The sequence below is a fragment of the Elgaria multicarinata genome, chromosome 4 (genome assembly GCF_023053635.1).
Source record: "Elgaria multicarinata webbii isolate HBS135686 ecotype San Diego chromosome 4, rElgMul1.1.pri, whole genome shotgun sequence".
NCBI lineage: Eukaryota > Metazoa > Chordata > Lepidosauria > Squamata > Anguidae > Elgaria > Elgaria multicarinata.
Window position 1 is genome coordinate 60,401,836 of NC_086174.1, and position 241,336 is coordinate 60,643,171.

Below are 241,336 nucleotides of genomic sequence, written 5' to 3' on the forward strand. Positions count from 1 at the left end.
TCTGTTTATTGGGACATTGCCCTGGGAACACTGGGGATGAAATCCCAAGCGGGCCAATAGATTTAGTACAACTATGGTGTATGTGTCTACAAGGAGAAAGGAGGGGGACCGGGTGGATGGGTGGAATGCAGCAATCTCAATTCCAAGAGAGAGATGGAGTGCTCTTTCTTGCAACAAATTCATGCAGTATGAACTTTTAGACCTGGTTCACAAGTAATGGCAATTCCTGGGTTATTTATTTAACCCAGGGGCTGTCTATACGTGGGGAAAGCCCCAGGTCACTCCACGGTGGTGCTGTGTTGCTTATACAATGCAGCAGCCACTGCAGAGCCATCCTGGGGTTTTCCCCCAAAGCTCCAAAGTAAAAATGGTACGATAAGCCTTTCTGAACGCCCCACCTGATTACTCCTGCTGCAAGTGGTAGTGGCAAAACAAGTCATCTGCAGTTTGTTTATCCTGACAAGCCAACCAAGAACTCTGGCTTGTTTCTTCCTAAACAAGCCAGTCTTGTAAGCCATGGCTTGGACTGTTTCTACACCTGCCTTTCCCCCCCGGGATCATCCCAGGATCATCCCTGTACATCCAAATGACACACAGGGGATCCCGGGAGCAGGCAGGGATGATCCCTCCATTTTCCTGGGATGATTCTTAGGTGTAGAAAGGCCTTATGGCTTTACCTTTTCTGGGAAGAGACAAGCCAGAATTCCTGGCTTTCTTGTCACAACAAGCAAAACACAGACAGTGGTTTGTTTAACCACTCCCACTTGCAGGAGCAGCCAACTGTGAGTGCCTGGAAAGCATGCACCAGCTTATGATGCCATGCAAATGTGCCCGTAGGGGAGGGGCTTTTTTGTCTCAGGCATCACTTAGATGTTTGTTCCTTTTTTTCTTAGTCAATGCAATAGTGTGGCTGTCAAACACAGATAGTGAGATGATTCTGATGTCTGCAGAAAGGACCTTGCAGGACACTCCCCACCCCTCCCCCAAATAACTCCCTGCCCAAGGAAAATGGCCAACTGTTATTTGGAAGCCTCTGCTCCTCAGTGGAATATGTGAGCATACCGAAGGTGATAACCTCAATCTATAGGTGAGATGGCATCGGTTTTTGTTTTCATTTAAAACTGCAGGCCTTGAAGGTTTCCCCTTTTTCCTGTTAATCAGAATCAACTATTAAACTGGAACATTTCTCCAACTGGTGTATTTGCAGCCCAGGAAACTGTCCTACATGCCACACTGTTTAGGTCACTGCTTGTTGCAGCAAACCACTGTTTTAAAGAGGATCTCAGCCTTTTGCATCCCAGTCCACATGGGACTTCAAGTACGATTACAAGCTAAGTCAGAAATTGTTTTCTTGGCATTCCGACCTCATTTGTGTGCCAATGTTTGTTTATTTGCCATTCTGCCCTGCAAATCCCAACATGGTTCCTCCATGATAACTTGCTTATTATTTTGTTTTGCCCTTTGATATCTTGCTCCCCTCCGATCTCCCACAAGCCATTATTTATTCACAGTGTTTGTAGTGGTATCGTGCCTAATCAAAAATGAGCTTTTTATAATTGATCTAATCCAATTCCATACCACTCGTTCCCTATCTCTTGCACCACACAGCATTTTGGCTGTGCCGAATGCGCCCTCATAAGACCAGACTTTTGCTTAATTGGAGACTTGTGATGTTTAGAATTTCATAGCAGCTTTTCCCAAAGGGGCGGTTTGGGACTGACTAGCTTGTCAATGGAGAAAGCATCTTTCTAATCCTCCATCTTTTATCCCCTTTTAAAAATAAAAATAAAAATCTATCTTCCTTGACAGTGCAGGGGGAAAAATCCCCATCTTTCCGTGTACATTTGCAGAGCTCCTTTTAGTAAATACTAATCTCCGAGACTAAAAATCTTCAGTTCCCACTCTCACTTTTAATAGGATAGTAAACTAAGAGGATACACCAGGATTATTCTAATCCAACCCAGTGGTTCCCTCCAAGAACTATGGTATCTTTAGGTAACCATTATATAGGGCCCTTCTCTGGCCTCTCCAGAAAAGAGGTGCTTATCTTGATTTAACAAGCAATTATAGGAAGTAAAATACTGAATTGCCAAGTCCTAGCAAAACAGGATTAGCTAATTGATTGAGAACAAAAATATTAGGATAGATCACAAGTATCCTCAGGCAGGTTTATCTTCTCTCCTCTGTCGCTAAAAGCAAACTATGCATTCACAACGTTTATAATCTCTTTGATAGGATAGAAGCCCTTCCCTCAATGTGTTTTTTTCCCTTCTTTGGTAAAAGGCTGTTAAAGTGATTAAGAATGTATAAACCAAAAATTTATTTGCAATCACAATTTACATACACTTGAAGACCTATTTTACTGAGGTGGAAGATGAAAGGGACATTTGGGCAAGGGAAGGGGGATTTTTTCTTGCACAAAGATCAAAATTCTGGTTGGACAAGCAGAGGATCAGATGACGTGCTTTGCTTCCTGTGTAGTGTTTTGCTATGTCATTTCTTTTTCTTAAATTTATTACAGGCACTTGTGGGGGGAGGATTGGGGGCAGCATCTCAGCGCAAAGGGAGAAGAGGTTTATCGCTTCCTTTCCGGGCCATGACATATCTTGCAACTTGGCTCCCTGTGCAGCAATGGGTGATATTTTTAAAAAGCGTTGGGGGACGCCCCTTTTGGCACCAACAGATTTTAAAACTGTTGATCAAAGTCATTTGGGGGGTGGATTTAATCAGTGAGACTGAAGAGGGTAGTTTAATTAGCAGAGGAGAGTCTCCATCGGCATGGGGCTTCCAGCTCAGCAATGGGCCTCCCACTGCAATGCTTCTCAGCCTCTCCCCCTGCCCCCTAATTCAGAATCCCCTTCCAGGCCTTTCTGTTGCCAGCAATGGGCAAAGGGAAGAGATGGGAAGCAAGGAGCACCTTGGTGGCTGCACCGGCGGTGGTGCCCCCTTGCAAGAAGAAGTCTGCACTATTTTTGTAAAGCCTGGCAAGTTTATGGCGAGGCTGGCAGTTGATAGGTTGTAGTTCCTGGGTGTCAGGTGAGAGAGGACCTTCAGTAGAATGGACACATAAACCAGACATTGATGGACATCCACAATGGATATCCTTTCAGCAGCTGATGCCTCTCTTGCACAATGCCAGGCCTAAGTCTATGCTAAGAACAGCTTCCCGTAACCAACTCCTTTCAGTAGCACACCCCCTGAGATGTATGGGGGTTTAGCTATACGCTTGTAGTCTATTTATGTATTACAGTATTTACAAAGATTATCTTTTATAGAAGATATATAACATTTTAGAACTGTACAGCTCTCATATCCTGAATCAGCCCAAGGATGCATTTAAGAGAAACACACTTCTTCAAAGTGTCGATTTTTATGTTTTTCTTTTTAATCAAACTATTTCTGGTGTAAGCAATATTTTAAAATAGGATGAGGACATACCTCTGAAATCTGTAGTCACCATTTATCCTTCTCTGGCAAGCACCTACTGATAGCTTTTCTCCAAAATAATGAATACTTATGAAAATAGTTACATCACTTTTTTAAAAAGAAGAAAGAAACAGCAAAGTGTAGGTTGTACAGAGTACAAGAAAAACAACTGAAAGGTAGTAAATAATATGGATTTTATTACTTTTGGTATTTGGAGAGTTAGAAAAGGAATCACTTCTGCTTTGGCTGTTAACTTGTTTAATAAAAAGGAAAGGAAATGGAAAAATAAAGGGAAGATGTCAACTTCATAAATTAACAACTCAGAAAAAGCATGTTACATGGGAGTAGTGTATCAGATGATATTAATTTTAACCTCTGGAAATCAGTACTTCACCACAGTGGCTTAATAATACATTTAACAATGAAATAATATATAGCAATGCAACCAACAGTGTGGGTTTTTTTTTCATGTGTTAATCCTGGGCCATCTGCCTGATCCCTAGCTCTTAGCAACCCTGGATCAAGATGCCTGTATGTCAGCAGTTGCTTGGAAACTTGAGCCATTATAAGGGTACTATACAGGCATTTTTGCTAGAACTCTTTAATGCTCTCTTGGCAGCCTCTGAAAGGGATCCTTCTGGTTTCTCTCTGTTGGTGCTGTCCACGGAGGGTGGCAATTGGTGGCATGTAGACATCGCTTCAGAGGCGTAGCCATGTACTCTCACTGGACCAGGCATAGGCAACTTGTGGCCCTCCAGATGTTTGGCCTACAATTCCCATCAGCCCTTGCCAGCATAGTGGTGGATGATGGGAGTGGTAGAGCAAAACATCTAGAGGGCCACACATTGCCCACCCCTGCTTTAGATGCTCATATTGTGCCAGGATGTTTTTCCTCCATGGCTAATAGCAACTTGAGAGGAACCATTTGGATTGGCACCCGGGCACAGGAGGAAGGGGTAGAACTCCCATTCCTCAGCACAGGGGTATGATTGAAATCAAGGGCTTCCAGCGCTCGTTTTAGCAAAACGAAAGTATGTCAAGAGATGCATTCATACACCTCCTGCATACAGTTTAGTTTGGTCCCTGGCCTCCAAGATGGGCTTGCATTCATTCACTCTTAAGTCCTTGAGTTACCTCCATCAAATAGTTCTGTGGATCAGACTTACCCAATACTCAGGCAGAAAACAAAATCTGAAGATTACAAGTGCAACCTTTTTTGAGAGTCAGTTCTATTAAACTCAGCCTGACTTTCTTCCAAGAAAACATGCAAAAGTATTAGCTGTAACAGTTGCAGTTTGGCTCTGGATGACAGTCATCAGTAACAAACTGCAGTTCCAAACTTTACTATGTTTGGCTTTTGATTTCAAGGTGACTTTTGGCCTATAATTCAATCTGTGCAGCACAAGATCCTCTTAGCCTTTACTGATACAAAGACCACAATCTACCTTTCTGAACACTGTCCTTGAGGTGCTCCAATTATAAGGGTGCTGAAAGTTTGGGTAACAGCACTTTAATTTAAGCAGAGATCACGCACCAGAGATCACGCTGGGTTCCAAGAGCCAGAAGAAGAGCAATCTTGTTCTGATGAACTTCGCAACAGACGGAGATCACCTGCATGTAGCATATTGTGGCTGGCTCTAAACAAGAAGTGTTTAGAGGTAAATCAGGTGTCACCACTGAGTTCATCAAAAGAGCAGGATAAAGAAGGTGGTTTCCTGCATTAAAGTGGATTCCTGCATTGAGCATGGGGTGGGACTTGATGGCCTTACAGGCCCCTTCCAACTCTACTATTCTATGATTCTATGAAACAGAAATGTGGAGAGGAAGGAGTGCAAGAGAAAAGACAGCAGCAAGATAAATGGGCCTCAGAAGGAGCACTTGCTAAAAACTCGGGTGTGAGATGTAAAGCGGACAGAAGATGGGGCCTGATGCAAGGCTCTGTGCCAAGATTCCCAGCCATAACATATTTTGCAGAGATAAAAGCCAGTCATATTACAGGGCTTTAATTCCACCCAGAGGAATGGATGACTACACAAACCACTTGAGCTCTGCCCTTATGATCTGACATCCCCAGTTGGAACAGTAACTCTCCCACAACAGAACTTCCTGGCATCCATTCCCGATCGATGCTTCAAAGTAGAAAATTTAGTGCTAGATTTCAGCTACGGATAAAAAGAGTGGCAATAACAAATCTTGGTCACCTCTGTGACTTGCAACACAGCCGTTTGAACAGCGAGGACATATTCCCATATTTGTGAAGCAAGCAATGATGGTGCGAAAAAAAGAAGTTGGTGTCCCCCCACCCAAATGAATTAAATGAAATAAAACGTAAAAGGCTAGAGAATTCAAATAAATTATACATCGCTACTATAAATAATTTCTTTCAACTAATGATTTAAAGACAGGCTGAGCAAGTTTGAAAACTCACTTCCAATTTTTGGAAGTTTTCCACTTATATGAAAGTCCAGAGATTAATTGCGATCTCATTAAAAATGATATATAAAGGAATGTTGAGTTCATGTAGGAATGTTTTCATCTTAAAGGGCACCACTTACTAAATAACAGTCCATTTTTCAAACTCCTCCACTATTGCAAGTACACTCAAGAGGGCTGACTCAGGGAAAGTATTTTGAGTCTCAAGAGAGTCCTAACACAGCACTGACTTTATCTCCATTCATTGGAACATGGTTTCAGCTGGATTCCTGTGCAAGCTTCTATAAAACTGGTGAAGTGCTCCCCACTCAATTTAAATATACCACATCAAAGCTTGCCTTCCCATGTACTGTTTGAAAAATATCCCTTTTTTAAAATTTCTTCAACCTGAGTCAAATTATCACCGATTTAACTGGTTTACAGTTCTCAAGAACCTTTTTGGGAAATAGTTTTACTCATTTCCTAACCTTTCCAACAGAACGTATTTGATAGGCTTCCCTGGGGGAGAGCAGTCCAAAAAACGAAATATGCCACTACCAAGACAACTGTGGTTTTTGTTTTGTTTTTGGCAATGGGACCCAAAGCAGAAGGATTAACAGACGGGGCAAAATCGCATTTCCCTTCCAATGCTTTGCCTCCTGCTTCTGTCCCACAGTAGGGCTGAGCAGCTTCCTCTTTCTTCGCACGGGGAAGAAAGAGGAAGCAAGCAACAACCACGTTGGCCCTTTCAGTGGGTGTTTTTATTGCACAGCGTCTCCTGCACACAGCAGGAAATGGCGGCAAGTATTATCATAGCCCCCAAAATAGGATTTTCTGGGTCCTATTTTATGATGGAGAAAGGGAGCAGGGGTGGGAGATGTGTGGGAGGATTGTTGCATCATCAAAATGACCCATGAAGAACCAGAACTGTGAGTGGCCAGTTGCGAGCGTGTGATAAAACACTAATCTGAAGAAGCTCTTCATCCCCGTTTGTGGATATCAACTCAGCAGAGAGCACATAGGACAGCAAGTGCTCCCTGAAGTATACTTAAATAAACCCTGTCTATTCAGAGCAGGTATAGGCAATATGTGGCCCTCCAGATGGTGTTGGACTGCAATTCCCATCAACCACAACCAACACAGCCAAGACTGTGGGATGATGGGAGTTGCATACCAACAACACCTAGAGACCCACAAGGTGCGCAGCCCTGATTTAGAGATTCCCCCACCTCTAATTTAGAAGTCTTCTGAGGTTAGTACCAGACAGGATGCTGTCACATCCTGAAGCCACTGGAATTTCTGAGTGGATAATGCTAGTTAAGAGTATTGAGACCCTGGCTAGGTCTTTCTCCTTCTGGAAGGACAGATATGCTTTTCAAAGGCTAGACAGCATTTTGGTCTCTTCCTGCTCATTGGTCCTACAATTCCATTTTGAAAGCTTTCCTTTTAGCCTGAAATCAATCTAACAGATTACAAGAAAATACATTTTGATTTGATGACATGCAGCTAAAAATACACCCAGTTCAACATCCTATCACCTTTTTTCAAAATATACCATTTGTAGAAAACTTCAGAGGAATAGCACTGTTGAAATGTAAAACGCACTAAAGCATTTCTGTAGTTTTTAATTACACTAAGCCTCATCAAGAATTTCAAGTGTTCATTCCTTCTGCTTTTTCTTCTTCTTTTTAAATCATTGGTTATTGCTTTAAATAAATTTTGCCCTTAACAAGAATTTGCTCTCACTTTGCAGCACTAAATTAAAATAATTGAAAAGTGATTATGCTATCCTTTGATGTTAATTATCACTGTTATATTGAATGCCAATGGGTATGTGTGTAGTCTTCATTTCATTTAGTGAAATTTAGTTAGTAACTTCAGCTTAATAACTTCCTTTTCTCTCTCTCCTTCTCTCTCTCTCTCTCTCACTCTCTCACATAATATGAGAGAAGCAATATTTTACAAAGAGATATATAACAGAGCCCATTTTACCTATGCTTTTAAGGGCTTTCCCAAGTAGTGCTGTTGGTACGTGGGGAATGCATTGACATCCTGCTAGCTCGAGCATCCATTCTTAGGAACGCATCTTTTCCTTGCATTCAAGAAGCAGTACAGCATTGCTGGGGAAATGCAATGGCACCGATCCCTCTTTTCAGACCCTATCCCCCAAATAGGTTCAGCACCTTGGATAGCTCCATCAGAGTTCTAGCTAGTTCCAACTGAAACCCAGAATGGATTCACAGCCTCACCGAAATCATAGCCTCCACACCTTCAGACCATTAAGGTCAGGAATGACAAAGAAGTGGTTGTACAAGCACCTATTGGCTGTGAGCATGACAACATCGTTCCTCACATACACCACTGTGAGTTTAAAATGCCCTGACATTGAATTGCCTTGTTTTCTCCCATTTCCAGAGGGTAAGTCATGTTAGTCAGCAAAAACAACAATGAGTTTCATGGTACCTTAAAGACTAATAGATTGAATCTGGCATAAGCATTCATGGACTATAACCCACTTCGTTACGCCAGAATCAGTTTATTAATCTCTGGGCCTGTTCAGACAACATGCTAAGCCATGATTAGGCTGCTAACCTTTTTTGCAGCAAGTGCATAGTGTTTAAACGGTAGCCACCATGGTTAGGAATGGTTCACATGATACAGTAAGTCATGTTCACATGACACACTATGCCATAATATTTCACTCAAAATGCTTAACCAGTATGGTTTAGCACGTTGTCCGAACAGGACCATTCACATGCCATGGGAATCTTTTTTCTCTTCATCTGCTGCCATGATCCCCTATTCCTAAATTGTGTATTCCTGTTTTCCAGTGCTGGTGTGCCTATCACCCTCAAAGTGCCACCCTGCCCTAAACCAAGGCCTGTCTCCTCACAGCCCTATCTGGGTGTCATGGGCACAGGATTAGGCTTAGGGCTACTTTAGTATCTGTAGGACCCACTGTGCTTTAGCTTAACTGGCCAGATCTGCAGGCACAGATTTCCGTGTTACATTCGCCCTCATAAAGCTGGGTCTGCAATTGTGCTAAGAGTTCTACTCATGTTCAAGCAAACCCGAGTAGAAGCCCCTTCCAGACTTTGCCGATTCAACATGGTGAGATCCCATTCCAAACTGAGGTAGGTAGGCCCACTGTACCACTGTACCCCTTTCAGTCCTCACAGATTTAGGCGAATGCCTAAAGAGGGCTATTGTCAGGCATGTGTGTGTGCGCAGGGGGGTGGGGTGGACCAGCCCACAGAGTTCACGAGTAGATTATCATGGCTTTGTTATAAAAGCCTCTGTGTGAGGCATCACTTCAAATGCATTTGGAATTGCCACATTTCGGAGCGGCTTTGAAAGCCGTTTCCAGATCTGGGCCAGCAAATGTGCAACTGACAATGCTTGTCAGGCGAGACCTCAAGGCTTCTTCCTTTCTTCCTTCTTTCTTTTTTTTTTTCTATAATTGATTTAGTTGTTATTAGTTATTCAGAGTGGGGAGGGATCCTCAAGGAGCATTCCATTCTCGAAAGCAACTCCGGTGAATTCAGCTTCCCCCCTCCGCCTTCCTCCTCATTATTCCTCGCTTCAGCCTTGCTTTCCTGGACACCAGCTGTCACTGAGGAAGTCAGCGGCGGCAGCGGCACCATCTCCTTCTGCCTCCTTAGCTGGCTGGAGCTGCACCAGCATGGCCTGGAGAGTTTCCTTCACCATCTGGATTTCTCTCTGTAGAGACTGTAGAGGGTTTATTAAGGAATAAATTGAAAGGTAATTGGCAGGTCCCTTCCCCTCTCCAAGTTATTTAATAAGTTGTTGTTGTACTGTGCACAACAGATGGGCATTGCTAGCTAATTGCAGCATCAAGTTCATCCAAATTGCTTGGATTAAATATTAATACATATTTCACACTTGCTTTCCTTACCACCCCCTCCTGCACCCCCTCCCCATCAGTCTTCTTGGGCCTGTAGGCAACAAACAGTTTTAGGTCTCATTTTTGCTTCAGGAATATGAAATGAGCAGCACATCAGTTTATTTATTTTGGGTGCACATATTTAAGTGTAAGCGGCTGTAGTAAATCTCAGTCTGTTGCACAAAGAGAATATTGCAGTACTATTCAGAGGGAATCATCAGAGATCTCAGCTTGAGAGGAATATAAATGAATATAAAGAGCTTGTTTTGTCACTGTGCCAAACCTTCAGGTCATGGAGGGTAATTCTCACCAACATGAGAACAGATCCCCTCTCCGAGTGCACATATATATCTCGCACTCTCATCATGCCTGGTTTGCTGTTTTGCAGTGCGGTGCTCACATGACATGGTGCCTGTCCTGCAGACACCCCGCCTCTTCCCCTCCATTTTCTGTGTTTTTCTAAAGCGGGGAAAGCACGAGAGGTCCGCCTGGCGCCTACACTGTACTCCTTTCATCACCAGCTGAAGACCTTTTTATTCTCTCAGTATTTTAACATTTAATTTTAACTTAAATTTAAATTTTACTGTTTTAACTCTGTATTTTAATTTTATATCAATTTTGCTGCGTGGTTTTTATCCTGGTTGTGCTTTTTATACTGTATTTTGTATTTGTGCTTTTAACCTGTTGGTCGTTTTATGATGGTTTTAATTTTTGTGAACCGCCCAGAGAGCTTCGGCTATTGGGCAGTATAAAAATGTAATAAATAGATATTTTCTCTTTGCAGGATAGACACGTTCTCCTGTCGCTGTGTATTGCTGCCCTCGCGCTATTTGGAAGAACCTCCCGTCTCAGGGCTTTTGCTCATGAAAGAGGAGGGCAGGGCGGTTCTCCTCCAGTCTGTACAACTGCTCAAGAAGGAAGGGGTTGAGCGGTTGAGTAACCAAGGAAGAAAAGCACAACTTGCAGTGATTAGGAGGTGCGAGGATGGGGGAAGATGGGCTGGATTGCATTCTTTCTCTCCCTCCCTCCCACACATACACAGGCACTCACACAGGGCAGAGAAAAGAAAGAGCGAGTGTGATGTTTTGCAAATGGCCACGAGGACGCTGGTGGGGAGAAAAGGCGGTCTAGCATCAGGTTTTGCCCGAAGTGCTTGGGAAGCCTCTCTCGCTGGCTCTTCCCTGCCGATGCTGCTGCAGGAGAGTAGCCTTGTACTACATAAACAGAGAGCGAGAGGCAGGCAGAGAGAGGAGGGGAGGAGATGGGAGCTCCTGAGCACTCCAGAGAAGCCCAGCATTTCCCCTCTGCCGCCACTGCTGCTGGCAACTTGGGATGGAAGCATTCAGCCCTGCCTTACAAAACCAAGGGGGGGGGGGAGGAAAGAGCCCATGTCCATCAACCACAAGAACCAATGAGCTGGAGTGGGGAGGAGAAGGGTGGGGTGAAAAGAGATTTCCCCGGTACTGTGGCGATACCAGGAAGCGTCTCCCTTTCATACCTCGCAGGTGAAAGAGAGACAAGGCTGACATAGCGCAACAATGCACGCAGGTGAAAGTGACCTTGACACGCTTGGTCGAAATTGCGGGTGCGTACCAGGGGGGGAAAGGAGGTGTGATGGAGCTCATAGTGCCCTCCCATCTATATGAGGCCAGCAGGTTCTCTGTGAGTGTCTCTCCCACACACACAGCATACCCCGTACATAGCAAGACCATCCCATGCGTTTTATCTATGGGAAGAAAAAGCAGGACATAGGCTTGCACTTTGGCCCTAAACACATTTATCTGAATGAAAAGCAATTAAGAGTGCAAAGTCTTGAAGCCTGATTTAGGAATTACTTCTTCTACAGACCCAACTCTGCAGTTGGATCAACATACACACAATGGCTTCTTTTAATACCGACACATTTCATTATGGAACAACAACAAAAAGCAAACAACAAAAAGCAAAAAGTAGAAATAACCACTGCTGTGCTTCCCTGCTCTTTTAACCTTTCTTCAAGCTCCTGATCCACTAGCAAATGCTGCCTTACCCAAGAACAATGTCAAGTCGAAGTGATATCTATAGGTTATGAAGCAGATAAAAAAACCCCTCTTCTTTAGTAACTATAGAGAAACATGGGGAGGTTATTCAAATATCTTCAACGCCAAACTATCACACAAACCAATGTTCTCCTTTCGCAGCTTCTGATTCTATTAAGACTTTTTTGTCAGGATTTCCCATCCACCCCTGCAGTTTACATACATTTGTTGTAAGGTTTGACTCTTTCTCTTTTTACTATAAGGGAAATGAATACATCTAAAAACAATATATTAATAAATAAAAATTGCCCTAATTTTTGGATAGCTTTCTCAGTCTACAGGCATGAGACAGAGAAGATGCTGCACAAACATCTTTGTGCTAAGCTCTTAACAGCTCCATACAAAGTATGAATAAATGACACCTGAGAGGCAGCAAAATGGGCATAACACTGTATTAGGGATTCCCTGATACCCAAAGCTATAGTTTCATCATCAATTTTAGCTGAAATCTCAAATGGCAAGGGCAGATCTTTCGACAGTCTATGAACACCAAATTCCTCCTGAGGCTAAATTACCCTTGATATACATTGCAAGATTACATGCTACATCTTTTGAGGGTATGTAATCTCCTAAATGATTAGCTGCCACCCACATACCCCAAAAGGAGCTTAGCTACAAAAGGAAAAATATTAGCAAGAAAGAAAGGAACAATGTCTGGCATCAGTTAATTGAAGGGGAATAAATTTATAAATTGTGTATATGTGGCTCACAATGTAATCCCAGGCTTATTCTCTAGGTAAGTGGGCATAAGATTGCAGCCTCAAAGTTACTGATGGAGACCCATCTTGTGGAAATAGGAAATAACCTCAATTCACTGCTGGCTCAAGGTGGGCCATTGGGCAAGTTGTCTTCAATGGTTCTCCATCCTTCTCACAGCTGTTGCTGCTGCTGCCCATTCACTGAGGAGGGGGAAGGAAAGGGAAGGGCCATAGCTCAGCCTTTGATGCAGAAGGCCTCAGGTTCAATCCTCGGCATCTCCAGGTAGGGCTGGAAAAACTCCTGCCTGAATCCCCGGAGAGCTGATGCCAGTCAGGGTTAACAATACTGGGCTACATGAGCCGATGGTCTAACTCAGTATAAGGCAGTTTCCTATGTTCCTAGGCTGCTGCGCCTTCTTCTTGTTCCTGACACTACTCACTCGCTAAGAGAGGACAGGTGAACAAGCAGTGACAGCTAGGGGGATGAGCAGTATGGACAAGGGTTTGGGGAGCTGGGGAGGGAGCACTGAGCCTCCCGCTGGGCTTGGGCCTTAGCAGATGCCTGATGATGCCAACCATGAAAGAAACTCTCTGGAGAAACTGGGGAGCTGAAATGCAGGACTGGCTTGCTTATCTCTCTACTGGCATTTCAAATGGACTATTGAAAGCTTCAATGTCATTAATGGAAACTTGTTTTTAGCACAGGATAGAAAAGAAAGGACTATTGTATGCATGCAGAATTAAATAGTGCTGTGCCGAAAATTTCGACCATTTCATTTTTGGAATTTCGTGGGGAATGCAGAAAAAACAAAAACTCGGGTGAAAGAGTTTTGGAGGGGAACAGGCTTTCCACATACCTTTTTAAATGTAGCCAGATGTTGAGGGGGTCTTCTTTCTTTCTATTATTTTTTTTGTAAAACACCCTGGCATTTTCAGGAGCCCAGGAGTGCTTAGTGGATGCTTACTGGAGAGGGTGAAGTCACATTGTCTAAGAACTGCTGGGCTCTTCCAAATGCTGGAGGAAGAAGGACCTTCAGCAACCAGCTACACTGTCTTCCTGTCTTCCTCCCTAAGGAGAATATTCTCTGGATTTTCCACCCTCCCTGCGAAAAGCAGGGAAAATATGCCTCTTTCGCAGGGAGAGAGAAAGTTCCCAAAAATAGGGGGCAGTTTTCGGCCCAGCACTAGAATTAAATGGCCAACCCATCTGTCAAAACCATAACTGTTAATTACGACCCAAAATGACTGTGAAATTGCAATATGAAATCCATTTAATTTTACTGCGAATGCTGGGGGTTTCCTGTCAGTGAAGTCACACCTCTCATCAAGACACCAGCAATGCATCACCTCTTGCCTTTGGTTCTTCCAATTAACAATTCAGAGTATTTTCATATGCTTGCCACTGATTAATAGTCCTTGGCTCTTTTGTGGGCTTGATTCACGCTACCTCTTTATCCAAGAAATTCACCAGATGCAGAGATATACACAACTTTCATCATTGCAGTGCAATCCGGTACATATCTATTCAGACGTAAGTCCCATGAAGCTCAATGGAGCTTACACCCAGGCAAGTGGATCTAAGGACGTCAGCTTTAATTTGGTTATTTGCTCGCCAAACATCCATCCACCAAATGCAAAACCTACTGCTTAATATTTGCTTTGAGAAGCTACAATATTAAATAGAAATCCCTAGTGGGTCTGTGTAAATATTCAGTGCTAAGTATTAGCGCTGGCTTCTGGCTTCATTTGTGTTGTGTGTTATTCATCTCCTACCAGCAGGCTGGTTGATTCCAGTATTCTGTGCCATAAAAATGTATAATGAAAAACAATGACATCTGGGATTTATTTCTTCTAATAGAAGTTTAATTATTAATCAAAGTCACAATGTGTGTTTAAATATTGGCAGAAGTGCTTTCTTGACAGCACCAGGAAGTTGGATCTCTCAGAAGGAACCCTTTAATCTCAATCTCTCTCTCTCTCTCTCTCTCTTTCTGAAGGCACAATGGCTGCAGTCTTCAATCCATTACACCAAAGTAGCCATAGTTATATGTACAAAGTTTTGGAAGATGATGTTCTTGGACCCCTTCAGTTTGCCCCAAGTAGGTCTACTTTAATGGGTGATTTAGTCATGAAATATCTAGGAACTGGTTTATTAGCCATCAGAAATGTTGTTCACAGTTAATATTGCCTCACTTTAAAGAGAAGTTCAGATGTGATTTTCACCAGCTCTTCTACACATCTTACTGCTCATGCAAGTCCTCCCTCGGTGTGAACAGTGTAACCCTGGCAGATGGCACACTGCAGATCAACTTCCAAGACCAGGTTGTGCTCTGAAAATGGAAACTCCTGCTCGTGGAAGCTGATCTGCTGAATTCTGACTCCTCTCTTCTTCCTAGGTTACATTGTTTAGACAAAGAGATCAAGTGAAAAGAACATCTGAAGCTCTTTTAAGACTTAACACAGCACAGACATGTGTGGAGGCCGTCTGTTCCCCCACTCCTACTTCTTCACGCAGCGCATATTTAAAACGACGAAATTTGCTAACGCAAAATGTTGGATGGCTTTAAAGGAGGATTTAGTCACATTTGTGGAGAATGAATTTATCAATGACTATATATTGCCTCCGGTGTCAAAGGCTGTATGCCTCGGTAGCCCATTTGCTGGAGAACATGAGTGGGAGGGTGCTGTTGCACTCGTGTCCTGCATGTGGGCTTCTCACACACAGTTGTATGGCCACAGTGTGAACAGATGCTGAACTAGATGGACCGTTGTTTTGATCCAGCAGGGCTCTTCTTATGTTCTTATGAGCGGCCTGTAATATCAGCTATGGTGGCTGCCCTGTACAATCCAGTACTAACGTCTCCTTCTGTTTCCTCCCACAAGTGTCTACACCATCAGTACAAAAAGGAGATTTTGCCTAGATGAACCCGTTTGCCGCCAAAGTTGAAAGTGTTATGTTTTGGTTGCCCTTAGCAAAACTGTGAAAATCCTATGCATTTGGCCAAGGAATGATCTGAGAGCAGAAAATGCTGTTACGTTATTATGGTGTCCAAACAAGAGACGGCTGGGCGGCGGGTGGGGATGTAAGCTGCTCTGAGCTTCTCAAAGGAAGAGCAGGATGTATAAATGCTGCATGAAATATGCAGCATGACCTTAAACAAGTGCACTGTTTCAGCAACTGCGTAGCCTAGGATTTAATTCTGTTAGATATGGGTGGAGTTTCTACCAGGGTATTTTGGAACCTACTAGAAATTACAAGAGACTTGGAGTCATTGCTGCTCCCTGTGTCTGTGACATTCATCAGACCAGCATTTTATTGCACACATGCGTGCACACACCCTTTAGACGACGATGTCCGCCTCCCACACGCTTCCCGTTCTTTCCGCTCATTTTCCCATTGCAAAATAGACCCCTTTTAATCCGATTTGTTTTTTTTAAAAAAAACATAATATGCCACGATCTCCTGCTGTGGGCAGAAAAAGTGGCACAATTAAAACAGCTCTTGAATGGGTCAGATGTTCTTTGTTTACTCCCTCTTTCCCCTCCATAAGGAAGTGCGGAGAAGCAACGGTAAGGAAACGCGCTTTCCCCCTGTGTGATGATGCTCTGTCTGTCTGTCCGTCTCTGTTTCCCTCTCTCCCTGGTAACATCTAGTTTTGCAGCCAACAATTTAAGGCAGGAAATGCACCATACAACAATGCCACATCACATGTTATGCAAAGCGAGGCATCACCAGGAAAAGGGGAAAAGAAACACAAAGAAGTGGCAGCTAGACCTTTAGAAGTCCTATTAGTAGCATTGTTTTTGTGTTTCTGGCTTTTAAAATACTGTAATCTGCCCTGAGGTTTGGTTACAGGTTAAAATCACCTTTTCTTGCTCACTTTCCTGACAATGTTCCTTTTTCCCCTTCTCCTCATCTTGTCTTGCACATCTCGCTCTATGTTTCTGTGTGCATCCAATTTAAGCAGGCTTTGTCCGTAAGGACAGAATTTACAAGAAGAAGAATTTTGGAAGAAACAGGCACAAGTGATTCCCCCATTTTGATCGTTCCACCTTTTCATTTATATAGTCACAACAGGTGAAGATTCAGCGAGCTTTACCTAAATGCCAGCAGATTTCTCTTTCCTCATTCAAGAGATTTCCTCTGGAAGAGAACCAAATGGCCATCTTGCTATGGCTATTTGCACTATGCATCATTGTCTGCAGAAAAACATGCAGGCCAATATCCCACAATACGTAGTTACTGAACATTTTAAGGGAAAAATATGTTGCTAAGATATGCTTTCTGTGATTTGGCTGCAGATGATAATTCACTAACAGTGCACTCCAAAAATGAAACAAATGACCATAATTAGTGCATTCAGTTTATAAATGTTATAGATTTAACGTTTGTAAAAATTCTAAAATTCAAATTGAATTAAAAGTAAAATTGTATAGCTTTAAAAAAATTCTAAACACTCACACATATATTAACAGATTTTAAAATATGAAATGTTTTGTCACAAATAAGAGTATGCTACACTACCACTTTTAAGAGTTTATTCTTATACACTCCTACTTAGATGCAAGACCCATTGAATGTGTATAGTAAATGTGTATAGCATTGCAGCTTAAGTTTAACTAGGTTGATTGTTTGCTAGTGCACATTTCTGGATGTACAGTGCATATAACACTTTTCACACACTCATTTAAACATGTGAAGGAAGAAGTGGGATCACATGCACTGCACTATCCACCCCACTCCTCCCAGTCATCTGAATCTGTGCATAGATCCTACTACATGCATAGAGATCTTGCCATGTGATTGGGAACCCTGGCAAAGCAGCATTCCCAACTGCATGGCAAGAGCCATCCAGGTGTAAAACCCATGTGCATAATCAGCTGAACAAAGAGAGGTCCAGAATGGAAACGGCATGTGTGCCCCTGGTCCCCTGAACATGTTCAGCTGAGAATGTTAAAAGTGATTAAGTCCCCCTAGACGTCTTCTGTAGTAAAGGTATGATAAACATTACAGGATGGCTGAGATCAATCTTGTTTCAGTGTGTGTGTTTACACATGCATCAGCCAAAATTGAATGCAAAGCTTACATTATCAAAAATGTACCTTCAATTCCCCTTCTGCATTTTCTCCTGCATTAGCACGTGACACTACTAGCACAAAAGAGGCTCAGATGCACTTTTCATGGCACGTATGAAAAAAGTCGTAGACAACATCTGTTAAGTCTGACCTGATTTGGAATCAAGTCAATGACAAGGCTCCTCTTAGTTTCAGTGAGCGTGAGATAAATGGCTACCCTCCAAGGAGTGCTCCATGATACCCACTTGGTAATTTAGCACTAAATTGCATGCCTGGTAGAAAACACGGGAAAATAAGTAGGTACAATATGCCAAATTTGGTGCAGTGCGCACTAGCCCCACAACCAGCCCCTTCTATAACACAGATGAGAAGGGAGTACCAAGATCTCTATGTACACAAAGGGGGGCATCTTAAGGGGAACATTTCATTAAGCGAAATCTTCTTTTTTCTTTGCCCTTAAGATGGCAACATGGATCTTTTTTGGGCTCTGAGGCTCCAGCAGAGGAGCACAAAAAGGGTCACAGGGTTCATTCTCTGTCTGTCTCTGTGGTAGAAGATGTCAGAGCTTTGCACTGGAGTCTTCATGGTCCTCAGGTGGAGGAGCCTGGAGGTAGCAAGCTGGAGGCACGCTGGGCCACCGCTGACTAATTTGGCAGCTATCCCGTTTAAATACCATGCCTTGTTTGTTCTTGAAGTACCACCCTCTTAAGCTGGGGGCAATGGAACAGACTACTGGACTGCTGTCGTACAGGTTCAGTCTGCATTTAAGGAGAGCTCTGGGCAGGCATGGCTGAAAGAGGGAGGGGCCACAGGGAATTGAGTATCTGGGGGATAAATTATTTGAAGGGGGACTGGACTGTTGGGGCTCTTACCCTTTCTCTGCCTTGTTTTGAAGTTTGTCATGTTGAATAAGGGGCTGTTTACATGTGGGGAAAGCCCAGCAGTGGCTGTGGATCTGTGCCCGTTGGTTAGAAGATGTAGGCATGGAATCACAGCCACCATGGGGCTTCCCCTCAATAGTGTGTTTTGAAAAAGTCAGGAATTTACCCTGACTTTTCAAGGCAGCAATGTCAACACGGGGCTTCCGCTGTGTAACATCACTCCACGGCCAATCCAGAGCCTGGTGGAAAGCGACCAGCAATTGGTGACTTTCCACCACGAAGAGGGCGGGGGCGGCTCTGGAACCCAGGTGGCCACCCAGACACTCCACTCTCCCTCCTCAGCGTCGGGATTACCTGACTCCACTCCGGGAGAGGGAAAGCATGGGGTTGAGGAGGGAGGTGGTGCCAACATGGCACCGTGAAGGCAGCCCTTAAGTAGGCGGAAGTCCCTTGCTTCTGAAAAATGGAAGTTGCAGAATCCAATGCCATTGGAGTGACATAGGGCTTGGGGTTGAGGCCCAACCCCTGCTTTGTCCTCTGTTTGGACCCCAGAGAAGTCACTTCTCTCCATCTAGTTCACCCCTCTGAAGCCTCCCAAATGGCTCTGGGAAGGTTGCAAGCAGGACATGAGGGCAAAAGCATTTTACTATTTTACTTAGCTATCATGGCTGAGAGGAGGCACTTCCACTGGTGAAGATGGTGTGGAGCAGGTAGGAGGAGCCTTGGGCAGGTAGAGGTCCCATCTAGTCTAGTTTTGTAGAGTGGAGATGGGACCTGGAGCTCACACAATCTTTTTGGAGGCATCTCTGATAGGGAAGCCATGAAGGTTGGGCTAAGGACATTGTGCAGTGTCCCCAATGTGTACTGGGACTGGTGGCCGTAACTTGTTTTCCACACAGTAAGCCTGATCCAGATCGCACACACTCCAGCACACAGCAATGGGGGAAGGGTTAAAGTCCACCCCATCAAGCTCCCAATCCAGATCAGGCCACTGTGTTTACACTACATTAAAAATGGTGGCGGGAGAATATAGCTGCTATATCTTTAAAGTAATGCCTACTTTGGCCTTGAGTCTGTAACATATAGAGTAAGCCAGACTTCCCTAACCTGTTGCCCTCCAGATGTCTTGGACTACAATTTCCATAAACTCTGCCTTTTAGCCCTGCTATCTGTGGTTACTGGGAGTTGTATGCCAAAACATACATTTGGTGTAAGCATTTGGGTCAACCTCCAACAAGGATTTCAATAAATGACTGGTAAATCAACACTTACAGTTGTTGAGATATTACTGCTTGATTAGTTTAGATTTCTAGAGAACAATGCTCTATTATAACACACCTCTCTTAAGCAGGATTGACACAGTGCCCAGTTTACCTTGCCAATGATACCTAGCTCTACAGCCGGAGCATCAAACACAGTATATCAAAAAGGATATGAGCCAGGTCTTCGTCACAGCTGCAGATGGCTCTATGAAGTTCATCTTCCAGGTGCATCAGTTTCTCACTTATTTTTTCACACTTTTCCTTGAGTTCCGTAGAAAGTAAATGGAATTCCTATGGGTAGATCAAAACAAATTAAAAGAAAGTGTGCATGGTTTTGAAGATAATGTCAAATGGGAGGCAATAACTGTTAAATAATATTTCCATTACTCAGGGCCAAAGTCAACATGATGACTCTTTAAATGCAGTTCTGTCACAGGCCTATACAAAGTGGGGGCCAAGGGGCCTATTTAAGGACAAAAACGATGCCAAGGACAGCTGTTTCAAGGAGGTAAACTATGGGGTATGAGGAACAGCCCTTTCACTCTGAAAATCAGGCCTCCCACCCACATTTCATCCACGACTGGGCAGAGGGGACTGCTGTGTTCATGTCCAGTTTCAGCCTAGTGAGAACTAAGCCTCAATGAGAATTAGGGAGGGTCAGCGGAGGCTGGGTGGAGACTCTGGGTTTCAGTCAGAACTCTAAAAAAACAACCTCATTGCACCTTGGAGAGCTCCTTTGGAGTTCTGTCTGAAACCCAGAGTGGATTCAGCGCCTCACTGACATAGGAGCCACCAGTCTCCACCGAAGGAGGGCTTAGTTCTCTCGCAGGTGGTAAACCTATATCTGTGCTATTCCATTTGGCCACCTTCCCCAAGCTGCTAAGAACATAAGAAGTGCCAGGCTGGATCAGACCAAGGGTCCACCTAGTTCAGCACTCTGTTCACACAGTGGCCAACCAGCCATCGGCCAGGGATGTACAAGCAGGACATGGTGCAACAGCACCCTCCCGCCCATGTTCCCCAGCAACTGGTGCACACAGGCTTACTGCCTCGAATACTGGAGATAGCACACAACTCTCAGGAAGAGTTTTGTGTGATAGCCTTCGCCTCCAGGAATTTATCCAACCCCCTTTTAAAGCCATCCAAATTGGTAGCCTCCAGATGTTTTGGACTGCAACCTCCATCATCCCCAGCCAGCATGGGAATGATCAGAGTTGCAGTCCAACACATCTGGGGACACCAGTTTGGGGAAGGCAAGCATTTGGCAATTTAAATTTACAACCAAGCACTCTATCTCAGACTTCAGCTAATACAGCAAAAAGTGTTACTGCAAATTCAATTCCATGCTTGTCAAATGAAATTATTTTGATAGTTCTGCTTGTTGGAATGGTGGGGAGTTACAGCTATTTGTCCACACATGTGTTGGAGCTGTAAGGTAATTTCTGGTTTGGGGAAAGGTGTCAAACAAAGACTCAGCTTCGCACAAGTCTGTGAATTTTATTTGTTTACTTGGTGTTTGGTTACACTCAAGGCCCTAAATAATATATGTGTGTTGCTTGGATACAATGAGCCGCCTCAGTTGCTAAAAACTGGTGTTATAAGTTTGGAGATCCCATTCTCCTCCTGACTCTAAGTGGAATCCAATGGGGTGCTTTCCCTTCTGCAAATGGTGGGTTCTGCCAATTTCGCTGTGCAAGTGGGACCCACTGCTTATGCAAGGAACTTTTAGCGCATCCTAGGGGAAGCTCTTAAATGAGCGGAAACACTTGTTTCTGGAAGGAGGCAGGTCAGCGGGAGCTCCCTTATATGAGCTCCATCAACCTGCCTGCTTCCGGAAATGAGTGTTTTCACTTGTTTCAGGTTGCTCTGGAAGCACGAAATTGCTGTTGCACAATTGTCAGGGCAGAAGAGAATCGGTGGAGGCGTAAGCGCCCCATTGGATTCTGCCCACTGATGACTGGGTAGCATGGGAGAACTCCTAGAATTGGTATTTTGACAGCAAGTGACATATATACAAAGTTTAAAGACATATGGGATGCCATTCTGGAGAGCTTTAACTACAATACTGCCCCCAAACAACAACAGTTGTGATCTGATCATTTATTTATTTATTTATTACATTTTTATACCGCCCAATAGCCGAAGCTCTCTGGGCGGTTCACAAAAATTAAAACCACAATAAAACAACCAACAGGTTAAAAGCACAATTACAAAATACAGTATAAAAAGCACAACCAGGATAAAACAACGCAGCAGAAATTAATATAAGATTAAAATACAGAGTTAGAACAATAAAATTTAAATTTAAGTTAAAATTAAGTGTTAAAATACCGAGAGAATAAAAACTCCCTGCCCAGCTGACACACCAAAACTTACCCTCCCTGCCCATTTCTCATCATCATTTTATCTTTTTCCATCTTGGAAAAAACTTGCATATCAGGGAACAACTATGGAAGAGAAGGACAGCTTCATATTCTGGAGAAGGTTTTAATGGACAGAAAAGTAAACCTTTCAGATCCTCATTTCTGAGAAAGGGTTCAGTAGAATTTGACAATAATCACATTTGACTGAATGTCTCACTGCGAAACTCTATTGAGAATAATAACTTTGCATCAGGGATCAATATGGCACAAGCCTTTAAAACCATGGACAGTCAGACTGAAGAGGTGGGGGAGGACCTCCACATATTGGCTGCAAATGTCCTTGTGTCTGTGTGGGATGAAAGAAAACAACGAAGAACTCATCCATCAAACTGTTAAATTGATATTCAATACCCAGCAGGATCCTGCATATTTTAGGGAGAAAGAAAACACCTGAGTAATTTGTGAGATTGGAAAGCTATTAGAAAATACCTTTGTGACTGGCATACAAGAAGAGATGGACTCATTGTAAGCAAACTTTGCTATCTTGCAGGCTTGCAAGGCGATCAGTCGTGAAATCATTTATTCTCTTTGCGCTGAAAATACCCGATTACCAACTGGATTACTGATTGCCAGCTGGACTGCTCCTCTCAGAATAGTAATTTTATTCAAGTTGCTCCCTATTCGTTTAAAAAGTTAGATTTGGATAGAGCAATCTTCTTAGGTATGAGTTTTGCCTCATGCTACAAAATAACAAGAGCACTTAGGAAAATGGTGCTATCCAGGTCTCTCCTTTTAACTGAGTAGCTGATTTTAGCAAGGAAGTTTTCAACAGTAGCACACAAGTTCATACATGTAGGCCTCTGCTTTGACGAATAAGAGCAATGTTTTCCAAATCTAGCCACCGTTCTGTGAACTTTGTCAGAGTAGAAAAATCACAATTCAAAACACGCAAAGGGATGTCTTTGTTTTCTGCAAGCAAACAAACAAACAACAAAAACCCACCAAGCTGAAACTCCAGCGGGTTGATTTATTGAGTAGTTTAGCTGAATCTGACTCAATTGCATGGCTCTAATTAAGGGCTATTAAGATATTAGGTTGTAGGTCAGACTCCTGCTGTGATCAGCCATCAGCCTTCCAGCGCAGATTTGCAAACATTAGCTGGTGTAAATGAGTTCCAAATTATTGTGAAATCCGCTGCTATCCTCAGCCATAAAACTCATTCAGAAAACAAACAAAACCCCATCTCTGTCACTTAAGGCCCAGGTGGCCTCGGTGGTACGGTGACCATATGTCCGGTTTTAACCGGACATGTCTGGACACATATCTGGACACAGACAAACCGTGTCTAGGGGGAAATCAACGATTTCCCTGTTTTGTCCGGGAAAAAATGCTTTAAAAACAAACAAAACAAAAAACCCTTTTTAATGCCCTCCAGGCTTCCATCCGGGGCTCTCCTTGGTTGCCGCAGTGACTACGACCAAGGAGAGGGCCAGATGGAAGCCTGGGAGGGCCTAAACTGTTTGTTTCCAAAACGCGGAAATGAGCAGTTTAAGCCCAGCCCAAGCTTACATCCGGGGCTCTCCTTGGTTGCCGCCATGACATCACCACAGCGACTAAGGAGAGGCCCGGATGTAAGCTTGGACTGGGCTTAAACTGCGTGTTCCTGAGACGCAGGTTTAAGGCCCACCCATGCTTTTATCCAATGAAAGTTTGGGATGACAGCGTGGGCGGGCCTTAAACTGCGCGTCCCGGGAATGCGCAGTTTAAGGCCCGGCCAAGCTTACAGTCGGGCCTTTCCTTGGTCGCTGTGGTGATGTCACAGCAGCGACCAAGGAGAGTCCAGGATAAAAGCGTGGGTGAGCCTTAAACCACGCGTTCCCGAGACCCACGGTTTAAGGCCCACCCAAGCTTACATCCGGGCCTCTCCTTGGTCGCCGCCATGACATCACCACGGTGACCAAGGAGAGGCCTGGATCAATGCAAGGTAACGGGCTGGGAGCTGCATTCCCACACTTCTGGGAATGCATCTTCCAGTGCCCCCGCCTTAGCGCTGAGTAAGAAGAAGAGGAGGAAGAAGAAGAAAAGGAGGAAGAAGAAGCAGAGGAAGAAGCAAGTAGAAGGTAAGACAAAGGGGTGTGTGCGTGAGAGAGAGTGTGTATGGGTGAATAGGATGGATGTGTGTGCACATGTGTGTTTTGGAGTGGTGATCCTGAGTGTGTGTTTGCTGGCAGTGTCTGTCCGTGTGTGTATTGATGTCTGAATGGGATGCCTTGCTTTGAGTGAATGGATGTATGTGCATGCTTGCAGTGTGTGTGTGGGGGGGTGTAGTTTTCTGTGAGTTGGGGGGATGATTTGGAGGTGCTATTCCTATTAAATAATGTATTTTAGACTCATAGACCTTCCTTTCCAATTTGTGTGATGCAATTGGCATGATGTATATGTTATAAAAATTGTTGATAATTGTTCATCCTTCTTAAAAACATTTTAAAAATTTAACAGGGTTGCCATTATTATTATTATTATCATCATTCATTTTTATCTCTCTTTTCTTGCTCGTGGTGGTTTTTTTAGTAAAAGTAATGTTGACCAAGGCCATGTTGTCCTCCTTTTTGGTTTCCAAACTATGGTCACCCTACTCAGTGGCATGGAGTGCCTTCTACCAACTCCATTTGGTGGCTCAGCTACGCCCCTATCTGGACAAGGATAACCTAGCTTCAGTCGTCCATGCTCTGGTAACCTCCAAATTAGATTACCAGAGCATGTGAACTGCCCAGAGAGCTTCAGCTATTGGGCGGTATAAAGATGTAATAAATAAATAAATTACTGCAATGCCCTCTACATGGGGCAGCCTTTGAAGATGGTTCGGAAGCTGCAGCTTGTACAAAATGCAGCAGCCAGATGATAACTGGAACCAGAAGGTTTGAACATATAACACCGATTCTGACCTGCTTGCATTGTCTGCCTATAGATTTCCAAGCCCAATTCAAGGTGCTGGTTTTAACCTATAAAGCCTTACACGTCTTGGGACAACAATACCTGACGGAGCACCTCTCCCGACATGAACCTACCCGTACACTGCGCTCAACATCTAAGGTCCTCCTCTGAGTGCCTACTCCGAGGGAAGCTTGGAAGATGGCAACAAGGGAGAGGGCCTTTTCAGTGGTGGCCCCCCAATTATGGAATGATCTTCCCAATGAGGCTCGCCTGGCGCCAACATTGTTATCTTTTCGGCGCCAGGTCAAGACCTTTCTCTTCTCCCAGGCATTTAACAGCATTTGACAAGATATGCTAAGTTTTTTTTTAATGGACCCCAGAACTGTTGTTGTTTAAAATGGATACTGTTTTATACTGTTGTTTTTATATTTTTGATGGTTTTAAATTTTGTATACTTTTTAATGTTCACTGTTTTTAACTTTTGTAAACCACCCACAGAGCTTCAGCTGTGGGGCGGTATATAAAGGTAATAAATAAATAAACCAACACAATTTGAGAATAGTTTTTAAACCTGGGACTAATTCAAGGAACCCAGCCATTAGTTCTGCATCTTTCAAAGGGTTATTCAGATATTCTAGTACTGCTGCCTTTACTCCCTTTCTTGTGGCTGCTCTCTCCTTCTCTCTGTGGCTTTCTACTTATGTTCAAAACATTTTCAGGTTTACAACCTTAGGGTGGGGTTTCTAACATTCCATTTGGCTACTTGTATTATGAAGTCTTTGTTAAGTAAAAGCCGTTGAGGATCAATCCAAGGAGTGCAAATGGTTGAGAATACCCTGATAATTTTTCTGGACATCCGTAAGTCTTGTGCCTGTGGCATTTTCCAGAGGTGAAGGAAACAATATCCGATAAGAAAAATTGACATGGTACGGGATTTAGCGAAGTGGAATCATGTATTTTGACATGTGAACTGTGACAGTCATACACTCTAAATGCACTCAATAGTGGGGTAGAGTTTATTTTGTAGAATTTTTTTTTTTTCACCTTCAGGGAGTAACTACTGCACTTTAGCGAATCTCCCCCAAAAGTTTTTTTAAAAAATAAAGTTGCATTTGCACAAATCCTCTTAAAGGTGAAAAAAAATAACATTACAATGTGTAAATCTCCTCAAAGGTGGGGGGAAATGTTAAATATGCACAAACCAGTGTCATTTCAAGACATAATAGAGAGGGGATATAGTTAGAGATTACAAGGAGCAACTGGGTTTTTCACTGTTCTTGCCAGGTGGCTCTGTAGCCCTTTCTGACAAGCCATGAACAAGTCATCACACCAGCTTCACATGTCATGATAAATCACTCTGAAAACAAACTATCCTGAGCAATCCAGCAACACCATGTGTTCTCAGGGTGGCTTGTGCAAGTCACACTGAGGAAACCAGTGTGGTGTAGTGGCTAAAGTGTTGGACTGGGAGTCGGGAGATCGGGGTTCTAGTCCCCACTCAGCCATGGAAACTCACTGGGTGACTTTGGACCAGTCACAGACTCTCAGCCCAACCTAACTCACAGGGTTGCTATTGTGAGAATAAAATGGAGAGATGGAGGATTATGTATGCTGCCTTGGGTTCCTTCCAGGAAAAAAGGTGGGATATAAATGCCATAATAAAAAAATTAAAAAACCCACCAGTTTCTGACGTCATGCCAAGCCACCCTGAAACAAACAAGGCTGACAACCAACCATGAGCTATTGTGTCATGCGAACAGTTCATTAACTAAGCCTTTTCCCCCTTCCAAACTGTTGTTTGATTCATGTACAGTATTACCCAGATTTAATCAACTAAGGGCGCAATCCTACGCATGTTTGGTCAACCAGCATGGCTGGCTAGGGAATGTTGGGAGTCATTGGACGTTTCTCTCTAAACATGCAAAGGATTGCACTGTAATTGATTGATCAATTTAAACTCATTCAATGAAACAGGTAATAACCTTAATAAAAAGGTTATTGTTTCACTTTTTGTGCATCATATCAAACCCCCACAATTCTCTCTTTCCTAAAAAAAAATACCAACAGGATAACGGCTCATTTTAACTTTTAAAAAGATGGCGAGAAAATGCCTCTCAGCATCTTTCATGCCTACTAATGTCACTGCTAATATTTTTATCTGACACATAAATGGAAGCAGGAAAAACACTGCTAGTGACACAGAAACTGTTTAAACGCTTCCTGGTTGGAATGCTACTTGGCAGACACTGAGAAACCCTGAGTGTGTATCTGTGAACGAAAGCAAGCAAGAAAGCTCCCTGCCTCCAGCTCAATGCATTAAGCAGATTTCAATTCTTGAGCTGGCAGGTTGGCCCAGTGCTAGAAGCATCTGTCGCTCTAGAATCACTTCCAGTCTTGTTTGGTTCATTAAAAATAATATTTTTGTACTGACAGCAGTTTGAGGAAGCTGAATGCTACTTGCTAGGGGGAGCCAGATGTGCCAGAAGAAAGGCGAACATTTGTTTTTGTAAGGAGTCAAGCTTCCGATGCTCCCCATTTTACAAAGTATTTCCCCTTATAGAATAAACAGCAGACAATCATCATCAGGTTTTGTTGATGGCAAAAAAAGAAATAGAAAAAAAGATGCTCTCAGCTTTCCACCATGAAGTGGGAATTCCCATCTTCCTTTTTGACATACAACATATGTTGCTTCTGATCTTAATGGACTGCACTGTAGTTTCTTTAAATGACTATTCCTCAGTCACTGCAGGCATATAACAGGACACCCATTTACTCTGCGCGCATTTTCAAGTAGATTATCAATTGAAAATGCCTTCCCTTTTTTTTCTTTTTTGCCTTCGATTTTTCCTTCTTCAGCATTTTATGCCCAAACTCACCTTTAGGCAATATTATTTATTTATTTTTATTGAAAACACACACACACACACACACACACACATCACCTTTCATTGGATCAGATTTCAGGGCTGTACACAATGAAACAGTAACATCAATATCTTAGTAAGCGGCACGAAAGAAAAACCACAAAAACAATGCTGGGGCAATATCTATATCTGAATAAAAATCTCTTAACCTGGCATCTGAAGGGTTGTAGGGAAGGTGCATCTCCCTAAAACGGGTATTCCAAAGAGGGACACCATGAGCTTATCAAAAGATGTTGCTAATCAAATGTATGCTCTGTGCCAAAGGATTTGAAATGTGATGCATATAATCAATTATCTGAGCACTACATATGTGGAATCTCTAAAGTCACAAGCAGGTTTATTCAGCTTCCAAACTTCAAGTTTCCAGAATACTAAGTTTGGGAGTTTTCTGGCTACAGTGATAGCAAGAAAGTCCAGGGATGTACACAGAGAAGGGCAAAGAAATCAGGGAGTTTAATATCCAGTACAGTCACGCTAAATGGGAACTGTCCTGATACTTAAACAAAAAAATACAGAAAAAGCTCATCTGTGCCTTCACCAAACATTGTCCACACATTAAGTGTTAATGTAATTTAGCAAAGTGCCTAAAGTCACAATCCTATGGTTGCTGGGATGGCATCCCAGGGTCCATAGGACTTGTAGACTTTCTTCTCCACTTACAGAGAGGGCAGTCCATCTTTCAAAGGTTTCTCTCTGCTGTCAGAATTCTGATGGCAAAGAGGAGGCAATTTGGGGGAGACTCAGTGAATCCCAAACCCTCCCATTCCCGTACTGCCTCCTAGAAGGGGGGGTTGAAATTAGGCCTCCCCTGTAGTGGGGAACTTTATGTCCATCCCATTGAGAGCAACAGGAATGAAAAGTTCAAAACAAATAAACAAAATGGCTGAAAGTGAGAGAGAAGGAAAAATCCCCTCCACATATTTCACTTTGACAGCACACACGCAGCAAGGCTTTGGCCACCACAGATCCTTTTCCTCCTTGCATCCCCACCCACCACCCCCTCTGTTTGAAACTGGGAGACTGTCTCGGAGGCTGTGGGTGTGTGGTGGTGTGGCGGAGCATCACCAGTTCAGAGCCGTGAAGACAGCCCCTGAGTTGTCAACCAGAACGCATTGCTCAAATCTCCATTTGACATAAACTCATTAGGAGTGCAATCCTATGCATATTTAAATAGGAAAAAAGTCCTACAACTTCCAGCATGGCCGGCTGGGAAATGCTGGGGGTTGTAGGACGTTTTTCTGTCTAAACGTAAGTTTGTGGCCTAAATCTCATTAGGCAAGCCATAATAGCATCAGTCCCTTATCTTCAATATGGAGATCATACAAGCCTATCTTAAAGTGAGGCTTTAAATATTACTAAGGCCTTAGCTAGACCTACCTTTTGTTCCAGGGTAGAGGAGGGGAGACCTCGCAATGGAATTAACACGAGATCTCGACCCAGTTTACATGTAAGGTGCAACGACCTCAGGAAGAAAGGCATTGCGCCTGCCATTTTTTATTTTTAAAGGGAGAGGCGTGCACGAACGCTTGTGCGCTGAAGGTAGGTGCTTTTAAAAATTTCATTTCATTTTCCCACTCCCCACACCCTAACCTCGATGGGCGCAGCTCCTGGCTCTGCACGAGTAATCTCATGGAGCGGGGTCAAGTCGCAGAAATGGGTACACGTTCCGCGGTCTTGGGCTCAGTTCGACCATGGAAAAAGCAGGCCCAAAGGGGAGGGCTCTATCCTGGGGCAAGGGAGGGATAATCCCTCCTTGATCCCGGGGTCCCCTGTGCATCATGTAGTTGCACAGGGATGATCCCGGGGTTTGTGCTAGGATATCGCCTGGTCTAGCTAAGGCCTAAGATAATGTGAGGCATTAACACTTATTATTTGTAACATTACCAAGTTTTACCCTACAACAATAAAACTTAGGACCTGTGTTGTTGTTGTTGTTGTTGTTGTTTTTCAATGCTGAATTTCTCAAGATGTTGATGTTTCTCAAGATGTTGATTCTATGCTTGCATGATGATCATGCATTCATACAACATATTCCGTGGTTCATATTAAGACTTGTCTTTTCTAAACGTCATACATCATTTTTTATTTATTCTGATAATTCATGTGGTGTAGATTCTGTTATTTCATTATTTTAGATCATTTATATTCTCTCCCACATTTTGTTGTGCCCTGTGGCTAATATAGAAATAAAATTGAATTTATATTGATATTAGTAAAAGTCATGCAAGTATAAGTGAGGTCCATTCTGCCAGACATTTCTATCTGTGCTGAATCACAAATGGGGTTGCATCTGATTCCAAAGTTACTTTGAAGGGGCAGGTTTTATCTTCCCCCTTTCAGATTCTGCTTCCTTTTTTAGAATATTATGACTTCATTTATCAAAGAAACTGAGTGCAAAATGCTGAAACTTGTGTACTTGCCCATTCATCTGCCAAGTAAAGTGTAAGGAGGGAGGAAAGCACTTCTTTTTTTCTATTGGGAAGTATACGCCAAAACTATAACTATGCCCTAAACCACAAGGACAGAAAATTAGAAGCAGAGACTAGGAATTGGTGGTTCTTGCAATGGAGGGATGTAAACATTGGGGTCTCCCAAGGTTTTGTATTGGGACTGGTGCTTTTTAAAGCATTCGTAAATGTCTTGGACTGTGGGGTGAGCAGAGAGGTGGCCAAGTTTGCTGATGACTATCAAAACACTTAGAGTGATACAAACAAAAAGGAATTGCAAAGAGCTCCAAAAGGATCTCTCTGAAATGGGTGAAAGGGAAGTAAAAAAGCAAGCTTGGTTCAATATAAGAGCCTCGTGTGGCGCAGAGCGGTAAAGCAGCAGTTTCTGCAGCTGAAACTCTCCCCACGGCCTGAGTTCGATCCCAGCGGAAGCTGGTTTCAGGCAGCCGGCTCGGGTCGACTCAGCCTTCCATCCTCCCGAGGTCAGTAAAATGAGTACCCAGTTAGCTGGGGGAAAGGTAATAACGGCCGGGGAAGGCAACGGCAAACCACCCCGCTAGAAGGCCTGCCAAGAAAATGTCAGCGAAAGCTGGCGTCCCTCCAAGAGTCAGTAATGACTCAGTGCTTGCACGAGAGGTTCCTTTCCTTTCCTTTTCCTGGTTCAATATAATTAAGTGTAAGGTGATGCACAGAGGGGCAAAAAGAAATAACTTCACATATACACCAACAGGATCTGAGCTACCCCTTTCCTGGTTAGTCACAGCTAGCTCAGACCCATCTGTGTATATATTAAGCATAAAAGATGTATTTTATTGCAACTATTTACAGAAAGAAAATGACTGGTTAGTATACCAACTCTCTAATACTTGTCTGGGAGACTGGTGGAAAATGTTAAACCAGCAGGTGGCAGCTGCCAAAAATGTGATTTCCATGCTAGGTATCATTAGTAAAGGGGCTGAAAATAAAATGGCCAATATTGTAGTGCCTTTATATAAATCTGTGGTGTGACCACACTTGGAATAACAGTTAGAGTTCTGGTCAAAAAAGTGTATTGCAGAGCTGGAAACGGTGCAGATACGGGCGACCAAAATGATCAGGAGGGGTTGCAATGTTTGATACTTTTTAGTTTAGAAAAAGGGTGAAGAAGGGGGATATGACAAGAGAATGGATGGGAAATGGCCAGGCTACAGAACCTTCAGTTCCAGCCTAGGCCCTTCCTGAATCCTTCCTGAACCCTGACCCATATGACAATTATGCCAGGACGCTCCATTCCTAATGCTTTTTTTGAACTTCATTCTGCACCTTAGCTTTAGCACTCCAGGACCTGCCTTGCCATTTTCCTGCTACTTATTTGGCAAACTATAATTCCCCACTTCCATCTCTTCTTGCTCTATCATTGTTAGGAATAGTCTGCTGGAGAGTGGGGGGTTTGGTGTACTAACTGATCTTTTTCTTTCTGTGAACATTTATGATAAAATCAAACTTCGATGTTTCATCTGTCAGTGTTCTCGAGCTACTTCTGCCATTTTGTTAAAGTACACTGCAAAATCCACTTTGTGTGCAGCATGCTTTTGCCAAAGATCCCTACACTTCTATCGGGCATATTGTACACCTGGAGTTCGCACACGCATGTCAATAAGGATGTTTGGTAGCATCGTTCATTCAAGAAATGAAATAATTCAGACTCCCAAGCCGCTGCGTGCCAAGAAACAATCCTTTTCTTTTCCATGTACATTTTGTGTTGGATCTACAAGCTGCCTTCTGTAGATGGAAGGGCTCCACTCATGGGAGGTACCTCTGTCTAACTTTTGGGATCCTCCTACACCCTCGCTTACCCCATTCAGGAGGGCCCACTAACCTTCTCTGTAGCATTTTCAGCTGACTGGAAGAGTGTTGTGGGAAGGAGGGCCAGAGAAGTCCACTTCTGCCTGACCAGTTGCATTCACTTAAATCTGGATCCAACCATTTTTCTTTACTAATTGCCAATTTCAATGATACACTTGCAGCATAAGAACTGGTCAGCCTATGTTGCGGTTCAGACTTGGTTATGAGGAGAAGTGCTCTGGATATCAGATGCTCCTTGTGGAGGAGAAGTTCAGGACATTTTTAGAAGATGTGGTGACCCTCTCTTCTACTGCTGAAACTTAGTTAGTGCCTCATGTGCCACAGTTTGACAGTCTGGTTGGTTTCGTGGTGGGGTGACTTGATAAGTCCCTCTAGGCTCCTGAGCTGTCCTGCTGTTTTCTGTGAGTATCACAGATGGGTACTAGTTTGCTGGACAGGTTTGACATTCTTTGTCTCGGAGACCATATGCTGCCTCCCCTGTTACCTTACACAGCCCGTGCTACCTTGGCAACTGCCAGTGGCTGATGGCTGGACACCATCCATGAACAATTATCATTCTTTTCTGACAACAGGTGTTTCCATTATCTGGATGCCTTTGGGACTGTGGAGACTAGTCCCTTGTGCTTCGTGAGCACTTTATGTCTTCACATGAGCAAGACATGCTATTCGTTCTTTTTGCATTCATCATCTGATAAGATGGCAATACTCCTACCTCAAGTGTTCAGATTATATCTTATATGATATAATCTGAACACTTGTATATGGATGAGTTTCCCTTAACATGAGTAGACTATTGGATTGAGGAATGAGAAGTTGTAACTTCACATCCTGGCAGAGAGCTAAAAATTGTATTGGCCCCTAGAGTTATTTTGCATTGATATTCCTCTTTGTACACAACATCAGGAATCAGTGAAATGAATATTATTCCAATAGGCAAACGATAAACTCAGCGTTAGGGGGTGGGTGGGATTTGAGTATCTGATTAACAAGGGGTGCATTCACTCTCACTGAAGTTAGGGGGATTTATTGCACAGCCTCTGTGCAATGTCTATTTATTAATTTAAAAGAATTTTAAATTTGCCTGTGCGTGATTCAAGTGGCTTTATGGCATATTAACATTTAGAGTAACAAAGTAATTTAACAAACCAATAAACAAAGGGTGGAGAAGTCAGGGCCCTCTGGATGATGATGGAGTACAACTCTCACATCCTCATACAATTCCCAGTTGTAATATAATGTATTCTCTTTGTAAACCACTTAACAATACTTTTAAAACATGGCAAGTGGTATATAAATATATTAAATCATCATCATCCCAGGCCATTGGTCATGCTGGCTGCGGTTGATGGGAATTGGATTCCAACAATATCTGTAGGGTCATAGGTTACCCACCCCTACAATTAAGAAATGCAGCAGATTAATACATTTAATAATAACCAATTGCAGTTAAGGAATTAGTCTTAAGCTAGCAAGAGAAATGCTTATCATGGATGTAAAATATCACATGCATACACTGCTCAACTCATCAAGCTAAATTATCCATAATCCAAGCTTTGGCCTGCTGGACCTCAATATGCAGTTAGTGTCACAGCAAATTGATTTTATTCTTTCATGTTTTATCTAATAATCCAATTCATACAACAGAAAATGCCTCACTTACTTATGGAAAATTTGTATCAATCTACTTTCTTACTTCAGATCTATTTTAGGTCTATTTTTTCATAGGCCTCGGCTGATCTTTTCAACCACTTACTCTAAATTACTTTCAACATCAATAGGACAATGCTGGAATAAGTGATGAGCGAACTATAGCTGCAGTTTTCACGATCTGATCTCTTTGCTTATGAAAACATCTTACAGAATCAATACATGTTAACTTCTTCCAAAGAGATAACTAAAACGGCATGGGACCACAACAAAACAAATCAAGGAGTAGGAATGTGCACCATTCCTACAGCATCATTATTAACGTGACATGAAAGGCACTTAAAGAAAATCAGCTTTATGTTTGATTATCATCTGAGTTTTCTAAATGTCACTTCCAGCAGCAAGCTTGGCAGCAAACTGGAATTGATCATGGTGGGGTGAAGGAGTACCTCCAGGAAAGTAACTAGCAGAGGCAGAGGTTTGTAGCTACTATTGCTGATTTGGCACAATAATTGTTGTGCCACCCATGTGGATCCTGCTAATTCATCCAGGTCACCAAGGATCAATGTTCAAGGTGCAGTTTAACAGGGGTTTGAGCGTTACTCCTTGCAGTTAGGTAACACCACAACCCTGTACCTACTGTAGAAAAGCTGAGTAGATGAGAGAAATGTACAGAACAATGGAAGAGGAAGGGAGGAAAGAAAGGGGGAGCAAATACTAGTGTTACATCTTAGTGCTCCTGCAGATTAACTTTTTTTATGATCATCGCTCATTTTGCTAACATCCTCCACCCATTGACACGTAAGATGGGAATAGTGAGGGTTTGTAACCATTTTAACCATTTTAAAACTGCATTTGAACTTCCAGGAGCATTTGCACAGGGCTAATAAGCTCATTTCAAACCAAATCATACATTTAGGGCACCATCCTATGCGTGTTTAGGCAGAAAAAAAGTCCTAAAACTCCCAGCATCATGTTGTAAGACTTTTTTTTTTTTTTGGTCTTAACTTGCATAGGATTGTGCCCTTAATCTGTTGGTAAGAACTCTTTCTCAACAGCTACCATCAAGGGCAGGAACTACACTACTGCTTTAAAACAGTTTATAATCATATTGACAATGGTTGGGGCCCAGGACACACTCCATATACAGTTTTCAAACCATTTTCAAAGTGTTATATCCTGCTTGGTGTAGATCTGAGCAGGAGGTTGGACTCGATGGCCTTATAGGCCCCTTCCAACTCTACTATTCTATGATTATATGATCTGGCCAACAGGAGACAGATATTGCTGGACACGAGGTATGTTTCCCCATTCATTGTTTGGTTTGACAGTAGGACCATGTCAGGCCCCCAGACGCCTATACATGTTCCCAATTTTTTTTTTGATAAAAGCCATTTTAAACTCTCCTAGCTGGCTTGGATCACATGGCTTCTGGACTCTCAAGCTGAGCCACAGTTCCTCCACCAAAAGGCATCAGGTAGTTTGAGGAAGAAAGGAGTGAGATCCCCAGCTTTTCCTCTTCCTGTAATGTCTATACCATTTCTTATTAGGTAAGGATGCCTTGCCACCCATCCTTTGTGACATCAACCAATCAATAATTGAAAGACGCAGGACTTGTGAAAAGCCAATCAAAGAAGCCCACTTTCATAACAGGATAACACATCTCTAGGTAAATTAGAGCTGGGCAAGGCATGGATGATATTCTAGAAAACTAATTCTATTTGTAAATAAACTGATTAAATTGGAATCCCAGAAGTGGAGACAGAGAGACATTACACAAACCCTTATTCCAGTTATGACTGTCTGGCTTCCAGACAGCAGTCCTTGGAATTTGGGCTATATAAGATAGCAGAGCCATGTCAAATGACTGCAGGACAAATAGACTATATACAGTCTATTTGGATGGGTTCCCAATGGTAGTCTGGGAATTTCTTGAGAGAAAACATCCCTGCATTTTTAGGGATGCTTCATGGCTGAAAGCTAAAACTGAATTGAGGATGTGGCAAAGCAGTGGAAATGTGACATAAGCCTTTCACTAACTCAAGTGTTAGTCCCTTTGATTATTTTCACAATGCCAAGAAGTACTGTTGCTCATGTAATCAGGACAAGTAGGAGTCCTGGAATATTAGACCAGCCTTTGCCAACCCAGTGCCTTCTAGAGGTGTTGGGTAACGACTCCACTATCCCCAGCCAGAATAGCCTATGACTGGGGTAGGTGGGATGATGGGGCTTGGAGCCCTCCAGGGTGGGGAAAGCTGGTTTAGAAAAAATGTGGGAAACCTGTGGCCTTCCAGATGTTGAACTACAATACCCATCATCCCTGACTAGGCTGGCTGGGTCTGATAGGACCTAGAAACTTATGGCGGGCCTCAGGTTCTCCACCCCTGCTTTAGACCTTCAGCAAATGAGTATAAAACTCCCCCATATTTAATTAAGGAACAATAGAAACTTCTGTATTTCAGGTAGCTTAAAGTGCTTAGACTGCAGTTAAGTTTTAAAGGGTGCGATCCTATGCATGTGTAAACAGAAAAAAGTCCTACAACTCCCAGCATCCCCAAGCTGGCATGTTTGGCTGTGGCATGGTGGGAGTTGTACGACAGTTTCTGTCTAAACATGATAGGATTGTCCTTAATACTTTTTTCTTCCAATAATAATAAAAATAATAACAACAATAACTCAACAGACTCTCTGTGTAGTGAGAACAAGCAATGATCTGGGCTTTCTCCGCTGTGGCATCCCGGTTGTGGAACGAGCTCCCCAGAGAGGTCCGCCTGGCACCTACACTGTACTGCTTTCGTCGCCAGCTGAAGACCTTTTTATTCTCTCAGTATTTTAACACTTAATTTTAACTTAAATTTAAATTTTACTGTTTTAACTCTGTATTTTAATCTTATATCAATTTTGCTCTGTGGTTTTATCCTGGTTGCGCTTTTTATACTGTATTTCGTAATTGTGTTTTTAACCTGTTGGGTGTTTTACTGTGGTTTTAATTTTTGTGAACCGCCCAGAGAGCTTCGGCTATTGGGCGGTATAAAAATCTAATAAATAAATAAATAAATAAATAAATAAATAAATGATGATAACGTTCTCAGTATGACTGTGATGTAACTTAAGAGAGTATTTTGGCTTTTTAGTGGCTCTCAGACCACTGTAAACAAGCCAAGTGCCTTCTTACCAATCCCTTTACAGTACAGGATTATGGGTATTAAAATTGTATTTAGAAACTGACCTTCTCTTGTGTTGAATGTGGACATTTAAAAAATAAATGTGGAGCCTCAACACAACTATTTGATGTTCTATAAATATGAAATTTAATTAAAGTAAAAATAAAAGGACATGGATTTCTTAAATGCTTTGCAGTTTATACTCTGTGTATCATATCCTTGGACTAAGGGCTATTTTAATCCATAGGAATGTGTTGTAGTCTGCTCATAAAAGCATTACAGCTAGCTAATAGCTACTAAGAACTGCATGATATGATACAGTTTTCTTTGCAGAGAGGAATGAAAGTCATGTCAAAGCCTTTAGAGATTCCAGGCCTATTTGAGCCCATGTCTTTTTCCAGAGGATGAAAATTAATTTTCCACCATGAGATGCATTCTGCCCCACACAGCCAGTTGAGCTGCCCTTGCTGATTTTTCTTTATTCTGGAGCATGTGACTTCACTTGCTTCCTTAGTAATGGCAAATGAAAAAAATGGCAATCTCCCATCAAATAAGGAACTCCTATCAAACAGGTTGAAGTTTAAAATCCCCACTAATAAAGCCTATAGACCGGCCACATTTTTGGCACTGGATAGCCAAATTGCTGTTGTGTAAATTGCACAAATTATAATGAATATGTTGTAATTAAGGAGTAGTTTTCAAAATAAGCTTGGACACAAAAATTTAGAATAAAGAGTGTGCAAGACTATGTCCCAGTTCTAGACCAAGCAGAAGCCCACTAGGTTCAGGGTCAGGACTGGGATGCTATTGGCAGCAGTGCTTCTAGTGAGCAATTTGCTCTGACAAAGTCTGAGGCCAAACTGAAGCCTTATATGCTGTGGTCCCCGATTCCACGCTTTCCCTCAGATTGGAAGCCTTAAAAGGATAGGCCTCTGGCTCGTAGCCTAGCACTCCTCCATCTCTCGAAGAGCTCATGCCTGATACGTTGTTGGCATTGGCGCATTGGCTCCTTGGAATGTGGGTTGTAGCCGAGGGTGCTGGTCCAGTACTGGGGCTAGGCTTGGGGGACTCTGGAGGTTCAGGCTCAGGAGGCTCTGCCGGCTTGAGTTCAGGGGTCTCTGGAGGCTCTGCAGTGATGCTTGGACCTGGAGTTTCCTCTGTGGGCACCACTGGATCATCAACATCAGAATCCATGTCACTGCTGGACTCCTGGGTCATGACACTCCCTCTCCCCATGCTATAGCAAGCTGGCTTTGTGGTTGAGTGTTCAGTAAGCTGTGCATCCAACCCAAAGCCTTTGCTATAAATATGGAGCTGGCATTGAAGCCTCCTTCCCCACTGAGCAATGAGAAGAGGAGATGCATACCCACTGGGACACATTTCCCCAAGTCCAATTTCCTCCAATTTACCCCATCAGACTCAAGGGAAGCAATGCCATTCCTCCCTCCTCAACTTGGCTTCAGTAGTGCAGTGGTGCATTCACTAGATAAGGAGCCCTAACTTCTCTTTCCACTTAGAAAAATGGGAATTTTTAAATTTCTGAACTAACTAATCAACCATCTTTATCAAACCAGCAAACAGCATACTTGAATTTTAAAAATAATTTCCTAAAAAGATGACTACAAGGTACCTTATTTCCTGGTTTTAAAATATATATATTCAGAAGTATCATATTTCTCTTTTGGCTGCCTCCCCATTTTTGTTCTCTTCCTCAAGCTATCAACACAGTTTTGGTCAGAAGGTCAAGTGGGCAATATTATGTCCCCAGTATAAAATAATTTCTCGGGCCTAGTATTTCCACCCATAGTGGTTCTATGGAATCACTTATTCTTCTTAATTTTTTTAGTTTTTGTGGGTGTTGGGGTTAGATTCTATAATCTCATAGACATATACAGCAACACTATTTCCACTATCTCCTTCATTGTCCTTTCTATACATTTTAAACCCAGGGATAACTGTATCCCATGGATTTTCTCTGTTCTACGGCAAGTTTAATGGAAAATCTCCTTCATTGTCCTTTCTATACATTTTATAACCAGGGATAACTGTATCCCATGGATTTTTTCTGTTCTACTGCAAGTTTAATGGAAAATCTCCTTCATTGTCCTTTCTATACATTTTATAACCAGGGATAACTGTATCCCATGGATTTTCTCTGTTCTACTGCAAGTTTAATGGAAAATCTCCTTCATTGTCCTTTCTATACATTTTATAACCAGGGATAACTGCATCCCATGGATTTTCTCTGTTCTACTGCAAGTTTAATGGAAAATCTCCTTCATTGTCCTTTCTATACATTTTATAACCAGGGATAACTGTATCCCATGGATTTTCTCTGTTCTACTGCAAGTTTAATGGAAAGTCCCTTTAGTAAATATTTATGATTAAAATGTTTGTTTATTTATTTATTTATTTATTTATTGCATTTTTATACCGCCCAATAGCCGAAGCTCTCTGGGCAGTTCACAAAATAACAACAGGATATAACTTTAAGTTTACGATTCATTTTCTAATAATCTTTTTCACAACCCCTTTATGACTATCAAAATGGCCACCCTCCTTTTCATTTCTCAGAGATTCCTTGGAGTATAGGGTGACGGTAGTGAGGAAGAGTCAAAACATTTCTCACTAGACAGTAAAATATTTAGACAAAACATGAATATTTAATGCCCATGGAAATCATGTTGTGCAGATTCTTGGAAACATACACTTATAGCCTCATTAATGAAAAAGTCAAGCAGAATACCAAGGACTTTTACAACAGGGCTAGTTAATTGTACATAATATATTTAGGATAAGAATTCATAGAGCCACAGAAAACTTAGCATGTGCTAGATGTCATTTATATGAGACATTTTATACTCAGAAACACCTCAGTGCAAACAATAATCCTGCATTGGTTATGGAGAGTTTCCTCATCTATACATTGTGGCCTTCCCTTTGAAACCATACACAATTTGGGAAAGGATGGGGGTCTGTGATGCAAATTTGTAATCATAGAATCATAGAATAGCAGAGTTGGAAGGGGCCTACAAGGCCATCGAATCCAGCCCCCTGCTCAATGCAGGAATCCACCCTAAAGCATCCCTGACAGATGGTTGTCCAGCTGCCTCTTGAAGGCCTCTAGTGTAGGAGAGCCCACAAGCTCCCTAGGTAACTGATTCCATTGTCGTACTGCTCTAACAGTCAGGAAGTTTTTCCTGATGTCCAGCTGGAATCTGGCTTCTTTTAACTTGAGCCCGTTATTCCGTGTCCTGCACTCTGGGAGGATTGAGAAGAAATCCTGGCCCTCCTCTGTGTGACAACCTTTCAAGTATTTGAAGAGTGCTATCATGTCTCCCCTCAATCTTCTCTTCTCCAGGCTAAACATGCCCACTTCTTTCAGTCTCTCTTCATAGAGCTTTGTTTCCAGACCCCTGATCATCGTGGTTGCCCTCCTCTGCACACGCTCCAGCTTGTCTGCGTCCTTCTTGAATTGTGGAGCCCAGAACTGGACGCAATACTCTAGATGAGGCTTAACCAGGGCCGAATAGAGAGGAACCAGTACCTCATGTGAACCAGGTACGTGAACCAGTACCTCACATAAAACATTATGATTTATATATGTGGCAACTCTTCATAATAAACAGGATATGTGCATGTTTTTGTACGTATGCCCACCTTTTGAATTTGAGGAGATTTAGGTCGACCCCTCAAGAACAATGGTATAGAAACATTACAGGAAGCAAGAATTGTGTGGGAAGTGCTTAATTGGGTCTGGCTGGTGAAAGGAAAAAACAAACAAATTAGATACACAGGCATAGCTGGGATAATAAATTGGCCACAACTTTGTTGACTCACTAAAATAGGGCATGGAACATGTCATCAGCCCACCCACCTGCTGACCAATTCCCCTTCCTGGCCCACATGCCAGTAGCACTGGTGGCAGATAGCAGGGCCAGCGGCACACCACTGCATGGACCGCTGTGCCACGGCCTTGAGATCCCTTACGGGAATTCTTCCCATGAGGAACTAGGGAGCCTGTGACAAAATGGTTTTTTATGTTATTGTTTATAGATATATTTGAAGGTTTGGCCAATTCTTTTCTTTTTCAGGCAATGGTAAGTAAGTGGGAGGGGGGAGTCAGAATGGTGAGATGTGTGAATGATGTCAACTGATTGGTTGGTTGATTTGAAATAGAGAGGCGGAGAGAATAAGGAGGGAGTTGAGAGACAGTTAGAGTTAGAGAGTTAGGAGTTGGGGAGTGGGAGTTAGTGAGGACTGGAGTGAGAGAGGGTTCATAGAATCATAGAATATTAGAGTTGGAAGGGGTGTATAAGGCCATCGAGTCCAACCCCCTGCTCAATGCAGGAATCCACCTTAAAGCAGCCCTGACAGATGGCTGTCCAGCTGCCTCTTGATGGCCTCTAGTGCAGGAGAGCCCACAACCATCCTAGGTAATTGGTTCCATTGTCGTACTGCTCTAACAGTCAGGAAGTTTTTCCTCATGTCCAGATGGAATCTGGCTTCCTGTAACTTGAGCCCATTATTTCGTGTCCTGCACTATGGGATGATCGAGAAGAGAACCTGGCCCTCCTCTGTGTGACAACCTTTCAAGTATTTGAAGAGTGCTATCATGTCTCCCCTCAATCTTCTCTTCTCAAGGCTAAACATGCCCAGTTAGTAGAGGTTTGCAGCAGGTTAGTAGAGGCTTGCAGCAGGATAGGATTAGGAAAGTGGGGTTACAGGTTTTGGAGGTGGTTAGTTTTCCCAGGGAGGTGGAGGAGGTAGATTTAATTGTATAACATAAAAACTTAAAGTATCTTTTAAAAATTTTTACTTTATGAATAAAGAATATTCTTATTTTGTTATATTTACCATGCCTACTCAGTCTTATGCATTACTTCAGTTTAATGATAAACACTCACACACAAATAATAATTTAAAAGTTTATAGTTCCCTCATTCTTTTAGCGTATAAAGCAGAGGGTGGTGGCAGCAAAGGAAAGGTTTTGGTAGACATCACTGAGGCTGGTGACACCACAGAGCCCAATTCTGCTCCCCCTCACCCATGGATCCAGCCCAATTCCTATCATGCTATAAGAGATTGGAGGTGTCTCTAACCAACCACACAACCACTCCTCACCAGCCTTTCTCCCTTCACTGCCGGTCTGCACACCTCCACAAATCACAGCTCCCCATTAAGAGGGGAACTTGGCTTTTGCGATCATAATCAAAGCAAGAAATTCATAATAGAAGCAACAATTCTATGGACAAATGAATGATGTATAAATCTACGGTTATACAAGATATTTTGATCATCCAGATATTAAACAATGAGGAAATGGCATATAAGGAGGGCGGGAAATAGCGCGTATCCTAGTAATGATTTTTACCATAAATGTAGGATCAACTTGTTCCACCAATCAAATTATTCTCAAAAATGTGAAAATATTCAGTCATTAGTACATAATCTAGATTTGGAAAATAATTTTACTACATTACTACTAGTAGCTTATTTGATACTAGAGGGTTTTTTTTTAAGCTCAGCAGTTAATTTTGTACAGGAACGATGAAATACAGGCATGTCACAGTTGACACCACTACCAATAGGCAGAGACACTGATGGGTGGCTTGAGGGGTTTTGCAGTTTCTCTTCATGCAAGCTGCATTATGTATAGTGGAGTTACGCTTTAAGTAAGCTAGAGGGAAATGGAATAATAATATGGGAGATACTCAGCACTCAGTACAAGCAGAACTAAACGGATTATGCTCTGTTCAAGTAAATATATTGATAAGAGACAAATGTTACATGATATATTTCTGCATTCCCATAGAAAGTTACTGTACTTTGTAAAGTGCACAGCACCCATACTAGAAAGCTTGGGTTTTCTGAGAAGGTATAATATAAATTCAAGGTGGGATATAAATTTAATAAATCTAATCTAAATCTAAAATTCTGTAACCTAAAAGAAACAACAACAACATAGGTGGCTGTCGGTAAAATATAACACCAGCTTCATTATCAATAGAAGGATATTTCAAATTACAATATCTATATATCCATAGCTACATCTATCTACAGTATGTATTGGAATTTGAAATATTCCTCTTTTCCTATAAGTCTTAATCTTTTCTGAATAAGGAAAACTAACATTCAGTCAAACATGAATAGAAATCTAATTTCATGTGAAGTCCTCTTAAAATTGACTACCCTGAAACTAGGCTACGGGTTACAACTGGCTGGATCTGGGATTTTGTTCTGCTTGAAGAAGGATCCCTGAACGGAGTTCTGCTCAGTGCTATCCCACTGGCAGAAATGGGAGGGGGTGATTTTTGCTGATTCCCCCTCCCAGTTTCTCCCAGTGCTCCCTCCCCATTATTCCAGAGGGTTGTTAAACTCCACTCCCTCTGCATCACTTCCGACTTTGTAATTAGCAGCTATTCGTGATTTAAACTAAATAAAAATACCAATGATCTCCCATGTCATATTTATTTTGGTCAGTAGCATCAGGCCATAAATATATAATTTTGTATTGTTTGACCATTGTAAGTTATAATACCATGTGCTCCTTGTACAGCAATGAATTCATAACCATGGATAGTGCCTTAGGCTTGCTCAATAATAATGATCATTAAAATGTTTCACACAGAAATTTCATTATAATATAATATGAAGCTGTTGATTTTGTTTGGGTGTCACGGTATGCCAGAGGTTGGTTATTCTTTTTTTTTTAATTCTGGCTTACTGTAAATGAGCATGTATGCTGATGTGTACTGCACAACCACTCTCACTTGGCTCCTCTTACCAGCAGGGACAGCTAAACAAGCCAAGGACTCTCCATCCATGGTATATATTTAGCATGGTGCCCGAAATGGGACTCTCGATCCACAGCATGTTTAGCATGGCATGGCTGAGTTGGGCAAGCTTGAGGTTCTCTGCTGTTCCACAAGCCACCATTTTGTGCAAAATTGTAAGCTATTTGCAGTAATCACCATTTTTCACAAATGGAGGCCATAATTTATGCAAAAGTACAGGTGTAAATGGTCCAATACAAAAAATGGCAATTTCCATAAATAGCTTAGATGAGATTTTGCACAAAATGGTGGCTCACGGAACAGTAGGATGCTGCAAGCTCTCAATGGGTGCCCATAGACCATTAGGTGGCTTGTCCCACACATCCACCAGAGTTGGGCAAGTGGCAGGGGTATGGTGAGCAGTACACGAGGTGGCATGGGGGAGTTCATCCATCCCTAGCTCCCTCAGAAGCCTTCTTTGGTAGGAGAAAGCAGGCTCCAATGGGGAGCTACTGCTGGTGGTGAGCACTGCCAGTTCTGTGTGCATTCACAGCTCCTACCACCAGCCGCAGCAATGTAGCTCTTTTGGGGGCAGCCCCCAAATGACCAGAAACATACATTTTTGAAGGCAAGGCTTGCCCCTTCCAGAAACCTGCATTTCTGGTAATTTGGGGGTTTGCCCCTGGAAGTGCTACATCATTGCCACTGGCAATAGGGACTCAACTTACATAGGATGTTTAGACATGCATTTTCTAATGTTTAGGCCTCAAACAGAGCTGGGGTGCCCCATGGCAGAGCTCCTGAGTTAAAGTCAGCAGCCCTGGCTCAAATGAAGCCCTAGCCATGCAGCAGCACAAACAAGGAGGCACAAACAGCTTCTGACCATTATACTTCTCTGCTGAATTACTAGCTATACGATTTACTAGCTATACAATTTCATATTTTCAAACAAACACTGCGAATAATGCTGAATCTGATGTAGGGTCATGTAGGAAGGGCATAATCTACATTATTTCCTGTCCAGACTGATCCTGGAGCTGTTATTAGGCCTAAGCATCCTTACAATTATCTGAAAATATGTTCCATGTCAAGATGTGAAGCAGTGTTATTACTAGCACCATCTTTGCAGGTTTGTGAGGAGTGGCAGGCAGAAACAAAACCCAAGGCTAGCCACAATAGATGAAAACGTCTTCTGTGTGATGAACAACTTGTGCACCCAAACAGTTTGTTTGCTGAAAGGTTGAAGTTGGCATTTGCAATTTAATTCTGAACTAAATTTATTAAGCAGGTCAGAAACTGTCAGTATTTTTGTGGCATGCTTTCTGGTAAATCTCCGTCAGTTGTTAATGCACAATTAAGCACCATTATACTATCCAGAGTTCATTTGTATTAACCCAGTGTAAAAATGAATTAAGCATCCATTTAATTTTTGTGAATAAGATACCATGGTATAAAAAGTAATGGAGACCAGTGTTGGTAAAATAAGCTTATAAGAAAAGTCAAGAAGTTTTATCCTTGCTGTGCTGCAAAGTAATTAATACTGAAGCAAGACGAAGATTTCACTGACAAATCTGGTTCATTAAACCTCACAATCCCTTCATGATATCTGGTGCACATCTTAACCTCTATTTCATGGTGATCCTCCCTCCACCCTGCCAGGTTGGCCGAGAGCTGACAACTTCCCCTCTTTGTAATTGAACTGTAAAGATGCAGTGTGCCACAAGGCCATCTATGCCAAACTCATTTTCCAGAAGCACAACTGCTTTTTCCAGAAGCTTCCCACACTTTTGACTCATGCAATAGAAATCATAATAAAATGTGATCTACTGCCCGTCCAACCAGTTTTCTCCTGCTGCTATATTTTAAGGGTTTTCCCCTTATTAGTTTTTCACTGCTTAAGTAATCATCTCATTCTTAAGAAAACAGATGTGTACTGATCCTTAGCAACTCCATTTCAAAGAGATAGTATGAATGCATCCAGCCCACAGACAGGCCGGATGCCATGGAACATTTATCTTACACATTACTGCTGAGTTTGCCCCATTCCTTTCTCCAAGACTTACCATGGAGCAGCAGTGAGGAGTGACACGGGGCGGGGGGGGCTCTGTGCCTTGAGCTTTCATTTGGCTCAGCCTAAACTTACCAACAGGAACTTAGCAGTGGATCGATTCTTCAAAACTGTAGTTTGATGCCAGAGATACTCAGCACGTTGCCTCTTTCCTTGCCCGTTTGCAAAACCAATTTGGAGAAGGGAGGTTAATGGAGAATGACATGGAAGCGTTTGGAATGGCCCCAAACTTTTCCCAAGAATTCTCTGATTCAGAGAATTGTATCTCTAACCCCTTGAGACTTTTCTTTTCTTTTTTTAGAGTAATAAATGTTAAAAATGAAATTAATATATAGGAATTGGGCTTTACCACCTGATTCCAAGGGTAAATTTCATTCTTTAGTAAGGGCTGCTAACATCTAAGCTCAGACGCAACCCTCCCTGCCAAAGCTGAAAACAATGACATCAGGAGAAAACAAACTGAGAAGTAAAGCAAAGCAAAAGCAAAAGCCTTGGTACCTCTTTCAGTTCCCAGTGTGTACTTTGGTGTTTGTTTTGGATGACAGGTCACTGGAGAGCACTCCACTTGGAGTCTTTAATTGGAGCATGCTTTGATTGTTCCAGCTTGGTGTTCACAGAGGCATCAGCAGTATCTTCCACTTCATCTGTTTGGCTCTCTTCTCCCTCAGAAACACAACCACCTTTTTTCAGCTGAAACCCTCGGATCAACAGCTGACAGGCCTCTAAGTCAACTTCCCACACTCTTTCAAGAAGCTGGCTCCCACAGCTGAAATAAAAGCCAAAAAAGAAAGAAAATAAGGACTCTGTTCAGAGAAGAGTTCATAACTTATGTAATACTTTGGGCCTCTCTTGTTTTGGCTTGTTTTTACCAGTTAAAGAAGATAGTTCTCATAAAGAATATAGCAGATCTACCCACACCCCCAATAGTTATTGCAATCCGAATTATACTGAAATGGCTTATTACCAGTTGGATATCAGTGGAGACATCCAACTGGTAATGTCTCCATTAGAGACAGTAGGATGTCTTTATTAGGATGTTGTTGTCTGTTGCTTATTAGGTTATAGAGGGCTTGGCTTATCATCCAAATTCTACAGCTATTTCAAGAATTCTATGCCTCATTCATTCATATTAGGCAATTAGTTGCAGAGTAGTCTAAAATGGCCCAATGTAATTTCATCCTGCGCACAAAGAGCTCCACACAACCACGCTTCCACTTCCACTTCCGTGTAGGATATTACATGCAAAGCATGGGGCAAGCCCTGGTTGTATGGTGTTCCATATGTATATTGGATCTCCTCTTTGCATATTGCACCTGTTGTTTCAGATATAAACCCATAGTTCTCTGCACAGTTATATCTGGTGTCCCATGGTTTTTAGGCTGCATGGAGCAAACTGATCACACCGGTTGATGGAAGCTAATCCACCCAAACTGATGTGTGAGTTGCATCAATGTTAGTCCTACTTAGAGGAGATCCATTGAAATGAATGGGATCTAAGTTAGACTAACATTCTATATAACCCTGTGTGTGAGAGACGTGTACTTAGGGCTAATATGGATATGGACTATATATTTAAAAGAAAACCTAAGACAAAGCAATGGAACCTGTCTATTCTGACATGAATGTTCAAGTTCCTTCCACTATATGATTTACTATTCATAGGAAAATTTGCCTCAACGCATATGTTTTTCATCCATGTTTGTTATAGTTTAAATATTTTCTCCCCAAAAATGAAATTATATTTGAATGAAAAGTGGTGCATCACTTTTTATTGTACTTCATAGCTGGTTTTGATTAGATCTAAATTCTACAACACACATTCATCTTAAAAATGGTTTATTTGTCAGAACTTTTAATTGGATTCTTTTATAAGCGTGTAATAAGCTTTGTGATATCAATGTATATGAAGGGTGACATACATAAATGGTTGTACAAAAGTATGCAGTAGGGGGGGAAATAGATTAACCCAGCATATTCTTTAGTATAATGAGATTAACTTTTGGAGTCAAAGGACGTGCACAATACTATTGTTATAAATGTATTTCATAACTGTGTTACAATTAAATATTGATTTTCAAAGGACAGTTCTAAACTGCTAGACACATCAGTTGATAAAACATTGTGAAAGTAGTAAATAGAATGCAGTTCCTTGGCTATGTGTTATAGATTTATAGTTAATATAGTCTGACAGTGTCTATGGGATTTTTTTTCTATTGAAAATTTAATCTTTATTATTCAGTAAAGGCCAAAGATGACACTGAAATGACAGTAACTGGAATGTAAAACAAGCATAAGATTTATGTGAGCAGATTTCAACATTCATATGTTAATGTTACAGTAGCAATTCATATTTTGAATACCAGAGATCTTTCCTACTGGAAATTTTAATGACCTTGTATGGACGTGGTTTTTTATTTTATTTTATTTTATTTTTAAAACAGCTTTTGTTTCCCTCTTGTATAATTGGTTTCCAACATTGCCTAACCTCAATTTCTAATGTCACTAACATAAAGCAAGTAGAAAAGTGTCAAGCACTATGACATGCTTAAGGCGCAATCTTATGCACATTCAGACAGGAAAAAAAGTCTAAACATGCATCGGAATGTGCCCTTATAGTACTTTCTGCTATAAAAGTCAATAGGAACCATTGACTAGAAGCTCCATCACATCTAGGTCAAACGCGCAGCTCCCGTCGCTTCTCTGTCACTGCTCCGATGTCGCTTCCTGAAAACAGGAAGTAATTAGTCCCATTCAATCCGGTGGGAGAGAGCAACAACCGGACTTTCTTGGGGGGGGGGGGGTTGTGGCACAACAAACAGAATAAGGTGACCATATGAAAAGGAGGACAGGGCTCCTGTGTCTTTAACAGTTGCAAAGAAAAGGGAATTTCAGCAGCTGTCATTTGTATATATGGAGAACCTGGTGAAATTCCCTCTTCATCACAACAGTTAAAGCTGCAGGAGCTATACTAGAGTGACCAGATTTAAAAGAGGGCAGGGCACCTGCAGCTTTAACTGTTGTGATGAAGAGGGAATTTCACCAGGTTCTCCATATATACAAATAACACCTGCTGAAATTCCCTTTTCAATACAACTGTTAAAGATACAGGAGCTCTGTCCTCCTTTTCATATGTTCACCCTACAGAAGGGGTGCGAGAGGCAGATGATGTCATGTGAGTAATCCATGAGTGCCCAGTAACAAGCGTGCAGTAAAATGCTCATCGGATGGAGCTTTTTAAGATGAGAAAGTAAGACTGCAATCCTACACACATTTACCTGGGCGTAAGTCCCACTGAACTCAATGCAACTTCTAAGTAGACATATATAGGGTGCTACAGTGGACTACAATGATCTACAATCAGAAACACACTAGAAAAGTGGCTTTTATATTCAACTGCCCTTCCTAGATTTATTAGATAGTGAAAAACTGTCTTGTGGCACCTTTAAGCAGCTTTCTCAAACTGGTGCCCTCCAGATGTATTGGAGTACAATGACACAAGTTTTTGTAGACTCAAGTCCATTTCATCAGATGCATGAATAACAATATATACCTGCATCACAGGTGTGTGGGGTGTAGGTGTGGAATTGTAAATAGCGAGATCCGAGGGAAATAAATGCAGAGAATGCAGACAATGACAATTATGTTATGACCAGTGGCCATTCACAAAACAGTTGTTGGTGATACTATAGAAATGCTGCAGTGTGTCTAACACACCCTCTTTATCCTGATTCAAGCCACAGGAGAAAGAAAGAACTGATTCTCTTACTCAACAGTCTGGGCCAACTGATGATAGTAGACCAAGTATACAGGATTACAAAAATGGGGAAAGTAAACAAGCTGTTTTTCGGACCGTTATAAAATAAAAGTTCACTGAAATTAGTGGGTCTTTCTTCTATAGCCTGATAATGCCTCGGAGCTCATTCACACAACAAGCTTTCTGCTCTCCTTGATCATGATGGAACCAACTACTTTATCCACGGCCAGATCTACATCTTGATCCCATCATGGTAACGCTATATCCCTCTTGTGCATTTATACCTCATTGGACACACAATGACATTTGGATAATGTGGAGTAAAAAGCAGGAAATAACCCAATGAAAGCGGTATATGGGATGTGTAATATGCCCCCACAGTTATCAGCGCATTTCAATACTGCTATAAAGCAGTAGTGCAGATCTAGCCCAAGAGGGGCTGGGCACATGCATCAGAGTAGTTGGTTCAGATCTAGTCATGCTGTTGTAATTCCTGTTGCAATGTTCATCTGAAGCCCTCTCAGCCAGTGTAGGCTGGTGGCTTCAACATCAGTGGGGTGGTGAATCCGCTCTGGGTTTCAGTCAGAACCATGCAGGCCTCTAAAAGAGCTATCTAAGGTGCAAAACCAGAGGTCTGAGTGGTTCTGGCTGAAACCCAGAGCGGATTCACCACCCCACTGACATTGGAACCACCAGCCTCCACTGATTCCACACACAAGAGCTACACATATAATTCAAAGGTGGAACAGGAGATTTGCACAGAGCTGCCATTTCCACTAAAGGGAATGGAAAAGAGCACTAGTGCAAAATCACGCATAAGGGGAACACAATTAGGGTCAGAGTGTGCCATTGCAACCTCTCTTTGAAATCAGGAGTTCTGTAAATGGCATGTAAATGGCAGAAAATGTATGTGAATTCCAACAATGCTAATTGAAACAGTATTTTATTGTGAAAGCAATATTCTTATTTTGCTTTCAAAGCATGTATTGTACAGTTGATTCTGGATGTCTGACCATGCCTTCTTCCCTTAGTAAATATTAAACTTATCAACAATTAGTATCCTCAGTTTCTTAGCCTATCATAAAAGGCAACTTCTGCATCCACAGAGTACAATACAGAAGCACGGAAATCTAAACTGAAATCTTAAAATAGCCTGACAAAATTTCTTTCTTTCTTTCTTTTGCCCCCAAAAGAATGAAAAACAAAACAAAACCCTGACATCAATATCTGGAGGGCAGAGCAAACTCCTTGGATTCTATGTGAGAGTACAGATTATGTAACCACTCTTTATGCTCTACGAGGCCATTTGAGAAAATAAAAGGGGAAGAACAATTTTTCTATTGCTGAAAACCAATAATGGATGTTTGATTATGGTTATTAAAAACAACACACCACATAATACTGGGCAATAGCAGTCATAAAAAAGCATTTGAGCAAGAATCAGGGATGGGAATAAGGAGCGGGGTGGGGTGAGGGTTGTATTCTTTTCATCTGCCAGACATTCATTTCATCTAGGACAAAACTTTAATCACAGCCTGTCATTTTCCTATCAATGTTCAATGTCACTGTGTTATAGTTAAATTATCTCCATGGGAAACACAAAATGACAGGCTGCAGTAGTTGATTGTTTTTTTCCTCTGATTTCTTTCTAAGGTGACGAAGATAAGCTTGCAGAGTTGACTTGTCAAAGGCAGGAAATTAACTCATTTACAAGGAAATCAGCAAGGCATCTTGTAAGAGCTTACTTTCTAATTGGTTTATTTGATATATACTGTATCTTTTAAAAATTATATTATTTAATGTATGATGTACAAAATTTATTGCACAGAGAGCTGTTTTCCTAATCTTCTCATAAAAATATAGAAAAATACAAGTGGGACCTGCAACAAGATGTTCCAGCCCACCAGCCAGATGGAAAACACGCCATGCCATTCCACCTCTTCTCTTCCCCCACGGCTCATTTCCCATCAATTTCCCATAGGCAGTGTTCTTTGGCCCCTGACTTTGATCTGTCCCCATAGGGATTGTTTGGGGCCCTACCCCACTTAGAGGGGAGGTTTCTTTTCTAAAGCTTTCTTTTTCTACTTTTGGAAATCCTGATGTTCTCCCAAGCCTGCTGTCACCTTCCTCTTGTGTATGGATGGATGACTCCAGATGTTTTGGCTTGCAACTCCCATCATCCCTCACCATTTCTTCTGCTGGCTAGGCCGTAGGGTGGCCATATGATAGGAAAACCCCTGATTTGTTAGGATTTTTGGTAACAAATCCGGGAATGGAGGGAATTATGAAATTCGAAGGGAAAATCCAGATTTTTCCCATCCTCCCCACCCAAAGGGCAACACTACTTTAATAGGAATTAACAAAAATGCTTACAGTTCTGTCATTTTTACAGGTAAAGAGATGAAACTTGGCACCATGATAGCTCTTAAGTAGGGCTTTAACCATGACAAGTGTGAAACAGATCAATTCATCCTTTGATTTTTAGGATTTTTTAAAAAAGTTTGAGGTTTTAAAATTATTATTTTTAAAAAGTACTGGAGCCATATCCTTCAAACTCAGGTTGTCAAACCTCCTCTTTGGGGTCTTGCATCTTGAGCAGTTTCAGCCCTTGGCATCAAGGGGATCTCCAGTTTTTAGCTAAGAAGTGCTGGGCGAGCAAGGCACCTTTCCTTTTGCAGATTTGGTGGGCAGTCAGGGACCTGGAAAGGAGAGGTCAGTCAAAGCAGATCACAGGGCAAAACAGAACAGGCCAGAGGCCTTTTTCTTAGAGTTCCACAGCATGGGAGACGAAGGGTCACTGTGGCGTTACACCCCACAAGTCAATTCCCAAAGGTATGCCTGCAGTTTGTAAGTCTGTGGTTTGTAGAATGTTGGCCTGAGTGAGCGGAGTTAGAATGTCTTGGGAGGGGGGAGGAGTGATATATAAAGGAATGACTGAGGGGATTGTGAGTTCTTTCCAGGGAGACTTGTTAGGGACTCTTAGAGTCTATAGTGCTCTCTGTATTTATGGTACTTAAGTTTTGGGAAATTTGAGAGTCAGTGTAGTGAGTAGTGTCTTTAGAGTGTGGTGTGCACGTAGCTGATGTATATTAATCAATACTGATAATAAAGAAAGTTCAAGAGTGATTGTGTGAGAAAAAGGAAAGCGTGAATGTGAGAGTGACAGGATTGTATGGAAAGTTTCAAAAAGGTTTTTAAATGTTGGTATTTGAAACAAAGCTTATGAACTTTTAAAAATAAATTTCGATTGTTTTGTTTTTAAAACTACCACAAAAATCCCACGTGTCTGTTTGGCATTTATCATCTTAAGTTTACACATTCAGCACCCACTCTGACAATCATTCACCTAAGCAGATATAACTCACAGCGCATTATTATATATATTAAATCCTTCTCCATTTTAAACCCCTTTCTCCACATAGTTTAGAGGAAGGTGGGCTTTATCCCTTGCCTCAGGCGTATCAAGCGGTGGTGCTTAGCTTGAGCAGGGAGTAGCCTCGGCCGGGTCTGGTGTTCAGAGCCTGTGTCGCCCCATAAGAAGTGGTGGCAGACGGGAGGTCTAGTGTTCAGAGCCTGTGTCGTGGCAGTCACCCTTACAGAAAAACTCTCATGACCAACAGTGAGGTGCTAGTCGAGAGAGAGGCTCTCAGCTTTGCAGATGTCCTGTTGCTGTGATGTTGGAACCTGGCATGTCGTTGCATTGCTTCGCTACCCCGTCCCTTCCACTTCACTTTGTTCACTTGCAAGCTAGGCTCTATCTGCACTGCTGGCATGCAATGCAGAACGTTTGAAGTGTGTGTCAGAGAAAAATAGATACATTTACAGCTTTGGCTGGCAGGCATATTTCCTAGAGACAGAGATAGACCACAACTCAAGCGATAGCTGCAGCTGAGCCCTGAGAGGCTGGCGTGCCACACAGAGCCTTTTAAGTGCTTCTCAGAGTCCAGTTTCTCTATTCCACCCTAATGTCGAATAGAGAAACTTGTGACAATCATAGGGCCTTGCTAGACCCGGCCGGATAAGCCGGCAGGGAGGCGGGGCGACGACGCGCTAACTTTAGCGCGTGCCACCCAGCATCCTAGACAGCCGACACTCAGGGACTAAGGAAGCCCTGCAGCATCGCCCTTTTTTTTTTTTAAAGGGGCCACGTGCGGCCCAAAGACTCCGGAGAAGGTAAGGTTTTTTTAAAAAAATTAGCCCCCTACTCTTTTTTAAAATAAGCCCCCTGCCCCCTCTTTCTCCGCCCTCCCTCCCCATCCCGTCCCCTGTGTCGCCCTCCGCCCTCCTTCCCCGTCCCATCTCGCTCTCCCTCGTCATCCCATGCCACCCTCCGCCCTCCCTCCCCATCCTGTCTCACCCTCCCTCGTCATCCCGTGCCACCCTTCGCCATACTTTGTCGTCCCATCTCGCTCTCCCTCATCGTCCCATGCCACCCTTCGCCATACCTCGTCGTCCCGTCTCGCCCTCCCTCATCGTCCTGTGTTGCCCTCCCTCGTCGTCCTGTGTCGCCCTGCGCCCTCCCCCTCTCCTGCCGGTCCGGCCTTCCCCCCCTATCTCCCCCCCCGGGATCCCCCCGGCCCGATGGGCACAGCGCTCAGCGCTGTGCCCAGTCCGTGGTTTTTCCCAGCTACTCGCGAGTAAGCGAGTAGCCGCAAAAAGCCACGGACTCTGCTAGACGTTCCGCAGCCCCAGCCTGAGGCCGGGGCTGCGGAAAAGGCGTGCCATAAGCAAATTCGCTTATGGCGCGTTAAGGCCCGGATTCCCCTGTGCGTCATTTGGACGCACAGCGGGGAAACCGGGTCTCAAAGCGCACTAAGGCCTCGTCTAGCAAGGCCCATACACAAGTTTTTAAAAAGCCCTGAAATTTAAAAATAAGCCAGCCGGCCAGTAGCAAGCCCTATTAACAGCAGAAGCAGCTTGCAGCTGAGTGAGGATACAGTCAGAAAAGATATTTGAGGGAAGGGGAGAATGTATCACACAGAGTATTGCAAAAGCTTCAAAGTACAGCAAAAGCTACAAAAGCAGGAGTAAGTGAAGTTAATTTCAGATACATTGAATGTCTCAATTCTTCTTTATTTAAGTGATTTTAACATTAAGATGTTATGTAGAATAGATCTGTCTTAACAGTGTGCTATAAAATCAGATATGTGACCAAGGCTATGTTCAGGTGGGCACACACCCCTGGTGCTGGATAGGTTGTCCTCCTTTTTGGTTTCCAAAATATGGTCACCCTAGCAGATGGGAGTTGTAGGCCAACACACTTCAAGGACCACAAGTTGCCCAACCCTGCTCTTGTGCATGGATTATGCTATTTTAGCTACATAAGGATCAGCACTCAAAGCGTGAGTTTGCTATTAGTATGTGTGTATGCGTATATAAGTGGGCATTTTTCTCCCCACAAAAGTTTGTGCTACAAATACATTTTCAACTAAATTATTCACTTAAGTTGTAGGAGGTAGGGTTTTGGTTGGGGATGGTTAACTGCACCATTTAATACCAGCTCAAAGGGTTCCATTTCACACAGTTTGTTTCCCACAATGAAGGTGTGCAGGATAATATCAAAGAATAAATATGATTGGGGCCAGATTCACTATAAGACTGCACTGCAGTATGCTAGATAGACAGCTATATCTGAAGTTCAGAAATTGCTCAGTCTCCTCTTTCAAAAGTTGTCATTGTGACTAGGTGACTGCTCCAATAGCCCCTTGCTAGAAGCTAGAAGCCCTGATGACCCTATTTCATGACTTTTCACTAGGTGCTGCTACATCCTGGTTGAATACATTTTGTACTTCAACTCTGTGCAAATTCCCCTTCAGATTTTGCAGCAGCAGAACGCATCATTGTCTCAAACTGTGGAAACGCATACATGAATTGGATAACTTCCCTATCCTTACTTCTCCTTTAATTCACAATTGCTGCATGCCCTAAATGTGCCCTCCCACCTGGAAACAATTGACTGATCATTTCTCACATGGTGCTCTACAGTACTTTGGCTTTTTTTCTCAATGGCATAAAGGTGGTGGGGGGGGGGACCTTGGATTTCACAAATGATAATAAACCCACATCCCAAACCACTATGTCTTAAGCAATCAGTGTTTCTTGGGAGATCAAAAAACAAAGATAAAAGAGAACAAAGCTCAATTCAGTAGCCTGAATAAAGCTAACCTTGGACCAGTTTTGAATAATACAGAGTTAAGTAAGCACTGGGTGGTTGTGCTTTACTACTTCATAAACTTCAAAGGGCACTGTCAAGAGCAACAAGTCCAAAACTCTGACCTACTTCTTCTATTGATAAAAAAAAACCCCAAGCCTGTATCATTGCCAAGAATGTATAAGCAGCAGTATGGATTTTCTAGCTCTGAGATGCTTTAGTGCTCTTTCTTTATTTTCCAGATAATCAATGATGCCAGTCCGGTATTCAAGAATTTGGGACACCGGGGAAACAAACATCAAAGGCAGATTTTAAACATGGGCGCTTGTAGCTGGCAGGCAGGGGGAGTCATGCAGCAAAACTTGCCAGGGAGGGGGATGATTGCAGGGGCTGGGGAGAGGCTGTGCCATCCAGCTGCCGCCCTTTAAGGCAAGAGCAGACTGCTGAAAGGTAGTCAGGTCTCGGGATGTCTGGGAAGCCTCCCAGACACTGAGACTTTGAGCATCATCAGGCAGGGGGAAATTGCGTTTCCCTACTGTCACTTTTCTGTAGGGACAAGCAGCTTCCTCTTTCTTCACACGGGGAAGAAAGAGAAAGCAAGCAACAACCACATGGCCCATTCAGTGGGCATTCTTATCACGCTGCTTTCCCTACACACAGCAGGAAACGGCGGACAATTTCACTTCCATAAAAAACCCTGGATTTTCCGGGTCTTATTTTGTTGCGGAAAAAAGAAGGCGCAGGAGATGCACGGAGGCAGAAGGCATTGTCAAAAGGACTGAAGAACATCCATAAGTATCCAGTAACAAGCGTGCTATAAAATGCTCATCTGATGATGCTCTTTGAGGAAGACATCTCATGATGGCCTTTCCCTGAGACATCTCTAGCATTCTGCCCAGAAGACCAAGGATGGGTCTGGGAACCCTGCAACCTTCCAATGAGAGGTTAGAGAGGCCAATTCATCACCTTTGATTTTGGGGGCTCACACTTGTTTTCTGAAGGAAAACAGAGTACCTTAAAATTCCCAAAGACTGGACTAGCCAGCTGAATACTACTACACCCTACTGCCCTGGATGTTCCCAAAGGGCAGAACGTTCCTGACATAGGTGGGGTGTGTGGATGGGGACAATGGCATGTAGATGTCCTTTCCACTGCTCTCTGCCAAGGTGCAACAGCTCCTGAGCTATTGATACTGAAATCCTTCTGAGCTTCACACTAGTTCTTAAAACCTGTGTAGCTGAAAGTGAGACAAGGCACTCACTATCTTGTTCTCTAACCAAGAACGTGTCTTGCCATGAATAGAATAAACTCTGTTCTCGTCCTCTATGCTGAGAATATCTTGCCAAGACAAAATACCACACTAATTTCATTACTTGAGCATTTATTTGATGACTGAAAGTTCCCCACATGTTCTATGGCCTAACTGTCACTCCAAAACAATCCTGTCTTGTTATGAAAATTCTCCTTCCCCGGATGTAAATGGCTACTAGGATAGGAAAGAATTCCAACAAGGTCAACTCTGTCCTGTGCAACCCTGGAATCTACCCAGTCCTGTGGCACATTATTACCCTTTCCAGAACAGGCCATGCCCTAATGCCCCCTTCCGCCACTTGCTGTGTCAGAAAGGATCTGCAGTTTGGCTTCTAACCACATAGACTCCCTCCAGAATGAGCCTCCATTAGCATTCGTAAGGAATGATCCTCATGCTGCCAACTCTTCCTTCACTTTTTTTGTTACATGGATGAAGTGTGGGTGTTCCAAACCTGTCCTAAGACTTTTAGTACAGGGATGCAGAGAGCTCCCCAAGGCTGAGGTATGTGGGGGCTTTTGGGGATGGGACCTGGTCATAGCTAAGGTAGCATAGGGCTAGCTATATGGCTTCACCATAGTCAGATGGCTCAGTCTTGAGTGTGGCATCCAAGGGACATTTGGAGTTAGTTTCTGATTAATCAATAAAGGTTGTGGCCAAATATCCATGTTTGCCTATTCCTTGCCAACTGCAATTGTTATTTGTCTTTTAGTTTATTTGAAGGTTTTGCAACAAAATGGTGGCTTTCCATCTGGTTCAAGAAAGAAAGAGAGTCACGGGACAGAAGAGTTGAGGCCGACACTCTGAAGAAAGGGCTTGGCGATAAATAATTAAATAAGCCAAATTGGGGAGCTCCTGCTTTAGTCTAATTCATTCCAAACTAATTCAGTTATACTTGTCTCCTTCAAGCCCAAGTGATACAAGTAACCACCATATGCCGAGATACTTAAACGGACTATCTAACCCACTAGTGTCAACGTTGATGGAGCTCTCTAGGGGCTTAAGCAGATGTCTTTTCTGATTCTGCTACCTAGGATCCATTAACAGGGGATCCCAGACATCAAATCGGGGGTCTCATATGTTCAAACAGCTCAGTCGTTTAGCCACAGTCCCTTTAATCATATGAACATATATGAACATATACAAGACTGAAGGAAAGACACTCTGCAACCTACATTAATGCTCATTTTGTAAATCCGGACATAAGCTCTCTTGAAAAGATACACACCTTTTATATCTTATAACATAAGCACTGTTTTGTTTCAAAACTGAACAGTTCTGTTACAGACTGAAGAATTGACAGGTACACTAGTTAAATTAAATAAAGATAAATCCAAACAGAAATAATGAAGACAAATAGTGAGGAAATCAGTTAAAAGAGGGAAGATTTATATTCATTTGCAAAGCTACAGGGTACTGAATCACTGTCAGCCTTTGGCAGCAATGCCAATGTATATCACAGTGTTGGAGCACACGAGAACCCACATTCATTTATTCCCCCACTTTCCAAATTCTAAAATAGAATATCTAAGTAAGGCTCCATTGTGCATTGACACTACTTATCATCCTTCAAAGTAATTCATCCCTAAATAATTGCATGATTTGTATCTGAGAATTAAAAAGAACAGCTAAATATACCCCTCCTTCCACCTCCTCCATTATTTCTTTTCTTTTTCCTTTTCGTTTTGCAATGAATGGGAGCCACAAAATAATCTTTTTGAGATTTGGGGTAGAGTATAGTCACATTAAATTTCTTCAGCTCAAAAAAAAATGTGGTATTTGTGTCGACTGATACAAATAAAAAGTAGTTTGGAGCCTGAGGTAACTGTGATAAGGGATTTAGGACCAATCACCATGTGGTCCATGAGATATAATAGAACGAATGCTGTTACAGCATATAGAGTGGATACTGATCTCTGTTTTGTGACTAATACTCTCAATGCTGTCGTCTAGTTAGGAATGGCTCAAATGCAATCTTTATTGTTGTTATTATTATTAAATTGTTTTTATGAAGTTGGTTGTGAGCAGCCTTGAAAGGATTTTTTTAGAAAGAAAAGAAAAGAAACAAATACAGTTATCAATTAGGATTTTTACCCATACTATCCTAAAGACTTAGGATGGGCAACAGTTAGGGCAGCATTGAATTTGGCTGGCAACAGGTAAAATGAAGGAGAGGAGGGAATGACAAAATGAAATAGCTAGAAATATGCGGAATAATAATATTTATTTATTTATTTATTTATTTATTGCATTTATATACCACCCCATAGCCAAAGCTCTCTGGGCAGTTTACAAAAGTTAAAAACAGTGAGCATTAAAAAGTATACAAAATTGAAAATGTATGTTTTCTAACATACATTTGTTATGTATAACAATGTATAATAGGTGGTGTTATCCTAAGTTCAATACACATTCAACCATATATTAATTTAATGCCTAGGATCAGTTTTTATGACTGAGCATACACACTCACACAAACACACACACATAATTGTAAACCTTAAGGTTTAGATCCAGCAGAAGCTTCCTGAGGATGGAAGGGCTTCATCTGTCAGTGGGAACCTTTTGATCCAGTGGACTTGATTTCCCTTCTTTCTGCAGTCCGCTACATCCCATCTCCCCCCCAAAATCTGATCTGAAGTTGGGGTGCCCCCCAGGAACAGTGGGGGAGGTGGTGCTGGGGATTGCAAAGGGTAGGAGAACCAGTGAAAACCATCTCCTTTTCTGTCACTAAGAACAAAGAATGCAACAGAAGCCCTACTAGCATAGCCTCTATCTACAATACTCTGATCTGGGATGCCCCATTTCGGAGTATGGTGTTGGAGTATGGAGGAACCTCGGAAGAATATATAAGACCTATATAGACCCAGTTTAGTGTAGCGGTTAGAGTTTTGGACTGGGTCTTGGAAAATCCAGGTTCTAGTCCCCGCTCAGCCATGAAGCTCACTGGGACAGTTACTGACTCTCAGCCTAACTGACTTCACAGACATGTTGTAACGACAAAATGGAGAGGAGGAGGACCAAGGTGCCTTGGTTTCCTTGCAGGAGGGGGGAAAAGGTGGGGTATAAAAGTAATAAAAAATTATATATATGATGATACTGTTAGTCAAAAGCTTCCTTCCCCCCCCCTTTCTCTCTACAACTCTCAATCTCCTTTTTTGATAACACTTCCATAAATATATATCTTGCAATCCAGTACTGCTAGAATTCTTTTAGTCCCAGATATGTTTGTGATCCTTTTCCTTCCATAGAAGAAGATGGAACCTGGCTATACACACAGTTTCATCGATGAAAGCAAGTGTTGATTCCCCACAAACAACCAAGCACCTGCCAGGTGCTTGACTGCAAACTGCCCCCTGAACTACCATGTGCATAGTCTGAGCATTGTCCATGATTTTGCCCTTCCTGTGGAGGCACAGGTGACATCAATGGTTAGGCGTGCCTCTAGCCATCTTTGGCTGGTTCGCCGATCATGCCTCAGTTACACATTTATTTATTATTTATTTATTTAAAACATTTGTATCCCGCCCTATATCATTAAGATCTCAGAGCAGCGTACAGATAAAAACATACAGTATAAAACAATAAATATGCACAGTTAAAAACAAATTAAACCATGATCCAAGTTAAAACAATATATAATTTAAAAGCAGTAAAAGCAGTTACAACAATTAAAACAATGTGCCAGTGAGTTTAACCATCAAAGGCTTTGTTAAAAAGCCATGTTTTTACTTGGCATCGAAATGCAATCAATGTTGGTGCCAATCGGGCCTCCAAGGGCATTCCACAGTCGGGGTGCCACCACAGAGAAAGCCCCCTCCTTTGTCCCGTCATAGCGTATATGTTGCATTGGTGGGATGCGGAGAAGGGCTCCTCCAACAGATCTAAGGTCTCTGGTATACATGCTCTGGTTATATCCACACTAGTCTACTGTAATGCACTATGTGGGGTTGCCTTTAAATATAGGTAGTAAATATCAATTGTCACAGAATGTAGCTGCTGGAATGCTTCTGGGGACCATGCACTCAACGCGCATGAAACCAATACCATACCAGCTGCATTGACTGCATAATCATTTCCTGGCACAATTTCAACTGCTGTTTCTGACCTTTAAAGCCTTAAATAATTTGCAGTCAGATTATCTGATGGGCCACCTGAACCCATAAGAACTTGCCCAGGCCTTTAGACTGGCTAGCGGCTATGCTCACAGGCTCATTATCAAGGCCGATCAGGCTGACAGGCAATAGAGCTAATTACCTGGTTTGCATGTATAAGAAGCCACTGCGGGCGAACTCCCCTGTAGCGCTTCTTGTTGCAACAGTGACTGCCATTCTGAATATCCAAGCTGTGGCAGGGGTGTTCCATTGCTTTTCATTACATGCACACCTGGCGATGGTAGGTTGTTGGAGTAGTTAACAAGCCACCCAGAAACCATGGCCTGTTTTAGTGTTACGGGTTGCTTGTTAACCACCCCAACAACCCTAATGACAAGCTACAGTGGGCCCGTGCCACATCTTGAATATTCAAAATGGTGGCCACGGCAAGAAGCCTCACGGGGAAATTCACCCACAGTGCCTTCTCATTACAAGCGAATCCACCCAATGACCCAGTTTGCATGATCACGACAGCCCACCATGACTTATTTAAACTGTTGCTGCTTTTTAGTCCTCTAATTAGATTGTCTTTAAAGTAGGGTGACCATATTTTTGAAACCAAAAAAGTGGACAACATGGGCGGCCCCCAAGGGGGTGTGTCCAGCACCAAGGGGGCGTGCCCCCCCGGACATAGCCTTGGTCACATGTCTGATTTTACAGCACACATTTAAGACAAATCTGTTCTACATAACATCTTAATGTTAAAATCACTGAAATAAAGAACAAGTGAGCGATTCTATGTATCTGAAATTAACTTCACTCACTCCTGCTTTTGTAGCTTTTGCTGTACTTTGAAGCTTTTGCTATACTCTGTGTGTTACATTCTCCCCTTCCCTCAAACATCTTTTCTGTCTGTATCTTCACTCATTGCAAGCTGCTGTTGTTGTTAACACGGTTTGCTACTGGCCGGCCAGATGGCTGGCTTTTTTTAATTTCATTTTTTTTAAAAAAAGCTTGTGTATAATTGTCACAAGTTTCTCTACTCTAACATTAGGGTGGGTGTTGTGGCAGTGAACACTACTTTGCCCATTCACACTTCTCACTTATATACATTAGCTTCTCAAGTCTTGTGTGTTGGCACCACTTTGTACATCCAGACTTTGAACTCCTGTCTACTTCCTGCACAAACATGCGACTCTAAAAACCCTCTTCCTAATGCCCTGCGTTTCATGCCAGCACCATGGCATGAAAGTTACAATAGATGTCTCTGGGTTGTCTGTGCAGCCTCTGTTGTCTCTCACTCTAAGTCATTGCAGACAAACCAAAGCCTCCAGCCTCAAACAATCTCTCTCTCTCTTTCTTTCTCTCTTTCTCCCCCAAAGTCTCCCAATGGTCTGGCTAGGCTGCACACTTGTGGCTTGGGATATTGCTTATTGCAGGTTATTGCTTGGTTATGTCTGGTGACTCTTACATCATCATCATCATCATCATCATCATCATCATCATCATTATATCTGGCCTTTTGCCCAATACTTTAAAAACTTCTGCCACCAGCCGCCTCCACCTCCTCTCCTCCTTCACAACTTTGATGCACTCTTAAAACACTCTGCGTGGCAAGCAAGCCTCAGGGCCAAGCTACAGGTGCATCTGGGTTGCCTTCAACCTCTCTCTGCCTTATGCCAACCTGCCAACATTTCCAGCCTCAAATAATCCCCCACCCCACCCTCTCTCTCTGCCAAAGTCTCCCAACGGTGCAGCCAGGCTGTGCACTTGTACCCTGTGGCTGGGGGTAGGGCAACAGCTTATAGCTCGGTTGCATCCGGTGACTCTTGTTTTTTTTTAAAAAAAACTCCACCACCAGCCACCTCTGCCTGCACCAAAATTAGACTCTGAGACACTCTTAAAAAGGCTCTATGTGGTACAGAAGCCTCTCAGGACTCAGCTACAGCCATCTCTGACTTGTGTCTTCAGTCTAACTCTGTCTCTAAGAGATATGCCTGCCAGCCAAAGTCACAAATCTATTTTTCTCTGGTATGCACTTCAAATGTTCTGCATTGCATTCCAGCAGTGCAGTCAGAGCCTAGCTCACAAGTGTACAAAGTGAAGTCGAAGGGAAGTGGTAGCAAAGCAAAGCAATGATATGCCAGGTTCCAACATTTGCAGCAACAGGGCATGCGCAAAGAAGAGAGCCTTTCTCTCGACTGGCACCTTACTGTTGGTTGTGAGAATTTTTCTCTAAAGATGACCCTTCATCGCCCATGATGTGGAAATTTGAGAAAAAGGTCTCTGGCCCATTCTGTTTTGCCTTGTGGGCTGCTTTGACTGACCTCTCCTTTCCCACATTTTGATTTGTGGATGCCTTGCCTCTGCTGAGCTCCAGGTACCCAACTGCACACCAAATCTGCAACAGGAAAGGTGCCCTGCTTGCCCAGGACTTCTTACCTAAAGACTGGAGATCCCCTTAACGCCAAGGGCTGAAACTGCTCAATGTGCAACACCCCAGAGAGGAGGTTTGACAACCTGAGTTTGAAGGATATGGCTCCAGCAGTTTTAAAAAACAATAATTATAAAACTTTGAACTTTTAAAAAAATCCTAAAAAAAAAACAATGGATGAACAGATCTGATTCAAACTTGGCATGGCTAAATCTCTCCTTAAGAGCTATCATGGTGCCAACTTTCAGCCCTTTATCTTTAAAAACGTCATTTTTAAAAATAATAATTTTAAAACCTCAATTTTTTAAAAAAATCCTAAAAATCCTAAAAATCAATGGATGATTTTCCCGGATTTGTCCCCAAAACCCCGGATAAATCCGGGCAAATCTGGTCATATGGTCACCCTATTTAAAGCATTTTGTTGCTGTTGTTAAAATTAAAATTGAAAGGCACCTTGGAAAGGCTTTGTCCAGAAAAGCATTATATAAATTTCTTAAAGTAATAATAAAGTTTTGAAAATACAGCATAGAATGTGACAAAAAGTGGAAACCAAATAATTTGCAAGCACAATGGTGTTACCATTAGGAAGCCAACTCATTTATTTTATAATATATTTTTCTTTGTAGACTTTTACTTCCCACTCCTATAACTTTTGCTTCTAATTCACATGGCATATTCAAGCACTTAATTTATGTGTATCAGATGTGTCGCATGTATGTTGTAGGAGCTGATAATTGCCATTAGCACCTTTGATTAGTCATGCTTAGAGTGGCAAGGGATGAGAATAATATTCACACACAGCAGATTACCTTGAAATGCGGGTTGAGCTATATTTGATGCACGAAAGAATTGCACCCAATGGATAGCACTCTCAAGATTTGTAAATGACTGAATGAAAAGTGCTAAATTTATTTATTTTTAAGTGTCAGGAGTGCATATATCCAGAGCTTTAAGCAGTGGTGCCATTCTGGTCATCAACATTCATATGGGTGTTTAAGATAAACAGCTAATCCTGTTGATTATTCAGAGGTTTTACATTATGCAAATGTGATCACACAGGAGAGACAAGATACCAACGATTTCACACATGCAGCAGACAATCAAACCGGGGTGGGGTGGTTCCACAGACTTTTAAAATACGCTGTTAAAAATGGATTAAATACGCAACTCTTTTAAACAAAGGGAAAAGATTTATACAAATGATTTCAAAGTTTAATTCTTGTGAAAATTGTCCTTAATTTTTCATTTTTGTCATTTATTCATTCATTTATTTGATTTATGGCCCGCCTTTCTTCCAAAAAATGGCATTTAAAGTCGCTCCCACTGCTGGCTGGGGTATGCTGGGCATTATAAGACTTTTATTGTTTAAACATGCTTTAGACTGCATCCTTAGGCCCCTTCTGATGTTATCTTAGGGCATCATCAGACAAGCGTTTTATCACATACACACTACTACTGCCCAGCATCCTTTAGACAACGACGTCTGCCTCCTATGTACCTCCTGCTTTTTCCACTCATTTTTCTGTCACAAAATAGACCCCTTTTAATCTGACTTTTTTTAAAAAAAAAATGGAATGTGCTGCGATCTGCTGTGTGCAGGAAAAGTGGCGTAATAAAAACGGCCTCTGAATGGGCCACGTGGTCTTGTTTACTTCCTCTTTCCTCTCTGGGAAAAAAAGAGGAAGTAATGAAGGACAAAAGCAGGGGCGGAGAAGTGATGGTAAGGAAACGTGATTCCCCCCCCCCCCCATGTGATGATGCTTTTAAAGAGCTGGAAGCTGCTGCAGATTGTGCAGCATGTTGACTAAAGCACAAAGCACCTACAGTCCCCATCCACAGGGGCCCAGTGTCATGCTCATCTGTTCAAAGCATTAACACTGACACACATTGCCAAAGGGAAATTTGCCTCTCTCCAAACTGCTGTGTTTTTTCAGGGCACTAATATCGCCCTTATATAATGTACCAACTATCCAGATAGGCTAGTCAGACATGGATTAGTGGTGAACCATGCTACATATTTAGTGTAGACAAATCAGAAATACTTTGGCCTCCCTAAAGATGTGTGAACACTTATCCCTTTACTATTAAAGATGCAATTTCGTTACAAAGTCAAGTCCCTTCCAAAATATAAACTGTGCATTGGAAGAACTTTTTTAAAAATGTAAATACTTAGAATAGATTATCCTTTTCTTAAAAGCAACACAATACCAAGTGTTAAGCCTTTCAAGAGGCAACCAAAGCCTTGAGGGAAGCAACAGAACTCTTCAAAGCTAGAAGATTAAACATTAATCTTGGCAGCAACTCAAAAACAAAACAAAAAAGGTGGGGGAAACAGTGTTCTGAATAAGGATTAAACAATGACATTGTTTTCTTCGTTTCTATATTTGGATTTGGACTATGAAGACAAGAATTGTTCATGGTCTCCAGAGTTCTTCAGAATGAAATGAGGAATTACTTAATGGTATGATACAACCAATAAGCCATGGAAAAGTTTGTCTGAAATATGCTGAGCATAAACCCAATAGAAAGTAGACCTGGCAGATTTTCCAGTGCTCCAAGTTATGTGGATACTTTAGGCCCCCATCTACTTCCTTCCCAATGAGTATATCAGGCATTTAAACTTTCCCCAAATGTGGCATTGGTCTGTCAACGTGGACCTCAACATACTGGCAAGTAGTACAGCATGGCCCTGAAACGCAGCTGCTCTGACCTTTCCCATGTTGACACTGACACTGTCCTGTAAGGGTTAACAGCAGCAGTACTAGATGGTATGGTCACACCCCAGCAGGCCCACCAATCTATACAGGAAGGAAGGCAGATGCACTACATCAAGGGTGTTGGACCATTTTCAGCTCAAGGGCCAAATTCCATTTTGGGAAAGCTCTCGGGGGCCACATTCCAGTGGTATGAGGAGCCAAAGGCAAAGTGAGTGAGGCCAAAACACCAAATGGACACTCACCAACTTCAAAACCCTTCACCAGGAGCTACAGACGAACGGGAGGAGCAAATGAGGCCCAAGAAATAAGCTGCTAACTGCTTCCTGGATGCTGCAGATTACAACAATTCCTAAACAGATTTTTTTCATCTTGCTACTGAACAAATCCACTTAGTTCTCTGGTTTTGTGTGGGAAATGCCTTGCAGCCCAAGGCTACAACTTTAGATGCATATTCTACATAGGGCCTTGCTAGACCTACCTGATAATCCGATGGGGAGTAGGGGCGAGGCTAGACGTAACACACGACGGGGTAAGGGAAAGCCCCGTCATGTCGGCCATTTTTTTCTAACCTTAAAGGGGCCATGTGCGCAGGAGCGCACCAACGAAAAGGTAAGTCTTTTTAAAAAAAAAATTAAGGGTTTCCCCACTCCCCCTGCCCCCGATTTCCCCCCACAATGTCTGATGCCCCCCCGCCCACTCACTCGCCTGTCCGCCCCCACTCGCCATGTCTGCCCCCGCTCACTAACCCACCCGCCCCCCGCTCATTCGCCCATCCGCCCCCTGCTCGCCATGTCCAATGCCCCCTCCGCCCCCCCGGCCACGATCTCCCAACCCTGGCCCCATTCTTCTTCCCCCCATCCGCCATGTCTGATGCCCCCCCTGCCCGATCACCCACCTGCTTGCCATGCCCGCCTGATCACCCGCCTGCCCGATCACCCGCCTGCCATGTCCGATGCCCCCTCCGCCCCACGCCCCCGTCCGTGATCTCCCCCCTGGCTCCGCTCTTCTCCCCCCATCTCTCCCGCCAGGTCTGCTCTTCCCCTCCTGGCCCCCATCTCCCCCCAGTGATTTTACCCCCCCCCCCGCCCGATGGGCACAGCGTTCCTATGGAGCACTGTGCCCAGTGTGCGGCTTCTCTCGGCTACTTGCAAGGCTCAGTCCGGGGCTGCGGAAAACCCGGGCCACAAGTGGATCCGGTTATCCCGGGTCAAGGGAGGGTTTAGCCCAGCCTGACCCAGGGATCCCCTGTGCGTCATCTGCACGCACAGCAGGGAGCCCGGGCCTCGCACTGGGCTAAACCCTCGTCTAGCAACGGCCATCGTCTCTACTTCTTGGCCAACTCAACACGCACAGAAAAATAGCTGTAGGAAATTTAGAAAGGAGGTTGTTCTTCTTCTACAAACCTGCCAAACCTCTCACACTTTGAAGACTACCTTGCAAAATCTTGAGACTTCTGACCTTTCAGCACAGATTTTGAAAATGTTTTGTTTTGTCAGGTTTGAAAATGAGACCATTAATAAAATCAATGTGCAATAGTAAGATATGCTGTCCCCAAGGTATTAAGAGCATTATACATCTAAAACAGCTCCCTGAATTTTACCCAGAAATTAGAAATAAATAAAACACACACAAGACTATAACTAAATCTAAGGAATCCTTTGTAAGGGAATACACTGAAAATAACACATTCTCTAAACATTTTGAAGATTCGATGATGCCTTTACCTTTGCAGTTTTTCTTCCAGTACTTCCATATATTTGAGAGCATTTTCCTTCAACTTCTTCTCTGTAAGACAAAATTCAATGTACTTTTAATTAAGAAAAGAGATATATCTTACAGAAATTACTCTGAAGAGAAAAGCATCACCAAAAAGTAAAAAAAAAAAAAATCATTGGACTTTCTCCCTTTCTGGTTTCAGACCTAAAGTTAAATAAATGTATTTATTTAATTTATTTTATTTATTTATTTTATTTATTTTATTACATTTATATACCGCCCCCCAGCCGAAGCTCTCTGGGCGGTTTACAACAATTAAAAATAGTAAACATAAATAAAGCTCTGTTTCAAAAACAACCAGCTGCTGAACACTCTAGGTGAAATTGGTTAGTGAAGAGGGAAGGCCTCCATTTGTTGAGAAAGAGACAATGGGCCAGTTCGCATAATCACCTCAGTGCACCGTGACAAGCCAGCAGCCATTTTTAATATTCAACCCCCAGTGAGGGGTTGCCATGGTTTGTTGTGGTGAACAAATCTGGATAGCAGGGGTTGCTTGAGGGTTAAATAAACCATGGTGGGCTGCAGTAAACATGCAAACTCAGTCAGAGAGAGAGAGAGAGAGAGACAAAGAGGGCCTGTACCGCTGTGCCCAAGATATTTCTATCCAGAAGAGGCAATAGCTGGCATACCAGCCGAAGGTGGTAGAAGGCACTCCAAGTCACTGTGGACACTTTGGCCAACAGCAACACAGACAAATTGAGGAGCATGCCCAGACTACAGACCAGTTCTTTCAGGTGGTGTGCAATCCCATCCAGAATAAGCCAATCACCAAGGCTCGGTAACCACTTGTCCTCAAGGCCTCCGTCTTGTCAAGATTCAGCCTCAATTTATTGATCTTTATGTAGTCTATCAATGAGTTCAGGTACTGGTCCAGACCTTACACAGACTCACTGGATTCAGATGTTACATTGAGTTAGATCTGTGGTATTATCAGCCTACTGATGACACTTCACTCCAAAGCCTAACAATTGCTTCCAGCAGTTTCATATAGATGTCCAATAATATTGGGGACATGACATGGAATGCCATGGCTCAATTATGAAGGAGCTGAGGAACAGTCCCCAAATATTATTCTCTGAAACCAACCCTGCAGGTAGGACTGTAATGACTGTAACAGTGCCTCTAATGCCCAACTCATAGACCCTATTCAGGAAGATACCATGCTTGATGGTACTAAAAGCTGATGATAGATTGAACAGAATTAACAAGGTCACACTCCCCCTGTCCCTATCTTGATTTTAAAAAAATCATATGAAAGAGCACATGGTCAGTCACATGGCTGTATCACCATTTCTCTCCACGGGAAAATCCCCAAGATCATTCAGAAATCCATTGGATTCCATCAATCTCCTGGGAGACCATATGGATACATTTGGTCTATACATTTATGTAAATCTAAATGTATAGATTTCTTCTATACATTTATCTTTCTGTCTTTCACAGGATTGAAATTGCAGGGACAAGGCAAAAATATAATTACATCCTTGAATCACATGATATTCTTATAGAAAAGTAATAACCAGTTTGCCAGCCTATACTTATGTGTCAGATGCAAACACTTTCACTTAAGCATGTGATAAGTTCTTTGATAATAGGTAGCTTTATGCTCCCACCTTTATTGCTGTTCACCCTGATCTCATTATTACGTGGCCTTGCAACATGACACATTCCAACTCAAGAGACTCTCTCATCCTGATATAAAATGTCAATAGATATTAATAATTGGCGGGGAAGGGAGAGAAACTCTTTCACAGTTACTTTGTTTCCAACTAATACCACAATGTATTATGTTACATGAATGATAAACCCTAGTTCCAGTTTCTCCTGCTGTGCTAGCTAGATTTTAATTGGATATTATCTGATACAGTAATTCTTACTTTTCACAGTTGTATCCTATTCCCTACGTGCAATCTTACAATGCCCTTGAAGCATACAGCTTAATAAATCAGCAATGTTCAATGACACAAAAAAAGTAACAGGTAAGAGACCACAACTAGGCAAAAGTAGGTCAGCTATAAACTCTTTGGGAAACACAGGTAGGGCATACACACTTCTCCATCAAACATTTTAACTAGATTAAAATGACTAAGAACATGATATGGTTCTCTCTACTCACAGGGAATATTTGTTGCCTCCCTTAATTTCCAGTATATATAACCGGGCACTTACATTTAAAGCTTCTCCAAAATCCTAATAGTTTCCCTTTCCTACCAACACATTGGACCCAAAAAACACAAACCCATCCTGATTTCTTCTCAAGCCACTGATCAAACCAATGCCTGCTGCTTAGGGAAAAGAAAGTGCTAGAGCCCAAACCTCCTAAATCTAGTAAGAATGAATCATCTAAAGGTAATAGGAATTAGTTTGGAGAGAATTATGCAACTGCATTTTATAAACATGTCAAAGATTTTATTTTTAAATAGAAACTGCATCTGTTTTTTTCCTGTTCTTATCTCCTCAGGTAGATGGGTTCAGCTCTTATTGGTATTGAAGGGAGTTATCTATATAAATGTGATTAATATTGATAAAAGAAGAGATCTCAGTGTGTTTTATGAAATCATATCCTCCACAAAATTATAATTAGGGAGTGGGGATAGGTATGCTTGCTTTTGTTGTTTGACCCATTACATTTATTTTTGTTGCTGTAATGGAGAAAGCCAAGCTGCTTTGCATCAAAGGTTACAATGAAAAGATATTACAAGACAGAAGGTCATGGTTAATTTACAAAATTTTGTTACACATAAATATAAATTTATGCACATTATGCCTTTATATGCAGTGACTTTTATAGTGTTTATTTTTATGGAAACAATCTTCAATACTGAGAGTAGCTTCAGATAGTAAGGATGAAAGATGGCCAGAACAGTACATGGTAGGTCTGTTCACACAACATGTTGTTTTGAACCGTGGGTTGTTAGTTGAACTGTGGGCTAGCATGTTGTCTGAACACAGCACATTTTCCAGAGGGGGTGTTATCATATTGTCTGAATGCAGCCAAGGTAGCTTGTTAACGATTCAGTGTGGCTTGTTAACCGTGCTGAACAACCCAACAACAAACCATGGGTTCCCAAAAGAAGGCTTGTTTGAGAAAAGAAGCCACACGGCATGGTTAACAAGCCCTCCCTAGCTGCATTCAGAAAACTGTTCAACAAGCAACTGTTCAACGAACAGCCCATGAGTACGGGTTAGTGTGTTGTGTGAACACCTCCAGTCACTTCTTTATTGGGTATAATATCCACAGGGGTTATTACAAACATTCCAGCATATGCAAGATCTCCTCAAGTAAGATGAACAAGCACTACCAGCCAAATGCGCAGGTGGCTGAACTTATTCATCATGCCCTGGCTGCTGAATAGAGAACTATGCCAATTCTGATTATCTGACTGTTCCAGCTAACTGGACTGAACACCCCCTAAACACCCCCTACCCCTAGAATCGACATGTAATGATGGCTTATCTATGACACAGATGTCCAGACAGCCAACAATTTCTAGGCAAGTTAAGATCAGAATAGTCAGTTTACCTGGGGTTATCCTCACCCTGATCATGCTGGTTGTTTGTTTCTAGTTCCACAGAAGAGGAAAGGGTCGAACAGCCACTGAATCCATTCCCCTGTTCAAAAGACATGTCCAGTCTCATCCCTTCTTCCCTAAATTTCCTCATACGAAAGTAAGACCCAGGCATACCACAAGCACAGCAAACAGCTCAACCCAGATGTTGCAGAGGAAACCCCCCCCCCATCACCCAATACACTGGATTTTATTATTTTTCTAAACAACAGTTCTGTCATAGCATTAATGGTCTGATAAACACCATCTCGTTCTCTTAATCAGCCTTCTCCATCCTGGTGCCATCCACATCTCGAGGCCTTATAGGCCCCTTCCAATAGTAGAGTTGGAAGGGGCCTATAAGGCGATCGAGCAGGGGGTTGGACTTGGTAGCTTTATAGTCCCCTTCCAACTCTACTATTCTATGATTCTATGGCACCAGATTGGGGAAGGCTGCTCTAAATACTCAAAGGTCCCTTTAGAAACAGTCACACATTGAACTCATCTTAAATGGTCAGCATGAAGGACAGGACATCCATTCAAATAGACAAGGTAATGAGGGCGTGGATGAGAAGTACTGGATTTTGATGTTTTTGGTGCAGGTGCTCCCACTGCTGAAAATGGTGGCTTCCCTCTTCAAACATCCTAGATGAAGTGAAAGATTTCATACCTTAAGCAATGGCAGCCTTGGAACTGCATAACTATTCTGCATGTGTGTTTGAGGCCCTTGTTGCTGTATCAGCTCTGTTTGTGGAACAAGGGTGCCTGAGTGCCATTTTGTCTGAAATCCTGGATTACACCGTTACACATGAATGACTACACAACAGTCTTCCTGTGAAATACAAGTCACAGTCAGAAACATCCCCTCCAGATATTCACTCAAATGAAAAACTGTCAGAGTCCCATGCCAAGTTCTCTTTTCCCCCCTCTTGAGACTTGCATGGCTGCTTCACGGGCTGGCTACTCTTGCTTATGCATTTGGGGAGATTCCAAGCCCTCAGAGGCTCCTTTTCATTCAAGAGAACAACTCACAATTTTGTATTGCACCATTACTCATCCAGAAGATCTTAATTCATTACTCTGTCATGTCAAGAACGATGACGCCACTAAGAAGTATGAAAGAAACAGATCATTGCCTGCTTTTCAAATCCTAGCTATTCAAGCAGATATTGAAGAGCATATGAGAAACTGATAAAGGCAAGGCTGTCACTGTCACCCAGCAAAAGAAACTGACACCTACTTGTCCTTGCCCAAGGACAGAAAATGGTGACAAAAACACTGTCTCTTGGCGTTACTTTAAACGAAGAGTAGAATCTCTCAGAGATAGATCCTGAAGGTTAGAAGTAATATGAATGGCAAAGAGGTACATCTCTGAAAAGCCATAAGGAAAATGACATTATATGCTGTAAATTATTGGGGCCAGGAAGGGGAATCCTCAAGATAATATCAAATCAGTGTTTGAATTATGGGGTGGTCAGAGGGGGGGCACTTCCCTTATCATCTGTGATGGACCCCTTAGCTCCATTTTTAGAATCTTACAGGGAACCACAGATTAACTAAAATTGGACACTCAAGTTGGGCCTGTGGATTTAAAAAAAAAATCTCACATTTTCCCTTATAATTTGAGCACTGCATCAACTACAATAAAGATGTTTATGATCTTCACTAAAAGAGTATTGCTATTTATTTATTTATTTATTTATTTATTTAAACAAACACACACACACACACACACACACCACCTTCCAGCCCAAAGTGTCCCATGGCAGGTCACAACAGTTAAAACACAAAATCAGCACAAAACAAAAATATAAGACTAGGTGTAGAAACTCAATTTGTAGAAACTAGGTGTAGAAACTCAATTGTACTAGGTGTAGAAACTCAATTCAATACATTTCTGCAATAATTTTCCCCAAAGGATTCATGAAATATAAACAAAATTGCCCAATTCCATTCACTGTTTTTTGTGGTGCATGGCTGTGAGCAATCAGCAGCTACCACTAACCAGTACTGTGGGTGAATAGAATGCAAACCGACAGCTCGATGTAACTGAATAAGTTTCAACATTTTTCAAGTGGCATTTTTTGAAACAGCTTTTGGGATGTTCCTAGCACTGTTAAGACCACCACTGGCCACTTTATGCTTTGTGCTGTCACTGGTTTAATTTCCTAGACAAGCAGCAACAATTCATGCTGGATGAGATTAAAACAAGCCTGAATTCTCCTGTCTTTTTGAAATTCCAACTGAATACAGAAATAATTACATACAGAACCTGTCCATATAAATACTAATGAACATGATCCTGCCTTCATAATAACAACAACAACAACAACAACAACAACAATAATATTTCTGCCTCTCCATTCTGATCAAGGCAGTGAACAACAGTAAATATAAAATACATAAAACTGAATTAAAACGTAATATACATTGTTAAAAACATCCTAAAACATCCTAAAATTCCACTGGATAAGCCTGCAGGAAGAGAACAGTCTTTATAGCTTTCTTGAATGCTAATTGACTGTCAAGTTGATAAGTCTCCTCTGGCAGGCCATTCCACAGTCTGGGAGCAGCAGAAGAGAAGGTCCTCTGGGGTGGATGGACAGTACAGGTGTAAAATGGCACCTGATAGTCTTTTGTTTTTGTATGCCAGAGAGAGGATTTTGAAGCTACTGTAATATGAAAAAAATTAAAGTGGTCCCAATAAACACCATAAAGTGTATTTCAAAAAGTTAGCCTAGTTGCATACAAAGTAATTTGAATGGAAAGCAGAACTAGTGAAATAGACATTTGTGATTACATATACTTTCAACTTAGGTTGTTCAATGGCGGAATGTGGAGCCATCCCTTATTGATACACTGCTCTGCCTCCGCTGCCAGAGATAAATTTTCAGTTTCCCCTTATCATGTGGGGATAAAATATTGAAGCTGCTTGGTAACCTTTTTGACCAAAAAGGAAAAAGGGGGGAAAGGAAGGTAAAAATATTTGGGTTTAAAAGAGATAGAGAAAGAAGCAATCCTATTACATTTTATATATATATCCCTCTGGACAGTTTTAGGGCTAGCTGAAAATAATTTATTTGAATTATACCACAAAAGCTCTCTTACAGCCATATCCAGAAGCTGAACAAACCCAGGAAAAAAAGGAAATAGAGACTGGAAAATGAAAACCTATCTTTAACATTGTGTCAAGGACAGCCAGTGAATGTGGTAGATAAAACCACTTGCTGTTATGAAATCTCTGCACTTACTATCAACAGTTCTGTTTCTTTTGCACACCTCCAACATTTGTGAAGATGTTGAAACTGAGTAACTCACATCATTGCTGTCAAAATAGTTCCTTGTGCTTTGTTTCTTTCAACATAATGTGTCTTGAATGTGGGTTTTCTTTTGAAAGACTCTTCACTTTATCATTTTGATTTCTTTATATCTATTTGAATTGTACCTCTCTTTAAAAACCCTTTAACTCAGTTAAACATTATTTATCAGACAGAGCACTCATATTCTGCATTCTTTAGAGTTTTTTGTCCTTTGATTTGGGGTAAACATTCACGAGTGTTTGTTTTTGGGGTAAACATTCACAAGAGTGGTCGGGCTTGCACAATCCCCACAGGCCACTGTGAATTATTATTATTATTATTATTATTATTATTATTATTATTATTATTATTATTTATACCACCCCATAACTGAAGCTCTCTGGGCAGTTTAAGCGATGGTAAGTTGCAGTGCGTGCTGGCTACCATTTTGAATATTCAAGCCATGGCAGGTGGTTGCTGAGGCATGTCATGTTGTGTAAACCCAGTGAGGATGGCTTCTGTGAGGGTTACTAAGCAAATGGGCACTACAGAAATCACTTACTTGAAAGACCCAGCCCAAACGCCAAATAAATTTTCTGAAATGTCAGTCTTGCCTAGACTCATGGCAAACTCCCTTTGAAGTTCAAAGACTGCTTTAAAAAATGGTTTGCTGTGTTTCATGAAGGTCAACTTTTTTAAAAAAAAATACCCAAAAAGTCCACTGGGTTAGCATAACCCTATTGCATGAGCCTAGACAGCTCTTTGGATCCCAGCTCAAATGCCAGAACTTTCCAAAAGCAATTACTGGCATAACATTGTTTTTCCATCAGTTGGAAAATCTACCATCATCCTGTTTGGGTGGTAGAATCATAAATGTTTATTCCGTAGTAAACGCAATAAATAATCATGTTCTATTTGTTATACAAAAGACCTTACAATATTAAGAAATGGTGCGAGAGTTTTCTTGTTTTCCTTTATCTTCCCCATCACTTTTCCCTTTTGTGTTGCTTCTTTTGAGATTGTATGCCTGAGGGCAGGGAATGCTTTATTTTATTGATCTATAAGCCATTCTGGGAGCCTTTCTGGTTAACAGGCATACTTTACATACATACATACGTATATGGTACGTACATGTACATAGGTAATGCTTGACCTCAGCTCAGAAATTACAGAGGAGAAGGAAGAGAGAGAGACACACACAGAGACTGGTCTTGTACATAGAAGAGCAAGCTTTGACTCAATGGCCCAATTCTGATGTGATACTCTTGGGCCAACAAGCCATGGTTTATTGGCTGAACAAGCTATGTACTGTCATGCTTCTTCCCCTCCTCCTCCTCCTCCTCTGTATGTCCAGTTTAATACCTTCAGACTAACCAGGATATGAAACCAGGGCAGAATGTTGGATTCATGTTCTGGTTAGTAAGCAGGTATTAAACCACACAAGCATATAGCCTGAGTTTATTATGTCTGAACTGGACTACAGGTTTGATAAATACTCATGACTTTGACTTGGAGAAAGTTCAAGTGTAGGTTTTAACAAATTATGTTACATTCAGATATCATTTTTAACCAGGCTATTTTCAAAAATAGGGACTTAACATAACTGACATCATTTAAAAAATCAAGAATCCAATTCTTAATCATTATTATTTTAATTATTTGTTCTATACACCATGGTACACAGTGTTAGCTCACTAGAAATGTGTGTATTCCAAGATCAGCTTGTGAATTATAGTTGTGAAATTCCAAGTATACTCAAATGTCCTAATATGGCAAAAATCCCCAACGAGCCATTCAGAAATCCAACCTATATTTAAAGGGCTATTACAGAGGACCATTTTTAAAGCATTTTCATTGTAACATTACACATCTGGTTTTAAGCAGAAGAGGACTAGTTATGGAGAAATTACTTGCTTGGTAGCATTTTTTTTATCCAATTAAATTGCCAGCTATATCCTTTATGTATGTGTATATATATATATATATATATATATATATATATATATTCATACTCTCTCCGTCCCAAAGGATCGTATATATTAAATACAAGTTAAGCCTGCTAGGATTTAATCTATGTTGATTTGATGTTCCTTATGGGGGTTACTGTCCTATTTTGCTTAATTATTTTTCTCCTTCGCTCATCTGCAATATTGAATGGCAGTAATAATGAACTCAAATCATTGTACAAACCCCAATAGTAACTATTCATCGTTTGCTAATAGGACATTATATTTGCATTAGAATGTTCTGTTCAAAGCACAGTGTGTAAATTAGTTCAGAGGGTTACAACCACAAATCTGAAACTAGCACATCAGGTCAATTAGCAGCTAAGCCAAAAGAGTTGAAGGAGAAAAGAAATGTATAGTGATTAAAATTCAAATGAGTGTTCTCAGAGCCAAATCAGACTCGGAGGCAACAGATCTGTATGTTTAAATGTGGGCTGGCCACATTCTCATGGAAAGGGGTGGGGGAAAACGTTTTTATAGGTGGTATGCAAGGAAGAAGTGTAGAAACCTTCCCACACCAATAGCCTATCTGAGAACCATTGACCCTGTTCAGATGGCATGCTAAGCCCCAGTGGTTAAACATCTTGATCTAAACATTATGGCTTTGCATGTCATGTGAACCATTCTTAACCATGGTGGCTACATAACCACGGTTTAAACATGCTCACTAAACATTTGCTGCATTAGGGTTAATAGCCTAACTCCATGGCTAGTGTTGTCCTGAACAGGCCCAGTGGGGTGTAGTGCTTAGAGCGCTGGGCCTTCTGTATGTGACTCCAGCCCTGCCCTTCTCATTGTGTTCACCGCCCTCTACCTATGGAGGGCAACAGTCTGAGGAGGAGGCCAGAGTGCAAATTTTCCAGAGTTCTGATTCATGCAGACAGCTTCCATGGATAGAGGAGGCTCTCCTCTTCAGACCGGCACCTTCAATGAGCTGAGGTACCCATTTTGTTTTCCATGCTTAGTAAAATGAAGTGGGGGGAGGGAATGAATCATGTGACATGTGTGCCACCATGAGGTTTTGGGGAGAAAGGGTAGTTTAAATTTCTCCCCCTAGGAACTTCCCCCTGGGAGCTGCCCAAGCCCTTTTTCCCATGTCTATGAAAGAAACGCCCTTCATCTTTGCATCTTAATTTTTGTAAACCACCTAGAGAGCTTCAGCTATTGGGCAGTATAAAAATGCAATAAATAAATAAATCTGTCTAGTTAGGCCAGGAAGTCAATGATGCGGTCCTCATCCTTCCCAGCCCCGCCCTCAATCTGTAAACTGAAGATCCTTTATAAGTTTGATTAATCAGTTTTGTTTTATTTTTAAAAGCAGCTATTTCTAAAGTTCTCTCTCTCTCTCCCTCTCATACATATGGTAACTGATTTGGTTCGTTTATCTTGCATAGTCTGAAAGTTAGCCAACCCATGTACTGGACCTCTTGGCAAATACGCTAACCTGGTTCTTAAGGAGGTTAAAACAAGCTCTGAAAGGGGGCCTATTCCTTCTCCATGAGAAAAAGTAGAGCTGGGTGCCATCCACATATTGATGACACCATATTCCAAATCCCCGGATGACCTCACCAAGCCTCATGGAGATATAAAACAGCATGAGGATAAAATTGAACCCTGTGGGACCCCAAAGTGTACATGTAATCCAAATCAAGCCGAAATTCCTCAGTGCTACCTTCTCAAAAATGCTATCCACCTATGAGCAGAATTACTGAAAAGCAGTCCCACCAACACCCAACCCAGACATCCTCTCCAGAAGGGTACCATGGCTAATGGTATCGAAACCAACTCAAGACATCCACAAAAAATAGCAGGGTCACACTCCCCATTGTATCTCTTCTGGCAAAACCTGTCCCACAGACTGACCAAGGCAATTTTAGTACCCAAACCAGGTCTAAATCCAGATTGAAATAGAGTGCCTGAACTTTGCTGACAACCATTCACTCGATGGTCATCCACAGGAAAGGGATGTTAGCCACTGGTCTATGGTTGCTCACATCTTCTGGGCTCAAAGCAGGGTTTTTTTCAGGAGCAGTCCTACCACGATCTCCTTTAAGGAAGATGCAACTACCCACTCTCTCAGTGAGGAAATTACCACTTCCTGGGAGTTTACAGTGGCAGCCTTGTATTTCTGAGAATGTGTAGATCTGCCCTTAACTAATATAATTTTATCAAACAAGTTGTTCTCTACAGCTTGAAACCTGTTTATTTCTGTTGAGCCAATGGCACTAATCTTGTTGACAGAATAGTGTTATAGTAAGACATGTTATGTAATATGGCTTTAATCTGAATAATGTATTTTCCTATTTTCTGTGTTTGCAATAACAACAGAAGAAATGTAGTTGTGCAATTTTGTTTTCATGTACAAGTTATATTACCATTTAATCATCCAGAAAATGAAGTCAAAGACCAAAAAGAACCTGAAGTAAGAAAAGCTCTGTTGTAGCCTTCAAGTTAATAAGTAAGATTTAACACCATTTCTCTCAGAACAAATAGCACAGATGTATTTCATGAAGCCAATACTAATACCTTTTACAAATGAATTAGGAGGAAAACCTGCTTGATGATCATTTGTTTTAATCAGCTGTGATGCTTATAACAAGAACACTGAAAGAAAGAAATCTATGAGTTGTTGAACACACTCTTGTGTGTGTGAGATGCAGAAATTAAATCAGGTTGGTGTTGTTTTTCACAAGAAAAAAGCAAAAGGATTAAATCAAACATTTATACAAGAAAAAGCCCTTTACAACTTGAAAGGTGGAGGTGTTGGAGGGCGATCAAGAGGCACTGTTCTACACAGCCTTTTCCAGTAGCTTTTATAGGTGTGCACAAGGGGTATGTCAGGTGTGCCCAGGCACACCCTAATGTCTCAAGCAATAAGCACTGAATTGAGAGGGCCATTGAGTAGCGATCCAGAGGAGGATTCAGACTTAGTGGGAACTGTCCTCCAGCTTCTCTCCAACTGCTCCACTGCCACCATCATGACAGTGCGCTGTTGCTCCTGGCAGCAGGAACAAAAAGAAATCACTCTGCTAGGAGCCTCTTTGCTGGGAGCCACGCTTCAAAGAAGCCAGCAGGAGGGGCCTCAAAGGCTAATATCACCTCATAAGCCCCTCCTCTGGCTACTGTCGCCACAAAGCCCCACCAATACTGGGGCTTGAGGAGCTTCTCCTCATTCTCCACCCCACCCCACCTGCAACGGCCATCCTGCACTCAGGCAAGCTGAACACAGAGTAGGGCATCAGTATCTACAGTGTTTAATAAATAAATGAATAAAAAAATGTCCTCTATGATTGAGTAAATTATTGTTTTTTTTAAAAAAAAAATCCCTGGTGCACACTCTAATGAAAAGTGCTGCACATGCCTATGGTAGCTTTGAGAGGGCAGATGTGTCATAGGGATTCATAAAGATGTCTGACAAATATAGAGTTTCCCCCTCTAAAGCTTTCCAAGCATAGGCTTCAGTTAGTTTAAAGTGGCTGGGGAATGGACCTATGAGCAACTAATGGATGGGATGCATTATCCCCCTTATATACCTCCCCCCAGCCAAAGCTCTCTGGGTGGTTTACAACAGTTAAAAATGGTAAACATTAAAAAGTATACAAAATTTAAAAACCATCAAAAACATAAAAACAACAGTATAAAAACAACAGTATCCATTTAAAAACAACAATTCTGGGGTCCATTAAAAACAAACTTAACATTGTTAAATGCTGTTAAAATGCCTGGGAGAAGAGAAAAGTCTTGACTTGGTGCCGAAAATATAACAATGTTGGCGCCAGGCGAGCCTCATCAGGGAGATCATTCCAGAGTCGGGGAGCCACCACCGAGAAGGCCCTCTCCCTTGTTGCCATCCTCCGAGCTTCCCTTGGAGTAGGCACTTGGAGGAGGACCTTAGATGGTGAGCGTAGTGTACGGGTAGGTTCATGTCGGGAGAGGCATTGCATCAGGTATTGCGGTCCCAAGCCATGTAGGTACTGGAGTCGTGGATCTATAATTTCCAGACAGTTGCCATGATAGGCTCTGGCAATAAAAGCAACAAAGCGTCTTGCAGCACTTAAAGACTAATGAATTTACGTTGGCATAACCTTGGGTGGATTCCTACACTGAGCAGGGGGTTGGACTAGATGGCCTTGTAGGCCCCTTCCAACTCTGCTATTCTATGATTCTAAGGTTCCACAACAATCTTTATTGTTTTTGAGAAATCCATTTCATTATCTGTTCAGCTGTACTGAAGTTATGTAGCCAGTCCTAGTAACATGGAATATTTAAGTAAACTGAAAATGATATAATAGCTATGTTATTTGCCATTCACTTGGACCCTAAAGGAAGTAGAAATCCCCCCCCCCAAGACAAGCAGCAAATGTACCTATACCTGCCCATTCTCAGGTAGCAAGGCTGGGACATTGGCGAGTGGCTGCCAGCTGGTGGAGGCAGTAGCTTTACCTTCATGCTTGTTGGTGTTCTTAAATAATTCTAAATGGGTAACAAGGCAAGACTTTTCTTTGCAAAGGCCATGCTTATTCTACCTCAGCAAATCTTGTTCTTCTTTGTTTATAAACTGTTTATAATGCTTTCTAACAATTTACTAAGGACAGACCATCTTGGACCTTTCCTTGATCCCTTTTTAAATAATTGCTCTTATGTTGATTACTTTGCATAGGGTGGGCATGAGGGCATATTCATTCTTCCTTATTTATAGAATTTTATTTATTTATTTAAACATTTGTATCCTGCCCTATTATCACTGGGATCTCAGGGTGGCATACAGATAAAATCAGAACAATATAAACACAAATAATTTACACAGCTAAAATATATTAAATCGTTAACAAATTAAAACCAGTAGAAATGTTTTAAAAGCACTAAAACAATTAAAATCAATTTAAACCATGTGTAACCATGGAGAATTTAGCCCTTGAAGGCTTTGATAAAAAGCCATGTTTTAACTTGGCGCCAATATGAAGCCAGTGTTGGTGCCAGTCAGGCCTCCAAGGGTGCCACAACAGAGAAGGCTCTCTTATTATTATTATTATTTATTTATTTATTTATTTATTTATTTATTTATTTATATAGCACCATCAATGTACATGGTGCTGTACAGATTACACAGTAAATAGCAAGACCCTGCCCCATAGGCTTACAATCTAATAAAGATCTCTCCCACATCCCACCATAACGTATGTCTTGCATTGGTGGAACACAGAGGACGGCTCCTCCAACAGATCTCAATTCTCGGGCAGGCATAAATAGGAAGAGGTGCTCTCTCAAGTATCGAGGTCCCAAGCCATTTAGGGCTTTAAACGTCATTACCAACACCTTGAATTCCGACCAGAAACATATAGGCAGCCAGTGCAGTTCCTGTAAGACCGGTGTTATGCGGTCTCTGTAAGATGTACCCGACAGCAGTCTAGCTGCTGCATTTTGCACTAGCTGCAACTTCTGAATCATCTTCAAGGGCAGCCCCACGTAGAGTGCATTGCAGTAGTCTAATCGGGAAGTTACCAGCACATGGACTACTGTGGCTAGGTTGTCCCTGTCCAGGAAAGGCCATAGACAGCAGATCAGCTGAAGCTGACCCCAAGTACTCCGGGCTACAGAGTCCACCTGGGCATCCAGCAACAAGAATGGAACTAGAGGAGTACTCCCAAGCTACGCACCTGGTCTTTCAGAGGTAGTGCAACCCCATCCAGAACAGATTGTTTACCCAATTCCCAGACTTGGAAACCACCAATCCACAGAGCTTCCATCTTATCAGGATCCAGCTTCAGTTTGTCAGCCCTCATCCAGCCCTTTGTGGCCTCCAGGCGCTGGTCCAGCACTTTCACCACCCCAGCTGACTCTGACAACAAGGAGAAATAGAGCTGAGTATCATCAGCATACTGATGACACCCATGAATGACATCACTGAAAGAAGGAATGGGCAACCTGAAGCCCTTGTTCTAATTTGATGCAAGTGAGGTTTGCCCACAGAAAGAAAGGATGGGAGGCCAAAGTTGGGGTGGGGAGCCAAACAGACAGAGGGATGGAAAGAGAGGGAACCTTCAGCAGGTGATAAGTTCTGATCATTGGCAAGAAGTGGGTACTGGAGGGGGAGAGCCAAAATGGATGTAGTGCCGGGAGAGAGAAAGGGAAGGGGTTGGCAAAGAGAGGAGGCAGGTTCAAATTACCAGAGGGAATAAGCCACATTGGCTTATTTTTCCTCCCCATGTGTGCCACAAGCCACCTAATAAGCATAATTACCCTTGTCAGGCACAGGCTGTCAAGTTGTCTGAACAACAAGGGAGAGGGCCTTTCCGGTGATGGCCCCCAGTCTGTGGAATGATCTACCTGATGAGGCATGCCTGGCACCAACACTGTTATCTTTCAGGCGCCAGGTCAAGACTTTTCTCTTCTCCCAGGCATTTAACAGCATTTAACGCTAAGTTTGTTTTCTAACAGACCCCAGAACTGTTGTTTTTTAAATGGATACTGATGTTTTTATACTGTTGTTTTTATGTTTCTGATGGTTTTTAAATTTTGTATACTTTTTAACGTTTACTGTTTTAACTTTTGTGAACCACCCAGAGAGCTTCAGCTGTGGGGCAATATATAAATGTAATAAATAAATAAATAAATAAATAAATAAACGCGGCAAGGGTGGGTGGCTGGGGTGGTTTACAAACCACCCTAAAATTCTAGAACAAGCCATGGGCATGGGCCAGTGACCTGAAGGGGTCAAACTAAATGTTATTTCTAATACACAGCTTGCAGCGATGTCTATTCAAAAGCTATGTCTCTTTACCTAGTGGGTCAGACACATTGTTCCTGGAAAAAGAAGGGTTTTCAATAAACATAAGGAGAAATTTTGAAGGGGTGATTTAACAGCTTGCATTATAGTTTTTGCTGCATTTCTGGGTGGTTTGAAGTTCATGTGAAGTTCTAATCACCACAATGGGAATAATTAAAATATCTGCTTCTTTTGTTGTTCCAATTGACTGAAGTTAATATCACAAATATATATAAAAGAACTGGGGCTATTTAAAACAACAAATTAGAAGTGACTACAAAAGATGAAAAATGCTGGGTGCAGAATGCTGACAGCAGCCCAAATGTGAAAATTGCAAAATGAATGTCTGCAAAAAGGAAAAGAAAAGAGAACAGAGAATTCATCACAAGGGAAAAGTACTTCAGGTAGGGGAAGGCTAAGGAAGACTAGGAAGAGATTAGTTGTATTCAAAAGTAATGACCAAGACTTAGTCCAAAGATACTTTTCCCATTCAGGAGGAAAAGGCCACTATATCTCTATTACTTAAAACAGAGAAATTAAGGCTAAAAACATAAGAATGCTAATGAATACACACAAACACACATGCACATTGGCTTCAAAACAAGGAAAATAAATAATGATAAATATTGGTTGGTATACTAATTGAACATTAGTAAAATACAATAAAACAACTTCCTCACATGCATACCATGTTAGTGTTAACAATTCACAGCAAAATCCTATGCATATTTACCTGAAAGTAAGTCCCATTGTGTTCAGTGGGACTTATTTATACAGAGAAGTGTGTTTAGGATTGCAGTATTTGTACCTTTTGAGTAAAGTTGCAAAATGGGAACTCTTGCAAGAGCAAAGTCTATTTTGGAATTCTTTGTCCTCTGCAGGGCAATCTTTGTAAGACATAACACATCATTAATAATTTCAATAAGCAGGTAAAGTTGTGACCTTTACTTCTGCATTTTATTTTCAATTTAGCATAACTTCAACCATCAAGGGGCTCACCTTATTGTAAGTAAAAGTGGGAAAGATGGCAAGTAGGTGGTGAGAATGTGGATAAATTAGCTTCTGGGTTGCACCATTTTCATGATAATTGGCTAATGACAATACATTACTAGATAGATGCCATTAGATGTGGCTGAGCTCACATGCATACATAGAAAATCTATCTTCTAGATGGATAGACTGTAAAAATGAAATATGTTAAACATATGTTGAGCATGATCAACATAATGCTACGGTTATTCTCATTTAACTGAGTAAAAGCTCAGGATGAAAAATAGGTGTGTTTATCATAGAATCACAGAATAGTAGAGTTGGAAGGGGCCTAAAAGGCCATCGAGTCCAACCCCCTGCTCAATGTATGAAATGTATTCATAAATTATCTCGAATTAGAAGTGAGTGGTTAAGTGGCCAAGTTTGCCAATGATACCAAATTATTTAGAGTATTTAAAACAATAAGAGATATTGAGGAGCTCCAAAAGGATTTCTCGAAACTGGGAGACTGGGCATCTTTACCATGTAAGCAAGTGTAAAGTGATACACGTTGGGGCAAAAAAAACCAACTTCAAGTATAGCCTGATAGGATGTGAGCTAGGGGTGACCAACCAAAAAAGATATCTTGGGGTTGTGGTGGAGAGCTTGTTGAAACTGTCAATGCAATGTCAATCCTGCTGTAAAAAAGGCAAAGACCATGTTAGGCATAACTAGAAAAGGAACTGAAAATAAAACTGCCAATATTATACTGCTTTATGATGCGACCAGACTTAGAATACTGGCCACCAAACCTTAAAAAAGATATTGTAGAATTGAAACAAGTGTAGATTAGGGCAACTAAAATTATCAAGGGCCTGGAACATCTCCCCTATGAGGGAAGGTTGCAACAGCTGGATTGTTTAGCTTGGAAAAATGAGTGAGTAAAGGGGGACATGATAGAGGTGTACAAAATTATGCATGGTGTGGAGAAAGTGGATAGGGAGACATTTTTCTCCCTGTCTCAAAATACTAGAACTTGAGGTCATCCATGAAGCTCATTGGTGGGAGATTCAGCACAGGTAAAAAGAAGAACTTCTTCACACACCGCATAGTTAAACTATGGAATTTTCTACCACAAGATGTAGCGATGGCCACCAATTTGGATTAAAAGTGGGTTAGATAAATTCCTGGAGAAGGCTATCAATGGCTACTAGTCCTGATAGCTATGTGCTACCTCCAGTAGCAGAGGCAGCAAGCTTACGTACACCAGTTACAAGGGAACATGGGCCGGAGGAGGCTGTTGCACTCATGTCCTGCTTGTGGGTTCCTGGTCAACAGCTGGTTGGCCACTGTGTGAACAGAATGCTAGACTAGATGATGATGATGATGATGAAGAAGAAGAAGAAGAAGAAGAAGAAGAAGAAGAAGAAGAAGAAGAAGAAGAAGAAGAAGAAGAAGAAGAAGAAGATTTATTTCTTACTTTGGTCTGATCCAGCATGGCCCTTCTTATGTTCTTATGTGTGCCACCTAACACTTTCATGGCTGCAGTGCAATTTCTTTATGGGTTAGAAAAAAATTGATATTTAGCTGAATTGACCCATAATACATTCAAAAGAAGTGTTCCAAGCACAGATTCTGCCAAGGGGTGGTAATGCTTGCCCCAGACAAGAAGCTTCCTCCTCCACATGCATGCGTTCAAGCAATCTAACATGTTGGACAAAGTATACTGCAGCCAGCAATGCACTTTGCCTCTAACGTGCCTCCCAATATGTTTTCTGGTGCTATCACTGGTATTACTGGAAAATATTGATATAAATTAAGTCTTAGGACAGATCTACACCAAGCAGAATATAACACTTCAAAGTAGTTTGAAAGTGGTATATGGAATGTGTCCTGGACCCCAACAGTTTTCAATGCCGTTATAAAATGGTATAAACCTTTGTAAACCACCCAGAGAGCTTCAGCTATGGGGCGGTATATAAGTGTAATAAAGAAAGAAAGAAAGAAAGAAAGAAAGAAAGAAAGAAAGAAAGAAAGAAAGCAGTAGTGTAGATCCTGCCTGTGTTTCTTTGTGATGCGTCAATATGTGCTGCTTATTTCTACTTTAAAATGGTTGTGCCAATTTTCCAATTCTATAGATCATACAGGACTGGTTCAAACTATTTTGGTGCCCTAAGCAAAAAATTAATTCCACCCCCTTTCTCAAACCCACAACTTGTTGCATGTAGCTGGGTTGGGGAATATGTTTCCTTCTTGAGGATCTTCATCACAACAACCCTTTCCCCCTGAGGCGCTGCTACTGGGGGGGGGGGGGAAAGGGGGGGGAGACCTGCATTCCCCCTTTAAATGTTTTCTTGATTACTGCCCCCTTTCAACTGCTCCTGTGGAGAGGAATGTTCACCTTTGAAGTTTTTACTGATAAGCCCTGGAATTCTGCTACCCCAGATAGCTGCCTATTGGATTGGATTCCCTCTGATCACACGATGGTAACTTCTGTCAACAGAACTTTTGCCCTATCACTGAGAACAATTACTTTGCCATAGGAATGGCAACAAGTGATGAACTTCATAATGAAGCAGAAAGAAGGAATGCTTGAGGAATTTGTTCCCTTATGGACTAACCTGATCTGCACCCCCTGGGCTAATGTGCAGATAGGGACTCAATCATCATTTCGATTTTGCACTTCTCCGAATTTGGCAATGCAGTTCTCGGCTCAAAATATGTATGAAAATATAATAATGCATATTTTAGAAATGCACATTTCGTGATAAAATGCATTCAAAAGCATGCACTTAAATACAAGTTTCCGTAGATTAATGGGTAAATTGGATGGAACAGACTTATGAAAGAACACATACAAAACGCCGATGGACCAGAAATACTGTTCTGTCCATTCCTACCTCCAAGGCCCCATTCTGTATATGACAACAAATATATCAAATTGCTTGCATAGTAACTGTGGAGGCAGATCTGTCTCTGCAGAGAATATTTGTCAAATTTTTCCACAATCTACCAAGGGTGTGGGGAGACAGAGATGCTGAAATTTCCCTTGCAGCGTTTAGCCTCAGAGGATGAATCACTGGGCAACAAAGACAAACTGCTAGGAGAACTGCAATGGACACATAAAAATGCTGAGCATAGCATCCTTACAAATCTAAAATAATCCATATGGGAACAGAGGCTGGGGGGTGGGGCATTAGCAAGTGCAGCTCACTAGAAAGTCACCAAAAATTAGCAGTGAACAAATGTAATGTGCATTCTAACAAAGTTGTTTCATTCTGTAATAATAATAATAATAATAATAATAAAATAATACATAAAATATTTTCCACTTTTTTATTTTTATTCAACTATAATCTTTTTCTGCCTAGCTGTAATACTTTTGCCTTCTGTAATCTCTGATCTAAATTCTTTGTCAACCATTTGCTGCCTCTGGGATACTAGTAACATCTTTGCTGGGGAATGAAATTCAATCCTGGTGTTCTCGTATTCAAGCTCTGTTGCATTCAGAATAATCAGGCAAGAATTCATTCCAAGTGACCCACATATAGATGGCTTTCAGAGATGTACTGCATTAAACGTTACCAGTTGGTCTTTTAAGGATTACCATCTATCAAACTAAGTCCTACAGCAGAAGCTAACTGAACAGGGCATTGAAAAAAAAATCACAAAATTTTAACTCAAAATTATTACTGTTCACTTCAAATATATTTCAGTATATTTGCATTTAATTGGTCTTTACAACTACCCTGTGTAATAGGCTAGACTGAGAGTTAATAGCTTGCCTAATCCAATCAGTTAGCTTCATGACTTAGCAGAAATTATAACGCTGCTCTCCATTGTCCAAAACTAAAACACTCATCCACTAGTCTGCCTATTTTATTTATTTATATATTTATTTGTTGTATTTTTATACCACCCAATAGCCGAAACTCCCTGGGCGGTTCACAAAAATTAATATATACTTTTAACGATTTTATTGAATTTGTATTATGTGCACTTCCTAGATCTCAGTGTAACTCACATAAGCAAACAATTCAAAATCATCAATAATTTCAATAGATATATCCAAAATTTGTAGAAGTTTCAGAAATCTAAGTGGAAAGTTATAGACACCAATCTTTTGTAATGATGTTCTAGATAACTGCAACTCTGTTTACATTGGGAGGATTTACACCAGGGGTGTAGAATCAAAATAGAGGGAAGGGCAGATGACCTGCTCACTGTTATCAACACACACATACCACACCACCACCACCACCTGTCTTCACGCAGTCATCATTGGATAGGAAGGCTAGGGATACAAAGCAAATAAGGCTCTGGTAGGTCTCTAGTGGATTCATAGGTGAGCAGACACAGGCAGTCTGATAGGAGTTGGATGTTCATGCTCAAGTTACTCAGACTGATGAGCCAGGCAGAGACTGACATTTTATAGGGTCAAATGAAACAGCATTCGCCTCATGTGTCATTTAACTACTCAGTCCATAGATGCCATATATCATTCTGGCCAGTTGTGCTGATGGCAACCAAATCAAGCAGTCAGTAGCCCAGCAGCTTCCTCTTCTGGCCATTTACCATGATGGCATAGAAAGCAAGGTGCTGAGTGTAGCCTCCCTCATTCAAGACCCCAAGTGCACAGGGGCTGTTCGCACAACACGTTACCCTATACTCAGGTTGTTGTTGAATCGTGACTTGTTTGTTGAACTGTGGTTAGTGTGTTGTTTGAACCAAGGACATTTTCTACAGGGTGGCTTGTTAATTATGCAGCGTTGCTTGTTAATCACCCTGAACAAATCCAACAAGAAACCTTAGGTTCTCACAGTGGCTTGTTAGAGAAAAATAAGCCACACTGCATAGTTAACAAGCCACACTGCAGAAAATGTCCTGGGTTCAGATAACACGCTAACCCATGTTTCAACATACAACCCATAGCTCAACAACAACCCACACTCAATGACTGAGTGTTGGTCAGAGTGTTGTGCAAATTCCAGTCAAAGGCTCAAGTATAAATTATGACATTAAAATTTCAATGAGTTATAATTGCATTCGGGAACAAAAAATGGAGCTACACCATTTAATTTTCTTAAGAGAAAACTCTTTGTCCAATTTACTTCTTTGTGGATTCAGTTCCTGACTTCCTGAGTTTTTTATACTGAACATAATATTGTTGGATCATGAAATGACATAATGCCTGAAGAATGGTTTATATTTTGCCTATGGTGTTAACCAATTCCTGAATGGAATGGACATTTTGTGAGACTACACCTTTCACAACCATCCTTCTATCCCTATGCGATAAATATGAACAGAGAAAGACTAGGGAGGAGGCATTGTTTGTGACTATGAAGTGTGGTCAAAGAGGGCAGAAGTTCCAGTACTGTGATAGTTATTTTCTAAATGTTTTGATTTATCATTTCTTGTGTTCTCTTTGCTCTTCTCCTTCATTCCCTTTCCTTCCTTATCCACAGGAAGAGAGCCAACAAATACACAGAAGTAAAGCTTCTAACCCGATAGGAAGTGCTGACATAGGGACCAATATATAAATCTTGGAATATCAAGACTCCTTAGAAACATTGATTTGCTTTCCGTAGTAGGCCATTTACTGCAATTTATTACCATTGATGAAAGATAGTCCTGTACTTTGTCCAATGGCCTCGGGACACCAACAAAGCTGACTCTAATCATATATTCAGGAAGAAAAAAATGCATGGGCGTTGGGACATACTTCACATAACTGGACTATTGATCATGGGAATTCTGCTATATCAGAACTGACTGTGTACTCAGAATACTTAGCCTGACAGACCATCTGTCTGCGTTATTAAAGCTATTTCTGTATTTCTTATCTACAGACTTTCATGCTTATAAATAGGGCCATGAACCCAAACAGTTTAGTTATTGTTTCTATGAATATACTTCAGTTAATATTCACAAACTCCACACTGACTGTCATACTCACAATGCACTATTCTTACTGGGATTTAGCCATTTAAAATACACTGCACTATCATTAAGCCTAAATTTTGATGGGTCCAAATGTTTAAAGAACTGTCAGTTTCACAAGCACGCAAGTGAATTCACCTTTGCATGGAAATTTGTGTGGCTCTAACCCAGCCATGGAAATATTTGAGACCTTTCTTGAATGTTTTGTTTATGAAAAGCAGAATAAGAAAGATATGAATACAAAATTTAAAATCTAGCTTTTAGACTTACATTTATGTACTGGGTTTTGCTTTTTGGCCTGCTACTGAGACCCAGTTCCACATGTAAAATCCACTTTCATTTGCTAGTCATGGGGCTCCATCACACCTTTTTTTTTTCCTGGTATGCACCCGCAATTTTGACCTTCGTTTCATTAGCGCAGCAAGCGCTAGTCTCTTACACAGATTGCCGCTGTTACTTGCTCTCCTGCTATTGCACCTTCCCCACCCCGCCCCTTCTCTTTCCCCCTCCAGTTCATTGGTTCTTGTCGGGTGATAGACATGGTTGCTTTCCCTCCACCTCGCACTGGTTTTGTTGTCTAGAGTTTTACCGATTCAGCATTTAATCAACTGCAGCAATGAGGGTAGGGTTGGAGCAGCAAAAGTCCATTCGACTGGCTCAGCACAAGTCTGTTCATTCAACTGGCAGATTCAGCAAGCTGGAGGAGAACCATCCCGCCCTCCTCTTTTGTCAGCAGGACCTCCCCCAACAGAAGCAACATAGCATGACGACAACAATAAACGGGAACGGAAGGGCGCTTTTATTTCACATGAAGAAAATATATCGGACTTTCTGGGTGTGTGTTTTTGGGTGGTGCGAGGAAGGCCAAAAGGGGTGGGAGGCGGGCAGGATGCAGATGAGGACGTGAGAGGGACCCGCAGAAATCCGTGAGTGCCCCAGCAACAAGCGTGCAATAAAACATTTGTCTGATGGCACTCATGGCTTGCTATGAATATTAAAGGTTCCCAAAGTTCAAGATGGGATTTCTGGAAGAAATTGCTGGTAGAATGGCCACATGTTCTATTTTATAGAGGAGAGTACTCTATTTGAAAGGCTGCTAAAGGACAGTTCCATATTTGTAGGTGTTCTATAATTGAATGGCTTTCCCTTCAGTTTGATTTATTTATCGTGTTTTTATCCCATTCCTCAGCCAAAAAAGGCTCTCCGAGGGGCTTACAATCAATTAGCAAAGAAAGCAGTCCCTGCTCTCAGGCTTACAATCTAAAAAAGGTCTACACCAAGCAGGATATGGCACTTTGAAAACATTTTGAAAACTGTATATGGAGCGTGTCCTGGGCCCCAACAGTTGTCACTACTGTTAAAAACCATTTTAAAGCAGTAGTGTAGATCCTTGCCACACAAGCAAAAGGAGTTGGGGAGGAAAGAGGGAAAAGAGAGAGAGAGAGAAATTAAGTAGACCGGCAACAGGGCTGATGGGATTGTCCTGCTCCTGAAGGAGGGGAGTTGAATTAGTTGCCCATCAACAGTTAACACCCGGACAGTAGGGCCACAGGTAGACCTAAGGTTTATCCTGGGATCATCCAGGGTTCGCCCCTGCCTGAGCACTGGATCCCCTGTGTGTCACCTAGATGAACAGGTTTGACCCCTGGACGATCCAGGGATAAACCTTAGGTCTAGCTATGGCCTAGGTTGAGCAGACACACAGGTTGCCTGGGATCTACATTACTGCTTTATAACAGTTTATAATGATTTTGACAACTGTTCGTGCCCTGGCACATTACCTATACTGTTTCAAACCATTTTCAAAGTGTTATACTACGAGGAGGAGGGCTTTCTCCGCTGTGGCACCCCGGCTGTGGAATGAGCTCCCCAGAGAGGTCTGCCTGGCACCTACACTGTACTCTTTTCGTCGCCAGCTGAAGACCTTTTTATTCTCTCAGTATTTTAACACTTAATTTTAACTTAAATTTAAATTTTACTGTTCTAACTCTGTATTTTAATCTTATATCAATTTTGCTGCATGGTTTTATCCTGGTTGTGCTTTTGATACTGTATTTTATATTTGGTTTGGTAGTTTTATTATGGTTTTAATGTTTGTGAACTGCCCAGAGAGCTTCGGCTATTGGGCGGTACAAAAATGTAATAAATAAATAAATAAATATATCCTGCTTGGTGTAGATCTGGTCCTGGTCACAATCTTCCCCACTAGGGTGACCTCATGGAAAGGATGGCAGGGCGCCTATATCTTTAACAGTTGTATAGAAAAGGGAATTTCAACACATGTCATTTGTATGCATGCAGCACCTGGTGAAATTCCCTCTTCATCACAACAGTTAAAGCTGGAGGAGCTCTGCCTGGAGTGACCAGAAACAAAAGAGGGCAGGGCTCCTGCAGCTTTAACTGTTGTGATGAAGAGAGGATTTTACCAGGTGCTGAATGCATTTATAAAACTGTTAAAGAGACAGGTGCCCTGTCCTCCTTTCCATATGGCCACCCTATGTAAAGCATTGTGTTCTTATTTAAAATATAGTAATTAATTGCATACATACATATAAATTATCATAGGCAAATTTTATTTGAATCTCTGTCTTCTTTGGTTCACTTTTTTGATGATGTACAAATAGCCACCAGTACATAGGGTAAATATAAAGACCCATTCCTGATCACTCATCCTACCACCTCAATTTTCATGCACATCCTGATAGGGATACAAGAATTCCTAAGGGCTACAGGGGCACCAGGTTGGGGAAGACAGTATTAGAGAACTTGGTAGAGAACTTGCTCTTCATATGTAAGGCCACAAGTTCAAACTTCCTTATCTCTGTTTTGGGAAGTTGTTTAAGGATCTCCATTAGGAAGCCTATGAAAGCCAATCAGAATACACATTATTTACATTAGGTGGATCAGTAACCTAACAAATATTATGCAATACCATCTGTCCTAATAACTAGCAATCCTGAGTTAAAAGTGCTGACTCAACCACATCCCAATTTTGGGGATCAGAAACTATGAATTTTGACACTATAATGAGTCATGCATAATTACTTAATTTGCAAGCTCTGCTTTAATTACAAAACCTTTGCTAATTTCTCTTCATAGAATCATAGAATCATAGAACAGTAGAGTTGGAAGGGGCCTATACTAGGCCTACTATCTTATAATAGGAGGAAGGTTTTCAAAGGCTTACAAAGGTTCTTGAGAAAGAGGCACCAGTTTACAATACAGATAATGTGTAAAATCTAGTGTTTTTAAAATTATTCCAGGGAAGCAGAGATATTATTTTTAACTTTTAAATCTTGGTGCCCAGAATATAAACTAAACTCAAATATAATTGCCTGGTGTTGTCAAGACTAAGGGGCTAGGCACTCCTTAAATTTCTTGCAATAAATATATGTCATGAACTCTTTCAAGAGGAGAAAGTTAATTATATTTCAAATTCCAGAGGTCTCTGCAAATAGTTTCACAGCTTTAATCTCAGCGTTATTTGACAGGAAGGCAATAACCACATAGAATTTCTCCTAAGAACCTGAGAGTAAAAAGGAACAATCAGTACAGGCCACATGACAGTGCAGCTATGAAAATTCTTTGTATCTTTTCCTTTAACTTATCTGAGTTTTTCTGATGATTAAACAGTTTCATTAAAAAAAAAAGGAAACTCCAGAAGTGACTGCTTATATTGAGGGGAATAGAAGGGGGGAGAGAAACTAGAGACAGTAACAGAGATTATCAGATGAAAGAGTACTTATTCAGTGTTATACTAAGGGGGCTGAATAAGGGAAAGAGCCTTCATGTGTTCAGGACTTTTAATTCCCATTGCTTACTTAATGGTGGCCTCCATTCCTCCAGTTCCACCAGCCTCCACCATCCAAAGTCTCCTGCTCTCAAATGACTGCTCATTCTCACTTTCAGTTCACTGTGATAGGAACCTCCTCCCAAAGTGCCTACATTGTGCTGCCCCAGCATATCTTTTAATTTCTCATAAGAACATAAGAGCAGCTCTGCTGTATCGAACCAAATGCCTATTTTTCGTGCACCATTCTGTTACCGCAATGGCCAATGAGTTGCCTATGGGAAGTCCTTTGGAGCATTATTTCGAAAGAAAACGTATTTCCAATTGTATAATTGTGTTATTCCACTATAGCACAGCGCCACCTAGAGGCGCAAGAAAGGAAAAGCTCTTTGTGTAGAGCTCAGATGTCAATTTTGCGACAAAATCAAAAGCAAATTCAGCAGATTAACAGCCTCATGTAGAAAACATTAATATTCCATTTTCCCTGCTCTAAAAAATGACCGGTGAAGTACTCTTAAAAACAGAAGTAAAACTGGAAGGTCACATCATCACCTGAAGAACAAATAAACAAAATACCTCATGTAGGAAAGCTCTATGTGAGAGTCTGTGCAATAGACAGGATAGTCCCCAAAGCCCAGCTAGCTACCTGTATAGCTGTTGTTTTTTCGTTATTGAGTTTGTTTCCCTTTGAGTTACCTAGGGAGATTGTGGGCTCTCCCACACTAGAAGCATTCAAGAGGCAGCTGGACAACCATCTGTCAGGGATGCTTTAGGGTGGATTCCTGCATTGAGCAGGGGGTTGGACTCGATGGCCTTATAGGCCCCTTCCAACTCTGCTATTCTATGATTCTATTGCCACAGCTAGACGTAAGGTTTATCCCCAGATCGTCCAGGGGTCAAACCTGTTCATCTAGGTGACACACAGGGGATCCAGTGCTCAGGCAGGGGTGAACCCTGGATGATCCCAGGATAAACCTTAGGTCTAGCTGTGGCCTATGTTCCATTCTTAAAACCTCTCTTCTCTTCAGCAGAGTCTAACAACTGCAATGTCAGCAGGGATGGTGGCAAATCCACTCCGGGTTCCTGTCAGAACCAATCAGAACACTGCCACACACTGCCTAATGGTAGAACCACAAAGCTGGGAGTAAAACAATGGCCTGATTTACTCCCAGCTTTGTAAGTTGGTCTGTCTGATCTTCGTGCTCCCTCTGTGGTCTCATTTAGGCAGCCAACTGTAATATATGAATTCCCCCTAAACCACAACGCTTTCTCTATTATGGAAGTCTTTTCTGCATCTTTTGGAAGCTAGCTATGAATAATATATTACCATATATCTTTGGTTGACAGGTATTCCAGTTGTTTCAGTGACTGATTTTTACAGAGCATTTCTAACTGTTAAGCAATAGGGATGTAAGAGAATTGCCTTACTACAACTCATCAAAAGGTCTATCTGTTAGGCGCCAGTGGAAAGTTCAGAAGCAGGGTATGATTGTGACCAGGGTCCGATCTAGAATAAATCGCACCTTGGGCAAAGATTCCTTTGATGCCCCTCCCCATCCCCCCCCCCCCCCCCGGTCAGTTTGGCAGGGCCACTCAAAGGATTTATGGAACTAGTGCAGCCGTGACATTGAACGACAACAACTGCTCAAAACCTGGATCTCTCAGCCACTGTACTACTGTTTACACAAGCCAAACTTCAAAAAGCCACATCTTGAGCAGCAGCAGTGCATCAGGCAACACAGAACTATCACAGGTTTTACTTACAAGTTTTGTAGCAGTTCCTATCTTTTGGTAAACATTATTTGATTTAGAAGTTCTAGTATTTTTATTTTAAAAATAATAGTTTTAAATAAAAAAAGATATTCAGCTGACCTCTTACAGCTTACAGATTTATTTTATTATTATTATTGTAGTGCTTACAGTGTTTACAGTATTTAATTGCTAAGGGTTCGGTAACTTTGCCTCAAATAAAGCTGTGATCCCCTTATGTTTACCTAGTGCACCCTAGCCCATTGCAGCCACTGCATTCAAAAAGCACAGCCACTGAATTCCGCTCTGCTCATCTTGTCGCCCCGCCCCCAGCTCAGTTTGGCGCCCCTTCAGCTGGGCACCTCAGGTGGCCACCTAGCTCGCCCACCCCCTAAGGCTGGCCCTGATTGCGATAGCCATTTTTTTCCTTGCTTGGAGATCAAAGGTGTACTGCATATCAATAGACCTTTCCTTCATGAGTTTGGCTAATCCCTTTTACAAAGCCATTTAACTTAATGCCCATCCCCATAACTTGTGGCTGTGAATGCCATAAGTCAATCATACATTACAAAAAGAAAAACTTCCTTTCAGGCTGGGAAAGGCTGATCCTGACTACCACAAACCAATGTCATTGGCTGACCCTGAGTTCCAGTATTGAGAGAGAGAGAGAGAGAGAGAGAGAGAGAGAGAGAGAGAGAGAGAGAGAAGTTACTCTCTAATCTCCCTCTCTCCACAGAGTTTATAATTTTATAAGCCTTTATCAGAGAAACATGTAGAGATACCCCAGTTGCCTATGCTAAAGATTTGAACATGACAGGTCATACAGTACAAAAAAGAGCACCTCAAAATAACCTTAAAATATTTATTGCATCCTTAAAATTAGGGTGAATTTTAACAAGAAATCCCTGGACTTCATTTTGTATAGGCAGCTGAAATAGCTCTCTTATGAGTCAAAGTCAACAAAGAATAAGATAAAAATCAGAGTGACCTTGGCTTGCAAGAAGAGACTATAATACATAACACTGAATCAATGGTCGGCATTTGCAAAGCTCTGATACGGTAAAATCAATATAGTGGATTTGGAAATATATGAAAGAACAGCTGTACAATAAGGACTAACATGACACTTTTTCATTACTAACAAACAAAATGAAGAATCATACTGAGAGGACAAATGGATGTATAATTCCACATATTGTGCTAAATAAGTTTTGTAACAAATGATTGTCCAAGATAGTTGTATTGATTCTCACAGACAATAACACTTCATCTAAAACATATTTCATATAATACATATAGATCAAGAGAGGGCATGAATCAGTTTGCCAAATCTTTGAGCTGTATAAATGTCTCAAGTTCAAAAACGAGGAGACCAGCATATGTCAAGCAGATAGAATCTAGATTAATCCCAAGAGCATTTTTCTTGCTTTCATACTGACATGATGGCTGGAACAGTTTGAATAATTCTTTAATTAAGTTTATCTGTATTGCTAGGACAAAACTTTCCCAGATGTACTTCTCCAGGAATTCTGGACAATATTAATCATTTTAATGGTGTCATTCTTCTCCCTTTTATGCTTACTCCTTATGCTATGGAACAGCTTACTAGAATAAACATAAGGATAACATAAACACATCTATATTTGCTGATCAGAGATATTGTACATCACAAATATTAAGGCACAGCCAGTGAGAGAGTAGAGTACTAAAAAAGGGAACCTCAGTGACTATTAAAGGATCCCAGAAGTGTTGTTTTTAAATGGATACTCTTTTTATACTGTTTTTATGCTTTTTTAAAAAAAATTGTATACTTTTAACGTTTACTATTTTTAATGTTGTAAACCGCCCAGAGAGCTTCGGCTGTGGGGCGGTATATAAATGTAATAAAATAAATAAATAAATAAATAAATAAATAAAGCAATGGAAGGGCAAATTTCTAAGGTATGCAATAATACAATGTGTCCAAGATACTGTTGCAATCTATAAGAGCCACCTGAAGAAGTAGATAAAAGAAGTTGCTCAGATTTATTTTCAAGGTAGAGATGACGTCTTCATTACTACCTCCAACAAAGGACAAAATAAGGTACTGGAGAACCATGCATACTGCCCTGAACTCCTTGGATCAAGTGCAGGATGATAATAAGAACATAAGAAGAGCCCTGCTGGATCAGGCCAAGGGTCCATCTAGTCCAGCCCTCTGTTCACACAGTGGCCAACCAGCCATTGCCCAGGGATGAACAAGCAGGACATGGTGCAACAGCATCCTCCCACCCATGGTCCCCAGCAACTGGTGCACACAGGCTTACTGCTTTGGATACTGGAGATAGCACATAATCATCAAGGCTAGTAGCATGACAATGATGTTGTTGCTGTTGGTTATGATGATTAATGAATGGTATACAAATTCTCCCCTCAATAATTTGCCTCTCCTTCACCCAACACATTCCTTTCATTTTTTTAAAAAAAAGAAACATACATAACGAAGTCATATGTGACAAGTGAAAATACAGTAACATTCTACCTTGGGGGCTCATCTATAGCCCGAGCCTGCAACAAAGCTCCTATTTTAATTTTCTTAAACCAATATTTGAGTCCTTCTCCTTCTCTCTCTAAGGGTGCAGGGCTCCTATACCTTTAACAGTTGTGCAGAGGGCAGAATTTTGCACCCTTGTCAGGCAGGGGTGGGGAAAAACCACACCTGCTAATAGTTGACACACAACTATTAAAAGGTACCTGAACCCTGTCTTCCTTTGCAGCTAATAATCTTCTCCCCTCTCTCTTTCCCTCTTTATCTAAAAAATTAAACAAATCAACAAAAATAAAATGGCAGTGGGTTCCCTGACACAATCTCGCCTTACACTGTGCTATGACCTACCTGTGGGTTTCAATCCACCAGTCAAAGACCCAAACAGTTGTGTATTCCTATGGATCCAGTCAAAAATCACTAAGGTCAGAGCAGCACGATGATGGATCAGATTTCTAAACTAATGAAGCCTTCTCCCCATCACCTTCTCAGATTTTCTATACTGCAGCAGTTTCCAACATGCCGCTCAATATAATATCCTGATTTTAAATTGGTCATTTCCCCTCCTGAAATTGTGCAACTGCCGTAGATGCAACTGCAGATGGACGGCATATGAATTTAAAGATTCAAATAGAACACCCTCTATTATCATTCTTAATTCTTATCTATTATTAAGAAGATGACGTATTACAGCAAGGTGGGTATTAAGGCAGAACCAACACCAAAATAGACTATAATTTGAAACAAAAGATCATTGTTCTGAAAATATGCCTTCAAAAGAGAGAAACAGTCTTATGATATCAGAGAGGAATGTAATTGTGAAGATGTGTCTGTTATTTCTTTCCCCTCCCCCAGCCACCTTGTATTTTTTTCAGGAATCAAAGCTAGCTATGTGAACTTAATAAATGAGCATCTACTTTGAAGTTTCATATGATAAACCCATCACTAATCCCCAAATCATTTTTAGTTTGCATTTACAGTGCTACAACAGTGCCCCCTGGTGCACCTCTGGAGGCAATGACAGTTCTCTCTCCTACTCTGAAAAGCTATTATTGCTTTAATTACAGATTCATTACTACCTTCCAGCAAGGTCAGGCAGAGTATTTCTAGAGACCATAAAGGTTATGATGAGATGAAGGCTCTACAGTTCAAAACTGTCTAAAAACTCTAAAGAAAATGCAAATTTCAACATTTTAGCTCTGGTGAAGAAAGAACCTAATGTGTGTATAATTTCATATTATGCTGTACTGAGAACAAACCTGTGAATGCCCCCACAGCAATAATTTTTAAAAAGCACTCAGAACTTCATTGATCATTATCATGCTGCATTTAAGAAATTGCTACCAGAATGTTTATGCATCTGGGCAAAATATTCGCAAAAAGGCAGAAATGCACAGGCATGTAGAACAACATCACATTTCAAACTTGTTCTGATTTGCCTAAAGGTCATTGCGAGTGAAGGAGGTGAGACAATAAAGAGATGACACAATTGTACGGATTGAAAATCGGGCCTCGTTTATTCACTTCGATCTGCAAAGGGCTGCTACTCTACTGTAATCGGGCGAAACATTCTTTGCTGCTAGATGTCGATTATAGAATCAGCACCCCTCAGGATTTCTCCATTTGGGGAAAGGGGGGACATCCCCTTTCACATCCCGCCGGGCAGTGAATCACCAGGTGTGCAAGGGGAGACGGCCCCACAGGCAGTGGGAGGCCCTCAGCATCACTTGTCACTGCCAACAATGCTTCAGAATGATCACCATCCCTATCCAGACAAACATGGCCCATTTCTACACCTGCCTTTTTTCCAAGGAGCATCCCAGGATCATCCCTACGCATGCAAATGACATACAGGGGATCCCGGGAGCAGGCAGGGACGATCCCTCCATTTGTCTGGGATAACCCTTAGGTGTAGAAAGGGACATAGCCTGCCCGAGCCAGCAACAAGAGGACAACAAGTGCTTCAAAGGAGCTAGGAGGACGGCTGTGCAAGCTACTATCGCCTGGTAAGCCCCTACTCCTGGGGCTTTCAGGAGCGTCCCCTTATTCCCCCTCCACACCTGAAATGCCCCCCCCCATTAGGCAAGCCGATCACAGAGCAGAGCAATATTTTTTATCATTGTCATCATCTGTAAGTGCCTTTGTTAAAAATATATATTCCCATCGTCATAAAACTCCAGGATGTGCAAACATAGTAACACACAAGTACCCGTAGCCACACATGGGCTCCAGTATATATAACAAAGTGCAACACATGCATAGGCTCTATCTGTTCCGTTTTATTAGAAAATGAAAGGGGGGCATGAACATAAGGTGATGTTATGCAGAGCTCCCTGGGAGCATACCCAGTTAATAAATCATCAAAGCACACAAAAGAAAAGAAGATGCAAAATAGTGAAGCCTCAGAAATCCAACTTCCAGCCACTAACATAAGCCATGCTGGTTCGCATGATCACAGCAAGGGAAATAAGCCATGGTGGTTTATTTTCCCCACCGTGCATGTCGGCCATATGCTGGCCCAATTTCCCTAACTGCCTTTCTCTGGTACAGCTTGCTGTGCCATCTGACATAACTTATTTGTGTGGACAGCAACCTTCAAATAACCCAACAACAAGTCCATAGGTTATTTGAAGGTTGCTGCCCCTTCAAATAAGCTATGCCATTCGAGTTTGGACAGCATGAAAAGTTGCACCAGTGAAGGTAATGAGGGAAATTTGCCAGCATGCATTTGGGGGGAGGTTAACCCACAATTGTGTGAACCAGATCCCTAAGTTGTATGCTATTTAGTCTAAGAATGATATGGCTTATAACTAGCACACATGTTGCTTTAAAATACATCTTTCCAAAAGATATAGTAAAATAATCAACTTACACAATGCAAAAGAAGTAAAAGAATGCTAAAACTTTGGTATTACTGATATTTTCAGTAGCGAAGTAGCATTATTTCAGCATTAAAATCAATCCCATCTGGAGCAGTGAATTTTGACTAGCAAAGAGTTGGATCACATTTTCCTCAGTAAAATTTCACCTTGGCAAAATTATTCATGGACAGGCACCATATCTCTAAAATGTTATTTTTGCCTACTTTATTTATATAAGTCCTTTAACAACTACTACTGAAGCAACCCCAGTTGAATACTTCACAGAATGGGACAGAAAATTGGATTTCTTCTAACAACATATATATATTTCTTATGAAACTGAAACCAATTTCCTGAAATATTTCATAAGAATACAAGTTCCTTCTAACAACAACTGTGCTTTTATGAAAATTCTATATAAAAAATTAGCTTATCATTATATCATCATCGTCAGTTGAATGTCTATATTATCTTTCTTCATATAGCACCCAAGGCAACTAGAACTACAATTATAATAAAAAGGCAATAAAACGATTTTTAAAAGTTAATGGCAATAAAATATAAAAGCAGATAAAACTAATCCAAGACACCAACAGAGCCCAAATTAAAACATATTGAGACAAGCCATTATTTAAAAAATCAAGTCAGCCTGAGAAGTTAATGTCCTGTCTAAATAAAACAGTCTGCCTGACAGCAGAATGACACCAGACATGGGTCTAAGAAGGCCTTTCTAGTAGGGCTGGGCACACCCTACCCGAACCACTTTGGAACCCAATCCGGACATTCCAGATCGGGCCTGAACCGGTTTGGGTCAATCCAAACCTCCCCCAATCCACTCCGGAATCGGATCCGGAGGTCCGGATCAATATTCGGCCCCCATTTTGCCCCCCCTTCCCCATTTACTTGCCTCTGCGGCAGACGGCGGAGGCAGGTAAGTAGGGAAGAAGGGACAAAATGGGGGCCAAATAAGCCCTCCTCCCCCTTTACCTGACTGCAGCGCCAGCAGACGCAGAGCCAGGTAAGTGGGGGGTGGGGGTGGGGGAGGGCTGCACAGACTGCGGCGCCGGCGCCAGGTAAGCCCCCCTCCCCCCCACTTACCTGGCTCCGTTGTGGTTTGGGCGGCGGCTTCAACTGCAGTCCAGGCCATGGCTATGAGCAGGAGAGGAGGGGAAGTTTTTCATTATAGACCATGTGGTTGCCCCTCTCCAGCTGTGTAATGCTGCCCCATTACAATTGCACAAGAAAAGCAGGAAGCAAAGCCCTGGTAAGGAAACACAATTTCCTCTTAAACTAAAGAAGCCAGAGAGAGAGAGAGAGAGATGGAGGGTGGCAGGTGGAGGGAGAGATTTGCACACACTCTTGAAAAAAACTACACTAGGATGTTTAACTGCAAGTTGTAGGCTTACTGGAGGGTTGTTTCGCCCTCCAACAAGCTATTCAGACAACATGACAAGCTGTGCCTGGGCGGTGATTATGGAAATCATGCTTGACACATGCATGCTTTCATAAGTCACAGAGGCTTATTTTGATCATGCCAACTGGCCCGTTCTGTATATAAAGAAGTCAGTAACATAATGCATCCAAATGGCCTTCGGCTACAATCTAGCACTCAAATACACATGAAGTAATTCCACTGACTTCAAAGGGATCAATGCATGACTGGATGAAAAACTGTAGCTCCATAATGCAATTCATAGAAAGCTGAGCTTCCACTCAAAACATTAAAAGGACAAGTCTGCCAGCACTGCAATAGATATAAGTAAATCATGATTTTGAATCATGATTATGTTACCAAGGATTCAGAAGCAGCAATATCCTGAAAAGAGAAAGTTGGCAGGACAAAGATGGATATGTATATATGGAGGAGCAATATAAATGGAGGCCATCATGGTCCAGTCATCCACACAGCTGAGATCCATGCTTTCAGTTCAGCACGTGTTAGTTGAACTAGTAATACAAGAAGTCGGCCCAAGTCAATATCTCAAAAAACGAACGAACGAATGAAAGAAAGAAATCCAGGTACCCTTTATCAAATGCTGGTAGCACAGATCCTGCAAATAATTTTTTTAAAAAAAATCTTGAAATAACAGGAGATTTGATAATAGCTGGTGTTGCCTTTCTGCTGTGTGTACAGTCTACAAAAACATAAAAATTGGTGATTTTGTTAGCTATATGGTAGAACACAAGGGCAAACACTGGACATGGCGAATTGTCAAATGGAACTCTCTTTTACCATTTCAGACAGCAGATATTTTTACACACTCCAAGCATGCAAACTATCCCTCTCTTTACTATGGTTACAGGCCAATGTCAACAAGAGAAGGTATCTTCTATGGATAATGTTAACCTTATTCACTTTAGCAAGCCCTGCCCTATGTTTACCATTAAGCAAGCCCTGCCCTTAAAGATTTGACTGAGTAACATATAAAGTACTAAGCCAGTCTGTTGGATAAGATGGTGGAGGTGCAGGTTTTAAGAATGTAAATGTTCCCAGGAAATGTGGCAAACTCCTGTGATTCTAGTCCATTTGGAGATAGCGATAAAGACCACCTCGTAAGCCTCCAGGCATCTCTGGTTTAATGCATTCCACTGAGTTCAACCATTTGGAGGTGGACCCTAAGGACCGCAACCACAATGTAAGCAACCATTTGGAATTGATCCCTAAGGACCATTGTGTAAGCAACTATTTCCATTTGCACATGGTCCCTACAAACAACAAACCATTTCCTATGGCCAATCAGAAGGAACCAATGCATTGCAATGGCCCTTTTTAGTACAGCCTATTTAATATGCATATCAAAGTGAATGTTAGAGCTGTGCTGATTGTACACTGCTGAAAAATCTTTGGATGAAAAGAGGAGTTGGAGGACAACATGTTCTACAATACCCCCCTCATTCATCTGATCAGAATCCCAATTGACAGCTGCTTCAGTTATCTTTTTTTTTCCCCTCTTCATTAAATTGGTCATCTTTTTCCTTGAGACCAGTGACATTATCATTTAGGTTTGGCTATGTGATGATGTCACCAGGAAGAAGAATGATTTGAATAAAGAATTGGTACTGAAGCAGCAGCCAATCTCTTTGGAGCACTACCACTGCTGCCTGAACACCTGGTACTGGAGTGGGTAACACTGCTCAAAGAGGGGTAGATAGAGGAGCATGAGACATGCCTGCGCTGCTACATAGCAAACACTTTCACCCCTTTCTTGTCTTCCCAAATCACTGAAAAGGATGGCATTCCTCATACGAGAAGAAAATGTTTATGAAAGAAAACCATCCCTATGTTGTGTTAGTATATTCATACAATCAACAGCAACATGAGGCCAGAATTCTTTGGATCTGTGGAATTATAATTCCATGCCTTTCTACTTTAAAAAATCAAGCTCATATATAAGGCAGCATATGATCAAGACAAAACAGCATAGTTGGTGAGATGTCCCACCAGGCAAGGGTATTTAGAGTGCCAACATTTAAATGCCAACCATAACAATCATTTCTATGATGACAACCCATAACAGAAAAGTACTCTGAAATTAGTTGTGTATTAAACCATAATTCAGAAAAATACTTCACTAGCAGGTTCACATGTACTTATATTATGGCTACTAGATGAATTGCCATGGTGACTGGAATTGAGATGTCCAGATTCAAATCACCCTCAACTCATTGAAGGGCAAAAGTCTGTAGAGGGAGATCTTGCTGTATGTACTTAGGCTCCCCAGGCGATTTTGAAACATGTTCATGCAGGTTTCTAAATTGTGTGGGGAGTCTCTACACAGAGAGCAGGCACACTGCTGCAGACTCTGGCCCACCAATGCATGGAGGGCAACAGGTCTGAGGAATGTGCCAGGGCCAGTGATTGCATCTCCATTCTTCCCTTCACACTATAGCTGTTGCATAAAGGCAAAATACCTGATTGGGGCTTATAGAAAACTAGGAACCTATTCACTGAACCCTCAATCTGTTGAAACTCTTACGTCCACCTATAAAGCGGAAAGTATGTGTGTGTCACGTATGTCCCAAAATGTTTACCCACTTCCACATATGGTACTGCCTTAATGCTGTTCACCCAGATTATGCCTACAATTCCCAGCATGCCTTGGGTGGAACTCCCAGCATGCCTTGGGTAGGAGGCCAGATTTACTGGCCTTTGGAGGACCTTTTAAGTCCTGTGACTATGTCTGAGCATCTTTCTGATCTTCTCTTCTGCAGCTCCCAGACTGTGGAATGGCCTCCCGGAGGAGAGTCATCAACTTAACAGTCTTTTAGCATTTAAGAAAGCTATAAAGACTGATCTCTTCTGGCAGGCCTATCCAGTGGAATTTTAGGATGCTTAGGATGTTTTTTAGGATGTTTTAACAATACTATGTTTTTAATCAGTATTTTATGTATTTTATACTTACTGTTGTTCCCCGCTTAGAGCAAAATGGTGAGGCGGGTAAGAAATATTATTATTATTATTATTATTATTATTATTATTATTATTATTATTATTAAAACCCTCTATTTAAGACAGCTTGGGGAGCAAGATTAATCCAGAAGGCAGGGCAAAAGTACCTGCCTTTCTTAAGATACTTACAACTCTGCTAACTTTTTGCTGAATATGTAGCTCAGCCATAAGGCTGTAATCCTGGAATATTATATGTACACAGAAGCCTCATTGCCATCTATCAAACAGGAATGAACAGTGGTTGTTCAAATAATCAACCCTGCACAGAATTGGCTATTTGTGTTGGTTATTTTGGCCGAATAACCAACCTTGGTGTGAAAAAGTCCTGAAAGACAACACTTTTACTCACCATTGACTATTTAACCATTGGTTATTGCATTGTCTGTTTAGCAGCATAGTGTCCTGGGGGACTGAAATAGGATTTGTCTTAATTGCTATCTGATAATTTTAGCTTTCTTGAGACTTTACTGCAGCTTTTGATTCTTTGGTTTTGATGTTTTATTGCTGATACTTTATTTTTATGCTATGTTCAACTGCTGTTAGCTGTTTTGTGCACCTCCATTTGTGGAGGGTGAAAGCAGGAAATAAACCTTAATATAAATAAACAAATGCAGTGGTGAAGCATGGCAATTCTAGATCCTGGACTTAATGGTTACAGTTTGCCCTGTTTAGAGACTAGACATCAATGTATATTACTTCAGTTGTGAAGCACACCAACAACATTTCTATATTCAGATAAGTTAGAACACCAACAAAAAACTGTTGGCCACCCTGATTTTTTTTAAGGCATATTCTGTGCATGTGCAGTTTTGCATTTTAAATTCACCTAAATCATAACACCATCATGACTGCAGTAATGAACTGGGATTTGCTTCTGCTGCAATGATGCTAAACTCATTTACTTGGGAATAAGCTCTATTCTGTTGTAGAAACGAATGCTGTATTTTTAACTTAAAAACTTAAACCATGTACATGCCCAGCCAATGAACCTGGTTTCTCAATATTGCCACATGTGACATACTGCTGACATGACGGTCATCCTTCTCCAGCAAAGGAGTGTGTGTGTATGTGTGTGTGTGCGCGCTCACTTGTGTGCACACGTGCATATGCGTCTGCCAAGTGACTATAACACTGATTAAGTTTCCTCTAGTCCACAAACCTTTTGGACCAAAGGATGCACGCTTAGTCTCTGAAGGTGCCACAAGATTCTTTTTGTGTGTGTCTACTGCAACAGAGTAACATCCCTCTAAAACATTGAAAGGAACAAGGATTAAGTGAAAAATCCAAACAGTTTTGCATTCTGTACTGGAATGATTGTGAACTGGATTGCACCTGAAGTGCACAGTTACACTTGCGTGCATCAATTTGAGTGGAGCTTGTGCAGAAGAACTGCTTGCTTGTGCGCAATGAGATATGTACATTTAACTATGCGTTTATGCTAGTTGGTTCCTGCATCATTAAATCACGAGTTGATGCCATACTTATCCTAAAGGAAGTAAAACACATAAAAAAAAAATAACACAGGTGATTTTCTACAATGCATACACAAATTAGAGGGCAAACATTTTTGCAAAACCACATCTCTGTGCTACTTCTGCAACCTTTTATACACAGCAGCTGGCAACAAGAGAAAAAACTCATTAACATGTTAATGATGTGTCCCATTTAAAATTCCAGCCCTGATTATTATGTGATTAAATCTCTACCTTTGACTTCTGCTTCCTTCCATCTGAGAAACTGTAAGGCATCAACAACAGAAAAGAAGAAAGCCTGGTCACGTATACACACACACCTATTCGCAACCATTTTAATTCGAGAGGCATCTCCCTCTGTTAAAACAAACATTGCGTTGGAATATCTTCTGGACACCTCAAATGAATCTGTTCTTTTAACAGATTTATTCCTGTTCAGTGACACTCTCAGGCCTTGGTTTGCTCCCAATCATCAAAGTGCAGTGGAGCCTAAAGGCCTCCCTACAGCCTGAATCTGCCCAGATCATACCCCACCATCTCACCTTACCCTCATTTACAGTGAGGACTAACAGGGCCTCCTTGAGGCTTTGGATATTGCCATATATTTGCATCAGTATCCAGGGTCACTGGAGACCACAGAAACTGTAGCGCCTATGATTCCTGGCGTCCCCAGAGACTGCAGTGAGTGTGCATGGAGGAATCATATGATGCTGGGTATCATGAGAAATGGGATCTCATTTTTGTCCTGCCATAAAACCCCAGAGTACATGGGATTATACAATTTCATTATTATAACTCTGTTCAGATACAGCCCTATAGATCAGGCTTAGCAAGTGACTGGCTGAAGATTTTGCCATTGACCTTCACACAGCTGAGTAGGGATTTTAATCCAGGCGTTACGGATCTGGGAAGGGGGATGACTTCCCCTACTGGTTGATCCCCATTTTACAAGGATTCCCCCAAATTAGAATTACTGACAGGCTGCCACCAGTCAGGTTGAACCTATTGGCACACCTTAGGGTTTCTCTACACCAGGGTTTTATCCTGTGATCAAGACAGGTAGAAATGGGTCCACAATACTAAAATATAGAATATAAGCAATGGCAATACAAAAAAAAAAGCCAGAAAGCCATTCACTTCTGGGATTCTTATGCCCTTATGCAAGAACTATTTTCAGTTGCAAGTGTTCCTGCTTCTACAGTTAACCCTAAAACATGATTAGGTTTAAAAGAAACCTAGATACTTCTAAAACTTTAATAAGCAAGTATGGGAATTGTTTACTCCCTTTTGGGTCATGAGGTTCCAGGTGTTTTAGAAAAGCCCATCTTCTTGGTTAATTGTTTCTGTTTTACTGGAGAACACATCAGCTAGCATATGATTTGGTACCCCTGACTCTGTGAGCTTCATGGCAGAATGGGGACTAGAACTCAGATCTCCTGAATCCCAGTCCAAGACTGTCTAACTACACTGGCTCTCCACTGGAGTTGAATCGTGGGATTCAGAGCTTATGTAGAGTTTCTTAGAGGAAGTTCGATCTGAGAGAGATCGTCAAGGTCTCTGATTAGAAGTTATTTCGAAGATGATGGAGTGGGGGAGCAACCTCTCACCTTTATGGGAATCGGAATTCAGTCAAAGCTGGCCCCTTAACAGAAACTGACTATTCTTTTGTCCGGTAGTGTGATTTCAGTATCTAACCAGCAAATCAGAAAATTACTTACTCGCTAGACTTCATAATGGCGCCACACTTGAATTGCAAAAAAGCTAAGCAGTTTTAAATAGACAAACCTTTGTGCAGAAGAGCTTAAGTTTTGTGTATCAGAGAAAAAATGTAAGATCTAGTGTATTCAGGCATCACAGCATGGTGCCAACTTACTAGACGCTCTAGGAGGCACTGTTGAGCTGCATCAGAAGTAGAGGTCTGCCTGTCACTCCAGTTCCCCCCAGTCTAAGCCCAGCATTCTGTCCACTACCTAACTATGGTTCTACATACCTCACATATATTGAAAGGTGAAAACTATTTCATCTTTTCAAAATAACAGTTTCATGTTATTACCTAGCTTTTTTCTTTAGAAAAATAGAAGTGATACCTTGCTTTTTTCTGATCAGGCTATGGAAGGACTTTGTTAAAATAAAATGGAAAGAATTCCTTTGAAAAATCCCTCTTTGCAGCAATTAAAACGCATTAAATAATACATTTTATATGCTCTTTGTTCCCTGTCACCTATGGAAAGTTTTTATTATACTAGTAGTTTTGGAACTGTATTTTTTGTGCTTCTGCTTCATAAAATAATTAGCCAGCCAGTCAGCCCCATTTAAGATTCATTAAAAAGAATGGAGATCCTTTAAAAGTGTTTGAACCCCAAGTTCCAAATCTGAGGACTGATTCAACACAACTATTTTCCCCTCCAAAATATAGCCTTGTTGGGTAGTTGCTTCATGGTAGAGGTGCATGCATGTGGCATATGATCTCATGCATGGATTCATCACATGAATGATTTTAAGCCCTGATTGGGACATGCAAGAAAGGCAGACAGATACAAAATGAACCTATTTGCAACACACAGTTTTATATGTATGTCTACCATGAAATAACTGCCAAAAACGAGTATAGTAAGCAAGCCCAAACTTGTATTTGTTGATAAGTAGGTTATTACACTTGCATTCTCTGTAGTCTTCTTGAATAATTTTATGTTTCACATAAAATGGTTATGTGAAACACCCACTTCGAGTCCAGTGATCTAAACATAGCCAGTTGTCACTTCTTGCTAATTCTTGTGGCTGGCTAAAGTCTTAGAGCTATTCGATTCCTGTTCTTCTTAGACTAATTATGATAACTCCAATGATATAACTTGGACATGAATTTTTTTAAAAGAAAACCTCTACTCCTTGCGCAATATTTGTCATACTAATATTTATTGTCAAGCTCCTGTCCTGTTCTCAGTGTTTCTGCTTATAATTATTCAAGAAGATTGCAGAGAATGCAAGTATAATAACCTACTTATCAACAAATACAAGATTGGGCTTGCTTACTAGACTCGTACATAACATGAAAGAGATTGCGAAGCTATACCTTTCCCACTGTAAAGGCAGTTGTACTATTTCTCTAATAATAGGCACCTGGTTGGCCATGGTGGGAAGAGAAGGCTGGACTAGATAGGCCTTTGATCTAATCCAACACAGCTTTTCTTACATTCTTAATTAACTATTCCTGTGTATAAGGAAGACATACCTGTCTTGTTAAGACTAATTAAAGATATTCTCTGTTGTTCAAACTGTTAATCAATTTTACTCATTAAAGCCAATATGATGATCCTGTCAACAGTTTGGGTAGCAAGACTACAAAGAATTATTTCTTCTATTATCCATCCAGATCAGGTGTTCATTACCAGTAGAAAGGGCTCTGATACCTTCCTAAGGAAGTACCTAAAATGTATCAGTGATTGAACACACAGAGGGCCTGTTCTTGGTTCATTTACCTGATGAGAGAATGCATCAGGTAAATGTCTGGAGTTTTCTATAAAGTGTTTTAGCAACATTTATTTTTCAATTGATTGGATTAAGTTTAAATAAAAGCATCCCACTTCTAGGGTTTGTATAAATGGGACCTTTTCAGACTTTCTTTTAGAGAGAGATACCGTGCAGACTTTACTTCTTTCACCTCTGGCATTTGATCTTGTAAGTGGAACCTTTAGCTTGCATGATTAGATTGCAGGGAGACACTGAGAAGAGAACAGTTTGGAGGAAACATGAACCTGAAGTGATCCTGTACACAGACTATGCTCTTGGGGTGGGGGATGCCCTTGAATAATCAGTTCCAAAACCACTTTGTTGATTAAAACAAATTTATTTATTTATTTATTACATTTCTATACCACCCAATAGCCGGAGCTCTCTGGGAACTCTCTCTAGGTTTGGAATCAAGTGGAGCAAAATTCGCACTCTGGGGATGAAAATCTTCTCAACAGCAGGAAGACAGGAAATTTACATAGGTCTTTTCACACATTTGGCTTTTTAATTGCCAAGACCTTCATGAAATAGCTAGACTTAGCGTGCAATCCAATATCTACTTACCCAGGTATCAGCCCCATTGAGCTCAAATAAGCTTACTTCAAGAGTAGACATGGATAGATTGCACTGAAAATGTATGGCACTGCTTAGTTCAAATTTCAGCTCATCCAATGAAGAGAAGTTCTTTAGTCATGAACTCACTGGGAGAAATGAACACTTTAAAACAGCATTCCAGATGTGTTGGACTACAACTTCTACCATCCCTAGTCAGCCATGTGAGCTGGGGAATGCTGGGAATTGTAGTCCAACACATCTGAAGGATGATAGGTTAGAGGAGGCAGCCTTAAAAGCAGAGTTGAACTGGATCAGTCTAGCATTCTATTCCCACAGTGGCCAACCAGATGCACATAGAGACTGAAAGCCCACAAGCAGGATATGAGTGCAATAGCACCATTGTACCCATGTCCCCAAGAAGGAGTATTGAGGCACAATGACTTGCATTAAATAGATGGACAGTCTTACTTCCATTACATTTAAATTTCTAAAATACCTCTAACCCTGTCAAATACAAGTTAGGAAAGCTAAGCAATAAAAACAACAACACACTTCTCTGTTCTGATTCTTTATACACATGATAATCTCACATTATGTAAACATGCAGAGATCCAAATTGGCCACAGGCAAATCTTTTAGAAGAATTTGATAGAGGGTGTATTCAGATGCTATCACATCTAATTGGCCCTCATAATAAGCTATATTCTTTGATGAGTTTTACAGATTTTATCTCTCTAAATATGTTGAAAGGCAACACATCCGACTGTGTCACAATTTATTAATGAAATCTGGTTTAAGACACTCAAGGGTGTCCAAAAATTCTGGATCATTTTAATGATCCTGAAGTGTACTATGTATACACTGCTTAAATGGTTTGAAACCAGAGCTAGATCATTTAACAATCCAATGCATCTAGAAGCTGTGCAAAATATTGCATATCCACACCTGAAAATAGCACTTAAAAGGTGCAATCCTATTTATGTTTAGACTTTTTTGAAAAAAAAGGTTATAACTCCCAGCATGCCCCAACAAGCGTGTCTGGATGGGGCATGCTGGGAGCTGTAGGCCTTTTTTCTGTCTGAATATGGATAGGATTGCATCCTAAGTCAGTTACACCTGCCTCAGTAAATTTACAATTCCAGCTTTTGTTGATTTAGCTATTCATAAATCTATCAAAGCAGATAAAATTGGCTTAAGAGCTGTTTTTCAGAGAAATTGAATCTCATTTGGCAATAATTTCTAGAGCTACACATAAATTGAGATATCTGAATGTTGTTAAGTTCATCAATTACATGTAAGGCACATCCCTTTTTTCTATGCTGTTTATTAAAAATGGAGGAAAGGAGAATCATGATAATAAGAGTTGGGTATACTGGAATCATAACTGCATTGTTGTTCTTTTGTCTATGTTTTAATATTTATATTACTTATTCATGCATTTAATTAAATTTACAGATGCAAGTAACAACCACAAGACCACTATTGTCATCCCTCCCAATCCACCACTGATTGAGCTGCAGGCCAGCACTAATTTACTGCATTTTGCTCAAACTTCCAAATAAGTATTTCCATTTTCATAACATGACGTTTAACTTTAATTTGGTAGAATTACTAAGTTTGTTGCACCCATCAAATGCTTAATATAATGATATTAAACAAATACTTTTATATAAGTTACTGTTAATTTGAAAATTGTGTTGATTTAATAGGATCAAATTTTATTTAATTTCTGGCCTTTAATAAATGATTCTTCCATTAATAACTTTTCTAACAGTGCAATCCTATCCGTGTTTACTTGGAAATAAGTTCAACTGCATTGGACTTATCCTTTATAAGCTTATAAAGGATTGCAGTGTAAATATATGTCATTACAGAGTACGGCTAATGGCAATCAATATATTGTCCATGTGATTAATCCCTTTCTCTTCTCCCTTCTAGAATGCTTCTAAACAAAGAACACGCCAAGCCAATTTACATTACTTTACATCTGGGGCTTGACTCCCCATTCCTCATGGCTAAGACTTATGTTACATAGCTACAGACAGAAATCATCTGGAGGACTCACGATCAGGTCATATCCAGCACTGATTGATCAGACTTAATTTCCCTCTCTGAGAGTTGTCCAACTCTGTTGAAACACCACTTATTGGTGAAAACTTCCTTTGTCTTTGAGCAGCTGCAAAGCGTCAAGACTAAGCCATGCTGCTGAGTCCTAGGTGGGCGGCATCCTTCTCCCAAACTGCTTTGGTGAGTTAAGTATGTTTTAGTTAGCTAATTCTAGGGGCATGTCTACACCAGCCATTAAATCGCAGCTGGTCTCGTGTGGGTCCTTATGATGCACAGGGAATCCCAGTGACAAGCGGGGACAGCAATGGGCTTTCTGCGGGATATCAGGAACCGTGGAAAACCCAATGTTTCCTGTGGTCCCGGGAGCATCCTGCAGATCACGATTGGTGTGGCTGCCACTCCCGCCTCTTCCTTTCCTCCCTGCAAGTAGCAGGGCTCTGAAAACGGGCACAAGGAGGCTCCATGCCTATGGTGGGGGGGAGCAGGTTCGGGTTTTTGTTTTTTAAAAAACTTACTGTTTCAGTGGAGCACGATTGCGCTCCATCTCCATTAAAGGGGGGGGAATGGTGGCCACGACGTCCCTCTTTCCTTCCAGGACTTAGCGTGGCCATCAAGACTCTGGGGGAGGATCGCAGAAGCAGGTAAATTTGTGATCCTCCCCACTCCCTCCCTCTACAACCTAAGGTGTACACAAGCCCTAGGTTTTGTTTTGTTTTAAAAGTAATTGACTATTTCTGAACTTCTCTCTGCTGGGTTCTTGAAAAAATCTACTCCATTGGAAACTAATTGATTTTAGTTCTTTTGCATAGCCTGAACCTTGGCCACTTGGCCAACATACTAACCTGGTTTATTGGTAGTTTCAAGGAAGCTCTGGAAAAGGAGCATAACCTTCTCCATAGGTATAAAAGCCAGGATTCTCTCATGTCCAGGATATAAGAGTTATTAACTATATGACTGGTGGCATTCTACTTCTCAGATACAACAGGGGATGCCTTGCAGCCTGTTCTAACTTGGAGTGTTAAAGATGGAGTCTCCCATTTGTCATAGTCTCAAAGCCAAAAATTACTCATAACCTGCTTGAAATAAATGTCAGCAAATGGAGGTATTAGAATAAAGAATATTCCAATAATCTAATTTAATATATGCTTAAGACTGTGAAATAGGAAGAACCTGGCTCAAAACTCATGATGCAGCCTGAAGCAAGTAACGTTTTTTTCAGTTGACCTAAAAAGAATTTTTATAAATGGGGATAACAATGCTGGTCTACAATACGCAGTTGTAAGGATTATGGATCATAGAAGTGAAGCATTTTGAACATTTTAAAAACACTCTTTAAATGTCAAGTACTATTACCTATCAATGTGCAGTCACCTATGAAGTTCCCTTACCATCCTGCCCATTCACTGAGGTCGTCGGAGAACATGCTCCTGGTGGTTACATGTGGACCTGTGGCCCGACTGAAATCCACCAGGAGAAGAGCTTTTAGTGTAGTGGCCCCTTCTCTGTGGAACTCCCTGCCCCTGGAGGTCAGGCAAGCACCAACACTAGGCTGCTTCCAGCACCTCCTGAAAACAACTCTGTTTTGAGAAGCCTTCCTCAACTGACTAGCCACTATTTTTCTGGTTCACTTGTTTTTAAATTGAACAATTTTAATTTGCTTTTTTAATCTTCTTTCTTTTACTGTTGATGGAATCTGTGTTCGATAATTGAGCAGTATATAAATATTGTTTATAATACTAGTAATACTAATAATAACAACAACCCATCACAATTACATATCCATATGATATAGTGGTCAATTAACAAAATTAAACTCCTAAACAACAACTATTCCTTCCAACTAAATCCTTATGAATATTTTTCTTTTAAAAATAAAATACATTTTATGGCATGTGTTTGTTTACAGCAAAACTTTTAATATGGAAAAAAACAATGAAGTTAACAAAACTACAATATAGTAAATACTTTTATTTTTAAGAATACTTAAATGGCACCATAGGTTTGTTTTCAACTGAATTTGTTACACCCATCATATGCTTAATGTAATCAGACCTAAACAAATTACCATAGCCTAAAGAAAGACATGCTGTAGATGACAGAGAAAGCAAAGGGACAGTGGGGGAGGAAATCACACATTTTAATTATTTATACTGCTTGGAGCAATTTGTGCTCCACTGGGTTTTATTATACAGCAGGGTATACTTTCTGCAGGCATTCTTTGAGAATCAAAAGAAATTGAAGGTTCATCCTTATACAAATACTCAAAATGGTAACAGATACAGATGTGTGTTCTATAATTTGTTTAAACCCCAACCAACAAGCAATGTTGAGACTTCAATAAAAGCAAACTGTGAATATAATCCAAACTGGCATGTATGCGGTTACCCAAAATTTGCCAAGTTTTCTCCTCTCAGAAGGCGAATCCCCAAAGCAACTTTATAAATTCCCGAGTTTTTTTTTTAAAAAAAGTTTGTGAATGTGGAACTAATTGTTATATTCTGAAAGATTGCTTTTAAAATAGTAATTATATTTTTCTTTGGTTTTACATTTTTTGTATGTTTGTTTACAAAAACAGGAAGCACTTAACTTCAAGCATTAAAACGGCAACTGTGTGTCCCTGTACACACCTGTTATTTATTTTTATCAATCAGAAAAAGAGGAGGAGGTATCTGACTTTACATATACAAAAGTAAAAAAGTCATTTCACAACTTTTTAATAGTCAACAAAACTGTCTAATACTTTAAACAACTAGAAAACATCTCAACAAACTTCATAGAGAACCATTCTTTCCCAATGTGATCTGCATGAGAAAAAAAATCTAAAACCTGAGAAGGAATTTTAGATTTCCAAGCCACTTCAAGACTTGAAGCTACCTGACAGCATGAAAGAGACCTATTGGCCATGTTTTGTCTAGATGGAGAATCCCACATATCAAGACTGTTAGACACATGGTATAAATAAGGCCAGGTTAAAAGTCCAACAGATATATGAAATGCTCAGCTGGTTGCTTGGATCTTGGCCATTTAACAAGCCATAATACTTCAGAAGGAGGAAATGTGTCATAACAGCAAAACTTTTCTCACTCACTAATTTTTAAAACATCAGCTAGTATTAGGCCAGTGCAACAGACAGGCTCTTGGCTATCAACGCCTTAAAAAGTAGCGCTTTACTCTTTGATTCCAGCTCCCACTCCTCCGTGAATAGTTCAGTTGTGCTCACTTCCAGCTACCTTGGCCTCATTGCTTGCCCCTCAGTGACAGCTCTAGCTACCTCACAGATGAAGCCTTCTGAACCACTATGTCCGCACAATGAAAGGAAAAACACAGAGGAGATTTTCTGCTTCATACCTTGCCCTCTACGTATCATTAAAGATTAAAAACATATCCTCAACTGTGTTGACATTTTAAAGACAGTTCTGTTCACTAAACTGACTAAATCTGCCTTAATCTTTCATGTAAATAAAGATTTATTGCTTTCAAAACATTACGCATGCTGTGGATTACATCCTTACACAACATGCTTAGAGAACAAACCCCCAACAATGCTAGTGGTTTCTTGTCGGGCTTGTTATTATTGTGGGCATCTTCTTCTTTCTATGGATTAAAGGATGTGTGATCATATGTAGAGTGCTGTTATATTATGCAAGAGCTCTGAATGTGCAGGACGTTCTCAGTGTCAGGCAGCAGGCTTCACCACAGGTGGCTATGTGAAAATGAGCCAAAGGAGATCAAGCATGCTACATCATCAACATATACAAAGCCAGGAAGAAATGCCACTCAGGAGTGATAAAGACTAAGGCTGACAGCAGATTCAACATAGTATACATCAAAGGTTCTGCCAGAATTGCCCATCAAAGAACTTTTTTTTTAATGTCGTATAAATTAGATGGCTGTCCATCAAATCGAAATACTGTATGGCACACAGCACAGAAAATGCCAGGCTTCTGTCGTCACCCCAACAGCTGGCAAACTGCTCTACTTACCGAAGGCAGATTCCCCTTGCTCCATTTCTTCCTTCAGTCTCTTGTGACCTTCTTTCATTCTCTCTAAGTTTTGGACATTTTGGGCACTCAGGGATGACCATTCGCTGAGAAGTCCCTCCAGTCGTTCTCTTTCAGCTGTTAATGATTTAATTTCTTCTACAAGGTCTTTAGCAGTACAGAAATTACCTCCTGTAGTTTTGTTAGAGGAACATCATACAGAGAGGAAGACAGAAAAGGAACAAAACATTGAAATCTCAAAGTAGATTAGTACTAAAAATTAAATACCTAATCATTTGTACAGGAAACAAAACGTAAGCAATGAAAATTAAGGAAAATCTATCTCCACTGACTTCCATTATTTGAAACCTATAGAATGATTATTACTAATTTTCTTTCTTTTCTTTCTTTCTTTTCTTTTCTTTTTATTTATTTATTTATTATTATTATTTTGCTTATTCAAATTGCCAAATTCCTGGTTTCTTTTTAAAAAGTGATGGTGGACTGCAGGGTAATCCGAGGGTGAGTATGATTTTTTTCAAAATTAAGTAACAAATAATTACATACTGGCTAGATCATCACCCTGCAGTCCACCACATTACTATGCTACAAGTAGTTATTTACATGGGTATCTTTGCATCCTTTGCACATTATGCTGAGCATATATTACATGAACACACAAATATGTTCTTAAAATTAGTGAGAGTACTCCAGAGAGCCAATGGCACCTATGTTGCTGTTGCTTCCCCCTTTCTCCTGCCCAGCAAGCATCTGCCATCTGAGGTGGCTCCTTCAGAACATAAATGCAGTGGAGAATGCTGGCCTGTCACTGCTATTAAAGTAAGATTCAACTGCCAGTTTGGTTGGTTTCTGTACAAGGAAATGGAGAGGGAGGACTCTAACCATTTGCCTTATGCAGCAAAATGCCTTGGGCCATTCCTGGCAAGCCCCATACCCCCTACCCCTGTACACCCTTGCCTCCTCCTCCTCCATACCTCCCTCTCCGCCCCCTCTACCAGCACTCGGCAGCAGCATGGCCTCACTAGGATCTTCCCTGCTGCCACTTCCGTGAAGGATGCGGGAAGCGTCTCAAAAATTATCCTGTCCAGTAGCCACTAGTAATGCCCCAGGGGAAGTAAGATGTGTTTGTGTTTCCTCAGCTGCACAATCTCCTTCCTCAGCAAGGCTGGGGATAACACCTGTGTGCTACCTTCTCCTGCTGGGGTTATTCCTCCACAGGCCCTTTGAAAATTAATTCTTAATTAGAAGTTGCAGCCTAATCATTATTCTTCTTTGTAAAGATCGGAAGAAGATGCTACTCTGTCTATTAACATCTTATGCTTACTGAATGGCTACTAATTCCCAGAGGGAAGGTTAATTCCAAAACCTGAAGCTATGATGAAATAAGCACCGTATTTCAGTTAATAATTTATAAGCATTTTTGCCTCTAATATATGCCCATGAGGCAAATCTGCCCTATGTAGCCTTATTTTTTTCCTGACGAAGGAAATGTGACTTCAAGTCTGAGATGAAATATCAAGAACTCATCAAGAGATCAGCACACAGCACTCTCTTAAAGTGCCAGCGGTGAACTCCTGACCTCAATCACAGTAACTTAAATTGGCACTTTCTAAATGCCACATGAGGGTTGCCTTTTAAAAGATACATAAATCTGTTTCACTGTCACAAAAAATCACAAAATAATAATGGCGTTTTAGATTTTAATATATTGACAACAGTAATTTTTGGTGGTTGAAAATGTGTTCTTCATGGAAAACATCTAGTAAATAAAATTTAATTAATGCAGTTTTTCTTTTCCATGACAGATTCATGTTTTATGTAAACTGCACACTGTAATTTATTCATTTCTTGACTTGTTTGTTTCAACATCTCCACATTGTATCATCACAGATACTACTTGTCAGATCTTGCAAGGTAAGCATTCACCCTTTTAACAACATTTGAAAAGAAAATATCTTCCATGAAAAAGCTGATAAAATGATACTCAGTATTATTTCTTAAATGTCAATTTTTAAAAATGGCAATGACCTTTTTTTTTTTTTTAGAAAAACAAGCTTCAAGCTTCCTTTATCAATACTCAGTTGGCATTTGTACAATAATTGTAATATCAACCTGAAAAAATTCCAGTTAAAATATCTACATAAAAATAGAATGGTACAGAAAGCTCTACCATTCTTCATGTTGTGAGAAACAATTGAAAGCAAATAAATCACCAGGCCCACATGGTAACCATCCTAGAGTTCTCAAATAACTCAAATATGACATTGTGGACCACTTCACAAAAATATGCAACATGTCCCTAAGCTCAGTCTCTGTACCAGAGGACTGGAAGAAGGCCGATGTAACACCAATTTTCAAAAAGGAATCCAGGAAATTACAAGCTGGTTAGCTTGATATCTGTTCAAGGTAAATTAGTTGAAAGCATTATTAAAAACAAAATTAGCAAGCATATAGAAGGTCAGGTCCTGCTGAAGAAGAATCGAGATGGTTTCTGCAAAGGCAAGTCTTGTCTAACTAATCCACTAGAATTCTTTGAGATTGTCAACAAACATGTTGACAGGGATGATCTGGTGGACATTGTTTACTTGGACTTCCAAAAGGCTTTTGATAAAGTCCCTCACCAAAGACTCCTGAACAAATTTAGTAGTCATGGAATTAGAGGAGAGGTCCTCTTATGGATCAGTAACTGGTTAGAGAACAGAAAATAGAGAGTAGGAATAAATGGTCAATTCTCCCGATGGAAGGAAGTAAATAGTGGGGTCCCACAGGGATCGGTATTGGGACTAATTCTTTTCAACTTGTTCATAAATGATCTGGAATTAGGAGTGAGCAGTGAAGTGGCTGAGTTTGCCAACAACACCAAATTATTTAAGGTTGTAAAAACACAAAGGGATTGTGAAGAGCTCCAAAGGGATCTCTCCAAGCTGGGAGAGTGGGCATCCAAATGGCAGATGCGGTTCAGTGTAAGCAAGTGTAAGGTGATGCACGCTGGGGCAAAAAAATGCAACTTCAAGTATAACCTAATGCGATCTGAGCTGGCGGTGACCAAACAAGAAAGAGACCTTGGGATTGTGGTGGACAGCTCGATGAAAATGTCTACCCAGTGTGCGGCTGCTATAAAGAAGGCAAACTCCATGTTAGGCATTATAAGAAAAGGAATTGAGAATAAAACTGCCAGTATCATACTGCCCTTATACAATCTATGGTGCGACCACACTTAGAATACTGTGTACAGTACTGGTCACCACACCTAAAGAGGATATTACAGAGCTGGGGAAAGTGCAGAAAAGGGCAATTAAAATGATTAAGAGGCTGGCGCATCTCCTCTATGAGGGAAAGTTACATCAGCTTGGAGGAAAGGAGGCTGAGGGGAGACATGATAGAGGTGTACAAAATTATGCATGGTACGGAGGATGTGGATAAGGAGACATTTTTCTCCCTTTCTCAAAATACTAGAACCTGGGGTCAAATTAATCTGGTCTCTAAGAATAAATACACAGGTGCATACATCTTTCATAAGGAAAGGGTAAAATATTGGTTCCCTAATGTCAAAAAGTAAATATTACTTATTTATTTTACAATATTTATATACTGCTCCCCATCAAAAATTTCAGAGCGGCTTACAAGATAAAATAAAATAAAAACAGAATAAAACACGTTAAAATAGATTTTAAAAGATGCAAATATTAGGTAAAACTATATCCTTTTTATTATATCAACTGCAGAAAAGGCCAAACTGATTTATTTAATTTTTAAAAACCAATTAAAGCTATTCCAAAATATGAGTTGAAAGCTGAATATTCTTCTATAATGATGCTGTTGCTGTTTACAATTACTGTTCTTATATGTGTTGTAACATTTCCTCAGTATGTTTAAAAAACAAAAACGAAAAAACCGAAGTACACATTTCAATCTCTTGAAGCACTTTTCCCAGTATTGTAATTGACTGTTTCTAATACAGTCAATTTCTAAGTTTCTAAGACTATCCTTAAAATCCTGTAAAATAAAGATGACTTTTTAGTTATCCAGAGTCGTCTACATTTAGGCAAAGGTTCTAACATGCCAAACATTCTCCTTTTCTAAATGGTGCAGCTTAACAGGTTATACTTTAAAAACATTATTGTAAACTTCAAGACTCTTTGGAGATTTGGCAACCACCATCAGCTGTCACCAGGGAGTATAAATAAAGCAACGTTCTTAGAAGACTACCCTCATATTTACAAAATATACTGTAAAGCTATACAAAAATGTTTCTGTTGTTAATTATTCCTGAATCTGCATAAAAAAACTGATTACTACAAAGCTGTAGTGATGCACAGATTTTAGGATTCTCTCCTTACAGCAATCCATCTGGCACTCACACCCTCTCTTTTAGACAACAAATGAAAACAATTTTGCTTGGAAGTACCTCACTGGGAGGGCAATAAATAGGTGCAGGATTTATTTATTTAGTTATTTGCAGCTTTTTATTTTGTATTTTAACTGATATTTTATTTGTTGTTTTCAAGATTTTAAATGTTTTTATTGTTTGGAATTGATTTTGTAGCATCTTGGGTGGTTTTGTTGTTGTTGTTTTACTGAAATGCAGCTATACATTATTTTCAATAAACCAAATAATGAGTAAATGAAATAAAGAGCAGCCTGAAGATTTGATGGATAGGGCACTACACCTGGGCCTAACCTACACCAAACAGAATATTGCACTATGAAAGTGGTGTGAAAGTGGTATATAAAAGGCAGGAGCCACACCAAGCAGGATATAGTGGTATAAAAGTAGTATATGGGTATGTGTCAATGGGCCCCAACAGTTGTCAGTGCACTTCAGTAGCGCTATAAAGCAGTAGTGTGGCTCCTGCCTTTTATATACCACGTTCATACTGCTTTCATAGTGGAATATCCTGCTTGGTGTAGATTAGGCCCTGAACATAGACCTGTGTCCAAAGTCTTGCCCATGGTTGATCTAGAGCAGTGGTTCTCAACCTTCCTAATGCCGTGACCCTTTAATACAGTTCCTCATGTTGTGGTGACCCCCAACCATAAAATTATTTTCGTTGCTACTTCATAACTGTAATTTTGCTACTGTTATGAATCGTAATGTAAATATCTGATATGCAGGATGTATTTTCATTGTTACAAACTGAACATAATTAAAGCATAGTGATCACAAAAACAATATGTAATTATATATTGTGAAATATTTATTTCTAATTACAAATAAATGAAATGTCTCGGTTCCTAAGACCATCGGAAATATGTGTTTTCCAATAGTCTTAGGCGACCCCTGTGAAAGGGTCGTTCAACCCCCAAAGGGGTCCCGACCCACAGGTTGAGAACCGCTGATCTAGAGAAAGGCAAGTCACCATCAGTCAGTGCAGACTCTGAGCCATTAAAGCAAGATACCAGTGTAGGCCCAGATACATACTACATGATGAAGGAGGCCTACATAACTCTGCTGAAGTAAACTATACATATAGTTCAATCATGCAGTTCACCACTTGGCAGGTTGCCTGGAATAAATAGCAGCTGCCCGAAGGCAAGCAGCCGAGTAGCCTTCTGACTGCCTCCACCCCTTGCTGACCCATCCATTCATAATAATAAGAATTCTAAGTTTATCACACATGAAACATCTAGCGAACAAGATATTTTATAAACACAAAAATATATACATTGCTAACATAAAAGAAAATTATATAAAATATTTAAAAAGAGAAAGTATAGTAAATTACACTAAAGCTTTGGCTATTGGGTGGTATAAAAATGTAATAAATAAATAGAATTTCAAAAGCGATGGCTCCCCAAAGGATGCAGAAAATACAAGTTTAAAGATAAGAAGGAAAATACAGAAATATCTAGGTGCAAATCTCAAATATGACTGGGTCTTATGCAATTCAGACCATGAACCAACAGCACAATCTTCTTTATCCACCACCCTATAGGCAGCCAAAGCCCTAATCATCATCATCATCATCATCATCATCATCATCATCATCATCATCTTTCAGAGTGCCTACAATGTGATCACAGAGGCTTAGATCTAGAATCAGCCAAATTTCTACATACTGGAAGCCAAAATAAGAAGGAATTACAAAAGTCAAGCCATGTGGTAACCACAGTAAATGTATGTGTAGGTAAACCACACAGGATACTGACATCTCATAAAAAGAGCATTGTCATCGATCAACCCTACGTCTCTCATCCTCATGCCCCATTTGCAATATGAGGATTATAATAGAGGCCTCCTTTACGGAACTGTTGGACTGAGGGCCAAACATGCTAAATTAAATGTGTGATTGGATTGCATTGAATATGTCTTGTGGTATGCGTTTAGGATCAGGATTGCAACTTAGATCCTGTCAATCCTGAGATATGCAAGGGGCTCTCTCCAGAGGTAAAACTCACTTGAGAGGAAAGGAAAGGTGTAATTGTCCAGTACGAGGGTCAGCTGTAGGAAGAGGCCCGATGGGCAGCAGGTGAGAGACAGTGGAGAAAAAGGAATAAGTGTAGTGGTGAGGTTATAGGAGAAGAGCCACTCCAAAATGATTTCCAAAGCTGATGGTATAGCTCCTCATTTCATTTCTAAATTACACTATTGCACAATGCTGTATATGCTGGCTAGTACAAAAAGCACATGCTACATGTACCCCCTTGGCAAGCATAAAATAGATCATAACACTATTACTTGATAAAAGACTTCTTTAATTACACACCCAAGCATGGTGCTGGCTCATTGCCTAATGGGGAGATTTTCTGCTTGTCAGCTCTGCAAATTGTAAACACAACTGTGCATAGTTCCTTCTTTCTCACCCTTGCAAAAAAGCAAAAAGCAGGGGAGCACAGCAATTCAAAGTTCATGGTACAAAGCACTTTTATTTTTTGTTTTATTTTTTAAAAATGACTTATTATGCCCCAAACTTTATCTTCACATATCAGTGTTTTGGTTATGAACATGTACAGGCGCTCTCAAGACAAACAGCTCTTTTGCTGCCAACATTAGCTGTTTATCGATCTAAATAAATAGAAATGCCAACACCTGCATTCCACGGAGAAATGTCATTTAAAACAGATACACATTTATTCCTACATGCCTTACATTCATTTGTTCATGAAACAATGCCATTGTAAATTAGAAGAATTCAATCCTGATTTCTTTACATATTCCCATTATGATGGAGAATTCACAGCCATGAAATGTTTTTGCATCTTCTTATTCCATGAAAAATTACCTGATACAGCAAGCATTTTGGCTTCAAGAAGAGCTGGTAGTTGAGTCTCGATATCACTCACTTTCCTCCTTAAAATGCTGCATAGCTTCTGACTGGTACATAGCTAGATTGAGGAAGACAGTCATGATATATAATTCATTCATGTAAAAATATAAGGAAATATAAAAGGCACTTCAAATTGTCTTGGTTTACAGACATGACATATCATTACACAGCAAGACAACAATGGCTAATAAAAAGTGATGTGTGATATTGCTGCAAGATAGCAGTATTCTACAATTCAATGGGTTTGCCACACAATTCACAGAAAAAAAGCAACTCTGTTAGCAGTTGCCTCAATAGGAAAAAAAATAATCACAAACAAAGCAGAGAAGCAGATATTCTTGGACTGCATTTCAGACAAAAGGCAAAGGGTGGAAAACCAGGGCAGATGTTTGATCTTTGTTTAAATATCTTGTTGACAGTCAGTAACTGCTGAAGATCAAAATAATAATAATAAAAAAGATTTGATTCACATTAACAACCCAACTATACTCTCTACTTTAGCTGCCATGCTGGAAGAGCTAAAAGAGCATCCTCCCACAAGACATATGGGGCAAAGTCATGCAGACTGGGCCGACATTCCTTGAAAAAGCTCAGTTCTCTTGCTAGCACAAATATTTGCTGGTGCTAGGGAACTGGATACTCAAAAGGCCTGGGTGATGCAGTGTAAGATGCTTGCAAGCACAGAATCAGAATGCAAGGAACACACAACATTTCATATACAAAAGGGAACTCATCTGAAAACAAGCATAATTTCCTCTGAAACTGAAGTTGGCTGGCTCAATGCCTATCAGATTGAAAGTGAAATGGGGCCGTCCAAAAATAAGGCACGATTGGGGGAATTCCTGGGTACAAAGAAATATATTGGTTTGTAAATTAAAAGAAAAAAATGTAGAAAAACAATAAAATGATCCATCAATAACCTATGTTTAGTTACTTCCAGAACCTATAAAATGTTGACACCAGTTGTTCTTTTAAAAACTCTTCTCTATACACTATGAGCAGTATCCAAAACTGCCCTTGCACTATTGGGAATGACCGCTAGCGCAACAGGAAGCTAGCTCTTTCTAGACCAACTGGAAACTAACCATACCTAGCATTGATGGAACGGAACAAGTCATTGGAGCTTGTAAAAGGGAACTCCATTGGCCTGTCCCATTCTGGTTTTCAACATTGCTCTGGGAAGCAACCTAATGAGTGCTGGGGAACTGCTGGCTTTGGATACTGTCTATTATAGGGAAGTTTCAGGAGAGCTGACAGGAAAAAATAAAGATGGTTATATAGCCATAAAACACTACAGTTCAGGGCTGGCAGTAAGTCCCAAACCTGAGCTCTTTATTACTATATAACACTGGCAGGGGAAGACTTCAGGAAGGTGGTAACCAAGGATGATGGCAAAGGCCTAGAGCAGTTTATAAGGCTATTTGTTTCGTTGTCTGTAGAATATGGTATAGAATGAGGTAGCTTTGGCTATTGGGTAGTATAGAAATGTAATAAATAAATAGGCAACATGATGCCCATGGGCTCAAATGTGCCCCCAGACATCTTTCTTGGCACCCACTGAGGTGTCCTATCCCTCCCCACCCCTTTTTATTAAATTTGCTGACCAGCAGCTGAGATTGCTACAACGCAAAGTGAGGGCCTCCAACCACTGCCATCTCCAGGTCCCATGAATGCCTCTGGGCTTCATGTGAGGCTCAGAGGCATCCTTAGGAAAAGGAAGATGGCGACAGCTTTTCTCTGCAGTGGGGTCCAACTACCAAGAAAAAGAAGGGGGTAAGAAAAAAGGAGCCCTTAAATCTGTCCTGTAAACTGTGGTGATTAAAGACAACACCGGAGGAATCTAATCAGGGAGAGGAGCAGGGAGAGCCATAGGAAGCCAGGAGGGGTGGAGAGCCAGACCAAAGCAACCTGGGAGGGTGTCATTGTATATCTGCATGGATGGGGGGTTGCATGAGTACAAGAAAGAGGGCGAGGGAAAAGGTTGGGGGATTTTGGAGGGATTCTGAAAAATAATGACTGTTGTTTTTTATGAACTTGCAGTGTGGAGAAGGGGAGGCCATGTGTATTTGCATGTATGCATGTAGGATAGATACATGAGGTGCTTGTGTATAGGGCGTGAATGGATGGAGCCATGGGGGGGGAGGAGAACATGTGTCTATGGGTGGTGATTCAGAGTGAGAGAAAAGGAGATGAGGGAAATGAGTTGGCTGGCAGAGGGCGTGGGAAGAAAAAAGAGCTCGCCTTCTGTGAAAAAAGCTTCTGCTAGTGATGAAAACTAGGTTCCCAGGAGTTTAGTGAGTTGATGCTCAGACCCTATCTCTCCCTTGTACTCAGCGACTGGATTCGCACAACATGCTAGCTCACGCTCAGGAGCTGTTCAGAAAACACGCTAAACCGCATTCCGTGGTTGAGTGTGGGTTGTTGAATTTATTTGTTTATTGCATTTATATACCGCCCCATAGCCGAAGCTCTCTGGGTGTTCGTTGAACCATTGGTTAGTGTGTTGTCTGAATGTCCGCAGGGTGGCTTGCTGCCATTCAGTGTGGTCTATTTTTCAGGTTGTTCAGGGTGGTTAACAAAATGCCCTTATTTTTTATTATGTGTTTGATTTTTTTTTCCTGTGGTTTTTTTTAAAGAGGAGACAAAAGAGAGACAGAAGGGCAATCATCCTTTACATATGGTTGTGTTAGAGACGGTAAAGGAGAGACATGTATCATTAAAAATTAAGTGTTGCAGTTTGGGAGTAAACATTAACCACAGAATGTAAAAAGCTTGCTACAATATTTCCAGTGAAAGACTTCTAGGTGAAGAAAGGAAAGGAAATGGTAAAAATATGCAAATCTCAGGTGAACAGGAAACGTGTTGTAGAGGACAAACATTATACAAAAATAATTATAAAAACAAGACATATTCTAAGTACACTGCATTTTATATGAAACATAAGTGATAAAATTCAGAATTCCTGAAATACTGTGTAACAATTCCAAAGCGCACCATCTTCTATACCGTTCTGAACTTGGATGAAGAGTTTTCTACTTTGTCAAAAATAGTACTCTGCAAAAATTTAGGCTAGCTTTTGATGGCTAGTATTAGGTGGAAATTAATCACCCAGTGATCTTAAAGTAAGACAAAAATACAAGTAAATCTCTGAAGGCCAGACCCAAAATGAAATTTCAAGGAAAACTCCAGGTTTTATATTCCTTTAGTCAACAAATCTATCCTTCAAGCTGTCACTGTTAACTATGTAACCAGATTTTAAATCTTCTTATTAAATTGTGATGCTGGATATTATTGAATTATTTTCAGTTTCTAGATACTCGACTCTATTTTTTGCTGAAGCATTTTCTATCTAAATATCCCAATAATTGTATTGTGGTCATGATAGGGCCAGGAAATGAGCTTGAGTAAGCTTTAAGAAACTGAAGTTGGTTTTTCCTCTCTTCAAGTCACCAATAACACACTCCTTTTAAAAAAAAGATTTTCTTGAATGTCATCCTCTGGTATGTATACTGGCTATCTTGAGAAACTAAAGAAAATCTTGCTAAGGCCAAGCCTACCATAGGCAGAGTAAATACATACCACTAAAGAGCACCTGAGGGGGAGAATACTAGTCTGTTTCAGAAATTAATTGTAATTAAATATCATAAAGTACTTATTTGAAAGATGTTGCACTTTCAAATCCAGATGTACCCAGCTGAACTCACATAATTTAAGGTTTACAGGAGGGGTTACATGGAGCCCATAGGGACCTCCAATGGTACCCACAAAACTCTCCCCTCTCTGCCCCCTTAAAAAAAAGGTTTAAAGAAAAACCTTGGAAAAGGTTCTTTCTCGCCTCTAGCCTTGTTCTTTTTCTCTCTTCTCCTTTGCCTTGCCATTCCCCCTTCCTCTCAGCCTCTAACCAATCTATTTCTCTTCCCTGCTCCTTAGTTCACTTTTGACCAATTAACCCCCCCCCTCAACAACCATTATATGACTAGCCACATACACTGCGGGAGCCATTTTGTGGTGGTGCTACAGCATTTTCTCGACTTCCCAGATGTGCTCATGGGACCAAAAAGGTTGGGGACCTCTGGTTTACAGGATCAAGTCCAAAGAGAGTAAAACCTGACACAATAATTACACCATTATATAGCATTATATAGTAATTTGGCAGAGTAAGGAATTTAAGAGCAAGATACTGCTTCTAGTAGGGTGACCATATGGAAAGGAGGACAGGCCTCCTGTATCTTTAACAGTTGTATTGAAAAGTGAATTTCAGCAGGTGTCATCTGTATGCATGCAGCACCTGCTGCAATTCCCTCTTCATCACAACAGTTAAAATTACAGGAGCCCTGCCTAGCATGAGCAGATACAAAAGTGGGCAGGGCTCCTGCAGCTTTAACTGTTGTGATGAAGACAGGATGTCACCAGGTGCTGCATGCATACGAATGACAATTCTTTTTTTCAATACAACTGTTAAAGATATAGGAGCCCTGTCCTCTTTTCCATATGGTCACCCGACTTCCAGAGAATAACAGATACTTAACTTAAGTTGTCTTCATTACTGTTTTGGCTTCAACACCATCACCAACTGCCATCCTTCAATTAGCTACCACCATCCTGACATTTAAAGAAGCCAATCAGAGCAAAACACTGCAGTGTTCTAAGGCTAGGGAGCCAGGCTCAGTACAATATCTTAACAGTTTGTGAAGTTAATCAATAGTGGCAGAAATAGAAAAGGCAGTCATGTGGATTAGAATACTAAAATTAACTCACTCTTTCAGAATGCTACGCTACTTTCAGTATTTGCTGCAACCATCACTTAGGAAAGTCAAAGAGATGGAAGCTGAGGTGACTCCTTGATGCCAAAAGCAGCACCTCTGTCTGCACTGCATATGCAAGTGAGGCACAGGAGTATTAGTACTTTATATTAGATGAGGCCTTGCTTTATTCTTCAGGGGATGGGATCCTTCAGTTTATTAGCACACAGTACATGGCTTTTATCATCTTCACTCAAAACAAGAGAGCATAAGTAATGAAGATTTCCTCTCCACAGAGTGAAGGGAAAAGGTTAATTAGTTACTTATTTGAGGGGAGCATTTCCTTTAAAAAGCAAAGGTTTTTAATTCTTAGTTTGTAAAAAAAAAAAAAAGTTCTTCTATTCTTATTACCTTTAGGACAGCTTCACACAATACAAATTAGTGAAGCCACTGCTTTTTTACCATGTTTTCAAGATGAAACTGCATAATATATCAGGCAGGTGCTCACTCAGTTTTAATACACCAGGTGTTTACTGCAAAAACGTTCTGTGGACAGCTACCACACCAAAGTACTTTTCCATATCCTCCATCGAATCCCAAATGGTGACTGATACATTTGCAATCAGCCCTAACATCAGCAAGAATGGAGGTGGGAGAGCAGCTAGAATGCAGGTGAATCCAACCGAACACAAATTAGCATAGGTGTGCGCAAGGGGTTTGCCAGTTGTGCCCAGGCACACCCTAATGTCTCAAGATATAAGCACCAATTTGAGGGGGACACTGAGTAGGGATCCAGAGGGAGACCCAGATGCAATGGAATGGTCCTCTGGCTGCTCTCAGCTGCTCCGTCGTCATGTCAAAGAACCATTGCCCCCAAGAGACCACCATCACTACCAGCAGCAGGAGCAAAAAGGAATTGTTCTGCTGAGAGCCTCTCTGCCAGGAGCCACACTTCAAAGAGGCCAGGAGGAAGGGCTCCGAAGGCTAAGATCACATTGTAAGCCCCTCCTCCGGCCAGTGCCACCACAAATCCCCACCAATGCTGGGGCTTGAGAAGCATCTCCTCATTCCCTCCCCCATCACCTGCAATGGCCCTCCCATGGTCAGGCAAGCCGAACGCAGAGTAGGGCATCAGAGTTCATTATTGACCTTATTCTGTGTGGTGATAGCGGCAAAGAGTTCTTTTCCAGCACCATTATATCTTCTGTGTCATCCAGCGGAGCTTTCTGGATGGTTAAAGGCCTGTTGCAATCTAGCACTGGGAAAGATATGGAGGCCCACTGATAACAAGTGTGAGAAGTTTGTGAAACACAAGGCTCTGTTTTATCCTCCGTGCTATTTAAAATCTACATGAAATTGCTGGGGGGGGGGAGATCATCTGGAGACATGGACTGGAGTGTAATCTTATGCAGCTTTCTCTCTCCTTTTAATCTAATCCAGGTAAAACAGTGTTTGTGCATGAATGGAGGGTTGTACTCGTTTACATTCAACCACATTTGCCATGGAGCAATATAGAAATGTAATAAAGTAAATAAACTTTTATTTCATGAACCACTCCAAAAGCTTGGGATATTGGATGGTATAGAAATACAGCAAATAAATAAATAAAAACGTCCTCCCTGCTCGTGTGATGAGGTTGCGGAGCACACAGGATTGGTCCTAGTATTCCCAGCTCTCATGCAAAAAATGGTCTTGCCTCAGTACAGGGAGCCAGGCCTGCCTACTGCATAGAGCGATAGCAGATATTGATGCTATTGTTCCAATCCTCTGAGAAAACCCAAAGGCAGTGGAGTAGAAGTGTGCAAAGGTGATTTCTTTTCAGGTGGGGAGAAGATGGAAAGAGTGGAGGGCCACTCTTTTCCTTTTCAATCCACCCTAAAGGCTCCTAGCACTCCTACTATCAGTACAGTTTTGTACCAGTTAGGAGCTGAAGTAACTGTACGTGCTATATTTACTAGCAGATGAAATCAAGGGGTGTTTTGATGGCGTCACTTTGCCGCTCATTCCTCCAAAGCTCCACGGCATCGCAGCTGCGGCAAATCCCCACAGCAGGAGGGAGCACAGACTTTCCGAGCAGCACCAGCGGCCATTCAGCTCATCAAGCCCACCCTCTGCCCAGCCTTTCCGTACACCCCCCGCAACCTACGGTGGGCCTTGATCCGCTCCCAAAACACACTCAGCCTTAAAGTGAAATGAGTTAAACACCAACAGAGGAGCAAAGAAGGTGGTGGGTTCAGAGTAAATGAAAAAGTCGCAGTAAGTCAGCAACTTTTAAAGTGCACAGTTTCAGGAGAAAAACCCGTGGTGGGTGTGAGTTGGTGTGTCATATAAACTATGCAACAGCAATGCTCAGCCTTACAGGGCATATAGATAGCCCCCCAAGCTATTCAGCTGTGCTTGCCTTGTACACTATTATATTAACTATTGCTACCATGGCTTCAGTCAGGGATAGGAGCAATGTATAAACCACTGATTTCTGACCAGAGCCTATAATTCCAGCTGGCTGGAGGGAGGAGAGAGAGAGAGAGAGAGAGAGAGAGAGAGAGAGAGAGAGAGAGAGATGATGGGAGCAGGACCCACTCCACCAATTCAGCTCCATTTGGCTTTTCTTCTCTTGAAGTGTTTGTTTCCATTCACCTTCTGCAACTTTAAGAACTGGTGCCTGGGTTTGCTTCTTTTCCACCTCCCTTCCCATCCCGTTTTCCATTCGTGTTACGTCTTTGAGAGTGTAAGTTAGCAGGCAAGCCTTGTCTTGTCTGTCCTCATTTTTATTGATCTTAGGTAAATTGCTTGGGAGCCTTTTCAGTTGGCGTGCATGGTTAAGAATGCTTTAAATAAATGCTTCCATTTCACAGAACTGCGGATATTCTTCAACTTGAAACTCACTGATTAGCTCTCCTTCTTAGCATGAGCCAAGAAATTGGATATTTAATGCACCATTCCACCCTCTTCCAGCTGATGCATTTTCATTTTTAATACACTGACCAGATTAGCATAATGCCAATGTTTCCGTAATCACCGAATATTATATTCAAAACAAGATTCTTATAAGGCCGTTCACAGTCTGCTTCCTTACACTGATGTAACTAATTGCCTCATTAGTGCCTTAAATTTATAGGTGGGGAGGAAGTATAGCGAAGTGCACTTACTTTGGCAGCAGTATCTTTGATAGACATATTGAGCAACTGCTCTTTTTCTTGAAGCCTAGAAAGATTAAATTGATATTAAAAGGTTAGCATAATCTGATGATCGAAGTCTGCTAAACAATATATGAACCAAATATCCAAGTCTGTTTGGCCCAAAACAAGTATTTCAGACATTTGAAATTAATCTGCTTCAGCTGCTACATCAGGCTGCCTATTAATTTGCTTTAATATCTAAGGCACAAATCATCCAAACTTGAGTAATTTTAAAATCCATTTATGTCCAAAATTATTAATATGCTGCTTTTGGACCCTAAAAAGCAGGAAACAAAGCACCTTGATTTATATGGGAGATATAAACATGTGCTTAATTTATTTCCCCTTTGAATGTAAACATCCTTAAGACTGACTTGCCTTTGCCCACAGTGGCCCAGTTCGCACGTAATGGTAACCGTTTTTTTTTAAAAAAAAAACAACAACTCTAGGTTACTGTGAACTGTGGCTATTTCATGCAGCTCAATCATTCTCACTTGACCTCTCCTGCAAGTGAGAGTGGCTAAAGACACTAGGGATACTCCATCCCTGGGTTGTTTAGTATGATGTCTGAACCCAGAATTCTGGTTTGTCTCTCCCCTGACAAGCCAGAACTAAAGCTAAGAATAAACATCTGGGTTCAGACATCACATTAAACAAGCTTCCCTAATTTGTTTAGCTGCTTCCACTGGCAGGAGAAGCCAAGCAGGAGCAATCATTACATGCTGGCTTGATCAAGGTAACCCAGGGTGTTTTAAAAAATGGGTTATTATTGCAGGCAAACTGGGACACTATTTTACTTTTAAAGGGTATATTATATAAATTACATTAATTAGATGTTTAAATGTTCTTTCCCACCCAGAGTCTTTCGGTTGGTGAAGGCTAGAATTTTAAACAAACAAACCTTTACTAAGAATTGTTAGCATTATTCCTTCAAAATAATAATTTCCAGTTGAATTCTGTTTAGGCACACCAGTGGGTGTGTATTGCTTAGCCAAGCTAGAATAGACAAGAAGAAACATAAATATGGCAATTTTGAGGACTCACAAAAACAAATGTAAAGGTAAGGACGCTGGGGAGCCACCACATAGAAGTGTTTTGAAGTGTCTTCTACATGCAGCTACAACGTTTGGACTGAAAACTGTTAAAGAGTAGGAAGTCTGAGGTGCATTTTGTCTGTACCCTTAAGTTATTTATTTATACCTTTATATACACATTTTTTTCAGAAGTAAATCCCATCAACTCCAATAGAACTTTTTTCAATGTTAAGTGAGGACTTAACTGTCAGAGGCTTTAGGATCTTAATTACTGGTGTTCATCTTCAAAGCTAAGCAGAGCTAGGTCTGGTAGAGACATTCTGTTTCATGACTCCTAGCTGAGACAAGCAGAGCAGAAGAAGCTGCCCCAGGTGGTCTAGAAGGTATACAAGGAAGCGAGCTCCCAGAGACTGAGGCCGTTGCTAGACGAGGGTTTAGTCTGGTGCGAGGCCCGGGCTCCCTGCTGTGTGTGCAGATGACGCACAGGGAATCCCGAGGTCAGCCCGGGCTAAACCCTCCCTTGACCCGGGATAACCGGATCCACTTGTGGCCCGGTTTTTCCGCAGCCCCAGGCTCAGCCCAGGACTGCGGAAGGTCTAGCTGGTTTCGTGGCTTTTCCCGGCTACACGGCTTACTCACGAGTAGCTGGGAAAAGCCACGCACTGGGCACAGTGCTCCATAGGAGCGCTGTGCCCATCAGGCCCGGGGGGGTGTAAAATCACGGGGGTGAGATGGGGGCTGGGGGGGAAAGAGCGGACCTGGTGGGAGAGATGGGGGGAAGAGCAGAGCCAGGGTGGGGAGACCACAGATGGGGGGGGCGGAGGGGGCATCAGACATGGCGGACGGGGGGAAGAAGAACGGGGTGAGGGCAAGGAGATCGGGGACAGCGGGGAGAAGAAAGGGGCCATGGCAAGGAGATCAGGGAGAGGGGGGAGAAGAACGGGGCCATGGCAAGGAGATCGGGAATGGGGGGGAAGAAGAACGGGGCCAGAGCAAGGAGATTGGGGATGGGGGAGAAGAAGAACAGGGCCAGGGCAAGGAGATCGGGGACGGGGGGAAAGAAGAACGGGGCCAGGGCAAGAAGATCGGGGACAGGGGGGAGAAGAACGGGGCCATGGCAAGGAGATCGGGAATGGGGGGGAAGAAGAATGGGGCCAGAGCAAGGAGATCGGGGATGGGGGAGAAGAAGAACGGGGCCAGGGCAAGGAGATTGGGGATGGGGGTCAGAGGGGGCATCAGACATGGCGAGCGGGGGGGTGGGCGAGCAAGCGGGGGGTGGACATGGCGAGCGGGGGCGGACGGGCAAGTGAGTGGGTAGGGGGCATCAGACATTGGGGGAAATCGGGGGCAGGGGGAGCGGGGAACCCTTTATTTTTTTAAAAAAAAAGCCTTACCTTTTCGTTGGTGCGCTCCTGCGCAAATGGCCCCTTTAAGATTAAAAAAATGGTCGACACGACGGGGCTTTCCCTTACCCCATCACGTGTTATGTCTAGCTAGAGCGACGGCCCACACTAGCTGCAGTGCGGCCTCGCCCCTACTCCCCACTGGATTATCAGGTAGGTCTATCAAGACCCCCAGTGATCTAACCGAGCAAACAGGGAAAGCTAACAGGAGTTTGGCTGGGGAGGTCCCTAGCAAAACAAAACAAATGTTTTATTGTAAGGCATACTCATATACTAGGAGACTCTGTTGTTAACCTTCAGGGAGAACAGGACAAAGCACAGGCTATTCCAATACAATTGGAAAGACAGAAACAAAAAGGAAATTCAGATTATGGATGGAAAGGATTCTCCAGTGGTGGTGACCTGCAAGGTTTGTTTTCTCGCCTGAGATCAACATGGTGAACACATGCAACAAGTAAAAGTTGATTGCACTGTCAGAAGTAAAAGTGAGAGTACTTGAGCGTCGAGTGTCCACCCTCCAAGGAATAAGAAAAGGTGAAGAGTTCTCAGAACGGTGGAACTGCAACAGGAAAGAGAAGCACAGGAGGTGGAAGAACATCAGCAAGTTGAAGCAGAAGTGGAGAATGCTGAGGCAAGGAAAAAACAAGCAGAGGAAACACTCTGGAAAAGGGTGACTGTTAGGAGCAGAAGAACTGGAAGACACTCTGCACCAGTAGAACCAGTACTACTACGGAACTCCTTTCAGGTACTGGAAGATGAGACTGGAGGACAGCCTGCAGAGGAAGAATTATAGGAGACCCTCCGCTACAGTGAACAAGAGGCAGAATGACAGTTGAGCAGAGGCAATGATTCCAAGGCCTGCAACAACAAGAAGAAAAGAGTAATCATTGTGGGAGACTCCCTACTGCATGGGATTGAAACCCAAGTATGTCGCAAAGACCCATGGACTCACCAGATATGCTATCTCCCTGGAGGACGGATTAGAGATGTGACTGAAGGGTTGCCCAAGCTCATAAAGCCCACTGACACATATCCTTTTCTTCTTATCCATGTGGAAACAAATTATACTGCCAAGCGGAGCGATGAAGAAGTCACATCAGACTTTGAAGTTTGGGAAGGAAACTCAAGAACTTTGGGGCCCAAATTGTTCTCTCATCCATCCTTCCAGTACTTAGAAGCGGAATAGAAAGGGAAAGAAAAATTCTCTGGGTGAACGACTGGCTACGAAGGTAGTGCTTACATGAGAGATTCAGATTCTGGAACCACGGGCTATGCTTCTTGCAAGATGGACTGATGGCAAGTGATGGGTTGCACCCCACAAGGACTGGGAAGAATTTGTTTGGCCACAGCATGAAGAACTGTGGGCTTTAAACTGAATCCTATGGGGGAGGGAGATGTAAACTTGGAGGCAACAATGAAAGAAGGCTTATGCACCATAGCAGAGAGAACAGCTCTAATAGCACCCCAAAACACTCTTCAAAATAATGTAGGAAAGAAGTCAGAGTATAAATCACATGGTCTTCAATGTCTATATGCAAATCCCCAGAGTATGAGGCCTTTTTTTGGCTGAATGGTGGGATAAAAATGCTTAAATAAATAAATAAAATAAAACAGAACAAACTTAAACTCTTAATCAATGAAGGCAAATACGAGTTGATAGGTATAACTGAAACTTGGTAGGATGATTCACATGAGTGGAATACAGAAATTGAAGGGTATTAATTTGCTCAAAAAGAACAGAAGAAATAGAAAGGGAGGCGGAGTCACACTATATGTTAAAAATACTTATCCCTGCACAGTCATCCTGGAGGATGAGCCTAGGAGCCCTATCGAGAGCATCTGGATTAAAATAAATGGGACAAAGAATAAAAGTGCATGATACCAACCACCCAATCAAGGAGAAGACAAGGATGAAACTTTTGAAAAGCAAATTGCCAGTGTTTCAAGGAAATCCAATGTAGTAGTGATGGGGAACTTCAATTACCCCGATATCTGTTGGGAGGCAAATTCTGAGGAGGGGTTGGGATTTTATTTGCTCAGGGAGACACCAAATAGGAATGTACACTAGTTTGACCAAAGACATTTGAAATACTTCCACAAATGGCATTTTGAAAGCCATGACCTTCAAAATAGATCTAATCCAACTCCTTTGAAAGAAGACAAGTGCAATACTCTAGGGGATTCTATCTGCTGGAGCTTACATCAATGGAAAATATATAACAAAATTCTATTAAAAGTTTGAAATAGAGTGATTTCCTTGCCTCTCAGGCGAAGTCTGCACAATATGAATCCATCAGGGAATCAATAATTCCTTGACACTGTTACAGTTCTTATCTGTAAGTCTCTCCATGTGCTATTTTCCTCACCTTTTAACAAGCAAACGGACAACTGCTTATTGCGGTTCAAGTTATATTTTTAACTTCGGTACTATTCTGTATACTTTTGTACGTCACAGGTCAGAGCAAAAAGAATGCTTCTTGAACAAATTGTGAAAAAGCCATAACCATGAATAAAAGCATACAGGATTCTGTGCAGGTGTTTTCACTAACTCTAGTAATGATTTTAGTTTTTGAAAAAAATACTCTCTGATACAAAGAACATCATATCATTGTGACCCTCTATATACATGAACAGAAAAGCAGCACACACAAAAGGACATGAGCTCTGAAATATTAGCAAGTTTTGTGAACCACCCAGAGAGCTTCGGCTATTGGCAGTATAGAAATGCAATAAATAAATAAATAAAATAGTCAGTCAATCAACATACATTTCTAAAATGGCAGTGGAAGATAAAATGTTTGTTTCAGAGTTTGCCAGTAACCCAGACCTATGAGATCTCTAAAATAGTACAGGGAGCCAATGTGATGGTTCTTAGAATTCCAAAACTAGGAAGAATTCTCGGGAAGATGACATGTTTAGATGATGATGATGATGAAGAAGAAGAAAATTAAAGCATAGGTAATATTTTACATATTCTCTCCAAGTTAAGGTCATAGGGTTGAAGTCTATTTGGTCTATATATCCTAATATTTTAATTTACAGAATATGATGGCTTTTCTATGGAAAATATGTCCAAGTTTGAAATTCTGTGGTTATCTTAATTGAAATGTCTGGCAACATATGACTGCTGAAACAAAGATCTGTCATTGTTTTCCCAACATGTGGCATCCAGAGCAGTCAATGTGGTATAATATATATAAATGAACAATACTGGATCTACAGCTGTTTAATATAATAGGTCTTGCCCATTATTCTGCTGTTGACATTAACCACATCCCTATGATAAGTACCAGTGATAGAACACTGGGTTCACAATTATGCCATCCAGAATTGATAGTAAGTGGTTTCCAGTTCAGTTCTTGCAAATAATTTACATAGGTTTTGCTGGTGGCGTTTGCAAGGGTGAATTGTAGCTCTCCTTAATCCAAGGTGATAATTAGGAAATGCTGGATGAAAGTCAAAAGGCATATGGTGATCCTTGTTAGTATCTTTCTCACTGTGGGATTCAATAGATAAGACAGATGCCCAATGGATGCCCAGAGGAGAATATCCTCTGGGAGGTGGTGTTGTTTTTTAATTTGCTGATTCTTTTGAATTAACTTTCATAGTTGTTGTAGGTAATTTTAAAACTTTTTAATAATTAGTTTTTATTGATTTTTAACAAATAAAACAGTAATAAATGATAAGACAACCTAGAAATACACTGACTACCACCTGTCATCAAAATCCTATATTACAGCACAGAAATTGCCTCACCTATGCTCTACTCATCTATCCCACTCCCTTCATATCCTGTTAGGTTTTCCAATACTTCCAGCACACACATTTTGTCAAAATGACATGGGACACCCAAACCAGTAAGACTTCTTTATTGCAGGAAACCCCACTGCAAAAGCTTAATGGTTACACTCTTCAGAATTGTATAGCTGATAGCAGCTATAAGCTTCATGCATTTCTAGAACAGTCAGAAACTAAATACAACAACAATAGCAGAAATCCATACAACAAGTTTCCCCACTGAGATCTCTGAGGCTCTAAACATAGGAGGAGGGGCTCAAGGTTCCTGGAGTCATCCTTCCCAAGCAATTGAGGGCAATAGTCAGTAACCAGAATGATTCCTGGGGTCATCCTTCCTAAGCAATCAAAGACACGAATCTCTACAAACAACACAAAGAATAGGAATGATTTCTAGGGTCATCTTTCAAGAGTTCTAGGGAAAAAACCCCAAACAAATCTACACACAAAGAGACTTCATCCACCTTGAACCTTCATTGGGATCTATGTGCTACATAGGAGAGGCCTATTAAGTCCAAGAGAAAATTCTGCACCATAGCTTTCACCTTGGTAACTCCATGCTATGTGAGTCCAGACAGAGAAAAGTCCAAGAGCCAAGATCAAACCCAGCTTGATGGCACTCTGGGCTGACAACAAAGACTACACACAATCCACCGCAAACCAAGAGTTGCAATACATTGCAATACATCTCATGGCAAGTCCAAAGTTCTAATGAAAAGGAGAGTCCATGTGCAGAATGCCTCCAGAGTCTCAGACGATGATAGAAACAAACAGAGAGGATTTGGGGCAATGAAGATATGTTCGTAGCAAAGGCTCTTCACCTTTGCATCAGCTTAGAAAGGGGAAGACTGTAAGACACCTCCTCAAGACCACTTGTCAGACAAAGGCTTGTGGCCTTTCAGCAAGGCCCCTCTCCAAACGGAGCTTCAGTCCTCCAGCAATGACACTTCAACCTGGGTGACCCTTCTGCAAGCCCCACCCCACTTCTGTCAAATTCTCCCAGAGAGCTTCCAGCCTCTCCAGGTGAATGTGGGGAACAGAGCAACTTCCCCCTGCTCCTCTCTCAGAATTCTGACAGAGATAAACTCATACAGATTCTGACATTCCAGAGGCTGAATATGCTCAAACCCTTCCAGACTACTTCTAATCAGATCTTGGCTATAACCTACATGGTCCACTGTAGTGCTGAAGATGGGCCCTGACACTGTTATCCTAACAAATCTTTCCATGAGTGTATGGTTGTTTTAATCTTTCCTTGTGCCTAATTTTTAAAGTTATGAATTATATAGAAGTCTTGTTTATAGTTAATGTTCCTAGTTGTTCTTTTGACGTGGGTCAGCTTTTCCATAAATACGATTGACCAAACCCTGAGGTATCGCTGCTGAATTGTGAGTTTGGGTGTTCTCTTCCAGCTGGCTGCAATTTCCATCTGGGCTGCTCCCCATAATAAAGTCAGTAGTTCTTTGTTTTGTAGTTTATCATTGTCTTTGTCATTTATTGATAGCAGAGCCAGGCCGGAGACAGATCAACCACTTGCTAGGTAAGTTTAATTCTAACTACAGATGATGTTGTTCTTGAAAGGATGGTAGGAATTCCATATAAGTAAACATGAACATCAGCAGTTTTACTGAACAACTCCGTTACTTGTAAAAATTATTTTTATTTTTATTTACTGCTTGATCATGTGGCGAACATCAAGGAAAGGAATGTATGAATTTTTTATGGTGTTCTTGCATGTAAATTTTGATTATAGGATCATGTTCTTCAGTTATTCCAGATTTGTGGTATCACTGATATCATAAAAATAATCCAGTCCACACTAACGCAATGTTCATTTTACTGTTTTTGCTCGAAATAAAAGAAATACTGTGTTTGGAGTAATATATTTTTAGTATTCTGCATTTTTCACTCATCACTCAGGATGTTCTGGACACTTTTAAAAACCTCATGGAAACGTCTCAACTGTCCGACTTTTCATTGAACCACCTAAAATACAATTATCCATGCTCCTCCCATTTGGACTATTGCAATGTGTTATATGTGAGGCTGCCTTTAAAAACAGATTGGAAACTACAGTGGCTCCACAATACGGCCAATAAATTACTAATTGGAACTGAGCTGTTTGACCATGTTGCACCTGTGCTTGGTCAGTTCCATTTCTGGGCCTAATTTAAAGTGCTGTTTTTAACCTTTAAGGACTTAAATGGATTGGGATCAAGTTACCTGAAAAACCACTTTCTTCCATATCCAGCTGTCTGAACCTTAAGATCTTCTTCAGGGCCCCTTCCTCTGAATGCTCCTTCTGAATGAGGTGAGGTGAGCAACTACTAGGGAAAGGGCCTTTTCTGTCGTGGAACCCTATTTATGGAACAGCTTTACCAGAAAGGCTTGCCTGGCACCATCCCTGTGATCTTTTCCAAATAAAGCACCAGATGAAGACCTTTCCGTTCACCCAGGCCTTTTAAATAAATAAACATGTAGCATCTCCCCTATGAGTGGAGGTTACAACAGCTGGGATTGTTTAGCCTGGAAAAAAGGAGGCTAAGGGGAGACTTCGTAGAGGTGTACAAAAGTATGCATGATGTGGAGAATGTGGAGAGGGAAACATTTTTCTTCCTCTCCCATAATACTAGAACCTGGGGTCATTGGATGAAGCTGATTGGTGGGAGATTCAGGACAGATAAAAGGAAGCACTTCTTCACACAGCGCATAGTTAGATACTGGAATTAACTCCCACAAGATGTAGTGATGGCCACCAATTTGAATGGCTTTAAAAGGGGGTTGGATAAATTCCTGAAGGAGAAGGCTATCAATGGATATGTGATGGCTATGTGCTACGTCCAGTATCAGAGGCAGTAAGCTTATATACACCAGTTGCTGGAGAACGTGGGTGGGAGTGTGCTGTTGCACAATGTCCTGCTTGTTGGTCCCTGGCCGATGACTGGTTGGCCACTGTGTGAACAGAGTGCTGGACTAAATGGACCCTTGGTCTGATCCAGCATGGCTCTTCTTAAGTAGTCTGGCCCTCTCAATTTTAAAATCTGTGTTTGTAATTTTGGGGTGCTACAAGTTTAGTTTTGTTGTATTTTATGTTGCTTTTAATTTTATGGTTTTATGTTCTATTTTGTAATTATAATTACTATCATTATTACGGTTATTATTTAAGCCACCCTGAGAACTTTGTTTGGGACAGCATACAAATATCGTAAGTCGGTAGATAAATATTCTTTTCTTGTTTATTCGTTCAGTCGCTTCCGACTCTTCGTGACTTCATGGACCAGCCCACGCCAGAGCTTTCTGTCGGCTGTCGCCACACCTAGCTCCCCCAAGGTCAAGTCTGTCACCTCCAGAATATCATCCATCCATCTTGCCCTTGGTCGGCCCCTCTTCCTTTTGCCTTCCACTTTCCCTAGCATCAGCCTCTTCTCCAGGGTATCCTGTCTTCTCATTATGTGGCCAAAGTACTTCAGTTTTGCCTTTAATACCATTCCCTCAAGTGAGCAGTCTGGCTTTATTTCCTGGAGTATGGACTGGTTTGATCTTCTTGCAGTCCAAGGCACTCTCAGAATTTTCCTCCAACACCACAGTTCAAAAGCATCTATCTTCCTTTGCTCAGCTTTCCTTATGGTCCAGCTCTCGCAGCCATAGGCTACTACGGGGAATACCATTGCTTTAACTATGCGGACCTTTGTTGTCAGTGTGGTGTCTATTGGCAATATATAATGGCTCAGTCAGTGAAATATAAAAATGAAGTGAAGTGAAACACCAGCTGCAATAGTGTGACCCTTGTTTGCTTGCCATTTAATTGATTGAAAATGCCATTGGCCAGTCTTTAGATCTTTCAAATGCTGTGCTTCTGTATATGAGGGCAAAGGCAACAAAAGTGACCTTTTAAACTAATGGACTGTGGTTAACAGTACAAGGCTGTCACCTACTGTGACATTGTTTAATGAATCCTGATCCACCCAATACTGGTGCACAGTTCAATACTTGATGTTAGTAAATTTCATTATTCTTAAAATTAAATGCTTCTATAAGCTGAGAGGATCAAAAATGTTTGCTTATATACAACGTTAAAAATACAGATTTACAAACCACACAGTGCAAATTTATCATCTTATATGAGAAGGATAAATCATGCATGCATGTATCAATAATAATAATAATAATAATAATAATAATAATAATAATAATAATAATAATAATACTGTCAATGATGTTACGCTTACTCCGGTCAAGGAAGCTCGTAGCCTTGGCTTTATCTTCGACTCCTCGCTCTCCTTTATTCCTCATATTGAGGCAGTAGCTAAATCTTGTCGATTTTTCCTGTATAATATTGCCAGGATTCGATCATTTTTGTCTGTCTCTTCTGCCAAGACGCTTGTTCATGCACTGGTTATTTCACGGTTGGACTACTGCAACCTTCTTCTCTCTGGCCTTCCTTCTTCTCACATCAGCCCGTTGGTTTCTGTTCACCACTCTGCCGCAAAGATCATCTTCTTAGCACGCCGCTCCGACCATGTTACTCCGCTTCTGAAATCTCTTCATTGGCTTCCAATTCACTTCAGAATCCAATATAAACTTCTCCTGTTAACCTTCAAAGCTTTTCACGGTCTAGCTCCTTCCTATCTCTCCTCTCTCATCTCACACTATTGCCCCGCTCGTGCTCTTCGCTCCTCTGATGCCATGTTTCTCGCCTGCCCAAGGGCCTCTACTTCCCTTGCTCGGCTTCGTCCATTTTCGTCTGCTGCCCCTTACGCCTGGAACGCTCTTCCAGAACATTTGAGAACTACAAGTTCAACCACAGCTTTTAAAGCTCAACTAAAAACTTTTCTTTTTCCTAAAGCTTTTAAAACTTGATGTTGTGCAGACTTCTACTGTTACTTTCTACTATTAGTTTTTCCCTACCCTGTGCCTGCTTACCCTTCCCTGTACCTGTTGGCATTCTCTTCCCCTCCTTATTGTTTTACTATGATTTTATTAGATTGTAAGCCTATGCGGCAGAGTCTTGCTATTTACTGTTTTACTCTGTACAGCACCATGTACATTGATGGTGCTATATAAATAAATAATAATAAAAATAATAATAATAATAATAATAATAATAATAATAAAATTCAAAAGTAGAGCAAAGGGACCAGGGTGGTCACCTAAGATGCTCCTCACTTGGAAGAGATGGGCATGTGGCCTCAGCCTGAGGCAGAATACTAAATCTTACTATGCTTCCTCAGCTGGGGAGGAGACAAACAGGCAAGGCCCAAAGGTGAATTACCACAGAAAGTTGCAGCACAGCCCTATGAAGCCAAGTACAGAAGTGAAAGCAATCCAGTAAGGGAAACAACGGCCTGAGAAGTATTCTGGACAAAGAAAAACAGAAATCTTGCATACCATTCCAACTAACAGCCCCATATGAGGCCTGACTATTCCATGTGTGGACCACGACCATTTGGACTGAAAGTTCGAGGGCATGCACTAAACACAGGGTGAAGAAATTGCTATGGTGTTTTAATTTTGTTCCTGTGTCCGTGGCCACTGACAGACCTGAAAGTAAAGACGCATCTTGTGTTCTGTGTGTTTGGGTGGGTATATCCTCACAGCCCTTAACTATTCATACACCAGATCTGCACAAAGATGGCACAGAAAGGGACATTCTACCTTGTCCCCCAGCTGTTCCACAATAGTAGAAGTCCATTTCTGGGGCTTTCTGCTAAAGTCTGAACCTGAACATTTCCTACAAAAATGGAAATATTCCTATTTTGTCTGGCTAGTAGTTGGAATGATCCTAATAACTGAGTAAATTTAATTTGATGCAATTTTTGACGGTTTGTTATGACCTATGGTTTTGCGGGCTTTTTATTCGTCTTTATTTTACTGGTATACAGGGTGGTGATGGAGAGGCAAGGTTCAGTGTTGTGTTTCAAGTGTTATAACATGTCTCAAATCCTTGAGGTAACGCAGATTATAAAACCAAACAAGTATTAGAACCATAGGTAAATCTCCTTATAGCTTACATATTTTGCTGTGAATGAAACCAAAGTGCCTACATATTTTATTCAACAATAAGCTCTATGGAAATAAAATCTTACTGACACACTATACGTTTATTCAGTGCAGGCCAAATGGCACTTCTCTTACCATAGGGCTAATGAACATATTGAACAATCATGGCTCTCTCTTCATTCTAATAACCTCAAGCAGCTCTTCTTAAACAAAACCAAAAAATGTCTTTGGCTCAAACTTGCCCTATCTCCAACCAGAATTGTTGTGGCTGAACAATATTCTTACTAATAAGACTTTGAGACCCTGAGCATTTGAGCTTCTATTTGAATTAAGCTCTATCAGACAAGCCCACAAGCGCAATTGCAGCTAAATGGGCTGGTTACTGGAAACATTATTTATTTATTTATTTATTTATTTATTACATTTTTATACCGCCCAATAGCCGAAGCTCTCTGGGCGGTTCACAAAAATTAAAATCATCATAAAACAACCAACAAGTTAAAAATACAAATACAAAATACAATATAAAAAGCACAACCAGGATAAAACCATGCAGCAAAATTGATATAAGGTTAAAATACAGAGTTAAAACAGTATAATTTAAATTTAAGTTAAAATTAAGTGTTAAAATACTGAGTGAATAAAAAGGTCTTCAGCTGGCGACGAAAGGAGTACAGTGTAGGCGCCAGGCGGACCTCTCTGGGGAGCTCATTCCACAACCGGGGTGCCACAGCGGAGAAAGCCCTCCTCCTAGTAGCCACCTGCCTCACTTCCTTTGGCAGGGGCTCACGGAGAAGGGCCCCTGTAGATGATCTTAAGGTCCGGGTAGGTACATATGGGAGGAGGCGTTCCTTCAAATAACCTGGCCCCAAACCGTTTAGGGCTTTAAATGTCAATACCAGCACTTTGAATCGGGCCCGGACCTGGACTGGCAGCCAATGAAGTTGTAAAAGGACTGGCGTAATGTGATCTCGCCAGCCAGTCCCTGTTAGTAAACGGGCTGCCCTGTTTTGTACCAGCTGAAGCTTCCGGACCGTTTTCAAAGGCAGCCCCACGTATAACGCATTGCAGTAATCCAAACGAGAGGTTATCAGAGCATGGATAACTGTAGCTAGGCTATCACTGTCCAGATAAGGGCGCAGTTGGTATATCAGCCTAAGCTGATAAAAGGTGCTCTTTGCCACTGAGTTCACCTGTGCCTCAAGTGACAGTTCTGGATCGAAGAGCACCCCCAAACTACGGACCCGATCCTTTAGGGAGAGTGCAACCCCGTCCAGGACAGGGCAAACATCACCTCGCCGGACAAATGAACCACCCGCTAACAGTACCTCCGTCTTGTCTGGATTGAGTCTCAGTTTGTTAGCCCTCATCCAGTCCATTACCGTGCCCAGGCACTGGTTCAGAACAGTCACTGCCTCACCTGGGTTTGATGAAAAGGAAAGGTAGAGCTGGGTGTCATCCGCATATTGATGACACCTCAGTCCACATCTCCGGATAACCTCCCCCAGCGGCTTCATGTATATGTTAAACAGCATAGGGGATAAAATAGAGCCCTGCGGAACCCCATGGCTTAGGAGCCACGGCACAGAGCAATAATCCCCCAGCACCACCTTCTGGAATCGGCCATCCAAGTAGGAGCGGAATCACTGCAACGCAGTACCTCCAACTCCCAGTTCAGACAACCTATCCAGAAGGATACCATGGTCGATGGTATCGAAGGCCGCTGAGAGGTCCAGGAGAACCAACAGGGTCGCACTCCCCCTGTCTCTCTCCCGACAGAGGTCATCCCACAGGGCGACCAAGGCAGTTTCTGTTCCAAAACCAGGCCTGAAACCCGATTGAAATGGATCTAGATAATCCGTTTCATTCAAGAGTGCCTGGAGTTGTCCTGCAACCACCCGCTCAAGCACCTTGCCCAGGAAAGGGATATTAGCCACCGGCCTGTAGTTGTTTACATCTTCCGGGTCCAGATTAGGCTTCTTCAGGAGTGGTCTAATTACCGCCTCTTTTAAAGAGGCCGGCACCACTCCCTCTCTCAAGGAGGCATTTACAACCTCCTGGACCCAGCCGGCGATCCCCTCCTTATTTGATGTAATGAGCCACGAGGGGCAAGGGTCAAGCATACAGGTGGTCGACCGGACTTGGCCAAGCACATCAAGACACAATCCTACTGCCAATGACAATATTAATCCAGATTACAAAAAATGTTCATAAGAAAGGCAACTCATACTGTGCAAATAGTGTTTAACTACCAAAAGCTTAGCTTAAAATAAATGAGGAAACAAAAGCAGACTGTTCAAGTCTTTCAAAAACTATGGTCACAATCCAGCCTTCAAGGTACTTAGAACTGGCATTTAGATTCCCAACTCCAACCCAAAGTCAGAGTTCTGGCATTTATTTTGAGTACAATACAAGGAAGTCAATAACAAGCAAGAGGAAAGCAGAGTAAATATAATGAGAGCAGTGTGAGACCTAAGCAAGACACACAGAGACAAGCAAAGTGAGAGATAGTCACTATTTATTTTATAGGTGTGATATTAATAGAAACATTCACTTGCTAAGGATTGCAAGTCTTTTCATCAAAACATGCACCGAAAAAAATGTCCTCCTCAGTAAATTGACTTGTATCAATAACAATCATGATGGCACCCATAGCAATTGACTAATCAAAAAGCAATCATTTCACCTACTGATTTTCTTATTAAAATTGAAAACAGCAACCAGAATTATTTAAAAAGCATCAATATTATATGCAACTGATTTATCTGAACCTGAAGTCCATTCTATTTGTTTTAAAGAAATCCTATTTCTCCGCTGCTTTGCATGGTAGGCAGGAAGACCTAGAAATACAGATTACAGTATCAAGATGAAAGACCTGCACTAAAATAAACTGTAGGTATATTTGTCTTTATAAAGAAGCCCCTTGCAAGCCACATGGGGAACACACCAGCAGGGGTGGAAAGGGCACGAAAGACTGATGTGCTGCTTCTAACCTAACACAATGAGAAGCAAGAGGACAAAAGGCTATCCCTGAATTAAATAATGACATATTTTCATCTACGTATAATATGGGAGCCTCTTGAAAACACAACCGCATAAAGGCTACTGCATGTGGGAAGGTGTTCGCATGAAGTAACTTCCCTCACTGCTGGCAATTTTCACCATGCCATCATAACTGTATCTAATTAATTAATGACTTACGGGAGTCTTGCTTTAGCTACAGAAACCTCAGTTTTTACAAAAGCCTACTTCACTCCAGTACATTAAAACAGCTTTTTTGAGAATCAGGCTCTAAAACAAATAAATATATTTTTCTTGTAAAGGTTTCGGTATGAGCAGAGGTGCCTTCTAAGCATATAAGGAAAGCTATATCAGAGGCCAAGCAATAAATCAGAATTTATAGAAAGACTTCAAAGTGTCACCGAATAATAAATACCTTTTTATGGAGCCTGGAAAATTCAAACTCGATGGAATGTTATGTGATGCTTCTGAAATATCAGCCAAAGCTTTGCCTATTGCTTGCAGTTCTCGAAGTGACACCCAGCTGAGTAACGTAGACAACTCACAATCCTCTGCCTGAATGAGCTGCTCCTGCTCCTGAATTTCGATCTGTAACTGTTGCTCTTTAGCTTCCAGAGCAACCAGCCTTGCTTTAAGAACTTTGATTTCTTTCTGCATGAAGTGGAGACAGGATGTATTGTATAAACTTATTTTTAAAAGCGGACAATGAATGGTACAAAGTGGCCAAGATCCAGAGAAACTCAATCACACACACACACACACGTCAAATGGTAGCCACTTTTCCATGGTACTATCCCCCACATAGCAGGAATGTGTTTATGAATATCATGGATCAAGCCAATGGCATAAGTATTTTCCATGAAATAACCCCACCCACATGATTGCTATGTGCACAACCACATCACAGCCACATGGGATAGCACCATGGAAAAGTGGCTCTTACATGACTGAAAAAGACAGAAGTCACACCTTCTCATACTGAATTCAAGGAAACTTAAGCTAGATGTTGTTAATGCAAGTCCCATTGATTTTAAGAGGCCTTACGTAGGACTTTCTCAGGAGTGAGACCAATATAATTGAATAAATACAAGCTAACACCACGGAGCTGTCTACACATGGGGAAAGCTCCGCGGTGGCTGTGGATTTGTGCCCTGTTGGTTACACAACAGGCGCAGCTTCACAGCCACCATGAAGCTTCCCTTCTCCGATTTGAAAAGGTCAGGGTTTTAATCAATTTTTTTCAAGGGGGGTGACATCAACATAGGACTTCTGCCTTGTGGAAAGTGACTAGCGATTGGTCACCTTCCACCAGGAAGAGGGCTGGGGAGGCTCCAGAACCCAGATGGCTGCCCAGAACCCCTGGAGAGGGAAAGTGCAGGGTTGAGGAGGAAAGCGGCACCACACAGTGCTGTGAAGACAGTCTTCATGTCTTCAAAGAAACAACAGTCAGTTGTAGAAAGCATATTTCTGAAGCTAATTTAACTTCCGTTATACTCATTTTGAACTGAAAGAATTGATCCAAGAAATTCGGTTTACACTGATGTTGCCTGAAAGATATGCTATTCATTGTATAGTTCCTCCTGCCTTAAGATTCAGCAGCAGGAGAACAGAGGGGGTAATGTTTCATCACACAAGGATCTGTCAAAAGAGATAACAAAGGTCATCAGGACAACATCAGGTCTGTTACTTTGAGTATAATATCAGGTTCGCAACACAAACAATTCATTCTCTGTACTACTGATTTGGGAATACTGACAGAAATTCAATAGTCTTCAGTTATCAAGTGCTACATCTCCAAACTGTACTATGCTAATTACCATGAGTTGAAAAAGTTGAAGAAGGAAGGAAGGAAGGAAGGAAGGAAGGAAGGAAGGAAAGAAAGCATTTTATATCATTTTTTGTATCAAGCAATACAACATTTGGTAATGTCATTGCCAATGTAGAGGTGGTGGAGGACCAAACTCTAAAATTACAATCATGAGATGTGATATAAAAATATATTCTGTAACAATTGCATCGTTGTTTCAGCTGTACAAAAATCTAATGGCCTAGACCTAGCATGTCTTCAAATATGTCTCTCCTATATGAGTCTTCCCATCCTGTAAGACGCTCCTTGTAAATCCAGCCTTAAATCCTGCTCAACAGTGGTGCCTGATGAATGCTAACTATGGTTAAGGTTAGTACCAATGATTTAATATTGATTAGGGGAGGATAGTGAGAATTCATTCTGGAAAGGGAAGAGAACACACAATCCCATGGCCCACTCCCAATCCTGTAACCATGGTGGACCAAGGTACATCAGCACTGACTCATAAGCAGGTAGCACAGCTGATTTATTGCAGTTTGGTCATTTTTCTTCAATAACAATAATAAGAACTAAATTCATGATGAAGTACGTAATTTGAATATCTATTACATCATAAACTACATCTTGAGTGAACATTTCCAGAAGAAGAAGAAGAAGAAGAAGAAGAAGAAGAAGAAGAAGAAGAAGAAGCGGCGGCGGCGGCAGCAGCAGCAGCAGCATGGCTTATCATGTTGTCTGAACCTAGCTGTGTTAACAAATCCTAACAAAACATGTTATCCATGAACAACCCATGAAGAGAACCCAGGTAGTTAACAAACCATAGTTTGTTATCGCAGCTGTGTTCAGACAACATGATAATATTTCAATAATAACATATTTCAATTACAACCTACACTCAACCCATACTCAACCCCTGAGTGTGAGCTATTGTGTCATCTGAACTCAGTCACCGACAGTATTCACTGTAAATAACTATTTCTGGAACTTAGATCATGAAGCTGGTAGATCAAATAGAACAAAACACAATCAATCAAACCTGATCTTCCAAACAAAAAACTGCTGCAACGAATTTCTAGGTAAATTTAGAGAACGTAAACAACACTAGTGAGCATAAAGAGAATATTTTAAAAAAAGTAAGAAAAGTAAAATATGTTCAAGAAAAACAGACTCTTTAATAATCTCTTACCTTTCAAGAGATTTACATGACTCCTACGGTAATAATTCTTTTTTTCCCCTTTTTTTTTAGATTATCAGTTGGGACTAAGTATTACACAGCAGCAAATTCACTTGACTCTACATGCTATTTGTTTGCCACATACTGGTATATCATGTTCTTTTTACCTGTATCCACGCCTTTTCTTCAAGCAACTGATCTCGTTTTGTGGCTGAAACCCGTACCGTTTCATGATAAGGGAGACCTAAAATCTTCTGTTCATTTTTCTGCTGTTTGTCTTCTCCGTTAAGCCTTTCAAAAATGACAGTAATTACAAACATTTATATTTGTTACATTAACAGATTTGCAGTCATTTCCAAAACATCTAGCACACCAGCCCTCAGTGTTTGTGCTGATATCTGCGTGTAATGCAGCAATAACTTATTTGCCTTCTCAAAGGGGCCAGAATGCCACATTGTGAAGATGTGCTGATGGGTTGTCCCACAATACCAAGAAGTCAGTTATGAAAGTAAAGATGCAAAGTTGTACTTAGTAGCCAACACAACAGTCAATGGTGGGTTAATAGTCAACTCCACAGTTGATTACTGAGGGAGTACTCCCCACACAAAATGATTATAATCAACCATGGTGTGGATTAAGGCCAGTGTCGAGTTGACTATTAGACAACGGTGTGTTTGATTAACACATCTCCCACCCTCTTTCCCCACCTCCTGCTGGTATCCTATCAGCCATCACAAGTTCTGCCAGTTGGACTACAGCGGCAGCCACTGCTTGGGCCACTCTTGCCAGGGGACTCTGTAGTTGCCAAAAATAATGAACTGTGTGTGATGAAATAGTCAACAGTGTCCAAAACATGACACGACAACTGACGCTTGTTCAAATAATCAACTTTGCACTGTGTTGGTTATTTTGGCCGAATAACCAACCATGGTGTGAAAAAGTCTTGACAGACAACACAATAACTCACCGTTGACTATTTAACCCACCGTTGATGATCATGTCTTCCAAACCCAGTCAGTGGCTTGCATACAGGCTTAACTGAAGTTAATGGTACTTATATGTGGGTGACTAAGACCAGAGTTGCACACTGAAATGTGCTTACCTTTTTAATTGAGACAAGCCCGTCATACCAACAAGTACGTCACTCAAGCAAGAACATTAGTCTAAATTTAAAACAGGCAGACTGAATAATCTTTCCAATTTATTCTTTACACCAGCCCTCCCAAATCCAATGCCCTCCAAAAGTTTTGGGCTCTCTCTGTTGTGGCATCCCGGTTGTGGAAGGCCCTCCCCTTGGAGGCCCAACTAACACTGACGCTTGCTTCGTTTTGGCGCCAATTTAAAACATGGCTTTTTATCAAAGCCTTTTAGTTCTTCTCCATTATTAGTATGTGAAAAACAAAGAGAAGCCTGAAAACATGTTTACTCATAAAAACTTTATTACATATTACTTCTAGGGCTCTTTCATTTCAACTAAAAAGCAACTAGAATTCATTCCAGTTTCAAAGTTAAGTCATCTGCCTACTGAAGTCACTTATGAAAGCCACATGGAACTTGATTAATCTGCAAACCAGCTTTGAGATTAAGGTTTCCTAGAGTGGAGTATTTGACATGCTAAGAGAGAATGAGAATACAATATGGGAAATCAAGCAGGCTATTGCTGGCCTTTTCCCATTGAAGCTAAATGAGTGTGGAAAAGCTGGAGCAGTCTTCCAGAGCTAAAAGGTACGAGACTTGAAGACACAAAGGCTTGGTTCACATGTAAAGACAACCCAGAGTATGGGTTGAGTATGAATAGTTGAATTGTAGGTTGTCGTTGCTTGCGAGTATGTTTTAACTATGGCTTGTTAACCACAAACAATCCAGAAAGAGAACCCTGGATTGTTGTTGGGTTGTGAACTCTGGGTTGTTCATATAAATCCATTTGCATACTAAATATAAGACAATTTTGCAAAATCAAGAATAAAAATCCCAGGACTTGTTAAAAATCTTGCCATACTCTCTCAAATGCCTGGGAGTAGAGGAAAGTCTTAACCTGGAGCCAGAAAGATAAAAATGTCGGCACCAGGTAGTCCTCACTGGAGAGAGCATTCCATAATTGGGGGGCCAACACTGACAAGGCCCTCTTCCTCGTTGCCATTCTCCAAACCTCCCTCAGACGATACACTTGGAGGAGGGCCTCAGATGAAGATTGTAGTGTATGAATAAGATCATATCAGGAGAGGCAGTCCATCAGGAAAGGCACTCCATCACAAATTGCAAACATGCCTTAACCAATCGTACAACTTTAAATAACAATACATGATCCATTGCAATGTTCTCCTATGCAAGCCACATTGAAATACATAGGACCTGTGCATGTGCCTCAATAGGGTTTGCAAAGAAAAGAATCAAGTTGTACAATTTATCCCAAACAATAATTAACAATGTCATCATGTTCATCATCAAATGCTCAGCATTTATTCAGATATTTTAGAGAATTCAAAACAGTTAACATACATTATCAACCAATCATAAGTAAATACTATTATCCCAGATGAGGGAGATGAGGTCAAGAGAGAATGGCTTGCTTGCCTTAAGGCCATCCAGTGAACTCATGGCAGGGGAAAGAGATGAACAACAAGCTTCTTGGTTCATAGCTCAGTCTCTTAGCCACCCACTGCACTACACGAGCTTTCTTGGTTTGTCTTTGTTGTTTTAAGAGTGCTAGTCAGGATGCATTGATTTCAAGCGCTGGGTTACATCCTATCTTCCAAAATTCTAGCATATTTTTTTCAGAAAGCCATCAGGAGTCAACAGACTTACCTATGAGCATCCCCATACAATGTCACTTGAACCTGTGCTCTGAATCTGTCCAAAAAGCTGCTAATTGAAGGATGTCGTGAAGGAAGTTGAAATGTTAGTGAACTTTTCTCTTTCTCCAGCTCTTCAAGATTTCTTCTAAATTTGTCAGCTAGGAAAATAAGGGGAACAGCACATTATCAAATGGTGCTGAGGGTGCTTCCAGACAAGGCTTTTATTGTGCCTGTTTGGTGCATTCTCTTCCCCTTCTTATTGTTTTATTATGATTTTATTAGAATGTAAGCCTATGCGGCAGGGTTTTGCTATTTTATTGTTTTACTCTGTACAGCACCATGTACATTGATGGTGCTATATAAATAAATAATAATAAAATAATAACAATCCCACTGCCTCATTTATGGAATTTTATGGAGAGTTCAGCCAACATAGTCTTCACTTTGTAGCCCTCCCATGTTTTCCCATTGCTTCTTCTGTCTTTTTCTTACCTAAAAAAAAATTAAGGAAGAAAAAATGGAATGCCTGCAGAATGCCTTTTAAGTATCAGCAGTCAGAGCCCTTCTGGAATCACCTTAGGCTATATATCATTTGAAAGGGAGTTTGGGACAGTAATAAACAAGAGGCATATCAAAAAGAAAGAAAGAGTAAAAATATTCCTTTCACAGAATATTTTAACTGATGGTGACGTTATTAAAAGCACAGCTGAAGTACATGAAAGTTAAGCTCCTTCGTCATGTAAATAAATAAACAAATAAAATCAACAGCTTTCCTTTTAAACATTTGTTGAAAATGGGAACACTAATTGCAAAACTTTGCATATAATAAGAAGTCTTTATTTTACAAAGACTTGAGAAAAATTAGATATGACCTTAATTGCATGATTGCCCCTTGTGTGCTTGTATTTTTCTTGATTAAATAACTTCTATGGGGTAGGGGGAAATCCGAACCAGGATCTGCAGCATAGCAAAAGCTGGTCCCGGTCCATATCGGGATGTCAATAACACTTTCAGGAAGGAAAGCTGCCACTTGACCTCCAACATCGCCCCCACCCTAGAATATAACATGCAGGGGAAGATTCAGAGGGTGACAAGGACAAATTCAGGAATTTGATGGAGCCATAACAACAGGAAAAGGCCCACCACCCAAACAGCACAGTGCTTTGCACCTACAGTCAGGATCCTTAGGTTGCATGTCCTGCCTCTTCCAGGTTAAAGGGACTGCATGAACCCTTCAAACCCAGCACTAGTAACATGGGGCTCTAGTTCCATTAGAACCCACGTAACATATGCCACAGCCTGTGTAGCAACACTTATTTTTGTAGTTCTAACCTGGCAGTCCTAAATGTAGACCAGCCTTCCCCAATCTGGTGCCTTCCAGATGTTTTGGACCACAACACCCACATTCCTGGCCATTGGCCATGCTGGCTGGAGCTAATGGGAGTTAAAGTCCAAAACATCTGGAGAAAACTGGGTTGGGGAAGGCTGCTGAAGCCTAAGAGCCTATGGTTATTGATACTCTTATGCAAAGTTTTAAGTGTCTGGTAGTTTGTGTAACTGAACTGAACTATTCTACCAATTTGTCCTCTATTATTATATCCCCTGTGATCTGTTCTTAGTCCTGACCCTCTTCTATAAACCCACTCTAAGTAAGTCAACTCTAAATTCTCCATTTGAATATTTATCATTTATGCACTCAATTGACATTGGTAAAACTTTGAGAACTTGGATCAAAGACATATCTGAAAACAATATTCATATACAGTACCATTGTATAAAGGAAGTGCCTGTTTTCCTTTAGCAACCGATACTTTAAAAAGTTTGTATGCTTTTTGTTCTTTTATGGAGGCTTTATAATTTTATAGAGTGCATTTTAATATTCCCCTTCAAACAAAAGTAAAAGAAGTTTCTTTTTCCTCTTTGAGCAACAAAAGATCCTTCAACTCTTTTATCATTTACAACCACAGTCACTCCATAATATGCTTTTCAGCTCAGCAATGTAGCTAAACTCTGAACTATTGTTGCATTCTTAAGAGGAGAATCTGGCCAAGTGCTCTGGGGAAATGAAAAGACATCTGATCTAGGGCTGATCTGATTGTGGGGGCGAGCACAGGTTTTGTGAGCATTTTGTATCTGGTGCAAGTAGTACACCCAATTTTGAGGATGGCAGTACAAAAGGGCTCTGGGGAAAAACACAATGCAGATGCCAGGCAAGCCTCTCTGGGAAGGGCTTTTCACAATGAGTGAGACACAACTGAAAAGCTCTCTCCTTATTTGCCATCTGCCTCAAATCATTTGGTGGGGGTACCTGGTGGAAGGTCCAGGAGGAGACAATCCCTTGGCCAACCTGAGCCCAAGCTCTTTAGGACAGGGGTGGGGAACCTCAGGTCCAGGAACCAAATCTGGTTCTTCTGTGATCCCAATCTGGCCCTCTGGGGTTCCTCAGATAGCAACACCCAGTGTGGTGTACTGACTACAGAGCCAGTGTGATGTAGTGACTAAAGTGTTGGACTAGGAGTCGGGAGATCTGTGTTTTTTAAAATGCAAACCACAACAAAATCAATCAATTCAGCATAAAACATCATTAATAACTATCTTAAATGTATTTTAAACAATTATGTTATCAATTATGTTATCCATTTATTTTTAGTATATATACTCAAGCCTATGCGGCAGGGTCTTGCTATTTATTGTTTTACTCTGTACAGCACCATGTACATTGATGGTGCTATATAAATAAATAAATCAATAATAATAATAGTAACTTAAATTCTCAAGGCACCTTAAGATATATTTAACAAACTGCCAGGCTACTTCTGGACATTAATCTCTTAATCTGAGTAGAAATGATTGCTGGAGCCAGGGCCAAAGTCCAGTGGGCCCGGAATAGTGCTGCCGATGGTCTCCCAGCTCGCACATCACCCAGCTTTCCCCCTCCCACCATCACTTCTGCCCTGCCAGTTAACCCTCCCCCTTTTTTACCTGCCTCTCCCCACTGCCAATGATGCTGCCCTGCCAGTCAGCCCTCCCCTTTTTCTTTTTACGTGGTAGCAGCTCTTCATGCAGCCGGCCCTGCTGACAAAATAAAGTGATTCAGCAGCCAGCTAGCTGAACCTACAGCACCCCACCCTGGGTGCCATTTAAAAAGAAAACATATGTTTTTAATAGCAGCAAGCTGAACCAATCACAGGACACAGGACAATCGCGGGACACAGCCCATGAGGGCACAGGAGCAATGTAAAGAGAGAAAGGGGCACGGCAGCACCAGCAATAGCTATCCAGCCCTGGCAGCGCCGCCAGTGATGGTGGCATTGTGGCAGGCTCCATATTAGCAGGGCAGGAATGGGCCCTTCTGAGCCTCTTGGTCCTCAGCTGCTGCCCGCCCATGCCACCCCCAGATACCAGGCCTAGCTGGAGCAGCCAAATATTAGTCCCTTACAGGATAGGGCTTCCTTATCACTGGTGTTGCTATTTCTCATAGCCCAAATATCCTACTGAAAAAGCCCTGTTTTAATTTGGTGTCTAAAAGCCAATAGGGACAAAGCAAGCTTTCACAATCTCAAAGCCGCTATTGAAAATGCCCACTCTTGCATAACTGCCCATCTTACCTGAGATAGTAACAGTAGGTGAATGCAACAGAACCTTGAAGATGACTTTAGTATGCAGGTAAGAGCATAAGAGAAAAGGGCATGTGTAAAGCACCCTGGTCACAGACCATTTAGCCCTTTAAAAGTTAAAACTGGCACCTTGAATTGATCTCATAAACCAACTGGGGAGCCAGTGAATTTGCCACAGAATCAGTGTAATTTGCTCTGAGAAGCCCACCCCTATCAATACCTTAATAGAAAAGACACTGTCAAACGTATTCTAGGAAACAATTACTGAGGTCCAATTAAAAAAGAGAGAGGGGTTGTTAATTAAAACCAAACATCACAGAATAGTACATCTAGTAAACATTTCTATGCCATCAAACCCCTTCTAATGACTGCTACATAGAAAGCCTGCCTTGCTATAGCTACGGGGTCCACATTTCAACACATATATCCTTCCAAACAATAAGCTTCTGTCAGGTTAGCATTCCATCAAATCTGTCAATTGCATCTTCTTTTTTTGTGCTAAGGGACAAGATGACACATTGTGTAAAGGTCAAGTGGAAAAAATGTCCCTTCCACTACATACTCCTCCTCAGCTGGTAAAGGTCATTCCGCCCAATAGCTGCTGCTACAGAAAACAAAAGTCTATATGAGAAGGAAACTCTCCACTACCTTCTGTCTCATCCATATGTTTTTTCAAGACCAAGCCAACATTCCCATTTCTTTTCCTGCATATAATAATTACTTACACTACTAAATCTGTGTAGAATGAATTGCATCTAAGGTATGTAATATTTCAACAAGTACATTTTTGGGGGGGATATCAAAGGTTTCCTCTACTTAATATAGAAAAAAACACATATTGCTGGACATAAGGAGGACAATTCAGTCTCTCACCTACACATGACAATATGCACACACCATTCTGGGTACATACTCAGTGCTGTGGGTCCAAAGGGTGGGTGTGCGAGGCTCACTACTACGAGAATCTCTTCAAGTGCATAAGCAGCTGCTTGTGAGGAGATATGGATGTGGACCATGGCCACTAGATCTTCACATTAGTGATTAACAAAGTATTTTGCATTACTTAAGATAGGGGTGCAGAACCTCTGTCCCACTGGCCCATGGTAGGGTGACCATATGAAAAGGAGGACAGGGCTCCTGTATCTTTAACAGTTGCATAGAAAAGGGAATTTCAGCAGGTGTCATTTGTATATATGGAGAACCTGGGGAAATTTCCTCTTCATCACAGCAGTTAAAGTTGCTGGTGCCCTGCCCTCTTTTAAATCTGGTCACAGTATAGCTGCAGTATAGCTCCTGCAGCTGTAACTGTTGGACCTCCCAAGGCACCTGGGAACATGGAACCTCCCAGGGTTCCTCCAGGAGGTGGGGCTTAACCTCCAAGCCTCACCTCCTGGAGGAATCCACTTGGAGAACATCACTACTGTTATCTCTGATTTGAGATCAGAGAGAACAGCAGTACTACTGCTGCTGCTGCTAGTACACTGTGCTCATGGCCATCCCATGTTAACTCTGATCTCAGACTGGAGATAACAGTTCGGATGTGGAGCAGTGGGATTCAGTGGTTCTAGCCATGATAATTTCTATCCATTAACTCCATTTTAACTAATGCACTGAATGCAAAAGAATTCCAACTGTGAGATGTTATTAATTCTTAAAGCAGGGCCAAAACAGGTTTGATTTCCATGGTTGCAAACACAAAAGCTCCATTAAAAAATAGTGAGAATGCCTAAAACAATATAGGTTTGGTTACTAAGAGCACAGTCCTACCCCCGCCCCCCCGGAAGATGAAGGAATTACAGTGGGGGCGAAGTAGTTAAGATGGGGTGAAGGAGCCCCTCTCCCAGCAGAAAGAGTTCTGCAAGCAGGGCAGCAGGTACTCCCTGGTAGCCCCCAGTACACCCTCAGAAAGGCCCAGGGATATAGGAGTACTGCCAATGGAATGCGAAATTGGGCCCTGAATTCAGATCCAAAGCCCCCTCAGTCTCCCAAGGGCCCCCAGGAGTGGACCCAGTAACTATGTCCCCTTGGAGCTGGTATAAGTAATCTCCCATTGATGTCCATGGGATGTTGGCAGGGAGAATCAAAATACCACAGATCAGCCAGGCATATATTCAGGGAAAACCCGTTCCCCCTCCTGCCTTGGCTCTTGACCAGAAGTTTGAAAGTGATGAATCATCCATCACTTCACTCCCATCCTAACCCACTTTGGATTGCTCTATAAGTCTTCTAGATACATTATTTCTTCCCTCAATACACAAAGACCTGACAATTAGTTAGCAGAGTGTCATGTTATCCTTATCATATTTTCAGATGCTTCAATATTGTTTGAGGAAACTACAGAATCCTATCCCAACCCTCTTTTCATGCAATTTTATCAGAAAAACAAGAGCCATATATGTAAAACAAATGCTATGAGATAAATATAGAATTTTCCCATAAGCCAAACTCAGCATAGCCATTAGACATTTATTGCTGCAGGGAGCTTGGCCCTCTGACATTTGCTTATCCTTAGATACAGTTAATTAATTGTTCAAAGATTCTCATTCATAGCAACACCAATGTGCTGTCAAGCTAAGAACTGTTCTGGGGGGGAAAGCTGCCATTTCCCACTGCCTCTGACGGCCCTATGGATTGGTTTACCTGATTAGACCACAAAGAATCATGCAGGCAGGTCCAAGATTAAAACCCTTATTTTTTCTTCTTCCTCCAATTTAGCAAGGCACGACAAGGTATAGAATTTTGCATGAGAAACTCTCAATTTTTAAGGATCTCTTATAATTGCATTTGCAAAATTTCCCCAGAGATATGGTAGTGGAAGTGGAACAGGATATAACAGCAGTATTGCCTCTACAGAAAACCACTATTGCTTATTCTGATTACATAATCAAAATTTACTTGGGAACATAATTAAATACAATAAGTTTTCAAATAAAGAAAATTTCCCTTGGGGCAGCATTTTCAAATTTAGATACTCTAAGGTGGATACGTTACTATAATACCTAATTAGACATTACTCTTCAATATTTTTTATAGTTGCTGAATATACAAGATTTTCAGTGAATTCAAAAGGTAGTTCAGGTGCCCAACTATACTGATAAAGGCATATTTTACACACTTTTAAAAAAAACACTATACTCCAAGAATTTTGAGGATATAAAAACGAATGCTTGTCTTGTTTAAGAACTCAGGAATCATTCATTTCAGTGGGGTTTAAGCAACGTACAACTCCAAAATTCTTTATGACTATGGAACAGACAAAGCCCATCAGAATGGCAAGAGTGATCTTTTTTTTAATTTCATCACTGCATAAGAATTCACTAGGATGTGTGTAAGACTTTACACAAGGGCAAGATCAAAATACCCCATTATTATTATTATTATTATTTATTTATTTATATAGCACCATCAATGTACATGGTGCAGTCTTAAAATGACAGGAGGTGCCATTCCAAATCAGATTATCGGTCACTCTAGTTCAGTATCCTGCCTAAAGCAGTAGTAAGTTCTGAATGTTCAATATTCCAAAAGAAAAACAAGAAAAACAATGCCAGCTATTAAACTACCCTGGTTGGGTGATATGTTACATGGTGCTAGTAGTGTGAATTTCATTCTAAAACCCTTCCGGCTCTGAGTTGACATCCTAAATTATGAGCCGTAAATAGCAAGTCATAAAACTGATCAAAGAATCCAAGCAATTTGCAAAAAGGGGTGGGGTGGGGGAATCAACACATGTAGGCCAAAGCAATTAACTTCCTGTAGTAATATGGTCCAAAGCATAACTAAAGCAATAAATCATCTTCAGATACTGCTGTTATCTGGCTAGGTGTTGGTACCGTCTCCAAGGCTACAAAATTACATCCTTTCCAGCAGATTTTTTTTTCACATACTAGGTCCTGTTATTTCCTTTGCTGACAATGTGCAGTAGTTACTGTGATAAATTTGAGATTTACCTAACAGTGCAATGCTATATAAGGGTAGTATCCAATGCTGCCCATCCATGAGCGAGACCCACCACCACTTCTGTTCTGCCAGCAGCCATCCCAGCTGATTTCATTCTGAACAGATATTTAATGCTTGAAAGGGCAAGAGTCAAAATAAGCAGGAATGCTAGATGAGGTCTGCACAACTCCCTGATACGAGCTCTATCGGTCTGCCTCATTCCAGAAACAAGCATTTCCACTCATTTCCAGTTGCCCCCGGAAGCACTAAATCTCCATTCCGCAAGCAGTGGGTGCCGCTTATGGAAGGGAATTGGTGGGCCTGGCCACTTGCAGGCAGTCTCCAATGGATACTGCCCCATGTCTACTCAGAAGTAAGAGCATAAAGGCAGCACTACAAAAGGCCTATGTAATCCAGCATCCTGTTTCTGCAGTGGAAAGCTCACAAGCAGGACATGAGTTCCAGCAGGCATACTTCCAGGTAAGTGGGTATAGTATTGTAGCCTAAATGAGCATTCTTTCACAGACTTCATTTTAAATATTTTAAAATATTTGTAAGAAGATGTGGAATTGATTAAAGATTTTTTACTTGATGAATCGCCTACCTTTTAACTGATTACCATTCACATATTACTGTGGCATTCAGCAGCAAATAATGGGTTAATCAATCTACGAGTTGCAGGGACATGCACCATGTGCAAGCCACTTCCAGTGTAAACAACCTATGGGTGGTTTATTCATAGTTTGTTAGTGTGACGTCCAAACCCAAACATTGAGTTATTTGTGGGTTAAATAACCCAGTTAACCTACGAACAAACAACAGGTTAACTTTGGGTTGTTTAACCCATGAACAACCCAAAAGTGTCTGGTTTCAGACATCACACTAACAACCAACAAATGAGCCAAATGTATGTTGCCGTTTGAAAGCGGAAGTGGCATGCATATGCAGGAGACAGCACGTCTGCTTTTCCCGCTCATGTGAACCAGGTCAATAAATAAGTTGCAGGTAGGTAATTAATTAGCAAAGCAATTGGGTGTAGGTGTAGTGTCCATGGTGGAGGAATGACGGGAGTTGCAGTCCAACACATATAGTGGGCACCAAGTTAGGGAAGGGTCTCCTAACTCATGGACCCACTTATAAAAACATGTTCTTACATCTTAAGTCATCTCAATGCCAGAGTGATTAATTTACTGGTTAAATCATTAAAGCATATGGTCCTAATTTTTGTCTTGCAGTAGAAGCTATCCCATGGCCTACTTGACTTAGGGACTGCTTGCTTTCTAGCACGATCTCACGATCTTGATGTCCAACTTTATGATACCCTTCATGCATTGACTACAACAGATTTGTCTCACACTGTTTAGCTGTGATGAGTAGAAATGCTCCCCGGCAAGCAGGACAATGGCAAACTGCATCCCCAGTAAGAAAAAGTAGCTTGCTCTTATTCATTCTGCTGTCTCAGCCATTTAAAATTGTTCTTTCCAGCCAAGTGAAAATGGCAGTGCTTGCTTTCTCTCTTACCCTTCAAGGCTCCCCATAAAATGTTGTGAGATATTCCATCCATCTATACTGTACTGTTGTAAGGTATTAAAATTCTATGCCTATAGATAAAAATCAGAGGCAGTACTAACTAACTTGTGAACCGCCCAGAGAGCTTCGGCTATTGGGCGGTATAAAAATGTAATAAATAAAATAAATAATAAATAAATAAATAAACTACTAGAGTAAAGCTGTAAGTACAGAGAGAAAGATGCCACTGGCAGCCTACAGACTATAATTGTTATGATGAGCTAAAGGAAGAGGGTTGTCCAGTGGGATTCTAAATATTCCACAAGGCCTTTTTAAGAAAGAAAAGGTAATTAGATCTCTAATTTCCTGGATTTGATTCTTAACAAGTGACAGGATAAGAACTTGTCATTATTCTTCACTATACCTTCATTAACAGTAAGTTTTATCTATTCATCACAGTGCTTTATATACCCCTTAATCTATAGTACGAAAGACTTTAATCAGGTTCTTTATTTGTGATTCCTTTGAGCAACAATTTAGAATGTTCATTTCTTCCCAGCTCATATGAAAAACCTGCAAAGTGATACCCTTTCACTAGTAAAGAAGGACGTTCAGTTCCTTATAGGAGGGATCCCAAGAATATAGGTTTTCACTGTAACCCATTATCATTGGAAAACACCACATCTTTTAACTGTAACTCCCAATAGGGTGAGCAAATGCTCCTGCATTATTTGCTCAGATGCCCTTTGCATCTGCTCACTGCAATTCCCAGATAAAGCCCAAGTATATGATGTTTTACAGGTTCTGCATAAGACAAAGCTAAGACAGCTAGTCATGTCTAACTTTTGGTCACTTTCTTCAGTTAAAGGAGAGGTCTTAATCAGGTAGAGCGGTGTAATCTCGGAGCCAGGAGCTCACCTCTCTCAGCTGAGACAGACCTATTTTATTTATTTACTTTATATAGATTTATATCCTACCCTTCAACAACAAAAATTTCTAGTGAAGCTAAGAATAACAAAATGAAAACCAATAAAAATATAACAAAAGAAATAAGATCAACTAAGAATAAAATAGCAGATCCATTTGCAGGATAAAACCAAAAATTAGTTGCTACGTTTTCCCTTCATAAAAGCAAAGTACTCATCAGGAAAAGGCAAGCAGGAATATTTACTCCAGAATACAACTTCAGCAAGCAGGATCTTCCAGTAGAAAGTTATATGGACTGCCCATTGAGGTCAAAAAAATTCCTGTGTATGCTCTAAATGTCTAAATATTATATCAGAACTAGAACCGAGTTATCTCATTATGGCAGGGGTAGGAAACTTGTGACCCTCCAGATGTTTTGGTGGACAGATTTCTTTAGCCCTAGCCAGAATAGCCAACAGTGATGGATGATGGGAGTTGTAGGCCAAAGCATCTAATGGATCCAAACAAGCTGCCCATGCCTGAATAAAGACAAGGGGTGCAATAGAGTTCTTTTCATTTTCTGCATTCTTTCAAAGGTGGGTTTTTGCATCTTTTGCTGAGTTTATTGGAATGCATGTTAGAAAAATATCATGAATAGAAATAATGGGCACTAAGATACTTTTCCAAATCCATTACCAAACTCTTAGGTGCTTCACATGAAAGCTGTGAAGTACAGTTTCACCGCATAAACATAACTAATACCCTGCAAGAGTCAATAGCAGGGAACCTCAGGCATGGGAGCCAAATCTAGCCCTCCTTGGATCCCAATCTGGTTCCCCAGATGGCCACGCCCCCTTTCACATGCCCTACCCCTTTCCTTTGATCACCAATCACTTGGTGCTTTTCTGTCTTTTGTTGAGCTTTTCCCCATTGGTTGAAATGGGGAAAAGCTAATTGGTTAAAGGTTGAAATGCTTCTTCTAAACCAGTAAGAGCTTTAAGCTCCAATATGCTGCTTTTTTTTTTTTGCTTTTTTTTTTTTTTTTTTTTGCTTTTTTTGCCTTTAGACCCACCCACCACTAGAATGCAGCCCCTGAGACTTTTTCTGAAACTGAATTCAGCTCTCTGGCAAAGAAAGATTCCCAACCCTGGGTCTATAACTACAATGGTGCAAAGCTCCACCAAACCCACTTCATATTTCCTTATTTCACAGTTTCTATATAGGCTGCAATCAGTTGCACAGGACTTGAAGAATTCTAGAAACTTGTTCATCTGTTATGTTTTATCTGATCATTCTGTGGATAGGAAGGAGAACTGCAGAAAATTATAAAATTTGCTATCTAAAACTATACAATTTCAAAGGTCCCGTGAGAAATACACACTAGGGGGAAAAAGCCAATCTCCAGACAGGATGCACAACGCTAAGTCAATTGCAGCTAACTAATCACCACTCCTACTGAAATACTAGGAGAGAAGACAATTTGTTAGCTAAAGAAAATTATGATTTTGCTTTAGATTTTAAACTGGCATCACACCTCATTTTAAACTTCACAGCTAGCATCACAGAATCCAAAGAATGGATCTAAGAATGGCATGACCATCTATATCCCACCATGGCAGAGAGATCGCTGGAGCTGTCCAGAAAACTGTGAATCCCAACGCTTTACAAATTAAATTTATCTGTAACTCTTGAAGTGAAAAATTCTTTACTGCAAACATATTCCTTCGAAATATAAATTATGGATCATGGATCACTATTTGTGAATAATTAGATTTCACTTTAAGGCTACAATCCTATAACTCTTACCATTGAGCTCAGTGGGACTTAGTTCTAAGTAGACATGTCTATGATTGTGCAGTAATATTAGCATATGATCTACCTACAGAATTTTATAGCAGTTAAAATTTGAGAACTACAAGTTCAACCGCAGCTTTTAAAGCTCAGCTAAAAACTTTTCTTTTTCCTAAAGCTTTTAAAACTTGATTTTGTTCTGACTTTATACTGTTAGTTTTACCCTACCCAGTGCCTGTTTGCATTCTCTTCCCCTCCTTATTGTATTATGATTTTATTAGAATGTAAGCCTATGCGGCAGGGTCTTGCTATTTACTGTTTTACTCTGTACAGCACCATGTACATTGATGGTGCTATATAAATAAAATAATAATAATAATAATAATAATAATAATAATAATAATAATGTGAAATCTCTATCTTAACCAGGCATATGAGAATGGAAAGTGCCCTTCCATTCACAGATCTAGCAGAGGGAGGGAAGGCAATTTTGCTGATTCCCCCCCTCTCCCTCTTCATTGTTCTAGAGTGTGCCCCCAGCCTACCTGAGACACAAGAAGGCACAAGATGCTGCAAGGAAAACGAGAGGGGAGGATCAGTCAAAGTCACATTTCCCCCTTTCCAAGGGTGGGAGCATCTACAAATGGAGCTCCGCGGAGGGGATGCTCCCACCGGCAGGAGCAAACTCAGGCACCCAGCCATTGTGTCCGTTCTTGCATGTTTTTCTACAGTTAATTAGCTAGACTGCACTTCTTATGTGTCTCACACAAACCTTTTATACTGGAAGAGAAATTAGAAATGACCATGCATTATCCCATGTCCACTTCCAACTATAGAGAATTGTTCTGTGCTGTACCATAACTTCATTTATGTAGATGGCTTGGGAGACATCCCAAAAATTCACACAGTCAGAAATGTGGATAGACAGAAACTATGGTCCCATGGGAGGGCACTGATATAAGGTCTACTTGAGAAATACCTAGCAAAATCAGTTAACAGGAAGATCAGGGATAAATTAATGTTCTAAAGAACGTATATATCACATCAAATGTGTATGCATTATCTGGCTGCTCTAACTATATACTAATATACATATAACATAAGGCTTTACTCTGGAGCATAAGGCATCACTCTCTCTGCTCTCATTACCAGCAATCACATAAGGCATTCAGTGTTACCTGTAGTTGTAATAGCCTGGATACAAAATGTAGTGATGTTTCTACACGCTTCCATTAGGAATCCAATTAGAATGAGTCTCTTGTGCCTTCTTTCTTAATTCAAATCACAGCTTTCCCTAAGCACTTTGCAGAAATTTCTTCCAGTCATTCCTAACAATATATATTCTCCAATAGAAACTTCTCTGTCTCTTAACTGCCAGAAATTGGGCCAAGCATCTACTGAGACTTTATTGCAACTCCTTGTTGAGTACCTAATACCTATTACTTCTTCTGTAATAAGAGTCAGTTCCTTTTAACATGATAAAAGCTACTACAGACTTGTGGAGTCAGATTCTCTGAATCCCGTTTCAATGGGGATAAGAACTGGCCTTTATAAATGGAGTCCAGGTGATGCAACTGTGTTTACCTGTGCTGTGCCAAAATAATCCATGGAGGAGAAGGGGTCCCAAAGAGGAGGGATCCACCAAGCCTCCTGTACTTGCTTGGCTGGGAGGGAAAAGGAAATAGCTGGCCAAACTAGCATGTTCTGGACTCAGGGGTGTGGCTTCACCATTCCAATCATCTTCTAAAGGAGGCAGAGAGCATCTCTACATTAAGCAATAAAACGTGCTCTCATAGTGGGCTTTCTTCTTGTGCAGCCACTCTGGGATTACAATGGTCATAATAAACATGCCTCCCCGCACTCTTTTTGGAAGTTCCTGTGGTGGGGACATTCCATATGTTAATTTAAACAGCCAACGGATGGTGCTGCAATGTTATAGGAACATTTTTTCTATCCAGGAAATACACCAGCTCTTTCATATGGTGTATATTTGTTACAGGATTTTTGGCAAGTTAAATTTCGGTGGAATAAACTTCAAAAAACACTGGGAGAGGCACCTGATGATGACAATATCATGAAAAGGACCTGGAAACTTCTGTGAGTAACAGATCAAATCTTGATCACAGTACATTTGCTTCATATGAAGGAGCTTTAGTAAGGGCTATAGAGACCTCATCACAGACATACACAGCTGCTACTCCATACACCAGCTAAATAGAGGGGGCACTTTGATACAATATAATCTTCTAATAAATATTGGAGAAAGTAGTATGATCATTTTCAAGGGGAAGAAATGTGAAACTAACATTTTGCTAAGAGCCAATAAGAAAGAAACTTTATCCCCACCCCCTTGCACCCTTATTCAAAATATCAGGGGCAAACTACATGTTACATGAAATTGTATGAAATTAACCCAAACTTTTAAAAATAAATAAAAATCAATCACAAAGGGTTGTGATTTTGAGCAGAAGGCATGGAGGGACGGTGTATTTTATACTTTCCCTGCCAGCCATTTTTCTGTTCCAAATTGCCCCTCCCCCCAGCTCCTTTTTCCCATCTAGAATTCAAGTTGCATGTTTCTCTCCACAGGAAGAAAGCAGCAAGGAGCAGCAGTGGGACAACATTCACTTTTGTGACCTCTGCTCAAAATCATAGCATCCTGTCCCGACACGGATTTTCATTTTAAATAACCCACTGGGGCTTCATCATGAACATTTGCATGAATGATCAAATTAGAAAATTCTAAGTAAAAGTTTGTAAGAGGAGGAAAAATAATGATGGGAATGGAATATGCCTTCACATTTTTGTGTAGAGCTAATTTCTCATGTCAATAACTTTGCTGAAGAAGAAGTGTTCATGGCCCAGGATATCAGCTCCCCTCATGAATCCTGTTTTAGATAGAGCAAATCCCATTATACAGTGAATTCTAAACACAGCAAAATCCTCTAAATATATTTTATATAACAGTTAGAATACTCTTGGAATCTTCTATTGTATATTACTATTATAATATATTACTGTTATAATATATTACTATTATTAGTAGTATATTATTATCATTACTATCAGTAATAGTATATTACTATTATAATATTATAACAGACTGTTGGAGAAGTCATAATATAGAAACTTGTATCTCTTTGGCTCACTAGTCTTATTCTAGGAATGCTATTTTCTCTTTTTTTATATAACAAAAAATAAATTTCTACAAAAATGTATGACGATCATATAGTTTGTCCAAAAACGTATAAAGATCATGATCCAGTTAAGGTCCAATAGATAACAGGCCATCTTATCCTTAATGGATTGTCTTGGAAGGTGGATGTTTTATTAGAAAATCTATTTTTGAAGCATATGATAAAAAGAAGGGACCACATATTTTTTTCAAAATCTGAGCAGTACAAATGATACTCCAGTTAAAACTTTATGGAATAAATACAAAGGGCAGTATCCAATAATGCCACTGTACTTTCACTTATTCTGTTGCACCAGCAGGACCCACCACTAGAACAGCTTCATTAGGCATATCTCTTATCTAAAAAGGTAAAAAAAGAGATAGAAGAAACTCAATAGTACAAAATATTTGGGCTGTGCAACCCAACCCCACAACCCCCAAAAAACTCCAGACTTTATTTTGCATTTTTTGGCCTGTTTGGAACGCTCCTTTGTTTTGTTACTTTGTAAATAAATGGACTATGCTTCCCAGCATTTGTGCAAAATATGAATTTGCACAAATTCACATGTGCGCAAATGCACAAATTCCCCTAAGCTGTGCAAATGTCCCCAAAATGTGCATTTTCACACTTTAGCCAATGGGGGAAATGTACATTTTTTGCCCTTTAATTTTTTATTATTATTATTATTATTGTCTACTTCCACAACAAAATTTATGCAAAATTCACAAAGGTTAGGAAAACGGACTCCACCTAACAGGGGAAAAGCCTGTCTGCTGCGGAATCCATGGGTCAGATGCATAAAAATCCTAACTCATTTAGTTCCATTGCTGATTTCTTCCTACATTTTCTCCCAAAATAAAATAATCTTGAAGTGTTTATGCCCTCCAAACATCCTATACAAACATCCAAGTTGCTACAAACTACCTCCCACAGATATCTCCTACATCTACCTTCCACAGATATCCTACTTAAAAAAGGAAAAGGAAATTTCAGCAGTGAATTTAACCTTGGAGCTGTCAAGTTATGTCATGAATAATGAGCCGTGACAACATTCCAACATCCTTGGACAACACAAAAAAAATTTCTTCTATGCTACGCAAGGCAAAGTGTTGTTTTCACTTTCCCATAGCATTCTACCTGCTAGGAAATGTATGGTAATGTGGCCATCAAGAGGAGATTGCAAGTAAATACAAAGACAAATGAGACATCACGTAGACTGTAAATTAGGTAATAAACTGTAGAATAAATCCTAAAACATATATTTAAAATTAAAGCAAAGGGTGGAAAAAATCCATTTCCTCCAAATTGCAATTAACCACATATACCATGAAGTGGGGGTGGGGTCGGGGATAATCTGCATAGGAAAACATATATCTACTTTCAAGAGCTCCATTGGCTGCCGGTGGCTGCTAGGGTGCGCTACAAGGTCTTGTTGACCATGTATAAAGCCTTGCATTGCTTGGGTCCTGGATACCTGAGCACTCTCCTCTCTCCTGTGTCTCACCATTGGCAGACTCGCTCTCAGGAGCAGGGTGCCCTGAGGGTCCCCGCTACAACTTGGAATGTGCGGGGGCCAGGGATTTTTCAATGGCTGGCCCACGGTTATGGAATAATGTGCCCCTGGAGATTAGACAGGCTCCCACTCTCAATTGCTTCAAACGCCTTTGAAGGTGTATTTATTTATTTATTTATTTATTACATTTTTATACCGCCCAATAGCCGAAGCGCTCTGGGCGGTTCACAAAAATTAAAACCATCATAAAACAACCAACAGGTTAAAAGCACAAATACAAAATACAGTACAAAAAGCACAATCAGGATAAAAACCACGCAGCAAAATTGATATAAAATTAAAATGCAGCGTTAAAACAGTAAAATTTAAATTTAAGTTAAAATTAAATGTTAAAATACTGAGAGAATAAAAAGGTCTTCAGCTGGCGACGAAAGGAGTACAGTGTAGGCACCAGGCGGACCTCTCTGGGGAGCTCGTTCCACAACCGGGGTGCCACAGCGGAGAAAGCCCTCCTCCTAGTAGCCACCTGCCTCACTTCCTTTGGCAGGGGCTCACGGAGAAGGGCCCCTGTAGATGATCTTAAGGTCAGGGCAGGTACATATGGGAGGAGGCGTTCCTTCAAATAACCTGGCCCCAAACCGTTTAGGGCTTTAAATGTCAATACCAGCACTTTGAATCGGCACCCAATGAAATTGTAAAAGGACTGGCATAATGTGATCTCGCCGGCCAATCCCTGTTAGTAAATGGGCTGCCCTGTTTTGTACCAGCTGAAGCTTCCGGACCGGAATATCAATTTTCACAAGAGTTTGGGGAGGGGGTGGTTTAAATTGGGGTTGAGGGCTTTTAATGGTTTGAGGGTGAGGGTTTTAATGGAATTGTCTTAATGTGGGTTGAGGGTTTTAATGGAATTGTTTTATATGTTATTGTAAAGCGCCTCGATGCCAGAAATGGTGAGGCGGCGCTATAAAAATGCTTTAAAAAAAATAAAAAAGGAAAACATTTGCCGTTGTTATACGTATTAGTAGTAATGAATTGAGAAGTACCATTCACCATGTGCAATTCCCATTCATTTCAACTAAGCTTGCCAAGACAAAGTCTGTGGCAATATGGAGTATGTGTGTTTATTGAAAATAAGACCATTTATATTGATTTAAAATACATCAGTTAGAGAATTACTGTTGCCTAATCTGCCAAATTGGTATTAAAATAATTCAAATTTGATGACTATATAAGCCCACCTTAAGTGTTATTAATATTCATAGCATTCATATCAATTCAATCAATAAGAAATATAACACCATTCAGGAGTGAATAAAGCACAGGTATCTCCCCACTACAAAACCACTGCCAATATATTGCATGTATGGTGATTTGTGGTCAGTGGTAGGCAAGATAGTTAGGGCTATGATGACTGATACCCAAATGAGGATACTATTCATCTGTCACCACTAGGTAGCCCATTTAATTGGTGTTTAACTCATATTGTGCACAGTGTACCAAACATTACTGAAGTCATAAGAAAGGACTGTAGTTAAAGAAGCAAGGAGCAAGCAGGAATTATCACTCTTGTGAAGCTCCTGACAATGTACATTTCCTATAAAATCCAATTAACCTGTGATCGTTTAGTAAGGATGCAATGCATCACTTCAGTGTGCTTGCAAGGCCATGTATTACATCCTAAATTAACTGTTCCAGCTCATTATTTTAGACAAAACAAAGGGCTGACCTTAAACTACTGCAATTTTTCTAGGACCCAGTTCACACGTTGCTACCAACCCATGGTTAACAAACCATGGGTTGTTGAAAGTGCAGTAGGAGCTAGTCCCCCTGCCCCACACACAAGCTTCCATTCATAAACAACCCAGAGATGCCCCATCACTAAGTTGTTTACACGAGGTCCGAACCCAGAACCATAGGTTGAAACTGGATTGCTCATCCCCCAACAACCCAGAGTTCCAGGTTTGGATGTCACGTAAACAATCTGAGGAAAGAGAGTCCCTGGGTTGTTTAGCAGAGCAGAAGCAGGCAAGCACATGGGAAGCAAAATACATGCTTACTCCTGCTGCACTTTCAAAAACCCATGAACTGGATCTGTATTTCTTTCTATGGCTTCATCAGCTCCATTTTGCAAAAAAGTGAATAAAAATAGCACAATAGCACAAAAAGCTGACACAGTCCATATCTATTTTTTCCACTAAGTGATGGTCCTTGACCAGTGTACCTGCTAGGTTTTTACACCAAACATAAGAGAATAGTTTGCACTTCATTTAAAAAATACAAATTCACTCATGATTATGGGATTGTGCAGGCTAGAAAAAAGCCTTCATGGCTCACAGGCCTAATGTTATCTACCCAACTCACCCCATTACAGGTCAGGCAACTGATGTCACCAAAACAAGTCAGTTCCCTATTATCATGTGGAGCTTTCACTGTTCCATCAATGTTACTTGGGGAACTACTTCAATTTACATCAGCTGCAATCAATTAATCATTCATTACCATGGGATCTTATTACCAATACATCAGTAATAGCAGAGAAAACAAATCTCCATTAAACTTACCAAGGAGCTAGGGACAATGATGGGAGAAGAGGGAAAGAATAAAACTAAATTCATTGCCTTTTGTTACAGCAGAAATACCCTAGGAATTGTATGACAGCATAAACCCCAGAATGAATATAATGTGACTCAGGGAGAAATGTCACCCCAAATCCACAATAATGAAGCATACCTTTACTGTCCAGGAAAATACTTATCAAGCCATATAATACCAAGGAGATTCCAGCTTGCTAATTAGAAACAGTAATACAAATCCATCAGAATGTATTTAATGCTCTGTTGCTAAGAAGCAGAATCTCTAAGCAGTCAGTATTAACAACTTCCCAAATCCATTATCCTGTAAAAACCTCTTCCAGAAAGGTTAATAATTAAACAGTCCCTTCAAATACAAATACAAACACCTCTAACAGGCTGAGAACCCTGAAAGGGTCTCCCCAGTGTTGTCCAGGTAAAAACAATCTCATTGGTTTAATTTTAATTTATGCTTCTCAAGAAAACCAGGGTTAGATCTGTGACTTTATACCTTTGAGAGACAATGAATCTGGATTAGGGAGTTATCCATATACATGAAGGTCCAATATTCAATATGTCAGGATTATCTGGGGAATTGAGGGGATAATGAAAATAACCACATTACCCAGAGAGATTTCCATTCGTACATCAGTTATAAAGAATAAGACCCTATTTCCAGGCAAGAATTATTCCCCATGATATGGCTAAAAATAAGTAAATCTTAAATTAAGGCACCATGAATACTAATACATCAGCTCTTCTAATAATTAGCCATTGAATACAAAATCAAATAGATATGGCCTGAACTGGGTCTAGTGTTAAAGAAGAGATCATCAGTTATCAGTTATTTTAAAATTTCACTTCTAAAAAGGAGAATTGTTTTATATGAAATCAGATTTATCACACAGATAAATTATTATAAATTATACACAGTAATAATTATATCTAATGCAATTAATTGTCCTAATTCAGCATATCATAAATGATTATACTAATACATCTAACCCTTCTTTTGACCTGGCTTTCCTTCCTTAATCAAATACTGACATAGAGGTTTCCAGTTGCCAGAATTAATCATACTAAAGCTGCAATTCTCTACACAGTCTGACCTGGTAATAAGTTCCACTGAACTCAATGGGGCTAATTTCTGAGTAGGCATGCAAAGGATTGCACTGTAAACCAGCAGTATACTATAATACAACTGCATTAACAAACAGAATGTTCTCTCTTACTGCATGATGTCCGCTTATCGTGGCACTAACTGCTCCAAATGGGAGCCACAAAAAGGGGTGGTTCTTAGATCTCTCTTATGAGCACTTGCTGGAGGCTCAAGGAACTGTAGAATAGAAGCAGGACAACCACAAGTGTCAGTTCAATGCTTAAAACGCTGGATATATCCTTGATAAGTAGGAGATTGTGGCCCCTTTCCTTGACCTGTCATTGTCAATGGCTGTCCAATTAGTCCATATGCAATATCATCTTGTCAATTTCCTTGTATTTTTCATATTTATTTAATTATTGCATAACATAAATATTTTCATACTAAATTTTGTTCCCTTTGACAAATGAAACATGCAAGGGCACTGACAAGGCAAGGAGATAGATAGATAGATAGATAGATAGATGATAGATAGATAGATAGATAGATAGATAGATAGATGGATAGATAGATAGATGTATATATATGACAGATGTAAGTGTACACTTCTGCAACTGCAAAAGACTGACAAAAAAAATGAACATATTTGTGCAAATTCCTGAGGCCTATCATGCAAATCTCAGGGCCAATTCTTTGTTAAACTGGGGAATGAAAATGGGGTTGTGAACGGAGCAGGCAGTAGGGGACTGGATGTGACAGGCAGACAAGGCAGGTTCTGCCATGCAGGATCCTGGGATACTGGATGGAGGAGTGTGGGGGGAGGAGGGGGAGAACAATTCACGGTAAACCCAATTGTCTGTCAGGAACACTGTCGGTTGTTCCAAAAATAACCCACACTGCATAGCTTATTTTCAGGGCGGGGTGTCATGTCATGTGAACCCACCCAATTAACCTGAAGACATAGTCCTAGTTTGACTTGCAAGTCACTAGGCAGTCAGATATGGATAGGCCCCTCATCAGAGGCAGATTGCTGCTTTACAATACCTATGTTTTTCTAGAAGAATAATTGGGGGGAAATTACTTCAGTTCACTAATCTTGGCAACTGTTGCCAAGTGTCAACACAACCACATCACTTGGCAACATCACTCCCAAGTACACCTTGTTTACTTATAATTGTGTATAATTAGCTATAATTGTAGCTAATTGTGCTACAAGGGGACCAGCCCACCCTATGCAATGTAGCATTTCAGACATAGTAATAAGAACTCATCCTGAGGAGACATAATTTCCATAAAACAGGTTACAGGCTACCTGGTCTCCATCTGTACTCTGTCCCTAAGCAATTTATGTCCAGCTGCCTCTTGAATGCCTCTAGTGTGGGAGAGCCCACAACCTCCCTAGGTAACTGATTCCATTGTCGTACTGCTCTAACAGTCAGGAAGTTTTTCCTGATGTCCAGCTGGAAACTGGCTTCCTTAACTTGAGCCCATTATTCCGTGTCCTGCACTCTAGGAGGATCGCGAAGAGATCCTGGCCCTCCTCTGTGTGACAACCTTTTAAGTATTTGAAGATTGCTATCACGTCTTCCCTCAATCTTCTCTTCTCCAGGCTAAACATGCCCAGTTCTTTCAGTCTCTCCTTATAGGGCTTTGTTTCCAGACCCCTGACCATCGTGGTTGCCCTCCTCTGAACACGCTTCAGCTTGTCTGCATCCTTCTTGAAGTGTGGTGCCCAGAACTGGATGCAATACGCAAGATGAGGCCTAACCAGGGCCGAATAGAGAGGACCCAGTACCTCACGCGATTTGGAAGCTATACTTCTATTAATGCAGCCCAAAATAGCATTTGCCTTTCTTGCAGCCACATCGCACTGTTGGCTCATATTCAGCTTGCAATCTACAACAATTCCAAGATCCTTCTTGTTTGTAGTATTGCTGAGCCAAGTATCCCCGATCTTGTAACTGTGCCTTTGGTTTCTATTTCATCCATATTTCTATTTCATCAATATTTCATTCATAGCTATAAAGGGAAAAGGGGTTGAAGAGACCAAACAGTATGACATGGTTCAATGCATGGATAGGAAGTATAGGGTGTGTGACATTACACAACAAAACCACAATGGATCACAGTGAAAACACTGTTCACTTGCAATGAAGTTCTATCACAACATCTTAGACGATGTTCTACACAGGAAATTAATAAGGAGAAAACAGTATGTTCTAAATCAGTATCTATTTTATAACGTACATTAATGTACCTTACATTGGCCCCGTTCAGACAACACGCTAAACCATGCTGCTTAACCACAAAATGGTTCCATTAACTATTTTGTGGTTAAGCAGCATGGTTTAGCATGTTGTCTAAATGAGGGCCTTTACCTCATTATGTTGGTGGTTTCTTTTAGGCCCCTGCACCTATAAAAACGCTCCAAAATATGCTCCAATATGTTCCCTGTGTCCTATGAGGACTGCAAGTTCCCTGTTCCATTTCTGCCCTACCCCATCATGTGACCTATTCTTCTCATCATAAAATTATCTTTACGGATAATCCAATATTGTGCCAAAAACGTTGGTTACAAGTCCTTACACACTTTATTGAGTTTAAAAAACTAACTTTCCACCAGGTGCAACTTTGCTATTTCCACCAAACTACAAAGTAGCTTCTGCAAAGAAAGTTGAAACTGATATGACAGCAAAGGGAAAGGAAGGTCAGGAAACTAATCCTTCTTGCTGTTCTCAGCTTTCAAGATCATAAGCTTTCCCTTGAGATGAACAATATGGATTTCACAAAAGATCTTGAGAAGTCTGCTCATATGACACAAAATAATAAAAAGCAGTCCCCCAAAACCTGCCTGAGAATAGCATCAGGTGAAGAGAAGATTGAGAAAGAAGTAGGTCAAGCAGTAAAAAGTTAGGAAGAACTAAATAATGTTGCTTCTGCACCATTAAATCTGCCTCCTGACCTGCATTCCGACAAGATGATACATGAACATGTAAAATCAGAACTATGATACATTTGTCAATCCTGAAGACACAGGATTGAAACTCCAAAGTTAGCTCTAAATTTCACAATGTTCCCTCTAGCAGTGACACATGCAATAGTTATAAGATCCAACATTTTCATGGATCTTTAGGCACAAGTAAGACTCCTAAGTGCAAACCACTGCCTTTCAAAACTTACACAAATGGCATTCTCTCAGAATATGATCGTCTCAGGAGACAATTGTCCATGGAACCGGTTGATGACCTAACACAGCATGAATGAAATAGCCACTCATGCCAAAGCACAATAGTGTAATATTAGCAGAACAGGCAGATGCCACAGATTAAAATCCCACCTTCACCCACTATTATGCATTTAAAGGGCATGGGAAAAGGGGGATCTACCCTTTTTCAACTTCTCATTATTCAGCTATCTGGATTATGAGTATGGCTAAAAGATGCTAATTAGAAACTAATGAAAAACTAAGTGATCTTAAATGTGTTTGCCAAAGTATAGAATATGGTTCAGCACCGAGACCCCATATTCTTTCGTCCTGCATTTTGGCTCTCCTGTAGTGACTAGGTATAAAAGAGGAAAACAAACACGCACAATGACCTGGTTCACATGACATGGTAAGCCACAGTGGGTGAATTCACCCACGGGGGATCTGTGCCGCATGCCATTTTGCATATGCAAGCTGCGGGGTCGTCATGTCATCCAAACCTTGCGAGGGTCAATTGTTGGCATGGTTAACAAACCACCCACAAACCATGGCCTGTTTTAGGGCTGTGGGTGGTTTGTTAACCATGCCAACAACCCACCCTCGTCGGGTTTGCATGATATGACAAGCCCTGGCAAAATGGCAGGTGGCATAGAGTCACTATGAGTCCTTTTCTTTTTAAAGAGAGAGAGAGAACAGCCACTTTGGAGGGAGCAATTGAAGCAAATAAGTCATTGGCAGGGAAAGAGTAAAGCATTCTTTCTCCTGTGCCATTTCTCAGCTCTAAATTCCCCTCTCCCCAAAACGCCTTGCTTTCATAACAACAACAATAACAACAACAACAATAATAAAGACTCCACTCCACATGTTTGCATGTCACATGTCATTAGCCCTATGTAGTAAAGCATATAACTACTTTCTCTCATGCTATTAATCTTCTTTCCTCTGGGGGCATGGAAGATTGAGATTCAAATTCCCACTCAGTCATAAAGCTCAGCTAGGTGACCTTGAGCAAGCGGCTCGCTCTCTCTCTCTCTCTTGCGCTCTCTCTCTCTCTCCAACCTACTTCACAGAGCTGTTATGAGGATAAGAATGTATTGCAACCAACTCTAGGACCCTGGATAGAGGGGTGAGTGATTGAGACTTCGTCATCGCTACAAAACTACAGCAGCAAACCATTGTCAAAAGATATTCCTGTAATAGAAAGGAAAAACTCACCTCTCTCATAGTCATCATCAGCTACTGCCTTCTCTTGAAGCCTCTGAAGCTTTCTTATTAAAGATTTTATCTGCATTAATTAAAAGACAATTAATAATATTCCTATGTACTTAAGTATTTAAAGCAGCCTGAACCAAGCTGTTGCCCTCCAGACCTTTTGGACTTCAGCTCCAATCCACTCCAGCTCACATGCCCAATGGCAAGGGATGCTGGAAGTTGTAGTTCAAAACCTCTGGAGGGCACCAGGTTGGGGAAGGCCTTACATATTTACAGTATAAAATCACATATATATAGTCATAACAGTTCAAATGTATCAGTTTCACCACATTTCCTTCACACATTTCTGATATTTACGTATTCTACAATACTCACATAGTTTTCAAAAGCAGAAGAGTAGAAGCATAAAGATATAATACATTAGAAGAGCATATGCCAAACTCTTAAAATTAGACAAGTTTCATGTTTTATATGTGTGACAATGTCCACTCACATCTGAAAACATTGTGCTATCCATCTCAAACCATTCATGCTTCAACCAAGAAATGTGAACTCAAATAGTAGTAATACTTCCTTATTTTTAAATGGGGCTAAAAGCATCAAGCATAACCAATGAGCTAAGAAGTAAGGACCAGAGGGAAAAGGCCAGAGAAAGTGGAATAGAAGAGCCTTGGAGGAAGTTATGAGGGAAAAGAGTGAGGGGAGAAAAAACAGCATAGAGGGCAGAAGAGGGATATATAGAAGACAGGAGAATATGTGCTTGGAGCCTCATCCACACCAAGTAGGATATTCCACTACGAAAGCGGTATATAAAAGGCAGGAGCCACACTACTACTTTATAGCAGTATTGAAGTGCACTGCAGGATCTACACTACTGCTTTATAGTGGTACTGAAGTGCCCTGACAACTTTTCAGCCCATTGACACATACCATATACTGCTTTCATGTCACTTTCATAGTGGAATATCCTACTTTGTGTAGATGCTAGCACACTTCAGTACCACTATAATGCAGTAGTGTAGATCCTGCAGTGCATTTCAATACTGCTATAAAGCAACAGTGTGGCTCCTGCCTTTTATATACCACTTTCATACCGCTTTCACAGTGGAATATCCTGCTTGGTGTAGATGAACCCTAAGAGTCCAAAAAGACAGTAACAGGATAGCGATGGAGCAGGTTGATTATACCTAACCAGCCACATTTTCATAACTGTATTTTCTAATCCATGGTAGAAATGCCACAAATCAGTGTTATGTTGACTGCTTCTTCTCTTGCATTATGGATTGATTGGCTTAAAACCCAACAGCACAAAACAGGCATGAAGCAATCACCAACCTTGATTATATTTTGGTTGCCCAGTAAGCACTCCTGTAGCACTGGCTCATATTTCTTCATCAAAGAATCCCAGCTGAGATCATTAACAGTGTTACTACTTTCATAGCCTGAAGTCACGGAAGAACCAGCAGATGCTGCATCCAAAGAATCAGTGGAACAGGAAAATGCAGCATTTGCATGTAAAAATGAGAGCGTCTCATAATCCTGCCATATATCACCCTCTGTAGACTCCCTTGGGCACTTGCAATCTTCGTCACACATACAGTTGGATGAAGCCCACGGTTCTTGCTCAGAAGTTCTTTGTCCCTGCCCAGGAACATTCAAAGTAACATTTTCTGCTTTTCCTACTCCACAAATTTGTGGAACTTCTTTAGGCTCAATACAATCTGATGGGCCTCCAATGTCATTTGTTTCCAAAGTTGAATTTAGTGATAGTTGTATGAAGCTAAAACTTGAATGAAAGCCATCTTGAGGACTGGAAGAATTACATGCAATTTCTTTGGTTTCATATTCCTGGCTGTTGTTCACTTCCTTTTGACCCAAAGCACACATTCTTTCCTTCTCCTGTGATCCCCTACTATGAGTTGTCTCTTTCACAGGGTATAGCAAATTCTTCTGCCGTGAATATGAGCTGTATGAAGGTGAGACATCGCCTTTCTGGATAGCAACCACAGGACAAACAGGAAGGATTAGATTTTCTGATTGCTGCATTCTGAGATCAGCCAGGCATCTGAGACTTTCTCCTGTATTTCCAGCGGGGGGTGATCCAGTTGCCACATTTGGAGAGACTGGGGCGCTGTTTATACATGAGTTACAATGGAACAATCGCAACTCAGTTTTGCATTGACTCTTCTGAGAGCAGTTCTTAAAATCTCTGTAGTGCGTTTCACCATGATGTTCAAGCCCCTTTCGGCTGAATGGTTCACAGCCAGCAGAAGGCCGAAATTCAATCTGTCGCAGCACCTCTGTTCTCATGTATCCCGGCCTCTTTGCAACCTTTTTTTTGCGAAAAGAGCCTGCAGGTAGCAAGCAATACTGAGCCTCTACAATAAATAAAAAGACAAAATGATCATGAAAATATTTTGTCTCTTAAGTCAGCAGCCTCTGAAACAAATGACTGACCTGCAAAAATATACGCTGGCTTGGTTTTGAGCAAAGAATTCTGTTGAGAAGCAGAAAATAAGTAGCTGACAAACAGAACAACACAAGTTTATGTGACCCATATATTCTCCCATTCCATTCAATAAGGCTTTTGTGGAAGTTTCCTTGATGGATTCTGCCATGTTTCTCACCATATTCTTCTAACTTCCCCAGTTCTGTCCACTGTTCATTTGTCCCACATTTGTTGATGTATTTAAATTCTTGCGCATTTAAAGTTGCTCCACATCTAGCGCTGAATCTAGATCAGGAATATAGACTGAACAATGTAGCTAGCAGGCAAAGAACCAGCCAGGGTGGTTTTAAATAGTCTGGATAGCAACCTTGTTCTGATGGCATCTCAGCCTAGATACAACAGATGCCAGTTGGCAAAATGTGTATCTGAGATGTGTGTGTGTGTGTGTTTAAGAGATGGACTTAAGGACTTAAAGACTGAAACCTCTTTAATGATTTTGTTGACATTTTTTAAACATAAATCTCAGGATTATCCACATTATCTATTGTGTATAAAGTATGATATTAGCTTCAATGCAACAGGAGGCACAAAAGTGTAATTAAAAGATGCAGAGCCCTGGAATGGTTTTCAAAAAGATGTGAAAAGAGCACCATGTACACCGATGGTGCTATATAAATAAATAAATAATTAAATAAATAAATAATAGCTTATTCTCAAAATATACACGTGGGCATGTATATCATACTATGCTGAGCTCACTATTGATATTTTACAAATAATTTAAATGCATGACCATGTGTAATTCATTATTGTAGATCATGCAGCTTTATATTCTACGTGTGCTCCATACACTTTTTTGACCTTGCATGCCTTTACAAACTGTATCATCCTGCCCCAACTCATAAGGAATACATAATTCAGCTTCCTCAAGTGTGTCCCCTTGCCACCATTTTAGGGCCCAGCTCTCTAAAGATATGAACATGAATCTGCCTAAAACTTAATCAGATCATTCATTCACCTACCCCAGTATGGAAGGTTATGAATATCAGCATCTCTCCAGGCAGATGTCTTTCCCAACCACAGTGAGATTTTTCTAGAGCTTGGCCCCCAGCCAACCCCAAAAGCCTCAAACCCCAGACATATAAATTACCAGCCATTATTAATCCCAGTTCTTCCTCATAATTCTAGATCCCATCACCCCAACTCACCCCTCTTCTCCCTGGAGAGCCCCATCAAAGCTGAGGCACTGTGCAACACCTTCCTCTAACTGTTCCAGTTACCACTACAGTCTCCAGCCTTGCCTTTTCCTTGCCAGTTTGGGCCAAACATCAGCAAGGAACAGTAAACAGCTGGCAGTTTACATAGTCAGCACCATGTACATTGATGGTGCTATATAAATAAATTAATAATAATAATAATAATCATCCTCTCCATTTTATCCTCACAACAACAATCCTGTGAGGTAGATTGGGCTGAGAGTCTGTGACTGGCCCAAAGTCACCCAGTGGGTTTCCATGGCTGGGTGAGGGCTAGAACCCAGATCTCCTGACTCCCAGTCCAATACTTTAGCCAATACACCACGTTGGCTCAGACTTTGCCAAAAGCCATTAAGAGGTTTGCTGGCTTACCTGGTACAACCCATTGGGCAAGATAGATGTTCCACCTTAGGGCAAGGAAAGGCCAAGGGGAGCTGAAGGTTGACTTTACAGAATTTTCTTCAAATATATATTTGCTAAGTCCTCAAACATAAGACTGCCCAATGAAGCTAAAGTTCCAGTTCAGAGATCACTGAACTACACCAAGTCAGTCACAGAACAAACTGAGTATTAATATTTATCTTTCAAAGGTATATGCAGTCTTGTTACAGGTCAGTACACAAGCGATGTTCTAAAGGCTGAAATAATACCAGTTCAATTTTTTAAAACTCACAAACACACACAGAGAGCAAAGAAATAAAACAACATAGCAATACTTTCTCAGTGACTGTGAAATAGAACAGTCTATCACTTTATGATAGACTGAAAAATCCTTTGCTTCTGTCGTTTGGGCTCCTTTGAACCATGTCCTTATGGCATACTACAGTAGTCAAGTGCACATTCGAAAGGCAATGACACTGGACACATTTGAAACAGGAGGAACACCAGCTGGCAAGTGGCTTCCTGTTATTCAGATTACTTTAACTAGAGGAAAGATCCTTCTAGCAAATTTCCTATTCCCAGAAGATAGCATCTGCTGTAATTAGCTCTGGTTTAAGCAAGCCAGTTAAACTGTTTTTGGTGGTGGTGGTTTTAAACTTCTGTGCTCATTTTATCTTGCTGACTTGTACATATCTAAGGAAATTCAACTTGTGGGACTTCAGTAGGAAAGTGCACCTGGGAAAAGAGTTGGCTTGCAATATTTTAGAGGTATTTATCCCATAATTAATTTTCTCCAATTCATTTTTCTCCTTCCAGTGCTTCCACTGAATTCAAGCACGACACTACCACTTTGAAACTGCTGGAAACAAAGACAGGGCTGCCAGAGATCCACTGCCAATCGATGCCCCCCAAATATAGTGATTTGTTCAGCATCACTGGCGCAAGGCAGGTTCTGAAGGCACATGATGCAGCAGGTCAGGGTCTGGCCACTGCTTCGATGAGATACCACTGGGGAATCCTATATATTTTGCCTTGAGCTCTCTGTAAGAAGATCACCATATAAATTAATTAATTAATAATTCTATGGTACTTCATAAGCATATATGTACAAAGCTTTGTCATTCATATCCAATATTGGGTTGAGGGGGATGAAATACATGAAAATATATAATATGAAGGAGAAAAAACCCAATGCATCCTCAAAGAGACTATGGCCATTTCTACACCTGCCTTTTTCCCCAGGATCGTTCTTGTACATCCAAATGACACACAGGGGATCCCAGGAGCAGGCAGGGACAATCCCTCCATTTTCCCGGGATAACCCTTCAGTCTAGAAAGAGTCCATGCCAACAGTGATGCTGTATTAGGAACAAGTCCCCTTTATTCTAGACCCACTTGAGCATCTAGGGCCGGATCTACACTACTGCTTTAAAGCGCTTTATAACAGTTTTTAGCGCTTTAAAGCAGTAGTGAGATCCTGCCTAGATTAGGATCGCTGCTGGATAACAGGTTGTCTGTTTCCCACCAGAATCAGGTGATGGCAGGGAGGGAGTCAGGGCACCTTCATGCATGCAGTCCATGGGTTCCCCACACTTGTTCTAGAGCCCTATTTATTTACTTTTAATTACATTTTTATACTGCCCAATATCTGACACTGTCTGGGCAATTCACAATTAAAACCATAAAATACAACAAATATAACATTTTTAATTTATTGTTATATTTGTTATAAAATATAACAAATATAACAATAAATATAACATTTTTGCTTCTTTTAAAATCTATTTTAAAGTGTTTAATTCTGTTTTTATTTTATCTTGTACTCCACTCTGAAATTTTCAATGGGTAGCAGTATATAAATATTGTAAATAAATAAATAAATTTTAAAAGTTAAAAATGCCATATAAAGCCAAATAAGTTACAGTCCAGGGAGAGCCTTTGTGAAAAGATATGTTTTCAGGAGGCATTTAAAGGATGTTACATTTTCTGCCTCCCGAACCACATGAGAGAGGGTTTTCCAGATAGAAAAAGAGAATTCGCTAAAGGGAATGCCCGCTATCAAGGTTTTTCATGGCGATATTCCATTAGTTTTGGAATGACCAGAAAGACCTCTTCTGAAGTTTGTAAATGAAAAGGGTGGGCCAACTTCACTCTTGTGAGGTCGACTTTTTTTTTTTTACTAGAATTCCTGTGGTCTGCCCATTTTATTTACATTTTTCAAAGCAAGGGTGCATAGGATCTCTGAATAGTTGACTATTTTGTGTTAAGTGGAATGGTGGGAGCATTCATTAAATGAATAAATTTAATTTTTAAAAATGCCCTCACCCCCTCCTATCATCTGCTCAACCAACCGTTATGGGAGCAACTGTAGTGGAGTAAAGGTACAGTATTACTGAGAAGGATTTCAGTGCCTAGTAGGAAGGAAGGATGAATGGCTTAGATGTAGGGATCTGGGCAGAAAAATACAGGGTCAAGTCTTCCTCCAGAGTGATGTGTCAAAGGCAAGCAACAACTCAGTGTGCTCTTTTCCACTTTTAATAACAACAGTTGGACATCACTGATTTAGAGCAGTTTCACATACTGCAACATGTGTTGACAAACAGAAGTGCAGTTGTCTTTACCGTTTCTCACAGCATATCTTCATTTCCATAGTCCACAGCCCCAAAAGGAGCTTTTGCAGCCACAGACAAACAAGAGTTACAGGGTTTAAAATGGCAAACCTAATATTCCTTCCTTTATCTAAGAGCCACAAAAATGTGGAAGAAGGAAGGAAGTTACTCACACATAATGTACATAGGCCCCTTCTCCTTTCTCAGTATGCTGGAACGTTGTCAGTTGCTGTTATTTTTAAAGAAAGTATTATTGCTGCAAAAAGAAACCAGAGCAAAATGCACACTTAGTCTTCTGGAAAGAAGTACTAGAGATATGGAACTACACTGATATAGAACTAGGGGCTTAAGGGTGAAGTTTCAATCTTAGATTGTAGATGTTCAGAACAATGACTAGGATCTTTCAATTTCCTATTAAAATATGGAGTACAAATATTTTGGGTGTTGGAGCCATCAGGAACTCAGCTCCGTGCCCAGCTGTCCTTGTACTCCACCACCAAGACTGCAGTTTGGATCACCTGCCTGGACTTGACTCGCCCATGCTAACTAACCATCGGACCCTCCTAGGCAGGAAGAACTCTGAAAGTTTCCTGTTTGGGCTGGGCCTTTGCATAGCCAAGAACAGTACTCTTGGCTCTCTTGGCTTTGGTTCCTGGCTCCCAGCTCCACCTTGACAGCTGCCTGTAAAATAATTTATTATAGGTTCAACTTTCTACTTCATACATGGCCCCTGACCTTTAGAAGATCAGTCCCCTATGAATAGGTACTTTACATCACTTTTCAATGTGTATCTAACATTCTGCTCCAATGCATAAACCTAATAAAAACAGTTGGAGATATTCCACCTTTTATATGTCCAGTGCTCAATTATTTGCTGTGTCAATGACAGTCCTAGGCAGAAGATGACTTGAAAAATGTAGGCCTCTAATGTATTTTAAACTTTTGTGAACCACACAGGGAGCTTCGGCTATTGGGCATTATAAAAATGCAATAAATAAATATTTTTTTAAAGACAGTTATGCTAATTCAAATCTGTTCCAAGTCAAATTATATATATGCATACTTCTGAACAAATTACTTTGCTGAAGCTCAAAATGGACTTGTAACACTATCGTAAGTTGTAGCATTACTATGATTTTTTTTAAAAATCTACTTGGTAGACTGTAATGGCATGTATATTTGCCCTTCTGAGAGATTATTTAAAAAGCCACAGATATCTCATTCTATCTGCCAAGTGACAAATCTTCAGCCCAAACACCACCTCCTCATGCTGTCAAAACACCTGGTGAGTGCTTCAGTATAAGACTCATCAGGCAAATAAAGGGCAGTATGACAGCACAGCGACAGCAACCAATTTAAGAAGCAAGCACAGTTTGAGTGTTCCAGCTCAGCTATTTGAATTTTTAATTTCACCAAGGGAATATATTGCAAATTAAGTGTCTGACACACAGTCCATTTGGAACCACAATTGAGTTTACTGAAATAGAAAGTAATCTTCTCTTAGCAACTCAACAGTGATTGCATATAATGAGAATAAGACAAACACAGCAGCCACCATTCACCAAGGACAATAAGTCAAATAGGTCCGAAGTTTGGAAGGTCAATTTAATAAAATGTTTACTGCCTATTCAAAGCTACTCTGGCTCTGCAGTGGCATCTATAAGTTCATGTGGTAGAATCAGTGTGGTAGAATCCAGACACTTGAAGGAGAAAAGAGGGGCACAGGAGGAATGTACATGTTCGTAAAATCATTTAGCATACATTAATTAATCTTTTAAATGTTTTTGTTCAGACATGCCATGATCCACAGCAGAAATTCCCAATATATTGGAGCCATAGTTAATGATAATTAAATATTTATTTAAATACTCCCACTAAAACACACACACTAATCTTAAGCATATTTAAAGCATTGTGTAATTATGCCAATGTTAACTACTTGTGAGTCCTGGTTAGGGAAATCTACAGTTAAAAATGCAGTTAACCATAAGGTTATAAAACTACTCCTAAGACCTTCAGATAAAGAGTTTTTAAAATGCAGAATTTTGGCCAATATATAGTAAACACACATTCAAATACAAAAGTACTCTAATGTACTTAGGGGATTGTAAGAACTTGCCAACATCACCTTTCTGCATGTGTAAATGGTTATAACTATTGTTTTATCGTTCTTCTGAATTTTATTGATCTGTCATGGCTTGGCACTTCACATGATTTTAATATTGAATTTTGTTGTAATTGTTAACTGAGTTTTATTGTCATTGTATGCCACCCTGAAAGTTTTATACTGAAGGCAGGCATATAAATTCACTATAATACATAATGATGAAAAATAGGGACAGGTAGATTGTAATCCTATATACATACCTGGGAGTAAATCTCATTGAATTCAATGGGACTTATATCAGAGTAGACATGCACAAGATTGCACTGAAAAAAGGTACCCACAGTTGTACATCAGTTTCTAGTCAATGCTGCACATGTTCTGGTCTCAAAGCCAACTGTCTATCCCATCTTAGTGTTCGCCAGCTGGTACAACAATCTCTTTTCTTCCTCAGGGGAAAATCCAGTCTTTCTTCCTGTCATTTACTAGTTTCCTTCCCAAGAACAATGTTGTGACATCCAACCTATTATATCACCTGCTCCTAACATTACATGCGTTCCAGCTGCCAGCAATATTGTACGGCATTTTTTCCCCTTTATCCTTATATGACCCAATGTCTTTCTAGGTGTTTTTTTTTCTAACTCAGAGGCTTTGAGCGATCTCCTCTGAGCTGCCATAAACTCGGCTTACTTGCTGGCCCATTATTCTTTATGAACCAAAGCAAGACATGCCACTGGAGAGCCCTTGGCAGTAGACGAAGTCAGTGATTATTTCCTAAAGTTAGAGATGTTGGGTCTCAAGTCTGCCTGGAAGCCATACCTTACGTTCTAAGCAGAAGTTCTGTTCTACAATCTCAGTAACTGGAAAGCATGTTGTGCTTAGTAAATAGTGCATTTGGGAATGAAGGCCAGGATACCAAGGGACGCAGAACATCTCAAGAGTCCACATCAGCTGTTTCCCCACTCTAACAGGCCATCTACCACCTACTGCTATGTGGGAGGGATCGCAGGAAAGACAGGGTAATGCCTGCTCCCATTCCAGATGAACTGTCCCCTTCGCCACAGATTGTGGAAGAGAAGCAAAGCCAGCTTGGGACTTAGCTGGCTCCTCAAGGTGTCAGCTGAGTGTACTTCACTCCTCCCTCACCTTACCTGATTGGAGAAGGGGAGGATGAAAGCAAGGTCAGCTTGGGACTCAACTAGCACTGTGGGAAGTGGTTCCTTGATATGCTGGCTGAGTCGCATGTGTATGGGAAGGGAACACATGCACCCACCTGTGTAGGTGGCAGGTGTGTCTGTGTGACTGTGTGTGTGCATGGGGAAAACAAGTGTGTTGGCCTGCATGCCAACAGTGGCTGTGACCCCACCCACTTTGGGTTTTGATTGCTGCTGGCATGTGGCTTGTCCGGAGCCAATGTGCTGCTTGGCCAAAAGAGATTCCCCACCCCAGATCTACCACCAGCTGCCCTATGAAAAGGATCCCGATGACTTGTTATATGTTGATATTATTAATTGTGGTGTTTAAAATGTATTTTGATGTTACTAGCAAGCTCCCTTGAAAAGATCTAGCCTGAAAAATGGGATATCAATAGCTGTAGTAAATACACAAGATAAATGTTCTGAAGTACACTCTATTACTCCTCCACATTAACAGGGATGACTCCTTGCACTGAAAATATCTCTGGGGCTGAGCTCTGGTAAGCAAAGCCTCTTTTTCACACTGGTGTTTGTATGTGGGTTCCTGGGCCCAAAATTTGTTTTCCTATGATAGTCTCATCTTTCGGAGCCTGCCATTGTGGCTTCTGCCCCCTCCTCAGCTTTCTTCCTTGATAGATTTTTGCTCAGGCAGAGGCTCCTAATTTTCCAATGCCTGCCTTAATTTACAAGTTCTGTGCTATTTTGTCAATAAATAGATCAGCGCCATACTGTCAGGAGCTCAGCAGGATTTAAGCAGCAGAGCAAGATCCAAGGGGGATTAAAGAAGAAGAAAACAATATTTTTTTCTTTAAATCAGATGACTTTTATTTTTCTATTTCATTATACAGCTCTTGAAAAGTAACCTGGCTTAAAGTTAAATCTGAACAAAACCAACAGTCAGCTCTTAAAACTAAATACATGACCCTCAGTTGAAGCTGGCTTTTCTATGTAAAAGAATTAACCAGATGCAAAATTGCCTGACATTTGAGGTCAAGCCTCATGAATACAACAAAATAGGTTGTGAATTGTGTTTATTATTGTGCACATTATGAGTTGTAAAGTGAACTGATTCTGTCCACAAAACAGCAGGGACATTTACTTTCCATGTCATTGAAAAACATTGCTGTGCCCAGAAACTTTGTCCTCTGAGCCCCTAGCCTGACTCCAAAGAACATGGGCTTATCAAAGGGACATTTATGGTACCCCACTGGAATTTGTAACTTTTCCATTTGAACACAGTTCCCACAGCAAACTCCTCCTGAACTCAAGGGAGTTTCAAAAGTAGTTTCCCATGTGGCATGTGTGTCTGCTGCTTGGGGGGTGGGTGGGGGGAGAATCCTAGAAGTTTTTGAACCCTTTGCTGTGGTTATCCAAACATCACCTTATCTCCTTCAACACTGTGAAAATATGTCCCTTGCTCTCTGTTCCCTTGGCAAAAACTCTGGTGCAGTCATGGCCCCAGACCAGGAATCCTCAGATGCAGAGCCCTTGTATTACAGTAGCCCCAAGGAGGAGACAGATCCATTCCCCAGTTCTTTAGGAGTAGATCCACTGCCATCATAGAATCATAGAATAGTAGAGTTGGAAGGGGCCTATAAGGCCATTGAGTCCAACCCCCTGCTCAATGCAGGAATCCACCCTAAAGCATACCTGACATATGGTTGTCTAGCTGCCTCTTGAATGCCTCTAGTGTGGGAGAGCGCATAACCTCCCTAGGTAACTGGTTCCATTGTTGTACTGCTCTAACAGTCAGAGTCCATAGCCTTTCCCTTGAACCTTTAGGAGACACCTCTCCCACCACACTACAATTACTGCATTTCAGACTTCTTGGAGAATTAGGTCAGACCTAAAGAACTTCTCCCAAAGGAGTCCCCACATTTCTAGATCATAAGATGCTTTGGACAAGGACCCTATCCTCTCATTCTTTATAAGTCATCACCTACATGGGTCATGCCATATAATTAATGATTTTGTGATTCTTGGCTTTAATCTTCAAGTAAACTTAGACTTTGAAAATCTATCAGTTCTACCAGCTGACTCAGAATTCATGCAACACAACACTATAACCAACAACCTATAACCAGCAGGATGGTAACTCAACCAGAGTACCCCTATGGCCAGGTTCACATGTAATGACAACCTGGAGTATGGGTTGTCATTGAATCATCAGTTGTCTTTATATGTGAACCCTGCATTATGATTTAACTACAGTTTAACAACGCACAACCCAGGAAGAGAACCCATGGTTTGTTGTTGGGTTTTGAACTCCAGGGAAATCCGTTGAGCCACAAGAGAGCTAGATTTCCACATGCCAGACATCCCTGTGTGAAGCCCAGGTCAAACTAGTATATGGCCATCAAAACTAGCTAAAATAGATAAATGAGAATGCACATATGCATGGAGTTGTACTTCATGTACACCATAAGGACCAGTCATTAGTCTAAATTAATAATACAAAGGTTATGACCAAGGAGTTGCATACAGACACACATCTAGAAATTAAAAATGATAAATCTGAGGATGAAAAGCCATTTACCTGCAAAAATATTCAGTTAACAGAAAGTACTTAACTGTGAAAAAAGTTGAATGTGTATTTTAAAAAATGATATGACATTTCAAGAATTAATAGAGAAAAAGGAGATCTAATGGCTTCAAGCTGTGGGACAAGAAAAACATTATTTGAAAAATCCAAAGGCAGTGTAATTATTTCTTTGGATCTCTCTCTCACACACAAAAGGAAGTAGCAGCCTTGTTACAATGTCATCACAAGAGAAGCAGCCCAAGACTGTCTCTGCACATGGTTTATCAAAAACTGCAAAACCAACAGAGGGCATGAGCCAAATATAGCAACAAGCTGACAAAGCTAATAAAAGTTGCTAGGATAAGCTATGACAAAAAGATATTTGGCTTGGTACCTGCATCTAGAATCTAGAAGTAGAATGAATTTTTCCCCTTTTATTAATCCTGCCTTGGAACTACTTCACAGAAAAAGATTTTAAGCATGTACAAGTTTATGAAAGATCTCCTCATAGATTAAACCAATCTCCCATCTCATTCTTGGCTCTGTCAGTGCTGAACAGCAATGCTAAAAGGCTTCTTTGGCACAGTCCTTTGGCAGCACCTGCTATCTTGTTCACTATAGCCTTCCCATTCCCAAGATAGGTTCTCATAGGGTTCCCTGCTCTCAACTGGAACTTTTCTCCCATTGAGAATAGCAGGTGTGGGACGTGGGGCAATTCTTATGAGCTTTGTCAGCTTGTTGCTATATTTGGGTCATGCCCTCTGTTGGTTTTGCAATTTTTGAGAAACCATATGCAGACAGTCTTGGGCTGCTTCTCTTGTGATGACATTGTAACAAAGCTGCTACTTCCTTTTGTGTGTGTGTGTAAGAGAGAGAGAGATCTAAACAAATAATTACACTGCCTTTGGATTTTCCGCAGCAAGAAAAAGAGTTAAAGCCTTCATCCCCCAAACAGTATGATTCCAATTTGGCTCACTAACGACCCACCACCATACACACATGTTACTTATTTAACAAATATATATATAAAAGCTATACCATACCAAATGATGTGACAAGTATCATGTCTAATTTGGCCCTAACAGAATGTCCTCAAAAAGGACTTAATTACTGGATTCTTGGCTAGCTACAATTTGCATATTTTTCTATATACGTCTTCCCACAAAATGCAGTAGTGTGCCAATTGCACTAATCTGTGAGATATTTTGCATGGTTAGGAAACAGTCCATTAGGGATTTATAATTACACTACTTATTTTCTCTGGCAATCTAAACTAACTTTGAAGTCATGTTTCCTGAATGTGATACTGCCATTTTATTTATTTAGAAAATATATAGTCTTTTTAATCAAAAAGATTCTTAAAGTACAGAACAATAAAATAGAGAATACAAACAACAAAACAATAATACAATGAGATAATCACAATGAGAAACAGGGAGGTGGGAGATCCAGAAGAAATTGAAATAGCGAAATTGAAATAAACCCTATTCAAGGTAAAAAGGTTGACTAAAAAATAAAGCCTTAATTGCATACCTAAGTGAACTAATTTCTTTGATTTGGGGAATATCAGGTAGGAAGGAATTCTACAGACAGGGGGCCATCACTGAGAAAGTCTTGCCTTCAACAGAGATAAAACCTGCACTGGCATCTGTATTGGACCTCAGTGGATGTAGAGCACTTTGAGGCTACAGTTTGGAGAAATCCCTGAAAATATTTTTTGCCTGTTCATACATGATGTAAATTATTTTCTTCCTATATCAGTCATATGTGAAGTGGTTCTTCTTGTCTCACTTTAGAAGTCATTATGTTGCAGCCCCAGTTCTCTGCTTGAAATCAAATAAAAAGGAGCTATTATGAAGACAAAAGAAGCTACAACATTCTTTGGATCCTTTAAAGAAGACATGCCTGCATGCATCCCTGTGAGCTGATCACTGCCTACTAGTCATGCACTGATGTTTGCCAGCTGTTTAACAATACCTTATCATTGTAAACCCTTGTAGCCCTCTACATATATCAGGTAGGTAGATTTGGCTTGATAAGCCACAAATAGTGCAGACCTTTTTAAAAGTATAATGCTAGTAACATGTTATGAAGGTGAGATGCATTTAAAAGTGTAGCAGTAGGCAACTGCTACACTTGGACTACAACTCCCATTGGCCCAGCCAGCATAGGATATGGTCAGGGATGTTGGTGATTGTAGTCCAAAATATCTGGGAGGGCAGCAGTTGTCCATTGAGGTTGGTAAGACTAAGTAGAGCCTTTGAAATTGGCTCAGAGGTTTTAAGGACTTCACTTCTACACTACTGCTTTAAAGTGCTTTGAAAACATTTTGAAAACTGTATATGCAGTGTGTCCTGGGCCCCAACAGTTGTCAAAACTGTTATAAAGCGCTTTAAATCAGTAGTGTAGATCCTGCCCTGGTCTGTGGAGTGCCTTCAAGAACTGGCCCATCTCTCTCTCCCATGAACAACCTTCCAGAAGCTGGTAAAGACCTTCCTTTTCAGGAAGGTATTTAATAGGTAAATTTTTAATGTGCTCTTTTAATCTGTCTTTTGAATATTTAAATATACTGACAGCTGCTGTGGTTTTATTGTTTTTGTGTTTTAATGTTTATTGTGTTTTGATTAAAATTTTAATTGTTAAATTTTGTATTTGTATCATTAATCACCTTATACTCCCAGGAGAAAAAGGCAGATTATAAATGTTTTAAAATAAAATTATGTACCAAAAATAAAGTACCATGGCTTTTCTTTCTGCTTTGCAAATACATGTTTGCAATTTCTGTTTCATTTTCAAATGAGTATCTCAACTGAGCAAACTATACTGTCTTCAAACTGCCATCTTATCTTCAGTTATTTGGGAAGAAAAGCCCATTGAACCCAGTGGGATTTACTTCTAAGTAAGCATGTAGAGGATCAGGCAGTTAATCACTCATTTAAATATGTTTCTCCAGCCAAGCTGTATTTTGCTATGCAAGAATCCAAAGGAACAACATAAAATGCCACTTATGGATAGTTAATAAAGTATCTGTCTGACTTAAGGCCTTCCTAGGGATTCTTCCACAGAAGAGACAAAGAAGTCTATTGATAGTTTTAAATTCCAGTGGAACAGTGTAGGCATTATCTTAGAACTGAAAGCCTTTTGACTCTTTGGGGAACTATGAATGAAACTGAAAAGGGAACACCAAATGGGTTGCAAAGACTGCACAATTTTATTTAAAAAAAAACTTCTCATGGCAAGCACAGTTCAAATGACAAACATGAAGATATGTAAAACTAGCAGTTGCTTGGTGTTTTGAAAAGATATGAATTAAGATTTACTAGGATTCTATCAAAATCTTCTTGAATAAGAATTTCATGATGTTCTTCCATAATAGGTAAGACACGTGATCACTTTTTCCTCCTGCACTCATATACTGAATAAATGTCTGAGATGTCTACGACAGAAAAATATGAGACTAATCCTGCAAGGCTCAGAATAATTGTAAGGTTAGATTGCCCTCTGTAGGACAGACAACATAACTCATAGAGATAATGAAGGTACCCTGAAACATTCAGCTTTATTTCATGCAGCTCTCAGCATGATTTCATGCAGGTAGGGGAGCCCAGAAGGAAAGAAGGGTGGGAGGGAGAAAAATACAGGGAAAGCCAAAATGGATGTAATGATAGAAGGGGTGGTAGGTCTGGGGGCAAGCCCTCTGCAAGTGGCTATTTCAGATTGATATTATATATGTTTGAGAATTGTGCACCAACTTGTGAAAGGTTGTAAGTCTTTAAATCAATCAATAATAAATCAATAAATGTAGCCTTCCTTTTTATACTGGCTGCAGAAGAAGGGCTCCAATGCAGCCAGCATGGAAATCCAGTCTACTAGCTTACTAGTAGGCTAATAAAAATGCCTTCTATTGTACTGGTTGAATGATCTCAGGGGAGTTTTTCTTCCTCCACAGCTAGCTTTAAAAAGAGTTGACTGGCAGTGGAAGGATGGAGAGACCTGTCCCTCCTTCATCAGCCCACTTGCTTGCCTGCACTGAATTTCTGGTTGTCTATAGAGACTAGGAAAGTAAGCCCCTGAAATTCTGTGTTTGAATATTTACATTTGTGAAAAACCTTTGCTATGGCTCTTTTTATTATATGATTCCTCTCCTTTCAGACTCTTCGAATTGTAAGAGCAGGCTTTGTAGCCAGCTTTGAAACCAGGATGTCTGACCTGGAGAAGCATGGTTAACTATTTCACACAAAGAGTTTTCTTTTTTTAAGATTAGGGAAGTAGTCTCGGGAAGTAGAGTGTTTAAACCTCAGTTCTCTCCCCATCCCCTCCTGCCATTCTCCTGCTCTAAATCACACTCCTCTCAAAGCTGAAATTAGATTTGTAGAGGGAAACATACAGGTACACACTGGAAAGCCAGTGTTATGTAGTGGTAGAGTACTGGATTGGGAAGATCCAGGTTCAATTCACCACTTGACCATGAAGCTCACTGAGTGACTTTAGGCCAGTCACTGCCTCTCAGCCTATCCTACATCATAGGGTTGTCGTGAGGATAAAATGTAGAGGAGAAGTATCATGAATGATGCCTGGGCTCCCTGGAGAAAAGATGGTATATAAATATAAGAAACAAATAAATAAGCAAAAAGACTTTTCTATATATCTGCATTCTTCATACTCTGATAAATGGCAGAGAGAATAATAGTACCCTTCTCATCAGAACAAACTCTACAACTTCCATTTCTACAGCTTATGTTGTATTTTTAGCCTTTTGTTGTTGGTGGTAGTTTGGGAAGTGGGGAAAGAGGATACAAGATACAATTAGGGTAGACAGGCCAACCTGTCAAGCATCCTGACACTTTCCTGTGTTGGCTACACTGGCTTCAGAAAGACTTAAACTAAATTATTACTGGTTATAATAACTAAAACAGCTGATTGCATCTCGGGAGCTGGGGAGTGAAAGTTAGAGAAATGCCATCGGAAACTAGGCCAGCCTTTCCCAAATTGGTGCCCTGCAAATGAGCTGGCTGGGAATAATGGGGATTGCAGCCCAACACATCTGCAGAGCATCAGATTGAGGAATGCTGGATTAGGCTTTCAACTGATTTGTCTGATGTGTTTGCCAGTATCATCACTTCAAGCAAACACAAACATGCCCTGGTAACAGCAACACAGGAGGATTTTACATTAAAAAGGAGGATGCGAATTAGCCCTAAATAACCAGAACTGCAGCTATTCCTCAATTAATTAGTGCAGACCATACAGTGCCCTCTCCTGTTACAGCATATGCCCAGATGTTTGGACTACAACTCCCAGCATTCCTGACCACTGGGGCTGATTGGAGTTGAAGTCCCAAAAATAATTGAGAGGGCACTGGGTTGAGAAAGGCTGGTGTATGATGAGGCACGCACACGCACGCAGGCACATATCTTCCTCGGGTTGCCCCCTTTTCCTCCGAAGGGCTCCTACGCCTTTAAACAGCAGAAGTTCAACAGGTGAAGCACCCCAGCAACCACTGCCTCGTCAAGCAAAGCTCTGCACGCACACACACACACAGCAGCAGCTGTTAAAAGGCCCTGGAGGCCGGCCGGGCAGAAACTGACACGGCGGCGTCTCGCTTTGTCCTCACAGGCGGCAAAGGTGCCGCTTCAACGCTGGAGGTGGCCGCAGAGACGACGGGGGCCGGCCGGCCGGGCGGAGACAAAACTTCCCGGCTGCCGCGAAGCAAAAACTTTGAGAGCCGCGCCCCATCCCTCCCCCGCGGAAGGAGGCGCCCCCGCTCGCTGGAACTGTGGCTCCGGGCGGCGCTGTGCCCTTCGCAGGGCCCCAGTTTCGGAAGCGGGGCTGCCTGCGGGGAATGCCGGTGTTTCCCGCGCACGCGGGGCGTGGTGGGAATGAGGCGCGGCGAAGCCCTTGCTGCTGCTGCTGCTGCTGCTGCTGCGCCAACCCCGCACCCCGACCGACCGACCCACTTCCTCTTAACGCCAGAAGCCCCCGACCTCACCTGGGAGGGCCAGCTGCGTCCTGCCCGGACTCGGGGCGCCGCGCTGGGGCTGCCTTCGGTCTCCTGAGGCGCCCATCCACATCCTCCACCTCGTTGGGCCGCAACCCCTTCCCCGCCCCCAAAGTGGGACTCGCATCCGCTGGAGCAGGCGGGAGCACCGAAAGCGGCAGCCAAATGGCCAGGCCGCCTCCGCCTGGGCGCCGAACGGGTGGGAGCGTAGCCGACCTCTCTGGGGAGCCGCTGCTCCCAGGACTTTGACGCCTTATTTATTTACTTAAATGATTTCTGTACCCCGCCTTTCTACCAAAAATGGCATTTAGGGTGGCTTACAATCAACAATAAAATTTGACAAATACAATAAGCATATGAATTAAAACGCAATCAAAAACATAACAATAACAGTAAAGAAAGCATCCAGCTCAATAGACACCAGGATCTACACTACCGCTTTAAAGCGCTTTATAACAGTTTGGACAACTGTTGGGGCCCAGGACACACTGCATATACAGTTGTCAAAACTGTTATAAAGCGCTTTAAAGCAGTAATGTAGCGTTCTTTGCCCACCGGGAAAAGAACAGCTTCCCTCAGCAGGGAGTGTCGTTTTTTGGCTATCCAGGGATTTCTCTCCCAGGACAGATGCTCCACTAGCAGATATTCAACAAGCAAAGTGTCTCCCTTTCCCTGCATCTTTCTCCTAGAGGTGACTCTACCTATTGAGCTTCTGCCTGTCGTGCAGCTATTAAAAGCACAAGAGTCTTGCCCCAACCCCCCAAATGTCACAATTCTACTCACTTGCCCTTCACATCCTTCACCCTTTATGCCCCATGCATTCGGGAAGATTCATAGGATTCCTCCAAAAGCGTTAAAGCAGGTGTTGAACCTGGGGTTCAGCCCTTGAACATGTTTCCACTGTTAGAATCCTTCCAGAAAACATCTACATTTGACATCAGAACAAGTAGTATATTAACATTTTATGGATTACTTCTAAAGCTGAAGACCAAAAAAATGTATTTGATTCACTTGCAGCGTTTAGAAACTTCTTCAGACCTCTTTGAATCAACAAATATAAAAAACAAAATTAAAGAAAATGTTTACACATACTGACTGTATTCAGTAACAAACTAGGTTTTGTTGTTGTTTATTCGTTCAGTCGCTTCCGACTCTTCGTGACTTCATGGACTAGCCCACGCCAGAGCTTTCTGTTGGCTGTCGCCACCCCCAGCTCCCCCAAGGTCAAGTCTGTCACCTCCAGAATATCATCCATCCATCTTGCCCTTGGTCGGCCCCTCTTCCTTTTGCCTTCCACTTTCCCTAGCATCAGCCTCTTCTCCAGGGTATCCTGTCTTCTCATTATGTGGCCAAAGTACTTCAGTTTTGCCTTTAATACCATTCCCTCAAGTGAGCAGTCTGGCTTTATTTCCTAGAGTATGGACTGGTTTGATCTTCTTGCAGTCCAAGGCACTCTCAGAATTTTCCTCCAACACCACAGTTCAAAAGCATCTATCTTCCTTCGCTCAGCTTTCCTTATGGTCCAGCTCTCGCAGCCATAGGTTACTACGGGGAATACTATTGCTTTAACTATGCGGACCTTTGTTGTCAGTGTGGTGTCTCTGCTCTTAACTATTTTATCAAGATTTATCATTGCTCTCCTCCCAAGAAGTAAATGTCTTCTGATTTCCTGGCTGCAGTCAGCGTCTGCAGTAATCTTTGCACCCAGAAATACAAAGTCTGTCACTGCCTCCACGTTTTCTCCCTCTACCTCATTTTCTTCCTGCTTTCCAACCAGCTGTCGACTAGGAACCCACAAGCAGGAAACAGGTGCAATAGCACCCTCCCACCCATGTTCCCCAGCAACTGGTGTAATTGTCTCTGATACTGGAAGTAGCACGTAGCCATCAGGACTAGTAGCCACCGATAGCAATCTCCTCCAGGAATTTATCTAACTCCCTTTTAAAGCCATCCAAATTGGTGGCCATCATTACATCTTGTGGTAGCGAATTCTATCGTTTATGCGCTGTGTGAAGAAGTACTTCCTTTTATCCATCCTGACTCCCACCAATTTGCTTCATGGGATGATCCCAGGTTCTACTATTTTGAGAGAGGGAGAAAAATATATTCCTGTCCACGTTCTCTGCACTGTCTATCATGTACGGTTTGGTGCAGTGCATGTTTGGTGTCTGCCTACTTATCATGAATGCTACCCCATCCCCACAACCTCATACACTCCTTGGGTGCAACCGTATGCATGTAAGACAGAAAAAAAAGTCCCCATGCTGACTGGGGAATGCTGGGAGTTGTAGGGCTTTTTCTGTCTAACCATGCACAGGATTCTGCCCTTAAATAGTTACAGCTTGCAGAACCAAATACTAAAAAGCTTAAAATTCTGGGGGCGTAAAGCATCAGGAAAGCCTATAAAAAAAATAGCAATCCCTCCAAACCATAATAAACATGCAATCCCAACCCTGCCTTAGCTATTGCTATAAAACAATCAGAGGAAGAAGTTACTGCGAAGTTAGGGAGTATTCTTTTCCTATTACACAGCGTGCAGGTCAGCCATTTTGCAAGTCCACATTCCTTGCATAATTTACTAACACCCTGGAAAGCCCATCCCAATCTGAGCTACTCGCAAAAGAAACGGGAGGAGAAAGCAATGTATGAAATAAACTCAAGAAGAAGAGAAATTGTGAAAGTTCCTTTCAGTACCGCCTTTTTAAAAAATAAAATAAAAATCCAATCGTCTGTTGGTTGCGCCAACATCACCCCAGCGTTATAAACTGGTGTATTTCACTTACTTAAGATGTATAATGTGTCTAATAGTTCCCCCAGCTGGCATTTGAAGTAAAGCTTCCAGGTGCCTCTGATCTCTTTTCTTGTGCTTCATATTAGTCTTTACACCAGGCTTAGATGGGACAGCCCTTCAAAAAGAGTATGCCTTCAAATAGAAAACTTTTCTCTGACAGCTCTTGAAATACAGCGCTCTGTAAAGGAGGACGTATGTCCATCATATGGAGAGAGAGACAAATAGCCTCCATTCACAGTATTATGCTAATAAACAGAAACTTGGGGAAATGCATTGCACCAGCAAATGCTGTTGATGTTGTGCTGAAGGTCAATTATACTAGTGCAACATAATTTACATTAGCACTTAGTGCCAAATTGGATACTGTACATTATTGGTAACATGCTTGTGCAATTTTATTTTCTCATTTGAAGCACATGGTTGCTTGTACATTTTATGAATGATTCATACTTGGACATTTCTCATCAACAGCTCACTACAGGAAGATTACAGCAAATTCTCAATACTAAAATTAATTGTCCTGCTTCGGCACCTCAATCTTAAGTGAGTTTATTTGGAACTAAGCCTCATTTTGACATACTCCCAGGTAAATATTAACCTATATTAACCTGAGTTAATTTGCTCTTCCTTGCTATGCAGATGTATCACCAGGGTGCAATCATTATAGTGTGTATGTGTGTATATATAAATCTACAAGAATACTAGACCTTTCATCCATCTGCCAAACATCACCCATGATGTTTGTCATAAAAGCTTATACCACAATAAAATTGTTAGTCTAGGACTGTTTGTTGCTTCTAAAATAGAAAAGGATCTAATATTTTGACATTTTATATCCCCACAACCCATCATAAAACATTTGTTACACTCTTCCAACTAAAGTGTCTTTCTAATTATTTATCAGTCAATTTATTCCACTATGGTTAAGGATCAGGCTATTTTCAAGAACAGTTAATCTGTTTAGTTTTCCAGCGCACTAAAGAGATTTCTCCATGAATTAATTGTGCAATTTGATGTCTTGTGTAAGACATAGATAGGTCTCTGAAGATCTTGTTACTTGATATACATGTCAATAAATTTGTAATTATTGTTTACTGCTCATTGATTGCCAGCCACAGAAACCCAGGAGTATATTTATTACCACTAGAATAAAAGGAAGAGAGAGGATTGCAGTTCAGGTTATACAGTATGTACACTCTACTCCTTGATCGCTGGTTAAAAATTTCCCACTATATCTGAGGTGCAATATGAGGGGCCACAGGAAGGTGGTGTAAGTGTTACTGTGCTAACAGAGAAGGAGGCCCTCTGGCTGGACAGTACTTATGTAGCCAGAGGAGGCCCCATATACCTGCTGATAGCTTTGCAGGCACAGATGTTCCACAGTGGTAGGGGCCAAAACAAGTCCTGTCACATACAGCCAAGGACCCACAGGCTCATAAGCCCCCTTGTTTTCCCCAACATGCCCCCTGCCCACAAATTGCCAGTTGGGAGTCAGTGTGAAGGACAATTTTAAAATCCACTTACCTCCTGCCCTTGGTGCAGCAAGCTGGCAGGGCTTTGGATAGGACGGTTGCTCTACCATGGTTCTCTCTTGCTCTGTCTCACATACACACAATAGGATTGCTCTGGCAGTAAACCAAAAAATTGATGAGTTGGAAAGCTTAGATTAATTGTTTCATGAAATGTGCAAAATATACAAATTTGTCTAAATGGTTCAGAATTTCAACATTTATGGCCTCTGACAAGTAATTTCAGGTCTGTCATAAGAACTGCTTTGAAAAGCAAACTCTCTGCTGGTGTTGGATAAATTGGAATGAAGCAGCACCTTTAAGCTTTGTTTTCATAAAAGCTGGTGGGAAGGAATAGACAATAGTCCTGTTTGGCCTCCTGATGTCTTGTCACTATGTAGCTCTGCCCAAAGGCATCCACACATATAACATGAATGCCTGCAGGCTTAGGAGTCCCCTATTTATGTGATGTGGTTAATGCGCCATTCTCTCCGGAGAGATCACTTTTGGTGACTATATGGTATGATGTCTGCAACTGCAGAAAGGTCCTCAGGCAGGCTGAAGCAAACATCACGCAATGGAGGATATTGTCCACAAGATGTCAGTGTGTCATCAAGTACTATTGCTGTCCCATCCTGTATACTGCAAGGCAAACTTGAAAAAAATGCTTGTGAAGCCACTTTCCCCCAACCCAAGATCATATAATCTCTATATTTTAATTTTTTAAAATAGGCAATCCTTGGGTTAAAAGTTCCCTACAAAATTTTCTTGCTAAGACACATGTAAAGGAACAGCCCTAAAACCAAATTTGTACCCAGTCAGTGTAAGAATTTAAGACATTTTCACCTTTTGCCCAGTTTGGGCCACAGTGGGTTCTAAATTATTGGAAAAGATCTACAATATATTGTAATGATTAAAGAATCATAGAATAGTAGAGTTGGAAGGGGCCTATAAGGCTCAATGCAGGAATCCGCCTTAAAGCATACCTGACAGATGGTTTCCCCCAACATGCCTCTTGAATGCCTCTAGTATGTAGGAACATTGTGGGAAGGATGCAGAACAGATGTGTATAACATGTGAAATAAATCTTTTTTTTCTTTCTTTCAGATTTCACTTAAGAATAGATCCTGGACCCCTGATACTTGGTATTGAACTGCATATTAATCAATAACATTTTTCTCCATTTTGAAGCTATTAGAAGGTAGACAACGAATAATTGGAGTGTAATTGCTAGGTCAAAATATCACTGTCCTCCTCCTTTTCTGCCAGTGGCAACACTCACACTCCATTTTCACTCCATGTAAAATAGCTAAGTCAATCCATGAACATTTCAGAATTTGACTGCAAATTAAAAAAAATTATTTTATTATTTATTTTTGCATTTATATCCCGCCTTTTTTCCTCCAAGGAACCCAAGGCAACGTACATAATTCTCCTCCTCTCCATTTTATCCTCACAACAACTCTGTGAGGTAGGTTGAGCTGAGAGTCTGTGACTGGCCCAAAGTCACCCAGTGGGTTTCCATGGCCGAATGGGGACTAGAATCCGGATCTCCAAACTCCCAGTCCAACACTCTAGCCACTACACCACACTGGAAATAAAATGAAATGCCCATCTGTCTAAAAAGGCAAACATCAACACTTCCAGTGATGATAAATTATCAAGGAAAATACTATCCTTGCAATATATTTAACTGTTTACATTTTGGCTTAAATTTTTGTAAATAAATGCATAAAGCAGCCTACACCTGCTGTTACAATTCTCAAGAGCCTTAGAAGACTGACCATTTTCATCATTATTGTAAGTAGCCATAATAGTTTTCCTTAATAACAGTATTTCTGTCAGCTTTTATATGGTACAAGTATTCATGTGGCTAATGCCACAATAGTTCAATGTTAATTCCTGAAAATCTGCATCCACAGCTATGGAAAACATGACTCCACCACCCAAGCATACGGTGAGTCGGCAATTTCACAGAATTAAAAGTTATTCATCTATGGCCTGGTTCAGACAACACGCTAAACCGTGCTGCTTAACCACAAAATGATTAAGGGAATGCATTCCTTTAACCATTTTGTGGTTAAGCAGCATGGTTTAGCATGTTGTCTGAACCAGGCCTGTATCTCCCATGACACATTTCTTTAAAATTCACCTATCAACTGTTTTTTATAGTAGAAAGCTGTATAAACACAACTACTTGCCTTCTGATCACTGTTCTGAGTCTCCTCGGATACATAGACGAGTTTTTCCTGCCAGAAATACAGATGAATACTTCCTGAATGTCCAGGAAGATGGAGCACTGTAGCTTGCTAAAAGATTTGTCACTGCCCTTAACTACAAGCACGGCTGGTGCGATGCGATGCAGAAGGGAGGTTAAACACTTTACCTGGACCCAGATCCAGCCAGAGCTGCCCATATTGAGGACAAAAATGAGACTAAATTATGGATAATGCCTAAGCATATTTATGGAATCTTATTTCTCTGCATCTATGTAAGTATTGTCTAGATCCTTGAGACGTACTAGAGACAATCTGATGCAGTGTTAGAGTAGAATTCTGAACCGTGAGTTTCTAGCCCAAGTCCTGCCTTTGGAGAGAGAGCATATGCTTGCAGAGTTAAAATAGGAAGTGTCATTTGATAGAGAGATTAGTGCTTTCCCTATGTGAACATGCTCTTTCAAGAACGGCTAGTCCCAGCGGGACAAAGCACTATAATAATCCCCAGGGACACTGGGAGCCAATGCTGCTGGTAGGATTTACAGGCCAAAACAGTGTGTGTAGATGTCTAGTTCACAAGTATCCTACAGATCTGAGAATTTTCCTTGTGAAATGTCACATCTGTAAAAATAAAAAATCTTCAAGTTTACTTTTGGAAAAGATTCTTATTGATCTACCCTCACTTATCTTATTAAATAAGACTTACAAAAACAATTGCAACTAATTATCAGTGAAGTGTGCATACCCCTACAATAGTTTATACACTGCTAGTGACTTGGCAGACACTGAAAGAAGTTTCTCATCAAAAACTGCTGTTGTTCTACTATGGGGAAAGAATGGTCACACTATTTTGTTTGAGGGTGAACTTGCAAAAGATATGGCCACTGAAGAGATAATTAATAATTTCACAATGAAAAGGGCCAGAAAACAAAACTCTACAGGGAATTGTATGCAGGTGAGTTGGTCCATTAATATAAATAAAATCAAACCATTGCCAGAATAATACCTTTATTAGGACTAATCCAAAAGTTATAAAATAGGCAGCAAGCTTTGTAGAATTCTTCTTCAGGCGAGATGTTATTTTCAAAAGCAGCAAAAAGTGGTGCTGTTTTGAAGCAAGGCAGGGAAGTCCCAATGTGGGTAGTGATGTAATTTCAGAAATGCAAAAAAGGGGATTTAGAAATGTCTCTTTCACTACTCACGAAAAGGATGAGATTGTGGTATATGTGTGGGAGGGGGAGGAGTTTTGAGTTTATAGTGGACTCCAAAAAATAATGGTTGGGCCCTGATGGCAGTCCAAGATAGGGCAGTAGCTACAGAAACTATTAATATTATGACAGCTGGTGCTTCTCTGGTCAAAAAATTACTTTTGAAGTTTGAAAATATTACCAGTAGGCAGATAAGAAAAAGAAAAAGAAAACCACACATATTTGTTATTTTATATACTCTATCAGTAACATCAATGTCCTCCTAAAATTATGTTGTGGCTAGAGGCTAAACAATCACTTTTCTTTCCACGTTCCTATCTATAACTTCCTAGATAATGACCTGGTTCACATATCACGACAGTCTGTGGTTTAAATCAGGGCTATTCATAACTGTGTGGGAATGAGTAAGCATGCTGCCTCCCAATCACTCGCCACTTCTGCTTTTGTCAACAACCCAAGAAGGCTTCATTGTGGATTCCCCCCCACCCCATTCATTTTGAACTCTATCCCAATTGAGCAAAAAGTGTGAAAGTGACAACTTCAAACTCTTATGCTGGTTGGATACGAATTTTGATTTTAGGGCTGTACCTTTACATATATTCTAGCAAAAAAGCCTATGCGGCAGGGTCTTGCTATTTACTGTTTTACTCTGTACAGCACCATGTACATTGATGGTGCTATATAAATAAATAATAATAATAATAATAAATATTGCAGAGAACATTTAACTTAAAGGCTGGAGGGTTATTCGCTACAGAAAAAAATGGCACAGTAATGGCCATTGCTTCATAGCCTAAGAAACCTAGGTACGAACTGTTCAGACATGTTAAGCCACAGTGGTTAATCATTTTGAGCTAAACATTATGGGTTAGTGTGTCTTCTGAACCATGACTTAGCATTCCCAACCATGGGAGCTACATAACCAGTTTAAGCATGCTCCCTAACCATTTGCTGCAAAAAGACTAGCGGCCTAACCATAGCTTAGCGTGGCTCTATATAAAATGCGCTGCTTGCTTAATTAAATTCACTTATAGCCCTCCTAAAATAAGAGCGCTCCATCAGTCCATAGGAAATTATTTACTCAAAAGGAAGCTACTGCCAATATGCAGGACTTCATGAGGACAGATGATATTAGCATGTTAGGCAGCCTTTGCAGAACATCTGTTTTAATGATGCTTTGGTTTTGGCCCAATACCAAGCATTTCACCGTCAACAGACTTAAACAGGCTAAGAAATAAGACATCCTGCCATAGATTGTTTTGTGGATTAATGTCACTTTTCCAAATATCCACAGCAATCAGGCAAATTCACTTAACTTTTTGAAATCTGTATTTCTTTGGAAATAAGGGCCAAACAAGATGAGATGCTTGTGATTCATGACTAGACTTTCCACCTCTTTATTTTAAAACACACAGCCAGGCCGGGAAGTGGGAGGCATACTCCAAATTGAATCAGGAAAACAGTGCCAGAGGATGAGTTAACCCTTTCCCTTTGTAACATTTTCCAAATGTAAAATCCCTCCCACATCCCCTACTAGAAAAAGAATTACATTATTTATTTTATTACTGCATTTATAGCCTGCCTTTTTTCCTCAAGGAATCCAAGGCGGCATACATAAACCTCCTCCTCTCCATTTTTATCCTAACAACAACCCTGTGAGGTGGGTTGGGCTGAGAGTCTGTGACTGGCCCAAAGTCACCCAGTGGGTTTCCATGGCTGAGTGAGGACTTAGAACCCGGATCTCCCAACTCCCAGTCCAACACTTTAGCCACTACTCCATTACAGAAAACTGGCTGGGGTATGCTGGGCGTTTTAGGACTTTTTCCATCTAAACATGCATAGGATTGCCCCCTGAATTAGTTTATTGTATAAAAACATGTAGAAACACCAGTGCTCGTTACATTCAACAATGTGCGAACACCCCACATTTCTCTTTCAACATCTACTACATGGGAAAACCCTGTGATTACCAAGGGCAAATAATAGCTCTCATCATATCAAGGATATGAAAGTAAAGCATGCAATGCTAACAGATTGTACACAAACTGAAGAGGGCAGGTGAGGCCCTAGCATTTTAAAGTGCAATGGATGGGCCTTGTTCCTCAACTACTTCAGAAATATTTTAATATAAATGTTATCTTCTATTTTCCTCTGCAATAGAATGGCTTGGACCCTAAATTGCTATACTGTTTGCACAAAGGGAGATCAAAAAGCAGTCTTAATTTGAAACAAAAGATTTGAACTCATGAACTATTGGTATCATATTCTTAAGAGATGCTATGCACCAGCCTGGATGCATGCCTTACACACACCAGCAAGTTCAGTTTCATTTTTCCTTTCAGATATTTTTCTTAATTTTTTCTCAAACATGCTAGACCAAATCCTTTCTTGATTTACCTCCATTCAATCTCACTTGGATTTCTGTATATTTACAAGATTTCATAGGTTGTGAATTTTCCATTGAAAATAGTATTAGTTCACATAAATCAAAATACATTGAAGATTGTGTGTGTATAATTGTGATATGTTGAATATACACTAGGAAGTAGCTCCCCAGCATATAAACATGCAGGACCATCATACTGCAAACCACATTTGGAAATCACCCAATGTCCTGTATAGAAGTGAACTTGGTAATTTGGCAGTGTGTAAAAGCAGCACTAAGAAGCATGAACTAGTCTATAAGCACTAATGGCATCTTAGATGAAAAGCCATCCATAAGCATACTCCAATAAACATTAAGCACAATTATAAATTAGCTAAAATAATGTTTAAGACACTTTTTAATGTAAGGACCAATTAAAACTTCATTTCTTTAAAAATACAGCGACTGTTAAATGACATCTCTAGAACTGAACTGGACTGTACATCTATGGAATCAGAAGCTACTTTAATAGTGTATGCATGCTGATTTTAATCAGATCTTTGAGAACTTGCTTCTGTTGCAAACATAAAATGTGCTAAACTTTTCCAGTCTTGTTTCATTTTCAGGATCTTGAATATAAACTAAGCAATAGAAAGTCAGTGTTAAGACAGGATTTTCAAACAGATGTAGCCCAAAAGAATAATGCATAAGCTTGGTTTATTAATTTCTCCAAGGTATATTTCCCCCTCAACCAAATGCTTTCTATTTCTTTTAAATCCCTTGCAACTCAATGTGGTGATTTTAATACCACAACTTCCTGTCTCCGACTCAACACAGACATAGACTGTTGAGGCAATCAAACTCAAAAGAAACAAAGATAAGAAAAGTGTTACAACATTGAGTGTATTAAGCACTATGGTTCTTCACTGAAACCTGACCTAAGTGACCAAGACAGGTAGACGTGTGTCCATAATACTAAAATATAGAATATAAGCAGTGACATTTGTGGCAGTAAATAGCACCCAAAACAAAACAAAAGTTCACTGCTGGGATTCTTAAGCCATTATGCAAGAACTATTTTGGGATACCAGTCATCCTGCTTCTTCAGCTGACCCTAAAACATGACAGGAATACAGATACTACTAAAACTTCAAATAAGCAAATCCTAAGTATGGAAATGCTTTATTCTCAATCTCATTCTACAGCCTCTGTCCCTTTTGGGTCATGAGTTTCCCAGGTGTTTTAGGAAAGCCCATCTTCTTGGTCAATTATTTCAGTTTTACTGGAGAACACATCCGCTAGCATATGCTTTGGTATCTCAGACCCCCTGACTTTCAATGTATAGCAGGCATTCTCCACTTTAGCCAGACTCTGTTTCAAGGTATAGAGTTTTTTAGACACTTCATAAGGTCCAGTGTTGCCAATGTAGGAAAAGCCATCATAAATCTGACGCAGGAACTGGCTCAGCTCAAATGGGGTATCTATGTCACCGTTGCCAACACTGTTGATGCACATCCGCATCAGCTCTCCGGTTAAATCAGCCACTCCCAGGAGGTAATCTACAGGAGTCACCTTCAACTTCCAAGTGTGGTGTTGCTTACCGAGAAGGTCAGAAGACAGCTAGCAACAAAACAGAGTAGAACATAGAGCTTAGAACACAGGGAAATTACAACTTGTCAGACTTATGACAGACAACCAATTTGATAAAAATATGTTTAGGAACAAAACTTTTGAGCCAATTAATGCATGGCTATGCTTGATGTAAGATTTCTAATTTTCAATGTAGTTAGGCAACTATTAATCCTTACATTGTGCCTATTTATAAATGACTATCTTTAATAGGGTTCTCTACCTTTTCGCGTAGTAGATCTCCTGAGCCTGCAGTGTTGCCTTTTACCTGTTCTACAGGTGTTAAGGAATGGAGCCCCAACAGGAAAAAAGTGGACAACTCTACCTTATATTTTCAGGAAGTCTTCATGGGAGATTTTTTTTAAAGGAAAAACAACATTATGCTGTATTTTAGACTTACAAAGGTCCTCATCTGAGCAATACTATGTCACTCTTAAATTGTGGGAATTTCCTAATATATAATTGTATCCAAACATTCCATGAGTGGAAGGCCACTCCACTATGGGACTTGGCCACCCACCCCCACTGAAAGCCTATTTTGGGGGTTGGATGGACCCTTAAGAAAGGTGTGTGGGATATGGCCTGGAGGGCGAATCCCTGAAAATTGGGCGGAGCCAGCTTGCATGAGTGGAGCTCCTGCTCCAAAAGCTGCTTCTGCCCAATTCTTACCTCCTGCACTTATGTATAATATATAAAAGCTGTTTATCTTCTGCTGCTTTTGTAGTCTTGAAATTATAACACCCTGAACTGAGACTACATTTTACTGAACTGTAAATACCCGAAGTGGTTTTCTTCATAAGGTATCTCAGCTTACAAAAAAATTAATAATTCTAATGCAAGCCCACATGAATCAATCTGCTTTAATTTCCTTTGTAATTATGCAACTTGGAGGACTTTTCCTGTATATCTCTTCCATGGAATTTCCAAAAGATAAAAGTAAGCAAAAGCAGTGATAAATATGAGACACCTTCCCAAAAGAGCCGACTTGCTGGATCAGACCAAAGCTCCATCTAATTAAGCATCCTGCTTCCCAGAATGGTCACTCAGATGCCTATGGGAAACCCCTGAGTAGGCCATGAGAGCAATAGGCCTCCCCCACTGTCAGCCCTCAGCAACTGTACTTCAAAGACAAGCTGGCCATAAAGCTGTCCTGGCTAATAGCCATTGACAAACCGATCCTTCAGATTAATCTCTTTTTAAAGCCACCTAAGGCAGGAGCCATTACATAGCAGCAAATTCCATGAGCTAATTATGTTAAGAACAGACGTGTTTTCTTTTGTCCAGCTTGCTCATGTACCTCCAGGACTACGAGTACTCTATGCTTTAAAAATACTTTCTCACCCCAAGTCACCTGTATAAGTTTGCTTAATATGCACAGGAGGCAAAGAACCACACAGGACACTGAAGTGCACCCTGTTCACACTCCATTGAAAATCCTCTTTAGATGCCCTCCTCTAACTTCTAGTATTTCCCTAGGCATTGTCCACAAATATTCAAGTCCGCAGTCAGAGCTTTAAGGCCTATAAAGCTGCTATTTATTTTTATAGATAATACTGCAATTCTCTGGATGTGTAGTTCAACACCATCTGTGTTTCTGCACATTAATCACTGAATCGTGGAATGCTGGCTCATATAGTACAAACTGTGAAAAGTTTGATAAACCCTTGTTAAACAACAGTTGGCGGTTATCAGAGCTCTGATTCTATATCTTTCTGGTATTATTTTAGCAACAAACTTTCACTTCACAACACATCCATTTGGTTATTAGAGCAAATGACACTTAATGGCTCAATCCTGAAGGTCAATTTTCTTCTTAAAAAGCACCATTGAACTGAACCAGTTATTTTGCTTTTCAAATAATTAACAGAGTTAGTGCTGATAAAGAGTATATTTATGCAGTACTTCCGCAATCGGAGCACACATGCTCCAGTTTATGTCAATTAAGCTATCAATACATTCCATTTCCTTAAAACAGTAAATACAGTGGCTTTACATTCTACTCAAGAGGGAGAGAAAGATGGACGTTAAGCAACATTTTGGGTATATACAAAGTAATCTATATGTAGCAAGAGAAAAATTAAAACTATTATTCGGTAAGAGACACAAGGCAAGCAATGAGAAACTACAGATTCACTCTAGCACACTTCCACGTCAAATTAACAGAGAAAACTTTAATGTAGAAAGGTCATGCAATGGAAACATCATGAACGGCGGCTGAAGGTTGAGCAACAGCATAGATTACAAGCTTGTATGTCATCATTCTCCACAGCAGTTCACTTTTTCTTTAATAAGGTTCTATTTATGCAAACCTTTTAACATAAATGTAAAAAGACAATAGAAAAAGCCTAAGTTTCACTCACTCTCACACGACACACTACATACAGGGGGGCCTTACTGAACCAATGAAAGGTGAGACTGAAGTTTGCAGGAGGTGGAAACAAGGAAGGAAATCTCTGGCTGGTGAAGATCCCAACATGTGTTGTGGTGCATGAGACTGAAAGTGGCAAAATCTGGTTGACAGGAAACTTGGAGTTTCAGGGACAGAGACATTTAACCCTCAAGGAATGGGAGCTGGCGAGTTAAGCACTGTCTTGGCCAGTGCTTCAGCAAGGAAGAGGTATAGAGGCATGGTGCATAAGCCAGTGGTTTCCGGTGGGAGAACTATTAGCAGGTTCTGTCTAGCAGGGTGCACCCACGCTCTATGCTGCTGCCTGCTTGGGAGTGCTTTGTACTAGCACTGGGCTGAAGTATTGGTTTGGTAATTTCACTGATGAGGCAAAAAAAGTAGAGGAGAAATAGCTGCAGCATTCAGTGAGCTGGCAAAAATATTTTTTTATTTGGGGAGTGAGGGGGCGGGGAGGGGGGGTTGGAAGGGACTTGCATTTCAAATCCAGCAGCACTCCTGGCACACTGCAAAGCCATTTCTGCTCATAATATCTCTGTGGAAGGATGGTACATCATGGCAGCATTGTGGGGGAAATGGTCCTAGAATATGCTAGGAGCTGCATAGCCAAAGGAAAAGGAAGAAGGTTGAGATTTCTATGCAAAGAGGAATTCAACACTTAATGAGTCCCTCCACCTTTAAATGTACATCGATTTTTGCCAGCCCACACTTAACGGGCTCCTTATTTTATCAACAATCCTTTGAAGCAGCTCTTTATCATTCCCCTTTTACAAATGGTGGAAAAAATGTGAGATTGGAGCACTCAGCAATTTGTTGAATCAAACGAGGTTTTAATACAGGTTTCTTCTGTCAAAATGCTAACACTACCGTATATTATTATAGAGCTAGAAAAGTGATGGCTAGTAGATCCTGAAATCTTGAGGCCTGAGCTTGCCTTTAAAAAGCAGCAGATACTTCTGCATTTACCAAAAGGAAGTGGTATTTTTGTTTCATTTTTCATTACTGGGCATCAAAAATATTAAAAATCTATAAAAAAGGTGAAAAATACCTACATATATATAGTTTTAATTTTACATAAGACTTTAATAAAGCTACATGAATACGCTGCACTAGAGTGTCGTAATCAATACTAGAGAATTAAAGCTTGTTCACTGAAAGAAAAGAAAGAGTTAAAAACCAGAGTACTGCCTATTAAGCACATTAAACCAGAAGGAAATACCAGATAGCGGATACATTTTTGGTTAAACACAAAAGCGATTACACTGTAGTTCATTAACACATCAACAAGTATTTTAACTACCTTTGTTTCTTCATCTTTATCTTCTTCTGTAAATATCAGCTGCTTATTGATCCCTTCTATACTAATTAATGACCGGGTTTTGATAAAATACTGGAATGAGACAGCTTCCACATATTCTTGAAGACCTGGTTAAAATGGGGGGGGGGGAGAGAAACAAAAACAAAAATGATATTCCACTGTACATCATAATGATGTAAGTAAAATTTTAAGTATCTGCAAAGAGAAAGTAAATTCTAGAGTCAAAAATGGAATTATGGACGAACATCAAAATGGTCCTGCTTCCCATCTTTCTCTCTCACCATTGCCACATGACAGATTATACTACTTAACAGTCAGTGGGCTTTACAATGTCAAAACTACTGTTTTACACCGCTTGATTTATATTCAAAATACAATCCCTTAGCTGATATGCGGACAATATTGAACAATTCACCAAAACTGGAATTACAGGAAGCATGCGACTCCCTTCTTACAGCAATTTTACTGGCTGCCATTTTCCTGATTTCCAGGCAGAATCCAAAGTGCTGGTTATGTGGCATGGGACCAGGCAACCTGAAAGCCTGCTTTCTCCTATTCGAACCCGCTTGATTTGGAGGTGGGTTTGGTGGCGACCCAAAAGAGGGCCCCCTCGCTGCTGTCCTTCAGCTGGTAGACGAAGACCACTTTATTCAAGAAAGACTTTGGCCTGTAAGTGGGTCTATTGGGCTGGGTGCTGATTTTTATGTTGTAATTACATTTTTACTGTATTTTAATATATTGTATTATTTTAATCAATTTTAATTATGCCTGTGAGCTGCCTTGAGTGCCATTTTTTGGCAGAAAGGCAGGGTACAAATCAAATAAATAATTCAATTCCTCCTACTGCTTTTATCAAAATGCTTTGCTAAACAAGCATTAACTACTGCAATTCCTTCTATGTGGAGCTGTCTCTGAAGTTGTTCAGAAGCTGCATTAATGCAGAATACTGCAGCTTACCTACATGCTTCCATACACAATTCAAGCTGCTGGTGATCATCTACATTGTCTGCACAACCTGTATACTTTAGGGAGCACATTCTTCCACATGTTCCTCCCTTGTCCCTCAGAATCATGGGGCAAGTATTGTGGGGAAACAAAGCCATGCCTTCTCCATGGTGGTGCCTTAGCATTGATGTATTTTCCCCAATGAAGTGCATTTAGTCACCTCTCTGTAAGTGCTTCAAAGGCTGGTAATAAAAATATGAGACACAAACATATTTTGAGCTGTCTGAAAGCAGTTTTGGTTTCTTTTTTCTGTGGAGGTTTAAAAAATACTTTTATGGCTATGTTTTAGTTGCCATGATTAGTTTGTTAAAACTGTTTTACTGCGGTGACTAATTCTTTTAAAAAATAATTTTGGCTTTTCCAGCACATACTAATAAAAACAAAAATGTCTTGAGGCAAAGTTACTATGTTATATGGAATTTCAGATCTATAGTCCATGAGGCCAAAAACAACAGTAAAGGCAAAAGGACAGGGAGCCAACAAAAAAAGAGAACAAAACTTAGGTAAGCTACTTACGCTTTTGTGCTCTTGATCATATAGGAATTCTGGTCTGTGGCTCTTAGGCCACCCCAGACAAAATGAAAAGAGTAAATTTCATTTGTTTACTATTTATTACATTTATATCCCGTGTTTTTTTCCTCCAAAGAACCCAAGGCAGCGTACATAATCCTCCTCCTCTCCATGTTATCCTCACAACAACAACCCTGTGAGGTAGGCTGGGCTGAGAGTATGTGACTGGCCCAGAGTCACCCAGTGGGTTTCCATGGCCAAGTGGGGACTAGAACCCAGATCTCCCGACTCCCAGTCCGACACTTTAGCCAATACACCACACCGGCTCTTGAAAGTAGACTTTTCATTATCTGAGTCTTGATATCTTGCAAATAAGCAGTCAGAGAGTGGTTACCCACTCCAGCTGCTCCACGTGCCCCCTGCATCATTTCTCTGAAGACATAATTTGTATCTTCAAAATGTCTCCTTCAGAGGCTAGATGACATTTTTCTGCAGTTTTAATAACTGCCTTGAGCCCTTCACAACAGAGAAAGGCATGATACTAACTGAATACATTTTTAAAAAATCAGTTTTCATGTCCCAAACACAACAGTTCTATACTTATACTAATGATATTATGCTTATATTAATAAACACTTAACTGTGTTTTCCTCATTATAATCAAATATGCTTGACATGAAATACGTGCCTTTTAGAAGTCCTCTACAAAAAGCAGCTTGCAAATGACATTTAAGATGACCCAAGACCTTGACATAAGGTGTTTTTAATAAGCAGGTAAAAGGATGTTTAAATATATTATATTGTAACTTAATGGAAGGACATCCGTTTCTTTCAGCAAATAATCCCCAAGGTGGAAAAAAAATCCATCCCATTTCACTATTCCATCCAACAATACCTTCCTCCTCCTGCTCTCAGTTTTGGGCTGTTTCCAAGTAAAGAATTACTTAAGGGTCATACTGCCAGTAAGGGAATAGTTTATAAGGCTGCTTTTGTGTAGTTTGTTTTCCCTAAGTGAACACTGGGAAGCCCAATTAAAAATCCAGGATTGCATCTGCCAGCACTTCCTCAAATGTTTAGACAGGCTGGACGAACAGCAGAGCGATGTTGACATTTTTGTCTTGGAAGCAAGAGAACCCTCAAGATCTATCCAAAGGTCCATCCAAGGAGTTATGTAGAGGCTACTCTTCTGTTTCCAACAGCTGTTTTCTTCTCTTTCACACCCATAAACCCACAAGCTACACATTACAATACTTACATAGATAACACCTGTGAAAATTGACTAATTAAGCCCACCCACTTTTGGAAGGACAAAGTCAATAGGATTGTGGAGCGAGGGAATATAGGAACCTCAATAACGGTATGGCTGTATTAGCAAGCCTGGGATCTTCACAGGGCCCTAAACAACTTGTACTATAAAGGAGGCCCCCAGAACAGTCCTATTGAACAGGGAAGGGCTTAAATAATAAGAGTAAGGATCTAATATTTAAAATGTGGCAAGTAGATATTGCCTCCCTTCCCACCTCCATATTTTTCTTATGTAATCTATTCCCATGGTCTAGTTGCAACCTCAGTTTTTGTTGTTGTTAATCACTTTCCTTAATAAATCTCTGACTTGTTATTAAGGTAGATAACAATGTTTTTTGGATTATTTGTATCGATATTTAGTTATAATAAATGTTCTTTAAAAATAATGTTCAAATAAGTGATCTTGCTTGGTATTCTAATTTCATAATTGCTATACATCCTAGGGCAGTATCCAATCTTGCTGCGCTAGCACAACCACAAATTACTGCTTCTCAGAAAGAACATGTCCCTTCCACAAACCCTGCTGACCTGTGCCATTCTGGAAGTGGTAGTTTTGGCTAGCTTCTCGTTGCGCTAGCAGTAGTTCCTGCGAACTACCAGCAATAGATAATGCCCCTATAGGGCAGGAACCATGTGGACTGTTTCCAGAGTGGTAACCTTGTTTCAATTCATGATCTCACTACCTGACCCAAAGAAACTGAAGAAGATTTTATGGTAACCCATGAAAATTATTATTATTATTATTATTATTATTATTATTATTATTTATTTATTTATTTATTTATATAGCACCATCAGTGTACATGGTGCTGTACAGAGTAAAGCAGTAAATAGCAAGACCCTGCCGCATAGGCTTACAATCTAATAAAATCATAGTAAAACAATAAGGAGGGGAAGAGAATGCAAACAGGTACAGGGTAGGGTAAGCAGGCACAGGGTAGGGTAAAACTAACAGTAGAAAGTAACAGTAGAAGTCTGCACAACATCAAGTTTTAAAAGCTTTAGGAAAAAGAAAAGTTTTTAGTTGAGCTTTAAAAGCTGCGGTTGAACTTGTAGTTCTCAAATGTTCTGGAAGAGCGTTCCAGGCGTAAGGGGCAGCAGAAGAGAATGGACGAAGCCGAGCAAGGGTCAGAAACCCGAGTAATTTGAAAGAAGCAAGCTGGAATCTACCAGGTCTAGGCTTAGCCTACCTTTAAAATAAAAGAAAATGCACAACTAGCTCCCCAAAAAACTAATTGATGCCAGGGTAAATTACTTATAATCTGTAAAAAAAAAAAATTAGTTCCTTCTGCAGTCTAATCAGGAAACTGCATTTCCACTTTTGGAATCTTATCTCTCGTCTCAAAAACAGCAGAGATGAACTTATTTAATTTTTCAGCTACATCCTGTTCCTGTGACTTAATTTTGCTCCACAATCTAATGGACTTGAAACACACAAACCCCAAATTCTTCCCTTTCGTGAATTTAAAAAAGTATTTTATTTTGTAGTGAGTCTTCTGCACGAACATGCTGCTTTTGCCTCATTACCAGTTAATTCCTGGGCTGTGACTGCTGTATACATACTGGGGAGAAAATCTGTATACAGAAGACACACTCGTTTTTGCTGTAGTTATTGACAGGGTTCCGACAACATGCAGTAGGCCAAATTGGACCCCAGGTGGGCCAGATTTGGTATATTAATAGATATTAAATTCAGCTAGTCAGGATGAGTAATGGAAGTACGTAAGGAAAAGAAATATGCCTCTTCCTTGTTCACCTACCATTTTATCAGTTGTTAAATAGCCATAGCTATTGCCATTTGATTCAGCTCATGAATATCTTTTTTCATTGTATAGGTCAAAGTTACTACATTCTTTTTAGCTAGTTTATCACTTATGGAAAGCATATTAACAGTTTGGTGGTCTGTTTATTGCCAATTATGATATACATATAAATGTCAATGATATGCACAAGACAAGCAACTGTGTCTCACTTTCATGGTGTTTCTATCCCAGGGTTCCAGGAACATTAACTTGCAACTCTCTTAAAGTATCTCTCTATGTCTGAACTGCCCCCTCACTCCAATCCCAGATCTACAACCACTTCTCCAATATTTCTGCTTGTATGCAGAAATATTCATTGTCCTAAAACCAGTGACTGGGTTCAGATGACATGCCGCTGCTCATTGTTGCACCAAATTGTAGCGAGTGTGGGTTACATGAGGATTAAACAACCCTCACACAAACCCTAAAATAGATTATGGATTATATGACGGATGTTTAGGGGGTTGCAGATTCAAAATGGTGGCCACATGTGCCCTGCATGCACCATTGCTTAAATAACCAACTGTGGGCTGTTGTGTCATGCAAACAGCCCCAGTATGTCCAAAATCGAACTTCTCATCTTTTCCTCTCAAGCCCTCCTCTCCAGCACACTTTTTTCTTATCAACTACACTACTATCCACCCTGTTGAGCAGACAACAAAGCCTTGGCCTTATCTTTGACATCTCTATCCTTTGTTCCCCATATTTAACGAACAACCAAGTCATGTAGCTCCTACATTTACAACATTGCAAAAATATGCCCTTTCCTCATTGTGGCCTTGGCAAAAACTTTGGTCACTGCAAACATTTTTCTCTAGTCTTTTGTTCACTCACCTTTGGTCCACTCAGGTCCATCCAGCACTCTGCTGCCAAAATCATTCACTTCTATCACTCTGATTGTTCTACACCTCTTCTTAAATCCCTATAGTGGCTTCCTGTCCACTCCTAGACCCAGCACAAGCATTGCTTCCCTTCAAAGCCACCCATGACCTGCCACTCCTCATCTCTCTGCTCTTATATCTCAATACATCCCTGCCAATGTTCTTCACTCCTCCAGTTCTACCACCCTCTGAAAATCTCCTTTTTACTCAAAAGACTCAACTCTTTCTTCCTTATTGCTCCTTACGCTTAGAAAGGCTTTCCAGAATACCTGTGTGATACCACCTTAATTACTTAATTCAAATCCCTGTTTAATCTATCTTTTCCGTGAAGCCTTTGGCACAATCCCCGTGTTCCAATGCCCGACTGTAACTCAGCCTACGCACATGCAACTGAGAGAACCACATTGCTTCTCATTTTACCTGTGCCTCCAGTTTCACCCCTTTTCTCTGTTTCTCCTGCATCGTATTTTAGATTTTAAGCGCCTGGGGCAGGGACTAGGGATGTGGGAGAAATCTGTTTGGTTTGCATTTTAAGGCAAGCTAACCTAATGCGCACTTCCTGAACTAATACATGAACCGGAACACTACACTTGGTTTTCACAGTCCTCTGAACTTTGTGATGCAATTCTCAGATTGAAAAAATTGTATAAGAGTATATACATTTAGAAAAATAGTATACAAAAAAAGGCATATATTAGGGGAAAATATTTGCAAAAATGAATATTTAAGGGGAAAGTGCATATTAAAATACACACAAAATGCCTATGAATTTTCATGTGGATTTCCCAAACAAACATTTACAAACTGATGCAGAAATGAGACAGATTGAACCTGTGCTAAAAAAAAAATGCAAATAGTATCTATATATATATAAAAGCCCAGACTGCTCCTCCAAGCCAGTTATAGTTTTTGCCCTCTGGTGCCATCTAGGGATGTTCCTCGGAACTGCAGCCTTCTATGGAAGTTCCACGTTCCAGGAGCTTCCAGCCTAGCAGAGGAGCCAAAACCTACTTTTTTGCTAGTATAGCATAAAACAGGCAGACTTGCCCACCACAAGTAGGGACCTGTACTCTGCAATGCATCATGAACACTGATGGTGATATATAAATAACAAATGACTACTAACATACAACACTGGCAGCAACTAAGGCTGCAATCCTAGGCACACTTACTAGAGAACAAGATCTATTTAACTTGGTGCGATTTTCTTCCAAGTAAACCTTTAAAGGGATTCCATTCATGGAACAGCCATTTAGACCTTAATGGTTCTCATCTCACATCTTTACTCACACACCAAACGTTATACTAGGGGCTCATAAATGAAGACAGTTTTAGATGAAATAGATCCTGTTTCAATGCAACTGAACAGAATGAACTTTGACAATTCTCTTAACCCCACCATTGCACAATTCTATGACTATGAATATCATTATCCTTAGTTTGTTGAATATGCAAAATTCTGACAAAGCATAATTAGAATAAGGAAGACACTCATTGATATTTCACCCCTAGGATCCAAAGTCCATCTTCTGCTTTCAAGACTAATTATTCATATCCTCAAAAATGTTCCCTATAAACTATAAATCAGGAGACAGAAGTTCTATATTACAAGTGTTCCAACTTCAAAAGTAATCACAAAAGGACAATATTCACAACAATGTGCAAGAGTAGCTTTAAAAAAAACTAGTTATTTCAGTATCTCTTTGTTTGCTTGTTTAATCATCCCTTGGGACAATCTGTACTGTTAAGAAACGTGTAGAAAACAGACATCATTTTTGTTATTCAATTATTAGTACCATACTCAGCGTTTAAGCTCATATGAGTATTCTTTGGGGAAATGTTTTGCGTGCCATTAGCACTATTCCTAATGAGGGAAAGCATGAAACTTCTTTAGTGCTCTGCCAGAATTGTTTTATCTTTAAGTCAAAAGAACAACGGCTTGGAGTGACCCCAAAAAAAGCATTTCACAACTACAAATGGCAAACAATATTCCCAAGAATCATGCTTGAAGCACTTCTATTTATAGATATACACTTATTATACCAAACACAGGCACATCTCCAACAGGTTTGTTTGTTTATTTATTCATTTTAAATGAAACCATTACTGTAACTCTATATATATACTTAAAGCATTTTCCATGGGAAGGCTGATTTGAGTCCACTTGAACTATTTTAAAGGGATATGTGGGGGAAGGGGAGAAAATTATATTTCATTTATGGCTTCACACCAGTGGACAACATTTTTAGGAAGTCTGAGGCTAATTAGACAACCTTCTTTTGAGATATAAAACTTGGATTTCTATTTTACTTTATAAAATGCTTGACCTGAGAATATCAATAAGTTTATGTTTTTACATAGAGATGGTTACTCTTATTAACTGAATATACACTTAAAAGATAAGAGAATCTATTTAATATTATAAGTAAATACTAAACTTCAATGATTTATCAGATATTCTATCCTGCAGAACAAATAATGACAAAACCCTGCCATTCATTCATTTCCAAAACACACACTAGGGGAGTAATCATAAGGTGTCATAAACTGATCTAAGGAAGACCTGCCAGATGTTTGGAATGAGATTGACCCTGTCCATCAACACACTGATTTCTCAATGCTTCTTTCTGCCTTTCCTTGAATTTCCATCTAAATAAAGTCTTTGAAGGAGTAAGGACAATAACTCAGGCACAGGGGGTGGGAAACTGAGGCAAAGACAAAACATAGTGTAAATGTAAAGCCCATTTGTTTTATTATACGGTGATGGGGTAGCAGCAAGAGACCTCTTCTGTTATGCAACCCTGAAGTATACACTTCTGGAATTCATTTTAAGTCTCTCCAGAGTCTTAGCCCTTACTATCTTGCTTTTCAAATACTAGCATTAAAGCCTCATCTTTCGGGTAATATTTCTTGGCTTAATTCTTTCTACCTTGTTGCTTCATGTGCTTTGAACAATCTTTTGCTATTGATCCAACTGGTTTCTTTTCTTTAGTATTTAAGAAGATATTTAAAACTCGCCTATTTTCTTTTCGTTTTCTGTTCATGGTTCTTCTTGCCTGCTCTTGTTTGACATCTGGCATGTTATCTCTCTTCTGTCCAAGTTCCCTTTCTCTTAGAGTCTGTTTTATTAGAGTCTAAGCCTGGCACCACAGCCATTTTTGTGTGGTGCTTAGCGTAGTGATAGTTATGTAGAATTATGGTGTTGGAATTAAGTTGCAGTATCTATCTACCTGCAGAGCTGTTCTGGGTGGAAATGGATTATGTCCCCAGACTTCCTATTTTGCAATTGATTCATCATTATGACATTATCCACCTGGGCTTAGCAGTAACAAAACTTCACAGATAATATTTCTCATATTTGAGCTGATATGAAAGCTACATATGAAACAGCATTTAAGATGAAGGTATCAATGGGTGAAATCCAATGCAGTTTTTCCTTCTGTCAATGAAACTGAGAGGAGCAATTCTCCCTCCCATCTGTCATGATAGTGACAGCCATTGTAAATGTTTCCCAAGGGAACAGAAAAATTCAAGACTTAAGAAAGTGAGCATCAGGCTCCTTTAAAAATTACCACTCAATTTTGATGTTTTGGGTAGCTAACATCCTCTTGCCCCTGCCCTCCCTTTCTTGGGAAAGGCAGTAGAAGATATGATTGCACTGATGTTCTAGGAATTGCTTTTCAATGAAAACTGCATCATGTTATACTCTGGCTTTTGTCCAGCATGGAACCAATATCACTTTAGTGATCTAGGAGAGGGGGTGATCTTCAACTAGAACTCAAGGAGGAAGTACCACCGTGTTAATTCTACCTTGATATCCTGTACCAGAACCTGTTTCAGAAGGTTGATACAGCAATTCACCAATTTCTGTTGGAACATTTGAAGAGTTGGGAGGATTCCAAGTGTTGAATTACAGAGGTTGTAATCCTATTTATCCAAACATTCACATATTGGGAAATTGCTTTTCTACTCCTGAAGACGAACCTGTGGGATGCCCTAGAGCTTCCTTATTTATGATCTAACGTTTAACATTTTCATGAAGGTAGTGGGAGAGATGTGAAATGTTGGTATAAGGTACCACCTGTATAGAGATGGCACCCAGCTATACCATTCTTTTTCCACAATGAAGAACCAGCCATCTTGGAACTTTACAGTTCCATGGTGACCTGGTGGATTATTATATATTGGACCTTGATGGTCTACAAAAATGCAAAAACAAAAAAATCCACAATCCCATACTGAATATGCAAGATACCCAGGGATTTTCATTCATTTGTGTGGTTGCCCCTTCTCTTTGGAATTCCCTGATACAAAGGGAGAGGCGGGTAAGAAATAAATTATTATTATTATTAGTGTTTCAAAAAACCCACACATCTAAACTGCCAAACTGGTAAGTCCTGCTAAGCCACCCCGAATGTTCACATAAACCCCTCAAATACATGCAAGTTCCTCTTCTGGATCAAGTCTACATAAACAACCACCAACACAAAGGAAGTACAATTAATCCAATTAACAAATTACTGATAAGTAACAAATTACACAGGAAATGTTCCATCTGACTTCCGTACAACCCAAGGTCAGTTCTTAGTTCTGTACAATTTACATATCTAAACATCCTAAGAGACTCAAGAGCTCATTAACCAATCATCCATTGGGTACAGAATCAGAGACTGATATCCACATCTCTAATTATATAATACAACTAGACCAAATTAAATATCTTGAGTTGCACAAGATCTAAATTTTGCTTGCTTTATTCTTATACATACCTGGAGAGATGGCCCTGTGGTACTGATGCATATCCTCTCCCATCAATTCTTGTGCTACTTGCTTTATTTTCTGTCTCACGGCATCTAATTTGGCCTCAGATTCCGTTAATATTTCCTCCCCATTGGGAGCACTGTGATCACAGAATACAAATCAAGTTACAAAGTGGTAGCTGTTGGAACATCAGCCAAGAGGCAAAGGTAATACACAATTCACTTAGAAACCAGAAACCATTCTGTGTTCAACTAGCTTGTTTACAACACATGTTGAACACAGATTTAGACTTAACATTCATTCTTCTAAAGTACTGATGAAACCACCTTAACTTCAAATTGTCTATAGATATATATTCGTGTCACCCCAAAGCAAAGATGGACAACTTGGGGGCATATTCAAGATCAATATAAATTAAATACCCCTTCACACATTTCAGGTACTATTTTATACTCACTGTCATGATAGTTCAACTGGTAAGAGGTGATTCTAAACAATATTTAGACTTTAGAAGTAGAAAGCAATAGTTATCCAGAAATATTAATCCAATCTTGAGTGTGCATCCCTGATTAGCACTAAAGACTATAACGTAAACAACTTGGGACCAGGATACCTGAGAGGGTGCCTTCTCCCTTACCAGACTGCCTGGTCACTGAGGTCATTAGAGGGCATGCTCCTGGTGGTTCTTGGACTTAATGCCCAATTGGAGTCCACCAGGAGAAGAGTCTTCAGTGTGGTGGCCCCTTCTCTTTGGAATTCCCTGCAGGTGCCAACACTGTGCTACTTCCAGTGGCTCCTGAAAACAGCTCTTTTGCAAGAAGCCTTCCTCAACTTTTATTGGTATTCTGATTTAAACTGAACAATTTTAATATGCTGTTTTAATCTTTTTACGTTATTGCTCCTATGTTTTATTCTTACGTTCATTGCTCCAGAATCTATTTTAGATATGGAGCAGTATATAAATGTTGTAAATAAATAAATGAATAAAATAAATAAATTTAATCATAGAGAATGGAATTGACATCACTCTCTTTATTTCTGAAGTTCAGAGGCTAGTGGATGTTCAGAGGCATCCACACACAGAAGGTGGGTATCAGCAGGGATGGGGAAACTCTAAGGTTTCTAGAAGTACACAAAATCTTTAGAAAACAAAGCTGAAAAGAGCCCACTGAAGAATTAGTAAGTTCAACGGCCAAGGAACATTGGACGACTGTTGGAGCAGGGGAGGGTATAAAACTGGATAGGAATGGAAATGGAGTATTGTGGAGGAGCATGGCTGTCATAGTGAACAGAAGCAATGCACACCTCAATATTTTGTTATAGGTTCCACTTCTAACTGTTTTTATGACAGATATCAAATTAGAAATATAAAGTTATTATCGAACTTTTTCTACACAAATTCCAGAAAAGCAGGTACATTTAATTTGTTGCAATTAATAAATCTTGTGACACCTTAAAGACTAGCAGATACATTGCAGCATAAGCTTTCACAGCCGCAACAACTTTGTAGAACTAACTTTGGTAGATGCAACTAGCAAAACAGAATCTAGCCCACAAAAACACATCATAAGAAATGTGTTTGCTGTATGTTTACAGCACAGTGTTCCAGGCAGTTCAAAACAATTGGTAAGGATGTAGGCTATAAAATAAATAACAACATTTCAGCAAAGCCAACTGATAGGTTCCTTTGGGGGGAAAACATTTAATGTGATAAACATAGAAGTTTCGTTACAAAAACACAAGGAGGAAAATATAGGCAAAATATGGTGATATCTCACAGATTTTCACACAAGCTTTTATTTGTCTAGACTTCTCAGCACTGTCATCTGTGCAACTACATCAGCAGCTGCAATTACTAGTGCATCAATGTGGCTAAAGAACTGGTGCTCATTCCTACTATAATCACCACATTGTCTAACAATGTTTATAAGCTAGTCTAGACAGCAATAGTGTTAAAGCTGTCAACAGCTACTACTACTCACAGCAGCATAGCCACTAGGAAATAGACTAGGATGACAGAAAAACAGAACGAAAATGTTTCTAAGTAAGGCCTAGTATTTGTAGTGGTATGCAATTAATCACTTCATGTGCATTTTCTTTTCCATGACTTCTCAAAGCAGGGTATAGTGCAGCATTCTAATCTCTTATTGTGGGAAAGCTTGATTTGTAACAGTCAGGAAACAGAGTTCCACTTTCTTTTATAGATGATTCTTCTTATTATTATGATTATATTTATTTGTATCCCGCCTTTTGCCCAATACATATTGTGTGATCTACCTGCTGACAGAGGAGTCCCAAAGTGATCAACAGGAACCCTCAAACTATCCAAAGCAACAAAGGTGGCAAATCTGTATCACATCACACACAGGCATATTTGAGAAGAAGCAGGAATAAAGCATAGACACAGTTGCATATGAGTCTATTTCCATAGACTTTCGGCTTCCCTTGGTATCACCCTTACAGGGAATTCCTCGATGGTGCAGGATCCTCCCCCGTGCCCTCTCCCCAGAGTTCTCCTTTGATCTGAATTACCTTTGATTTGTGAAATCTGTCATCCAAATTTGTTTTTCCATCAGCTTTGTTACAATAAGTTTCCCCAAGGTTAGGAGTCTTTTTAAAAATTATTTTAAACAAAATGAAGTCAGTTTATGGAAATTGTGTTATTTTTAAGTACAACAATGAAATGAGATGTTCAATTCATACAGTAGAAATAAAAACAATTCCAAGGCTTGGCTTCCGCAACAGAAAATCAGACTCCTGTACCTTTAACAGTTTCGCAGAAAAGTTCAGTTTCCTCACCCTTGTACAACAAGAAACACTTGACCATACTCCTTAATTTTATGCCAACTACTAAGGAAACAGGAAAAGCTGAGTTCAATTGAACAGTGTCATTCTGCTAACTAAACTGCTTCCATCAATGAAACTGGAAAAGGGCCAATTCTCCCGACCCCCACAGCCCTTTGTGTACCCTCAAACCCTGCTCCAAAGGACTGCGAAACCCTCTGGAGCAGATTTTCAAGATGGTAGAGGGGACTGCTAGCGGGAGGAGAAAGTCCCCTTGAACCAGTGGATTTCTACATATGCAGTTCCTTTACAAGCTTGTATCAAGAAAATGGGGAAAAATAACACAGGTACTCACCTGGTAATCCTATGCAGTAAGAATATGGTCCTTTTACTTTCAATAGTTATATCACGACTAAGTTTTACAAGCCTCTCATATTTATCATGTCTTGTATCAAGCTCTAGCTGAAATGCTGAAGTGAACAGAATGCAGATACACAGGTAATTCAAACGTATGCCGAATGTATCTCAAAGGAGCTTCTACTAAGTTAGATCCCAACAAACTAGCAACTAAGACATATTTTAATGGAGCAGTACTTAAAATGCAAGATGTGAACTTAAGTTATACAAAACTATTCTTTAACACAGATGTTCGAAAGCAAACTTTATTTGGTCTGTGGAAACAAGGTTACTAAAACCAGTCCAAATTATTGCTTTTAATAGAGCAAACTACTTTAACATCCTTAATGTAACTGACTCATATGCTTTTTAAAAAAAACCTAAAACACACAATCAGAGCCAGTTCACATATGCAAATCAATGGCAGGGAGGGTTCTCCATGAAATTTCTCACATGTTATTTAAGTGACTCCCTAATATGAACCAGGCAATACACAGATACAGTCCATGTCTACAATCACAGTAGCACATTTTACCGCCTCCACAATTTCAGAATGTTTCTGTTATTGCCTGTGCTCTAAAAGAAAGGAACTATGTTGACAAAAGGCAGCTAATATGCATGTGTGAACCACACTTCAGGCTCCTAAGCAGTTACTTACATTTGAAGGACAGAATCACAGGAGAAGACAAATTAATGCTGTCTTTTTCCTCTCTTCGATGACCATGTGGAAAATTGTCATGCTTCCTTTTTCTGAAACCACCTGCTCCTATAGATATGAAAGAAAACCAGTGAGAATTAAATGTTAGCAAACTGCATTATATTTTCCAAAGAACCAGGTAGGGGCACAGATTTTGGCTGCCAAGACTTCATCAACCCTAAATCAAGGTTAAGGGTGGAATCTTGAACTTCTGAGAAACTCTATGTACCCCAAAAACCCATTCCTGCATCTTAGAGAATGGTTAGATCCTGGAAATTTCTTCAGGCTTTAGAGAAGGGTAGGAAACCTCACCTAATTACAAGATATGTTTACCAGTAGCAACCACACTTGTGAAAGCTGAAGCTAAATGTTGTACCATGATCATTTTAAAAACAGCTTTCAGCTGCACTCATTTTTTGCATGGAATGCAGAAATCAGCACGATAGCCTAAAAATGGTGGATCTCATAGTGTATTTAATGAACACCATGATCAAAGAGTAGGCTGGGTGCCAAACGATCCAGTGGCTCTTTACAGAGATAGGCAGGGTCAGCCCTACCATTAGGCAAAGTGAGGCAGCTGACTCAGGTGGCTAATTTGGGGTGTCATAAAAGGGCAGCAAATTGTTTATTTCATTACATTATTATTGTATTTTTTTATTGCCAGGGAGTGGAAGATTATTGCTAGATTTTCTGGTTCATGCCAAAATAACTTGATCAGCCTTGAATGTTATGCACTATGAGTAGGGAGGGTGGGGGCACAATTTGCTATGCCAACTCATGCAGCAAAATGTCTTGAAACAGCCCTGGATATAGTGCTTTCTTTTAATTACCACTTCAGTAGCAAATACATGATTATATATTGAGATATTTCTTGAGATATTGATTTTATTATTTCTTACTCTTAACTGTATATTCAATACATGTTACTCAGAAGTCATGCTGATTTTCAAAGGGACTTATTCCCAATTAAGTGGGTAAATGATTATGGCCTATGGACACAGTTACTTGAGTTCAATCTCACTGTACTCAGTGGAATTTATTTCCCAGTATCATGACTACAACCAGACTGTAAAGGCTGGTATAGATCTCCTTCTTTTATACTTTGAATGGTTTTAATTTTGTGAACTGCCCAGAGAGCTTCAGCTATTAAGCGGTATAAAAATGCAATAAATAAATAAAATAAGTTAAGAGAAACTTAATGGCCTCTCAGCAGAATTTAGAAGAAATACATTTTGAAATCAAAACAGTATTCCCATAACGCCCCAGTAGCACAATATTCTTTTCTTTTCTCACAGAAAGAGTGGAAGCCTTACTGTATAGATAGCCATGGTGTTTTTATTATCAATAAACACCTGAATGAGTGCTCTAGTACTAGTTTTGCAGTGTAGGAGGTAGAACTAGCAAAAACAAATGTTATGAAGCAGCAAAGCAGAGATAGCTTTGCTATTCTTCAAACTAGTAAAGCTAAGTAGTCCAACAGTCAAGGCAAAAAACTGGGAAGCATAGGGGCACTGAGGACATTAACATTTGGGTGTCTTTGCAGTTCACCAAACCCTTTTATCCCTGTCCTATGTCTACCACCCTCCAGCCCCCCTCCTTCCCCAACACATGAAATACATGAAGGGAAACATTTAGGCAAACAGCAGCAGAGGCATCGAAGGCGGGAAAACAAAGCAACGCGCGATGAGGGGAACGGGGAAGGGAAAGATTAAACGGACTAGGAAAGACCGCTGGCGGGACAGGGGCCTCCTGACTCTCCCGCACCCTCGCACCCCTTTAGCCAAGGCCCGCCGCCGCCGCCGCCCTTCCCCACGTCCGTCCGCCACCTTCTTTGCCGCTCATGTCGCCGCCTGTGCTGGCAGCCCGGGAGGCGACAGCCACCGCTCCGCCCCTCTCGAACGCGGGGATGCCACGCGCAAAGGCCGACCGCCACGAGCTCCCGCCCCGCTGAACAGATGCCTTCGCAACGCCAAGGTAGTCGCCGCGCTTGCCAGGACCCCCCCACTAGGGATGGGCTCGGTGTCTATCCCAAGCTCCTGACAGCGGCTTTACGAAGCCGAGCCTTGCTTTGACTTTGGGTGCCACTCTGGCCGCTTTAGAAAAAGGGGTCGCCCCTTTTATCAGCACATATGTAGCTGTTCTCGCGGCTTGGGAAAAACATTAAGTTTCCGAAACAGGCAATAGAAGGGGAGCTATATCCTGCGTGCTCCATCGCGTCTTCAGGGCCTTCAAGTGAGCACGGCATTGTGGGAAATGTAGTTTTCCTCCGGGAAGATTAGGAAGCTGCTCCCCTTGTCATCCCAACGGAAAACTTAATTCAGAGGACGCGAGTTACTTCTGAACGTTCTACCTCTAGCGTTGTTGGTTTTTTAAAAAAAATCTTCACCAAGAAATCTTCACCTTTTAATAAATACAATTATTGTTGCATAAGTTTTCCTGGACTAGCAGAATCCACTTCATCAGATGCATGAGACGTTATCCTCAGTCGGGATTTATTTTTATTTTGTTTAAAATTATTTTTAAGTCACCTCTAAGGGTAAAACGCTCTCAAGGCGCAAAAAAACAGAAAGTAGATACAATAATTCAATAACTATTAATTAAATGTTCAATAAAAGATTTTTGAATAAAACAAGATACATTTTATTGGGGTGGTGTTGGTTTGTTTTTAATAAAACAGAAGTTACCTAGAAAGAACCAGCACTTCAAGAATTTAAGGAAAAGCCAGGTAGGTCTTCAAAACTTTCCTGAAGACTTGCAAAAAAAAGTTCCTAGCCATAGAAGGTGATTTCAAATGTGCATGGCCATCACTGAAAAGGGCTTCTCTCTTGTAATCCACCAGTATAACCTCTCCTAGAATCATAGAATAGCAGAATTGGAAGGGGCCTACAAGGCCATCGAGTCCAACCCCCTGCTCAATGCAGGAATCCACCCTAAAGCATCCCTGACGGTTGTCCTGGTGAGAAGAGCCTCTGATGATGATCTCAAGGTGTAATCAGGCTGGTAGGGAAAAGGTGATTTTTTTAAGTAACTTGGGCTCAAACCATTTAAGACTTTACAGGTTAAAATCAGTACTTTAAATTGAGCTCAGAAATGCACTGGCAGCCATTGCAGCATTGGTGTCACAGGAGCCAACCACACAGCCCCCGCCAACATTTGGCTAGCCATATTCTGCACCATCTTTGAAGGCAGCTCCGTGGACAGTGCACTGTAGTAATCCAGCCTAGATGTCACCAGAGCATGAATAATCAAGGCAAGATCCTCTTTCTCCAGACAGGATCACAACTGGTGTTCTAGGCTTAGCTGGTAAAAAGTACTCCTGGCCATAGCTACTACCTGAGCTTCCCCAATTAGCACCCAGTCTAGGAGCACTCCCAAACTGCACACTTGGTCCTTCATGGGCAGTACAACTCCATGTAGAACCAGATGCACTCCTCTATCCAGATTAGTTGTTTTCCCTACCCACAGTACCTCCATCTTGCCTGGATTAAGTCTCATCTTGTTTGCCCTCACCTATTGCAGAACCATCTACAGACATGGGTTCAGGTATTCGGCCTCCCAAGGATCATTCATGTTGATAGGGTGACCATATGGAAAGGAGGACAGGGCTTCTGTATCTTTAGCAGTTGTATAGAAAAGGGAATTTCAGCAGGTGTCATTTGTATGCATACAGCACCTGATGAAATTCCCTTTATCTCTTTTCATATCTGGTCACACTAGCTAGAGAGGGCAGGACTCCTGCAGCTTTAACAACTCTGCATGCTTTCAGACACAATGGGGTGATAGAGAACATGTGTGTCAACAGTTGCTTGTCTTGTTCATCCCCCCTGTTGTCCTCTAACTTGATTAGTTCCTTTCTCCCTTTCATTCCGCTTCCTCTTTGCCTCTGCAACAGCCAGCATGTGCTCTTCTCCCTTTAGAAAGCAAGTATCTATATCACACATGCACCTTTAGGAGGTGCTTGTAGTTAAACAGTTTTAGATAGCCTTCTTCAGTGATGTGTATAAAAGCCACTAATAAACTAAGGGTACAATCCTGCTAGGATGCCTGTCAGCCTCCAAACTCAGAAGCTGGCAGGCAACCTATGCAGAGTGGGAGGAGTTCAGAGGTGATCTTTGCTTCCACACGCTCCTCCCACTCTGCATTTTTGCTGGATGGGCTTTTTCACCTGTCTAGCTGGCACTCTGTGGAGTGAGGCTGGGGGGATTGCCAGAGGATTCTTGGTAAGCTGGCCTCCCCAGTCCCTTTTCCATCCATAGAACTTCCCCTTTTCCTTCCTCTCCAAGGTTGCTATTACAACCTTGGAGAGTCAAACAGCATGGTTCTCTCAGCACCAGTGCGAAGGGGGTGTGGATCTTAGACTCCTGGGTCTGAGGCTGGAGCTCTGTCTCCGACTTTGGATCCAGGAATCCAAACTATCCTATGGTCTTCCAGACACTGTATAGGGGCCATAGAATTGCTCTCTACCTTGATTTGAACTTCTTCTAAACTAGCTCTAGCCCATGTTTGTTTCCTCTAAAACTAAGTGCTATGTTACCACACTTTCTTTGTATAAAGCAATTCTGCTGTAAGTCACACCAGGCCATCCAATGATTAAGCGCAAATGAGAGGTGAAACTAAGTATCATCCACATGAGCATTATGTCTACTCACAAGTAAACAGGAGAAGTCTGCAGCACAAGCCTCAGAAGGACTAAAGGGTGCCTTATTCAGTAATAAGCAAGGGAAAGCTCTCATCACTGATCAGCTGCTGATTGGGTATAAGAACTTTCCCCTTTTTGGCAGAGGGACCAAGGCCAGCGGATGCTGCTGCCAAGTCAGATGGGGAATTCCCAAACTGCAGACTGGAGGTTCCCCATCCCTGAAATAGGGCATGGCCTGGGGCATGTGATGGAACCATCTTGGTCAGGCCAGTGTATGGATGAGGGACTGCTTGATGTCACCATGACAGAAGAAAGGCAGAATATAAATGTACCAAATAAGTGAAATAAACAGCTTTTGCTAAATCTAAACCTCACTCACTCTGTTTCTCCATTGCCACCTCCCTTCATCTTCACAATTTATGTTGAATCCCAGCAAGATTCAGCAAACATGCATACCTTTAACATAACAGTCAGCAGTTGCTGAGCCACCCAGCGTCAGAGATGGGGAGCAGACCCCACACACACCGCAATAGCACGTCTCCAGGCCCCACGATAGACATTTTGCTAGTGTCCTAAAAACATTCACTTGCTGTTATGCATTTGTCTCTCTTCCCTTTCACTTTTGTCATAGTCACATGAGGCAACTGATTTGAAAACAGATATTTTTGAAAACTGAAACAAGATGTTTATGATGTGGCACAAGGTAATTACATAAACTATTGTCAGATGTTCACCTGAGTTCAAGGTTGCTGCATGCCAAAGAAATTTGCAGCAGGACAACAAAAGGAAACTTAAAGCCATCTGGCTCCTGCTTGCTTTGACCTCTCATTTTTTTCTGGCAACTTGGGGGTAATCCAAACATACCAAAAAAAAGGAACCAGTGGTGTTTGATGGATTTTATTTTGTCCTACAGGGTGAGTTCAGCTGTCCTCCCCTGTCCTTTGCATTGCGAACGGGATACATACCTGTCTTTCATCACCTATTTTGCCCATCCATGCTTCAGACAGGATTTCTTTCTTTCTTGTTTATAATGCTGCTTTTATATCTATATATTCAGCAGCTTTTTTAAAAATCCCAAATAAGATTTTTTTAAAAAAAACCTGGAATACTACTCTGGGGAGAAGTGCAGACACACTGGGTATAATGATAAGCAGAGGAGGATAGTACCCACAAATGTATTCAAGAATACACTGACTTTTGAAAACAACTTGCCAACACATGCTCTCCCCACTGCAAAAAACAGACACACACAAAAATGATACTGTTGGAGATGAAGGGCTGTGCTAGGGTGACTACTTATGTTATAATCAAAAAAGAGAAAATGCATCAGCCCCTCAAAAAGAAGACAAAAAGTGATAGCAAGTTGTATAAAATATGTATGTGCCTCTCTCTCTCTCTCTGCAAATTTTGAAATAATTACTATAATTTAAATAGATACAGGATAGATCTCATCATAGTGGGTGGGGGATTAGCCTGTATACCTGCTCAGTCTGCTTCTTAACTGTCCCTTCTTACTGTTATTTATCTTTAAACTGGACTTGGACTAGGCAGCCCTTCAAATAGACGACTGTCCTCTGTAAAGCAGGACACCTCACCACCCTAGTTCTTGTTACGATGCTAGAATGTGACAGAAACTTAGCCTTTTAAAAGTCTTGTGGCACCTTGAACTCATGAAATGCTATCCTCAGTTGGCAGGTATATATACACATGGGGGTGGGGGTAGAATTGTGAGGTTAGATAGAAGTGAAATTCAAAATATACAGTCTGTAATATACATTTAAGCTTTCATGTAATTGTCACAGTCTTTATTTTATTGCATTTTATTTTCATCCAACCTCACTGTTTACATTTCTCTCTCTCTACACCCATGTAAAAATATAGCTGCCAACTGAGAATAACACATCCTCAATCTCATGATGTGGACTAGTCCACAAAGGTTGAACTGAAGTCTGAGTCAAGTTCCTGAGTGCAAAGAATCTGTCCTGGCATTTGCAAATGAAGGGGGATTTCCATGCCAAGGTTCTTAGACAGGGCGGCAGCTGGATGCTAAAAACCGCTTGTTGTTTTCTTGTTCAAGGTCTGAAAACTCAGGAGGCTTGGAAAAATGAAAGATGAGTTGGTGGGGAGAAAGGAAGCAGTCTTTAAACTGACCCAAGCCATGCACAGGTATGCTGGTCAGGGCCTTCGGAACAACTGGAATCTGCTTCAAGAGGAGACTAGATGGTTCACCATAATATGCGGCAGAAGGTATGGAGTGAGCTTCAGAAACTTTAACTGGAAGGCAGGATATAAAACCCAAGAATGAATAACAAATACAAGGGGCTGCCTAGACGGCACCGGGTTGCTGCTGCGTTTAAAGAAAACCCTGCTTTCTCTGCTGTGAGGTGGTGGCAATCCCGATGCAGAGAAAGCGCAGGGCTTCCAGTGGCCATTCATCCCACTGGTCCCGCCCCCTGCCGTCTGGCCAGGCTGATAGCGACCAATCATGGGTCGCCGTCTTCCCAGCGACGCCTCCGCTGTGATGCTGGAGTGAGCTTAGACAACGGATGTGTCGTACTCGCCTCGACCCAGTGAAAATGTCAGGGTAAGTCCCAGACTTTTAAAACTTGCAGCTTCACAGGGAAGCCCCACAATGGCTGCAAGGTGGCTGCTGCATCATATAACTGATGCAGCGCCACCACGAGGCTTTCGGAGCATCTAGGCAGCCCCCAAGAATTGAAGACAATATGCAGAAATGCTTTGAAAATGGTAATTAACTTTGTAGTAATGTTTTTTAAATCATGCAGATACTAACTTGGACCACAGGACAAAGAAAATGGACCATAGGACAAAGCATAACAACAACTCTGATCTTGAATCAAAACAATGAATAACATCTCAGTTTTCATTCTAGTTGAATATGTACTTGTGACCGGAAATAAGGAATCTGGATGAGGCACCAGGACTTAAGTCAAACACGGAAGCCTTTTTTTAAAAAACAAAACTTAAAGAATTTATTAATAACTTAACCATTAACACACTATGAGTCCCTAAGTTCTCTCAACTCCTAAACAGCTGTTCAACCGTTCCTGCAGAGCCGTGCGCGTTGCCCAGGTAAACTTCCTGATGCCGCTCCTGAAATGCTATTCACTGTGGCAGGCTGCCCTGTTCCCTGCTTCTTACAGCCATTCTGTCCCACCTCACCTTCTCTTTCTTTTCTTCCCCAAATCCCTTGAAAACCTTCCTCCTTTCCTTTTTCTTCCTCCTCCCTTCTTTCTCCTTTCTCTCTCCCCCCAGCTCCTCCTTCCAACTGCCTCTCCCTTCTCACCCTCCTTCCCTTACCACGACAACCCACGTCACATACTATCAAGGCTTGGGGGTTTCTTGTTCAGTTCAGTTGTGCTTCTGGAAGTATCAGATGAGATATTTAATCCAAGTATTATGGAGCATACTCGGTAAGAAGGAACATGCCCAACAACAAAGACTATGACTCTGTTCAGACAACGTGCTAAGTTAAGCATTTTGAGCTAAACATTATGGCTTAGTGTGTCATGTGAACCATGACTTAGCATGTCATGTGAACCATTCCTAACCATGGTGGCTAGAGAGCCATGGTTTAAACACGCTCACTAACAATTTGCTACAAAAGGATTAGCATCTTAACCATGGCTTAACATGTTGTCTCATCAGGCTCTAAGTGACCGAACCGATGACCACCCCAAAATATTCAATGTGAACTGCACTTTAATTTATAGTTATTTGTAGCAGTCAAACCCCCAATATTGCTGATGCCTTTTTAATATACATTAAAAATCAATGCCTTGTTATTTTTTTTAAAAAATGAGAGTTTTGTGGAATTTAAAGAGGATTTATAAGCTAACCAGAAAGTAGTTAGCATTGCCAGCTGACTAGAAAAACAACAAAAGCAACCCAGCCTACTCTTTTTAAGAGCAACTAGATATACAAAAACAAGCAGGTGAAGTTTTTCACAGCATGGAAGCTGAGCATAGTCACCTGGTTACATATGTATATCAAGCTGCTCTAAAGGTGCAGCTGCAGCAACTGGTTGAAAACTGGGCAAAACAAGAAAAAGTGTATCACACAAAGTTTGCCTTTTATTACCTAACAGTTGTTGAATGGAAATTTGTAATCAGTAACTGTAGTGATTGTCTCCAGAAGATTTGCATGTTACATGATAAACAACTACTTTAGTCAAAATTCCAAAATCTCTTTTAGTGTAATACTTTTATTAGCCCTACCAAAAGATCACCAAAAGCGTGCAAGCTTTTGAGAACTAGATCTCTTCATCAGGTAAGATGTTACAAACAGCAGGAGGAAAAAGGGAGATACAAAACCTGATTTGATAATAAAGTAGATGGCCCAGCTTGCACGTCACAACAATTCCTGGGTGGTTTAACCCGGGGAATTGCTGGGATCTAGCAGCAGCAAGCAAACATGCTGCCTCTTGCATGCTCGTCACTTCCTCTTTCAGTCAACAATCCAGGAATGCCTCACCTGGAGCTGCCCCTAGGGTTTCCCCCAGCAACGTGGGGGGGGGGGAGATACTTTTGATGTGATCATTTTACCACACAAAGGGACAATTGATCATGAAAAAGTAAGAAAGGAGCATGTGTTTGGTCTCTTTTATAGATCATTTAATAGCAAATATATAGCTAGCTATATCTATCAAATCCAGCTGGTATCTAGACGTGTGTGTGTGTGTGTGTGTGTGTGTGTGTGTGTGTGTGTGTGTTGAAGAGGGGGGACTGCTTTTGTTTCCCAAGAACAGAACAAGTCATCAGGTAGAATCTTGTGAAAGTTTGTGGGAAGATCTGATCGTATTGATTTGTTCTCAGCTCAGTCCTCTGCACATACTGGACCAATTCAGACTACATGCTAAGCCATGGTTAGGCCTTTTCCAGCAAATGGTTAATGATCCATGGTTATGTTGCCACCATGGTTAGGAATGGTCCACATGACACGCTAAGTCAAAATACTTAACAACCATGGCTTAATGGGTCATGTGAACAGGGTCACTGTAGCCAACTGCATTCTGTGGTGCTCTCCTCAAGTTGCTAGACACCCAGATTTACACCAAGCAGGATATGACACTTTGAAAATGGTTTGAAAACTGTATATGGAATATGTCCTGGGCCCCAACAGTTGTCACTACTGTTATAAACTATTTTAAAGCAGTAGTGTATATCCTGCCCAGATGAAGCTAATGCCACCAAGAAAGTGCAGTGTACATAAGAAATTCAGCAACCTTTCCTGGGCCTTATTACAGTTTATTCAGTATTCCTATGACACACTATTCTGTTTCTCTGTGATACCAGAATCAGTGACCATGCATGTTCTGAACCAGAGCCTGGACACAGTCATGGGTTGGATGGGGGCCAACAAACTAAGGCTGAATTCTGAAAGATGGGTGGGCAGTTCTTGGGTATGGGAATTGGGAAGTCTGCATGTTCTAGATGAAGTTGCACTCCCTTAGAAAGAACTGGCACATAGTCTGGGGGTGCTCCTGGATTCATTATTGTCATTAGAGGCCCAGGTGACTTCTGTTGCAAGGAGCACCTGTTACCAGCTCCAACTGTTATCAGCTTCAACGCCCTTTCCTGGATAGGGATAGCCTGGCCACTGTACACCCTGTATTGGTAACCTCACATTTAGATCACTGTAATGAGCTTTATCCTTGTGGTTGGTCCAGAAGCTGCAGCTGGTGAATATAGTGACCAGAACAGTGAATGGGGTGAGTGGCTGATCACATATTACATTGGTGTTGAAGTAACTGCACTAGCTACTGGGCAAGTACAAAGTCTTGATGTTGGCATATACTGTAAAGCTCTGAGCACCTGGAGACCAGGTTACTTGATGGGTTGCCTTCCTCAATATAGACCTGTACAATCATTAAGATTATCAGGGGAGGCCTTGCTGGTTGTGCCACGATCTGCAGACTCCCACATTGCAGCAACACTCGAAAGTGGGCCTTCTCCATGGTGGCCCCCACCTTATGGAATACCCTCCTCCCCCGCCCCCGCCCCCGCCCCCAGTTGTATTTAGGAGGCACTAATTGTGGCATGCTTTAGGCACCAATTGTCTCTTTACTCAAACTTATCTCTTTGCTCAGGCCTTCCCTGATTGATTGTGCTGCCTAGTGTATTTGTTAATTATGGTACTATGACTGGGTTCGGATGAGCACTTGTTTTAATATTTTTGCAAATGTTTTATTTTAATCTTTGTAAACGGCTTAGAGATATTTTTAAATATGGTAAATGGTATATCAATTTATTAAATAAAATTAATAAATATTCTAGGTAATTAACATGTTCTTCCAGCTGCAGGATATCTGTGCCTTCAACAGCTGCATGACAGAGAAATCCAGCAAAAGATGCTTTCATCACAAGTGCATCTCTATACTAGGAGGAACTGCACCTGTTTAATTTTTTGTCTGTTGTTGCAGCTGTTAAAGGCATAAGAGCTGCCAGAAAAATGTAACAACCCTATTTTAGATTATGAAATTTATTTATTTATTTAAGCATTTTTATCCCACCATTCAGCCAAAAAAGGCTCTCACGGTGGCTTACAAAAATATTTCTTGACAGTCCCTGCGCACAGGCTTACAATCTAAAAGACATGACACAAAAGGAAAGGGGATTGGGAGGGAGGAGGAGGTTCTCTTCCAATTTTGTCAGATGCAAGAAATGCTAACACAATCCAACAGAAGAGTGCATCACAACAAATTTCTTTCTTATTTCCTTCTGAGGGTGAGGGGAGAAATATATTGCATCTATCTTTTCTTCGCAGTTAATGCAATCAGTAGTGTAAATAAAGAAAGGAGAACTATTCCTTTGAGAGGAAGTGAGGGATAGAGAGAAACTAGATTAATGATTAGACAAGTTTATGCACACACACAAAAAATCAGTGTAGAGGTTACCATTCTAATGTTGTTTCCACAAGAAGAGTCATCAACAAGTCATTGTGCTGAGTCACAGTGATGCAACTGTATTAAGTAAACATTGCAATGCAAAGTGAGAAGGTCATGTTGTGATTACTTTGTGCTTCTCTGAAAAACAGTTTACAGATGAGGATTTTGGAAACTGTTAATAGCATGTGATATATAGAGTCCTTTGGAATTTGATTAAAAAAAACAATTTAGTGCAGAAGGGGATGTAGTCATATAATCACAAATTCACTGCCCATTCAACATGGGCTATTATTATTATTATTATTTGTATATATACAGATATATATTGTGGGGGGGGGGTAGATGGGAAATCACTGTATCCGTGTAACTGCTTTGATTGTGAAGTACTCCCATGCATCCTGCCTTAATTGTGCAATAAAGCAAAAAGATTCGCTGTATTTAGCCCCTACTTGTTGAGCATATCTTCCGAGCTACTGCTTGGGCACAGGAGCAGGATTTTAAAGAAATGCTTACATCTGTGTAAGCTTTAAAGGTAAAGACACCAAAATTGGCACAGTAATAGATATTAGGGAGCGCTTTAAGCACACCAAATTTGAATTGAATTGGGTCATCCGTTGATTTTTTATGATTTTTTACATTTCCCCCCTTAAACTCACTTCCTGGTATGCAAAGGATCACTGTCGCCCGGTAGCAAAAACAACAACAACCGCAAAAGCTTAGCGCTACGGGGATAATCCGAGGGAAGCAGGTATGTGGGATGAAGCTTATTAAATGGCCATGTAACATCATATATGACAAAAAGAAAAGTTCTCCTCCATGATCATTTTAATGGAGTTGTTTTGTCTATCAAGGCTTTGCCCATTCTACAGAACTGCTTAGGTTGACTTTTAAAAAGCAACTATTCCCCCCTGCACAAAATAGTAAATATTATTACCTGTTCTCTCTTTGGAAACCCATCCCCCTTATTTTCTTTTCTTTTCTTTATTTCCTGTCTGGACCAAAACTGGAGAGAACATCTAATTTATTTTAGGGGCAAACAACATCTCCAGTAGAGTCTGGTGGCTCCGATGTTAGTGGGGCACTGAATCCGCTCCAGGTTTCAATCAAAACTCTAAAGAAAGTATCCAAGATTATCTTGGAGAGCTCCTTTAGAGTTCTGACTGGTTCTGACTGAAACTTGGAGTAGATTTTCCACCCCACTGACATCAGAGCCACCAGCCTCCATTGATCCCCTTCAAGGCTGAACCCTTGAAGCAGTTCTTTCAGGATATGAGCTAGTAGACAGGTAATGTTCTGAGGAGAACTGCTCCTTAGTAGCTTATTAAAAATTCACAATTTTTTTTGAAAGAGGCATTCTTGCCCGTCAGATTTTAGACACTCTCCAGGGCTGGTGACTTGCTTGAGCCAGAGGGCAAAACCCTGTAGGATTGTCTGCCCCACCCCATTAGCCAGATCAACAGCGAGTTGAGAAATGTCCAAAACAATGTGGTATGAGCCTTTTGACCTTTTCACAGTATAAAGTTTAAAATGAGGACAAGGGTAGTAGAGGAATGTCTTGAAGTTTCACAAAATTCTAATAGCCGCAGGGCTGGCCCAAGACATGTTATTGCCTGAGGTGGAGCAGCAAATGGCACCCCCCCCCACACACACACAAGTCAAGGTGCAAAGGCCAGCCACCCAAACTATTTTTGCAGAGGAACCAAAATATCCCCAAAGTGCTTCTCCCTATTTCTGGAAGTAAAAATGCAGTAACAACAACTAACAAATTGCTGCCATTGCATGACAATAAAAATTACGATAAAAATAATGTGCCTGAGGCAGGCGCCTCACTCTACCAAAGGGTAGGGCCGGTCCCAAATCAGTAACATTGTTTTAGTATTGTAGATAAAGCTGCCATCAAGTTAGGAGTAACTACAAAATTAATTCTAAGAAACAAGTTATATCAGTGCATGCAGTGTACTTCCTGCTTTAAAAGTCAAGTATGTTCGGTGCACTCATTGACACGAGTCATTTCTTCAATCAGCTTCATCTAGAAGTACAAAATCTAGCTCCCAACGTTGTGTCATACTGTAGTGAGGCCAAAAAACCAAACAAAAAACCCAGAGCACTAGATAGGACTATACATAGGTGGGCCATTGGCGTAGGCTTCTTTTTTAATGGCTGATGTCAGCATGGGCAAGGACTGGTTTAGCACAGATGCTAGCCAAATAGTGTCCCTAGATACATCCCCTTATTTTCTCTCATATACATGAATTGTTGCCTATGTGAAAAGGCCAATGCTGCACAGCAGGTATGGTAGGGACAAAACCACCCTAATAACAATGGCCGAGTTAGATCAGCAAGGAGAAGCCTCCATGGCTTCCCCTTCACCACCACCCCCCCCACATGTGCCACTTGCATACCTGCCTCTTCCCTAATTACCCTCACTACAGCGCAGGTTGCCATATCATCTGAACCTGGCAAGGTGTGCGGCGGGGATGTAACCTATGGCTTCTTGTAGGGGTTGTGGGGTGGTTTGGAAGCTTCCCCCACCATGCACTTCACCAGGTTCGGATGACATGGTAATCCGCGCTGCTGTGAGGGTAATTAGAGAAATGACAGGCCCAGGAGAGTTCTTGCAGGCTGATTTATCACACACAGCAGAGATGCACAGCACCTTAATAATATACAAATTCTCTCTCTCTGCACGTGCCCCAATCATCATAATGCTGGTTGTGTGTGTGTGATTTAGAAGGTATGTGGAACTTGTTATCCCCTTGGCTTTCCTTTTAATATTTTGCTGTATTAATATTATATTAATATTTTTATGTGGTTTTAATATTTTTATGATTCTGGCCAACTTGGATGTCTAAGAAACAAGACCGATAGGCAGGATATAGATATTTCAAATAAATAACTTTTGGCACAATCCTATGCATGTTTAGACAGGAAAAAAGTCTTACAGCTTTATTTTGTTAACTTTATTTCAAAATAAAATTTCATGAGAAAAAGAAAACAGTTCTTCATGCATAGGACTGCATCCTTATAAAGGTACAATTGTATGCTGAGGTTATACCACTGGGGAGGGGGCTTTAGGATTTGGCAGGAGCTTCTCCATAGCAAAGTACCAGAAATGCCACCACTCAGACAGATACACTGGCGAAACTCCCCAAGTATGCCAAAATACGTTTGTGGATGCTTTGCCATCTGCACCACAGTGTCCTTGCTTCTTGATGCTACCTGTTTTGTTTTGTTTTTGTCTTTTTTCTATTGGGGGTGGGGGAAGTAAAATGTTTTTCTCAGGGTTGTCCAGCA

At 40.9% G+C, this 241,336-nt stretch overlaps 2 protein-coding genes across 2 annotated transcripts; both read right to left on the reverse strand.

Moving 5' to 3' along the window:
- Positions 1-9,335: 9,335 nt before the first annotated feature.
- On the reverse strand, positions 9,336-196,996 carry DISC1 (DISC1 scaffold protein). Its single transcript, XM_063124382.1, is given in 13 exon segments — positions 9,336-9,569; positions 19,911-20,028; positions 46,404-46,671; positions 68,089-68,149; positions 117,630-117,818; positions 124,871-124,973; positions 132,807-132,861; positions 148,505-148,740; positions 151,238-151,361; positions 153,876-154,023; positions 178,406-178,475; positions 179,738-180,780; positions 196,908-196,996. Coding segments are annotated over 13 exon segments (2,646 nt in total). The 5' UTR covers positions 196,990-196,996; the 3' UTR covers positions 9,336-9,420.
- Positions 196,997-207,334: 10,338 nt separating this feature from the next.
- TSNAX (translin associated factor X) lies at positions 207,335-228,441 on the reverse strand. The gene is made up of 6 exons (XM_063124383.1): positions 228,323-228,441; positions 226,458-226,565; positions 225,759-225,873; positions 222,628-222,758; positions 212,338-212,462; positions 207,335-208,624 (listed from the first exon to the last, which is right to left on the reverse strand). Exons 1-6 carry the CDS (start codon positions 228,336-228,338, stop codon positions 208,247-208,249), a joined length of 873 nt encoding a protein of 290 aa, XP_062980453.1. The 5' UTR covers positions 228,339-228,441; the 3' UTR covers positions 207,335-208,246.
- Positions 228,442-241,336: the final 12,895 nt, after the last annotated feature.

Bases quoted from the DNA above. Each gene is read 5' to 3' on its own strand.
- TSNAX (XM_063124383.1), bottom strand. The intron at 212,463-222,627 runs GTATGTATAAGA...CATTTTAACCAG, and splicing joins CCACAGGGCCATCTCTCCAG to GTCTTCAAGAATATGTGGAA. The intron at 208,625-212,337 runs GTAGTTAAAATA...TTTTGTTGCTAG, and splicing joins ATAAAGATGAAGAAACAAAG to CTGTCTTCTGACCTTCTCGG.